The 223,931-nt window shown below is 40.3% G+C and overlaps 1 protein-coding gene and 1 long non-coding RNA gene across 4 annotated transcripts; one reads left to right on the top strand and one right to left on the bottom strand.

Annotated features, from left to right (window-relative positions):
* The first annotated feature begins 50,149 nt into the window (after positions 1-50,149).
* PIP4K2A (phosphatidylinositol-5-phosphate 4-kinase type 2 alpha) lies at positions 50,150-169,471 on the top strand. The gene is made up of 10 exons (XM_075082663.1): positions 50,150-50,544; positions 116,734-116,831; positions 117,979-118,075; positions 135,441-135,593; positions 148,078-148,224; positions 150,904-150,942; positions 160,710-160,823; positions 163,980-164,223; positions 165,222-165,325; positions 167,148-169,471. Exons 1-10 carry the CDS (start codon positions 50,404-50,406, stop codon positions 167,226-167,228), a joined length of 1,218 nt encoding a protein of 405 aa, XP_074938764.1. The 5' UTR covers positions 50,150-50,403; the 3' UTR covers positions 167,229-169,471.
* Positions 169,472-178,170: 8,699 nt separating this feature from the next.
* On the bottom strand, positions 178,171-218,942 carry LOC142052483 (uncharacterized). Of its 3 annotated transcripts, none has more exons than XR_012658857.1 (4): positions 218,727-218,942; positions 188,669-188,723; positions 185,255-185,320; positions 178,171-178,522 (listed from the first exon to the last, which is right to left on the bottom strand). It is a non-coding gene; the product is annotated as an uncharacterized LOC142052483 (long non-coding RNA). The 3 variants fall into 3 exon arrangements; XR_012658858.1 differs by lacking the exon at positions 218,727-218,942 and adding an exon at positions 216,012-216,510; XR_012658859.1 differs by lacking the exon at positions 185,255-185,320.
* Positions 218,943-223,931: the final 4,989 nt, after the last annotated feature.

A 223,931-nucleotide genomic window follows, 5' to 3' on the forward strand; every position in this document is an offset into this window, starting at 1 on the left:
AGCTACACAAAACGGATTATTTATGCCTACTTGGAGCTGGCAGCGCCCAGCCCCTCCGCCCTCGTCAAACCGCCTCCCCTCAGGCGCGCCGCTGCCTTCCGCCACCGGCTGGCGGCGGAGACCACCCCCCCGACCCACCGGCCCCTTCCCCTCGCCCGCTCCGGGCCTGCCGCCGGGCCGGACCCCCCCCCCCGCTCACCCGCCGCGACCGGCCAGGACGCGCCGCCCGGGGGCGATCACGCCGCAACAGCCCGCGCCGTTGTTTCTCCAGTTGCTAGGAGACGGCTGCGGCGCATGCGCCGGCCGCCGCGCGGGGTAGCGGGCGGGAAGGTAGGCTGGGCAGGGCCTGCTTGAGGGGAGCCCGAGGGGAGCCTGGACCGGCCGTCCCTCCTTCCTTCCTCTCCCCTCTCCGAGTTCTCCCTGCGTAGCAGCTCTTCATTTAACATGAATTTCCAGAGTCTTTGGACAGTGTTTTCACCATGACGCATGCATTTATCCATTTCTTTGTTATTTGGAATCACAGAATCATTAAGGTTGGAAAAGATCTCTAGGATCATCATGTCTGACTGCCAACCCAACACACCCACACCTCCTAAACCATACCCTGAAGTGCCACGTTTACATGTTTTTTTATCACCTCCAGGGATGGTGACTCCACCACCTCTCTGGGCAGCCTGTTCCAATGCCTGACCACTCTTTCAGTAAACAAATTTTTCCTAATATCCAATCTAAACTTCCTCTACACAGCTTGGGGCCATTTCCTCTCATCCTATGGCCAGTGACTTGGGAGAAGAGACCAGCACCCACCTCACTACAACCTCCTTCCAGGTAGTTGTAGAGATACACTGTGACTGTTTACTTTTGTGAGCAAAAAAACCCTTTTTGCTACACAGTTTTGTGACTATTTTTAAGCTATGCTTTAGTTTTCACCTAGGTAACTTTCAGAAATTCAAAAGTGCATGATAAAATTCATACATTTGCCAAAGACACAAGAAAGTTCTCCATAAAGCACAGAAGAAAAAAAATAGGAGAACTGAGAAATTTTATTGCTCCTAAACATAAAAAAATGCATGTCACGCACAGGGACCTTAATAAAACAATGATCATTAAACTCTATTATATTGTTTGTGCCTAATTTGTGAGATTCTTTGAATAAATTTATCCTAACTCCAAAGTGCTGGTGACATATGTTTGAGGAAAGCATTATGTCATTAATACTGATGAGCTGGGGTAGCAATGAAAAAATAAATCCATTATTTCAAAAAACTAAAGGAAAAGGCTGCTTCCTCACCCAAAGAATACTGAGTATTTCTGAAAATTAATAAACATGTACAGTCTGTCTAAAAATTAAGTTGCCATGTTCGTGCCTTCCTTTTTTTTTTTTTTTTTTTGACTTGTCCCTGTTTCACTGTATTTTCAATACATTCATGAAAAATAAAAAAATTGAAAAGCCATCAGTTCTTGGGAGCAAACAGATAAAAAAGGTATGCGACTTAGAGCAAGGCACAGGCAAATCTCTGTCAGAGCATCACCTGTCGTGGCCCCACTGGTAAGGCATCAGCACAGAGCTTTGTCAGAGGGCCAGAAGGACTGTTTCCTTTCTGTTATCTGCTCTAGGATGATGATGGAGAAGGCCATGCTGTACGGATAATTGTGCTATTCTCAGAATAATAATTCATTGTAGTATTCTCTTTTGCCAGCCAGGGCTATTTTGGAAGGAATACTCAGCCAAATTCTGAAATCAAATAACATTTCATAGCTTGAAATGCAGTTTAATTGCTATCAATAACTGCAGAAGTAACAGGAAACAGGCAAATATAAAAATTTTTGGGCCTCAAAGTCAGGTAATAATAGGTAAAAAAATTACAGCTACTCTCAGCTCTCTCCTGTGATTCCTTTCTATCACAAATCTCATTGCTTTCTCCCCAGATTTCTTATAATGTTGTACTGCAAGTATAAATTTAGTTCCATTTTTATAAGCCGCATCAATCTGTTGAGATCATAGCACAAGCAGATCCTAGCCTTACACTACGATAAATGCGTACCATTGTAACAGAACACATGGTGGGTCATTGCTAGGTGTAAGCAAGCCACATGTGTGAAGGTGTCTCATTCCACTTTTAACAAACATCACCACTCCCATAAAAATGTTCAGAGTTTTATAATCACCTTCACTGGAAAGCAACTGCCATGACAAGTCAAGAACCATTTATACCAACCCATATCTCAGCAGGCAGGAGAAGTGACACTGAACTTCTAAGGCCAGCTTCTGGCTGATTGACACTCCACGAAGTCTGGCCAATCTCTCATGCTTACAACAGTTAGTAGAGGCTCTGGCTGGCAGGGAAGAAAGAGAAAAATTTTGCCGTAGGTTGGTAGAGGCAAGTCATCTGCTAAGCAAACTCCTTTGTGGATTTTTATTTCTCTGAACAGACTTGGTGACCGCAGCGGCAGGCAGGTGATAGACATATAAAAACAGGTGAACATAAATAATGAAAGCAAAGATTTGGTTTTAACTCTGTGGTGGGTCTGGCTGGGATGGAGTTTTCTTCACAGCAGCTTGTATGTTGCTGTGTTGTAGATTTGCGTCCAGAACAGTGTTGATAACACAGTAATATTTTAGCTATCGCTAAGCAGTGCTTGCACATTGTCAAGGCCTTCTCTGTTCTCATGCTGCCCTGCCAGCAAGTAGTCTGGGCATGGGCAAGGGGCTGGGAGGGGACACAGCTGGGACAGCTGACCCCAGCTGAATGAAGGGATATTCCACACCATAGGATGCCATGCTCAGTAATAAAGCTCGGGGGTGGTCTTTCCAAGGTAGCTGTTGCCTGGGGACTGGCTAGGCATTGGTGTTCTTGTGGGAGGTGGTGAGTGATTGCCTTTGCATCACCTGGGTTTTTTTAAAACTTTTTCTTCGTTTATTAAGCCGTCTTTATCTTGATCCACTTGTTTTTTCTCACTTTTGCTTTTCCAATTCTTTCCCCTATCCTGCTGTGGGTGTGGGTGGTAGCGAGCAAGCTGCTGGCAGATGCTGAGTTGCTGGTTGGGATCTACTCACCACGAACCCAATGATTTCCATGACTGGGAAAGCTTTTATTGCCTTCAGTGATGGTAGTTCTTATGGCTATTTCAAACAGAATTCTAGCCAAACATTAGTTGCTTAGGTCTTTTCTTTATTTCATATTAACGGTCACATAAAAGACATGTGACAATGCAGAATCCATGTGAAAGAAGAGGAATGTGGTAATTAGGTGCAGGATCACCGTGTGTTTCAATACGCTCCTGGAACAATGGGCTCAGTTATCTCTGAAGGCTAAAGTGTTTCATGCAGATAGGACACAAGCGGGTAGTCTCAAACTCATAGCCAGCACCTTCTCACCAATCTTATAAAGAGTATGTACCTCTATTGTGTCGCAGACAGACAAACAGAAAAGAAGAAGGACAACAGCAGATGACCAGGAGAAAGATGAGCACACTTTTCCCTCTCCAGCTCTGTTATTCATGCCATGTTCACATGTCTAACCTTCAGGATCCAGAAGCACCTTAAGGCGTGTGCTTTTGTGGCATTTTGACTCTATGACAGGTGAGATTTGAACACATCCCTTCTGTGCTCCTGTTATTTTCTGTTCAGTTGTGTGCCTTGTAGTTAAGGACCATGAGCACATTGTGGGCACCTACCTACTCCATAGACTAAATAAAAATGGTATTATCATTCTGTGGAAATGAATTCTACAGAGATTATCCTTTCTGTCTTAATTTTTATCTGTGTTTGCCATGGGTAGAGGCAATCAAGCACTGTGTGACAGCCATATAATTGCAGTATTTTTATTATGCTTTGGCACAATAATGCAAATACACCAAGAAAAATATTTTTAAATTTAATTTTGTGAAAATATTCTAAGGGTGTCATCAAGTAACAACATACTAATAAGGAAGCAAAGGAAGAGGACTAATGAGGAGAACAGTTGCAAAATGTCATGAGTATTCACAACTGTCAAATAGTCACAAATGACAGAAATATTTTATTGAAATACAGTTGATTCTAACACTAAAAAATACAAAAACCAGAATAATAAAAATTGTATTAAAGATAGGACAGTATGAAATTAAAGAGGCTTCTACAGACTAAATACCTAATAAAGTGAATAAGGACTTTATTAGCTACACATTTTAATGAAATTTTATTACTTAACTTTTGATAAAGCCGCTATAGAATTTGTATGCTTTCCTATGAAGGAACAGGGCCAAATATCCTATCAATTTTATTAAATTAAGGCTCCTGCCAAAATAAATCAAGTATGGATTAAAAACATATTTGAAAGAATATTGTGGAACAACATTTTAAATATTTAATTTCAAAAGGGATTTAAACGCATAAGCTGCTGCTAAATCAAAGTATTTGTTGAATTTAAGTCTCAGAAATTTGAATGTCGAGGTGTTGGAAATTATCTTTCTAGTGTTACTGAAAGCACCACTGGGGGAGTAATTTCTCATTTCCTGAAACACCAGAAGTGGAATTACTATTTGCTGGATTGCTTGTCTGAAATAATTCTTTTTTCCATTAAAAAAAAATATCAGTCATAATTTATGCTTTAAGAAATACCTGATGACATACAGTACAAACAGTCTTGTCATATAACTTGTTTTATATCAGTCTCCAAAGACACTTAAAAGGAACTTTCCTTTTCTGACAAGAAACAGCTGGCTTAGGGAGTGATGAATTTACAGCATATCATCTTGGCATTTCAGTTTGCTGTGTTACTTCACGCATTAAAATACTCAATATCGATGTAAATGGACCTCTTTCTCGAGGAAGGAAAAGGAAATCAAAACAAAGAACAAGCCTTTCATTCTTTTTGCTTGCAAGTGAGATTCGCAAGTCTTCATTTTTTGCAGGCACCCTGCCTCCACCAAGTGTATGGTGTGGGAATATTGAAAAATGCCTTCCCAGTGTGGTTGTATTCTGTAGTCGGTTTTTCTTCTATACAACATTAAAACTAAATTAATGGGTGATTATTTTTAGTGAATGTATTAATCACAGTTTGTAAATGGCAAATTGCATAGCACTATCGTTTAGAAACTGATTACTTGCAGCTACAGCTTGTACAGCCTAGATCTCTGACTGCTGGTAGTGGTATATAACAGCAGTGCATGTGTGCATATGTACTTAACATCTTCAGAGACACTCAGAAGAGGACGGGTGGTTCACCAGTGAAAGTTTTAAGCCAGGAGCTGAGACCATAGACTTCCTGTGTAATCCTGAATAAGCTGCATAAAATGAAACCAGTTTTGTTGTTTAACTGGAAAGACCAAATACCTTAGTATTTCTATACTTTAATTTCTGCCTGTGAAACCAGACACTTCTGAAGTCCTCATCATACACAGTGTTTTGAGCTGAGGTCCATTAAGGTCCTCAAATATTGTTTCTGGAGCATATAAGCATTAAAAAATTAGGAAGGGTATGCTTAAGTGGTATCTGGTAAATCAACAGGTGGCACACTTCTTTGCTAGGGCATACGTATCCCAAGAAAATGAGATTGTATTTTAAGTCACTGTGACTATAATATTTTTTGTTTTTAAAAAACAGTAGGTTAGGAGTGACCACAGTCACAGTGTGGTTTTTATCTAAAGTGGTATTTGAAAACTGGAGATGTTACCAGAGACTGTAGGAAAGACTGAAGGAAGGAATAAACTGAAGAAATCGCCTTTTTGACCTTACATCTAACACAGATCAGATAATTCTGCCTAAATTTTTTCACAATCTCGTAGCAAATATATTTTAAAAAATCACTTGTTTTCCCAAGACATAGTTCCTTTTTAAGGCTAAACTGAATTAGTTCTCTGGGGCACTATTAAGTGTCACCCTGGACATGCTAAGTTTGATATTGGGTTTTCCCAGAGGCTATAATCTCTCGTGCTGATGAAGGAATACACAGTCTGTGTTTAAAAAAGCCTGAGATTTTTCTTGCCCAAATTTCAGTTTACAACTTCAGTCTTCAAAGATGAAACATTCTGTAGTGTCCTCAGGACAAGTTGTGCTGTATTGTTTCCATTCTTGTAACAGCACCGATCCTCTGAAGCCTTGCCAAAGGCCGTGTTTCAACAAGGAATGACAACTCTGTTCTTATCTTGGATTTGAAGGCAAGAGTCACAAAACATAGAAGATAGTTTAATGAATATTTTTAAGTTGTTTCAATTCTGTAGCATTCAAAATGGAAATTTTTCTCGGTCAAAGTCTTTGCTCTTATAATGACAGATTTAGAATTCTCACAATTTGAGGTTTTGGTCCTTTTCTTTTCCTCCCTATGTTTCTTTCTTGTTAGGAGGGGAAAGTAAGCAGTTTTTTCACTTTTCTTCAGTTCCTCATCATTAATCTACTCTGTAGTTTACATAACTCTTTCAACTCAGAAAACAGTACAGAGTACAGAATTACAGTTTCATTTTCCTTTTGCTTACTGTGTGTAACTTTTAAAAAATTGAGGCAAATAGGTCTGGAGCTGAGAGAGAGAGAAGAAATCCTCCATGTAGGGATTTTTTGAGTTTGGAAATCAGAAAAGAAACAAACATTTTTAAGTTTGAGGTTATGCATATGAGTCATAGAAGTAATTTATTCCTGAGAAAGATACTAGTTTGGAGGAAAGCCTATTTATTGCTGTGATTTTTTTTTTTACTAAAAATTCCCTTTACATCTAGAAAATGGGTTCAGAAACAAGAAATTGTATTTAAAAGTTATTTAAATTATCAGTCTATATATTGCTTTTAAATATTATTTGTCACATTCTTTAGTCTTAGCTGGGATCTCTCTCTCTGTTGTGCTTTCTGGTGTTGAACTGTGACAGTATGTAAATAGCCTGTTATTGATGAAATATTTTTAAGTCAGATACATGTGTTTAGGGATACCTAAGTATCTTCAAACCGCTTTCTTCTCTTTCACCCTCCCAGTCAGTTAGGGGAATTTTTGTAAAAATCAGAGTACCTATTTGTTCCCACACCCTACTAAATTTTAAGGAAACACTTGTTTTGGAGTGCTTTTGCCAGCCTCTCACCAAATATGAGAATCCAGCATCTTGCTGGCCAACTGCTTAATGAGCCCAGGGGTAACTTGAAAGATGCCAGCACTGCTGTCTCTGAAGCCTGCTTGTGGTGCCAGGCCTTATTGTTAGAATAGTGTAATTCACAGCTTGAATTAGATCTAGATATAGATCTAGACCTACCAGCCAATCTCTTCTTATATTTTTGCTCCTATAAAAGCTAGACAAAGTGAAAGAGGAGCACAAAAAGCAAGATGAGTTGTGCTTCAGGTCAGTGACCTTGAAACTGCATGGCAATGAATGAGGCTTATAGTTTAACTTGGAATTATTTTGAATTTCATACATGTTTCCTAGCTTGATTACTATCCAGTTCTTGTTTTGGCATTATTTGTGTTGAAAATTACCTTGGCATATTGTCAGCCTACCAAAATGTTACCTATTTCTGGATATTAAGAAATTGGTCTTCAGCCCAGTGATTTTAGGTGCTTGGCAGAGTGCATTAAGGAGCCTTTGGTAGGGCATTTGCACAGTATTGTTTCGGAGCTGTGTTTAATTTAGGGTGATGAATAAGATGCTGTGCTGATTTTGGCTGGGATAGAGTTAATTTTCTTCATAGAAGTTAGTATGGGGCTATGTTTTACATTTGTGCTGAAAACAGTGTTGGTAACACAGGGGTGTTTTCCCTGATGGCTGAGCAGCGCTTACACAGGGTCAAGGCTTTTGCTGCTTCTCACCCCACCCCACCAGTGAGCAGGCTGGGGGTGCACAGGAGGGGATATGGCTGGGACAGCTGACCCCAACTGACCCAAGGGATATCCTAGACCATATGACATCATGCTCAGCATATAAAGCTGGGGGAAGAAGAAGGAAGGGGGTACATTTTGAGTGATGGTGTTTGTCTTCCCAAGTAACCACTACACGTGATGGAGCCCTGCTTTCCTGGGGATGGCTGAACTCCTGCCTGCTGATGGGAAGCAGTGAATTAATTCCTTGTTTTGCTTTGCTTGCATGTATGGCTTTTTGCTTTACCTGTTAAACTATCTTTATCTCAAACCATGAGTTTCCCTACTTTTACTTTTCTGATTCTCTCCCCACCCCACCTGGCAGGAGTGAGTGAGCAGCTGTGTAGTGCTTAGTTGCCAGCTGGGGTTAAACCATGGCAGATGCTAATACGTTGTGCAATACAGCCCTCCTTTGTCTTCCTCTTTTCCTATGTTGTTAGGAGTTATTGGATCTTGCACTCCCTTTGACTCTAGAAGAAGTATATTTTCCATACTTGCCCAGTCCTGATTTCTAAGTAGATACATGTTAATGTACCTTTTGCTATGCTTAAATCAGAATAGGACTAAATGCTGTGTGTTTTGCAGAATAATTGTTGTCCAGAGCAGCAATAATTTGAGTTCAGTTGCCTTACATGGTTCATTGATAGATAATATGAACGCAGCAAAAACTTTCCAAAGAGTTTGGAAAGTCCTTGACCCAAGGGTGTGGTTCCCAATGCAGAGGGTAATGGTACAGAAAAAAAGGCTTTTAGAGCATATAATGGTGTTTTGGTCACCTTCCTTATAATTAGGTAGACATGCAAATGACTGTAGCTAGACAGAACAAGGGCTGGCTTTGTGGTACCTTGGGATCTTGTTCTTTTCACCATTTGGATTTTGGGACCATCTCGCAGAAACCAAAGCAGGGGTTAGAAGGGAAGAATGGAAGCTGGAGAGTTCACAGGTTTTAGTCCCTGACGCAGGACACATGCAGCCAAGCACACTCGAGTTACGGAGCTCAGAAGTACTCTTGGTCCCCTGGTTTGAGCTAACGAGGTTTGGTTCTGTACCGATTCCCAGGACTTTTGTTCTTGGGAGTCTGGTGATATGCAGCATTCTTTTACTGTAACATAGAGCAGGATCTGAGAAGTTACAAATAGCATGTCTCTGTGTTTTGATGATAATTTAAAATAATTTATTTACATTACATGTACTCTTAATAGATCAGCTTTTGCAGAAAATGTGTTGTGGCACGTGACACAATACCACAGGCATTACATCTCAACCTGTAAAGTTTTGCAAATCATCTGAGATGAACTAACAAGATAAGCACAGCAGTTGTATATATTTCCATAACAAGCACCTCATGTATTCCTTAACCAATCCAGGAGGTCACCAGCAAATGAACAATTCTGTACCAAAAAGCTATTTTTAGTCCAGGTGGTATTGTTTCCTTTTCCATTGTGGTTACCCTGAAGTAAGAGATGCCATCACTGCCAATGTAGAACTACTAGCCAATGTTTAAATACTGCTGGTTTGCATATTGTTTGTATATTTTCTATATTGTCTTCCTGTGTCTTGTGCAACTTGTTAATATTCAGGTTCTGTACTCTGGAATCAAAATAGACACACACTTGTAAAATATGGTGCGTTTTGAGACAGTTCCTCTTTCCAGAACAGCAGAAGTTTCTTTGCTTGTAGTGCCAAGCCTCCCTCCAGACAGCCACCTCCCTAAAACTGTTCATCCCTGGGCTACATTACTGCTTGCTACATGTTGCTTTATCTGCTCCTTTCTGTACCTGCTTCAGATCCTCAATCCTTTTCTCCATTCAATAATCACTAGTTTTGGCACCTACACATAGGTCCCAGCGCCTGGTATGCACATAGCTCATTCATTGCTAGGATATGCCCTATATTTTGGGCAATGGATCTTAATTTTTCTTGGTTTTGGAAAGTCTCTTGCTCCAGAAAAAAAGGGACTTGGTGACTTCTTACGTGTGCTGTCTGCCATGCCCATGCACTTGCCTGAGTGAGTTTTAACAAGCTCTTTTTATATGTCAGTTTCTTCAGATTTATTTTGTTTTACCAATGTTACTGCAAGGTAATAAGAGCTAAAGGTAATAGTTGGAGACTTAGAATAGCTCAAGCAAAAGGTTAGAAAATAAGTGATAAGAAACGACAACAGTAGTAGTAAAATCAGCACTGTAAGTAAATAGATCAGAGTTAGCAAGGGGACTAAGTGGAATTTGGCTGTCCCTAGCACCCACGATGCAGAGTGCTGTTCTGTTCACAATACATCGGTGTAGTTGCACCAGTCTTTCTCTCTACAGGCTATATCTGCATCAGCCTTGATAATATGGAGTCTTTTAAATGCTGGGATTTACCTGACAATCTGCACAGCAGTTCCAGTGTTGCACTGGCATTCCCTTGTAGCTGTGAACTGCTGCAGGCCCTAGTAAAACAGGAGCAGATGAAGCACCAGATAAATAGGATAAGTTGGAGTTTAACAGGAGTTATTTGTAGGCTCTCCTAACTCAGCTGAGTGAAGAAGCCAGCACTGATTCTGAAATAAGCAATATTTGTATTTATGGTAGCAATTATTCTTAATCCCTTCCTAAATTACATTCTTTCATTTTTAATGTGCGCTGCTACCTCAGAAAGTATTGCTTGTATATAATTTTACTGTTGATAATCAGGCTGGTGTGATGTGTGAAACAGACCAATATCTTACAGCTCTATCTAATTTGCCCTTACAGGAAGTCATTTGGGTGATTGCTTTTTTTTTTTTTTTCCTCCATTTACTGTGCCAGAATTTATGATGTGACAGATAGACCCATGCTTTATTCTGAGCTCCTTTTATAAAGAATCCTGATTTGAAGATGTGCTGGATTTGTGATTATTTACTTTCTAAACATTTAAATCCATACACTAGCACTGCTTTTTGTTGCTTGCTTGTTGACTGTGGTTGTATGTTGAACTTGAGTCGGGAGGAGAGAAGTTTTCTTTCTTGCAAAGAGAACTCAGATTTTAAAGCATTTAGAAAATGGCTGGTGTCTGCTTGCAGACCTTCCAGCATATTTTAATTTTTACCTTCAACAAATTCGATTGGACGTCTTCTAGTCTATTGATATCAAAGTGCGTATTTAACAGCTTCTCATGTAAAATTAGGCAAAGACGACTGAGGTAAGTTTTCTTCTTAATCAGCCCAAATTTTGAAACATGTATTTGGGTTGCAATAGCTGGTCATGCAGCCCACGCAGTTAAGCAATGGGTTAACTGTTTCTCTCCTTGTGACAGTTCCTCAGTTGCTATAGATTAACAGAGCTGACTTCAGCAGAACCAGATCTATTTCCAGCAGCTCAGGATATGGTCTCTTTAGCTACATTAGAATGAAACAAACTTGTTCAATTAGCAACAATTACTTTTGACAGTGAAAGGAAAATATAGGATCTTTCTCACAGGTGCCTGTCTTTGGTCTTAGTCCACTGAACCATTTAATGATTCTGTTTGGTTTGGTACTGCAAGCTATCAACAAGACAAAAACAATTTTTTAAAAATTAGTTCTATAATTTTCAAAGGCCTTTGCCATTAGATGTTCATCTCTTTGTGTGTGACTCAGGAGGCAGTAGCAGCAAGAAGAGGTGCAATGAGAAACAGCAAAAAGAAAAGAGATGCGAGATGCATAGGGGAGGCTGAAATGGATCACTTGACGACAAAACTGAAGCATGAGCAGTCAGAGAAATAAATCAAAGGATGGTATTGCTTATTCTGTTGGATTTTCATATATTCGTGCAGAAGGCAGGGACATATGCTTAGGATTAAAGCTAATGTGCCTTTCAAACAAAAAGTCATTCTCTGGGGTTTATGTTTTCTGTTCTCAGAACCCTTGACTTCAACATTGAAGTCATTAGCAATTATACAAGAGAAGATAAATCTCCTTCAGGTCTCCCTGACTGGACCTAAAAAATCTGGATGCAACATTTCCCCAAATGACAACTTGATACTTATCTCCACCTAGCTCAGCTCTGCTGCATAGTGTTACAATAGAGTCCCTCTATTTTCTTCTGTAAAGTGTTGGTAAATTACTAGAAAAAAAAAGGCTTAGAGTAACATAGGTACTGAAGACCAACACAAACATACTGACATTCTTTAGAACAAGCGTTATTTTCTATTGGGCAGGCCTATGGATAACTAAAGCTTTTTTTTTCCCCCCCATTTTCAGGAATGCTCCATGCCAACATATGTTTGTTTACTTCAGCCATGAACAGTAGATCTGTCTACAGTAAGTCATAATGAATCATGATTATTAGCAACTAATATCTGATAAGATTTCAAGATCATTAGAAAACATAAATCACTTTTAGAGTGTTATTCATAATATTCAGTTCTATCTTTCTCAGAATAATATGGAAACCCTATCACAATGATTAACTACATGTATTTCTGTTATTATTCTGACAGGTTTATCAGGATGGCATATTTCAGATTTCTGTAAACTATAACAAGATATGATAGGCAGGCTGGATAAGAAAGGATAAATATCTTCATGAGGAAAAATTGGAATAATTATATATTGTACTTGTTAAGACGGATCTTGTTGGAAGGTAAGATGAGGAAAGATATTATAACAATTTCACGGCCACAGACAATTTTAACTCAAGATTCTACTTATTTTTCCACTCGGCAGCTATTATATTAGCTGTAGCATAGGGAGATCAAATGGAAATAGAAAACAGGAAGCTCTTTCACATTGCAGGCGACTGTAATGGGTATTGCAAACAAAACCTAGCCATTTTTATTTGTCCCTTTCATTGTGCTAATGAGACTCTCTTGCTTATAAAGGGTTTCACTTGGCTATTGAGCTTTCTGCCAGTTTAGAAATTGGCTAGTACTATATAGTTGTATTGTATGTTTTAGCACCTGTTGTTATGGTCATTACTCAGGGATAGTGACAATTGCCCTTTGGTCTTCTGTACATGCTGTTCTTTCCAGCTTCTCTATGGCTTATTGTTTTTCGTGCTCTGAACCTGTCATCTTCCCAGCCTGAATAATTTTCTCGCTGTAGGACAGTTAGTGTCTCATCAGTCAAATACTTCACTATGGAAGTGATTTATTCAAAGCCGTGGGGTTTTACAAAACTATCAAGATCACTTTCCTGAATGACACAAATGATACCATTACTAAATATAATACAGAGGGATTTATTGCACTGTCTGCTTTATAATAAACTGCAAGTCCTGTGCATTGTATAGTATCAGATATCAGTGCTTTCAGGTCCCATTTATTTCAGTACATGTGAGAATGCTGTGCGAGGCCAGGGGATGAGGGAGCACTGAGTGATGCGCTAACATGAGACGGGGAACTGGGCTGCATCCAGAGAGTATATCCCCTAGCAGGACCTCTGTGAGCAGGAGGCTCCATCAGGATGGCATGGACTTGCGACAGCTTCATTCCCGCTCCATGATTTCATGCGCCAAATCAAAAGATCCATGTAAATGCTGAATAAACATGTGTGTTGGGTCTCCAGCTGCAAGAGAATGCCAGGCAGGAGCCAACTGCATGAACTCTGCACACAGTGTGAAATACTTGGCAGGTCCAAAGCCTAAATTCAGTGACACGGTGGATGTGATTGCCATGGTCTAGCATCTTGTACAATCACTCACATCTTTTGGATGAAAAAGATAGAAGGCTATAACCACATTGTGCTTACTATGCCAAAAGAAACATACAGCAAGAAAACGAGTTGAACACCATTGGATATTTTCGAATTCTGTACTAAGGAAGGAGACAATATAATAATAATATTCCCCAAAAGATAGAGACTGTTATAACAAGTGATCTAAAAGCAGAAAAGGATCCTTTACTATAAGTACAATCACAGGTTCAATTTTATGTCAGAATGCTTTTATAAAGCTGGTCATAGCTGTCAAGTTCAATATGTAATTAATATATTGTGCTGAATAATGATTACGTGGATGCATTTGAGGGTATTCTGGTGAGTTCAGTATGCAGATGTTTTGACCGATATAGACAGCATTATTTAAGATTTTGCCAGTGGTTATATTCACACAGAGTTATGCAGTTATTTATGGTCTAGCACCTCGTAGTCGTCTAGTGGGCAAGATTTTCTATGATTCTGATGAACATTACATTCATTTTTTCCAAACACTGAGTTTGTATTCATATTCTTCCTCCTCTACTTTAATTTGAACTTTACAGTAAAGAGTTTCAAGCAAAAAATGACAAAAGATGTAGCAAGTGACCAGTGCTCACTTCCTTTGAAATGAGAATCAAATCCACACCTCAGTTCCAGTCAGTGGGTTTGAGTTCTGTTGACAGTGTAGTTTGAGGTCCAGCCACAAACATTTCTGACTTCCCATTATGCAGAGACTATAGTACAAAGCTAATTTATTAGTTATATTACTAATATTTCCTTACTGGAGCTACTGTTTGCCAGACCACTTTGAAAATGAGGATATTTTTTTCTGCGTTGATGTATCAGTCCTGAATTTAATTACTCTCTTTTCGTTTGGGACAAGACAAACCAAATTTCAGGTTTTAGACAGCTGATTGGCAGTCTAAAATGGGCAGAGGCAGTGCAAAAGGAGATGTCATTATTTGTAGCTTTCATCCTGCGGACATGAAAAATACAGAGTTGTTGTCTAGTAAGTGCTTCCACTTTCTCTAACAAAGTTGTAGACAGATAGTGGAAGACAAGTATCCCTTAACTTGCGGCTTGATATCCAGCTTGACTGATATAATTCTTAAAAATCATGGTCTAAACATGCTCCGAAAGAATGGAAAGAGCATGAGAAACAACCAAAACATAGATCTTTCCAGTGAAATATACCCCATATATCTATGGGTTACAACTGATTCACACATTTGGCTGTTAGTTGGAAGAGCAGTAGGTAATTTGTGCTCAAGGACAAAACTTGTGTTCTTGGAGAGTATGATATGTTGTCGTGCCAATGACGACAGGGACTGGACTCACTAGCACTGGAAGCCCTTTCCACTTCGGTGTGCCAAGTACTGAATCACCTAACATTTGAAACTGAATACCTGATGATGATTTCTTTTTTGTTCCTCTGGATTTCTTAATTTTTTTTTTTAATCATTGCAGTGTATTTTGCAGAATTAGCTCCTTTGTTATTGTATTATTTTACAAGTTATGTACAAACTAGGAACCAGGGGCTCCAGTTTAGTTGCCTGCACATAAAGGTAGTCGGTGTCTTTTCAGACATCCTAGAAGACCTGACATCCTCAGGTAGCTGCCAAATGCAGTGTATGATAGGTTCTCTTTTTATAGTGCTCAGCTAGAGGCTGTGGAGGGTATGCAGGAAGCTAGGGCATCTCAAATGGCGTCCCCAGGTGCCTGTGTACAAGTATATGAGTCTAACCTTTGCGATGGACTTTAGTTTACAGATTTATGTTTCCACAGAGAGTACAACATCCTACAAGCCTCTCCAAAAACACAATCAGCAAAACCCCTAAAGAACGCTGGACTGAAAAACAATTTAAAGATTAATTATGACCCTTTGCAGTATTTTTATTGTTGCTACCGTTGTCATGTCATGTTAACAACCAAATTTGCAAGACCTGCTTAGCTAAACGTGTAGATTTCTGCCTGGTGGCACTTTGAAAAACTCCTAGGCAGGATAAATGTGCTGCAAGAGGGCATACCTAACTCTCACTGGTATTTCTGGAAATGAGACATTTACCCTTTTTAGGCATTTAGAAAAGAGCATGTCCCATAGGATGTTTGGGAACCTATGTACTTTGGAAAACTGCTCTAATTATTTAACTGAAGATAAGACATACCAGATAAGAAGTATTGGGGAACAGGTAGAATATAAAATAATTTTAAAGAAAGAGACTGACAAACACCATGGCCCTTCTAGTTATGCATCATCTGGCAGCTTCTTCAACAAATCACAATAATTAAACTCTGTGTGGGAGAATGTGGGAGGCTGGAAGGTGTTTATGCACCAGTTCAGAAGGACTGGTCACGGTGTATGGTTTGCCATGCAGATCTGCCAGCGCAGGCAGATCCTGGTGGCAGAATCTGACAAACGAGCAAGCAAATCCACTGTGCTGTGGGGGGAGATAAGCAATGCTGTGATGAGACATAAAAAGGCAGTAATGTCAGAATTGTGATCAGGGAATATCATAGCCACTGTGTTTTGTATATACTCAAGGCGGGGGTGGGGGGTGGGGTGGGGATACGTATAACAGATGACCTGAAAACAGCAGGTTTTAATTAATCAGGATGCAAGATTATGGGGCTCTAGATGACAGATCTAGTGTATAGATGCAGAAAAGCTAGATATGAGAAGTATTTCAGTGGTAGGAGCAGCAACCCATGCACATTGGCTTAGAATTTAGTTGGAAAGGACTTCTGGAGGTCATCAAATCCAGCCCCTTGCTCAAAGCAGGGCCAAATTTCAAGTTGCAGTAGGCAGTCCAGCTAAATTCTGAGTATATTCAAGAATGGATTCCTACCCTTTCTGTGCAACATGTTCCTGTCCTTAAGCATCCTCACAAAGAAATTTTTTTCTGTGTTCACTCAGAGTTTCCTTTGTTGCAACCTGACTGTTGTCTCTTGTCCTTTCCCTGTGCAGCTCCAAGAAGAGTCTGGCTTCATCCTTTCTTTAAGCCCAGTTCAGCAATTCAATGCAGCAACTGGATTCCCACTTAGCCATGTCGTCTCTGGGCTGAGCAAACCCAGATACCTCAGCTTCTCCTTTCCTGTGCTGAGGTTGCCAAAACTGGACATGAGTCTCAAATTGAGGGGACCACTCACTTCTGTCAGCCAGCCAGCTGTGCTGCTGCTAGTGCAGCCTGGTATGGCATTAGCACTGCTGCTGCACTGATATTCAGAGCCAGAGAACAGGGAGTCTGCAGAGAAGTGGTCTTTGTAACTCTAGTTTCTAAGAACCATTAAAAAATCCCAGATCCCATTAGGGCCCTTTTATGTCTATCATTACGTCGGATAACGCATTTAAACAGACTACTGAGAGTTCTCCTAGCATGGGTGAGTTGCCTAAATTGTATAAAGGAAAGTGTAACCGCAGTGCTCCAGGATAATATGCGGTTGTTCATCTATTATTTTTTTTGCTAACAAAACAAAACAAAAATTAATTCACTGAGGCACGCAATGCAAGGACATTGTGAAATCTGAATAATAAGTGAAAAATTATACAATCCCCAAAAAAGTGCATGAATTTCATATACAGTGCATAAATAAAAAGCTGTATGTATTTTAAATCCAGTTCATCTGAAGACTAGTATGTGAAAATTCAGTAGGTTCATCCATGACTAGAAAGAAACAAATGCTTTGTTTTTATAAAGTTCTCCATTTAGTTGTATAACAGAAGTTTTTCAGTGAATATTATGACTGAAGTTATCCTTTGTAACTTACAGGATATGCATGTAAAATATGTGAGTAGTGCAGTATGAGTAATGGTGATAGTTTTTACAGGGTGCAGGCAAGAATCATGTATGTTTGGCTTGTTTTTCATTTGCAGTGCTATCATGAAATTGTTGAATGTCTCTTGAAAGATACTGGGGACCCTCAGTTTCCACTGTAGAACTTTGTCTTTAATTTCAGCATATATTTTAAAGGAGTACGTGAGCTCTTAAGATTCTTAATGTATTGTAATAAACGTGCCTTAAAATATTATTCTTTTTCAATACAAAACAGATGGTACAGATCCATGATGTATACAGAGAACTTAATCTAAAGCAGCCTTGATCTGTGTCTGTAGCCCTGCCACGATTTATTTTCTTTTGTAGGTTAATTCTATTGCAGATTGAAATCACAAAGCGGAAGTGAAAGATATGTGGAAACCTTCATTTCTACTTTTTAAATTCTGACCAATAACACTTGGTCAAATCTTCTGTGTTCCCTTTTGGCAAGGACCATGAAGGGTATGTCTTGGGCTTTGCATCAGATTATTTTTAGGCTCTATTGTGATTTCCTCTTTACTTTAGTATTTACAATCTGCAACAGCAGAAGTTGCTATGCTGTTAGAGGATGACCTTCTGATACCGTCTGTCAAGTGCACTAGTACAAACTCTGGAAGTATATGGCTCTGATTTTTTTCAGTTGTTTTAGTTCTGACTAATGCTAGCATGAAATCAGAATCAGACCAGCAGAATTATGGTGGATTTGAGTTCACTTATGTGTTTATTTATATTCCAGTGACTGTACTTTTAATGATAGGTGATGTACAGAGATAAAAAAAATACACAAAATTTAATCGGATATAGAGCACATTAATAAAATAAAACTGCATTTGCAGGATTTAAATAAACCATCAGTAAAAGCTGTATGATGGAATTTACATCTTAACTGAGCAGAGATATGAAAACTGACCTTCCCAGCCCATTTCAGGGTCTCCATGGTGGCAGTCTCCCAGCCCTCCCTGCTTGCAGCCTCACCATCAGTAATGCCATAGAGTTAAAGCAACAGAGAGATGAGCATAAGTGTTCAGGTGTAAAAAATGTGATAAAACTGCATATATTTTTTAAAAGGGCTAAAATATCTGTCCCCTGGTTAGCATGACTAAGCATCAGAGGCCACTGTCTAATGGCAAAGAGCACTCTGCTATGTCCACATTAGCAAGTAATTTGGTGCTATAAAAGGAACAGTTAATGAAGTAACTGGTACTGAGGCCTGTACATCTGCATTGTGGGCAGTTCAGGGGTTTTACTTTGGAGCAGTTTCAGTTTGGTCCCCTGGACCACCACAATCATCACCATCATACATATGGTCTGAAGCTATCTGAGGCTGTGTTTAAGTTAGCAAGTAGTGTGTTGTGAGAAAAGCAGGCCTGCAAAGTGAAGTAGCTGGTGCTGAGAACCACATTATATGTGTTTCAGACAATTTACTTCATAAAACACCTGTGATGTTTTCCCATGAGCTGCTGAAGATCTTTGAAAATTACTCTTTACCTAAGATCTCATCTGATCTTATGTACTGAATGTCCATCAGTAGCTGCAGCGCATTAGGAGAAACCCTTGCAGTACATTTTCCAGTTTAGTTTCACCTACAAGGAATCCAGTTTAGGCTGTCTGAGACCCCTCTGCAGTATGAATCAAAGAGTAAGTGGGACAGCCAGGAGATCTGCTTCAAATGCACGTTTGTGATCTGAACTGACTAGCAGTAATGTAGATGTACCCTAAAGCAGCAAGCATGGTTACAGGCTCATGTGTCCCCAATTGGTGGCCATATGGAGCACAGCCATGAGGTTAGCTTTCTCTGAGAGGAAACCCAATTAGTATAAACACTGTTCTGCAGGCTGCACCAACGTGCAGTAAATGAGGACTGTTGGGATTTGCATTGCCTCAGAACACAACACTAATATAGATGCAGTTGCAGCCTTGATTTTGTGGCAGAACATTCAGTTCTTCTTGGCATCTAAAATGGAGCCGAAGTAGACCAAGCCTCTGTGCTAGACTCGGGAGGCAAAGATAAGAATTAGAAGAATTTCTGGAGATGGGTTTGAAAATTAATCTGTGTGCAGACATGGCAATCCAATACCCTTGCACAGCCCTAGGCATTTAGTGAGATCATACACCAAGCAAATTTGCCCTCTGTAGAATACAGCTGGTGGAGGAAATTCCCTGGGCTCCTGAGCCACTGTTCCCACTTCCAGCCTAGAAGACCAGCAGCAGTGCCCCCTGGAAGTGGGGCAGTGCTTCATTCCAGAATTTTGGGATTGGTTTGGGGGTTTTTTTGTTTGTTTATTTGGTTGGTTGGTTTGTTGTTGTTGGTTTTTGGTTTGTGTTTGGGGTTGGGGTTTTTGGTTTTTTTTACTACACAGTTGCCATTAGGTAAAAAGTCATTTTCAAAGATCTTCAGCAGCTCATGGGAGAATGTCACAGGTGTTTTATGGGCTATAGCTGTAGCCTAAACATGGGTTTGAGTTTAAGGAAGGCTATTATAGCTGCCATTGAGAAGACAAAAGACTTTAATTATAAATTATGTTTCTTAGATATTCTTTAAAAGTCTTATTATAAACTAAACTTGCTTTGGCTGTTTTTCAAATATCGATCTACCATTCTTACACATTATAGGTTTATTCCAACAAAATATAAGTGGCTCCAAGAAAAATTATAAGTAAATAAGAGGAATATTCACCTCAGAAGCAAAACAAATACTTTTTCTGTATCTAGACCAAATATTAAAAATTAACCTGTTATACCTTTTAGCTAAGGAAAGCCATTGGTAAACTGGAATTCATTCATGCTCTAGGCCTTGTAAGAGACATCAGGACTGTCCAGTAGAAAACTATGTGTAATTATAGAAAGTAATGGCCAGAGACAACCGTAGTACTGTCAGTAATGATTAGTAAGTCTTTTTAATTTTATCTAATGGAATTTTCTTGATTTCCAGGTTGTTTGTTGAAGCTCTAGAATTTAAGTACTGCTAATAAATTCCTTCCTCAGATCATAGTCCCAGTGGTTCCACTGAAAACAATCCAGAAAAACATATTGTTTATTTAGCTTGGAGGAATACTCCTATACTGAATTAGCAGCCATCAAGAGCTATTTTAAAGATACATTGATTTTGATCCATTTAGAAGCTCTTCATTTTACAAACTTGCTCAAGAGAACTTAAGAAAGTTTTTTATGAAAATGTTGTAGCTCAAACAAGATTTTTGGAATAGTTATTGCTACCTTTTGAAGCATTTTGTTTTATATGAACCTGCACTTCTGCCCTAATGTTTGCTATGTAATAATTCTGTTTTCTTCTTTAGTAGTACAGATCTGTCACATTAAACTAAAGTCATGAGACCTAGGTCGCTCCATTAGAAATGGAGCAAATGATTTGTGTACAATTATTAAGTGGAGACAAAAGGAAGCAGAGAAATGCTAAAGCCAGGCACTAAAGTCACTTCAAAACTGTAGATCTTACAGAGACCTGGCTTGGTCACATACAGTGCTTTATAAAATGTTTTTCCTAGAGATCCTGATGTTTTTCCTATGGAAATTAATGGCAAAATGTCTGGGGTTTTACAGAAATTCAGGGTTAGATCTAAGTACTAAGGTAATTATAACAAAGACACGTAGACTTAAAGTAAAACAAAAAAAATTCTGATCTGTTGATTAATATGCTGTGGCCAGTGTTTCACCAGCTCACTTCTTAATGGATGTCAGCTAATAAACACTGCTTTCATTAGTTTAATCAAATACCTTGTTCAGAGTGGTGATAGATTAAATTGTAAATGTGCTGTGCAAGGTGAATAAGCTAGGGGTTTCCTAGACACCCAGCGTGTGAGTGTGGTCAGGCCCAACAAATTTCAGAAGTATGAGGTGTTTGCTTTCTTGTGAATCCCCCCATCCTCTCAGAGAGTTAAAGCTTGCACAATTTATTTATGAACTTGCCTATTAACTTCTTAAAAGAAAAAAACATCCTACGTAAAGAGTGGTCTCTTTGGAGAGAGAGACATATTTCACATACCGTGAGTGCTAAGGACTGATCAGCTTTGTCCTTATTACAAACGAAATGCAGATTACTTGCATGCAAAGCAGTTTACCATACCTTGGTAGGGTAGATATTTGCAGGAGGGCTGCGTGACCATACCAAGTCATGCGAGTGCATGTGCTGCACATGCTGCCCTAATGGTGCAGGAAGCAAGGAAGGAGGGATAATCTGCACTAAAAACAATGTGACAGAGACCAAAGAGAACAACGTTTGAGAACACCAGCATAGGATGAATTTCAGAAGCTTTTATCTTTGATTAAATAGTGCTTTAATTCTTTCTTTTTGAAATATGTCTCATTTCTGATGGCTGTTTGTGTGGAGAAGGAACAATGTTGAGCACTTACTGCATTGGATGGAGAGATCTGGGATTTATCTGTCTCTGATTCCCCATGTAACTTCCAGCTACTCATTTCCTCTCCCTGTTTCAGTTTCCTTATCTGTAAAGTGGAGTTAATAATCATTTCTATTTCCCAGTGTGTAGTGAAGTTAGACAATTCAATTAATAGTTGTAAAACTAATTTAGCTTCTGGGGCAGAAAGTGATAAAAAACTGTAAGAAATTATTCATAAATGTGGTAACCCATCACTGCCCAAATCTGAAGAACAAATATTCCGCTTCATATTTTTCCTTACTTCTGTTAACTTACTTGCATCACCATTTCTCTTTCTTTTTACCCAGCATATTTGTATTAATGTAAGTGATATCCTTTTATATGGAATATTATATTAGCTAACTATATTAGCTAACTGCTAATATCAAACAAAATTAAAGGTGTGGGCCATATTCTCCGTTGGTAGGACACCACTGACTGCAAGTCAGTGAGACCCAAGTCAGTTGAGACCCACTGAGCTAGTGGGTAAGTTTACTTAGTCTTTGGTGTGGTTTTATTTCTTTTTTTTAAACCAAGTAAAATATTAGCAGACGATGGACTGCAAACAGTGTTTCATACTGGTAGTAATTTAATATGTTTTTACTTTCCATTGTAATAAACATACATCCTAAGGACTGGCAGACTGATTAATTCAAACAAGTCATACACAGTTTAAAGCTTCAGTTTACTAGCTAGCTGTACAGGCTTCTGTAGAAGTAGACAAAAATCCATTGTGTCCTTAAATTACTGCTTCTGCACATGCAATTGTGTGTATGGGAGGAGGGGTAAAAGCAAGTACAGTATGCTATTAGCTGCATGGCTTTGATACGCAGGTTACAATAAACAATCATATGGGGCATACCCATGGGAACAGACTCACTGAAATTATAAGGCTTTACAAAAAGCTTATTGCAGGGATGTGAGGGATGAGAAAAAGTTAGAAAAAAAATACTCTTCAGAAAGCTGGGAGAAAAGAGTTGCATAATTTCTAATGTAAACCATTATTGAAACTTCCCCACCCCCACCCCCCTACCCCAAAAATGTATCAGTCATTAGCTGTGATATTTTTTTTCAGGGTGACCATATTATCCTGCTTTGTGACACCAGCATAAACACCAGCATACCCTGTCTGTGTCTGCATTGCTCATAAATGGTCTAGAAGGCCCTAATCGTCTAGACTGTCGATACACGAAGTGTCTCCCGATGCAGAGTGGTAATAATGCTGAGGGTTGGTGGATCTGCTGAAGCTCCTTGGTTTCAAGGCTGATTCTGTATTAGCTCCAGCCTCAGCAGATGATGCTTTGTAGGAACACAGACTTAGGTGTAGCTGCCTATCCATGAAACATCAACTGAAGTGGCCAGGACGCAAAACTATGACCAGAACTAAGACTCAGGTGTGCCTCCTACATCACAAGCTGAAGGATGGGGCTTGGTGCAAGAGCCTTGAGTCCCCAGTGAGAGGGACTCACAGCATTCCTGAGCTTTGAGTGATTGGAGCAGAAAGAAGGGAGATCAGAGGGGGTGGCAGGAGAAAATCATATTGTTGCATGCATCTCACACTCATAGTGTCAAGAGAAGGAAGTAACCTGCGTTCCTAGTACAGTGGTACAATCTTGGCATTGTCTATAGCAAACAGGTATACAACATTTCAAACACCTAGTTTGATGATAACATAGAGATATCTAATTCATTGTGCTGCAAGTGTTGTGCCTATAGGTCAGCAGATGATTGTGCAGCAGGACAGAGAGCAGCACAGTTATCAGGGTCAGCTGATACCTTCCATTACAGCTTTTTTACCCCCAATTACTTGTAGCTTTGTGCATCTCCAGCAATTAGGGCTGAAATTGTCCATTTTGCATGGGGAAAAAAGATTCAGTCAGTCAATTTTTCCTTCTTGTAAGACTTTTAAATTCTTATAAAATCACAGATTGCTCAAGCTCAGTAAAGAAATTTGCATTTTGAAACTAAAAGATGTGATTCTACTTTCCCTAGCATGCTCTAGTGTGTGATAGCTCCCAGGATTGCCAAGACTTCACAAGAGCTACCTCCACAAAATAAGTGACCATCTTTGTTCCAACTTGAGGACACAGGGACAAAGCTGAACTTTCTTTATGATGATCTACATTTTGGAAAAGGTGAGGCTGAGCTTGAAGCTGATCTGTACTATGTGAAATCCATTGATACCCAATAAATAACAAGACACATGGAATTCTAGGCTAAGAAGTACTGAGAGCTGAGAGTATTTTACTAGGAAACTTGTAGGTTGACTGCAGGCTTGCCCTGTGCTAGTATGGTTTCCCAGGCAGCTCCAGGAGTGGAGAAGAGGACTGGGATAAGAACAGGCTGAGGGGACAGCAGAAATATTCAGGCCTGGGAGCAATAGGAAGAAGAAGCCATTCCAATTAAATGACACTTCCTTTTCAGAGACCTAAAAAAGATTTGAAAGTCTTCTTTTGTCACTGCCAACAACATCCATACAAAGGTGTGTGTTCCATCTTATTCCACTCCGCTGTCAGTCCATGCACAGGCAAACAAGTTACAACTGCAAAATATTCCACTAACTTAAATGGCAGGTGTCTTTGGAGTAGATCTAAATTTAATCACCTTCAACTGGTCTGTTATGGGTGTCAGTAAGAAACTTGTGAGTTTTCTATCTTTTCAGATTACTTTTCTAAACTTGTGCCATTAAAAATTTACAATCTAAATCCTCTGTAATTTACATTGCCAATCTTTCAAAGCTAGGATTAAACTGAACTTACCCTGCCTTCTTCCTCCTCCATATATATACACCTTGTGGTAAGCCTATAATTTCATTATTATACATTATATTTTTCATTAAAAGACTTTATTTTTCTGGCCCCAGGATGGATAGTATTCATCTAATGAGCAGCCTTTCAGCCTCTCTTCTGTTCTTTTGTTCTCTTCTTCTTCTGTTGGAACAGTTCTACCTGGTATAAGTGAAATATTCATTGGGTCAGAGTGGCTCTGTAGCCTGATTGCTACAGTGTTCACCTGAGATGGGGGAGTCAAGGCTCAACTCTCTATTTCAATGACCAGTTAACTATTATATCAAATGGAGTGACAACAGCAGGAGAGAATGAGAGACCCTTTCCTCACTAGCCATTAGACCAGATGACGGGGCAGTCACAAGAGAGGTAACAAACAGGAGGAACTGGAGCTCCGTGCCCACTCAGAAGGGTACGACATCATAGGAGTAACCGAAACATGGTGGGACACTTCAAACAACTGGGGTATCGCAATGGACGGTTACAGGCTCTTTCGTAAAGTCAGGCAAGGTAGAAGAGGTGGAGGAGTTGCACTCTACATCAAGGAACACCTTGAATGTATCAAAGTCAACTATGGTGATTGCGACTGCTCTATCGAATGCCTCTGGGTTAAACTCAAAGGGGTCATCTCCAAGCGGGACCTCACAGTGGGCATCTGCTATCGACCTCCTAACCACGGTGACGAAGCCAACGAAGTGATATTTGGGGCACTAAAGCAAGCTTCTTGCCAACAGAACCTGGTCCTGATGGGTGACTTCAACTACGCAGACATCTCCTTGAAGAACAACACGGCAGCTTACATGTCACCTACTAAGTTCCTGGAATGTATAGAGGACTGTTTCGTGATACAAATGATAGACATGCCAACCAGGAAGGAGGCACTGCTGGACTTGCTATTCACAAACCGAGAAAGCCTGCTTTGTAATATCTCGGTTAGTGGTAGCCTTGGCTGCTGTGACCTCAATATTGTGGAGTTCGGGATCCTGCTGAGTGTGCTGAAGGTCAGCTCTAACACAAGGATTCTGGATTTTAGAAGAGCAAACTTCAGTGCACTCAGGGCTCAGTTGGGAGGGATTAGATGGGAGGCTTCCATGGAATACAAAGGAGCTAGTGAGAGCTGGGAATTCTTCAAGAACTCTCTACTGGAAGCACAAAACCAGTTTATCCCCTATAAAGGAAAAGGAAGTAAGCGGAGCAAGAGGCCCCCATGGCTCAACCATGACCTACTGGGTCTACTCAAATCCAAAAGGGAAGCACACCAGAAATGGAGAAGTGGAGGGTTGTCCACCGAGAACTACAGAGAGTGCAGAGATGCAGTCAGAAAAGCCAAAGCCCAGTTTGAATTGAAACTGGCTGTAGACATAAAAAATAACATGAAAGGGTTCTTCAGACATGTCAACCACAAGCAGAAAAAAAAGGAAAACATAGGCCCACTGTTAAATGGAAAAGGAGAGTCAATCACCAATGATGCAGAAAAGGCAGAGGTCCTCAACATCTTCTTCACCTCGGTCTTTACCAGCACTGCAGGGTCCCAGGCTTTGGGAACAAAATTGCCAATTGAACCAAACACCGATCCACCATCAGTGAAGGAAGAGTTAGTACATGAGCTACTACAGGAGCTTGACCTCCACAAATCAATGGGCCCTGACGACATCCACCCAAGGGTGTTGAGAGAGCTGGCTGACATCATTGCTAGGCCGCTTTCCATAATCTTTGAGAAATCATGGAGAACGGGGGATGTCCCAGAGGACTGGAGGAAGGCAAATGTTACCCCTATCTCCAAGAAAGGCTCAAGGGAGGATCAGGGTGACTATAGGTCCATCAGCCTTACTTCAACCCCTGGGAAAGTTATGGAACGAATCCTCCTGGGGGCCATCACAAGTCAAATGAAGCACGTGATTGGGAAAAGCCAACATGGCTTCACTAAAGGCAGATTGTGCTTGACAAACCTGGTGGCCTTCTATGACAAAGTGACTTGCCTGGTTGACATGGGGCGGGCAGTGGACATTGTCTACCTGGACTTCTCCAAGGCCTTTGATACGGTCCCCCATAGCCTCCTGCTGGAGAAATTGATGTGTTATGGCTAGACAAGTGGTCTGTGCAGTGGGTGGTGAACTGGCTGACAGGCCGTACCCAAAGGGTGGTGGTAAATAGCTCTTTCTCAAACTGGCAACCTGTCACAAGTGGAGTCCCCCAGGGATCGATATTGGGCCCAATGTTATTCAGTATCTTTATAAGTGAGCTGGATAATGGCATCAAGTGTAGCCTGATGAAGTTCACTGATGACACCAAGTTGAGTGGGGAAGTAGACACTCCAGCGGGAGAGCTGCTCTGCAGGGAGATCTGGATAGGCTGGAGGAGTGGGCCAGCAAGAACCTTATGAAGTTCAACAAGGAAAAATGCAAGGTCATGCACCTGCAAAAACACAATCCGGGAATGCAGTACGGACTGGGATCCACCTGGCTGGAGAGCAGCTCTGTGGAAAGGGACCTGGGGGTCCTGGTGGACAGAAAGCTCAACATGAGCGAACAGTGTCTGCTGCGGCCAAGAAGGCCAACAGGATGCTGGGTTGCATCAAAAAGGGCATTGCCAGCAGAGATAAAGTAGTCATTATCCTGCTCTACTCAGCGCTTGTCAGGCCACACCTGGAGTACTGTGTACAGTTCTGGTCCCCACTGTACAAAAAGGATGTGGACAGTCTGGAAGGGGTCCAGAGAAGGTCCACCAAGATGATCAAAGGACTGGGACGCCTGCCATATGAGGGTAGGCTGGGAGAACTGGGTTTGTTCAGCCTTGAGAAAAGGAGGCTCAGAGGGGATCTCATCACCATGTACCAGTACTTAAGGGGTAGCTACAAAGAAGATGGAGACTCCCTTTTTACATGGGCACATGGAGAGGACAAAGGGGAATGGACACAAGTTGCTCTTGGGGAGACTCCAACTGGACACCAGAGGGAAATTTTTCACAGTGAGGACAGTCAACCATTGGAATAATCTCCCCAGGGAAGTGGTTGACTCAGCCACTTGGGACAACTTCAAGAGTCATCGGGACAGGGTGCTGGGCCATCTTGTTTAGACTCTGCTCTTCCTAGAAAGGTTGGACCCTGAGGTCCCTTCCAACCTGTGATTCTGTGATTCTGTGATTCTGTGATTCTGTGATTCTGTGATTCTGTGATTCTGAGGTGTGACCCCAACACAGGTGTTGGTCAGCTGTGGGCAAAGTGCAATTTGGACTTGAGTTTCCTATGTCACACCAGAGAGCTGTGACTACTAGGCTTTTGGCTTACTGGGAGAAGGCCAGGTGGTTTTGGTCAGACATTTCATTCTTGTCCACAGTGGTAAAAATATTCCTGCAAAAACAATTTCCTTTTTTTTGACTAATAAATATTTCATGGCAAAACAGTATACTCAGAAAACCCCCACTCAGCCCTATAAATACCATCCCAAGTCACAAGGACTTCTGAGCCTCTTCTCTTTACTCAAGGACTTCTTTCTCTCTGGGTATATCCAGTAGGTTGAGGCAGCTACTACACCTTTGGGAAAAACTTAGCTACAAGAATGATGGTGGTTACATAAAAGCTGCTGCATTCCAGTATAATCATGCAAATTGGGTTGGGTGTGATCCCCTAAATATTCTGTCCTGATATAAACTATTCTATAGAATGACAATATGAACCAAAATACCAACTAAACTTTAAGTTTACCAGAATACTGTGAGGTTTGGGGATTTTTTTCTCCTTTGAAAAAACACTGTAGATAACACTTTAGTTGCCAGTCTAGATAGGTGCATGATCACCAACTGAAGTATAAAAATGAAGTGCATATTTTCAGAGTCATAAAATGAAAGCATTTGAAACAGAAGTAATTAAAAAGACAACCAGTACACTTCCTGTGAGGAAATTAATTTATCTTGGTTGTAGCAGTGACCTGTCCTTACTGTTCCCTGTAATAGGAACCAAATGCCAGATGCCTGATAGCATTACTGTTTTAGGTTGCCTCATCGGAAACAAATCTTTCCCCATGTGTTTTTTTTAAGCAGGGTGATCTTTCTTCGTAGCCCAAACTGACAGTTTCCAGGCTCTATTATAGCTTATATACAGACAGGGGCTTTGGGAGGGCTTCATCTCCTCTAACTTTGGATAGCAACAGCAAGAGGTTTCTGTCAGACCAAGTCATCCTAACCTCCTCTTATATTTAGCTGAGAGGAAACAGATGCTTTCAGGGCATGGTCCACCTGTCCTGCTCTAGGACGCGATGACTGGATCTTCAGTGCTTAGAAAGAAGTCCAGATGACTAGTTCAGATGAAGAAGACAGCTCTCCTGAGTTGAAAAAACCTCCTCTGAGATTAAAATCTCCCTGTTCTTTGTTATTCTACAGATTTTAGAAACAATATTTTTCTAAGTACAAAAGCGAAGTTTTTTACATAATTACAATCTCCCGGATGGATGGATAGATGGAAGGAAGGAAGGAAGGAAGGAAGGAAGGAAGGAAGGAAGGAAGGAAGGAAGGAAGGAAGGAAGGAAGGAAGGAAGGAAGGGGAAAGGAGCTTGAGGCAAGTGCTGAAGAGATACCAAGTTTCTCTGAATTATTAAAAGCAACTGCATTTCTTTAAAAGATATATAATAGTAAGTGATATATTTAGCTTCCAACACTTCCAAAGGAGAAAAGAAAATAGGTATATCTGAATAAACATGTTCCAGAGCACAGATGTGACAACTTGTAATGCCGATGTTAGCCATGCTATAACAAGAGAAAGAATAAGTGACAGTGAGTCATTGCAGTGACATGTTTTAATTTTGCAGATCAGGACATCCTTAAAATGATACTTGCAGAGTAAGTAATATATGAACTCATACCATTAATAAAAAATATAATTGAAATTACATATTTCAGCATATGAAATATGAAGTATGATATGCTTCCCATAGCATTTATTTTCTATTTCTAACAAAAGGTAATAATGCAGAATAATTGGCATAATTTTCTGAATATAATGGGAAATTCTGAAATTGCATCAAAAGTTCCTGAAATGATAGCTTAAGTAATTGGTTTGACAATTCAAAGAAAATACTTAAACCTTCTTTTTTGGTATTTTTCTTTGGTACTATTTCATAATAGTTATCTTTTCTATTTCAACCAGTCTCTTGAAAATGGCAATTCACCTAATTCATCCAATCTCAAGAAAGCACAATTTAATCTGGGAGCAGAGAAACCATTGAGCTTTATTATAAGCTATTAAAAAATGCCCATGGTGTGAACAAGACACCCCATTCTGTAAGAAGTGAAGGGTGAGCCCAAGTGCACAAATTCTACAATGATTTGACATGAATTTTCCTTTATAATTTTAGCTTTTGTGATATCAATTATCCAGTCAAGATTTAAACAGACCACAAAATTATTTAGAATCTTCAAACTTTCATAGCAATTTGTAAGGAAAATGAAAGTGCTTCAGATGTTTGGGTTTGATCTCAACTATCATCAGTTGATTATTCAGGTTCATTAGCCAGTCAAATTACAGAAATGTCACTGAAGTTACCTTGTAAATGTCAAGCTGAATGTCAGCTGACAGCTGAAACAGTGACATTACTAAAATGCTTCATATGAGGGTACTTTGTGTCACAATAAAAATGTTTTCTGTCCACTGAGATGGCTGTGACTCAATGGTACCTAATTTTACATGTACAGAAGAACAGAAAGGATGGCTTCTGCTTTCAAAGGCTGCAGAGGAAACAGTTTTGTGAATCTTAGTATGAAAAGCTTATGTAGAACCTCTTCAACATTTCAAGTTGTACACTTAAAAATAATTACTTCATATGTAACTTAATATTATGTTCATGACTCTTGATGAAAGGAGATCAATGTGTTTATGTTCCAAACTCAGTGTTTCTTTTCATATATTAGTACAACCCCTAATTTGGGAATGAGGGGGTTAATTCCGCCCTAATTACCTAATTGTCTACCCACACTGAAACAAGCAGAGCAGCAGCACTCCACTTGACTGTAAAGTGGTGGAGTTTTTGATTCTACTGGCACATTGGAAGGCTTTTGGACCATTGTGCAAATTACAGTATAATGCAATACTCTAGAAGAAATAATTATACCCAGCCACTGTAAGCCAGGAACTGCACACAAAAACTTGGGCCTTTTAATTTGGTTACATATAATGTATGAAATGCAGTTCTTCCAAAGCTAATGGAACCAGAGGGACCATTATGATTATGACTCTCTTAATATATCTTTCCATTTAAAAACTGGGGTCAGACTTGAACAGAGCAAAAGGATGGAGTATGATTTGAACGCTAGACACTGGCTTACGGGATCATATGAAGTGAAAACACAGTTAGCATATGAGTAACTCCTCAGCACCATTGTGTGCTCTGTAAGCTGCTGTTTCAATAGCAATGTATACATTGCTGGTATGGCAGGTAACACTGAATCATTCCCAGTGTTTTTTGCAAAACCTCCAGAAAAGGTAAAGCGTAATATTATTGTGTGTGTGGCGGGGGAGGGGGTCTTCTGGTTCTCTTTACCATTTCTTTAAAATAAGACATGAAAAGATACTTTGGGTTTTTTGTGGCTAAAGTGGATTCTGATTAGTTATGTACCAGTATGGTTCTCAGGTTTTTTGAGTACCTTTTTTTTTGACATCTTTGTAGCCAGTGCTGTAGCAGGTTCCTATATTGGCAGAGGTGGAGGATATATTCATTAATTAATATTGAGTTGTACCTTATTTACCCATTAGCACTTTTTGAACTTAATAGCAATATTTGGAGAATGACGTGTCCCAGTTCAGACCTTTGCAAGTGAGGGATGCATTCAAGCCTCTGAAAGTACAAAAAAGCATCAATGTTTCAAAAAGTACAAACAGGACATGGAGGCAACAGGACACACTGGCCCCTGAAACTAAAATTGTGGCATTATCATGGGATGTGTGATATATGTAAGATGCCAGTAATCCCAAAAGGCAGCTGAAATTTCCACACAGTAAGAACATTTTTGTGATATGTCATTCTCAAAAATCAGTGAAATTACAGTGAAATATGTCTAAATTTTAATTCCTAAGACAAAAGAGGGGAAGAAACAGAACTATGCACTTCACAGGAGGGGCAGTCTCAAGCAAATTTCAGGTTACGCCATTTCATTCTCACAGATGCTAGGCAATTAATCCATACCTTTAATCATAGTATAATGAGAGAGATCAGGAGACAGAGAAATATAGTGTTCCTGGAGAAACAGAGGGTTCTTAAAACATTCGTTGACGCTCTCTGTATACCCAGGAGCAACTGGAAAACCTCCAAGTTGAATACTGAAAGGGAACCCACTCCTAAAGATGGCATTGTAGAGGCATAGTGCTAATGAGTCAGCTCCTGGCTACTGTGGCCAAAAGACACCTCAGAGCATGCCTAAGGCTGTGATTTCCAGAATAATTTTCTCCTCTCCTCTCCTCTCCTCTCCTCTCCTCTCCTCTCCTCTCCTCTCCTCTCCTCTCCTCTCCTCTCCTCTCCCTCTTACGCTGGTGTTGGTGCTCATCTGATCCACAGCGCACCAGTTCATGGACTTAACAAGCAGAAAAATTGTTCTTTTCTAGAACTTGATCACACACCCCAGGTTGAAACACACACCAGTGGTAAAACAAGGGAGGGAAAGGGGAAGATGCAGGTAGGAGTGAAGGGTGAAGAGTTGCTAAATTGTAATGAAGCTGTAGCATAAGTGAAAGATAAGACAAAAGATTGGTAGTGACATATTTTATACTTGCAATTACAGAATCACAGAGGTTGAGGTTGGAAGAGACCTCTGGAGGTCATGTGGTCCCTCTGCTCGAGCAGGGCCACCTACAGCCAGTTGACCAGGAATATGTCCAGAAGGCTTCTGAATATTTCCAAGGAGATTTTTCCTCTGTAATTATGTTAAGAATAAAATTATTTTCATATTAAGCTTTCTAGGGGTAAAGTGAACTTATGTGAAGCTGACAGATAGATGGTATCCTGCTTCCCTGAAAGGAATGACTATGGCCAAGTGGTCTTGAGAGAAATGCTTTGAATGCCTGCAAAAACAGTGTAGATTTGGGATTCACAGAAGTTGGGTTTCCCCTCACATGGAAAAGTGCTGAAACTGAGTACTCCAATTTCAGTTCAGGAAAACTGTTTCCAAGGATCTAGATTTTAATCCAGACATTGATGCTCAAGAACCCTAAATCAAGTCCTTCTCTACCACCAGCAATTGTCGCAGTAGGTACAACTAGCCTTGCTCCTGGTTGAAATCGAGCCCAAGGGGGTTCAAAAACGACATCCCTCCTAGTAGGTAGAGTAAGTGCTGGTGTTGACATCCTCAGATGTCGATGAAGTGATCCTTCTCTGCAGAGAAGGGCAGTGCATCAGAGCATTTTTTAAAACTGTCTTTAAAGGTTGTGTGTCATCCAGAGAGACATGCAAAATGGATTGTCTGATTCCATCCTGAAAGGGGAAGACTTGACAGATTTTAACAAAGTGATGGCAGACCGAGTCATAGATTATAAACTGTTTAAGATGGTTGTATTGAGTTGTCCATCATACCCGAAATTCCTTGGCTGAAATTCAGACATCTCAAAAAATTAATAATTTGAATCACGTAAATCATCTCATGAACTAGATGACTTTTTAGAAAGTGACTAAAAGGACTGAGGATTAAAATGCATTAGTAAATGTAATTGCTGTGGATCAGGTCTGCAAGGCTTTTGACAATGATGTGAAAAAGAAGCTTGAAGTTATGCCCACAAAAGTCAACAGTAAAGGCTTTTCTGTGCATGAAAAATAGAGTTCTTCACTGAGTCAAGAGGGCCAGGGCAGGGCAGTGGCTATGGCCAGACCATACCACATGCCAGGGTGAGGACCCTCCTAGCAGGTGTAAAGCAGCACCCCTGGGCAGGAGGCAAACATGGACAGAGAGAGCACGTGATACCAGACAAGCCCATATTGTCACAGTGGCACAGTTGGCAAAGACTTGTGCCCTGGCTGCCAGAAGATACTGATTCATGTTCCTGACTGCCATTAACTTGTACGGCCAATTTATTATAACCTTTCAATGTCTGTTTTCCCCATCTGCTGAAAATCAGTTAATTAACAAATCAACTATAATTTGTTCTGTTCTTTTAAAAGCTATACGATATAGAAATGTCAGATAATACTGGTAACTTCCTTTGGGATACTTTATAAAAGTTTTCCTAAAATAACAGGTTCTGCCTAGAAAAGGACACATGTCCCAATAGCTAAAACTTCAGGTTTCTCTCAGCAGAACAAGGCCCAGCAGGCACAATGTCCATTTTGGAAAGGGCCAAAGTACTGGAAATTTTTCCCTACCAGGAGAATGCCCAAAGTAGTCATTTCTAACCTTAGAGGAGGGAGGTGCAGGGATTTATTTCATTTCAGACAGTAAGGCTGCCTGCGGCATGCTCCCTCTTTTCCCTCTTCCCGTTGCAGCAGTTTCCCATGGTGCGGTCATCTGATGTGCACTGAGGTCCGGCTGTACCTGGCTCCATGCGGTTCCAGTGCCCCCTTCCTTTTTGGTGATGGCCTTTCCTTTTAACCATTCCCTTTCATTTCCAAGCCAAAAATGTTCTTACCAATGCCAGTGTAAATAGATCTCAAGTCACCCAAGCAGCCTCATGCTTCTTTGGGCAAAATTCTCCTCAATTAGAGTTATTCTCCTGAGTGAAAATCAAAAGAACCAGTCCTCAGGTGTCATTATTCACATTTTTTATCTCTCTACGTACTAGCTTGAAGTAGTTTTACTGTAGAATAGCTATTTTTCAGGTAGTTCTTTTTATCTGAATGTTTTTCAAGTGCACTTCTATGCTGGTGATAAATACATCATCAGTGACACTTTCCTTCTCCTCAGTTCCCTCCTTTGTATACATTTAGTGTGATGACTCTCTACTAAAGTGGTTAAAATATTGTTACAGCGCTCCACTACTGCATGCAGTGCAGAGCTAACCTTTGTGAAAGGATGTAGTGTGCAACCAGAACTCTTTACTGAGGTCCAGCCCAGTCAGTTGACCAGGTGAAGTCAGTGAGGGTATCACTCATGCTGCTGAACTTTTAGTACTAGAGACGATAACAAAAAAAAAAAAAAAGAAGAAAAATCCTCACATTGAAGGCTGAGTTCTGAGACTGACCATTACTTGTAAACTTGACAAATTTCACCTGGAAATCATGGAAAATATATCTGCATATTTGTGGACAATTTTCAGGATGAGATTTTAAAAATCAAATTTTCCACTCTTGTGGAAATCAGTTATGAAAATCTCCAGGACAGTGGTGGAGCTTTTAGAAAGTGGAGTTTTAACTGGTTCAGCCATCAACCTTAATCCCCTTCTGTTCACATTATTGACACAGCTGTAAATTTTCACCTTTATTCTATATTCTTCTTATAGTTAATGTATCTATCCACTTTGTTAGGCTGTTGACTAAAATTGTTTGTTAAAGCACAGTTCTTATAACACTTGAATGTGGGAATAATCTCAGAGCTGCAGTGCAGAGAAATTACTTACTTTGTCCTATTAATTTCTAACTCCTTCTGTAATGATTTTTTCTCTCTTCAATTTTTAATATTACTGCATTAGTAATTACTACTTAAGTATCACTGCTATTATTAACTAACAAGCAGTGTGGTAGTTGGAAGAACGTTAAGAATTCATTATGTAATTTCCTTGTGTACCAGCTGGGACACTCTAAAGCTAAACAGCAGGTATTGTCAGGGAACAGAGCCTTGGGACTGTGATACTCCTAGAACGTAATGAAGAACTGACCAGTGTAGCTTTCTGTATACGGAAGAGAGGGGATTGCATTTCCCTCTCCAGCTTGTTAGGGCTAACCACAGCACAGACCATTCCTTTACCATACCCTATACTCTGATGTGCAAATACTATTTTCGTCACAGAAACCAAATGAATATACAAAAGATTACATGTATTTTTAAATAGTTCCTCATGCAAAAGATATTCAGACTTGTTTTTTCTCCTACTTTTCCTTAGAGACTGTTAGAAGCAACAGTATTTCAGACTTGTTGAAATACCTAGAGAAATACATCTTTCTCCTTGAGAGATTTGTTTCAAGCTAATACTACTTTCTGCCATTGAACATGACAAAGGACAGAGCCAAGAGGAATCTGGTAACTGATAGAAAATATCCCAGTAATGGATGAGAAAGCAAATTAGTAAAATACTGATGTGATAAGTCATACAAATTGTTTCTCTGCTCTGAGCGAAAGGGGAAACATGACTGGCTACCTGACAGAGTAGGTCACTTTGATGGCATACTTCGTGAGACCTGCTGTCCCAGCAGAAGCTATTTGATTTCATTTATAAGGTAATGCTTGTTTCACAAGATCAGTCTCATTCATGCTTTCTCTGCTATTCCTTTTTAAATATCTAACCTAATGCCTAAACCTCCAAAGCTATTTTCTTGTCACAAAAAGCATGCAGAAGAGGAAAGAAAACACCTACTGATTCTTCCCTCACTATTTGTGCATGTGTGTCTGCATAGTTGTGCAAGAAATAAATAACAAGGAATAATATTTTCTTGTAACATTTTTTCATGGTGTCTTCTTTGTTAGTCAGATAACAATCCTGAAATATAGATTCTGCCTGCCAGTTAGTGAAAAGAGCTGATCTAACTGCCATGTGTAAGAATGGCTAAAGCCTTTCCTTCACAATATTCAGCAGCCAGAATAATAGGGAAGAGGACACGTAAATATCAGGTTACATGGTTATGTTTACTGGTGTTTTCTCTGCTTTGGAAATAGAAGAGACCCCATAACCTGCCACAGGTTTTCTTTCCTTCCCTGCTTTCCCCACAGGAACCTGAACAGAAACCACGTGGTCTGCAAACTGTAAGCAGCATGGAAACGGTTTCCTTCCTCATCACAAATATTTAAGTATGTCTGCCTTATTTTTGTTTTGACAATTTTCTATCAGTAAATATTGGTGTTAAACTGAAAAGCAGGGTCCGCAACACTAAGTGTGGTACTAGTTCAGTCACCAGTACTCTGCTTCTTACATTCAGCGCAGCCTTTAGGCCTTCCCTACCACGGGGCAGGAGTTTAAGATACTTCTTAAGCTTAAGCTCAAATCAAAATATAGTTGTTCGAGGAACTGAAAAACCACACTGGAATGCATGAATATTACATTCGTAGACAGTCTTTATTCATCTTTGCTTCAAAGCAAAACAAAGCCTCTTGGCTTCCTCGTGTTCTTCAATGGAGGATGGGAACCCTGCCTTAATTTCTGCAGGACTGTGCAGTACCTAACATCAAAGAGATGCCATTTATATCAATATGAAAACTCCTGCAGTGCTGCACTTACTTTGCAGTTTGCAAGCTTCTCAGCCGCTGTTTCTGTCTGCCTCGCAGAGGAAATGTGGCTGCAACTTCACCTGCAACTGTAGAAACAGTGACAGCGTAAGGAAGTTGAGGGCCAAATTAGCTGTGGTTTGTGGTACGTCTTCTTTTGCTACCATTTTTCTGCTGCTCTAATCCTACCCACCTCGTACGTGTAAAACAATATACTTCAGAGAGAACTTTGGACATATACCAGTTGTTAACCTGTGATTTCAGCCCTTTGTCTTCCCACTAATGAATTAACCACCCAGCCTACTTTAGATGTAATCACAGAGAAGATGCTGTCCTGGCGTCTTTTTAAAAGATTTTAAAAGAACTATGACTTTTTATGTGAGAAGAGGAACTAGCAGGGATTGAGACGTGTTCTGTGCTTAGAAAAGGCATTCCTTTTTACCTACAGTAACTCACACGGATAATTCTACACCCTACTTTCATCTGTGTTATGTCAGTTGTACATCCTCTCTCTGCTGGATTTTGCTCTCGTGCAAAATAAATACAAGCAGGATTCTCGAACATTTGAAAAAAAAAGAGAAAACAGGTAAGAAAAGTAGTTAAAAACAATGTAGAATACACTAATAATCAATTTAAGTTATTATAAATCACATACCTATATTGTATCACCTTAAATTTAAAATAAAGTATGGCTGATATTATTTCACCGTATTTTTACCACCAACAAAAAATGGGGGAAGTTCACTTTCATTTACTTGTCAAAACAATGTCTGCAGTGTAAATGGTGCTGGCCTTAGCCCATGCCATATCTGCCTTCCAAAGCCCTCCACTACATATTGAATGATTTCTGGTAGCGATGTAACACAATCACTTTGGAGCAACCTGATCAGGCTTCTGCCTAGAAAGCCTCTTTTTTTCACTGTGGGACCACTGGCTTTCTCCAAAGCTGAATTCCTAGAAATTATCATGCATCCCTCGTGTAACTGAGAGAACCTAAAGCCTGTTAGTCCTGATAACAAACCTGGGGCATGTGCTGCTGAAGACAGGTATGAAGTTTTCTATGACATTGTATAATGATAAAAGCTTTGTCTGCACAGGTCATATTCTGTGAACAACACTAGCAATTCCTACTAATTAATCTCATACAGTATTCTGGTCACTGACACCAAGCCACATGTGCAGACTGAGCAGTGTCTTATCATCCCCATGATGGGCAGAAAGTGCCACCTCCACTGCTAAAGCTTACCAAGGAAGAAACCCTGGGCAAAGAGGCACCTCCTCAACTCTAGAATAGCTGCAGTTATTTTGTTTAACCTACTTTTAAAGGCCAGAATAGGCAAAGCACTACAATCCCTTAGAGGAGAGGATGTCATACATGTAAAAAGGTGCTCTTATGGTATAGCAGCTTCTCCTAAGAACAGGAAATAACCTACCTCTGCTAGTAAAATTGTTTGGTATGTGCAGCTGCCATCACCTCTGCACTTGTATAACTATTTATTTTTACACTGCTCTTTTAATTACAAAACATTAACAAAAAGAATTGTGTAGATCAGGCCTCAAACACATATAATTTCAAACATGCACAGGAGGGAAGAGTTTTAGTAAACTGAACTCAACCACTACCACTGCCCCACATAAAACAGTCATGGACTTGTGGCTTGCAGCTGCTTAATCATATCAAAGATGAGTCCCATCACAGGTTTGCATACACATTACCATACAGTCAAAAACCTTTCTCTTTATTCAGGTCTAAAGAACTTTATGCAGTTGCTTGGAGATGTCACTAGAATCTCTTTCAGTCTTGTGCCTGAGCAGCTCTTACACCATGCTTCTTTCTGCCCTCATGAGAGATGAGTTTCATTTTCTCTGAAGTCCTTTGAGTTTTATGTAGTAAGTACAAAATAGTTAAGATGGACAAGTTTTTCTTCATCCCATTTGGTTTTTCTCCTTTCTTATTGTGGTGTTTATCAAGCTGATTATTCACATTTATTATAAACATTATATATTTTATATAATATATGTTCACATTTATTTTATATAAACTAATATTTTAAACGTCTATTGGCACCGGGAATTAAAATAGTAATAGTAATTAAAATAGATTTAAGGAAGTGGCTTTGTCTAATTTCCATTTTCTTACAGAATATTTCTTGGAAAACATCTATTTGTTATACAAATCAAACCAAATTGAGACAGGATTGTTACCTAGGGCAAAAATTTCTCTAGCAGAACAATATCAGAATTTACTGAAACCTAAATATTGCAAGATTTTTACATTCAAATATAAAATTTCCTTAAAAGGAGAGACCTGATAGATTCTAACCCTCTAATAGCATATTAGGGTCCCATTTTAATTTTTTAATTGATTGAAATAATAACAACATGTTACAAACAAGCCATAAAGAAGAAAGACTGCAAACTCACATCCATATTGGAGAAGGACTAGAAGGAGAATCTGGGGCAGCACAGGCCATTCAGCTGAACTGCACTTCCTGGGAATATTGTGGACTCAATCCTCCTACAAGCTGTTTCCAAACACAGGGAAGATAAGAAGATGATTGGGAACAGCCAGCGCAGAATTATCAAGGGCAAATTATGCCTGAACAACATGATTGCCTTCTGTGATGAGATGACTTGCTCTGGGGTGAAGGGAGGAGCACTGAATATTGTTTACTTTGATTCTAGTAAGGCCTTTGATACCGTCTCCCATTATCTCCTTACAGCCAAATTAGTGAGGTATGGACTCTGTAAGTGGATGATAACATGGGTAGAAAATCAGCTGGACCACTGTGCTCAAAGAGTTGTAATCAACAGTATGAAGCAGAACTGGTAACTGGTTGTACAAGTGGCATCCCTCAAGGATTCATAGTGGAGATAACAGTTTAATATCATTACTCATGACCTGGGTGGTGGGATGGAGTGCAGTCTCTGCAAGTTTATAGGCAATATGGCATTTGAGGGAGCAGCTGTTATGCTGGGAGGACAGTGCTGCTGTTCAAAGGGGTCTGGACAGACTGGAGAACAGTCTGACAGAAACTCATGAAGTTCAGCAAGGGCAAATGTGATCTGGGATCTTGCACCTGGGACAGAATAAATGGGTTGTACTAGCAAGTGTAGCCACCTGTTTGGGGAATGTGTTAATTCCCCTCTATTCATCACTTGTGAGGCTGTATCTGGAGTACTGTGTCCAGTTTGGGGGTACCTGGGACAAGAAAGGCATTGACATGCTGGAGTGACCCCAGTGGAGGGCCACCAGAATGGTTATGGGTCTGCAGTACATGCTGTGTGAGAACAGGCTGAGATATCTGGCTTTGTTCAGCAGTGAGAAATGAAGGCAAAGGGAAGGTCTTACTGCTGCCTCCAAATACCTAACAGGAGAGGAGCATAGAGAAGGCAGAACCAGGCTCTTCTCAGAGGTGCCCAGTGTCAGGACAAGCAGCAACAGACACAAGTTGAAGCACGGGCAATTCTTATTAGCTATATGGAAAAATGTTTCCCCTGTGTGGGTGGCCAAATACTGGAATCATAGAACCATAACATAGTTTAGGTTGGAAGGGACCTTTAAAGGTCATGTAGTTCAACCACCCCTGCAGTGAGCAGAGACATCTTCAACTAGATCAGGCTGCTCAGAGCCCTGTCCTACCTGGCCTTGAAGGTTTCCAGGGATGGGGCATCTACCACCTCCCTGGGCAACCTGTGCCAGTGTGTCACCACCCTCATCATAGAATACATCTTCCTTATATCTAGTCTAAATCTACCATCTTTTAGTTTACCCCTTTAGTTACCCCTTGTCCTATCACAACAGGCCCTGCTAAAATGTCCATCCCCATCTTTCTTATAAGCCCCCTTTAAGTACTGGAATAAGGTCTCTCCAGAGCCTTCTCTTCTCCAGGCTGAACAGCCCCAAAAAGGGAAAGGTTGCAGGGTTTCCTTCTTTGCGGATTTCAGAACTGGAATGGATAAAGTCTGGAGCATACTGATGTGTGGTGAAATGTTGACCATGTGAATTCTTAAAATGTACGTAGGGCCAGATGTTAAGTGTTACTTTGTTTAGATAACATATGGATACATGCGAGACCTGGTTTTCACAAGGACTGTGCCACTAGAGCTTCAAGATTCTGTTATTGTTGTCAGTGCTCAGGGTCTTTGTACCTGGTGTTTTCTGTCCAAAATGAAGGCATCCAAAATGAAAGGATGTTTTTGTAAATTGAGCTTTCAAAACACTGCATCTTACTTTTCTGTGACTTTCATGAGACTTTTCCAGGGCTAACGTAATTGGTGTTAGTGTCGCTTTTCAATGACTCCAGAAGAAAAATGCCATAAAGTCCTACAGCAACATTGAAAGAATGCACAAACGTAACCTTATAACAAAACCCTCAGTAACAGCAGTAACCGTCTAAATTAGAACATGTGGGAATGACTGTAGTTCTCTAACAGTTCTTCAGCTATTGTAGTTCCTGTGATTAACCACAGTAAGCAAGAAACGCTAAACTGGCATATGCTAAGGAAGCTGTGTTTCTGGGCTACAAATTGAAAAGGCTGCTGAAGCGCTGTAGCAGGAAGTAAAATTCTTCTGAAGTTTTACAAATAATAAAAATAACAGCTAGAGGAAAAAGGAACTTACAGTGTTTTTTACGTAATAAGATAAGCTCTGCACCAAGCATTTTTTATTAAAGGATGTGCATTTAAATAAATTAAATACTACATTTTATTTCCTAATCTGTTATTAAAATGTATGCCCTTTATGTTTTAAAGGTTATTAAAACCAAATACAGGAAGGTTAAAATATTTCCAATAAGAAAAAGAGCATATTTTGAAAAAATATCAGCTTTTATGCAAGCACAAGTGCAATTTATAGATTATTCAGTGACATTTATTACCTGATGTTGAACAATATAACTTTCAAGTTGAAGAATAAACAAGATGTATATACAGAATGTCCTTGTTATGCTTACATGTGTTTGTTACCATTCATAAAGTACCACAATTTTAATAGTGAAATTATTTGTTTTGATCTATTTGCTGGGGAAAAAAATTGTTTATGTATTGTTTCACATACCCCCCAGCTGGAGCAACAGCCTACAGGACAGCTCTGTAATTTCCTAGCTGACTACACCTGATAAAAAAAGGAGTCTGGACCAACAGAAAGGCATCAGAAAATCCCAGTTACTCTACAAAGCTGCACATGACAACTCAGAAGTTTGAGCTGTAGTCACTGCAAACCTAGAAAGGGTTAAAAGCCTTCACTAAAGAAAAAGGAAGAGGTTAGCCCTTAAAGACTCTATAAGCTGCAAAACCTGGCAGTTGTGGCTTGTTAAACTGCTGGGAGGTGGAACTGACAGCTGTGCTGCCTAAGTGGGGAAGTCATAAAAGGGAAGCGGAGGGCCCCAGAGGGAGTGGGAGAGGTGGGTTTTAGCATTTCTCTGCCTAGGGAGGATGGACTTTGTTTGAACTAAAATGGACACTGCTACTGCTGGATGCTGATTGCAGGGAGACTTCTAGGTGGCTTGTTTATGGAGAGTTGAACAAGGTGAAAAGGAGCTGTCCTGGCTTCCTCTGCTTTTAGGACTGTGACTAAAGGAGCTATGCCTGGCTGTACTAGTTTCCCAAGGCTAGATGAGTGGGCTGTGTATTTTTCCACCTTTCAAAAAACCCCAAACAAACAAAAAAGGAAAGCATCACCTGGGTTAGATGCCTGATCTCTAATTGGGGGTGATAGTCTCTTTGCAGGCCTCTGGTTATGTACTGAGGTTCCTGTTGAGAAACAAAAGGAAATTGGTGGTGCTTAAAATGAAATGTCAGAATCTTTTCTGCTTATGAAATTATTACATTGATCTTTAAATTAATTTAATTGTAATAATTTTGATTTTGTATTTTCATAGACTGTTTGGAATACTTTGTAATAATGTGAAATCCTGTGAATCTTGTAGCTCTTGATGGCACATCTGAAAACTGGCAGGCGATGCTTTCTGCCTGTAAACATATGTAGCCAGTAATCATTCCCACATACAGATTGTATTTGTTCTTCTGAATACAGAGCAATTAAGGAGTCTGCATTTTAAATAGTTTATAGATCCTGGTTTTCTATTTTTCCTTTTCTGTTTTACAAATGAAGGAAATGCTTTGTCTTCAAAATATTTGGTCTGGTCATTATGTATTTCCAATAAAATGGTTAATGATTTTGTGTCCTTGTAGGGTTCATTCTCTTGTAGAAGATTAACTCACTTCAGATATTACTAATTTTCACATGTCTTTAAGAGTCTTTTTTTAAAAAAGCAGCAGTATTTTAGAACTACAGGCTAGATTTAAAGTAACCTAGCTTGACTTGAAGTGACATGTGCCCAGACCAATTTATAGAGTAACGGAACAATTTATGAGCCTGCCTTAGCTGAAATTGGTTTCTATGGCAGTTGGCCCAGGGAAGCTCTGTGGGCCTTCTGTTCTTTGCAGCTGCAGAAAATAATTGTAAAGGGAAATATTACCTTCCAGTAGCTAGGCAAAGCCTCACTTACAAACTGTGTGATATCCCTTTCCTTAAAATTAGAGATCCTAATAAGCCAGAAGAATTGCTCTTGGTGACCAGTGAAACAAAAAGCAAGCCATTCACATACATACTGCAATAAAGTAACAAATTAGAAAGTGTTATGTTTAAACAAAAAAGCTAAACAAAGTTTCGCTGCAAGCATCAGAAAGAATGAACAGGTTTAAAAAATGAGCTTGCTAGTCATGGTTAATCCCAGGAAATTCAAGGGAGCTCCTGCCCTTGTTTTAATTTATTCTAACTGTTGATGAAGTCAAGCAAGGACAGCCATTCATTAGCAGTCTTGCTAGATCATCCTCTCTTCTTCCTCTCCTGTGTCCACCAGCTTCCACCTGAGAGCATTTTGTACCAGAAGTGGGACAAAGCAGAAATTTTAGTACTGATGGCAGAAGAAAACCTGAAGCAGACAGGACAAAACAAAACAGTTTTCCCTAAGTCTATCTTGCCCAGAGGACCTTCCTTCCAGTCTCCACTGGAGCTTCCAAATACACTCAGTTCCATGAAGAAGAGTGAACTACTTCATCAGAGTCAGAGTGTGTTCTGTGCTTGCAAAAAGATCAGCTTAGTCCACTGGTGATACCACACCTATTTAATAAAGTTTCCAAGCCATGTGAATTGACCCTGACTGAGCTGCCCTATTCTGTCCTTGTGGAGTGCAAAAGCTTTACATTCAGTCTTCAAAAAACTCTGGATACACTGAAGGAGTCTCAAACACTTGTATATCTGTGGGGGGTGGATTTCTTTAACGTCGAGTAGGAAGTGCCAGTCAGGATTTGAAATGCATAGTAACTCAGAGAATTAATCTCCTACTTTCATAAGTGTTCTTACCAACACTGGACCTACAGACCCTGAGCAGACTTCCAAGAGCCAGCTGAGGACCCACTGCAACCTCAGAAGAGGTTGCACTGTCATAATTTAGCCCTTCAGCCTCCTGTCAGTGCCTGGATCATCATCATATCCAAGTTTGCTCACAGGTTACCTGTGAAGTGACACAAGCAGTTTCGCCTGCAATGCAGCATGAATGCAGTTGTGGAGATACATTGCCCAAGAGATGTCTCTCCGTAGGCATTACAGGCAACACTGTACCAGGTTTGGTCTTAGCTCTGAAATTTTTCAGTGCTTTCTTTCATCTCCCTGTACTGTAAATGAACCATGAATGCTGACTGCAACATATACCCACAGTGTCATGCTATAAATTACTTTTAATGGACTGAAATACAAATTCCATGTTACGCCAGGCCGTATGAACAAAAAACTCCCTCACACATGCACAAAAATGACCATAAGGTGTAAAGGAACAAAGAGAAGATCTGGGCTGTGAGCTCTCTCTCTGAAGAGAGCCTGTGCCCAAGGCTCAGCCTCCAGTAAGGATTAGGGCTACAGTTAGGATTAGGGTTGAGGGAAGGACAGGTGGCTGCTGCAGCTGGAATGGGATTACAAAGGAGCTTCAGAGAAAAACTGTGGGGTGCAGAGAGAACATGGAAGGGGAAATGTTTTGGTGTGGGCACTGGTGGGGTGTCCTGGTCTAAGGCTCACCCTGTGGTCACGGTTAGGGCTGAGAAAAAGAGAAAGCCAAGTGAAGGGCTAGAGCTGCAGTTGGAAGGGGCTAGAAGAGCGCTTTCAACGTGAAGGGTGGGCTGCAAAGAGAAATTGGCTTCAAGAACCTTTTGTTGTGGGCATTGGTTGAGGACCATGTCTGAGGTTTAGCCTCTGGTTGGGCTTAAAGTCAGGGCTAGGCTTGAGAGAAAGAGAAAGCCAAGAGTTTCAGCTGCAGTGGGTCTGGGAAGGAATGGATAACTGGAATTGTAGGCTGCAAGGACAATTTTTTTGCCAGAAGTTTTTGGGTTGTCCTGGTGAATTCTAGTCCAAGGCTCAACCTTTGGTTGGGTTTACTAATATGGCTCTGTAGTGTGTTGACCTTGCCTGGCTGTCAGATGCCCATCAAGCCATGCTATCACTGCCCCCCCTCAACTGGACAGGGAGAGAAAAATATGACAAAAGGCTCCTGGGTCAAGATAAGGACAGGGGGATCACTCAGTTATCATCATGGGCAAAACAGACTCAACTCAGGGAGATTAATCTATTGCCAATCGAATCAGAGCAGGATAATGAGACATATGAACAAATCTAAAAACACCTTCGCCCCCACCCCTCCCTTCTTCCTGGGCTCAGCTTCACTCCAGGCTTCTCTATCTCCTCCCTCCAAGTAGGGAAGGGGAATGGGGAATGGGGGTTGCGGTCAGTTCATCACATGTTGTCTCTGCCGCTCCTTCCTCCTTATACTCTTCCCCTGTTCCAGCATGGGGTCCCACCCACAGCAGACAGTCCTCCATGAACTTCTCCAATGTGAGTCCTTCCCACAGGCCGCAATTCTTCACAATATGCTCCAGCATGGGTCCTTTCCATGGGGTGCAGTCCTTCAGAACAGACTGCTCTGGCATGGGTTCCCCGCAGGGTCACAAGTCCTGCCAGCAAACCTGCTCCAGCATGGGCTCCTCTCTCCACAGGTCCTGCCAGGAGCCGGCTCTAGCGTGGGCTTCCCACAGGGTCACAGGCTCCTTCAGGCATCCACCTGCTCCAGCGTGGGGTCCTCCATGGGCTGCAGGTGGATATCTGCTCTGCCATTAACCTCCATGGGCTGCAGGGGGACAGCCTGCCTCACCATGGTCTTCACCAGAGGCTGCAGGGGAATCTCTGGTCCAGCACATGGAGCACCCTCCCCCCTCCCCCCTTCACTGACCTGGTATCTGCAGAGTTGTTTCTCTCACATATTCATACTCCTCTCTTCCAGCTGCTCTTTTTGTAGCAGTCTTTTTCTCCATGTTAAATAAGTTATCTCAGAGTAGCTACCACTGTTGCTGATGGGCCTAGCCTCGGCCAGTGGTGGGTCTGTCTTGGAGCCGGCTGGCATTGGCTCTACAGAAATTGGGGAAGCTTCTGGCATCTCCTCACAGAAGCCACCCCTGTAGCTCCCCTGCTACCAACACCTTGTCATGCAAACACAATATAGGTTAGTGTTAGGATTAAGGTTGAGAGAAAGAGATCCTCGAGCTGCAGTGAAAGCAGGGTTAAAAAGGAGATGGGCTGCAAGGGAACTTGGCTGGGAGAATCTTTTAGTGTGGTCATTAAAAGGAGGGCCACAGCATATCCTTAAGTCTACATCAGGGTTAGATGGGAGAAAGAGGGATCCTAGCATTTCAGCTGAAGAGGAGTTAGCAAGGTGCTTTGAAGGGGAAGTCTAAGCTCAAGGAGGACTTGGCAGTGTTGCCTGATCTGAGACTCAGCCTACCATTATGGTTGGAGTTACAGCTGGGGTTAAATCTGACAATGAGAGAAAGCCTAGTGCTCCAATTAGAATGGACCTAGAAAGCGTGGGGTGCAGGAAGAACTTGGTTGCAAGAACTTTTTGTTGTGGATGCTGCTTGGCACTCCTGATCCGAGGCTCAGTGTTACAGCTAGTGTGAGGTTTAGGCTTAGTGCTGAGAGAAAAAGAGACCCTAGAGCTCCAGGCTGGGCCACAGAGATAACTTGGCTGCAAAAACTTTTAGGTGGAGGCACTGGCTGAGGGGCCTGGTCTAAGGCTCAACATAACTGTCAGGTTTAGGGTGAGGTTTGAGGTTACGGTTGGCAGAAAGAAAGAGACGAGGGCTGCAGCTGGCTTGGGGCTAGAAAGCACTGTCCCAGGGAAGTGTAGGCTGCAAGGAGAACTCAGCTGCAAGAACTTCCTGGTGTGGGCGCTGGCTGGAGGCCATGTCCAAAGCCCAGCATATGGTTTGCTTGAGGGTTAAGGTTAGGTTTGGAAGAAACAGAGGGCCTGGAGCTGCAGCTGGAGTAGGGCTAGAAAGGAGCGTTGAAAAGAAAGAGCACGGGGTAGAAAAAACTTGTCAGAGAGAACATTTTATTGAGGGCGCTGGCTGGGGGCCCTGGTCTAAGGATCTGTGTTAGCGTTAGGGTAGGCATTTGGACAGAGACAGCCTAGAGCTGCAGCTAGAGGGGAGCTTAAAAGGGAACATGCCAAAGGAAAAGGTGGAGTGCAAAAAGAACGTGGCTGTGAGAATGTTTTGGTTTGGGCACTGGCTGGGGACCCTGGGCTGTGGCTTAGCATAAGATCAGGTTTGCTCTCAAGGTTAGTGTTTGAACTGGGAGAGAGAGCCCTAGCTGGAGGGGCTGCAAGAACTTGGCTGGGGAAATTTTTGCTGTATTGTTTTCTTTGAATGAATATGTAATTAATTTTGCTGAAACCCCTTGGCTAGGGGGCCTGGTCCTAGACTCAGCCTCTGGTTAGTTTTATTTTAAGGGGTAGGGTTACAGCTGAGGGAAAGAAAGAGCCTGGTGCTCTAGCTAAAGCACAGCCAGAGAGAGACTTCCCAAGAGGAGTGCAGGCTGCAAGTGTAATCAAGTTTCGTCTCTTCAAGCGACCCCTGTCTCCAGCTGCAGGTATATCATGGATTCAGTGGAAAACCCGTGCCCACAGTGGTCCCTACAGGAGAGACAGGTACAGGCAACCATCCTGTTCTTGGTGCTTAAAATTGGAGATGACGAATCTTTGCCCTAGACCTTGTCATGAAGATAGTCCAGGCCCTTGATATATTGTAATTCTGCTGTAAAGGTTACGGTCAACATCTTTTGCTCCTCTGATAAAACAACCTCCCTTGGTAAGGATTCCTATTTGCAGGGAAGAGCTCTTTAGAATCTAGGCCAAGATGACAAGAAGGTCTCCTTGAAAAAAAGAGCAACTTCCTTCCTCAGCCTTACCTTCCCTATAACAAACTTACCAAAATGCTTGTTGTTTATTGCATGTTTAGAAACCAAAATGCTTCACTATATGGATTTGCTCTGGAAAGAAGATGAAAGACATATATGTGATGGATGTTAGTCATGCTGATGTGTGCAAGCACTGGACGATGCTCAGATGTCATGGTGTAAGCATAATGTAAGGAATAAAATGGGTACTGAACTCTTCTGAAAGTCTGGCTTCAAATCTATATTTAGGCATCTAAGTAACCTGCTTTTATTCAAAGGTGCTGACTACTCAGCTGCTTCCATTGACTGCAGTAGAAATATATGGGATTTTTTTGTTGTTGTTGAATCTATTTTCAAGAATAAAAATTACAGTGTAGTCTCTCTGTAACTCCAAAGTAACTCCTTGCTCTAAAAAAAAATGACAGAAATGACAGAATGACAGAAAATTAAACATAGCATCTCTGTTCTGTCCTACTCTCCCTACGATGCAGAAAAGGGACCATATAAAAAATCCCAGTAACTGCTTCTACTCAGGAGGGAGATTAAACACTACTGGTTTGGATTCCAGTGTAATAGGTAACTTTGCTATTGAGATCACAAAGGCAAAACAGAATGGAGAGGATGAGACACTTGTACAACTGTTTGGTGCAACAAGTTCTTAAATTTAGGGGCAGCTGTGTAAGTCCGTGTCAGAGCCCTGAGCTCATCTATTGACCTTAGTTGCCCTGAACAGCCTCACCTGGGAGCACCCTCTGCCCAGGATCTCCATTTAAGCTCAGGGAAGGCTTAGTTTAGGTCTTTGCCTGAGCTGTTTTACATATACCTGTCCTCAGCACTGTGTTCTGGCTATACCTTGGTCCTATATTGCAGGTGGCTTGTCTGCAGTCTTGTTTCTGGCCCTGTCTCTCAGATGGACCCTGTGCCTGCATTGTGCCTTCCTGGATGGACATGGTTCATCACCTCAGCTTCTCTGGGACTGCTGACCTGTGCTGTTGCCAGCACGGGTGTGTGGACCCTGTGGGAATGGGTCCTGTCATGGAGGGCACTGCTTGGACTGGGATGACCCTCGGCTGCTGGTTTATCCACTCTCGTGGAGCAGCCCTGCTCTTGCTTCTCCCTGAGGATCTGGTCACCTTGCTGAATGATCGGCCGATGAACAAAGCAAGATCTACAGCAGGCAAGTCAGTTTGTATGATTCAGAGGTTGATGGATGACTTACTGTAAACGCACAGAAGATGAATGTTCTGCATTATCTGTGTGTATTGACCCTGAACAGTGACTGCAGTTGTCATTAAGGCTCCTTGTTAAACAGCGGAGGAAAGTGTTTTTTGTGTACAATGTTTCTGAGTCGGGCAGATGTGCCTTTGCAGGATGTTATCTACCAGCTACCACCGCATCCTCTGCAGCCATAGAGGTAGCGAAGAAGCAGGGTTTTGTGTGGTTTTTTGTTTTTTTTTTTCCTCTGGGTACTAGTAGAGGCGTGTAGTTTATAGGGGTGCAATGCTTTTGCAGCAGGCTGAGTTTTCAGAATTTGCTGTATGCTGGCTGAAACAAATAGCTCTGCTGATTGCAGCTAGGTCAGGAGCAGCTGGCAAAGTCCTGCCTCAGTGTCCTTCTCGCCCCCGGAGGTGTCTTTAAGGGAGGGGACCTGGAAACTTCGGCGCCTATTACAAGAGCTGCACAAAGTAACGCTATGTGTGCTTAGTTAGATAAAGATAAGGACGATGGTAGGTTTTGCTTCCTAGAGGACTTGGAGATGAGTGTGAGGGCGGGGCACCGGGCAGGGGACGAGCAACGCCTTCCTCCCCCGCCAGGCGCTGGGGTTGGTCGCCAAAGGCCCCTCTCCTCTCAGCGACGAGACCCCCCTCACCCCACGCCCGACCCCGCCACTGCCCTCAGCCTCTTTCCTCCCTTCCCCGCCGCCCTCCAGCCTCCAGCTCTCCCGCAGCGCCCGCGCAGGCGCGAACCCGCGAGGGGTGTCCGCGGACACGCGGAGCATGCGCGGTGGGGCGGCAGGAAAACGAACCTCCGCCGGCGTTCCCGCGCCGGCCGCGGGGGCGGGGCGCGGCGGCGCGGTGCGTGGCGGGCGGTGGCTCCCCCGCGGGTGGGGGTGGGGTGGGGGGCGGGGCCGCGGCGCGCGAGCGGGGCCATTTCAGCGCGCGGCACCGGCGGCCTGGCCGGGATGCGCGCGGCATCCCGCGGCTGCCATCGCGCCGCCGCCGCCGGCCGCCTGCCCGCGGGGCTGGGGCGCTGACTCGCTGACTCGCCCCGGCCGTTGTCTCCCGCCCGCGCTCCCTCCCTCCTTCACGCCGCTTCTCTTCCCCCCCCGCCCCCCCCCCCGCCGCCGGCTGCGCCATGGCGGCCCCCAGCAGCATCGTGCCCGTCATGGCGAGTAAAACCAAGACCAAGAAAAAGCACTTCGTGGCCCAAAAAGTGAAGTTGTTCCGGGCTAGCGACCCACTGCTCAGCGTCCTCATGTGGGGGGTCAACCACTCGGTAAGCGTCGCGACCGACCCCGCCGACCCCCCACCGGGGGCTGCGGGAGCGGAGGGCACGTGCCGCCGGTTGTCGCCCTCCGCCCCGGCGGGGTTGTGTGTGTGGGGAGGGCCCGGGACCGCGTTACCGGGCGCGGTGGGTGCGGGCGGGGGCGGCGGTGCGGGGCCGCGGCGTGCCTGCGGTAGCCCGTGTTCTCTCGATCCGCGGTTCCGCTCCTCGAACAACCCACGGGTGGTGCCCGTGGGGGGACGGTGCTGCGAGCGGAGCCGTAGCCGCGCCGAGCCGCTCCGCTCCGGCCGCCGCCCGCGGGCGGGCGTCGCATAAACGTACTGCGGTCGAAGGAAAAATAGCCGGTTATTAGCGTTTAACTAGCGAAGTTTTTACCCTCTTCCGCGCAGTTTGCTTGAGCAAGTGTCTCTTGACGGTTTTGTGCGCTTGGGGGAGGGGAGGAGGGCCGGTTTTTGTTGTGGTAAAGCAGCAGAATTGCAACATTTGCGGAGTGCTATATCACCCTGCGGAGGATGGGGCTGCTCTGGCTTCAAAAGAGTCCCCGTACCGGGTGCAGTAACGTTGAACCGCTGCTGTTCAGCGTTAAAATTAGGAGCCTGGTAAAGATGTCACATGGTGTGGGCATTATGAGGCTCAAGTAGCAGCTTTACATCTTTAAATAGCTACCGTGGCAGGTTAAAAGTGTAGAGCCCAAAGATCACCGAAAATCAGGTATCGGGGCAGTTAAGCCAAAAACTTGTTCTCTTCTCTTGCTGGTGTAAAGTCTGAACGTGGGGCTGATGCGGGTTACTTCTTGTTGCCGCTTAAGGGCTCGTAAGGATAACTGCCAGTGTGCAATTTGAGATCAGACCACAAATTTTGTAACAGCTTTATGAAACAGGCAAAGCAATCTGTAGCATTAACTAGGCATTCCTTTTGTTTCCTACGCATCCAGATCCTGTGAGGCACTTTCTTTTGTGTATGTTTTGGTAGTTTTTGCCTAAAGCCTGGGGGCTGAGCATCAAGGCTAAGCACAGTTAGGTCTGTGTTAAGCAGCAGGGTGCCAGAAGTGATGGTCTGGGGGAAATGCTTTAACTGTACGTACCAATATGGTACGGATGACGGAGGAGGAGCTCTAGTGAGGATGAACGGTCTGTGTAAGATAGCCCTGTGAGTCCGTAGGAAACGGTGACAAAGGATTTCAAGTTTTCTGTAGGGCAGTGGTAAGCAGTCACATCCTATGTCATGGACTGATAAGAAACTAGGTATTTATCTACAAAGCAAAAAGATCTCTAGTAGTGGAAGTGCATGATATGCTGTTTGCAGAATTGGGCTTTCAAATACATAAGTTTCTTTTGCTGCTTCTTTAGTGGCTGGCATTATTTGTAGAAAAATTCCCAAACAGGCCTCCTTAATGAAGGAAAGCAAGCTGGTAATTACAGGGTGAGACACACTTACTGAATGGCAGTGCTCTAGCTATCGGCAGTCTCCCTGGGGAGAGAGAGGGAGAAGATCTCTGAGAACAGATCTTCCTGTTGCAACAGCTTGTTGCTACATGCGTTCATACTGGAAAAACCACTACTTTCAGAAGAAAGACCTCTCCAGTACACACAACAAAGTAAATAGTGACAAATACAATACTGTATGTGACTTCTGTGATCGTGTACTGTGGTGTACGTAGCTGTTCCCATTAGAAAATGTGATAAAGAAATGTACTGGTTCATGGACATAAAATTAAGAATTGTAAACTAAAATTCTTTCAGTCCTTTGAGCGGGGGCTCAAAGAGCAAGCTCAGCAATACAACAGGCTCAGAGAAATGCAGCTTCATGTTCATGTGAAGATGATGGTTGTAGGTGTATCTGATGCACATTCTGCAGATATTCTTCCAGTTCTTTACCCTGTTGCAAATTGTAGTTGTGACTAATGCATTGAGCCCCATAGAAGCAAAATCTCTGAGAGAGCATGAAAAAAGTTAACTTGATGTGTCCAAATGTAAACATCTCTTTTTAGCCAAGAATGCAGCACTGAAGTGTTGCAGACTCCTCTGTTAGATGCTTACCCGGTCAGTTTGTAATGCTTTATGTGGCTCTGTCCAGCAAATGAAAGTAAGTGTTCAGTGTGGTTAGACTCTTATCACAAATAAGAATTTCTCATGGGAGACGTAGAAGTTGTGTGTAGATTCATTAAGAACAGGGATTAAGGATCATTAGGTTTCATAGCAGAATAAACAGAAATCATAAGCAAAGGTTAGACTGGGAAATAAGCACAGGTTGTAGTTCATGATGATAGTAATTAAATAAGCTTAGAACATAGCAGTCATCTGAAAAAATCATATTTAAGACTGCTTCCAGTGTGGTGCATATCAATTAACAAGACAATAGCAGTCTGAGTCTTACTGTCTTGGGGAATAAATATGTATTGAAACATTGAAGCTGAGATGTGGTTCCCACATTTCTGACAGGATGTGGCATATATTGGAAGGAAGCACTTGGTGAAGATAAAAAGGGAAAAGCGTAGATTTTTTGCAGGCTTTTTAACTTTTTGATCTTGGGGCCAAAATACTGCTGTACTTGATAGTTGAGTTTTGGAGGATTTTCAGATCTTAAATTGAATCCATGAAGAAGCTCCATCTAAGGAAAAAGTCACAAGAACTGTTCTCTTAACTCTCCTGCCCTAGGAGGAAACGTGGCTCTATAAAGGGAGATCTTGAGCATTGGTGTCACAGAGCAGAGGGCTTAGATCTAAGCTGTGAATTCTTAATGGGAGAAAAGTCTGCAAGGTGGTGTCTGTTACTCAGGGTTCTTATACATTACCCTCCCCACCTCCCTCTATCCAAGAAACTGTTAAGCAGATTGCTTTGGTGGTCCCAGTTCTTGTTTAGTTAAAGTCAAGAGATACCTATACAAAATCCTGCTTCGTAATGCGGTCAAATTCAGTAGTAATGTAGAAGGGCATGTGAGCGAAAAACATGTAATAATCACCCAAATATACTAAGAAGCAAGAAAGCATATGCTTGCATTCAGAGCTGTAAATTAATTTCTTGGTATGCTGAAATACGCTGTTAAATTAAACGTTCTGCTAAGTGAAAGGGAAAGCAACTGTATCCCATTTTGTAGATGAGATTATAATAATGATGACTTGTGACAGCAAAGACTAATTGTTGGTGCACTTGGATCTTGCAGGCATCTGCATCATTAAGAGTTGATCTTATCTCGATCTTTTACCCGGTATCAAAGATAATCTGACTGTGCTACTGAAACAAATACTTAAATTCAGTGGTTAGTATGACTTAAAGCTATATTTTTAGCTAGTTAACATAATTGTAATATTTCATTTACAATTGATGTGGTAAATAATACACTTATTCTTACCTTCGTATTGCTGCTGCTGGTGGATTTCCAATAACTGTGGGGAGGAGGAAAGGGAAGGAAAGTGGCATGTAACTCTTTGCCTAATGCTTTTGGAAGTAATTGTTCCTTCCTTGTCTTCTGTGCCAAAAATGAAAGCCAGGCATTCTGTGTTTCTGCGGCCTCTGAGTGTCCCAGGCACAGTCATGGTGAGTCTGCTCTTGCTCGTGTTGGCTGCATGCTTCTGCTAGAAGCTTGTTAGGAAAGCTGGGAATTTGTAGAGAAGTAGGCATAGGCCCTTCAAAACATTTCCCTCAAAGATGGAAGAAAATTAACAGAAGTGGGGGTTTTTTTTTGTAACTCATGTTGAGGTAAAGAATGGACTGCTGGAGACCTCACCTACTGTGTCAACCATTAAATGAAATAAATTTAGGAGAAGAGAATGAATGTCTAATGAATCTTAGTGTATTGTACAAGTTTAAAAAATGCAGCCGAAACCAAACACCCCCACCCCCTGGCCAAGCCCTTGGAATCTGTAATTACCATCTGTTTCTTGGATGATTACAAGCTGATCTAAAAGTCTAGCAGTGCCTGACTTCTCAATGGCACTTGCTGCCTAATAAGGCAGTGGAACAATAAGAATACATGGATCAAATGACTGTTTTTACCCCCCCAGCATATTGCAGAGTACATCAGAAAGAGCGTACTTTCAGTGGTGAAGAATTCAACAGATAATAAACTCCGACCTCCTTCAGCTGCTCACGGGAGGCACTGGGGGCCTGATGCTGCTGCACTCTCGGCTGTAATCTGGCTTGATGTTTTTAACAAAAGTGGAACAGCACCAGGACAGAATATTAAAAGGCGTGAGAGCTGTGGGACTCCTCTGTCAGCCAGTGTAACTCCTGGATTCATTCACCGTTAGTTAGAAGTGGGGAGGAAAAAAAGTGTGACAAGTAAATGCATCTTCCCCCTCATACATACTAGGATATATTTGGTCATGTTAGAAAAGCTTCTGTATCTCTACAGAAAGCTATAAAATGTCTGTGTTCTTGTCAGTTTTCAGTTTGGGGTTTTTTCTTAGCTAACACTTATTTCCTGTTACAAACTCTTATCCAGACAAATACACAAATAGCTCACTTATTCATGCCAGTCCGTATGTTTTAACATGGCACTGGAGAGCTTGTTAGGTAAATGTGCACCCTCTGTTTGTGGCATAAATCAAGTTTCTGAACACTGACTTACCTAGCCTCTCTCCCAAGAACTTCCTATCCTGAAATGTTGTACATTTAGGAAAATGACACTGAGAAGAGCTTATTGAGTAGATCATTAGAAAGATGAAGCCTAAAATAATAAAAGTGAGGTTATGCCCTCTGGAATAAAAGCTACTGACTTACGTTTATGATCAGTTTCCTTTAAGGGGGGGAGGGGGGCAGAATCCATGAAAACAAACACAGCACTTACTACTAGCAGTTTATCTTCATAAGTTATGGGAGTTGATAACTTCTGAGTCTATTTTTACGATCCTCTTAAATGATAATGAGACTAGTGAAACCCTGAGGATATGGAACTATCATCATGTTGACTCATGGCATTGGCTGTCAGCACAACAGGTTGGTTGGAAACAGTCTTGAGATGGGGAGGGCTACTTGTCAGTTGTGTTGTCAGCTGTGTTGCTAGTTGGGTATTTAATGCAGAATACCACTACTGCAATTGTGCCCTAAGTGGCTTTTCAAAATGAGTGAGACAAAACTAAAGTTACTGATCTTAGAGTTAACTTGAGATTCATAACTGTGACCTTGGAAAAAACAAGCCTTATTAATTGTTTAACGGAGGTAGTGGTAGACTGCATGGGAGAAGGCTCTTTCGAAGAAGCAGGAAGAAACAACATATTAAAAAGCATTGATTACAGCACAGCAGATAATAAAGCAATTAAAACTATTTTAAAATAAAGTCAGCTGGGCACTCAGCCCAGATGTTTGTATATACAAGGAAGTAGAACAGGAAGAGCTATTTATTGAAAACTTGGTTCTTTTTTGGGTGTCAGGCTCTGTGTACTGCAGAAGTTAATTTGATACTGTTTTTGCAACTAAGTGGATGGACTAGTAAAAATACAAATTGTAAATATTTATTTTGGTTGGGATAAAGGTAGTAAACATTCCTGCATGAAGTAAAGATGGGAGTGATGTTTCATGCCCTTCTCTGAACTACTGAAAGGGACTCATACAATAGCTTCTATTAGGGAAGAGACGGGAAGGGCTATGAAAAGAGCTCAGAAACTGCTTTGAAACTGCTGTCAGTAGTTTCTTCTGCCCTACAAGATGAGGTGCTGCAAAGGCTAGGATGGGTTTTTTGCCAATAGGTTTTTGAAACAAGTTCATTAACCACAGCAGGGAGGGCTGGACAACTTTCAGTGAAGCAAACAGGTGGCACAAATTTGCTTTGCTGACTCAACTTAGTCATCTTATTTGAGTATCCTGTGCCAGATACCTTAAAGAGTCTCTAGGGGATTATTTTCAAATTCCTTGTTTGTTAAAGCAGATGCTTGCATTATGCCTATTGGCCAGAGCCTGGTAGATGTTTGTTTTTCCTCCTGGAGTTTCAGGGTGACAAACTTTGTTTAATATAACTGACTCACCCCGTTATGCAGTTCCTGCTGTACAGTCCTGTTTTCTGTTCTTCCTTGAAAACATCTTGTGCCATAGGGTTCCATAGGCTAGCTGTATGTTATGCAGCTTCATGACAACTCTAGAGTAAGGTGAAACTACCTATTATTTACAGAACTTCAGTGTAATCTTGCCAGAGCTAAGTGCTCAGAGCTGTAGTCATGTTGGCTTACAGATAGCTTGACATGTTGAAAGGTTAGTCATCTTTGAACTATGGGGTTTTAAAGGCTCGAAGGAAGTACATGTTCATCTTCATTTTCTCCTGACTTCTAAGTGAGTATGACTGCTGTTGTGGGTAATGGACTTCAGTATGAATTCATTACTTTGTTTACTCCCAAGGCCTATTTCCATGTTTTCCCACTTTTTATACTCGATGCTTACTAGATACATGTCTAACAAAAGTCCTGAGTTCTCTTCCTCATTTTCACTGTTGGTAAAGCACATGTTTGCACTTAGCAAAACAGCTGAGGCAGTCTAAGAAATTGCTGCCTCAGCTATGGGATGGTAATGACAAATCTTGTTAAGTTCTCATGGTCTGTATCCCTGTATGTGGTGAAATGGGTTAGCTTTGAATTGTTGAGATGGTAACTTCTCGCATGTGGCTTGCTATGCGAACATCTGCCTTATGATCTTCCTGTAGAGCCTGGGCTGTTCTATAATAAGTTAATTAGTTTTGTGTTGAGAGATTGCTTAAGAAGGGTGTTGTGAAAATTGTTTGAAGTAGCTGAATGCTGTAGTGATGGATGTGACAAACTGAAAAGAAAACATTAGCTTTATCTTCAAGGAGTGGGGTTGAATAGTTTGCAGTAGAAATACTTATGGCCATGCACCTTTTAGAGTACTTATTTTTCATCAGACTTGCTGAACAACTACCTTGTGTACTGAGGCAAGGTAATTAGTTTAATCCAGCTCTTTTGTGTGCATTGTAAGTTCCCAAGGCAACCTTAATATTAACACAGCTGTGAGTATATGTATGATCCCTTTAGATTATAAGACAAAACTGAAAAAATCACATTCCCTTATGTGGCATTATTAGAAAGCCTGTGGAGTTCCTTGGTGAGGCTGAGACCTGTAGGACTGATTTAATCTTTCACTTTCCCCAGTCTCCCTCTTGGTGTCTCAGTCATATGCTCTCTCACCTCTCCCAACTCTGCTATTGCTGTGTTTCATTTTATCAATCAAGCCTCTACCATTCCAATCTTCCTGGTTAAGAAGTTCAGCCATATATGTTTTCCTTATCAGTAATTACCCAGCTCCAAAGTAATAATCCAGCAAAAATAATGCATTTTGAGTTTTTAGATGGACCATAATTCACTGAAGTTCATCGTCCAGCCATGCAGACAGCTGTGCCAGCACAAAGAACATGGAGTTGGTGCAAAAGCAGAAAAGATGGGAAATAACTTATTTGTAAGGAAGTGCCAGTTCATGCTAGCGTAAGGTTAGTCAAACCACAGCCTCCATAGTACATAAGCCAGCTAATGCTGGGGCTGCTGGACTTGTTTCCACTCTTCTGGCACAGATCTGATCCTGTGGTGATTTCATTTGGGGAGATGCACTAGAGGGAAAACTAATGCAGAAAAGTGAATAGGGTAGGTATGGTTTTTATACCAGAACAGGCCATATCCTCAGATTTCAGTCCCAGCTTAAAGGAGGAGCTGCAACCACGCTGCAGGGAGAATGGAGGGAGGAGACTGATGTATGTCTACTTTAAGGTGGGTTTTTATAGTTGCTTAGGACAGTTGGAGGAACTTGGAGAGCTCTGGTGTGACCAGCTCAATTTTATATTTGGTAGCCTGGGGTTATAATGTTGCCCATAGTGTAAACCACTCAAGTAGAGATCTATCCCTGTGGATTCTGCACTTTCAACAGAGACACCTTTCTCAACTATTTTAACCTTTTGAAATAATCATGTATTTTGTAAGAGATGGACCTGTTTTATATTGTACCTGTTGGCTTCTGGTCAGGCCTTCAGTCTTAAGTCTTTGGAACATGCTGAACCATCTAATATCATAATTTGCCTATCCAGGTAGAGAGTAAATGTCTTCAGAAAATTTATAATGGCATTCTAGGGGCTGAAATTTTTGAAGTTGCAGTTTAGAAGTAAGTGCCAATATTTGGAAGACCTTCTAAACAATAGTTATTCTTGAGAATGCTACCTTAAATGTTTTCTTGTAGGATATCAAGCCTGTGGCTGTAGCAGTTGCTATCCTTTTTTTTTGGAGGAGGGAGAGAGGAAAATACCCAACTTTGGCCTAAGACCAGTCAAAAGAAAGCAGCTTAGTAATTAATTTATTATACAGAACTGAAACTAGGCAATATCTGATTAGCTTGTGGTGCCAAGCCTCAATAATTCTGTTATTAAACTAGTAGTTCTGATATAATGCCCTTCATCTGTGGCATGTCCTGTTGCAAAGTACACTTAAAGCTGTTTTGCAGAGTTTAGTTCTGCTTTGACTGTGTTGCCCAGTGTTTTGTAGAGCCTTGCTAGATCATTTGGGTACCAAAACCATTATTGGTCCAGCAGGTTCTGATGTTGTGATATTGCTGGCTGTGTTATTTGTTCAGTGTACTTGTGTTCTCAGCCATGTAAGTTGTTTGTAGTTAGAGAGTATTTATTGATGTTATGGTGTGGTGTGGCCCTCATCGTGCATTGGCTTCTGGGTGGTAATAACAGAAAACTTTTCTAGAAGAGCTCAGAGAAATACTGAGCTTACATACAGAGTATGTAATTGTCAGGGCCTTTACATCAGGTCAACCTGATCTATTGTGGTTGCCTGCAGCTGAGCAACAATTGGAAGACTGACATAACAAAAGCAAGGATGCTAATATCTGAGCTTCCTGCTTCAGTCTTTCTGACTTTTTGTATTTTGATCTGAACGTAGAGCCAGTTTTGGGAGACCAAATTGCAAAATACCAAAAATGGAGAAAGCATAAATAGGATATCTAGTTTTATTTTTAGTTTAGGATCATAACTTCAAAATCTAATACTGCTTTTTGCTTATTTATTTTTTAATAAAGGCCTAATGGTAGACAAGGTTACTTTTGACTTCTGTAATTCTGAGAACAGTGGCACAAACACTTGCATTCAGCGTAATGGTTCTAAAATTTGTGCCTCTTTAATTGAGTATCCCTTTTTCATGAAGTATTGCATGATTTTCTTTTGCAAATAATGCAAACAATCACTAAGATTCTGTTTGGGTAGATCTCTTCTGGAGTTTGTTCTTATGTAATACGTTGTTTCTAGGGGTTTTTGTGCACCTTTTCCAATCCTGAAAGAAAAATATGATCTCTTCCAGACTTACCCAAACAGCCTATATAAAGATATATTACTCCAGTTTTAAAGATGGTATGCAAATCAATTCTTGATTCATAAACTACATATCTGAAACTGCTTGGTCCAAGTAGTGATAATATTTAAAGGCTTATACTTGAAATAAAATTATTTTTACAGTAGGTCCTTGAAGAGGAAGTACTTATCAACACATTCTGTCTCAGCTGGCTATTCAAAAGAGCTGGTTGTCTTTCTGGGAAAGATAGCAGTCTCAAACAAGCTGACTTCACTGGAAAGCCCATACCCAATCTCCTCCTCCTCAGTCACCACAAACTTGCAGTTGGAGGATTCAGAAATGACTCACTCAAATTGAAATGCAGTGTCAGATGCTTGGTGAGGTGCTGCAGCTCAGCACCACCCTCTTGTGCAGCATCTTGAGGCTGATGCAAACTAGGGTTTCCCTGCTGCTTGTACTGTTCCCCCCCCGTGATGATAAGGGTAGCAGAGGAGGATTGAAGTGAAATTTTCTGTCATAATTATTCTTTTAGGTCTTAAGCAGAATCATCGGATTAGTGAGTTTTCAGTCTGACTCATGCCTCACTTGCAATCTGTGATGTATGAACTAGCCTTCTCCTGTGCTTGCACAGTGGACAGAACCAAACAAACAAGAAAAGCTTTTTGGATATTCCCCCAGCCCACAGAAGACAAGTAGTAAAACTAATTTGCAGAAACAATATCTTAGTGCTTATTAACAAACACATGTACCTGCTTGCAGGCAGAAAGCACTGCAACCACTGTTTCCAGAACCTCTTGCCCATTTCTGTGGATGCAGGGAGTTCCTGATATAGCAGTTTTCTCTTGCTATTTTGGGCTTCAGCTGATTCAACAATGCTGCTTTCTGTTTCCTACCTACAGCTGCAGGCAGTTGTAGCTGGTTATTTCATTTGAGTGAGCAATGCCCTTTGGGCTGTGTTGGCTCAGGGATGTTAATAGGGTTCAGATGTCTTTGGGCTCACAGAATCCTGTGCTTCTCTTCCCTCCTCAGCTCTCTGTTGCAGTACATCAAAGCAATACAGTATTGAAATACTGAGCATTTAGTAGGCTGGTGTTCTACACCTTTTTCTTGGTAGGAGTTGGGGTGGATTTTTTCCTTTCACCACATTTCCCAATGCCACTTGTCGGGGGGGGTTCCCCCCCAACCCCCTGTTCAGCAATTATCTGTGTTTCATAGTGGTATTTAGTTCACTTTTCAAGCTAATTACTCTTCAGACATTATTTTTGTACCTGCTGAGTCTTTCAGAAGAAGGTATATTGGAAGGATCTCCTTGGAAGGTGTCATCTGGTAGGATATTTTTAATATTCCTATCTTGTTGAGGAAATCTCCCAGGCCTTCATATTTAAGTCATCAACTTTTTCATTTTCCTGTGAATGAATTCCTAAGGTTTTCTGGTTGAGCGTGACTTCCTTTCACAATTAAAGGCAAAGCACCTAAGAATTTACTGGAAGAGCCTGAAAGCAGTGGTTCCTCCTATGTGATGTGTTGATCACCTGAAAGGTGAAGAAGGTCCACTGAGCTGTGAACAGCAGTGACTCCTTTACAATGGGCTTGTTCTTCCTAACTGATCTGGAGTTGATGCACCTGAGGTCTTGTCCACACAGTTATAAATGCAGAGACTCTTCTTTCCTGCAAAGCCACATTTCTAACTACTCTGCAATAGAGTACATGTAATGACTGGTAGTTTGGAGGGTGTCCTTGTGCTGCTGGAGTGACACAAGGATGGCTTAGCCACTTGGCATGTAAAAATACATGTTTATCTACTTAAGAGTTAATTAGGGGCAGAGAAATCTTCCTGTTTGGCATTGTCGTAGGATACTATACTACTCTTTTGGCAGCATAATGCTGAACAGAAGTTCAGAAATTAACTTTATTAAGAACAGAGGGAGTCAAGGGGTGTAGAAATATGGCTAGCTGGCAGACAGTCCCTTAAGTAGCTGTTGCTATGTGCATAGGTTTACCTTAAAAGCAAGGCTAAAAGTAATTTTAAAACTACTTTTTTAAAACTCGGGGTTTAAGGGAGCCTGTGTTTATAGGCTTTGTTTACAAAGTAGAATGGTTTAAATCAGTGTGTTACTTTTTGTAGTTGAGTTGGCCAAGGGTGTAGACATCCTTGTGCTCAGCTGGTGGGAAGTAACACCTGAACCTGAAGTAGCCTGGTTGCTTTTATTTATGGTGCCATGGGGCTCTTTTCTGAACTGAAAATTTCAACCAGGAGATTGTCACATATAAGCAAACAACTAATATTTCAGGTTGCTTGTTCTTCTGTGAAACTTGTATTCTGACCAACATTAGCCTCTTGATAAGCAAAACTCAAAGGTACCTGGATTGTCTGTGCCTTGACATACATGTAGCCTGTTCCTCAAAAAAAAGTGGGGCAAGTTTGAAATGTTCCATGAACATTGGACTTACTGGTCAAAGTCTTTGAAAAGAATTAACTTGGGAGATTAAATAATTTCTGACATGGCAAGCAGTGTTTGTATTAAAAAAAAAAACCAACCAAAAAACAAAACCCTAGGCCCTTCATTAAAGAAAGAACATAAATTTGGTTGTGTAGAGCTGTCAAGGTGGAAGTTGTGTAGCTGCTCATCAAGACAAGTATTTTTACTGCAAAGGCTTCTGTGCTTTTCTTCACCTGTTACTGATCACTGACTTTAGTGGTGCAAGCTGGCATGGATCACTTAAATGATGAAATTTAACACTATGCCTTCAAGTAGGTAGAAGAAACAACAGCAAGCTGAGGTAGTAAAGCGTGATCCTTGAGTTACATGTTCTCCACCACTTACCATTGCTTTCCTAGCTGGCAAGTTTGAGCTCAGAACTGGTTTGTCAGATTAACCCTAGCTATGTTTTGTGCCATTTTTCCCCTTGCTTGATAGATTAAGGAATTGAACCCTAAAACAACTTTTTCACAGAAGCTATTGTGTGTCAATTCCTCTTTTCATGTCTGTTTTTCCAAAGGTATGTTTAAATCTTGGCAGCTTAACTTGATTGCTCAAATACTTTGAGAAAGCATTAAGTATTTTGCATATAGTGCTGTAGTAAAGAATTTTGCCATCTCAAGAACAGCAATGCTAGGCAAAATGTCTAAAGAGAAATAACACTGAAACTCTTATATTGTACAAGAAGAGTGAAGAGAGGAAATGTGCTATTAGAAATTAAAGTCCTCATTTGACTCTTAGGAAAGAAGTGGTGTAGATAGACTGTTTAAGTGAGCTGGGCCTGTAAACAGAAATTCGGAGAAGGGGGCACCACACCCCTTATTGTATCTTAACTATCTGCGTGTGTAGTTTTAGCTGTGGTTTTTGACTCCTAGGAGGTCCGCTTAGGTATTCCATAAATGCCAAAAATAACTTTTGGAGGTCAGGCAGAGATGCTACAGAAGATGGACTTGATAACCAAGATTCCCTGCTGTAGCTATCTTCTCCCAGCACTCCCTAGTCTACTTTTATTCGCATTGGTATTGACCACCTTGCTAGAGGCTGATCAGTATGTAATACCCACACCCAGAGCACGTAAGTCTTCTGACAAAACAAATCACTAATTTTTCTTCTGCTAATTCATACATTTAAGAAATGCTGATGAGAGCTTTTCCATTTTTCTAATCCTATTTCACTGAACAGAAAAGTAAATCCTGCCTCAGAATGAAATTTGCTATTGCATCTGGTCTGATGCTTCTCTGGACAGTGTTGTTGTACCCACTCTTGTGGTATGTCAGTGTTGTATAAGAGTTATGTCAGTGTGCGCTGGGGAAGTGCGTATGTGTGTACTGGTATAACCAGGAAGCTGACCTACCACATGATTAAAAAAAAATAAAATCCAAAATTCTGGAGGGAATAGGGCTTTAAGTATTGTAACCCCTCTTCTGGCCAGAGGTCTGGAAACTGAGAGTATAAAATATCAATATTCACAAGCAACTTAAGAGTTTGAAGAACAAGACGTGCTTTATATGTATGGGTTTGTATGTCACTTTAGCTGGGTCCTGACATGCAGCTCTGAGGAATGTAAATACTCAGCTTTCCAGATATTATGGAGTATATCTGAAACTTTGCTCTGCACCATGTTTTTTTTCCATACAGATTAAAATATGGGCTAATAGCAGTTGTCTGGGTAGTCACATTTCCCCCCCCATGATGTGCTTGATGTGCCAAATGTTTTAAATATTCTGCAGGCTGTACCCATAAAGGATAACTATGAAAATATCTCTTGGTTGTTAAAATATATTTAGTCCAGGAATGCTAAACTTTGTTACAGTATTGTTGTTGATGCAGTTGTGCCATACGGTAATCTCTCTCCAATTTGTGCCAAACTCCTTGCTTGTGCTTTGAAAAACATGCAGGTATCTGACAAAACTAACTTCCAGTTAATTTTAGCCAAGCTTTCAGATATATCTAACAGCTTAGAACTTGAGGTACAGTGGAGAAAAACATCCAGTCCCACCTTCTGCATTTGATGTTGTTTGTGATCCTTTTGCCGTAATGACTCTTCCAAACTGAGGCTTCAGAGACCATTTTTTCAACAAGCCTGACAAACCAGGAATAAAAATGCTCAGCTTTTAGACTCCTTGAACCTAAAATAAACAGTGTGCTGTGAATCACAGCACTACCACTGCATAACTAAGGGGAGCTTGCAATTTTTAATATTTTTTTAGAAATAGACTAGTCAAGATTGCTATTTTTGAATTTTACTATACCTTCCAGGACAGAACAGCTGAATTCTCTGCCTGATTAACCTATTAGTTTGTAAAGTGTTTTCTAAAGCCTTGATCCTGTGCATTTACATATATCTGCTTAAGTAACGCAAGGAGGAAAGTGCTCTGGAGAATCTGACTGGGGCTTCTGGTGGAGGTGGTATGATTCACTGTTGTGCCAGCTACCACTTTCACAGCTCCCTCTATGAGCAGACAGTTTTGCAGCTACCTTGGAAAGGCATGTTAAATGATACAGTGATAGAAATGCAGTCAAACAAATCCAGCCTAGAGCTTTGATCCTAGGCTAGTCATGCTGGCCCGGGTTACGGGCAGTGAAATGCACTCTTAAAAGCGTGCAAGGTGACTGATCAGATAGAGGTGCTTGTCACATGGGTGTCTAAATAGAAAGATAATTGCCACCAAAAATTTGAATTAAACAAAATAGTGTAAGATTGCTTCAAAGCTGAGTTAAGCTAACAACCAATAGAAACTCTCTGCAATGTTGTTAATAATCTTTATCCAGGTTATGACTGCAGAGTAGTTGCATTGCTTTATTGGAAATAGAAAATATTTCCTGTGTGACTATAAACATTTCTTACATAAGTGACGTTTTCCTTGTCATTTAGCTCCAACACTGAAACTGAAGGCGTTTAATTAATCTTGTTAACTTTCCACATTAATTTACTAATTAACTATTTCAATTATTTATTAGCTCTTTTTTCTTTTTTCCCCTCCAAGGGGTACTTAAGGTCAGGAAGGACGAAATAACTAACCTGAGGCCAGTAAAGCTGCAGCGTAATGACTTTGCTCCTGAAACTTTCCAGAGATCCAAAGCTGAATCTGTACCTTCCCCCTCTCTGTCTGGAAGTGGAAGAGGGCATGTCCTAAGACAGAGGGGAATTCCGTTTGGGGGTTTACATGTTTTTAGGACAGTCATGATTCTCCAATTTCTGGCTGATTTGTTAAGTAAAGGCATGGCTTCATCATCCAAGTGAGCAAATGTGATCAAATGGCAGTGCTAAGGTGGGCTCCTGCATGAAACCTTGCCTTCCTGCGGGCACAGGAGCACAAGTGTGGCTGTGCGGTCAGCTGGGTCAGCTGCATGTCCTGCTGAAAAGTAATCCTCTCTGGAGACAGGGAGGGAAGAACAGAGGTAAGACAGGGATGGAATGTGAGTTGCTTTCATTTAAAATAACAAGCAAGATTGCTTGCTTTTCCTCGTGGCCTTTTTAAGCACTGGTAGCAGCAGTTAGTGGGTGAGACAGCATGCAGGGAGTTAGTTGGGTTGTGTGATTTCTTGCTGCAGAGGAAAGGCTAACTCTTGGTCTAAGCCAGCTATGAACCAGATCCTGGGATGTAGTGGTTTTTCTCCCTGCGCAGATGCCAGTGACTTTGAAACTTGAAAAATGTTAATTCTGGTGATGATCAAGGGGAGGAGCAATAGAAGAAAAAGTGAGACCTCTTTAAGTCAGCTGCTTTTTAAAGTTTGTGCTGCTATAGGCTTTACCAACAGACTTCTGAGTAGTTGGTTTATTCTTGAGCTTGTTGTCCTCTAGCAACAGACACCAAATTCTGTCTGATTGTCTCTTATTAGCTTCACCTCTCTTTACACTTAATATAGCACTTTCTATATCGTGAAAAGAAACAGTAAAATCTGATGAGACTGATACTACCAGTTTAAATATCAGTCTTCTAGTGGAAATGTTTTTCAGACTTCTTAGCAGCAATGCTAGCCAACTAAAGTGTAAAGGAAATGAAGGTGTAGTCTCTGTATGGGGTTTTGTGAAAAAACACTTTGGAATACAGGTAGTCCATATCCATAGTAGCTTTTGGGGATCTTGGAAATGCTTGTTTGTCCCGGGGGAGGCACTGACACCAATTCTATTGCTGAACTTAAAAATTAGTGTTTTAGTCTTAATCATCTTAGTATTTGGTCTTTAATGCTGTGGTTTTTGCAGTGAAGAAATCTCAGTAAACTGTGCTCCTGCATCTTTGTCAAGAAATTGGAAAATTATTCACTTCATTCAGTCCTCTGAGGCTCCTTCCTGGCATTATGTGAGACTCTGGAAAGTCTTCTTCAAATAAAAGAAATTGCATCATTTTTTCTATGCCTAGACTCTACTCTCTTCTATTTTCGGATGTGCATCGCTTAGACCTCTGTGGCTTTGTCCCTGTCCAGTCTAGGGTGGAGTCTTAGTAAGTCTTTCCCCTCAGGGACAATTTATGCTTACTTTGAATAACAATTTGCCAGATAGGTAATGCTACATTAGCTTGTTTGCATGTCTTTAGGGAATCTGACTATATGCTCCCAGTAGGAGTCTTGGAAGGCGTAAGTTTAATTTGTGGTTCAGTTTTATATGTTCCTTCACTTTTACCTCCTTTCAGCAGCAGTTGTTGTTGGTCTTGGTCCTATTTCCTTCCTTTTTTTACTGTCCTCAGTATTGTACCTTTGGCCAAGCTGTTTTAAGTTTGCAATTCAGCAGGAAAAATGTCCTTTTTAGGAAGGAGGAGATACTTTTAGGAAACTACTTAATCATTTCTGGTGGGATCTGATGAGTACCAGAGCCAGTGCAAAACAAGGGGTAGGCAGAACTACCCAGCAGGCTGGTGGGAGTAGCTGGGCAATGAGTCTGTCCCCCTCACGATGGGTGTAAGCTGTTGGGTTTAGTGTCTTGCATCCCTTCAGCCTCATTCTTTTCTGTCTTAACTTCACTTGTGTTGTGTACACCTGCAAACTCTTACAGCAGTATTACTTTATAGCTGTCTTGAGCAAGCAGGTATAATATTTACATTGACAAAAAATGTCAGAGGAGTCTACTTGAAATTACATACACTTTTCTGCACAGATACAGTGCATTGCTGTGTGTTTTATATGGTAAATCTAGTAGTTAACTGGCTTACTAAAAAAAACCAACCAAACAACTTCTGCATCTACTGTTGTCCCAACACACCATTTTAATTTGTCTTTGTTCAGAGACTGTTGTGTCTTGTCTCTACCACTGCAATAAAAAACATGCTTCACATTCAAGTTGTTTCTCCCCAAGTTCAATTCAAGTTGTCTTTTCTTATGTGGTCTTTCTACTAAACTGTGTCCTATGAGTACAAATTGTAGCAGATCAGCAGCACTACCTGTGGTATAAGGTAAAGGGATAGATAAGTCTGATCAAGCCCCTCTCAACTGTGTCTGTGGCTTTAATAAAAGGAAGTCCGGCTCCTACTGCTTAGTTTATGCTGGCTCTAGTATTTGTCTGATCATCCAGTAAATCAATTCAGTGTGCTAAAAGACCAGAGACTGATCTGGCAAAAAGTCTGTGTTTTGTGCTTTTTGTTCTTGTATTGCTGGGTTCATAGGCTGAACCAGCTTGCTTTCTGATTGAAGAGGTTGGTAGAGGGGGGAAGAGGAGGTGAGACTGTTCCCACTTGCCAAGTGGCAAACCATGTAATTCAACTCAGCTGTGAAGCAAAGGGCTGGAAACCAGCAGCCTGAGCTGATCTAATTGCTGGCTACTGGTTGGGTTGGTCTCCACCAGCTGAGCTCAACAAAAGGCCTGTCAAATAAGAGATGTAGAAGTGCTGGATCTGACTGTCAAGCTGGCTTAGATGGCCACAGAGCTACAGCCAGAGAAGATAAGCAAAATTAACACTGTAGTGCTGCATTGTGTTGTACAGTAAAGTCGTCTTGTGCCTGAAACAGTTATGCTGATAATGAGTATTTCTACTTTCTTATGCTGTTAGGCTTCCATACGTCAAACCTGATACCTGGCAGTACTTACGTACTAATGTGCTTTCAAGACCAGATTCTAGGCTATGCATGAGTTATGGTGCATCCACTTTGTGCAAATATTCTAGCTCTTCCTTTTCTTTAATGATGGCAGGCCTCGGTGAGGGCTTGAGGTGTCTGCAGAGTTGAGTTGACTCCACACAGGACATGGGCATCAAATACTTCCTAAGGATTCTGGACCTGTTCCTGAACCAGAGTGGTTCGGGGTTTTTTTCTGTTTTGCTTTCTACCATTGTTTCTGCAAGAGTTTTCAGTCATGGCTATCTACCTCAATTTTTTTTGTTTTTTTTAACAACCTGGATGTTCTCTGATACCTGAGAACAATAAAATACTATCATCCAAAGATCTCCAGAGAGAATTGTGGCTGCATGCATGTGCAAATGTTCTTTGGAGATGTAACACTCCCCCACTTTCTTGGGATGTGGCCAAACTAGCTTATCTCATGTTGATGTTATATCATAAAGACTTTTAGTGTTTGTGATTGGTTTTAACACTTCCTCCTTTCAGCATTTCCTACACAATGGTGTTGTAAGAGCTATTAGTGCATGTCATGACTCCCATGAGTAGTAGACTTGAATGAGGTTTTTGGACAAGAATTTTGATGCTTGGCTGTAACATACTTATAGGTAGCACTGGTAAATGCTTGAACTTTCGTTCTTATCTTCATAGGTGTTACATTTCATACTTGAATTCAGATCGTGGATGCTAGTTATGGTTTGTTCATGTTGGGTGTCACTAGCACCTTGCTTTCTTAGGTTCAGGAAGCCTGGAAATGTAAAGGTTAGTGGCAGCTTTGCAAAAGGTACCAAATATATTTGAAATTTAGAGGACATTAAGTATGTCTGTATGTCTGTAAAATGCAAATATGTTGATGGTGAGGCAGACAGCTACTTTTTATATATGCGACAAAAGAAAATTGTAAATACTGTACTAAAAGTGGAGAATGGTTTATTTTAATACATCCTTGTAATTTCAGGGGACTTAAAACACAATCAGGGGTCTTGGCAGATGGCCAAGGGCACAGGCAGCTTCTGGAACTCTTCCAGCTGCTAATGGAGTGTGGATTCTGATTAAATTTAACTGTGGCCTATGAGCCTTGGTCTGCATATTTCTGTATGTGTTAAAATGTATGTTTTTCTAACTATTAATAATGTAATTTAAAAATCTATTTTAATACTCAAAGGCAGCTCTGCAGTATCCTCACAACATGGATCTCTTCTATATGTTAAGCACAGTGTGGGCCATTACATCATACTTTCTAGGGCTCTAATATAAAAACTAGCTGTTCTAAAAGTGTTAAAATACTTCTGTGCTGGCAGCCTCAAATCCTCCCAAGAAACACTGCTGCATTAGTTACAGGAAGTCCGTTCTATTGTTGACATAATTAACTGGTTAAAAAAATAATCTAATATAGTGGAATTGTGGTGTGGTAGATGGGGCCTTTGACAAGAATCCAGGCTTGTAGTTTGGACACGGAGCTGCTGGATCAGTTGCCTGCTCGTCCATTTTACTACAGCTGAAATGGTTACAAACAAAAGGAATGACAGGGCTATCCCTCATAGTTCAAGATATGTCAGTGTAGGGAAAACCATATTAAAGCAAGGTGGTAGGATGAGGTTATTTATTTAATATGGAAGAAATGGGGAATTTCCCAAACTTCGGACCTGAAAGAACAAATACCTAAGAATTGCTAGGCTAATGTCAAAGTCAAGCTTAGTTCTGCAAGTGCATTCCTGTTAAAGTACTTACAAATGCTTTTTACTTTGATACCACAACTGGTTTGGGAGAAGGGGAAAGTAGATTACTGTAGCATTTGTATGAGTGCTGGTATGATCCTACAGAATAGGTGGCTGTATGTTGTATTAGTTCAACTCTCTACGTAGAAGTACATTAGGATTTTTTGGTTTTGCATTATGGGTTTGTCAAGTCAAGGAGTCAATCTAATTGAATTAAAGAGCGATAGAAGGTGAGGTAATATTTTCTCTGGAAAACATCTTAGAAAATTGATGCAAAACTAACCGCCTAAATGCGTACAAAAACGAATGGCTATGCCTCAGTAAGCTGCTTGTAAACAATCGTTGATGAGAAGCCTTCAAATAAGGTTGTATCTGTAAGAAATAGAAGTCACCCATCCAAATGATTTGAGAAACTCTTTAGGTGCTTCGTTCTTGGTTAGGTGTTTTTTGTTCTCAATTGTTAATAAAACATTTTCCAATTAAGTCATGTAACTACAGTGATGTCATAGATAAGTTTTAGTATCTTTGAACTGCCCTTGTCATTCCTTCAATATTGCTAAACATGGCAAATTTTATTGTGCTATTACATATGCTATGTTATTATAGAGGTCTGTGAACTTCAAATAATGACTTCTTATTTATGAAGAAATGATGGGTCTGATTCATTGCTGCATTTCTCTCTCCAGTCTTAGTTTTGGTCCTTACACCGATTTCCAGTTAGCTTGTAAATAAGTGTTGGAAATGAACAGGCAGAAGTCTATGTGTAGCCAGGCTTCTAAGTTCCTGTTAAACTTCACTGTGTTTCTTATGAGCAGTACTTACCGCATTGTATCTTTAAGCAACACTCCTGTGTCTTTGCTATTTTTTTTTTATGCTGAAGAGGCTAACCAAGACACTACAGTGAGAGGAGGCTGTTGTGTGCAGAATAGGACCTTGACACTTACAGAAATGGGAATGTGTATTGTGCAGAGGAGACAGAAAATTAAATTATCTTGATCAAGGCAATTAAAACTAAGGCTAAAGCAAAGGGAGGTAAAACTAGTGAGCTGTGTTCTGTCCCTCACTGAAAAAACGTCAGGTTAAGTGACTTGTTAGTTATCATGATGTGAGGAGCATTAGATACACTTATTTCAGTGGGTTTTAGTGGGTTTTAAAGCCAATGTTCTAGTCTGAAGAAATACTGAATACTTGGAAGTCAAGTGTAAACGTTAGTTGGATGTTAAATGTGCCAAGTGCTAAAATATTACTTTAAACACTGAGGTTTTGGGGGAAGATTTAAGAAATAAACAGATTTATTTTTAGTATTTCTGAATGTCTGTTGTGCCTTGTGGGTAAATCAAGGTCCTGCCTTCACACTCTGGAACTACAAGGTAAACATTTTGAAATGCGTTAACCTCATCCTAAGCACCATTATTCTGGAAAGTGATGAGAAAACTAATTCTATAGCTAATGCAAATTTAATGTTGTGGCATAAATTATAGATATTCATATCACTTTTGTATAAGTGATGAACAGTCTGCAGCCCCTGGGTAGGAAAATGAAGAAAATTAAGACTGCATGATGCTGTTCAAGTCTCCCTAGTTCCTGTAGACTTTAGCTGTTGATGTTCAGCACAAGTTTTGTTTTATACTTTGAATGTAACTTTGTAGTTTTTTTATGTAAAGGACTTCTATACATAAGGTGATAGCTGCTTGTCACTACAGTGTGTCTGCACAATATATATGAACTAACACATGAAATGGGCTGAAATAACGGTTGTTCTTGTATGTAGTTGTTGTATTGATTTTTTTTCAAGGAGAGTTTCACCCCTCTGTCAAATCAGAACTGACCCTTCTAAAGCTGTCATGGTGTGCCAGGTAAATCTAACAGGTCCCTGAGTGGATAACACAAGCACTCCTCTGAGTTAGCATTGTGAAGGAGCAGCAAGTGTGTATGTAGGATCATTTAATGCTTCTTAAGTACAGTTTCTTAATGTGCATCTGATCATTAAGATGTGGGTTTTTATTGTTCTTAAATCCTAGATTTAACTCCTGTTTTCCAAACATAACTTGGAGAGTCCTCCCCTCTCTCTCTATTAGAGTGCTAACCTGAAAATAGGAGGGTTTACTTCTCCAAGATAGTGATCACTTCAGCTTGTGGAGCAACTCCTCTGTTTGCATTTCTGCCTTCAGAATTACCTGTGAAGGATGTTCTCCAATGCATGTATAGTCCAGTACCTTTTAGAAAACCGTCGGCTTGCATGAAGCAGGGCATTTGGCTTGTTCTACTCCTATTCATTCCCCTTACAAAAAGCACCAGAAAGAACAGTATCATGCCCAGCTGCCAGTCTGGCTTCTGTTTTTCCTTACAATATAAATCACTGGGGGAGGGAAGTACTAACTCCCTCTCGTGTGTGTATTTCCAGCTTCCTCTATGTAGGTGCTTCACAACTTTGAAAGGTTAAGTTGCTTTTTGACTGATCAGAGCATTCATGTTTTAAAGGACGCTTAGGGCAGCTATTTCCTTACTGATGCAAAATGAAGGCAAGGTAAAACTGAGCACCAAAATACATGAAAGGAAGATGATATTCTGCAGCAAGTGGCTTAATGTCTGTAGAGTGCTCACGTGGATCTGGCTATTCTTACTCAAAACTGTATAAAATTAAGCATAAATGCAACAAATATCTGCTTGTAAGTCTTCATGTACTTACAAATGTGAATTCTTCAGACTTCTTCAGTGATTTCTAAAAATCCATTCTCTTCCATCATCCCACCTTTTGGCAATTATTGGAGAAGAGGGACTTTATTTTTGATAAAACAAGATAGGAAGGGGACCCTTTAAAAAGCAAACAAGCAAAAAAAAAAACCTAAACCCAAAAACTTTAGGCACAACTTTCTCTTAGCTGTTGCAGTTGGTTTCCTGATGCACTAAGTAGTTCTCAGCCTTATGAATATTCTGTAAGAGTTGGGGTTTTTCCTCTGTGCTGGGATCTGTAGGTCTTTGTGGTCATTTAACTTGTGAGAAAGCTGGCGTATACAATTGCATTGAAATACTATTATGGGTGTTAGGCTTATGCTTGAGTTGAAATAGCTACTGTGACCCCAAAAGACTTACTGAAAATACTTTTTCCCCTTTGTGTGTGGAACATACAGTCAAAAGTAATATTTGCTTGATATGGCATCTGAAATAAGGCTTTAAAAACAAAGAACTTTTTACAAGGGCTACACTGGAAAAATGAAACATTGAGCTGTGCTCTTCTCCCCAGTATAGCTGTAAAGCTCTCTGCATTTTATGAGTTGTCTCAGCTAGTATACAGCAGTACCACCTACATCCATGGTAATTACTGCCTGTTGCTCACATCCAGTTTCTCAGTGCATGTATCTGACCAAAACAAAAACATTTACGTAACTTGTATCTCATCCGTTTTAGTCATAAAATGGCTTCATATTGTTTAGTTAAATTACTGATTTATACAATATATCCACTGTTAAATTTGAAGCTGTTAGAGTAGTCCATTTTAAGTGGTGTTAGCAAAAGTTCCTGAGGTGCATGGTGGTCTCAGTTGCAAAATTGCCTATCTGGGATATGCAGTTGCTAATTCCTTTAGGAAATGCGTCAGTTCACGATCTGTATAAACCTGATCTGCAGGCTTAGATATGGTAAATGTTTGCTGAAAATGGTCTTAAGTCTGCTCCCTCCTGAACTTACCTGTTTAAACCAAGACCCTGACTACCTTTTTTTTTTAAGACCACTTGCCTGCTGTTGTGCAATGCCAAGTCTGAGTCTCCTCTGCTTGGGGCTTGGCAAATGAATGCATGGCCGCAAAATGAGGAGTGGTGCTGCCCTTCTAGGGTTTGTAGCACCCTAGTCAATTGTAGGAGTGCTGATAGCAAGCCTTATGTTGGAAGGAAAATGAGATTGTTGTACTGAGAGAGATGGTCTGGGTCTCAGGAGCTGCAGAGAGTCAGGCACAAGAGGTTTGACAGTAGTACTTGATTATCAGCCAGTAATTAATGTAAGCAGTTCACCTCAGCTTGGGTTGCTGTGCATTGACTGCTTCTAGTGCAAGCTGTGAGTTCAGCACTAGCTCTGATATCTTCATGCTGTGTTGCAGCCTCTGGGGCGCTTTTGTTTGTTTTTCTGTGGTGTGTGTTGTTTGGTTTGGTTTTTTTATTAGTGCACAGACCTGCTGTTGCCAAAAAGGACGATGCAGGTATTTTTCATGCCTCCAGTTCAGAAGGTTGAAAAATAATGGTTCTGTTCATCTGCTTTTGACTGCTATACTCAGAAATCTTACCTCTGTATTTTAACTTTACTGATTATGAAGGAACTTCTCCAAAAGGCAGAAAGCAGCAGCTTAGCTGCCCCCACTTTCCATATGTGAAACTTTGTATGCAAGGGTAGTTTCTCAATATCTTTATCCCACTCTAGGCTCTGCTCTTGCTTTACTTCTGCTGAGGAGCTTGACTTTGGCTTCCACCAAAGCTGAATTTTTAATGAGCAGAGAGGAAAATAGGTAGCTTAATCACTTGCCTAGGGAGTAACCTATTGGATTAAAAGAGGAACAGATCAGACTCTGTTACTGCAACAACCTGTGTGTCTATGAACTGCTGACTTACCTATATTCTCTTCCAGCTGAATCCGTTCCATTCCCTTACAAAGTGATTCCATATTTCTCTTGTCCCTAAACTCCTGTACTGCTCTAGATTTTGGAGTCATCAAATACTTGAAATGAAAATACAAGCTAGTGGTTCGGTGTGTTGTCCCCCAACTGTAAATCCATCGGTATTTGAAAGCAGAGGTATTTAACCCATCGGCAAAGAACTTTTAGTCTAAATGTGACAGCATCGAGATAGTGCTAATGCTTGTAACTAATCATATCTTTGACCACAAATGCACTGTTTCATCCTGTCATCTCTTTGAAAACATGCATTTCTATATCAACCTTTCTGAAGCCTTTTAAACCTAACCTTGATTTACTGTGCGCGCCATGTATGATTGATGTAAAGGCACTGCCTCTCTGTTCAGAGTGGTTCACAAGTAACAAACTGCTGCCATGCACTTGTTTCCTGTAATGGTTTGGGTTTGTACACAAAATAGTGTTCTTGTTTGTGAATGTGTCTATCCACATTCAATAGTCCACATGTCAATAATCCAAGTGGGCCCGTCTGCAAGGATAGGTCAATTGGTTTTAATTCATTGACTTTCAAAGAACTACTCTACAGTCTGGATGATAAAGTTGTAAGGGTTTGGGGGGGGGGGTTTGATTTGATTGGGGTTTGGGTTTTTTAATTCACATATAAATTACTCATGTGGAAACTGGATTTATTCCAGTGCTGGTATCTTGTAGTGAGAAAAGTTGTCGGTGAAAAAATGAAGCTCAGCTACCACTTCATGTATTAAAAAACCCCAAACATCAACTAGATAAACCAATCTGGCAGTGATTTAAGAGAGCCATATATCTAACTTTATCAAATCCATACTTCTGTGTCTTTAGATTTATTTTTTTTTATCCCAACCCCTCTTTTTTTAAGGGGTCGAGGCATATAATTTGAGTCAATGGAAGCATCTGCTTGTGTAACACAAATACTGTGGTGTTGACCAGCTGTGCTTATTACACACTTGTTATCAGACAGTGTGACTCAAGGAAATGGTAGGTGAGAGTAGATTAGTTTGTACTCTTTAGAAACGCTTAAATCTATATTTAATCAAACGTGTATCAAAGTATCTCATTCAAAGAGATGCTATTAAAAAAAGACAGGGCAAAAAAAGCTTCTTAAGAGTCATCTGGTTACTTTCTTTTTAAGTCCCAAGTCTCTCAAGGTGACATGGAGTGTAGTGAAGGTGACATGGAGATATAGGACTTAGAGATTGTATCTGAAGCAGAGTGCCTGTGTGCCATCTAGCAAAAGAATTACAGAAGTGCTGAAGAAAGCTGCAAAGGACAAAGACAGCTGGAAGAAAGAGACCTGCCTTCAAAACAAAAAAGCAGAAGGCATGTTCAAATGAATTAAATGACAATCATGAGTCTGGTAGTCTGAATGTAGAAACACACTGAAAAGTTTGGTTAACAAAAGGCATCAAAACTGATCTTCCTACAGATCAGGTGGTCTTCAGGCTGCCTGTAGGAACTGCTGATGATTAGGGTGTAAACGGAGCATGTGTAGTAGATACCTTTGCAGAGAAGTTAGATTATTTGTGTCTTTGTTCAGTGGGGAGGAAACTGGAGGTATTCCAATTTCTGAATGCTTCTTTGCGAGGGACTCCAACTGGTGAGTCTGACACAGTAGAGACAGAAGAGTGTGTGGAAGTAGCTGACAAAATGGTCAGGAACACAGAGTACCAGGACTGGGTGCTATTCACGCTGGTTCTAAACACCCAAAGATGGAATAGCTGGGTTGCTGATGGTGGTATGTAAATTCTTGTTGTTTAAATCTACCATGGTGCTAGGGGTGTAGAGAATGGCAGATGTGATGCCAAAATTTAGATAAGGGAGACTGTAGCACCTGCAGGACTGTAATCATAATGTCTGAAACAGTCAAATTAGTAGCATTATTTATGCAGATATCTACCGCTTCTATAATCTCTGCTTGGGGAAGTCAATATGACTTTTGCAAGTAAATCTGTTGTGCAACCTTGTGGAGGCTGTTGGAGGGCCAACAACCATGTGGATAAGAGTAGTTTAGGTGTCTCTAATTTCTGAGGGGATTTTGAGGGTCCCTCACTGGCTTGTTTAAAGGAAGCTAGCTGGCCACAGCATAAGAAGGGAAGGCCTTTGTGTGGATAAATAATTCCATAAAAGATGAACACAGAGCAGAAGTAAATGCTTGGCTTTATCTGTAGGGAAAGTCCCTTCCAGGCTGCACAAATTACTGTAGGATCTAACACTTTCCTAAACTACCTGGAATAGCGCTGGGGAGCAATGGGGAAGAAAGTTTGTTGATATTAAATTATTGGGGATAGTAATGGTGAGGTGCAGCTGCAAAGAGCCACAGGAGAACTCAGGTGACTGAATTTGTAATTTTGTCACCTGTCAGGGTAGCTACCTGAAAGTGATGCACTGAGGGCGACCGCCCCAGTTTTGCTTACAGAGTGAGGGATGCTAAACAGGCTATAACCATTCAGGAGTGAGGTCTGGGTATTATGTCAGCATTCAGTAGGAGCCAAACAAGCAATTGTTGTGAGTTACTATAAGAGGAATAAAGAGTAAACCAGAAAAGGCTGTTGTGATACTGTTTAAATCCAGCTTGTGTCCATGTTTTGAATGCAATGTGCAGTCCCTTCCTCCTGCCAAGAGGTATAGCAGAGCTTAAAGCTCTGAAGGCAACAAGGATGATTAAAGATATGGAACAGCTTTGATGTAGAGAATTGACTAAAGGAGTCAAGATTCCTCAGGCTGGAAAAAAGTTGACTGAAGGTGATGTGAGGAGTCTGAAAATGAGTTAAACTGAGGACTGGCTAGGAAATGAGTTTTGCATTTTTTCCATGAAAGATGCAGAAGCCAGCTTCAAAACAACCAAGTGGTTCTTCATGCAGCAAGTAGTGAAAGTCATTGCTAAAGGGTACTGTGGACGCTAAATATTTACATAAGCTCAAGGTTATAGTGGGTAAGTGTTGGTAAGACTGACCCATTGAGCGTTACTAAATGCACAGAAGCTTCATTCTGTGATATGGGGAAGCTGGTGAAACTGCCACGTGTGCAGTTCTTATGCTGCTCCCTGGGGTGTTTATTTACAGTTACTGTCATGCAGAGTCTGGGCTGGATGGACTTTCAGTTGAAAAACAATATCTGTTCTCATGTTGTGTTCCTGTTGCAGTGTGACCTTGTGCTATGTCTTAAACTGGACTGCTAAGGAGAACTAGGGTACTATGTCTTTCAAAGTGCAGTAACTCAAGGCTGTTACTTTGATGTTTTCACTTCACTTTAAAAGGATGATACAGAGGAATTTTTATAGAATTTTGTGCCTTTGGACTAACCATAATTCAGTTTTATATAAAATTTATTAAATATGGTACTCAGTGTGTTTTCAGGAGAGATGCAAATTTGAGGTTTTAGAGGATATGATATCAATCTTTCTTTAATCTTTGATCACCAATAATTGTGACATACTATAGACTTGCTGTCTATACTGCAAGAGCACTGAATTTTAAACTTTTACTTTCAGACATCTGCTTTGTCAGTGAAAACTGATTGCTATTCCAGTTCAAAATTAATGCATGTTTTCTGTATTATTTCTTAAACTTCTTACAGCACAATAGAAAACTGAATTACAATGATCTTGCTGTAGTAAATCTGAAACCAATGATACAGTTCTACCTTTGTTTTTATTGTTTTGCTTGTCTTAAAGGCTTTCCTGGCTAATTCTGTGTGGTTTGGTTATGTATTTCATATTTGTTACTAAAACAGTCTAAAAAATACCACTGAGAAATATTGCATGTATGTAGTTACTTTTGAGTTTGCACATGGGATGCTGCTCTGATACAATGTCCCCTTCATCAGCTCAACCTGTGAGACTTCAGCTAATTTTGTTAGACACTGTACAAAAGGCTCATCACTGAGTAAGGGAGGCAACTGATAATCAAGACCTGTGTTTACTCCTTGCTTTACCATCTAATCTTGGTGCTCTCAGTTGTCCATCCGCATAACCGAAACGAACCTTACTTTCTCTTGTGAAAGGACAGATGGAGGGAAAGCTCTGCTGAAGAAGTAAATCTTGTCATCAGTGCACCACCTCACCTAAAATTACTTGAATCAGGGACGCTAATGTAATCAGCAGCTAGGTTAATAGCTTTCTTCAAACACAGGATTTTTTCAGTCAGAGTTTCAAACCTCTACCTCAAGTGCTGCATCATTCAGCAGTGACTGGGTGCTTGCTTACATGGACCTCTGGCTTCCTTCGGCATATATATTTGTTACCGTTAGCTTCAGCTCATTCTCCTTTTTGAAAATGTAAGTAAAATCAGGTCTTGCGTGGAGTGATGATATTGTAATTTACTTTTTGTGTTGAGATGTGTAAGAATGAGCTGCAATTTTTTTCCTACGGTTTTTAGCTGAGGAGATGAATAAAGTACAAAATTTTAAGTGACCTTTTATCAAAGTCCAAAGCTGCCACTTGTTCCATTTGAGTCTTAATGAAAAAATGTAATGCTGAAGTGAAATAATAGAATTGCAATGAGTGTTCAGATGTGGGCACTATGTAACCTCTTTATACTATCTAACAAAAACAAGAAAACTGCTTTGATGCTTTTACTTAGGCTTTAATAGGATCTGAGCAGAGTTACTAATCTGACTTTTATGACATAAAAGGAAAGTAGTGATTACTTATCTACTCTATAATGTGGGATGTGTAGAGTTAAAGACTCTGTTCAGTGTACCATTTTCTTGTTATTTATGTTAAAGTTTTATTATTGATATGAATATTTTAATAAACAAAAGAGGCTTTCTTATGACAGCATGAAGTTTACATGCCTTGCATTTGTTATGTTTATGGTAGACTTGAAGCCTCTGAATAGTTTGCTCATTCTGTTGCTTTCATGATAACACATCTTACATGCTCTGTAAGGCTATCATTACAGTTGCTCAGTTAGATTGAGCTTACAGGAAGAGATGACATGATAAACTATAATTGATATTGCTGGAAGTTAGACATACTTTTCAGTATAAAACCTTACTGATTACCATATGTGGTCTCAGTTATAAATAAACCTCCATGTATTCTCTACAGTCTGACACTCTAGTTGGTGTGCCTCAGGATGAAAATGTACTTTTTCCTTTGTGATAACTTCTTTCTTTTTCTGTGTTTCTTAGTTACTACTTTATTTGAAACTCAAACACTTTGCCTACACCAAAGCACTATAATCCTATCATATTCTGTCATCTTTGGTTTGCTCTGTAATTCTGCTTTTTAGAGTCTGTTTCTGTGAGCAAGCATTCTGTGTGAAAAGTTGTACTGATGGGTCTACAAATTGAAATAGAGACACTGCTTTTCTGTAGTCAACTTGAATCATCTAAATGTACAAAAGGAAAAATTGACTTTGCCTCCCTTGACTACCTGAAAGTGAAGGGAGCTGTTTCTGGCACATGAGGGTGACCAAAGGCATCAGCTGGTTCTGTGAGCTCATCAGCATCAGGCTTCACCAACATGGATGTTGTTTCTGTTCCTTGATGATGTGGCCTCACAGCATGTTATTGAAATGTGTGAAACTGCTCTGTTTAGTGGCCCTAGAAAAAAACTGTCTGCATCAGCAGAGACTTTTAATCTGTAGTTTTATTTGAGGGTATTTAAGATGTGTTGTAGGGACATAATAGGCTCATCCATTTGTCTTGCCCCTTAATGCATACTTCTTACCCTAAACCATTTAATTTATGGTTGTAGAACACCTTTTCCTCACAGGGGCCTTCTGTATTATATTGTCAGATCATGTTTCTGCTGTCTTTGTTAATTGCTTTAAGGCTTCAAAGTGTATAAAAGAACCTGGACTACACTTTGAACACCTGTAGTTTCCTTACTCGTAAGCCAAAGTATCTTGTTAGATCCAGTAATGTAAGTGTTTATAATCATTTAGGTATGGGTTTCAACACTTTTTAAAAAAGTGTTTTAGGGGGATCAATAGGAGCAGTATTTGTTGACCCAGGGTTATTGGAAGAAGGTCAGAAGACACCTGTCTTGACTTGCAATCAGGGAAGTAATGCTAAGTGACCTTTTTCCATTTTAAGAGATTTTTAAAGCTCATAACATTAAGAGACCCTTTGATAGCTTTTGTTGCACAATTTAATTCAGTTACTCCTGAATTAAGACTGTCACTTTAAAAAAAAAAATTATTGATGTATATTTATATCAGTAAGTCTGTAGGAGGAAAATCTTTCCCAGGAGATGGGATAGCTCATCTTGTCTTCTTTTAAGTATGTACTGTGAAATAAATGGCTGTCTCGAGGTAGCTGAACAGTAGCAGCAGGAAAGGAAGCTAGATTTTCTTCACCCCCAAGTACCAGCACGTGTGGGAGGGGAGACTGAAACTGCTAATACCTCAACCTTCTCTCCTACCCATAGTTACAAGCCTCTTAGTTTAGTGTGCACTACCTCTTACCCTTTCCTTCTTTTTAACTGTTTCTCTGTTCATTCCTTCTCTGTAGTTCCCTGCCCATTCCTCTAGCGATCACAATAGATGTGAACGCATAGAGCTTTGTTTTCCTGAATTTCATACTCAAAATTACCACGTAGTACTTAAATTTTAACAAATTGTAAAATACCTCAGACAGAAAGGGATTTGAGTAAAATGTCTTTGGGTTTTTCTTAAGCTTCTCTAAGATCCATCTTTCATGGAGCTGAGAGGAATTTTTCGGGACTTTCCAGATACACAAATACATTTTTACTTCAGATTTGCGGGGTGTGTGTGTGTCATGGAAGTAATCTGCAAACTAGTTGGGTAGAATACTTCTGTACTGTAATATTTGCTGCATGGGAGCTCGCAAGTGATGTCAAGCTGCATTGCTAACCAGCCTCCTTGTGCTTAAAAAGAGAGAGGATCCCATAAACTGTTTTAACTCCATAGAATAGCAGAAATGTATCTTGTTCCTCCTCCCTATTTGCAAGCTTAAGCAGCTTGTGGGGAGGTCTGAGGGCCAAGCAGGCAGAAGGCAGGGGTGAGGAGTGCGTGGCTGGAGCCCGTGGGAGGGAGGCAGCAGGAACTTTCCTTTTTGGCACTGCTTGAGCTGTTATATAGGCTCCATAAAATGCAATGAGCCATGCTCTTAAAATCCTTATGGATTTTCAAGAATTTAACACCTTCTGAAGTCTGAACTTAAACTGTTGCTAAAATTTGAAACTAGACACCTATCTTGAAAGTAAAGGGGTCTCTACTTGTTCTTTTTCCATGCATCAGTGAAAGAGTTTGGAAGAGGCAAATGGTGAATAAAATACAGCCTTGTGACACAGTGTGATAGAAGGAATACCAGCTCTGTTCTGAAAGAAGTTGAAAATGCTTTACTTTCTCTGGTTAAATCCTGTCCAGGCAAAGTTGATGCAGCCGTTCAGTAACTGTCAGCCCTGAAAACTGTGTTAAACTGCTGTGTTTGACAATGCTGATCATTTGAAGGAAAAACATTCTAGTGTGGATTTATTCATCATAATCAAGAAGAGGTGGAAGGAAATAACTATGTACAGTCTTATCTGTTGGCTTCTCTCTAGAAGGAACCCAAGCTTAATTTCATTTAACAGTACTGAATTGGGTAGAATACACTTGCTGGGAGGTGGCTGAAGGACAAGGGAGTGGAGAGTACAAGACTGATTCCCAAGCAGAACTGACTGCAATAGGGAGCAAGTATTTTTGGGCTTCAGAAACATTTTGAGAAGCTTAAAAGAAGTCTAAATATGAGTCTAAGAGAAGGTTGTGCTTGCATTCTTCAAGACTTCCTGTGCAAAATTAATCAGTAGGTCCTCACATATTAGCTATTGATTACTATGTGCTGGGACAGGAGGGGGTGTGGAGAAGTATGCCTCAGATTCAAAATGCTGTGTGTTGAATACCTCTGAAGTGAATAAGAAAGGTCATTAACATTATCAACAAATCCTTAGAAAAAACTTCAAAATTAATTTCCTGATAATAAAGCAAATCAAGTTACTGTCTTCTGTTCCCCCTGGAGAACTGTACAAACACATGTGCAATTAAAAATAAGGTTTAAGTCTGCTATGCCTACAAATATTTTAGCTTTGAGATTTTCTTGAGTTAAGAATTCTCACCTTAATGTCTTGCAGCCCAAATACAGCAGTAATACCTGGAAGTGCCCCCAAAATGAAAAACACCTATGCCTTGTTTAGAGAGAAAAATGAATAACAAACCTACAAAACTAAAAGAAAATTTAAGAGCTTTGTGTAATGCCTTGGAACTTTAATTCTTAAAATGCTATTTTGGCAGCTGAGGGGCAGATGTAGGTGTTGGGTCACTGTTGGTGCCCTGAGGAGTTGATGTAAAGGCAAGCCTCTCTTCTCAAAGAGCAGTCTCTGCCCTCCATGCCTCCTATCTCAACAGAACATGCCCATCCAGTTTTCAAGGTGGATGAAGCATTCAGATGGCTTGTTTTAGTTTTTTTGGAGGCTTTATGATTTTGGAGGTCCCATGAAATATATCTACAAAACATGTAAGTAACAGTACTGCTCATAGTATAGAGGTTTTAAGCATATGGAATGAGAAAATACATTAAAAGATCTCATCTGTTCCATCCTACTTGTGCCTGCACCAGCAGTGGCCCAGCAGAACTGTTTGGCTGCTGGTTTAAAAAGACAAGCAACAAACCAGCCACTGCTGCCTTTCTTCCTGCTGTTCACTTCCTCCTCCCTCCTCTCTTACAAAACACAGCCCCCCACATTCCTAAAGGGTGATTTAAAGAAATCAGTGATTTCAAATGAAGCTTGGGGGGTGGGGGGGTGGGACACACTTCCTCTTGCCCACATTCTTTTCTCTAAAACTCAGATAGTGTTAGCACCTACCTGTGTTTTGGGGATCTGAATTAATCCTGCTGTATCCAGATAATGACTGAATATGCAAGGCAAACGGGGCCAGAAGCTCAAGTCTTTTCCTAGTGGGAAGGAGTGGGTTGCAAAAGATAAGACTGTTTGAAAAATAAAATGGACCACTTATTTAAAAAGTGCTTCTTTAAAACCTGGAAGAAAATTATCAACCTGTTTAAATTCCCTTCAGGTTCCTACTACCTACAAAGCAGCATCCACTGCCTAGTTCCATCTGAAAAATGTGAAGACTAAACATCAACAAGAGCAATGCTGTCAGTTCCCAGTACATGAAAATAAGATCTGGAGAAATAATAAACTCATCAGAGGTTGTTTTTAGCTTCAGGTCTCTATGGGTTATATACTTGGGCTTCTTTCTGCAAGCATGTGGACTAGACATTTTAACTTTGCTTTTTATATAAAAAGATGCCAAGAGTGATCCTAGAAACTGGAACTTTCCTATACAATGAGACTTTTTATAGATTAGGAGTTAGTAACTTCAGATCAATGTTGCTGTGCTTTAAAATTCAATAGATTTTCATACATTGTTGGAGTAAGTAAGGATTTTATGTAGTAGATTTACTTTAGTAAATTGTCTGTTCTTTCTTTAGACCTCTAATAGTGGAAACAACTTTATTGCCTTGGAAAAAAAGTCATACTCTTAACTTTTGAAGATAGTAACACCTTTAACCTCTTGTGACTACAGCATTTTAGATACTGATCAAGAGACAATTGCATGAAACATGGTGGGGGTAAGTGCTCTTGGTAAATCAGGGAAATCAAATGCTGCAAGCAATGGTTCGGTTATGGATTTGCCTAGGATTTGTTTTAGCAGATGATGTGCATTCACCTGGTTGTCAGTGCTGCCTGTGTTTTTATAGAAACAGTTGCTGTCAGCTTAAAAGTGTAGCAGAAGAGTTCAAGCTTTTAATATTAAAAGAAACATTCTTGAACACGTAAATGGTCATGTAACTTCATTTTGGAGTAGAAGAATGAAGAGTGTAGTAAAAGCATAAATATGGCTTATTTGCTGTAATAAATTTATACTCCCATTTGACATGAGTTCACCATTACTGGATGCAAATACAATGGGAACTGAAATGGCAGCAAAATAAGGATTCCTATGAGAAGGTGTACTATGGCTTCCATATAGAACAAGCCATGGCTTGACTAAAGTGTGGTAGAAAGCATTGTTATGGAATCAGATGTCTAAAGCTTTATCTAGTTTCCAGTTAAATCAATAAGACTAGCTGATCCTAATGGAGTTTTGATTGTCACTCTGCCCATTTGCTGATGGGTTTGGAGGCACAAGGGACTTGATTTCTTCCTATCTCAATGTAAAAATGGTTTCCGGCACTACCTTCTCATCCCACATCTGACTCTGCTGCCAAATGGACAATTAGTAGCTTTGGACCCAGAGTTTGGACTGCAAAAGCAAAATGTGGCTTGCATTTGCTGTATTTAAAGCAGAGACATGAAGGTGTATCCTTCCTGTGCATCCCCCTTGGTTGCCACCTGCCTTTGGAAGGTGGGCTTTCTACTCCAGCCTCTTTAGACCTAGTGCTCACCAGATCCCCCCGACCTAGACATGGGGATTTCTCATAGTGCTTCTGGAGGTGAAGTGTATGGTTGACGAATTTAAAAAAAAAAACAAACACAAACCAAAACCCATAGATTTTTCCCTAGAGTTCAAAAAAAAACTTATGGAGAAGACGGATGCCTTGTTAGAAGGAGATACCATTGAAGGCACCACCTAATGCCTTCACCCGAATCAGTTACTCAAGAAGTCATCTCTTGTACAATATGGTTAAAAACACATTTTAAAATGGGGTTCGTTAGTGATTAATTGTCTTAATAGGCAACACAAGCACAGTCTTTTTCTAAAGTTGAAAGTGTTAGTGCAAGTGGCTACAGTAGTTGAAATTTTAAAGTAGTGTGCTTACTTCTTCAGATTTTAAGGATCAGAGTCCTAAACTGGAATAAGAGCTCATTTACAGTAGCTACTTTGATCAAAACTCCAGACTGTTAAAATTAATTTTGCCTGGCAAAGGCCTGTTTTGTAGGTGTTGAGAGGACTTTTTTTAATTTAAGCTTATTCAGCTATGTAACTTAAAGTAGCAGGAGTTTTTCTTCCTTGTTCCACACGTGAATAAAACTGAAGTATGAAAGAGTGAGTACTACCTCAAAAATCTTGAAAGATGGTGATTAAAAGTAATCAGGTTAGATAGCAAAGCACAGATAACTATAAAAAACTTTGCTAAAGCCATTAAAGTATAGTCAAGACTGTTTAAGCAGCGATCTTTATCTGGTATCCATTTTTAAATTTTTCTTTTTCAGTATGTTATACAAATTCTGAATTTAAAACCTGCTTTTTATCATAAATAATTGTCAACTGTCACTTTCTAATACTCTAAAGCCAAGGAGGTCTTTTTCTCTGTGCTCCACAGGTTTATGTGTGTGCCTGCATATACTGTATTACATGGCAAAAAAAAAAAACCCAAACCTTAATTTAGCAGAGAGTATATTTAGTTGCTGGTAAATGAAAATAGTAGTTAAAGCTCAAGCATTAAGATTAGTATGTATTATATAAATCAAGGGATTTTTGACGTAGGTAATGCATCCCTTCACATTATACCTGTGGCCCTTTTTTAATTTTGTTTTACCCAGAAGTCTTTTGAAACAGACTTTTCCTCTGATCCGTTACTGATTTATTACTGAATTACAAGCTTCAAAACTTCAGGTGGTTAATTGTGATCTGTGAAATACGGGTTTCAGATTGAAACAGTGTGTATATGTGCTATCAGGGATTTTGATGCCAAGGTGAAAGGAGAAAAAGCAAGGTGTGGTGTTTTCTGCCTCCTTCCTGCAGCAAAACTAGACCACAGAAAAGCTTGAAGATATCTTAGACTTAATCCTTTAAGCTCATCTAGGCATGAACTCTGTGGTCATTTGGAAAAAACTGTGGAACTGTATAGTTTTGTAACAGAAACATTAAGATTGATACAAATGCAGTATGAATAGAAAATGTGTAGCAATGACCATGAAAAACTGGAGAATAAAGGGTTAAAAACCGACCTGTTGCTAGCCAAGGACACCATTCCTGGCTGTAAAATGTGAGGAATGTGTTGTTTATGTCAAGACCAAAAGGCTAAAAGGAAGGCGCTGAGGAGTAATGAAGCTGCAGCACATCCCCTGTGCTCTCCATGTTCTTAGCTGGGGAGGAAAACCAGATAACAGGCATGCAGCCTGACCTAACACTTACAGAAACTGAAGTTAGTGATTTTCTGAGACAAAGCACCACCCAGTATCAATCACTGACTCCTGAAAGATAGGAAAGAACCGGTGTAAAATGCAGGTTTTATCACCAGTTGGGGACCCCAAAAAGTTCAGGAGGTCAAGATAAGTAGGTTTCCCTCTGGCAAAAAGCATGCGGTGGACATGACATCTTGGTACTTGAGATTTATGTGGGAGTGAGCAAGTGAAATCTGAGGGTGTGAAGGTATAAAATCAACTTGCCTTTTTTTTCCTTTTAATCTTACCCTTCCTGTAAAATTTTGTAGTAAGCTGTATGGTACTAATCTCCCTACAGAAGCTTTCTGGAAGATGAAGAATATGTAACTTCTATTTTATTATTGTTGACAGCTGAAGCTGTCAGAAATTTAAGTTTGCTAAAAATAGGTTGAGATTCCTGTCCTTGAAGGGAAAAACAGTATCAAGTATCTTTACTTTAAAAATCCAATGTCTTGCAAGCAGGGCTGTAGGTATACAGGAGGATATTTAAGAACTCTGAGGGCTTTATTTTACATTTTGGTTTTTGTCATGCTGATAGTACTTATTGCAGGGAAGTGTATGTCCTCTGGGAGGGGCTAAGATTTCCTCTGGGACCTGTTAAGATACTCCTACTGATAACACATTGTAAGTATTCATGACCCTCATCCTTCATGTTGCATCTTCTCTGCCATCCTCATCCAGGGGTGGGCTATTCTGATGATCCTGGTGAATGTTGTTGAACTTTGAAAATTTGCCTTAGCAGCACTTACGATGATGAGCTGAGGATAAGACTGAGGTTAAGAGTATCTAAATTGTTGCCTGAGTATGTGAGTTCTGAAAGATCTCTGGAGAACAATTTGCAGTAAAGCATTTGAGGGCTCTTGCATCGTCTTTAAGTGGTATACTTCTGCCCTTGTGGTTGCAGCATTACATGAGCCTGCTAAAAGTGATGATGAATGCCAAGTAGCATAATAAAGGCATGCCAGATGTACTGGTGTGTGAAGCTGCCACATTAAACTGTAAAATAATTAAAGCGGGTACAGGAACTTCCAAAACCTTCAATGTCCAAAAAAAGACACTCTAATTTGCAAAGGAGGAGAGGAGGACCTTGATGGACCAGTGAGCAAACGCGAACTGTGGTCTTGCATTTCTCAGACGCTATATGGCTGAATGTAAGGACAGGGAGAAAGGAAAGCTGGCTCCCTTCCTAGGTGATAACCTGTTTTTTCTTGCTAAAAGCAAAGACTTAAGTAAAATCTACTAAAGCACCAAACAATATTTAATACTTCTGTGGAATCAAAAATTGCTCTTACAGCAGGATCATAAGGATGTAAAGATGGTTTATGATCTCTAAGAACAACTTGCAGCAAAGCATTTAAGGGCTTCTTGCATCTTCTCCAACTGTTATGCTTTTGCAGTTACTCAAAAATATTGATGAACATAAGCTAATTTTTAATTTGTCATCATCGTGACTGAGAAAGGAGAAAAAAAAATCCAAAATTCTGCAACAAAACTATTGGACATCATTCTGTACAACCCTGGGGAAGCTGATTAGAAAAGTTTTACCTTCCATTTCCTCATATTAATAAAGCATTTTTATTAAAAATCTGAAAGACCACAGAGCTAGCTTATCAACCTACGTGCAACAGCCTTGACATGCTACCTCTTTTGAAAGGGAATTAATGCTTAAGCAATAGTTATTCAGTACTGATGCTTGGTCTGCAGGTGAAGCTGGCTTCTGCTAACTGCTGCTGTTAGGTCAGTGTGCTGCTGTACAAGCCCAAGTTTAACCACTTTATCTAGGGGGAAGGAACTGATGCAGACTGGTCAGTAGTGGTGGGGTGTAATATCTTGAATCCCATAAGCTGTACATTCTAATCCATGTGCATTAGAACCTAAAAAGCAGAAAGGTGAAGTCATTTTGGCAGTGCTCATTGACCAGGTAATTCTGAATAGAAATTTTACATCCTAACACTAGCATCATATTCTGTCGTCTTTTCTTAGCTGAATTTACTGCAAAATTCTTGTCCATGCAGGGTAGTTCTTATGGCAGCATTTGACTGTTTGGGTTGTGGGTGTTTTCCCGTAAGCAGAAAAGGGTCAGACTGTACTATGGTTCTATTTACGATTATAATCACTTTACACTGGAATTTGCCATCTTCGGCTGGAGGATTACAGTTCTGTATGGTTACCCTTAAAGCATTTTAATCTAATTTTGTTACTGACTCTTCAAAGTGCATGTTTTTGAGATACTAAAAGGAAGCTGATCTTCACATTTTTCTTACAGTGGACAATTTGTATTAAAACAGTATTGCAAGAGTTTTAACCAAATCACAAATAACAGCTGTAACAACTTTATCATGCCTCCTTTTTGAAATGCTTTTTGCAAGTGATGAATGTTTAGTAAAAACTCCTTCTGTGACAGGAGGATTGGAAGACACCTAGTTTACAGAACAGCACTTAAATATTTTAACATGTAAATTAGTCTAGATCCTACAGTTGCTTCTGTATTAATGGAAAATGAGCAGAAACTGGACAAGTGACTGTGTTTATGCAGCCTCAGAGCGCTGTGTGTGACAGTTAATGACACCATGTTCCTCCCGAGATGGGAATGGTTAGTACAGATCCAGCTACAATGGAAAAACACCCTTTTGTAAGGAGGCAATTGAAGCTTTTCATGAAGAGAGTTCAAACTGACAATAATTTCCATTGAAATCTCAATTTAAACCCTAAATATTGAGGCCATAGAGGAAACAATAGTGAGCCAGCTACAGCATAACCTTTGGTCAGTAAGCTAATTATGTTTTAGAATATAGTGGTTTGTTGATGAGTTTCCGTAGAAACTTAAGTCATAGGGAATACTAAATTCAGAGTGAAATAGTTTGTAGAGGCTTGAAGTCTAATGGAGCTGGAATGGAACATCAATTACTGCTGATGGATGCTGTCCTTCAAGAGAATCTGTTTCTGTAGTAAATAGTGTGGGTTCTTGCAGCAGGAATGGATGCTGCTATGACAGCATACATGGGAATGCAGTCAAAGTTTTCAGATTTGTGTAACAGGTGATCAGATCGCATCAGTTTTCATGTCCCCCTCTGCCCTGCCCAGTCTGCCCCTTTAAACACTGCCAGAAAGAAAAGAATGAGCTGTTGCCTGACGAGAAACTTGCTGCCCAGACTTTCCTTAATCAACTAGTCTTTATGCACATGACATACCCTAGTGAGTAGGTCAATTTGCAGTCCTTGATCATGCTGGTAATGGATTGAATTTATGCTCTCTATCCTAAATGTCTATTATAATCAAAACAGGATGTTAATAATTTTTCTGATACCTGGTTGTAGCTACTTCTGAATGACAAATGAGGTTTTCTTATCCTTTTTAAGCATCTTGGAGACAGATTGCTTAGCAACAAACACCTGAGAAAAACTTACTGTATAGCTGCCCCTCAGTGCTTGAAACAGCATGCAATTCCCATTTTTACTGTTTCAAAATGCTAATTAACCAAATGGTATATCACAGTAATGATGTTATCTGTGCTCTTTTCTCCTTCCTCATGAAGCTTTGTCAGTGAATGGTTTAAAAGTTTTTATGAAGTCAGAAGAAAAAGCAGTTAATCTGCCTGATGTTTGCTGCTATATTAACATAGTACTTTGTACTAGAAAGAGTAACTGATGGGTCTTGTTCCTTCTGTAAATACCTTTCTTTTCTTCCTTTTCCTCCTTACTGTGTTTCTCCTCTTTCTCATTACAGCCCATCTTTTATTATCGAGCAGAAGTTCAACTGTACTTCCCCTTCTTTTTCCTCCTTCCCTGCATTATTTATGCATTTGTATGGCCTCAATCTGCCCTTTCATTTTCTTAACACAGTGGGATTTTTGGTTGTTTTTCTTCCATATGTATATGATAGTTATCTTACATTGTCTTTAAATATTGAAAAGCTACTTATTAACCTTAGAGTTCTGTGAGCCCAAATAATTTGTCAGCAATGCAGTAACTGCATTTAGGGAGTAAAGGCAGTTCCGAACTTCAACAAGGATACTGCCAGCTCCCAAAGATCCATTTAGTCCACATTCTGCCAGAAAATAATGGGTGCTGAGGAGGAGATGTAAACCAAAAAGGATACAGTTCCTGTGACCAGTAGTAGACACTTAAGGGCTGAATTTGTTTTCCTGAGAAGGACCTCACTCAGCGGTATTTATGACAACATGGAGTTACAGTTCAGTGCAGGCACACCTCAGGGGTTTTAAGCCTCTTGGTTGCTTGTCACCTATTGCTACTCTTCCATATGCTTGTTTCACAGCCTGTAAAAGCTGGTGTCTATATGATACAAATAACCAGTAAAGAGATTTCTTCAGTCATTTGGTGGCAGAGTATTGCTCTTAGCTGCTAGTGAGCTGTAAAGTTTTAAAGAAAAACAGGCAAAGCTCCTGAAAATGGTAGGGTTCTGTGTTTTTTCCATAGAAATGTTTGGAAAATATGATAGTTTGATCAAGCACCAGAGCATACAAAATACACCTCTTGTTACATCCTTCAACCCATAAAAAGTAGTAAATTCAGTAGTGTTAATGAAAAAAGCCTACACAAGCACAGTCATCTTCCTAAGAAATATCAAGTCATTCTTGTTGTGCTTTCTTTCTTAAATTATGTGCATCCTTGTCAGAGAAGCATGTACAGCTGATCTGACAAATGGTTAGCAATTAAAGGATCCTTTGATTTCTACTGTGCTGCTAGCTGGTGATAGTTGGTGTGAAACAGAACTGAGATTCTTGTGGTATTGTGTGATATCCACAGCTCAGGATCATACTGAGGGAAAGAACAAATGCCCTTTATCATTCTGGTGTCTAGGAGCTGATCAGAGCAGCATAGTCTGCTTCAGTTAGCCTATGCTCATCTCTAATGCTTCTTTTAAAAAAAAGTCACTGCATCTTTCTAAGGTAATTTCTGAATATTGTCATTGCCCTTGTGATGGTTCACTTTCTTGCTGTACCAGGACTAGCTGCAAGAGAGTAGAAAGGCAAGTGACAGGTCCTGGCTATTAAAAAGAAAATATATATTCCAGCAGCTCACAGTGCTCGATGTCATGCGAGTTAATCTCCTGAAACTGCCCTCATCCAGCAGTCTCACACAAAGTGCTGTGTCTTCCTTGTCATCAACACTGTAGGAGGAATAACAGTCTCATCTGTAGTAATCTTAAATGTTTGTAAAATGGTGGTTTCTCCCCTAAAAGAAAAAAAGGCCAATCAAATTCTAAATAGCCCGTAATTTCCTTCAAGATTGGTGGCTAACTGCTGCCATGTTGTATTGTGCTCGCTGGTAACTCACCCAAAGGGTGGTGGGTCCAGAAGGAGCTTTGAAAAGCTGGGGATACCCAGCTGCAGTGCTGATGGGGCTTCAGGAAGGAATAAAGGAATTTCTTCCATGTGGAAGAAATTATGTGTAATGAACAGTCAACTTCACAGAATCACAGAATGGTAGGGGTTGGAAGGGACCTCTGGAGATCATGTCATCCAACCCCACTGCTTAAGCAGGCACACCTAGAGCATGGTGCACAGGACTGTGTCCAGGTGGGTTTTGAATGTCCCAAGGGAAGGAGACTCCACAGCCTCTCTGGGCAGCCTGTGCCACTGCTCTGGCACCCTCACAGGAAAGAAGTTTTTTCTCATATTCAGGTGGAACTTCCTGTGTTCCAATTTGTGCCCATTGACCCTTGTCCTGTGGTTGGGCACCACTGAAAGGAGTCTGGCCCCATCCTCTTGACACCCACCCTTTAGATATTTGTAAGTATTGATAAGATCCCCCCTCAGTCTTCTCTCCTCCAGCCTAAACAAACCCAGGTCTCTCAGGCTTTCCTCAGGAGGTGCTCCAGTCCTCTGATCACCCTTGTAGCTCTCTGCTGGACTTGCTCAAGCAGTTCCCTGTTTGTCTTGAACTGGAGAGCCCAGAACTGGACACAGTACTCCAGATGTGGTCTCACTAGGGCAGAGTAGAGGGGGAGGATAACCTCTCTCCATCTGCTGGCCACACTCTTTCTAATGCAGCCCAGGATATCGTTGGCCTTCTTGGCCACAAGGGCACATTGTTAGCTCAGGGTCAGCTTGCTGTCCACCAGCTCTCCCAGGTCCTTTTCAACAGAGCTGCTTTCCAGCAGGTCAGCCCCCAGTCTGTACTGGTGCCTGGGGTTGTGTCTCTCCAGGTGCAGGACCTTGCATTTGCTCTCATTGGATGGCAGCACAGCCTTCTGGTGTATCAGCCACTCCTCCCATCAGCAAACTTGCCGAGGGTGCACTCTGTCCCTTCATCCAGGTCATTGAATATATTGAACAGGACTGGACCCAGCACAGACCCCTGGGGAACACCACTAGTTACAGGCCTACAACCAGACTCTGCTCTGTTGATCACAACCCTCTAAGCTCTGTTGTTCAGCCAGTTTTCCATCTACCTCACTGTCCACTCATCCAACCTACGCTTCCCTAGCTTGTCTGTGAGGGTGTTATGGGAGACAGTGTCAAAAGCGTTCCTGAAGTCAAGGTAAACAACATCCACTGCTCTCCCTTTATCTACCCAGCCAGTGATGCCATCGTAGAAGGCTGTCAGGCACTTTTGATGTGCTGAGTTTTCCTTATCAAACAGAAATTGTGTGAAGGAGTTTCAGAGGCTATATTAATTTTATTTAAGATGTGCTTGGTAAGACGAGTCAAAAACCAGGTCTGTAATATTATATCGTCTCCTCTGGGTTTCATAAACTGTTCTTCAATATGAATGTATTAAAAGCAAAAAGTAAAATTAAGTTTTCTAGCTCTTCTGTTTTCTGTTTATCAGGAGCTAGTTTGAAAGAGTATATTAGGTGAAATATAGTCAACCGCTACGGTCCTCTACTACATCTACTCTAGTCCCCACCTGCAGGCAAAAACACAGGAAAAATATTTTCTGGTGTGCTTTTACTACACATTTTTTAGATTTATCTGTTATTTTGAAATCTTTGGGATAATTAGTAATGTTTGGCATTTGTTCCCTTTCAAGAAAAGTTCTTTAAACCTTTAATTCAGTCATTGTGGGTGTCTTGCTGCAGCACCCTTTAGTTCTCATAAACATGCAGTAGTGATGCATAGAAGTCAGGAGTTGGCAGAGTGTGTGCCAATACGCTTCCGTAGGCTTGCACAACAGCAAATGAAATGTTGGTCTTTAATTCATGCTAGTTTTTTCACTGACATCCAAAAAATTGCATATGTGGTAGTTTAGTCCCAGATATCATTTGTATACAAGATAAACCCCTATTGAAAAGACAGTGAGAATGAAATGACTTGTTAGAAAAGTCCATGTTTCTTATAGCTGTATGCAGTGATAAATGTTTATTGTGAGAACAAAACTGTTGTGTAGTTTCAAGTTCTTGAGTTGTGGGGTTTTTTGTTGTTTTTAATGTGCTAAAATAATGATATATCCATAGTTGAAGACAGACTCTAACACTCTATTATTGTCCTAATTCTTTTTGATTTGACATTACCCCAGCAGTGGAAGACAACATCCAGGCCAAAGATTTGGGTAGGGGTTTCTAATACAGCTATGGACAGTGGTGCATCTGCATTTCAGTTGATGCTGTGTTAGTAACTCAGACTGATCTGTTGCTACTGCTGGTAGTGTAACTGCAGGCGCAGTGTGTACTTCTGTGCTTAGAAGTGTGTTATAGATCCCGGGGTGGGTTTTGTAGCCTGGGTGGGGCTCTAAGTGGGCAGCATTTCACTGCTGAGCATGTGTGGGATAATTTAATATATGCCTGTGTGAGGCCCTGTTAGATGTGTCTAGACCTAAGTAAAATTTCAGGTCTAAGGTCAAAATTATTTCCATGTATGTTCTCAGTTTTGTGACTTGCTTCCCAAGTGCTGCTGGAGTAAACCTGAAAAACTTGCCCTGTATTTCTGTGTCTTGTTGAAGGCTCGCTTTGGATGGATTTATAGGATTTGAACCAGCTTGGGGGGGCTTTTAATGCATTTTATATTTTCAAGTTGGGGTGTACTTCTAAATGCATTTTTAAACTTTCAGAAAGATTAGTTCTGTAATTAAATATGAGATTTTTTGTAGAAGAAAAGCATTCTTGCTTTTTCTGGTTCACCAGAGATACTCCAAAATCAGATACTAGAACCTATTACAAGCATTCTTTTCCAAGTAAAACTGTCAGGATAATGTGAGAAGAGTTACTGTTATGAATACAGTGTTTGAAACCTAAAAGTAGATCTCAGCAAGCTTCTGGAGCTTCAGAAAATTTTGTGGCATGTGCTATGTCATTTGCTTATTTTTGACTGTGGTCTGACAAATTAGGCTGTCACAGTCCTGTCCCATTGGTCTCCTGAGAAAATCCCCTTCAATTTGAGGCAAACCACTGCTTGTTTAGATATAGTTGATTACTTGGCACCAGAAATAAATTAATTAAAAGCCTTGATATGGACAGAAGGATTACCACAGGGTTATGCTATGGACTGGCCAGTATGAAATACTGTACAACAGTGTAATATTCTGCTTAATTCACTGCTTGCTATTTTGCCATGTATCCCCTATCCCAGTCTTGTGCTGGCTTTGGTGCTGATGTGGCACAGTGGTGAGCCATTTCAGCCCGGTAGCTCGCTGAATGAAGAAGGTAAAACCATGGTAGCTGTTCCTGTGGCCCAGCAAGAGCAAAGCACCTGCTGGGGACTGGCTGGGGTGAGGAAGGAGAGAGGCACAGATGGGGGATGTGCCAGATGAGCTTGGTCTATTTGCAGCTCCTCACCTTAGCAAAGATAGCTGGGCAGATGATGTGCCCAGAACAACTTGTAACTCCAAAAATAGATGTCTTAGGTTGAGTGTCACGCTGATACCTTGGGTTTTACTTGTATTTTTTTGGCTTTCTTTCTTCTTACTGAGTTTCTCTCTCCTTCATTTAGTTTCTTTCTACAGTTCTTGGCTTTTCTTCCTGTTAACCTGTCAATGTCAGTGGGAATTTCCATTAAGTGTCTGTAGTTCGAATGCTGCAGCCTAGGCCTTACTCCCCTGGAGGTAGGGAGGACAAACACTGAGAGTCTGATTCACCTTTTTATTTCATTGGGTTTATGGGGCAGCTCCATAGACATCAGTGCAGATACTTTTGATCCACAGCCTTTGGGATGGAAGGATAGTCAAGCCTCTGAACCTCAGCAGAAACTTAACATAATGACTGCGCATCCTGTCTGGTATTAGGAGACCTTAGAGTCTGCTACATTTTGGATGAGACACTCATGGCTATAGTTACGTCCAAGTCTGAAACACTAAGGGTGCCTTCAGCACTGCTGCTTGCCTGAGTACCTATCTTCACACTACAGTCAAAAGCACCTTTAGTTGGAACATCATATCTTCAAAATATCTGTCCTACATTGTACATTTCATACCATGTTAGGCTGTCTTGAAAGTGAATATTGAAATCAGCATCAACTCTATTGTGCAGAAAAAAAGTACTTTTTTTTCCTACTAGATAAAACCATTGTTTTGTTCTTTCAGTTTTAAAGGGTCTGGTTTGTTTTATCTTGAATCCAATGTCTTGGTGTGGCATTTCAAAGGGGAAGGCTACCCATGAAAAATCTGCTGTGACATTTGTTTTAATTTGTTCTGCTTTCCTTGATTATTGCTGATTTGGCAGAAAACCAAGAGATTCTTCTGGAAGAGACCCTGATGTGCATTTAAAAAAAAGACGTCATCAAGATAATCCCCCATTCTTGAATGCCAGAAAGTGTGTGAGAGGCATCTTTCATCTGACTGTAGACTTTTGCATACTCTTCATAATATTGCTCGCTCACCTTGATTATGTCCCCAGTCACGTATTTATATATCACACCATATATATATATCAGTCCAAGGCTTCCTGCAGACTACAGTTTGGGGAGTGGGAGAAGAAAATCAAGGTGTATGGACTTAAATCCTGCTCTGCCCAAAGACAGAGATCTTCACTGGAGCTGTAACACTGGGAGGTGGGTGACCATGCATTGTGAACAGGACCTTCTCCTGGGATTGCTTTGGTCTTCTCAAAGCACAAATCCAGCCTCTAATGAGTGGATCACTTACACTGCACATAGAAACTATCTTTAGGACTTTATCATTGTTGCATACTTCCTTTTCTGTTAATACAGATTTCAGCTTCTGGAAGATGAGTGTGTTTTGATTTTTCCAGAAAAAGAAAACAGTGGGTATTTTTAGCACCAGCCTGCTTTCCAGGTTGCTGTTCACCGCCTTGTTGCTAAATGGATCCTCATAAATGTGGCAGCAGATTTTTGCGTCTGTGCCCTTTGGATATGCATGTGTTGCTTTTTGTAAGAGTTAATCTGAGTCCCCTCAAATCCTTCCTAAAGGTGTGGTTAAGCTCCTTCAGTTCATTAACCATTTCTCATAGATAATGCTCCTGCTACAAATATTTTCATTCAGACAGTGACAGATAAGAAAAGCGTGGCTTTTCCTTGAACGGCAGCACACTTCGTGTTTTGTAACTGATGAACAGAAATATCTCACTAAATCAAACTTGGTGTGATTATAGGTGAAATAGTGCACCCAGGATTTTATATTTAAAATATTTGGAAGCCTTTCTAAAATTACAGTGGAAGGGGGGGTGAATTAGTACGTGAAATAGAAAAGATTTCACATGGAAATTATGTATGGTAATAATTATACTAATCAAAGAATTAGAGTCACTCCACATGCAGTGGAAAGTCTTCTGGGATGGTAAAACTTCAGAAGTGAATAAATGCATTTGGTGGTATAAACGTGTTTGCTAGTTGCTTTTTCCAGTCTAGGATTATTTTGGCTAATTACTTTTTTAATCTTTTCCCTTTTATTAAAAATGGGATAATAATCTGTGGCTGCAAAGTGGTTGTGAAATACAATTTTGAAACATCTGAAAGATGTTCAGGAAATGTAATACACTGATTTAAAAAGAGAAGAGATCTCAGGCTAGTTACAGTGTAAATTCAAATGTAGACTTAGGACCAGGAAGTTATCTTCTGTCAATAACACTGCATATTTCATGAAGTGTGTTGACAAGACACATGCTTATATATAAAGTCACATCAAATGAAGTTTAAGAAACCAAATCTGAGGCTTTGTATTTTTTCTCTTTGTTCCTTCTCTTCCCCCTCCTCAGCCTGCAGTGAGCATTACTACTATTTGAAAGTGCTTCCCAGGTTCAGTTCTCCCAAGAAGAGCAGCTGCTTGCAGACCTGCTTATTGTCTTTCCAGCATTGAGGGTTTGGGTTTTTTCTCCTAGCACCTTTCTACATGCTCTTTGCTATTGGCTCACATGAGTGACTGTATATTCTCTGTGAGGGAGAACGTATTTTGCATAGGAGTCAACAGTCTTTACCTTTGGTCTCAAAAATTGTTCATGCTATTTGATAGTTCTCAGTAAGTAGGTGCTTTGCAAACGTTTGATTAGCGGATTGGCAAAAGAATAAGTGAAGTCCACCCTGGCTCTACAGTAGCAGGTGGCTAGAGCCAAAGTAGTTGCTCTTGGCTCCACTTGGAATTAATGCAGAGAAAGAGGTGCTTTGAGGACATTATCTTATGGCCTGTTTTAAACCCTTGGCCATGACAAGATCAGTCTGGACTCAGTTTGCTGTTGACTAGATCTCAATCATAAGTGCAGCTGAGCCTTGTGCCTCAGCTCATGGTATTTCCATAGTCAGTTGAATTCTGCTCTGTGTGAGTATTGCTGCTCTGCTTCATTAACAGTTGCAAAAACTATTTACAACTTTTGCCTTAAATCTTAAGGCAGCCTAAAGTTAAATCCTTCAATCAATGTTATCTCTGGGAAGACCAAAGCTTGCTGATGGAGGAAAGTGAAGCAAGTGAGAAATTACTTAGACGTCTGCTATGTTTCCTGTAAATCAGGAGTTATTAAAGGCTGGTTTAGGTTGGGGTGGACTAAGAGAGGAGGTTAAGAGGCTAGTGACAACTTGGTATGAACACTGCACGTGCTTCTTGGTTGAGGTATAACTGAGCTGTAACAGACTGGCAGTTTGGAGCTTGGATTTTATTTATGCTTGTGAATAACTGTTTGATAGTAACTGCAACAGCAACCAGTCTGAAAGGTAAGCAGAGCTATTGAAGTGTCTCCTGGTTGTTTGGGAGGTGGGGTGTTTCTTTTATGGGTAAGAACACACATGTAAGCTGCTTTGGAAGTGCCCCCACCTCGGATAGGGAATGCCAGACTTGCTTTTGGTTCTTCTGCTTCCCAGGAAAGATTAATGTAAGCAGGGTTCTTAAGCATACAGTTCAAAAGCACTTTGTTGCCATTCAGATAACTAGTAGCATAAAGAAAGAAGGCAATCTGTAACTCTTAGTAAGGTAAAAAGCAAGTTATATAAATTTCTTTGAAACACTTAAGGTTTCAGATATTATTTTCCTCTTTATTGTACCAAATGCTTTCAATATACTTTTAAAGTGTTAACGAAGTGGATGTGTTAAGGGTAAATTACACTTGTAATTTTCTCTAGCTTTCTGTAAAACAGTAAATAGAGTAATTTGTGAACTCAGAAACATTTTTTCCTTTAAGTGCTCTCCTTTCAAAGAATCTACTAAAAAAAAAAAATAAGATGACCAATTGGATAAGGATGGGGTAGATGCTGTTAAAGAGCCACATAAGCATTTCAGTAATTTTACTGCAAGTGTATTCTCTCTCTCTTTCCAAGTGGAGCATTAAGTCCTTCTCATGATCTGGACTTCTCACTCCTCCAGAGCACTCATTAAACCAGAATTCAAATGTCTGGTATGCCAAGATGGCCTCAGGAGCTGGAATAGAGATTATTGCATTGATGTTAGTTTTAGCAACTTGCTCCTTTCTTCAGAGAAAGGAAAAAAAAAAACCAAAACAAAATCAACCAACAAAAACCACCCTTACAGCTGGTGACAGTTTGTGGGTTAGATGTTCTGAAAGGGAGATTGGACAACAGTGGTTTTAATATAATTATGACACTTTTCAGCATTTGTTCTGTCAGGCGATTCTTTTAATATCAAAATTTATACTTTCTGAAGTTCCTGTTTCCTGTCACTGTCTTTTTAATACTTTCCTTAAGCTGTAATTCCTTGACCTGTAGTAAACAAGATTATTGGCTTGCAGGGTACCACAAGTCAACAGTAAATTAATCACTTAATGCTAATTTATTTACAAAAGTATTTGCCTAATATGTGTATTGTGGATTTTTAGTTTCACTGTGACAGAGTTTTCATAGGAAAGAGATCTCAATAGTAATTAATACTACTATAGTTTGAAAACTTTTACCGAAATAAATCTCTGCAGGTAAGGCTTGCCTTCATATTCAAACCTCCATCAGAAACATCTAGCTAGCTCTTGGGAGTATAGACTTCCCCACATTGCACAGGAGTCAGAGTTCTTTGTTTGGCACGTAAGAAAAATCAGACCAGAAATACCTGAAAGTGGGCACCCAAAATCAGTGGAAGGTTGGCTGCTGAAGGCACAGGTGAGTCAGCCATGCTTCTAATGGGAACCAGTTTCTGACCAGCATAGCTGATAGACAGTAGCTGCTATGTGTTTTTAATTTGCGTGCAAAACCATACTCCTTCCAAAACAGCTTGTACAAATGTCTCCAGCTCATGTGAGATGAAGTAAGCAGCTACAATGGCAAAAGTGCAATTTTTTGCTGGCATAAATGAGATGTACATGGTGGTTTACTGGTGACGCTTTTTGAGTGCAGAGCTAGCTCTAACTTCATTATGACCTGGATAAAACTAACAATATCCAGATGGTGAAACAGAGTGGAATATTATGAGAATACAGCATTCTGCGTATATAATTTTCACGCGTACTAAAACCTCAGAAGTAACTCAAATGTCTTTCTGGGCAGTACTTGTCCTTAATGTTACTGTTAAGGAAACTTGACTACTTCCCATGTGGGATTCATCTGAGCTAGTCATATTCATTTCTCCTTGACATGTTTTATGCCATTAATAAGTCACTGACAAACAAAACAACTTATCCTCATCTGTAGAAGTAGATATCTCAATTCTTTGTGGATACCTATACATTGATCCCTCTAGAGGCTATGCTGTGACAGTCTATTTTCACTGCAGGTGATGCTCAGGGGCCCTTGTCTTGTAGGAAGTGCAGGATATTTCCTCTCCTAGTAGTGTACAAACAGGGAGGAACGCAATACTAGTTCTTGCTTCTAGGTCTTTCAGTCCTGGGTCTGGTAAGGACATTCACTGCTACGGTTAGAGTGATCACAGTACAACAGCATCTGTTTATCCATTGTTCAGTATCTTAACACGGATTAATACGAGGCTATTCTTAGCACTAGCAGATAGATAGTATGTTATTTTAGAACGTGTATTTATTTAGTGTTTTCTTTGATGGTATCTGTGTTAGTATTTGAGGTCACTTGAACCAGACAGGGCAGTATGAGTCATCTTTATCTCACTGAATTTACACATTGTGGTCTAAAACATTTCTTTTTACCTCCTTTTTTTTTTTCTTTTCCTGGAGTATGACCCTAGAAAAACAACATTCCTCACGTTGTGCCAAGTGCAGCTCTCCTGGAAACTGGCTTTCGTTGATCTGTCTTGCCTTCTGGGCTTATCTACTACTAGACAGTAGAAGTAGAGAGACAATACAGAAAGGCTGAAAACAAAAAAAATTATTACGCTACTGGCAGCCTTCCTGTGTTTGAAGCCTGCAAAGAAGTCATCAGTCTAAGGAAGGAAAACAGGTGAGCATTGGAATGATAATCTTCCTAACCAAAAGCTCAGCAGAGCTTTTAGTTTCACTGCTGTTTGAATTCAGGTTTTGGAGTTTGTGGTATAAAGTTTGCTGGCTGATAAAGAGCCTATTGACAATCTGAAGGTCACACATAACTGCAACTGTAAGCCTAGGCCAGAGGTAGAGCGCACTTCAGAACTCATTAATTGCTTCAGACTTTGAAGTTCTACAGACCTAGCCTTAAGTTTTTCTTTTCTCACTTAGAGTCACTGGAGTAAATGTTTTTTTTCTTAAATATGGGTGTCCAAGGTAGGATGCCTCTGTCTTGCATGTGATAAAAAAATGCAAAACTTTTTATGATTGAGATACTACATTTACCTGGGAAAACATGTAGAGACCTGAATTGGAGAATGACGATATTTTAAGACTTAAAGAAACCTAACTGCTTTTCTTTTTAAGGATGTATACTTTTTCAGTCTTGCTGAGGCTTAGTCATGGCAGTTCTTAGCCAAGCATTTGGGATTATTTAGTTTTCTTCAGTACTTATTAGCAGTAGTGCACATTCTTGCTGTGAATAGACAAAATTCTGTTTACTTAGGAATTAGAAATCTCATCCTTTGAGATTCCAAAAGGTAGCATGAGACAAAAACATGTCAAACAAGGCTCTCCTTAAACAAACCTGTAGAGCTGAGGCAGAAGACTATAGTGAACTTTAAAGCAGAAGTTTAAATTTAAATGAAACTTAAATTGAAAGCAACTGATTTCTGTTAATATAGAACCAATTTTAATTCTGTTTTGCATTTGTATTTGAGTACTGTCTTTCTAAGCAGGAAGGTACACTGTATGCCTGTCTCCTCTGAAGATTCTTGACAGTGTGCTGGCAGGCAAGAGTTTGTTTTTAATGAAGAGGTCCTCTTTTAAATCACTTTGTCAAGGTCCATCTGATAAATTGCGAAGCAAGGCAATAAACTGGCATTCTTTTTCCTAAGTTAAATAAAACTATCTTAAATATCCTGGATCCACAAAGTGGAAAATAAGTTAATCAAAGCAATTTTTATACTTGACATCATATTTTTTAAACAAAGGAAGCATTATCTGAAGACTGATCAGCTCAACTGATGAACATGCCTTAAGATTTCAAAACTTGATCTCATCTTCCCTAATATTTCTTAATTAGGGGACCAGGAAAGGAAAACAAGTCTTTTTTGCTTTTTTGACTTCCAGTTGGTTTCCCAACTCTGAATGACCTATCTGTTTAACTCTGTTAGCTGAATGAGCAGAAATGAAGAAAATATTCTGCTTGCACCTGAAAAACAAGTTAGTTACCAAAGCTGGTTTTGCAGTTCAGCAAACTGATTAAGTACTTAAATGTTGGCAGCAAAAACAAATGTCAAAATTGTTTTGTGTGTAGGAAGTCCAGTCATTAGTGCAGGTTACTGTTATTTCTCATTTTATGATACATTTTACAAGGTATTGAAGTTAAAGCTTCATTTAAATTTAAAAAAAAGATATATTTGGATGACTCTTTATTCACCTTGTAATAATCAAATCCAAGAATGTAGGCAGTGCTTCTGACTTGAGGGGTTTTAGCTCAAAAATCTGTAGTAGCCCAAACCTTTTAAGCTCCGGAACTGCATTTATCTGCTGGTTTCCCTCTCCTGCAACTTTGCAGTGAGTGGGATTGGCAAAATGGTCCTAATAAACAAAAATCCTGGTTTGAGTTGGGATTTAACTTTGGTTCATCATATGACTGACTACACACCCTTGTTAGGTCAAAAGAGGAGAAATGATGGTGCAAAAGCAGGGAAAAATGGGGAAGATCAGAAGTGTGCTGCTTCTGGGGGTGGTGTTGGCAATGCTGACTTGTTTGAAGCATGGGCCTTTGTTTTACTGAAAACACCTGTGGCTCACTGTACCTATTTCTCAAGTCCTTTCTTGTGACTAGGTAGAGGTGTCTCTCCTAGATTTCCTGAAAAACACCCCAGTATTTACTGTGCATTTTCAGTCAGAAGTTGTATAAATTCATAAATGCTTCCATAAATAAGGGGGGGGGGGGGGGGGGGGGGTGGGTGTGTAAAATGCAAGAAAAAAAAGCCTGAGCTTACAAGCCTGAAGTAGATACTTTTAATCCACCCTAGTTTTTTTATTTTTCCTGATAGTGGAAAAACAACAGGCATGTTCCTTCCTTTGCTGCATGTGCGCTTCCCTCTGACTCCTCATGGCTTGGACGGCCATCACCTTACCTTTCAGCCGCTCTGCCTTTCTGCCACTGTAGAAATGAATTAACAGTTGAGTTTAATGGCTGCCCTGTATGCAGGAAGTCTAGTCATTCATGCAGGTTACTGTTATTTCTCATTTTATGATGCATTTTACAAGGTATGGCAGCTTTTGGTCTCAGTCTCCATGAGAAAAATGGCAATAGCTTTTATTGTGAGTTTCTCTTTAAAAAAAAAGCACTTTTTTCCAGTTCTTCAGGCTTGCATTCAAATTAAAACTAAGGGCAGTGTTTCCTTTTTAACATTGTTCTTTTCAAAAAATATTTCTTAGTAAGACAAAATGGAAAAATGAGTGTGTGTGTGCAGAGGAATGTGGAGGGCATAAGGGTGCACATTCCAGATCGCCTGTGCTGGTGCGGTGATGCAAAGCAGCTGCGAGTCGAGTTAACTGGTCCTTGTACTGCACAGGCAGCCTGCTCATGGCTCTGGTTCCAAAAATACTACTTGCTTTGATACTACATAGCTTCAGATCTTCAAAAATGCAATGTTGTGCTCACTGTGGGTGCATTATCCGGAACTCTTAAACTTATTAAAACTTATTAAAATCTGCATTGGATAATTTTCTGTATTAGGATTAGTGTTAATGGTTGAAAACGCGTATTGGTAGCTCAGGGCTTCTTAAAATTATTTTTAATTTATATGTATATATGTGTGTGTAAAATATGCATACCTTTTCATGAATTTCTTGCTTAAGGGATAAATTAAACCTGTTCAATGCTTTTAATTTGGATTTTAAAGTGTGGAAATAATAAAGATAGCTTTCCTTTCTCATACTATTCATCAGAAATATATAACCTGAGTCAAATGTCAGTGATGAGAGAGTTTCTGTGGGCTGGTTCTGCTTTCTAAGTCTTGGAAATGTGATTCTGGAGTCCAGGAGATGAAATGAGTGTTAGCTGATCAAATACTGGCATCAACCACCTAATCATGGGAAAATACTTTTTGACTGGGTTTGAAACAATATTACCGTGGATAGTGTGGTAGAAACTACTAGCAAAAATTTCTTTTCTTTACAGTTTGTTTTAGTCTTTACAGTAAAAGTGATGTTTTGTTGTTGCTGTGTTTACTGAATGATGAAGTTTGGTAATTTCTGTTTGATCTTCCCTCAGAGGCACTGCGACACCAGTGCATGTTCAGATTAACGGCACTAAACCCACTGGAGTTGCTTTTTATTTGTGGGATATGACAAATATAAATAGAAACTGGATTTATGTCCTCTTGCCTATTGAATGTGTCCTGTTGTACCCCTAAGCTCGTGAAATCCTCCAGTAACAAAAGTCTGACCCATAAACTGAGGAAAAGGGTCATGCAATTATTACATTGCTTTTAACAAATTATATTTTATTTCACATCAAGGGATAAAAAAAGTTTACTGTGAGTTGTTTAACTATTTTAACTTCCAATTTAATTGGACTAGGAGGGTGAGGGGGACTCAAGAGTCAATGAGCTGCTGGCAGCTCAGCTGTGCCCTCCCCTCACAACGCTCTTCTGTGAGGCTGGGAAGGCTTTCTGGGGTCATGATGTACCAGGCATTTTAAATAAAATTTAAATTTAAATAGTCAGCCTGCAGCAAAATGAACATTGCAGGTGTTATATCTGAGCAGTTAATATCCCACAAGTAATGATAATAAATCCATGGAATTTTCTATATAGTGTTACTGCCAAAATAAATTGGGATTCTACATGGAAAAAGGATATCCAGAGCAGAAGCAAAACCTGGCTCATTGTAAACACACAGTGATACTTTCTTTCCCAAATACTGAACTACTGGCACATAATGTATGGCACGAGTAGCAAGAAGCTGCACAGTGTATGTATATATATACACACCATTCACAACCAGTATATTCATCCATATATATTTGTCCATATATTAATATTCAATATATTAATCCAGATATATCTCCATATATATGGATGAATGTGTATTTTTAATAAGTCTGTCAGAAAGGGAGAGTAATGCATGTTTAGAAACCATATTTGAGAGAACAAAGATTCCTGCCTCGATGAGCACAGAAGAGGTGGACAGGACAGTGCAAAAAGAGCGCTTTAGCAATCCCAAATGGCTGTTCTGAAGTTGCCAGCCCACTTGGGCTCTTTTTGGTTTCTTTGGGCCTTAAGGCCTTTCACATCTCCTCCTAGGAGCTGTTATTCTATCCTAACAGACAACAAATCTCAGCCAGTATGGGTTTATGAAAGGGAGGTCCTGCCTCACTAACGTGGTCTCCTTCTGTGATAAGGTGACCTGCTTAGTGGATGAGGGGAAGGCTGTGGATGTTGTCTACGTGGACTTTAGTAAGGCCTTTGACACTGTCTCCCACAGCATTCTCCTGCAGAAGCTCGCTGCTCACGGCTTGGACAAGTGCACTCTGTGCTGGGTTAAAAACTGGCTGGGCGGCCGAGCCCAGAGAGTGGTGGTGAACGGAGTCAAATCCAGTTGGTGGCCAGTCACGAGCGGTGTTCCCCAGGGCTCAGTGTTGGGGCCAGTCCTGTTCAATATCTTCACTGGTGATCTGGATGAGGGGTTTGAGTGCACCCTCAGTAAGTTTGCAGGTGACACCAACCTGGGTGGAAGTGTCGATCTCCTGGAAGGCAGGAAGGCCCTACAGAGGGACCTGGACAGGCTGGATCGTTGGGTCAGAGCCAACGGTATGAGATTCAACAAGGCCAAGTGTCGGGTCCTGCACTTGGGTCACAACAACCCCATGCAACGCTACAGGCTTGGGGAGGAGAGGCTGGAGAGCTGCCTGGAGGAAAAGGACCTGGGGCTGTTGGTTGACAGCTGCCTGAACATGAGCCGGCAGTGTGCCCAGGTGGCCAAGAATGCCAATGGCATCCTGGCTTGTATCAGGAATAGTGTGGCCAGCAGGATCAGGGAGGTGATGGTGCCCCTGTACTCGGCACTGGTGAGGCCACACCAGGAGTACCGTGTTCAGTTTTGGGCCCCTCACTACAAGAAGGACATCGAGGTGCTGGAGCATGTCCAGAGAAGGGTAACGAAGCTGGTGAAGGGTCTAGAGAACAAGTCTTATGAGGAGTGACTGAGGGAACTGGGGTTGTTTAGCCTCGAGAAGAGGAGGCTCAGGGGAGACCTTATCGCTCTCTACAACTACCTGGAAGGAGGCTGTAGCAAGGTGAGGGTCGGATTCTTCTCCCTAGTAACAAGCGATAGGACGAGAGGAAATGGCCTCAAGCTGCACCAGGGGTGGTTTAGGTTGGATATTAGGAAAAACTTATTCACCGAAAGGGTTGTCAAGCATTGGAACAGGCTGCCAAGGGAGGTTGTTGGGTCTCCATCTCCGAAGGTATTTAAAAGAAGGGTAGATGTGGTGTTTGAGGATATGGTTTAGTGGTGGACTTGGCAGTGATAAGTTAGCGGTTGGAGTCGATGATCTTAAGGGTCTTTTCCAACCTTAACAATTGTATGATTCTAAATTCTGTATTTGCTCTGACAGCATTTTTATAAATGGAGCCCATTGAGTGGCTTCATGTAGCAAAAAAGTCTGGATGGCACCCTGATAGTGTCTGGAAGACTGGTAACCCTCCCAGGTGACTACAGACCTGTTAGCCCTGACCTCAGGCATTACACTACTTTGAAGCAAAAAATTATCTGGTAAATGCAAGAGGAACACAGTGCAACCAGGGTGCATCAGGGAGATAAATGAAGGGATTTCTCTAAATCAAGGAGATGCATTCCTTATGCATTTGGGCTTGTAGTACAATATTTTGCATGGCTACTTGTCCTGGAGGATGTAGATTGAGAGCTAAAAAAAAGTTGTACCTGAAAGCTGACGCTGGCAGAGCAAGTTCTGTACGCTGTGCACTCTGATTACTGTCTATGGTCCATGTTACCAAGAACTGTTGTACTGCTTTATGGAACAGTTAAATACTTGTAGTATGACCTTTGTGTACTTGCTTCTGCTGTCACTTGTGTTCAGTTAATTACCTTCATAAATTAGATTTATATAATGCAAATGGTATTGCTTCTGTTTTCAGAAAATTTGCCTCACGGCTTCACCCTTCACCTAATCTGTAAGTCAGAAATGGCCAGAAGGAATCATGTTTTAATGTCATCTTTTCACAAGCCAACAGTTTCCTGAATAACGTATTTGTGATGTTGGAATGTATGACAGCATGTTAAAGTGTGTTACCAAAAAGCCTATTCACAAGTTGGTCTTTCTTCTCCTTAATAATTAATTGTAACAATAATCATGTGAAATACATTACCTTCATTATGCTAGTGTAGAAATAACCAAAACATTTGGCTTTTCTACATTTGTTATTGCTTCTGAACAATAATGAAGCCCATCTGATGCCTTAAATTGTTGCTTTATGGCATTTATTCTGCAGCCGTCCCAGTTTGTCATTCTTAGGCAGGATGCTCTTAAAGCCTTTCTCTTTATTAAGCAGCTGAGTTGCATGTGTTACATGTGAAATGGTTCCTTAGGTTTCATTTCCCATTATACTTTGCTTTTCTTTGTTGAAAAGAATTTTTCTATTGAATTTCGTTTTGCTGTTATAGCATTCAGGTAAGGCTCTACAGCATCTCCATATTTGTTCAACTGCTTACTGGAGTTTTATGTTTAACTGCATGAATTCATTTTTCCTGTTCAGAAAATTTACACTTGAAAGATATGATCTTAAAAGCTGTTGTGAAAGATGAGCATTATTTAAGACTCCTTTAAGTCTTTTCTGTTTGTTTGGTCAGTTTGGTGGTTTTCTGAGTCTGAGTAACATGATTCATGGAATATAAGTGTAACTTTATTTCATTTTGTTCCTGCTTGTTGAGCTCTTATTCCGGAATCCACAAACGATCCTTTAGAAAATCAGCAGAACATTTATCTGAGAGTTGTGTATTACTTTGTATATAGAATTGAACTTATTTTCCTTAAACATTTCCCTATGTCATAAATAAAATACTTGTTGCCTCCTAGCACTCTTTTTAGGTATTCTCATGTGCAACTTTCATGACAAAGCCAAGTGAACTGAAGTTTCTGTTGCCAGATAGGCATTTTTTTCTTTAATTAGAAAAATATAGACCAATTGCTATCAGACCTTGTGATAAGTGTGTGTGTTTTAAATTAGTATTTCAAACTGTAACTGAAGATACCTATTGCTATGAAAGATTGACTTAAAGTATATTGACTTCCCAGCGTACAAATTGAAGTTAAAAAAGATTACTTGAGATATTTCTGCTCAAAAAATAGAATGTTCTTTTATCAATTTTGTGGCAAGCCCACTAGCTTGGAAATTGTTGTCTGAGCTGTCTGCCTTGTCTTTTCTTATTAACCATTATATTAGCAAACAAGAATGAGCTCACATGTATTGTGTGCATCAGAACTCACCCATATCTGAAGGACTGTCATTGCTTTACAGCTTCGTTTTGGACTGAGACTGCACTTTATTTTTGTGTGCCATTTGCTACTCAAACTGTTTTGCATGTCAAATCTCCACTACAAATAAGTCACATTTCTATTACTCTATTTTCCATGTCATTGATGTGTGCTAGTATCTTTGTACACACTATTGCATTTGTCCTAGCTTTTTAGGAGAAAGGGGGATTATCATCATAGGCATTATATCTGAGCTGCTTAATTTATATTTGGTCTTTGATTATTTGGCACATTATGAAGTGTTAATTTTTGCACTCATTGAAAGGTGTAAGCAGATTCACAGGAAGCTTAACCAAATCTGTATAAATGTGGATAAATGTGGCTTTACTTTTGACAATATACAGATGTTCTGGATTTTCAAGTCTCTTGGACATTTGCAGTCTAGAAAGACTTGAAAACTTAAAATCATATTCCCTTTACAAATGTTCTGGTGCTTTGTTGTAGGTTCTTTAAACACTGGCGCTCCAAATTCTCTGAACAGGAGTGATAACAAGCTATAAAATCCTTCATTTGGATTCGGGGCCCTGATATTCCAAATTTAAAGATAAACACCAAGAAATAAATGTTCTTCAAAACCATTTTTTCCTCTGTTTTGGGACTGTATTTGGTATCTCACAATATCCTGTTCGGAGCTTTCTTGGGTATGTCACAATTTTGTTTTCCACGTGAATGCATGCACTACAGACCTTCCGTCCTCAAAGATAGTCTTGTACTGTTGAAAACATCAACCATAAAGTCTCATTAAAACATCTGGGGTTTGCTGTGAAATTTTTTGCTTTTAATTCAAAGTCAGACCATAAGACTTCAGAAAAGTTTTGCTACTTTTCTGATAAAAAGTAAGTTAATTGTGTTCATTTCTCAGAATTTCTAAATCCATGAAGTGTATTTAATATATTTGTAAAGTATTTCAGATATTCTGTGCTTAGTATTTGGGAAAAAGTGTGTCTTTCTGCATTAAGGTAATTTGAAAAACATTTGGTTCAATCGGGCCTACTTTTCTAGCATTAGATTATTGAATTTAATTGAAAGCCAACATTCTAATGACAGGTATCACCTGAACTGTGAAATCATGAAGCTGCTCTAGTAATTCCCAATGGATGTTTTGAGACATGTAGAACTCCAACTTCTATTATTCTGGCAGCTAGGTGGGCTTTTTTGTTTGTCTCTCCCCATATACATTAAATTTTAAATGATCCTAAAAACTCAGAAAATTGAATACTTTACCCTGTGTTTTTCTTAGTCATATAATTGCTTTAATTTTAGGACTTGTTTCTGAATAGGAAACTAGAAATTACTTATATAGAAGTCTCCTATGCCATTTAAACTCCTAGCACATTGTGTAGTTAATAAAAAGTCTGAGTAGATATATTTTACCTTATGCTTTTAGGATGGAAAAAAGAGATGAATTTTTGTGTGATTGAAATGATGAAAACCTCATTTAAAACAAATTAAGGAGTGTTTTGCTGAACTGATTTATTTCTCTACAGCAGAACTTAGCTTAACCTTTTATTTCTTTTGCAAGAATGGCTTTGAGTGTAATTTAAACTGTCAAATGACATTTATCAAATGATGGTTTTACCCTGTAACAGGCAAATGTCTTCCACAAAATTGATTAGCTGCTGACCTCATCCACCCTTTTCAGACCCTTCAAGGTAGATTTCAGAGAGTTGTAAAATAATCACTTCGCTTTCAGCTTATACTTCAACACAAGGCGTTTACTGTCCCAGTAGCAATACTGCAGCTTGTTCCACATCTGGGATGGAGAGGATGTAAATGCCTGCCTATAGCACTGCCTGTCACCACTGGCCCATTGTGCTTTAAGGTAAACCTTTACTGCTTACAAAATAGGAACAGCTTTGGAAATGGCTTTTTACGGGATAATATAAAGAATAAGATCAAGAAACTTTACCTCCTAGATGATTGTGCTGTAGCAATCAGGAAAATACTCTGATAAGACCTACAAGCGTGTTCAGTGATGAAGAAGGTGCCAGAAGAATAAAGGATAATAGTCTCCTAACTGTGAAATTTAATACTGTGGTTTTCCTCCGTTGCATTCTTGTTATCCAGCCTTGTTTTGCAAGAGCAATCTATTAGAAGCCCATAGGCTTGCTTTCATAAGCATTAACCTACCAGTAAATGAATTAACTGTGTCTTGGAAGAAGTCTGAGGCCCTGTCAAAATGGTGTCTCCATGTCTGAACGAAAACTACTGTCAGATATTTTTTCTCTTCAGAGCTCAGTGCAGGTTTCCTTGCCAAAGAAGAAACTGAGATGCAGAAAGTAAACCATGAACATAAAAATGTCAGAACTGCTGGTGGTGTTAAAAGTTCAATTCTATTTTTAGACCTCAATAACTTCTTTCTTCCAAAGTCTCTTCCACTCCCACTTCTTCCAAAATCTGTGTTTAAAAATACACAAATCCATGAAAAATGCACTTGACTTTCTCTGAGTAACAAGCCAGTGGTGTAGCTTGTTTGTCTCAGCAGATCAGGCTGTTGTGAATTGGCTTTCAGTTCAGAGAGTTGGGAGATAAAGAGCTGATAAGAAAGTAGCACTTCAGCCCCATCCCAACATCAGGAGGAGCAGGGATTTTCCCATGTGTGAAACTGCCAAGATCCGTAACTGCGACTGAGATGTTTTATCAAGCCGTTCAGTGTGAAAATGCTGTATCCCTCCCTAGGTTCAGCCAGCGAGTCTGACTGGCTGATATGTTAAATTAAAAGGTAATTGTATTTATGCTGTATATTAAAGCTGAGATATTAAGTACAAGAAACCATATACAGAATGAAGGCTTTAAATAAGAAGAGAGTTTCAAAAGGAACCACTAGGCATTTCTGAGTAGTCTGCATGTGATTTGTGATGTGCCTGGGATGAAATTTTGGACATTGTACATGGCTTCTTCAATTTTGTATGGGGTTTTTTGTTTTTGGTTTTAATGAATAATACCAGCTGTAATGTGTTACACGGGTTCCTTCCTGCAGCACTGTAGTGATAGGCATCAGCTTGTATCTGCTGGAGAACGGGATCATTGTTCTGGCTCCTCCAGCTAAACATGCAATATATGCAGTAAATTGCCTTTATTATATGCTGCTTAAATATCTCATTGTCTGCTTTGCATACAAGCAATTTATTGCTGCTTATGTTCTGACAGAATGAAAACTAATGTTTAATTATGCATTGCCCTAGTAATGTGGTGTTTAGGGTGAATGTATCTGAATTAAATAAGGGCCATTAATAATGCCTAACAATTTATGATATATTCATTGCTTGATTTCAAATCATATAAATTAGAGAAGCTTATTTGAAATGTCACCAATATAAGATGGCTTTGTGGGAACACCTCTCTGTGTGCTAATTTCAGAATCATTACCAGCTGAGTCTTACTATTTATTCAATGTCCAGTAGGCTTTTATTATTCCCTTATTTGCAGTTTAATTACAACCTCTGTTTTCCTGACAGTGTGAATTCAATCCTAAACCTGCAGGAACAAAATGAGTTGCAATCAGTTGGTTTTTGCCTGAAAGCCTCCTTTTGCTTCGGCCCCCTCCCAGCTGCCATGACTGAGCCACAGCTCCGAGCCGATCCCTACTGCCACCATTTTTTGTACCATGTGTTTAAAGGGGTGATGCCAGTCTTACGCATTTAAAATTGTTCTTCCTTAAAGTTCCTAAGTCATGAGGGATGTCTCCATCTCACATAACACCTAGTTTTATACCAATATCATGGAAGGTATTTGAAAATACCTTCCCTTTTTAAGTTTCTGGGTCACTTGTTCATGTGTGCATGAGTTTACAAATGTTACTAATAGACATGAGGTACTTATAATATGCATGGTTACTGTGCAACTAAAATCTTAGTCATTCATATTAAATAATCCATTCTCTAAGGCTATTATATGGGATTTAAATTCCTCAAAGATATAGTAACCATTGTCTTTCAAATAACAAGACAAACTGCAGCAAAATTTTGTGTTGGCAGCAACAAATCAGGGCAGTGAAAATATGTACATTGCAGGACTAAAAGAACTTTATTTCTCGGTATGATGCATGTGGTGTTTATTGTAGAGATGCTACAATGTTGGTTCTCTTAGAAGTAATTGTAATTAAATGAGTGTTTGATCCTGAGACCTCAGCAGCCAGTCAGTCCTCTGTCCAGTGAGGTCTTTCTGCTTCATTTTTGTGTCATGATTATCTCTTGTGGGAAATTATTTCTTGTTCATGATTGTGTTACATTCAGAAGCGCTCCTTAGAGGAAAATAGATATTTCTTATTTTTTATGTAATTATTATAGCTATTGTAACACTGTTTCTATTGTAATTGGGAATACTGGACTTTCATCCTCACAGTCACATTTCATTTGCTATAGCTAAGGGAGCTAGCTGTATTTAATGGGTAGCATGGAGATGCACATAATACTTGGTGAAGGTATCACATGCATCTTAAAATTTTGTCATGCTTGACTTTCAAATACAGAAGAAGGGAAATTTTCATCTAAGATGGACTGGGAGGCTCAAAATGTCATCTTCCTGTTTCATATTTAGTGTCTTTCAGATGTGACTGTTTCTTTACATGGTGATGGTGAAGTGGAGACTTGATCCCTCTGACCTTTCCCCCTTTTCTTTTAGCTTTTCAAGAACTGTTTGCGGGGGAGTTCTGGATATTGTTTCTTCTCCCTTCCCCCCACAATGTGGTTCTAGTTTCCACCAAGATCTAATGACGTGGGTATTCCTTTCTGTTTTGTGTGCACTTTCCGATCTGGCCTCATCAAATCTGTCCGAAAAATGTACTATTGTGCAAAGAACCAGACCTTATACTTGAAAGGTTTAAATTAATTAATGGCCTGTGCTGATGGGACATGCCATTACTCAGCTAGTGTGCTATACCAAAGGTCATTTCTACTGTGTTCATCACCTGCCTTTTTTTACCCTCTCCTGCCAGAGAGAAATTCCCGAAAATATTAGAGAAATTGCTTTTATACACCTCAGACTTGAATGAGTCTCAAACATGGATATATGTCCTCCTCACCCCGCTCAAACCCAACCCTCTCCTCCTTCCCCCCCCCCCCCCCCCCGCCCCAAAAGAACCCAAACCAAAAACCTTCTGTTAGCCCGCATTTTCCGCTGGATTCGTTTGGGGGGTGGGGGGGCGTACATTCATATCTTGTAGGGCACTTCCTGGGAGAATTATTTTGGAATTTTTGTTTAGAATAAAAGAATCTCTAAAGTATGCATATACAAGGACATTTGGCTGTTAATCCACTCTGTAGATGACATTTGTAAGGCCTACAGGCACAATTAAAACTGCCATTATAGCACAAATTCAAATATTCACAGCATGAAAGCATATCTATAGGTGGGTGTATCCAGGGAAACTTTACATCTGTAAATTAAGAAAACTGAATGCATGTGAAAATTCAATCAATACAGTTTTGATAAGCTAAAATCCAAATTTTCAAGCAAACTTGCAAATTGTAGATGGGTCATTTGAAGAGGTGTGAATTCAGTATTACTGACAGTATTCAATGGAAGATATTCTTGGGGTCACTTCTGGCTAGAATGGAAATGCTTGTAGGTCTGTTATCCCTATTTCAAAAGTAGAATTTGTTGTACAATCTGGCAGTCTGAGAGACGGTAATTCCATATAAGCAAATGTTAAGTTTCATATCTCTGCATTTAGATCTACTTGTCTCTAGTTTTATTTGTACAACATCTATACTAGTTCTGCAGGCTCATGAATCTGCCCGGTGCTTTCAGGGCAAGACTAATATAGGGTGGTATCAACTGTGGTAAAGAACATGTATGTTAGATGTAGTGATTTTCAATCAATGTTTTGTTACTTTATGTCGTATTTAATGAGGTGTCAGTATGATTTATTAGGTTTGTGCAGCTGTGTTTTCAAAGACTTACTGGGGTTTCTTCTCTCTCTCCCTTTGGAAGGAGGAAAGAGCATTCTCCCTAGAACTCCAAGGAGCAGAGCACATTCAGCCTGTCCCAAACATCTTTCTATTTCCTTTCCTCATTCTGCTATATAACTGCCATGCCTCTATCTAGACCTTTTCAGGCGTTTCCAAAGAAGGATTCTCTAAAGTAAATTCAATAGATTTTGTAGGTTTTCATGTGGGCTGCAGGGATCTGAATAATAAAAATGAGACATGGCGGGGAACATTACTGAGACTTGAAAGTACTAAAAGGTGATGAGGCCATCTGACCTGCCTGCTTGTGTTGGTTGCTTTCCTCTGTTTAAGAGCTAAAAGGCTCCTCACTGTTTTCTTATTTTGTTTAACTTCAGTTCTGCAAAATGTCATACTTGCGCTTGAGTGCGGTTTTTCCCTCCCAATATTTATAGCCTAAAGCTGCTTCAGTGGAGGTTTCTCCAAAAGTCTCTGTTAGGCAGGATAGCATTTACAGGCAACTAACAGCTTCCTAACTGGAAAACAGTATTGGATAAATAGTGCTAAGAGCAGAGGATCACCCCTATATTGCTATATCCTTCCCTTAGCGTGCGTTTGTATTCTTGTAGAGTGAATTTTCCCCCTAAACTCTGTAGAAAACTGCTGAAGCAAAATGTGTTCTGCATGAGCAAAAATATTTGACTGGGTAAATTGAGATGCATGACCAGGATGTAGAGCACTGTAAGAACATAGGTAAAATGTATGTCATGGGTATTGATGACTGTTGTTGTAACGGGTATCTTGTTTGTGATTTGAAAGCACCATTGCAGGCTTATTATCTCTGTTTATCATGTTTTAGTTAAAATTTACTAAAGTAAATGCAATAATAAAAACATGCCTACAAACTAGGTAAGGGTAAAGTTGTCCACACTTTATGATAAAGATATAGCCAGAAGTGGATTTCAAATATGTATGAAAAATCCTAATTTTGAGAAGACTGACAATACTTATTTCAAAACTAGAAAGACTAGGTGATCCCCATAAATGTAACAAAATAAGGACAGCCTAAGAACTTGCTTATGCACCTATTTCTAAGCAAAAAATTTTGCTGTTTAAATAGTTTTTCCAACTTGAACAATGCCTGAATGCTGTGACTTGCAAAAACTCGGCTGAGGTCTGCACTATTGGAAGAAACAAGCCTCTGCTTATTGAGCCCAAATTGTGTGCATTCACATGTACAGACACAGACATATAAAACTAGCTTGTAATCTGCAAAGGTGAATAGTTGCTTGAAATACAGAATTTGAGTTATCTTTGGAGAGTGTAGCTCAGCTGATGAAACAAGAACAGTGTGTTGGGATTAAAGACTGTTCTGCTGGCATCCTCATTGACCTTCCATAAACAGTGCACTCCAGGTGTGCTTTGAAGCACTTTTTTCCTGAAACTAGCATAAATATGGAATGCTGCTTCTTCTTTTCCAAGGTGTCTATCTTGTGATTGCATCTAATCTGGAAAGAATAAATCTGCTTTTGCATTCTTTTACTTACATGCACAAGAAATAGTGGACTGAATGACTTCTCATAATTAAGACACATGCAGCATCTTTGCAAAGACATCAGCAACTAAATGTATTCTTTTTTCTGTAGATCAATGAACTGAGCCATGTTCAAATCCCTGTTATGTTGATGCCAGATGATTTCAAAGCATACTCAAAGATAAAGGTGGACAATCACCTTTTCAACAAGTAAGTACAAGCAACAATTCTTTGCAGAGGTGGATAATGGCAGTTATATTTTTATGAATACCATGAACTCTGTTATTTTTCACTTGATGGGACTGAAGTTTTGACGATTAAGTTAATCCTGCAATAAACATAACCATCTGTGCTGTTCTGAAAAGCAACAGCAGGGGCTGCTGGGTAGTATTTTTTCTTCATATGATATATTATTGCCTTATGTGTATCTTACATATTGAAGGTGATCCTTTCTTGGTCTGATTATGGCTGATACAAGCATTTATTTGGGTATTTTTAAAAACAAATTCATGTGCATGTATTAAGTGAAATATTGGAACAAGAATGAGAATTTAAGGCATATATAAAAGCTGACTCATGTTCAGCTTTTTATAATCCATAATATGAAATCATATTAGTCGTATAGATGTTCCAAAAGTGTTAAGATCATTTCATGTAATACCTGTCTTTTAAAAATACAGTGCATTATGAACAGCATGTACAGACATACAAAACTGTTAATGCTGTTTTGTATATAACCTGAACTTTATTCAAGAATATATTTGGAAAAAGGAAGAATTCTGCTACTTTGGGTCTTCTGTTCTGTGGCAAAGGTCAAAATAACTTCTCACATGTAAGTCTGAAATTAACAGGAGGATATTAAAATTAGCCCTGTACTTAATGAGTCCAGTTTTCTTGAAGCTTTGGCTCTGTCGGTACTTTCTGATGACAGAGATGGTATAGTAATTCTTGTGTAGCCCAATCTAAGATTTCACCTCTGAAGTAATTTTAGGACAATGGGAAAACATTGTTTTCTGCTTTTGAGTCCAGGTTCCAAAGCTATCAAAATATGTTTGTGTATAGTTGTGTATTCCATCCATTTACGTTGTAGTTTGTTAGAGACATGTATAAATTCATTAAATAACTTAATAATTATTAAACATTTTAATAAATTTATTAAACATTGTAAAGAAAAAAAACCAGTGTGACCCAAATCTCATTGAGTAAAAGAAAGCATTAGAAGAGAGATTGTCAATCCTCTTCTTTGTATGAACAGAATTGAGACATTCTCAAAATACTACTAATACTCAGTAACTCATAAGAGTTACTTATTGCATATGCAGGTTAACGAAGTTGATTTGGTTTTCTGTTCTTCCAGAGAAAACATGCCAAGTCATTTCAAATTTAAGGAATATTGTCCAATGGTTTTTCGTAATCTGAGAGAGAGGTTTGGAATTGATGATCAAGACTTTCAGGTAAGTTTGCTTTCAAAACGCCTAAACTGGGGATGTGTACAGATTTTAAAGCTTAGTAGTGTTGCGGTTGTGAACAAACAGGCCAGTGTGCTGAAGTAAAGTTTTTTTCATAAGTTGGAGGAAAACTAAAAGAAAAGGACGATGTTCTTTCTACTCCTTCCCCCGCCTGCAAGCAGAACACTTCTGTTTTACCTCTTTGCCTGCCCTTGCTGTCTTCTGGTTCCTACCCTTCTATCTTTAGTTGTCCTTGTTTCCCATTAGAGTACCTCCCAGTTATAAGCCATGCTATTAAAGCTGAGGGGTGATACCTCTTGCAATAGGAAAAAAAAATGTCTGGACACTGCTGACAAGAGATGTTATATTCAGCTGGGTCACTTAGATAAGAGTTGCTTCAGTGGTGTATCTATGTGAGCTGAAACGGCCACGGCCGCCTTTTTTCCTTTGTGCTCTTTTTGTTCAGAAGAGTGTGACCTGTGGCCCACCAACTTCATGCTGCTTCATAATGTCTCCTTTTTCCTGTTGTTAAGAGGATCTGGAAGCAAATAGTTTGTGTAGAGCAGATACAGCAAAACAAGAAATCGCTCTGGATTTGGCAGGGTTGTTCCTTGCAGTCAAAACTTCTTTGTCTTCGCAAAAGGAAGTTTTGAACTCTGCTTCAGTCTGATTTGCCAATACTCACTGACATTCCCTTTTCCATTAACTGTTCTTAATGCACGCTATTTCAGTCACAGGGATAATTCCTTCTGCAGTCCCGCTGTGGGATGTCTTATCCAAAAGAGCACTTGGTGTGTAACCCAGCGCTGCTTCCTGTCGTGCGCTCTCAAACTATTTTGATGTGGGCTGCAATTGTATTTGTAGCCTTTCACTAAGATGTGACTTAGTGACTCTTCACTTAGGAGAAGATATTTAATAAATGGTTTCAAGTAGCTAAACAAATTGTACCAAATGTGTTTGTCATAACGCTCCCATTCTTGCTCTGTTGAGCAGATGGAATACTGCAGCTGAAATCTACATCTAAGTCCTTCAACCAGTTTTTCCCTTTTCAATATCACGCAATGTGTTAAAAGTGCATAATGGGTTAAAACATGTTTGCAGGAGTGTATACAGAGATTAGGTTATGGATCTCGATATACAGCCACTGTAACTTTGGTAAGACATTTTGCCAGGAGGTGGGAGAAGATGGTTGGGTTGATTTCTCTTGGTAGAGCTGTCGTGATCCAATCACATGATTTTTCATTATCCTGTTTACTGAAGAACTATTTAAGAGGAAATATGCCAAGATGCAGGCCAGCAGTTGAAACAGTTATATCAAATTGCATTCCTGGTTCAATTTTCCTGATGGACCGAAGAGGATCCTGTTCGAGAAGTTATTTGATCCCTTTATATGAAGGCTTCCTTTTATTTGACAAAGGAAGAGGATCAGTGTGTCAAAGAGGAAGGACATGTGATTGCTCCTGAACTTAAAACGATGGTCTCAGCTCATGCTTGATATCTTTTAGAAGCTGGGGTAATGACATTCCTAGGCAATCCAAGTTACATTTCAGTAAATATATCAGAAGACAAGATGCTGTCATTTGTTAAAACTGGCAAACCTAGCATAATAAAAAAATGCTGCATTCCACAGCACTGGGAAATGTTTTCGTCTCCACTACTGTCTACAACAGAGATTTGTTTTGTAACTACCTTATACTGCTGTTTGGATTTATTAATAACAGTGATAAAACAGTGTTAAAGAATTGTCACTAAATAAAATGTCCGTATTTTCAGATTAAAACCAAAAATACTTTTTCATAGCTGTGTTTTCTGGTCTTTGACAATGTAACCGAACAACAATCCAAAAGAAGAAAATGCAACCACATCCTAGTTTTTGATTCAACAAAATTATGTAGTAGTTAGAAAAATTCTTCAATGCTATTTAGTATTTCAAGTATATTTAGCAAAACAGAAGATAGTTAATATTAATTTTGACCCAAGGGAAGGTAATGTCTGCATTCACTATTCTTTTTTTCCTCAATCCAAGCAGTTTATCACTCTGAATTCTTATTCTACTGGACTGTTCTGACACAAATAAAAAAAAAAAACTGCTCAAAGCTGTAGTGAGTAGTGTATTTTAAACACACTTTTAGAATTAAATTAGTTTTACTGAAATACACATAAATGAAAATTCAAGTCACCCCATGTGTAAGAAGGATTATCCTATTAAAAATAGAGGTTGCTTTCATTTTAATGTTACATTCCCTGTGATTTAAAAACGAAATCTATTTTGACAAAGGGACACTTACTATATATGCCTTTTTTCAGATAATCTTTGTCTTCAAGGAAGTTGTTCCAATGAATATTGGTTAAAATTATTGCCTTATACTCAGAGCCAAACAAATTGCAAAAGCTTGTTCTGTATTCAACTGAGGGAAAGCTTATGGAAGAGATAGAAAATAACTTTCTCTAGATAGTTTTTTCTTACATAATGATTTTCAGCAAGGGAGTCCTAATCAATCGAGAACAATGTCATTCCCATTACTGAGCAAGATAGGATTGGTTTAGATAAATAAACCCAATTACCTTGTTCATTAGTCAGACACATCAGTTTAAATCAGGAAGAACATTGGTTTTAAATGTTTGTTTTCAGAATGTTCTGCAGATATCCTTGATGAGTTGTTCCAGAGGGCAGATAGTGCTTACTCATAGGGAAAGGCTTAAAAAAACCCCTGCCTTATGACAAGACTTCAGTAGTGTACAGTCTAATTACTGGTCTATAGTAATTTTAATTCTTGACAGTGTTGTTCAGTGTGTACAGTAATTTTGTGGACTGCTTACACAGGCTTAGTTCATATATGAAATGGTTAATGTAGGGATCTTCTCCTACAAAGATCTCATCTCATCCCTGAAGAGAGATTTAAATCTCAAAGTACAAGTTTTTTTCTACAAACAAGTCCGACTTCAGAGTCGGGGGAATTCCTTAAACTGTATATGGTTCATGCCTTATAAGAAGCCATTTCTAAGTAGTGGCAATTACAATTGCTATTATAGACTCCGTGCCTTCACATGGTGAAAACCAATTCCTTTTTTTGAGGTATCTTTGGTAATCTGTCTTATATCTATTTGTTTTTGATGGTGTTGATAGCTGGTTGGGCATCTCTGAGAGACTTTTTGATTAGTACTGAACTAGGATTAAAGTTTCATGGAGATACATGTGTGGGTACTAATACTAAGTGGGGTTTTTTGTAATTCATTATTATGGACAGCAATTTGGAAAATATAGTATGAAGCTAGTTAAAGCTTGAGTTTTATTCAAAGGTGGTCTATAGGAACTTGTTATGACAAATTAAATCTTCAATCTAGGTTAAGGAACTTTGTTCTTATGACAAAAAAATCTTGTATTAGACCGTGATCTTCCTTCTTGTGATCACATATTACTAAGATAGTTATTGTGTCAAATAAAAAAAATGATCTGGCTGTTCTTTCTTAGAAAGGGGAGCACAGGTGATAGATAGTTAGTCAGTATGAATCAAAGTTGCATTTGAATAATGGAAAAACCACTTATATAGACTATAAATTATCAAAGGGAAATATGATTATTGTGTTTTGCAGTGTTGGACGTTACAAGTAAGTACATATGGATCTCAGATCAAAGACAATTTTTTAAAATGTCAAAATAATTCCCCAAGCCAGAGCATTAAAAAATGACAAATTTTGCCTTGATAGGATAAACTATCTTGACCTTGTTTTTTTAGTGTCTTCTGTTTCATTGAAGTACACCTAACTCTAAGATCCTCCTAATATTCCTAGCCAAAAAAAAAAAGATTAGTAAACACATGTAGTAAGGTAAATCCCTCACAGTCCTAAACTTATTTTTTATATCTGTGTTCTAGTCTACAGAAAGGCTTCTTTTTTTCTAAAATATATGGGGTAGCTCTGGTAACTTTGGAGTTTCTTTTCAACTTGGTTGACATAATTTCTTATCTTACATAATCCAAGAGTACTATTGTGTCAGAAGAATTACAGGAATAACTTCAGTAAGAGGCAAAATCATGAGGGATTAACAGACAAGTAGCTAATTTAACACCCCCCAACAAACTCTAGAAAAACATGATCTAATACAGTTACAAATGCTGCTGTTGCTCTGGAAAGGGAAACTTTACTGTGCTCCAACACATCTGTTCTTGTTTAAAGTTATTGCTGAATCCCACATCTGGATTCTGCTAGGCAAAAGAGGGAGACTGGGTTTTTAACCCAGTAAAATAGAATTGCTCTTACCAGAGGACACCAATGTCCCAGTGTACCTAATGAGCCTTCTACTGGGGATGAGGGAGAGCACAACTGATTTTCCTTACAGTTTTAGTACTTAGTGTAATAGGAGGCATGCTCAGATCTGACTTTGCCTGTCTGCAGGAGCAGTTTGTAGAGGATCTCTGTATAGGACAAAATTCATAAAGAACTTTTAGCAGATGATCTGTAAGATCTTGTTAATTTAGAGATGCTTATTATTTCTCTATGTGCATTTTCCATATAAAAGATTGAAATATAAAATCAAAATTGAGAATTCCTGCTTTTAAGCAATTTCCCTAATAGCAAATTCTTGTAGGTTGACCCTTTCTGGATGGCAAAGCCATTCTATCACTCTCCCTTCTCAGCTGGGCAGGGAGGAGAAAATATAATGAAAAGCTCGTGGGTTGAGATAAGGACAGAGATCATTCAGCAATTACTGTCATGGGAAAAACAGACTTGACATGGGGATATTACCAATCAAATCAGAGTAGGATAGTGATAAATAAACCTAAATCTTAAAATACCTTCCCCCCCACCTCTCCATTCTTCCTGGGCCCCTCTTCACTCCCTATTTTCTCTCCTTCCTCCCCAACGGTGGTGCAGGGGGATGGCAAATACAGGTTGTGGTCAGAACGTCACATGTTGTCTCTGCCACTCCTTCCTCCTCAGGGGCAGGACTCCTCACAGTCCTCCACAAACTGCTCCAGCATGGGTTCCCCATGGGGTCACAAGTCCTGCCAGCAAACCTGCTCCAGCGTGGGCTCCTTTCTCCACAGATCCACAGGTCCTGCCAGGAGCCATCTCCAGCGTGGGCTTCCCATGGGATCACAGCCTCCTTCAGGCATCCACCTGCTCCAGCGTGGGGTCCTCCACGGGCTGCAGGTGGATATCTGCTCTGCCGTTAACCTCCATGGGCTGCAGGGGGCCAGCCTGCCTCACCATGGTCTTCACCAGAGGCTGCAGGGGAATCTGCTCCAGCGCCTGGAGCACCTCCTCCCCCTCCTCCTTCACTAACCTGATGTCTGCAGAGTTGTTTCATATATTCTTACTCCTCTCTCCAGCTGCTCCTGCTCTGTAGTCCTTTTTCCCCTTCTTAAGTGTTATCCCGGAGGAGCTACCACTGTTGCTGATGGGCCTAGCCTCGGCCGGTGGTGGGCCTGTCTTGGAGCCGACTGGCATTGACTCTACGGACATTGGGGAAGCTTCTGGCATCTCCTCACAGAAGCCACCCCTGTAGCTCCCCTGCTACCAAAACCTTGTTGTGCAAACCTAATACACAAACCATGTGAACTCAGTATCTTTCACTTCTCCTGACATGGGTGTCTCCTTACACTTTGTCTCTTGTAGCTTTCTATACAGAAGGATTTATAGCTTAGACTTTAATACGGCATCCAATAAATAATGCAAATTCTAGGTTCATTTTTCAGAAGTCAGCCTTTAATATAATTTTCTAAGTATCTGAACTTCATATCACCAAAATTCTTGTCAACCTATGAATATTTTTACTCATTTTCTATGACTTACCCAATTCTTAAGAAATCATATTAAGAGCTTAAAAACTATTTTACAATCTAAGGTGATGTTTCTTCAGATAAAAATATTAATTGGAGCTCTCTGCTGGTGCTTCTGCACTGAAATTCATGCCTCCATTTATTGCCCTTTGGTTTGGGAAGGAGCAACCCACCTCTAATGTCAAACTACATACAACGAGGTCAGCAATAAATATCTTAGTAAGACCTATGTTAGGAGTTGGATCTTCTTCCTAAGACATGATCCTTTTCATTGAATGTTTAATAAAACATATTTTAAAAAATCCTGGAAGCAAGAACTGTCTTGAAAAGAAAATTCCTGTGCTGGTAATTTTAGCATGGTAAGACTGTCAGCACCTGAAAAGTTCCTGAGCTCATCTGTCAGATGAGGTACCTATAGCAGAGTATGTAATTTGTGAATCCCAAATGGACATTGGCACCAAGATGTTCAGAACTGCTGATGTCTTGTTTGATGTGAGCACAGGCAGTAGTGGTAGTAAGGTGTTTGAGCCAGCTCCACTAACAAAATGTGGCATTTGTGGTCTCTCCAGCATGTAAAAAATGAAGTTTGCGATCTGAATATTACATTCCTAGGATTTGGTACCTTAAGTTTGAGGCCAAACTTAAGAATTTAGTGACTGTGGGACTTAACCTTTGTATGGCAACAGAAGTCTTAACCTCCGGTTTCTCATAGTCTTCCCTAGAGAAAACATGTAATTTGCCTTGCTTTGGGCGGTTCCTTGCCTAAACTAAGTGTCATGCACAATTGGGTATTCAAACAAGAAAAAGTAATTTAGCCTGTGCTGGCAATATCAAAACAATGACTTGATGGGCACTTCCTGAGCTCTTATGGAGATTGTTGTTGAAAGTGAGGCATCAAGTCCAAGTTTTGCAGGGCTGAAGGAGAGAAGCTCCCAGAAAAAGAGCCCTAACTCTTTCCAAAGCAAGTGCATGCCTTAAGCTAACAGCTCCAACTCCAGACCTACAGTCTCAGTAGGACAACTTGATTTAGGAAAGAATCATGTGTTTTATTCATTAAACTCTCAGTTGACCAAGTCAAGGAACCCATAACCTTCCTCCTGGAAGGATAGCTCAGTGCAAAAAAGAAAAAGTTGGTGATTTGCCTTTCTTTGTTTCATGTCTTTTACCACAGTAATCACTCCCTGAATACAATTTGCTTATAAAGATTCATAGATGTTTAGAGTGTGTACACCCGCATCCTGACCAGGTTATAGAAGGGACTCAATATTTGACAGGTATGGCACAGGACCAGCGGTGGTCTGTTTTCATCTTTTGGAGGCCCCATGACATTCACCAGTCTTTTGAGAGCCCGCTTTTGAGCTGGCAGGAAATCATCATGCAGCATCGTCCATACAGCTGCAAAAAGCAAGGGGTGGTCATACCACTGAATGTGCTTGTAGCGTATGTTACCTGTCAGGTATACTTTGCTATGTGCCAGACTTCTTCAACAAAAGTCAGTGTTGGAGATCAGTGTCTCCTGACCATGTGTCCTCACCAGTGTTTCCAGACATGAACCTGCTCAACGGCAGTGCTAGAATGCATGGTGCCAGCGTACAAAGTAAAATCCAAAGTCTTCCCTACCCTTCCCTGTCTGACAAAACCAGCCATCTCTGGGTTTGATGCTTCTATTGTTACATTAAAATACTAGCACTTTACATTTCTTCTCTCTAGAAATCACTGGCAAAACACTGCCCTGAATACCATCCCAGAGCTCGGCTCTTTGTTTCAAATTACAGCAAAGAAACATTTGGAGCATCTATATCCAGTAGGATGACACTGTGTCTCTGAGATATGCTTCTTAATCAGTAGTCCAGGTCTAACTGATCCACTTCCTTTGTTCCTGAGGTCTTGTAAAAGAAAAAAGGTTGAGGGGAGCTGCAAGCTTGTCTTCATGTGAAGCTGTGTATGGGCCAGGCAGCACCACTGTAACTGCTGTCAAGAAGAACAGCCAGACCACGTGTACATAATTCTCTAACACTGATGAACCACTGCCAGGCTTTTCCACTGACCTATGATTTCAGTCATCACAGAGCATCATCTGTGCACTTGTTTTTGACTATTTGTTCATGCAAAGCTTGCCCAGAGGCACTCTTAAATAGCCTGGGATGTGATCTGATTTGTCTTTAGGGTACGTCGGTCTTGTGAAGCTCATTTTAGCATTCCACGACTTTTGGATGAGATCACAGTACCAGAAACCATTTTTTTACATTTGTCCAGACATTGCAAAATGGGAAAGATTTAAATCAGTGCGAAGCTGTTAAGCCAGTTTGAAAGATTACTGTTCTTCTAAAGCTCTCCATGCTTTATCACCAGAATTTTCCTATTGCACTTTTTCTCTTTTTTAAGGAAAGCTCTGACTCAATGACAACTTTTATTAGGTTCCCTTTTTAGATTAGTTACATGAAGTATTTTTATTACATCCAATACATAGTTCACATGTTCAAAGTTTCTAAAATATAATATTGTCTGCTAAAGTAGCAGTTAGAAAACAATGACATTTACATTAGACATGTAAGAGAGTAGAATGAGCTAATTAAATTGACCTTTAAATCTCTCCACCCTCTTGGAGGCTGTGGCTAATCCTTGGCCTCCCACTGTGGAGATAAATATCTGCGCTGCGAACATTTTAAGCAAAGTGGGCAGAGGAGGAAGAGCCTCACCAGCAGTCTTTGAAGATGAGGTCAATACTTTGCCAGCTATTAATATAGCTTGCAATTGGGGGGGGGGGGGGGGGGGGGGGTGAGGCATGGCAAGCTTTTCCTGTACTTTAGTGGCTCTGCTCCATGTATTTTCTCACAAAAATGGGTTTGGGGGGGGGGAAGCTCCAAATAGCTTAACTTGTTGCTCTTGGAAACAACCAAAGTCTCTGTGCAAGTCAGTTTACTTTATTTCATATCTGGTGTTGGTATAACTAGCATTATCAATATCATTAGTGTTACTTAATTATAATAGGCTGCTATTTTTATTTACCAACATGCAAGGTAGAAATAGATTTCCAAAGGATACAGCATTAGATGGTGTTTTAGCTGGCATCTAAGAACTCTTGAGGATGCTTTTTACAAACTATTTGGCTTGATATTTTGTGAGTTTGATTTTTAAAATGCTGATTATTGTGGGGCTTTATAATAAATAAAAATTATGTAAATAATAGATAATTAAATTGTAACAATCAAAAATTAATTGTCACCGAGAAATATTTCATGTAGTGAAAACTTGTAGAAGGTGCAAAACCTGTCCAACTGGCAGAGTGGGATAAAGACAAGGATTTTGTACACAAACCACTTTGATCGTTTGATATGCTGAGCCTGTCCAAATGAGATGCCTTTTAATACGGTCAGATGAATAGTTATATGGATAAAAAGGAGTGCAGAACTACTGAGGGGAAGGCTGCATTCAGGGAGGTGGTAGTTCTGAGAATGAACAAGAGGTCAAAGAGGACAAGAATTTAGCACTTGTGTGAGCTCCTGACTAGGAGGAGTAACTGTACCCTTGGGTGGATAAATTGGAAAGTATAAAATAAGACCACAAAGATCCCTAACTTTTTTTAACATCTGTTTATTTTATACCTGAAGCTAATACTATATGTGGTTTTAGTGCTAGTTATCTTAAAAAAGGATGTTGACAGTTTGGATATAGAAAAATTACAAAAAAATGGCACCAAAGGCATTTAGGGACATAGAGAATGCCTTGTGGTGGGAGTGGCAGACTTTGACCTGCTGCACTTGCAAAAATTAGAATTGAGAAGTTGTATGTGAGTAGCCTTGCGGAAAAACAATACTATATACTTTAGGAAAGAATAAATAGGAATGACCAGAAAAGGAAATAATTCAAATTCAAAATTAGACTTACCTTTTCAGCAACACAAATGATTAAATACTAGAAAATCTACCGTGGTGAATCTTGATCTTTTGAAGTTGAAAAAATCAAGACACTTTTTCTGGAAATTGTACCTTGACTTAAAGCAGAGATTGGAGTTCACTTTAGAAATGGCTGGGTGGAATGAAATGGCTTCTGATGGGTAGTAGTTGTGTTGGATTCTAGTTTATGAAATTCTGTTGAAGGCTCCAGAAAAGCTTCTCTAAACCTCAAAGAACTGTGGATCGGTTCCTAAGAGCACCTGTGGACAAAAATTGTCTCCTTACCTAATGTATTTTTACTGTGGGAAATCAAACTCTGTAGAGATTGCTGAGAGTTTGGGAAAGGGATGCAGAGAGAAGAGAGTAGGTCTATAGTAAAACTAAATAATATTTCAGTTAATTTGCTGAAGAATATGCTGTTCTTAGGTGAAATGATGACATGTAATTTACATGTGCTGATTAACTGTATCAAGCACTCTTTGGGAAATGAAATGCTAGTGAATGGTGTAAGTGGTATAAGTGGTGTAGCTTTTATCCATTTATATTTAAAGCTGTATTTTTATTATTTTATCAGAAATTCATTGTGTGGGGTGGGGCAAATTCCTTGATTTGTAGCTTCTCAGCACTGACAAGCAGATGAGTATTTCTGGTTGCCTGCTACTCAGTGCAATATAGGTGATATTTTTTATGTTGATTTGTGTAAGGGCAGTGAGACTTCCAGCCAGTGATTTCTCAGAGGGAAATTATTTGGGAAAGAGGGGGAGGTATGTGAAAGAGAAATTTATCTCAGAGAGATATCTCTGAGCTTGGCATGTTAAATGTGTCTTTAGTTGTATAAGTAATTACACAAGTAATTTAGCATAGTCTTTAAATGACCTTATAAAAGTATTCACACTTTAAAAGTACAAAACCTTTTCTTTCTCCTGAGACCAAAAAACCAGCAGGCACAAGATTAAAACTTCACAAATGAGAAGTGAATGGGGAATTGGCAGAACATGCACACTCGGAGCGGGAGACTTGCAGTGAGTTGCTAAGTGAAGCTGTTAAGTGGAACAGGGTATGTGTGGCTGACAGATGTTTTAATTGTGCCAGAGGACCGAGGCACACCGTGGCGGAGTTGGAGAAGGCTGGGAAAATCTGAAGGGGACAGGGCACTGTGACACTCTCTTCTTTTTGTGCTCACTAACGCTATAGTATAAGCAGATGATTTTTTTAAAACTTATTACAATTACTGAACCAACATTGTACAGCTACATATGTGCTCCACTGGTTCCTGACACAATGTGGAAGTGCTATGTAGTAGCAGTAAGTGATGGTAAAAGGGTGGTTAGATTATCAAACCTGTATCTTTTGGAGGGTAAGAGCTGGGTGGGTTTTCATCCGTATCTGAAGGATATCCTCCCTGGTCTGGCTTTGTGGCTCATAGATCTGTGCTAAGTGAGGAGTGGCTCATTTCCCATCTGTTCATATTCCACTTAGTCTTCCCCTAATTAAGAAGCAGAGCCAGAGGGAATTCAATCTGTATTTTCCACGATCTATCTCTGTCTACTGTTTCCCCCTCCCTCAACCTTGCTTATGTTTTCCTTTTGGAAAAGGGAGATGCTTGAGTTTCATTCTTTATTTTCTTTCCAGTTCCGTACAGACCCCTCACCTAAGAAGGACATATTGTTGCTGGGGATGGTGATGGGTCTCTCTTAGCTGTGTTTAGTGCTGAAAAAGGAAGCAGAGGAAGAGCCTTACGCTGCTCTCTTTACGCAAGTTCAAGCAGTTTTTCTTCCCAGGCATTTCTGCATGGATGTCTATAGTACAATTTGTTTTACTCACTTTTTATACAAACCATTACTGAAACATATCTGTGTTCTGGCAAAAGTCATTTGGGATCACAGGAGTGTTTTACCATGTACTGTCTCACAAATCTGTATTGGCAGTAAGAGACAAGTCTATACAATGCATCTGATAGCAGTCTGAACTATAGAGCAGTATAATTCAAATAAATGCATGTTTTTAGTCTGTCTGATGAGCACTAGTACATGTTTCTTGTTATTGCCTGCATTAATATAAAGGTGATTGACTTAAAAGCTTGGATTAGATAGCCCCAGAATAAGTTAAACTTTTTTTACTTATCTACAGATGTCTAAAATCTGATTTTAAAAGAGAAAACACCACTAACTTCCGACAGTCTTTGTGGTGTAAAGTGCGTATTTGACATTACACATGGTGTTACTCATATTTTTGTCTAAGACTTCTTACCAGTTACAGGTTTACTAGTGGGTGTGCTTTCAAGAGGCTGAAGTGCAGGACCTTCTTAGCTATTTGAAGATGTCCCTGCTTGCTGCAGGGGGGTTGGACTAGATCAAAGCTTCCTTCAAACCTGAACCAATCTATGATTTTGTGTGTTAACTTACGAGAAACATTTTCCAACAGAGAATCTCTTCACTTCTAATATATTTGCTACCAATTTGTTAGTACTTGGCAGGGCTGAATGGGGCACAAAATGCTTTGATTTATACTTAACAGTGTGTCATGGTTCAGCCTCAATTGGCAACTAAACACCACGCAGCCGCTCGCTCACTCCCCCCCACCCCTGTGGGATGGGGAAGAGAGTTGGAAGAGCAAAAGAACTTGTGGGTTGAGGTAAGCACAGTTTAATAATTACAATAAAATAATAATTATAATAATGATTATTATAATAATGACAATAATGTTAATATAATAAAACGGAAAAGGAAGCAAAAAAAGGAAAAAAAAAAACACAGAAACACAAGCGATACAACCGCTCACCACCCGCCGACCGACACTGCCCGTCCCCGAGCCGCAATTGCTCTCCCCTCCCCCGGCCAGCCCCTCCCAGGTAACATACTGGGCATGACGTTACAGGATATGGAATATCCCTTTGGTCAGTTTGAATCCGCTCTCTTAGCTGTGCCCCCTCCCGGCTGCTTGTGCACCCGGCAGAGCATGGGAAGCTAGAAAAGTCCTTGACTAGTACAAGCACTACCCAGCAACAGCCAAAACATCGATGTGTTATCTCAACAATTTTTTCATGCTAATTTCAAAGCACAGCACTATACCAGCTAAAGTGAAGAAAATTAATTCTATCCCAGCTAAAACCATGACACAGTGTTGGGTCAAACAGGTAAGTTAGCTTTACCTACGTTAAAAGAGAAGGATCTTAGTGGTTTTAAAGTATTTTTAAATAGCCATATTGTTTCCCCTTTGAAGCCCCTAAACTCTTCCAGTTTGATCCTTTCAGTGAAGCTGCTCCTTGATCTTACTTGCTAATGATGACTTACCAGTGCAGGACAATTCTTGTCATCTTTTTATTTCATGATTCATTGTCATGATCAGGCAACAGTAGATGTGTTTTATTAAAGACCAATTTCTAACTGTAAACAAATATACCTAGTATAGTTGAGACATAAGATACTTTGCATCGTACCTACAAGCTTTACTTTAGAAGGAATTTGAACTTTTCTTTGCTCACAGAAGTGAGAGTTAACTGTTACAGACAAAACTGTCCACAGACAAAACTCAGCCATGCTTTTATTAGCACAAGAAGGTGGGAATGCAATACTAGTAATCAGCATGGTATGCTGTAATTAGGGTTTTGTTCAGCTTTTTAAACTGTACTTAATTAATAAACTTATGCAAGTATCAAAATAAAGCAGAGCAAATAGTAATATTAACAGTATCCTCCATGTTCCACCTTCTTTCAGAGTTCAAAGGAACTACATTCTGTATCTGAATAGATCATTATATTGAGAGAGTTGTCACAGGAATGGAGAGTAAAAATAAAGTGTTGAAGAGGTTTAACTAGGGGTTGTTTTTATTTTAACCGTATTTAATGTTTAAACATCTGATCTTAAGCTCTAATTTATTATTAGAGTCAGAGTATTGTAGAGAGGGAATTTGGGTTACCTGTGCATGTATGTAAAGGTGCTGCTTAGCATAAAGTTGGTTGGTGTATTCTAACAAATTAATATGCAGGTGGTAAAATGGTAGCTGTATGCATTCTTAGTTAAGCTTGAATAGATAACTAGTAATGAAATAGCCATCTTCTAAAAAAATAAATGGATCACCATTTCTAACCCATTAAAGCATTAAGAAACAATAAAGTCTGTGCTAAGTAATTATCTACAGATGTATTATATCCTCTTGTTACTAACGTTTTTGGTTTGATAGTTGTATTTGCAAATGAGCTTGTCATTATAGTTAGCAATCAGGCAGAATTATTTTCCATTAGAAAAGCTATTGCTGGAAAAAAGAAGAATCAGTAAAAAGTCAGTGACTTTACAAGGTTTCCTCCAGTTGATTTAAAATATTACTATATTTATTAATTTCTATTTGAATCTGACTAGTTTCTATATTGTTTTCTGTCTAGCCTGAATTGTAATGAAAGAAGCATGATTAAAGGAGTGTTAGTTGATTCATTCTCTTAGTGTAACAGCTGTTATTTCTTTTTAAGTCAGGATTTCTTTTTTTCTATGCTGTCTATATTTTTAAATGCACCAAGCATAATATTCCATCATGGGGAAAAAATCTGAATAAATTTATGTTTGTTTTGATGGGTTGCTACATAAATATATACTAGATATTGCTAGTTAATGATGGGATGAAAGGAGATTCCTGGGAAGCAGGAAGAACTTTATTTTAAGGCCCAACACTTTGAAGAGCAATCCTGTGCAAATAGTGCTTTTGAAGACAAAAGGAGACAAATTTTAAAAGAGCAGATGGTTATAGGAATAGCATTTAGAAGGTTTGAAGTAAAAAGTGGTTATTTTTGTCCCTTTCTGGCCACAGAATTAGTAACTGAGCTTCAACAACTGAAAAGTCCAGAGAAGCAGCATCTCGCATATGTTATATCTCAGTCAAGACATTGCTAGCAAGATATTTCATTCATACCAAGTACTCCCAGGTCTGAATTTCACTCAAATCTGACAAGTCTTTTGGTGAAGAGTGTTAAAATACACCTCAAGAGTATTTGAAATTTTGGAAACTAATGCTAGTTCAGGTCCTCCCTAACATCTTCTCTCTTTTCCTCCTCCTTCAGAGGTTCAGTGGCAGACTAGCAAGTACACTATTTTGCAACTTTTTATAGCAAAACAACTTAAGTCTACCCCAGGTTAATCACTTTCAAGGTTTATACCACATGGCTGTAGTTTGAAGACTAGGGTTCTCTGGGAAAAATACGTTCAGAAAACCGCAGCTACTGCTTTATTGCAATAGCCTCAGAATAACACACCTTTTTCTGCTGGGAACAATAGCAAATAATTACCCAGTAGCCTTTATTATTGCTAACTGAATTACAGCCTAATAACTTAGTAGTAGTTTAATTCACTACATACACTAATGATTACCCATGCTTTAGCCTTTTTCAAAATTAAAAATAATTATGCTACATCATATTTTCTAGTTTGTGATGAAGGTAACTGAATTTGCACAATTTTTTAAAAACTTCTATTATCAATTCTTCATCTTCATATATGTCCTGGCAATAAAGCCAAGTCCTGACTCTATAATAGAGAGAGTTTCTACAGAGGATGGTTTCCATAACCAGTTTGAAAATTAATGGAGTACTGGTATCAAGTGTATCATTAAGAAAATTCAATCCATTTATGATTCCTGTTCTCTTGAATAAACTTCATAGGTACATAAAAACATTTCAGTGGTGGGAAGTGAATTTGAACAGGAAACATCTGAAAAGGGGTAAAGAAAACTGCAATAATACTTAAATTCCCTTTTCTAGTATCTTCAATACCATGTGAAGTGATGGTGTATCAGGACTCGCATCCATTAAAATTGTTGACATTAGTAATGGTTCTAGTTCATTGCACAAGCCTAGAAATTTACAGGAAGAAGCGTGCAAAGATTTATTTCTCCTACATGTCATAATTAAGGTTTTCATTCTAATAAGACCTTGTAGAGCTGTGTGCTTTTAGGTGATTTACTATTATTCCTCCTACTCCTGAGTAGTTTAGTTGAACAAAGTAACCTTGTGGGAAAATGTTTTTATTTCATATTAAACTGCTTTCAGAAAGCATCCCACATTTGGGATAAGATTTAACTCTGCTGAAGGCCTGTTGAAGTCAATGGGTCTCCAAAATATGGAGACATAATTGTTATGTGTTCAAGTGTCTTCTTAAATTGGGGTTATAGTTGCCCTCATCTCTTGGTTGAAGTTGTTACTTTATAATAATTACTGATCCTCTGTCACTGGGGTTGAATCTGCATGTCCAGCTGCTGCTGAAGTCCATAATGCTTGTGAACAGATTCATCAATGGTAAAACTTCCAAATAAGACATAGCTTCTATAAAAATAAAATTTCGTGGGTTTGGTACCTGGTTGTGGTAGACTGAGCCTATTTGCAATTACTTTCTGAAAGCATCACATCGTTCTTCCAGTGTAAATCTGTTTAGTTCACGGTGCCTTATCAAGCCACACAAACACGTCATATTCTGTAGCTGCTGGAGCTGATTGCTATTTAGGAATCTGCAACATTTACATTTATATACAAAATTTTATTAAAACTTTCTGTGAAAATGGCTTTTCTTCTAGTAGGGAGATAGATACGCTACGTGAGCATGGAAGGGGGAAGCATATTTCAGTTTAGCAGCAGCTGTTTTTGCTGTATGGTACAATGAGGAACGATAGGAGGAGCTGGGGTTTTCTGCTACCAGTAGGGTTATACTGAATCAGTGCTGCAAGTTTATTTTATAAACATAGAAGTGTTCCAACTGTCTGTAATTAACTTGTTTAACCTTCTCAGAGTATGGTCGATTTTTATGGAAGTACACATGGGGTGTAAGAACATCGTTGTGTTTTCTCATGGCAGTGCTATTGCTGTTACTACTTATTTTTTTAAAAAAATAATGGTGTGATTCAAGTATGTAACAATTGGCATAAACTGTTACTGGTAAAGAAGGATGTTTCCAGCCAAAAGCGAGTTGCAATGTTTTGTCTAATTTATTTTTACTGTTTTTAAATATAAAGAAATCTAATCTGGATATGTCTGATTTTCTGGAGAAAAAAAAAAAAACAGAAGGCTCCTCTTCCTACTGTTGAAGTGCAAGTAGTCTCAAGCTTCAGTCTAAAACTGGTCACTAATCTCTAGCAGTTTTTCTTCTAACTACTCTACAGTCATTAACTAATCTTCCCTTCTTGAGTCTGTAGGAAGGTGGGTCTATTTTACAAAAGGAGGTACTGTCCGTAACATTACTTGCTTAACTTTAGGTATGAAATCGTTGGAATAGCTCAGCTCACACTGGCTCAAGAGGAAATCCTGCTCAGTTTTAAAGTGATACTGTTACTACAGATGAATCCTCTGTTTGTAGTTATTGTTGTGCAATACAGCGTTCCTTTTGGATTTTTAATTGCCATACATTTTCTTTGCAAAAGCTGGTAAATATATATGTAACAAGGTACAATAAATTCGCATTCAGTGTTGAGAATTACTTTTGAACTGCTGATGGGCAATACCTTCCCCCTAACATTCTTTTGTTCCCAGAATATTTTTGAAGTGATTTGTCAAAATAACATGGTCTGTGATTACATGGATTGTAGAATTCAGCTCAGTGCAGATGTACTGAAAAAGATTAAACAATGAATGTGAATGGTTGATATTTGTTGTAATTAAATTTGCATATTTTTGTCTGATCTGATGCTTTTTTTTGTTTGTTTTAAATCAATTGACAGAATTCATTGACAAGAAGTGCACCCCTTGCCAATGATTCCCAAGCACGGAGTGGTGCCCGCTTTCATACGTCTTACGACAAAAGATATATCATCAAAACTATAACAAGTGAAGATGTAGCAGAAATGCACAACATACTGAAGAAATACCATCAGGTAATATACTAATTATTATCAGGGTGTAGGATCTCTTCTTAGCTATTATAATGCCAATCTTTTTTAGAGTGTTAAAAGTTTTAAATTATGGAAAAAGAGTCACTTCAGACTTTTTCCCTGCATGAGCAATGTCTGCAATTCACAAGGCTGCACTTTTCTATATATCTAAGCTACCTTTAAGTAAAATGATGCGTCTACATGATACAGGGATACTAACTTGGAGCCCATAAGCTCCTTCATCTTACTAGGAAGATGCTCGCTGTTTCAGCTAGTGGACTCCCAGGCTTGAAGCTCCTTTATTCTGAGCTAGCTTGGTGATGTCTGTGTACTTGTGTATGAATGGTGCAGGTGACCTCTTTCTTCCTGCTCTGATGACTCAATGTTTTATGTGTTTCACTAACAACGTATTTCAAAAAATTAATAAGTTGTATTGTAGGAGAAATAAAATATTGGGTATCATTTAATGTAACATTTCTGCTGATAAAGAAGCAAGTTTTGCCCTGTGAATTTCTAGGAATGACATTACAATCAAAAATGAACAGTGGAGTTCCCTCAAATCAGCCTTGATATTGATCATACTGTGCCAGTGTATAATGTGTGTGGATGGCACGGGGAGGAACAGAACTTAGGAAATACAAAAAGCCTTAATAAAATCAGTGCTAATTTTCTTAGCTCCAGATCTGTCTGAATAAGCTCTAAAGCTGTGTGAACCGCAAAAATATCTCAAAATCATCTAAAATATGATACCCAAAAGAAGGGGTTTTTTTTATGCTTCTTTACATCTTCCTGCTCACTTCCGTGGACTGGGATTTCAGGGAAAGACTTTGGAACATCCAGGGTTGAGGTTTTTTGGTTGTTGTTTCCAGTGGTTTATGTCGTGTCTTGCAATGTTTAGTAATTTTCTAACAGCTTCAACCGATATATAATAGGAATATCAAACTCCAGTTTGAAAGCAGCACTGGGTGAATATAAAGTACTTAAGCTTGACTTTTTTTTTTTCCTTTTACCTTTTTCTTAAACACTGTTACTTTTGTAAAACCAGTTTTAAAGCCATCTTTTGAGGTGGAAGGGGAGGCAAAAGCATGATTTCAGGGTGCTTGGGATTGAAGGTATTGCCAGCTATCTTTGTGGTGCTGCTTGGCTGTCTCCCTCTCTGTTTTTCCTCTGCTGAAGGGAGATCTCTGAATGCCGTCCAAGTCCAGAGTAGCTTGGGAAGCCTTCAATGAATTACATACAAACTCTCTTTTCTCTCTGCATGTTGTTCTCTGTTTAAATAAAATGTAGGACTACCATGTGTTTGTTTCAATGTAGATAAATATTGTCACTATCAGAAATATTCGTAAGACCATCTTTTAATTACAGTTTTACTGGAGAAGTTTTAAACTTTTATCTAATGGTAATTTTAGGGTTATTATTTATTAGAGTTTTCAAACTTACAATTTTAGCTTTGATTTGAAAGGGGTTTTGATCTGCGAAGCAGTACAGCAGAATTAAAGTTTTAGTCCATTTCTGATTTGGCATTGGAAGCTAGTATTAATGATCCAGATTTTGAGACTTAATCCAGCTGAAAAGTCATACTGCTTTTCATCTCCCTTCAAGAGCATCAGTGAAGGCAGTGCTAACGTGAATGAACTTAATCATTTGGAATCTTTTTTCATTAATGCTTTAAAACATCAGGGTTCATAATAGGATAGATTACAAGAAGTAATGATCTGAAAGTTATCCGTACCAGGCATCTAATTTCACTTTATACTGGAAAAACATCCATATAAGAAGGCTCTCATTGGTGCCTCCAAAAAATTCATGAAGATATGACTTGTATTTCTTTTTGTCTCAGAACTTGAGAGCACTTTACAAAGCATTGTAAATGCAGAGGAATTTACGTAGAGAGGCAGTTTAATAATTGGACTTTTTAATGACATAAATTGATTTCACTATCTTCAGCAATGCGCTGAACAAAATAATTTTAATTAATTAAAGAAAATCTAAATTAAATCCCACTAACTCTGGTGACGGCTGATATCATGTCATGTGTGTTGCTCCTGGAAATCGAATGCTTCGAATCATTAGGAACAACAGCTTGTCCTCCCTCTTCTCTAGGTGTTTTTGAGGCAAGTGAAGCTTATCTTAGTCTGCTTGACGAAGTTTAGAGACCGCACTGGCCTGGTGGGAAGGTTTTAATAACTCTCTTGACCAAGTCATCCCGCACAGATTGGCCTTAGACTGCCTTTCTACTAGCAAACAATGCAATGCCAGGTAACGTCCGCTAGCACTTGAGCTTATTAATGGTCCCTATTGTCATTTTGCTTTGGGTCCACTAGCTGCCTCCCAGATAATTCTGAGCAAGGTTCAAGGTATTAACTCAGGCCAGTTACCAGTCCTACTTAGGAATCTGAATATAGGCATCCTGTTTTCGAGAACTTAATAATTTGGATATGTGTTATTCCGTTGCAACTAGAACTGATGCCAGAGGACAGTCCAAGACCTGTCTAATTCACTGGTATGGATGTAGCATTATGGTTGTCAGATGGCTTAACTGCAGTAGTACAGGGCTTTTCAGATACTGCACTGGTACTCCTGTGGAAATCTTTGTCAATAAACTGAACTCAGAAAAGCTTGCGTTATCTTGGCATATTCTCTTCTGCCAGTAGAGGAAATGTCAAGTTCCCTGTACTGATTTAAACACTTCCCTTATGGCCCAGTATTTTCCTTAATTGTACTTGTTGCTACAGTTAAAGCAGCTAATTGTAATTACACACAAAGGTACAAAATATGGGATTTTTAGGGAAAAGTCTGCTTGTTGGCTTTTCTCCGATTTCAGTTCACTGATAGCCAGCAGCACTCACTACACGTGAAAATTTCTGGCCCAGCTAAGTGTGCTTCACAGCCCAGGTGTGATTGTGTTTGGCACTAGTTTGGGCCTTCTAGTGGCATGCCTTTACATCATACCCAATGGCAGACTGCTCCTAGAGTAGAGCTGTATTTGAAAGGTTCAGCCTTCTGAGGAGGGGAGCATGCAGACATGTTCAGACACAGTTATGTAGTGCAGGGGATCATCCTGGGAGGAATAACCTTTCTCAGGTGCATGAAGACTAGAGAGGTGATTCATGTGAATTTTAGAAGACTGTTTCTCCCTTGTTAGAGATCTAGTACCCTTAAAGGACCTGAAGATAGATCATCTATCCATTATGAACAGTAACTTGTGAACCCTTGGTATCTTACCTTGCATCCTCTTTCTCCTGCCCAAGAAAGCAGGAATTATCTTCCAGTTACTTCTGGCATGATTAGGAGTTAAATCCATGCCATTTATGACAGATCATCTCTTTCCTCTCTCAGGCCTTTTTTTTGTTTTTTCCTTCCCCTCTACAAATTCATTCCAGGTGTTTTCCACAGGTTGAAACTCTGGATGAGTTTCATTTAAAACATAATATTTACTCACCTGTTTCCTTATTAAGGCTAATAGCTCCAAGCTGATAGAATCATTCTAGACCTCAGAAGTATCTGTCCTTGCTTAGGGACCAAACAAGCCTTATGAAAGTTTTCCAAGGCTGCTTGAACTGCTTAACAATAAGTACAAGATGACAGCTATCTTTAAAGAAAGGATAGTGGGGAGGAAACCATGTCAAGTCAGAAGTGTGAGAGACTGGATATGTTCTTCATTCACCAAAACAGTCTTTGTCCCTGGCACTTGCAAAACAGCCTGTCATTCTTCTTGCATCATTTTGAACTACTGATGAGGCATCTGGGAGTTTGTGTTGTCAGCAGAGAAACATAGCAGGGCAGTTCTCCCATGAACACCTCCGAAATCCAACTCCAAGTACCAATGATTTTTTGTGAAGTCACCAAAAGGTTAGAAAGAGACATGTAGACTGCCACTGGAAAGTAGAAGTAAAGGCTGTTTTATCAGTAACTGGAGATCATGGAGCCGTATAGTCCTCAAACCCATCCAGTTCCTCCCATCCTTCTCTCCATCTGTCTGGAGGTGTAATAATCCATCTGTTCCTTGGAGCTGTGAGGAACTGAGGTTGTAATTACATACTCTAATTACTTAGGTATTTACAAAAGAGCAGGAATTGTGCATAGCCTGTAAATGCTTGCAAGTCTAAAAATACAAGTCTAGATTGCCTAGTTTTTAATTGACCAAAGATATAATGGATGTGACTGTACACCTTAGAGAAATCAGGTTATTTTCAGAAAACAGAATGGCTAGTAACTTGTCAGCAGTGAAAATAAAACAAGTTATTTTGGCTGTTATTAGCTTTCTCTTTTCTGGGTAGAGTTCTATTGCAATATCGCGTGGCATTTTACAAAAGTAACCAAGTCAGGTGCATCCCAATTTACAGTATTATTACCACTATTTAAAATTTAAAAGAAAAAAATCAATACTAAAACCAAAAAGATCAAATTCCAAGCCCAAGGCTGCATACTAGAAATGTGTAAGTAACTAAAAGTGAACCAGTCTTGAAGGAATGTCAGAAGAAGTTACTATAGAAACACCATATAAGTATATATAGCAATTTAAAATTAAAACTGTTGAATTGTAAATAATAGTCCTGGCAATTGTAAATTATAGTTGCTGTCCAAAATTATGAGTTATGTTCATCCATTTACGCTGTCTGATGTGATGCCTTTTTTTTTTTTCATGGCAGTCAGGCCTACAACCTCAGACAGATGGTGAACGCTTCAGTCTAAACATTGACACTTTCTGTCAACTCATCAGATGAGTCTGACGCTTTTAGTACTGAGTAGGAACACTAGAGAACATTGTTTCCTCTTGCAAAGTTAAAAAAAAAACCCACAATGTCTAAGCCCATCACTTCTACACAAATAGGGGGGAATATCTCCATGCTTAAAGTTGCAAAGCATCTTGTTACTTATGACTATAGAGTCCATCGTGCATAGATCAGCTTTCTATTTACATTTAAAGACAAAATGGCCTAGAGCATGAACCAGCTAGGTTTCTAAGCGTGATGGTAAATACAAACATATATGACATGTTAGGTTCTTATACTGTGAATTTCCATGCTAACCAGTTTTTAACTACTGTAATTTTTTCTGATACATAATGTAAAATGCTGCTTTTTAGTTGTTTTTTAATGATAATTTGCGATTGGTTTAGGCTGCTTATATTACCATTATGCTATCAGTTAGTAGAACCCTTCCCGCTACTCTTCAGGTGTTACTTCAGCTGAATGTCATTTACTTGTCAAATGCATTAGAACCTTTGTTATGCTCAAATGGGTCAGACTTTGAAATATTAGAAGGCTTTGCTATATTGGGCTTACCTGCTCTCAGATGTAGTTTGAGCATTTAAAACTTTGTAAGTTAATCAAGCATGTTTGTGTTAAATACTTCAGTAGTATTTGATGACAAAATCAAATATTCATTTGAAATACCTCCAAATCTAGTGCTGCTTTGTTTTAAACCTATGCTCCTGACCCCAAAAGCATGGACCAGAAAACTGGAGTTAAACCTACCGCTCCCTTTGGCATTGTTAAAGGAGAGCTCAGCAAAGTCATCTGTGATAAGTGCATTGCCAGGATTTCACCCTGTGTTTAAGGAAGAGGTAATACCCTGCTTCCTCCTGAAGGAAAACTTTTCATTCCAGCATATATTCAAGCTATGTTTATATGTTTCTTTTGGATGTACTTGCCTGCGCAAAAAATGTATTGAGTAATTATGTAAAATACAGAATGTACTAATGTAGATATTAGTATATATGTGGATATTTTGTAAACTACAAATATGATTTTCAGGGACAGAAATCAGTGACAGTTGAGTAAAATTCTGTACGCAGATGTTGTAGTTTCTGAAATGTCTGAATCAAGACACCCTGTCCTTCCTAGTGAGCTAAACTTGCTTTAAAATTAAGTTGGTGTAAACTGATGTAGAAGTGGAATCCTGTGGTCTTGGAGAATAGATGATGGGCAAGATGGAAATTTTTAAAAATAAAATGAAAGCAACTTGAGTGCCTCAGAAAAAAACACCACCTTTTGCACGCTTTTTTCTTTTCTTCCTTTTTCATTAAAATGGACTTCAAAAGGGATTTATTATTCCTCAGTGCTGACACCCAGGTGACTTCAGTGAAGAAAAGGAATTGAGAAGCCATCTCAAAGCACGTGAACAAGAGGGAATTGTTAGCGTACAAGCCTTCCAGTATAAAACTACTCACAAGTATAGGTACCCTTTAGGTTTTCTATAGGTGACCGTCCCTGTTGACTGCACATTCTCTTCCCTACACAGGTAGTTGTATGCAGAACTGACACCTATTGCACTGCCTGTTTGTCTCCCTGGCAACCAGCAGAAATAGTGAATAGTGGTAAAGGATAAAGGAGAGAGACTGCCCATTTACCGGAGGCAGCAAACAGTGGAGTGATGGGGAAGTGAATGGGAAGAAAGGAAATAATAGAATGAGCTAAAAAGGGGAGATGACAGCATAAAGGAGAAAACAAAAGCAGGGGGGGGAAAATTACCTTAGCCTCTGAAGAGGAAAAAAATATGAAAGAAACAGGAAGGCAAATAAAAGGGAAAAATATGTAGTTAATAAGGTGAGAAAAGGGGAAATTGCACCAAGAGCAGGGTTCAAGGCTGCACAGGAATCAAGGAACAGCACAAGATTATCAATTGGAAGGTAAAAGAAAACATTAAAATCATAAATAGATAGAAAAAATATTACTGTAGGCTAAAAGCCGTTTTGTCACAGAATTGGTGATGACATACGCTGGAGAATACCCCAGAAAAGTGGGGACTAGTGCCTAGGAATTTGCACTGAGACAGGCTGCCATCAAGCTGGTAGGTTGCTAAAGCAGAGCTACATTTAAGTTTGTGTCATCTTCCCTCTGTGTCATTATCTGCACAGGCTGTCAGTGGCTTGCTTCCTCCCAGCTCCCCCCTATTTCTTCATGACTTGTACCTGTAGGCATCACAAGAAGAAGGGAAAGGGTAGGCTAAAAGGCAAAACAGGGCAATGTAATGTACTATTATTTAAACACAAATGTGCATAAAGGAGGATACATACAATGTAACAGTGACCCTCACTCTCTCTGTGTCCTAATGTAGTAGGAGGTGAAGATTTATGGGAGGTTTGTGAAGAAATGCAGTTGAGAAAAGCCCTTCAGCCAGTTCCTTGTGCGAATCAAGAGGCGGCACAGAATGTGGCCTCTGCCCTGTACTAAGATGACCATCCTATAAAGGAGCTTTGATAAGAAAAACAGGAGAAGCAGAAAAAGTAGAGATGAGAATGTATGAGTGCTCCTACAAATAATCTACATTTCACCTGCATCCATGGGCCACTGTTTCCTATAGGAAAGGTGACCCTGAAAACGGGAAACTCATTAAAGTGGGCATTTTGATGGAATTGCAAAAGGGCAATATGCAAAAGGGCCATACAACGATGGGCTGGAACTGTTACTGAAAAACACATCGAAAATCTTCACTGAAAGATGTGAAATTTCATAGGTAAATATCTAACTGCACAAAATGGCAGAATAGACTTGGCTGCACTAGCTCTGTTAAGGCCTGGGTTTCACCAGCAGATGTTTTCTATATGTTTATTGTATTTTATCTATATAAGCTGTTGATGCTGTGCACAGCACTTTCAGAAGAAATCAGCACGCCCAGTGATTCATTTGATTGTAGCAATACCAAGCATAATGTTCCTGGTAGCTGATCTGCAGCCTGCATAATTGCACATGGTGGTAACATTTAGATTACGTTGCGCTTTGAAGTAAAATTAAAACTGGCCCAAGCCTGAAACAACATGAAATGTAAGGTGGTGAATCACAGGACTTGTATCTGAAAACCAAAGAAGTGTTACTGAACACTTCCTTGAATGAAATTACTTTCTTACATGACTTACTGGAAGAAAACAACTTCATATGCCTTGAAAATCTGTAACTTTGTTATCTGCTGTAGTTTGGCTAATTCATCCTTTCGAGTGCCACCTAAGTACCCAACAGATAACCTTCTGTGAAATTATTAGGGTTCAAGAAAATGGCAATAATCAGAATATTCTGAAATGTGATATAATTCTGGACAACTTCTCAACCTGCTTTTTGGCAGTGATTCCACACCAATGCACATGCACACAGCCCATTGGTGGAAGATATTTGTGATTGCAGTCGAGGATTTGAAAGAGAAAGCTGAGCCCAAAAAAGGAGTATCAGCATCTTGTTCTGTCCTTCACAATGTCCAAAATGTTTTTAAATAAATATATGACTTGCCATTCCATTTCTTAGTGAAAGGATCGTAATGAATTTATGGACTTGTTGCATAAGCACTCCATAATTTAAGGATGATTGCCTTAATCATTATGTAGGAAGTCATGAAAACAATATTTAAAGTGGTAACGGAGAATGAGCATATTGTGTATTTCTGAATTAATGTTTGCAAAAAAGGGCTACCTGTGAGAAATAGGAATGTTGAGGTTTCACATAGAACCAAGATAGATATAATTCGGGATTTAGTCTTCACTGCCGTGAAATCATTCCACAGATTATCTCCAAGGGGAGGAAGATAAACAGGAGGAATAGGAATTTTACCCAGTATTTTTTCCAAAAAGAGCCAAAAATGGCATTATTTCTTTGCCAATAAATTGTATGCACTGTTATCTCCTAGTCATCCTGATACCTTACTAGCATTACCATGGGGAAACAAGAAGCTCAGAATCTTATTTTTCATGTAAAATGAGATAGGAAAAGTTATATTCTTATTAAGGAATCTTGAAACTGTATTTATGCAAAAATTAATTGGAATATAGGGTCATAAAGAATTTCTTACTAATTTTCAGTTTTAAGCATGGGGTTCAAGAGAGCTCAGAAAATTACATATTTGAAACTTATGCTGCACAGCTGATAAAATGTGTTAACATGCTAATGATACTTTATTTTGTTAATGGTAATATCGTCCTCATGCTGTGCAGAAAAATGAAAATTGAATTAACAAAAAATGAGGGGGAGTTTATTACAACACTCTTTAGAAAAGATGGATTTTGTTACTGCATATAAGGATTTGTAAGTGTATTAGCTAAGTATTAGCTTTATTTAGCAAGGCTGCTTGATAGAGTCATTCTAATGTTCTTTTTAGAAAGAGTTAACATAAAGGAGTGAAGGTCTTTTCTTTCACTGAAATTTAGCAGTCCTGTTAAGCATGTACTGGCTTATTTTCTAGGCTCACTTTTATTCCAGCTGTGAGTGGGAAACTTCAGGAAATCATTCCTAAAAAGCACCTTGAGGTGACTAAATTGCTCCTTCATTTATATCAAGATGGACAAATTGAAAATCTGCCAACCACAGTCACCAGTGCAAGTCCTGCTGGACTCCCACCCAAACAGATGACACGTTTTGCCTCCTCTGTGATGCAGATATGGGGGATTGATAGTTTCAAAGGTAGGAAGTTCTAGACCAACCTTGTAGATGCTGAAAGCAAGTGGCATTGCTCCCTCTTTCCTTTGTCTCCCCATCAGGATAAGAAATGCTGTCATGGGAAACACTGAAATCATTTTAGGGGCTTTTCTTTAAATTGCAATGGCACGAGTGTCCACAGTCAGCAGCAAGTAGGAAACAACTGTTGCGGTACATGGTCTGCTTCGAGCATGTCTCTTAGAAGTCTGCAAAAACAAGGCCAAGTCCCTTTTTATCAAGTGAAGAGCTGTATAGCAGAGCTTTTCATGTCCTGTGTTGCATGCTAGTAACACTGCCCCTTCAGAAAGCTTGTGTGCAAAATATTAACATGAAACAACAGCATTAGCAAATGGCTACCCCTAACTTACAAATAGGACTTCAGCGACTCTCATTAATTACTTTTTCCCTTGTTACGTAATACAGAGCAGTTTGGGAGGGGACTGTATACTGCTGCCCAAAGGATTTGTTTTATGTTATTACAGTGGGTATGTTGCACATGTTCTGTATTTATGACATTGCTGTTTTACATATGGGGACACTGGGGGACCAGAAAGGTTAAACTTGGAGAGTTAGCCATATCTAGGGTTGAAGAGATGGTTTAAGTGTCAAGACTGTGACCCTCGCAGCTGAGAGGGAGGGCAGGGGATTATTAGGCTAGTACTCCAGATGCCTAGCTGCTGTTCCTTCACATGGCACAAACTGTCCGTCTGGTTTCAGATAAAGTTTCCACATCTCAGATCCCCATTTTGAAAATTGGAATAATAGTATTTGTTTTAATTCAAATTCTGTAGTTAAGAGCTGTAAGATTAGGAATGGCTGGATCTGTTAAAGAGTTGAGTGGCCTGAAATTCTGCAGCACTAAACTCTTTTTGGAAGCTAGACCCATTTTTGTCATCCTTGTAGAACCTGATCATCTTAGAGAAGGGATTGCTCAGTAAATGTTTTTATAAGAACAACCCTTCCCACCTTCTATAAAGCATTAGAAAAGTATTTATCTTTAGGACATATGCAAGTACTTGACATTTATAACAAAATAATCAATGTCGTTTGACTAATAGGGATTAGTATTTTAAACAACTTTTCTGTAACCTCAGTATTAATAGTTCTAATTTCACTTTATGATCAGATCTTAAGAGAAACTACTGAAGGTCAAAATGAGCTACGTATCCTGTAACATAACTGTTTTGTGAGGTTGATAACAACCCTATAGTTGAAAATCCTCCAATTCAAGAACTCCAACTTGACTTTTGCATCTGTTAAACTCAGAAGTCTCAGGTGCAAACTGATCAATCTTTGTGCACTGCTCAGGACTGGCATTGCTTTTGTGGCCTTTTACTGTCAAACTTCTTTGTATTTTGAGGCGCACAATCATATTGCCTTCCTAAGGTTCTGATTGCATTCACTGAGCCTCTGCGGTGGCTGAAGATGTTTAGCCCATTCATAGGTAGTCTGAGTTTAAAAATGCTTCACTGTGAAGTGGCACAACTGCATCATGACTGTGTTGTCTGCTTCAGGCCTTGTAACCTGCAGCACAGCTACAGGGCAGGCAGAAAGGAGTGTTACAGCCCAAACTGTACCAGCAAGATTCAACAGAGCTTGCGTGTCATTGTTGTTAGTCAAAATTATGTTCAACTCACAGTCAACAATTTCCATCTTTGTTGTTCATTCCCTTTGTTTCTTGATAGATAGGATTGTTTTCAGGATTCTTAAATATCTCTATTTTTATTTTGTCATTTTAAAAAGGGAAGTCTGTATGTGATACATGCACATTCCAGTATAAAGTTAGTGAGAGAAATTCCTTAAAATTAGCAGAGGAGCCCAAAATTGCAATATCTCTAGGCTTCCAAGAGGTTTGTTATATTATTGATTACCAAATACTAGCTATCTTTGTCAAACAATTCAAATGGCTTATTCAGTTAACTTTTTCTGAAGTCTCCTGTATTTTAGAATAATGTGTTTCTAATTATCAAGTCACTCCAGCACAAAAGAAAGAGCAGCTTCAGTGTTCAACAAATATTTAAAAGCTGAACTGCTTTAAAGGCTGACTGTTGCTTAGTTTTCATGTTTCCTATTTGGGACTTGAATTTTTAAATTTTCTCCAACTTCCTCTATTTAAGATTTGGTAATTATAGAAAGAGGAAAGCAGGTGAGTCCTTTTCTAGTTTGCATCATTGTGGTTTAACTCTTCCTTGGTTCCACAGAATATGACTGGATGTGTTTGAGTTGGCTTTAGGATTAATACGGTATGGGCGTTTTTATTTTGGGAATAAATATTCATTCTTCAGTAGTTCTTGTCATCAATGTAGTCTGTTCTTTTTCTGCTTCCTCCAGTAGTCTTTCCAATAAAAATTTGAACTATTAGTTCTAAGGCACGTGATCAAAAAAAAAAAAAGACTACGGGTTTCAGGTTCAGGTGGCAAATCTTTTCAAGGTTAATAGCCCATTTGTAATGGAATATGGTGACCTTAAGGAAATATAATGATTCGTAAATAAAAAAATAGAGGGTCTTGCACTTCACTGCTCAACTCTATTGACCCTGAAATGCAACCATCACGTGGGAACTAGCAGAAAGTTGGTGATGATAAATAATACCCCTTGCTGATGACAGCAACAAAAATGTTCATCATAATAGACAAATATTGAGAATGGAGACACATACAAATTCAATATAATCTGGGACAACAGAGTACAAAATACAGCAGTGTGGTGTTTGAAAAAATATTTCTGTTTTTTGACATCAGTACCAAATATGTTATCTGCATTAGTTGTGCTTTTTGGGCCATAAAAGTGGAAAAGTGTGTCAAATGGAACCTGCTCTCTCTATGAGATTGTCTATAGAAGTTAAGAGTTATAAGTTACACAGTTCAAGATTTCAATTTTTAAACACTGGCCTAAAAGCAGGATAACCTCCTGATGAAGGGGTTTGTTTTGGCGTGATTTTTTTGAAGGTTTGTCTCCACACGAATATACATTCAGCAAACAGATGTGTTATTTCTGGGTGTTTTGTCTTCAAAAATGTATAAATATATATTTATATAATATGTATCCATCCTCATTTCTGGTTTTTTCTTTTGGTTTTGCAGTTTATTGTGGAGTGTCATGGGAATACACTTCTTCCCCAGTTTTTGGGCATGTACCGGCTTACTGTTGATGGAGTTGAAGTATACATGATTGTCACAAGAAATGTGTTCAGCCATCGTTTATCTGTTTATAGAAAATACGATTTAAAGGTGAGAAATAACTGCTGATGAAATAGCTGATAAAGTAGCTGAAAATCTTTAATATTAGTGTTAGATTACGCTGATGCTTGAATATTGCTCAGAATTTTAATTAATTTTAAATTGTGTTATGTAAGAGCCAGCATTAACTGGTTTACTTCTGCATCTAGGTTTAGCAAAACTGAAGGACGGTTTTATCGAAATTGTACAAATGTATTTGCATTGTGCATTTTTAAACTGAGCAATTTCACCGGGTATGTTTGTTAAATATAACTAGCCATTAAAGGTAAAACCCTTCACATAAGTACAATAATAATTCTGATTCCTGTAGGTTTTTGTCAACATTATGGAAAGCCATAGCCCATTCTGCAGGGGGCTTTTATAAAATAAATAACTGTCATCACCATTTAAAACAATAAAATGCTACTAACAAAGTACATTACTACGACAAAAGCTTCATATTTCATTCGATATTTTTAAAATAATTCAAGTAAAAAATAGAAGGCTCTTAAAAACAAATTTTCCGTTGCTTTTCTCATAAGGTGTGTTTTAGTTTTGTTTCAGAAGGTTTATCTGCTCATTGTAATTTTGCCAGTAGTTAATAGACAGTGCTTACAATGAATGCCCAAAATAAAGTCTTAGTCTTTCTACCTGAGGGAATGTATTTTAATTTCCTCCATAGAGTCTCCCCTTAGAGACCTACTTCTTTCTAATACATCTAATTTCTGTGTGTTGAACCAATAAGTGCAACTGCAAACTTGTTTAAAGATGTTTGTTTAGCATTCTGTATTAAGAGATTCGTAATGCTATGTACTGCAGCATCCTTTCCTACTGTCAGGTATCTACCTAGAAAGTGGTTGGATAGTTGACTGAACATGATTTGTAAGATCGTCAACAGTTGACTCTTTGGTATTTAGTATTATTGGCAGCAGACCCTACCTAAGAAAGATTTTTTTATCATTATTTATTTGAGAGATCTGTATGTGTTTTAAAGCATCATAATGTCCAGATGCATTACAAAAAAGGGACAAAAGCACAAGAGAAAGAAACGTAAGTGATATACAGGACGTTTCTAGCATTGGTGTCAACAGCTCTTGCTGTTATTTACCTCTGCAAATGCTTCAGTACTCTATTCAGCTTGTCCAGCTGGACAGGATTGCTTTAAAGATAAACTTTCCTTGCAATTTAAATTTAACATCAGTATCATACTATTCTTCAAGACAAACTCCTTTACTGAGCAGATTTATAGTGATAGTGTGTATATTATAAATCACTTTTTCTTTATTTTCATTGCTAACAGCATCTGTGATTGTAGGTTCAGAGTCCTTTTTCATACATGAATATTTTTGACACCAGCTTAGAGCTCACTTGTAGCACAAGTCTCTACCTGTGTAGATACTGAGAGGCCACAGAACAGTATAGACTTTCAAAGGTATTTTCCTGGCCACTGAGGCATTTTATTCAAATGACTTCTTTGTCAAATTTGGCAATGTCCCTTATTTTTACTGTTGTAAATCCACTTTTTTTCCCCTCCAGTTTGGTTTTCAGCTGATCTTTTTTCAGGCCCAATAGTCTGTTGGAGCAGTCTGTCAGAGCACGGAAGACAACATAGAAGGTGTATCATCAGTAAACTAAAACATCAGACTTTTACCAGGCTTTATTATCAGTTAACAATATGATGCAATGAAAACCCTCCTTGCTGGGCCATACATAATAAGTACGATGTACTGTCCCACTTATCTTTTCTTTCCATCCTTTCTAAGTTATCTAAGTTTCTGTCTGCAAACAGAATAAACCATGGTATAAAAAGATGTGGTTGGGAATCCTCACGTTCTTTAAACTAGGAAGACTCAACTCCAGCACTTCTTTTACACAATGCACACCTTCCAACAAACGATAGAGCTAATTTACCCATCTTTCAGTGTCCAATTATCATGTTTGAAGTTTCTATTTCTCGCAGTGCTATTACATGATAAAATAATGCTGGGTACTTAAAGGTGTGGTCTTGCTCCAAGAAATTTGCAAAAAAGTATATGCAGCTGTTTTTTTGTCACCTCCAGCTTATTCAGAAAGCACCATATTGCCTTCTAGTTTTAAGCTAAGAAATAAATCAGAAAAAAAAATCCAAAATGTCTTTGGCAAGCACTGCGTAAATCTTGTGAATCCACAGTTGGTCGCATCTCTTCTTTTGACTTCATGTTGCTGTGAGGTGCTTTGTTCTTGTTTGTACTTTGTGATCCTTTTAAATATTTTTATGTGTTTATATTGCGTGACATCCTTTTCAAATGTCTATTACATATGTCCAAATAGTTATATAGAATAGGCTATTTCATAACCATGCAGCTGAACTGGCACAAAAAGATGAGAAGTCTGCCAAGCAAACTGAACTTCCAGGGTGATAGTCTCAAAATGAGGATGAGACATGAGGAAGAAGCTCCAGCAGTCAGGAGGACAGTAGATGTAGAGCAATTGAGGATTTAATCCATCTTTCTTCTCTCATGATACATCTTCTTCAAGTGATTGCAGCAGTTCAGCAGCCCCGGGGCATTCTATCCACTGTATCAACTTTCTTTAAAACAGCTCTCAAGTTCAGAAAGATGCAGTTCATCTGCTTTTTGACCTGTTATCGTAACATTTTCAAATTAGTTTTCTGACTTATGCACATTTTTAGATCCATTTTTTCTGTTTCAGGGCTCTACTGTGGCTCGAGAAGCCAGTGACAAAGAAAAGGTATGGTGCATTTCTGTTTCTTTTTCAGTTATCTAACCTGTTAGCTAGCCTTAGGACAAACATAACCAGTGCTGTTCTGCCCCTTTTCTTTGTTTTCTGTCATATTCTCCCCTCTTGAGTTCTACCTTATTCCCTCCTTTATCTTTCCTCTGTTTTCTGCAGACCTTTGAGTATTGGTTTGCAATGGTGTTGAGATTTCAGAGGTAAGTGAGCCAATCCTCTACCGCCTCCTTTTTCTTTTTTTCTCTTCTCTTCTTAGTTTCTTCAGGGATGCCCTGTCGTAGGAAAACATCAGGACTTTCTTCTCTTCCCTCCTGCTTCTTCATCTTCTTTCTCTTGTTCTTTAATATTGAGATTTATGGCTACTCCATGTCAGTTAATGGAATGATGTGACATGGCACCACCTGTAAAGTGAATGCAAAGATGAACCAAACCTTGAATTGTGAGAACCTTTGGGTATGTAATGCTCACACAAATGAGCAAACAACTGACAGACTTAGCTGCACATGTAGCTATAATGAGAGACAGTCTCCCTCAAATTCTGGGCTGAAACATTGCTCTAAAAGGAAACTGATCCCTTTGTTTTATCTCCATCTCCAACTTAGTTCACTTGGAAAATTTAATATTCTCAAAATCAACGTTTCTCTGAGGTTTCAGTGAAGTAGCCTGATGGCGCTTCAGGAGAGGTTCATCTAGAGATTCTATAGATAATTGAAGGTGGAACATAGTCTCCATCATCGAAGACTTCTTAGATTTCCAAATTTGGGTGAAGTCTAGGAACCCATGACCCTTGTTTTCTTAATTTTTCCAAGCACATTCCTTCTGAATTAGCATAAGATCATTCAGCAATTCACTTAAAAGACTTCATTTTATGTTGTCCCCAAATTCCATTCAGATCATTTGTTTCTCTCCTAAGCGTTAGTTGTACCATACCTGCCTCTCTGAGTCTTCTACAGATCACACGAGTGCACTAAGGAGTCAGGGATATGCAGTAGCTGTCAGTCCTGCAGCTCTCACTGCATGAAAAACTCTGTGCAAAGTTTTTCCACTTCATCCTAAGGCATGACCAAACATTTAACATTCTTCTTCCAGCATTAGGCAACTGCCATGTCCCAAATGGCAACTGCAGTTACAATAGTCAGCATTAGCTCTCTTTTGCTGTACTGGGCCCTCAAGATCATGGCTTGAATGGTCTCCGTTCTTTTCTTGTGGTCTAGTGTTTCTAGTGTTTTTAAAGCAGAGGGATTAACGCTTCAGTGTCTTACAAACGATACCTAGTGTTATTGAAAACCTCTGGTGGTAGTACTGAAATAGTCTGACAGAAAGGAGGAGCGCAAGTTATTTGGATGGGACTACTTCAGGTTGCAGCATTAATGCTTGGAATAGTAATGTAAACTTTAACAATATTACGTATATTCAGCTATCCAGGAGCTGATACCATACAGATACTTAGTGCAGTGGTTTTGAGCAGTTTTTGGAATATGTCTCACAATAATAAATAGATAAACAATAGTACACATGTACTGTAGCTAATATGTTGAGTGAGAAACTCAAACAAACAGTGCCTTAGTTTTGTTCCCATGTAAATTCATGGCAAAATTACTATTGAACTTGGTTATAGCTAAGTGGAAACAAAGTTGTGTAGCTTTGTATAACCGTATATAATCACTGGTCTCTAAATTTAATGTGAAATCGTAACTTCAGTAAGGCCAATAACAAAAATTCCTGTCAACTTCAACACATCTAGAACCTCCCCTTTTGTCTTGAGTACTTCTATGAAAGAAATATTAAAAACCTGATCCCCCAAATTAGTCTGCTGCTATTTTAAATCTCACACATTATTTTGTTTTCAAAGGAATTTGATTTCTTGGAGACAGAACTCCACTAAGCTTATTGATATTGCAAGCAGGCGGACTGAGGCAGTTAGAACAGCCTTCTGTTACTCATCGTTCCCCTCAAACACCAATGCAGTGCAGCACGGAAGCCACAAGCTAGCACTCAGAAAGAACATTGCTAAGAAAAGGAATTAATTGGGTAGACTTATGAGTTCATAGAGAGAAAAACATTTTACAAACACTTTGAGAGAGACTCTTAGGGATTCAAGCAAGGGAAAATATTTATTTGGTTATCACATGTTTTTTGTCTAAATATTGGAGTCTGCTGTTTGATTTGAAAGGGTCAGAAGAATAGACTACCATGTGTCTGTATTGTCGATGTTCAGAACGTTCATCATCACTGCGTTCTGAATCTCCTGCAATAGGCACTAGAACTGCAGTGCTTTTACTCATCCAAACTTCTAACACACAGTTTTTGAGCTTAAATAAAAAGGGGATTGTGTATTTATACAAATAGATAGGAAAGATTGTTTTTGAAACCCTGAGCAGTGCTAAAGACCTACTATCATGAGATCTATCTGTGCACATGTGGCACTAATTTCAGGACCTTGAGGACTGTTGACATAAGTATGTAAATGGTCCATTATTCCTAACTGGCAAGTGAGAGCCTCATAGCATGTTTTTCCACTTCCATTTTCTCTTAAGTAGATGTCACTATTTCAAACTTTTTGTTTGTTGTCTTCTGTGTGAATCTTAAGCGAATCTTAAAGATGTTAAAATGCCTGAAAATTTTTAGCTTGAAAAAGGAAAAAGGCATTTTAGCAAATGCTCTGAAGAGATTTTGGCATCTCCTATGTTAGAAGAAATTACTCCAAATGAAACAAAACCGGATAATCTCAAATACTTAGCTTGTGTAATAACTTATGAGCTAATTTTTAGCCAGAGGCAAGTTAAATCATCGATTTAGTAATATTGCCCTGAAACGTCATTAATAATAATAGAATTTCAATTAATGGCAGCATTACTTAATTACTTATTATAAAGGTATCCACATCTGAAAAACAGAAAAGTAATAAAAGACAGGAAGAAGCTTTTGGTGCTACAATGTACAGCTAAAATGTCTGGCAATGCTGTAGTTTTTAAATGGGCTTTTAAGTAATTCATATTTTATTTCAAATGCCAACATTCAAGTAATCAAATGATTTTCAGAATATCAAACACAATATATTAGCTTCTTTTAAAGGTGCAGAAGTCAGAAAACAGAAGGGCAAGCCTCAGTCACATTCTAATGCAGACTGCAAATTTTAGATAAATGACTTCAAAATTACAAACTTGGCTAAAATTATTATGTTTTTGAACCTTTTTCCTGTCAAACTACTCTTTTATTTACTGAGTTAATAAAGGAGGAGCAATTGTGCAGAAAGATTTAATGGACTGTAAAATAAGAAATCGTGGAAAAAAGTATTTTTCTACTTTAGTGTTGTAGTGTAAAATAGGTATTAGTATTCAAACAGGTGTTTTTAAATCAGTTTTTAGGAGGAAAAGCTGGCTGGAATGACTTTGATAATGTTACTTTTCTGTCCTGTTTTCAGTTTATCTCCTGTTTGACTGTCTTCAACTGTTTAATATCCTAACATACTGATGAGAAGCTCTGAAACTGTCATATCAGTATTTTGTGATAATCAGTGCAGAGACAAGCTCCATCCCTTAGATTTCACCTTAACACACAATTCCTCTCACTTGCATTATAAGTGATATTTTTAATAATGAAGGCATCACTTTCTTGGCAACAAGTATAACATGCACTTAGAGATGTCTCAAATTTTAAAAGAACAGTATGTTTCAACAGTTGTCAAATTCTGACAGCTGCTCTTTTTTTTTTTTTTTAAGTCTTTACTTTCCTTCATGTCTTTAAATTTTTATTATTTTAATAGTGGGCATTTTCTATTAATTTCTTGGACAATTTTGCCCTCTTAAGTGAAACCAGGATAATGCAGAACTCCCCTGCTGGTCTGCCTGCTCACAATTATGCTCTGCTTGCAATACCACATCAAATTAGCAGTTACATCCGAGTCTATTTGCACTTATAAAGAACTTAAGCATGTTGCTTGAGAGTGGGCAACTTGGAAGGAAATTTGAAGAATTAAAACCTAACTGAACTGAAGCCCACCGTATATAATCTTGCGTAATAGATTATTATGCATTTCAATTAATCTAAAACTGGTTACACTGCCACCTCTGTGGTATGTGTTAAATGCAGAAAAATTACAGTAAATATATTTGAACAAAGGATTTTCTATTCAAGTTCTTTTTTGGAAAAAAAATGTCATAGTTGACAACTATGTAACTTCTTAGTTAAATTGTATGCAAGAAACATAGCTCTGATAACTAGATTGGAAAGTGCTCCTAGATGTAACAAATCGCTTCTTAGATGTACTTCTTACATTATATATTACAACATATAGTAGTTAACTGATTTCCGAGAGGACAATTACAACTAAAGGAAGAAGAATTTTAGTACAGGAGCATAGCAACAAGACTACTCAGTCTTGAATTATTTTTTTTCTTTTGATGCCTATGGATGAAAGTTCATTCGAGGTAGATCACCTAAAATCTGAGCTATGTTTTCCTGCTGTTTTAAAATTGCTAATTTCACAACAACATTTTTTTACTTATTTCTTTTAGTGATTTCAGTCTGCTTCATATGCCAGTCTCACACAGTGGACATGTGAATCATGTCTTAGATTTCTCTGTGAAATGAATCTCAAGGTTGCATAAACAGAGACTATAACTTTCAAAACATCACATTGCAATACATTGCAAAGAAAGGAATAGACATTCGGAGTTCAGATTCCTGTTTCAGTATTTAGCCTTCACATGACACCAACCCCATTATTGTTTTTCAGAACAAATCACTAATCTGCCTTTGTTTGTTTGGGGGTTTTTATTTACATTAAAAGTCTGTTTTCCATATGTTAACAGAATTAAAATAAAATAAAAGGGTAACTTTATCTTGCATTTTATATGTTGCATGTTCATTTTGCAGCAGGAAGACATTAAACCTAGGGATAATTCTGAGTGCATTTCCCTGAGCATTGAAAAGATATATAGTTGCTGTTTTGGTACATGCTTGAATTCCTAATACATCTATAACATCCTGTGCACAATTTTTTTTTGTCCTGCAAAAATGCTTCTTATACTAGCTAAAACCATTCCAGTGTTTCCTCTCAAACCCCATTTCGGGGTTACAGCTCTATTTCCATTGCCTTTTACAGCCCTGAGAAGGCAAGAAGACCCTCATTTGGCTAGGAAACCCCTGCCTAGGACAAGGCAAATTGTACAACAAAAGTTTGGGCCCAGCTTCCATAACTACTGGAGGGAAGAAGCTGCAATCTTCGAACTTCCAAAGAAAGCTCTAGTTGTTCTTCCATCTTGTGGATCTGGTGACTCCAGACTTTCGATTCAGTTCAACACCACCTGTGCCAAATTATTGCAAACTATAGTTAGCATAACATCCCTTTTTTAAAAATAACTGCCCTCCATATATGCTGGTGAGGCCAGTCAGTCTAAAGTTAATCTAACTTAATTTTTTTATTTATTTTTTTTAAAGTGTGTGTTAGCCATTCACTGGGAAAAGAAGCCCAGTGTGTGGAACTTCACTCTTGGCAGATGTTTTATACCATCTTCAGAAGTTATAACTGTAAGCCCAATTTTGCCACGATTAGCTGTGTGAATAACGTGACACGTGGCTACTTCCAAATTAACAATAAGACTGCTATGCAACATTTCTCCTACAACCTAATCTTCTTCTTTGTTAGGTGAGAAAATGCTGCCAGGTTATGAAGACAATTAGTCTTTTCCTTTTTTAGTCCAGGACTTACTCTGAAACTTAACTGTCCTACAGCTGTTCCAGCGAGCATCTTCCAAAATGTCAGCATCAGTGTTAGCCATCATCATTATTTTTGGTCATGATGCACAAAAATCCCTTCAGGAAAAAATTGTTTATCTTCATTACAGCACATTAAGATAGGATGCTGAACTGAGATGTGTTAAGAAATCTGCAAAAACTATTTCCATGTTCATATAGAAATAAAACTTCACCTGGTTCTTAACCTTTCAAGATTATTTTTTTTTCCAAAAACAATGTCAGTGGGCTGTTTGACCATAATTTCAGTTTTTGAATCAGGCTTGATCATTCTGTCATCTTAGTCAAAGAAAGCTTTATTGCTTTTCAGCCTTTTCAAAGGCAGTGAAATCTTCCTGCCATTAAAATTCTCTGTGGCAATGGCAAACTTTGGAATGCAAACCTGAAGTGTGCAAATAATATGCTTTTTTAATAAAGAAATACTTCATATTTGTAAAATCTATTGTGTCTTTCTTGCATCTTTAAGTAGGGGATTAAAAACAATAGAGATGGTTCAGAAAGAAAATCTATTATTAATTTAGTGGAAGTAGTTAGATGTTCATCTCCTGTGCAGCTCTTAAAATATTTAGTTCTTTAATGATAGTAATATGTTCATTAAAATGAATTACATTCTAGGAGAATCTTTTTCCAACAAGGATTTTGCTTCATTGGAAATATTTGAGACTTCATTAAAAATTAACTCTTTCAATTATTTCATTAAAGCAAAGTCTCATTTTTTTTTCATTCAGATAGTGTTTTAAACTGCCACGATGTGGTTTTCTTTGTATTTATTTCAGTGCATAAGAAAAAAATGTACATATTAGAATTTTTCCACATGAACACATATATTATGAATTTTAAATAACTACAAGAGCCCCTCCTGGTTGCATATTTCATAGGTTTTAATTCCTAAATTCACAAATCAATTTTAAGACATGAATTTCAGTTAAAGTACTACGAAAATCACTATTTGTGTGGCTGTCATTAGTAGCGTTTGGGACTGCAACAGTATCCTAGGGCTATTCAGCTTTAAATAAATAGGGAGAATGGTATTGCCTAGCGTGCACACACACACACGCACAAAAAACCCCACCGCTTTGTCTAATAACACCTAGAAAGAGGGAAGATAATAGGCTGGGACGCATCATACAGATAATGCGGTGAGGACAACCACTGGCACATAGCTTTTTAGCTTCAGTTTCTGATACGGGACCCACTGCTTTTCTTTCTTCTTCCTTTTTCTTCGCATGCCTCAGTGTTGGCTTTTAATTTATGCACTTCTGTACTTGCCAAGTCTTCACAGCTACGGGCATTTGGGTGAAGAAAAATTACCTCAGATAAAAATCCTCAGAGGAATTATTGAGGACTGGGGGAGCCTGCACACAAGGCAGTGAAGAGTCTGGCTTTTTGGGAGAGCTGATTCACTGCCCTGAATGTCCTTGGGAGTACCCCTCGGGTCTTGTGATGGCAGACAAGAAATGCAGCTGTGTCAGCTTTGCTAGCTCACTTTTATTAAAAATAGAGGCAAGGTTAAAGTGCAGTATGGCACCTGCACGACTGGCTTACCAGCTCTAGCATCTTCCAAAAAGATGTTGCTTGTAATGTAAGTGTGTTTTTTCTGAAGATAGGACTGCTTTCGGTGCAGAAGTGCACTTCCCCTTCCCACTGCCTGCTGGGCCTGGCTGGCTGATGCCATACCATGCAGGAAGTCTGTGGCAGAGCCTAGAGATGAACCTGCATCTCAGCATCTTTAACCACAAGCACATCCTTCCTCTTTACCCACCCCCCCAGCTTCAAACAGCATTAATAGGGTTTTTTCAGAGTTAATGGGTTTGTTTCACTTTAACCTCTGCCTAGTTTAATAAATAACTTGGATATACTGGGTGTAAAGATAATCTGAGGATTTTTTTTTTAATGACTTTGGGCTGGAAATGAAAGGAGCTTGATTTCCTGCATTCTTTTCATTATCGTTTCATCTTAAATTAATTCATCCAAATATCTCTGTTCTTAAGCATCCCACACAGTGGATTCCATCCTCTGGTGTTAGCAACGTGTTGGCCGTGGTCCTGCCTCTGCGGAATTAGCCCTCGTCCGTGGGACAGTTTGCTCAATTGTGTATGATAATCTCTACAGCTGTTAGTCTGGAATGCTTATCTGATGTTTCCCCTACTCATTTTCATCTTAAACCACTTATTGAGTATGCCAGCAAGAAAATCAATGCACATCGTGCTGTCGTATTGTAGTAATCAATTCATGGTGAGCTTCAAGAAGCGTCTAACATCATCTTTAAGTAAAGCTGCAGAGCACTGCAGGATGAGTCCTCCATGGAAGGAGTGTCCAGGATGTACGAATGGTTATAGCTCCATCTCAGCTGCGTGGGGTTTCTCCCTTTTATTTTAAAGTTAAATAGAGGGTATTTTCATATATCAGAATGTTCTAGATGCAACATAGTAATAATTCAGAGCAGTCAGACTAGAACCTTATTTTTTTTCAGAGTTCATAGGCATCAGGATGCAGTGGATGTAACATGGATTCATAACTATTAAAATGTTATTAATTGCTGAAGTGGTATTGGGCAGTTATTGAAAGAGAAGGGTCACTTTTCTGAAGAAAAGCAGCATTGTGGGATCTTGAGCAATTCACAAATTCCAGCTCCAAAAAAGTAAATTTGGACAGATGGGGAACTGAGTATTTTGGCCACTTCTGTGCACAGCCCAGCAGCAAAAAGAACTTTTGGCCATTATGAAGATCTATAAGGGCATTTCAGGTCTGCTGTGATGCTCACGTTTCAATGCTGTGTTTTCCAATACATACATTTTGGAGAACAGATTATTTTCATTACTGTGTTGTAGGAAGAAAATACACTTTATGAAAAATATTGTCTCCAGTAAGTTTATAAGCAATGCCTGAGTAGTTAAACTTACGGAGGACATTCCAGCAGGCTGATGTTAGCTGCCTTTTATTCCTAGCAGAAGGACTTTCAGATGAAGGGGAAATTATTTTATTCAAAGTACCTGTTAGTTCATGGTCATTGAGGTCTGCAGTACCTGGTTGTTCTGCAACATTTTCTTTGTAAAGAAAACCTGTTCTTCCCTACCCTTTATTAAAGGTGGGGGGCAGAGGGAAAGGCTGTTCATTGCTGTTAGCGGGCCAATTTTCTAAAGGCTGTGATTGTAGAAGCTACTATTACTTCTGGTTTGCTTGACCAAATACCCTGAAGCAACTGCTTTTTTGTTTGTTGGCTTGCTGGTTTTTTTTAAGTAAACTTCCAGTCACTGCCCTCTGAAAACAGAGCCTGTTTTAGGGGTCTTAGTACTGAAACCAGTGGTTACTCTCTCTGCACTGATCATGTGAGAGTTTCTGGCTTTCCTTAATGCTGTTGCAAATCACTTCATGGGAGAGTTAAAGGTGATCCACTAATGCTCCAACATCAAGAATGTTTAATTACTTATTCAAAAGGCAGTGGTCTTCTCTGGCATTTACCAATTCTAAGCAGCATTACATAATTCACGTTCGCTCGATGCTTTTTAAATAATTATTTGGTATTAGGTATTTAAACATTTACAGTAGCATTGTAAAATGCAATCCAGTGTGACTTCATCTAATAAGATCTGATACAAGCACCTTGTTACAAGGTATAGATTGTGTTTTCGACTTCACTTATTGCCAGTCACTTTGACAAACGACGTATTGGAAGAAGCTCGATGCAAATCAAGGTCCTATGCAAATCAAGTATCGAGTCAGAGATTTTGTTTTAGCTATGTTTGCTGCACGCCTGGTAAATGTATACCTACTAGGCCATTTACAGGAGGGATGAACTAAGCCAACGGCTCCATAGGTGCAGCTACAGAGAGCTGCATGCAATGGAGGTGCCTCTGCTTCCCCTGGAGGGGCAGCTCGGCCATGCCCTCTCAGGCACAGGAAAGCTCTGGAGGTGCCGCTGACAGCGGGGTGACTGTGTTGGGCTGCCAGCTTCACCACACTCCTCTTTGTGATCCCGCTCTTACAGGAGTTTTGGTTTATTTTAGGCCAAAGAGCTGCCGACGTTCAAAGACAACGATTTTATTAACGATGGCCAAAAGATTCACATTGATGAGAATAACAAAAAGATGTTCCTTGAGAAACTCAAAAAGGATGTTGAGGTAAGAACATGCCTCTTCAGTTATATGTGATTAAAATATGTGGCAAATCGCAGATATCCCAGGAAACTGTTTCTGTAATTCATTAATGAAAACTCTTGTTTATAAGATGGTAAGCACTGACTGTTTTAAAAGAAACACAGTTTAGACTTTCAGGAGTTGACCACTGCTTGCTAGTGTCATAAATGGCTTGCTGCCATAGCTGGTTGCCATACATTGTCCCTGCCTTGATGATGTGATGTTGAAATGACGGTACTGCTTAGTACTAAGCGCTTTGCAAGCCTAGTACTTCTAAGTGCCCCCAAGAGAGAGGTGAGTATTGCTAGTTGTATTTTACAGGTGAAGGCACACCAGAGATGAGGCCATACATGGACTGTAGTCCGTAACAGAGGCATGGTTTATTTGCTTCATATTAGTAATCCAGTTTTATATCATCCTTAATATCACAACAGTAGAGTGCTTCAGTAATTTGTATACAGCACTTGTACTCATTATCTTAATGTCGTCTTTCATATAAATTTGTAATCGGCTGAATATAGTCCGTATTTAATAGAAAAGTGTTAATATGTGAATTTTATGTAAGATTTTATTATAACTGATTTAGTTCAGCAAATAAAAGAAAATAAATATCGGGCTAAGTAGTTCACACAGCCTGACTTTAGTTTCCATAACACTAAACACAATGTTTTCTGTGTCAGAAGAGACCTGATAGCAAAATGTGTCTGTGACTTAATAAGAATTTCAGCTATTTGTACCAAAATGGCTCTGTGAATTGACTTGTCTAGTTCTTCAGATCTATATCTCATTCGTTGCACAAAACAAATACTGTAACTTGAGAATCTACCTGATAATTTGCTTTTGAGGAAATCTAGTTTCCCTTCGTAATAACGATGAGAAATTTATGATTATGATAATTATGAAAACATAAATACTTTGTGAAATACCAATGTGTGTTTATTTTACATTTAAAACATTGTGTTGGAAAACTGCTCTACTGATGTTACAGCTCTAGAGATAAGTTTATTCTGGTTTAAGTTCTGTGCTCTTTTGGCATGCACTGCTGTTGCTGACTAATGCTTCCACAATAAGTAGGTTGCAGAAAATATCTTAAGTATGTGTAAGGAACGTGGAAGATACTTTATTACCCCAGAAAGCAGATTGTGTGTGATCTTCTACATCATTTACTGGATTGTGAATATAATGGCAGATTCCAGATCATGTCTTGAGAGGCTATTTTTATGGTTTTGAAATGTATACAGAGCATTGTTAAATACCCATGTAAACCACTGGTGTGAAGTGATCTGGCACCTGATTTTAACAATGGCAAGCTGTTCTTTAACCTTGTTTTTCTTTTATTGGTTCTTCCGTCCTTGTTAGGTAGCTGATAGTATATGCTTTGTACCCAATGTGTAAGCACTCATATTTCACTACAAGGAAAAAAAATGCACAACATCTAACACATTATTATCTTATCACACCATATTCATAGTGAAACTTAATATGGAGTAGTATTCTAAATTATATGACTTTATATTCATTCTGGTTTGTCATTAAGTAAGTTTTGTTTCTGTAATTCCCTTATAATTGAGTCTTATGTCCCCTCCCTGTGTTCAAACAGACAAATATCTATTACTGCTGTTCTGATGTCCTCTTGTCTATTTTCCTGCCTCCTCATTCCATTGAAAATGTCCTGACAAAAAGCACATACGAATATTTTTTCCGTTTTAAATCAGATGGTCTTTTCCTTGTGCTGAACTCCTTAAGTCATTTGCTGTCAGCAGCAGCACACTTTTTCCCCCAAGAGCCTTTCTCTTCTAATTTGCAATTCACTCTATTTCCCAAGAGTCTGTTTTCTTTCGTGCTTTTTTGTATGATTACTGGTAGATTTTTCTCCTGTCTCTCTCGGTATTTATCAAGTGCCTAATGATACGCCTGGAGTCCTTCCACTCCATCGCCTTTGGCCAATCTCATCTGTTCTTCTTTTATATCGTTGTACATCATCTCTTCAGATTTAGATCTCTTCTAGTCCTGTGAAGAGTCTTTTACTTCATTATATTGAAATGATTAGAAACCAATTTCTTCCTTCTACTTAAAACCTCTTCTCAATCTCACAATATTTCTTCTAGCACTTGAATTTGCAGTCACTTTTTTATCTCCAATTCCTCTCTCTTCTCAGAATTGGGATTTTGACAAACTGTAGTTTTCTCGTTTCCTAATATTTTATACTCATCTCTTTCATCACTATCACTATTCCAAAGTCCGACTTAAATCCCTTCTTCTCTGGTCTGCTTTAACTTCCTTTTTATACCCATTTAGAGTTTCTAAAAACTGAAACAATTTGTATTTTCAGCCTCTTTCTCTGCATGCCATAAGCAAGGGCTCCACAAGTTCGAAATCTCAGTATTGCTTTTAGGCTGTAGCACAGCTCTGCCCTGCCTACCCATCACCTCCTTGAACTGTGTATCCCATCTTCCTGCTTTTATACCTTCCTTATTTCCACCCTCCTCTCTTAGCTTTCTGCCTTATCCTGCTCCACTCACCTAAAATAACACTTTGTCTATGCATAAAGTATATTCATCTTTCAGTTTTCTAAAAAATCCCATCCTCAGTCTTTATCAAAAACCACCCTTCCGTTCACATTCATATTTTGCTTACATGATTTAAATTGTGAGCCTGTCACTGTGAAGAGAATATAGCACCATTTCAGGTCTTCGTGGTGTAAAACTTCACTACTTTCCACTGCAAGAATATTCAAACACTTCTTCACGATTCTTCAATAAGATTTAAAAGGGAGCGAGGGGGTGGATTTAGCACCAGGTCACGGCACACCCGATAGCACAGAGGCCAGTCTGGACATTGAGTGGTGACAGGATAGCCCTAACTGGGACATGAGACAGGAGTCGTCGGCTCACACAGGCACCGGTCTTCAGTACAGGAAAAATAATTTAATATAAGTTGCAAGTGACCTGTGTGCTGTTACTACATCTTAATAAATTCAAGTATCTTTCCACTAGCTTTATCACTTAATCCTCCCTTTTGTTCTCTCTTAGAAGCGCCAGGTTTTCTCAACTGATGACATCTTTGTGTAACTTCTCCTGTTTGTAAGTGGAGCTTACATTTTTCAGTGATACTGATAAATTGCTTATTATCACTTTCTAGTTCCTTGCTCAGTTAAAACTCATGGACTACAGTTTGCTGGTTGGAATTCATGATGTTGAAAGAGCTGAACAGGAGGAAGTAGAGTGTGAAGAGAATGATGGAGAAGAGGAAGGTGAAAGTGATGGGACCCACCCCATTGGAACCCCTCCAGACAGTCCAGGAAACACGCTGAACAGCTCACTGCCTTTGGCTCCCGGGGAATTTGATCCAGCCATTGATGTTTATGGAATAAAATGCCATGAAAGTAAGCAGTAGTAAATATTTTTATGTTAAGATGTTTTGAATCTTACATCAGAATCCTAAAGTCTTCACAACCACTTATGGGCAAATTTAAACTGCAAAATATAAATTCACCATGCAGAAGAGGAAATCAGTTGCTGTTTGGTGCAGCAGAAAGCAGAAGACACCTATAATGCTCAGCATTGTTATGAACGTATTTCTTAAACATTTTGATGTATGGGGATGCAGTCAAATAATTCACCTACTACACAGTCAAATCGTATACTGGCTTAGCTATTCAGATACAGCAGTTCTCAATTAACTGATGGCGGTTTTTCATCCCTTTTAGGAAATGTAGTATCTATAATTGTTCTTTTCCTGACAGATAAAACAGCACTGTTAAAAACAGTCTAGAAGGAATAAGAAGAGCAGCATTCCAAGTTATAGTTTACATTTTTGGTTGCTTTTTGAAAATCTGTGTGCTCGTACCCCATTTCTTTGTTCCAGCTAAGAAAGTTGTCATAAAGAGTGTATAAGAAGCCTGAGCTGGGATTGGTGGTAGTGTGTAAAACTAAGTGTAACTAGATAACTGTGGCTGTTCAGGATAGGAAAGTTTTCTTTTGTTTCCATAAGCATTTACATGGATAAATACCTGGTTTTATTCATAAAGAAAATATGATCTTGTTTGTTGACACGGAAACATTGCCTTTCATATAAAACTTCAGTGTTTTTCCATAAAGGAAGACGAAATACACATTTCTTTAAGTGAACAATAATTCCTGTTTCTGTATGCTGGTGTTTTATTTTGCACTCATTTAGGGGGTTTTGCATTATATATGAGCGCAGTTAAGCTCTCATTTAAGGACAGTTGAGCCTGTGGTCTTTACAGGTCTGTGATTCTGACTGACATTAACCTGTCTTAGCTGCTGATTGAGCCTTATAGAGTCTCCTTTGTTAGAAGAAGGACTCATGATTAAGACGTCTCAAAAGTCATTCTTATTGCCATGTGTTTGCCATTTGCAGATGCACCTAGGAAGGAAGTATACTTTATGGCCATTATTGACATTCTTACTCATTATGATGCAAAAAAGAAAGCTGCCCATGCTGCAAAAACAGTAAAGCATGGGGTAAGTATCTGGGTTGGTTTTTTCCCTCTGATTCCATTTATACTTCTGCATTTTTGTTGTTTAGTGCACTGATATAGCACAGTTCAGGAAATCTAGGGAAAGGAGAATAGATCTGAATTTTTTCAGGCTTTTTTCTGGTTTAATATGTTATACAAAAGTACAGAGTAACTGCTACACATTACATACTGAGAGTGCAACTCCCCGTTCAGCTGTACGTATAGCTTTCTTACCCATACAGAGCTCTAGTGAGATGCCTTTTCTGGACTTTGACATAAATTAGTGAGATGCATCTTACTCTTGCAAAGAAAGCTCCTTCACCAGGTGCTTGTATTATTATATGGCTCTGTGAAAACTGTTGTGAATCTTATTTCAGAGGCAGGGCCCTAGTGATGGTTTCATTGTTTGGTACAGCCTGTGGAAAGTTAATTCTTCAGCATATAATGTGGGTAATTTTACAAGACTTCATTAAAAAAAAATTTGCAAAATTAGGCATAAAATGTGCATATTAAATACTTGGACACCATTAAGTGAAGGCTTCTGTTTGACTGCCATGAATTTCTTTATTTTGACTGAAGTTGCTGCTTAGCAGTAGACACCAAAGAGCCGTGGTGAAGCAGCCCAGTCTTCCCGAATTACGATTTATATGTACCATTATCACTTCTATGGTGATAAGATTCAAATTTCATAAACTTTTTTAGAAGAGCATAATGGTTCATGAGGCTAGAATCCCTCCTCAGTCTAAGTATCTTAAGGATGAGGGCATTGTGGGGGGTTTTAAGCATATGGCTCAGGGCTTTTTAGTTTACAGTAGAAAGTGATGTGGAATGCTCAGCAGTAAGCCCTGCACAGGCCTGCAGAAGGTATTTTTTGTCTCTCTAAAGCAATGGTCTCATTACTCTCTCGGCTCTCAGAGAAGCTGAAAGTTGATGCAGACCATATGCAGCCGTTATGTGGCAATTATTAATGAACTTTGAATGTAGCAGACTTTAAAAACTCACACTTCTGGCTTAAATAAGGGATAGAAGGATAAATAAAAATAGTATTATTAAAGCTGACTGTGATTAGAACTTATTACAGAGCATTGCTTTCATACAACCATTTTGTTTATTTTGCTGTCTCCATCCTGAGCCACCTGACACTGAAGTTTGTTCATTAATTGCATGTGTGCAATTTTCCTCTTTCGTAAAACAGAAAAAATATAAATAGAAATGTGCCCTAAGGCTCTGAAAACCTTGAGTAAAGATATGAATGGAATTGTGACTTCACTGAAATAGCAATTGTACAGCTTATTCAGTGACTCCAGGTTTAAATGCATATGTGTTGAAAAAACATAACTGATTGTTACCACATACTCCAAACCAGGTTATTTAGCATTCAGATCGCAATATATATTACACAAGTATGGACACACCAGATCTGAGTATGAGAATTTAGTCTTCTCTAGATGAAGATGCTGCCGCTCAATAGACCAGAATCTGTTGATGAATCAGTGGGTAGCATGGTTAAGTATGCAGTAGAAATTATACAGGATACTGAAGTACAATTAAAGTAAAAAGAAGTAAGGAAAGTAAAGAGAAAGCATTTCAGAGATGGAAGATGAGTGTCCTGCAGTTATGGTGGTGAGTACTGAGTATCACGGTACTCGTGAGAAGCCTAAAATGGCATCACTAAGATTCTGCTTGAGGGCCGTTACAATTCATGTTTTCTAGTGTCTGGTTCTGAGACTGCACATGAAATACATTGAGTAACACTCTCGGTGACAAGCATCGAATAAAACACTGGTTCTTCCTTCTTTCCTCTCCCCTCCCAATTCTCTGTATAGGCTGGTGCAGAAATTTCAACTGTTAACCCTGAACAGTATTCAAAGCGCTTCTTGGACTTTATTGCCAACATCTTGACGTAACCTATCGTGTTACATAGGACAGACACAAGACCTGGGGACAGCAGCAGTGGCTACAAGTGTAGGGAAAAAAAGGAACTCAGAGAAGCGCTCACCTTGCAGAAAGCAACCCCTTTGTTTACATCTGCTGGCAAAGATGACTGAAGTGGGGTGGAGTACTCGCTTTAACAGCTGCCTGATATTCCCAGCATAGTTCTAGCTATTTCTGACTCTTTTGTGTGTGCAAAAAAAAAAATCAAATAAATTAAATAAATAGAACAGCTTCCTCAGAGTGCACTGTGACAGTTATACTCTGATGCTACCAGCTGAAACAGAATAAATGAGCAAAGAGGTGTGGGGTGGGGGTGGGGAAGAGTAAATGCATGTTAAATCTACAATATTGGTATCAAATTGTAAACTGTGGATCAGTTTATTTTTTGAACTAAAATAATACATGACAGTATTCTTCATGATGATAATAATAATAAAAACCTTACTGCGAATGTTACACTTACACCCTGCACACTGGCACTCCTTAAAAAAGCAGCTGCAACAGTCCTTGGTGCCGGAGGCTTTTCCCATTCGGTTTTGGCAGTTGGGTTTTTTCCTCCCCCCACCCCCCACCCCGCTCTCCCATTTTTGTCTTCTTTTCAGCACATTGCGTCAGGAAGTTCAGCCTCTCAGACGTCTGAGAGCCAGCGTCTCTTATCTTACAAAGAGCTAACGTAATTCATGCTATGTGTACATTTTTGCTACAGTAAACTTATGTTAAGGGAAAATTATGCTTATTTCACTTTGTTACCTGAGGTTTTCATTTGTTTTATATTCTTGCAATATAGGAACTAATAATGTTACAAGTGGAAAAAAGCTTATCTGAAGCAGCGCATAGTTTTGGGCAATAGTAGCTCCATCTTTCACCCATCATGAAAGATGTGCACACTTGTAGAAATTCCTTTCCCTTGTAATTTGCTGGGAATTTGAAGTTTAAATGCTTATGTTGTACTGTTGAAACAGCAGTATTTTATTATAGATTATCCCTCCAAAAATGAACCCTGAATTTTACTGTTTACATTATTAGGAAAGCAGGGATATTTCTGAATTTCAGAGCCGTATACAATATATGACTTTTGAGTTTACATGTAAAGTTATTTTGCAGTACAAATGAAGTAATGTTTGTCATCTTCCAAGGTGTAATGTGCAGTAGTATTCTAAAGTGAATGTCTCACCTCTGTGACAGACTCTTTTACAGTAAAATGAGAAAGTAGATTTCAGAGGGATTTTTCCCAAGGTCGTCTTTTAGCATCAAAATGACCTGTCCTACCATTTACTCGAGTTTGATTGTATAGTACATTGCCTAAAACTGTGCTGGTCATGTTTAACTTGTTTAAAATTTTTAAACAACAGCAACATTGTATTTCTTCTCTTCTTGTATTTTTCCCTGAAACTCTCCATGCTTGAAAGAGACAAATTTACATATGCTTAAAAGTTTATCTACTTATACACTGTGCTAAAGCTGTGCCTTTAAAATTTCTTTATTGAAATTGTTGGATTTTGTAGGCAACGTAAGAGAAGTCAAGCCCTCCCCGTTATCGTTTATAACTCAAATCAGGAGTGCCAGCATGCCTTCTCCATAACTAACGTCAGTGCTGTTAAGCCTGCAACTGTGCATAACCTATGTAGTGGTTTACTTCAGAGGAGCCTATACAATAGCAACCCATTACACTCTCTTCAGCGGCCAAAGGCAATACTACCCCTGTTGCTGTGTACTAATTTTTTTCGCCTTTCCCCAACCTTTCCTACAGGAGTTTCTGTTGCGTTTGACTTAGTGATGTCCGCAGCACTGTAATGTATGTGTATACTTTTGTATTGTATGTATTTAAATAAGTTGGTACTGTGGCTTGATATTTTTTTTTTGTCTTCTCCCTATATACCCCTGTGGTCTACATTCTCATCCAAGTTTCATTTTCTGAAGCATGCTGTGGCTTCTTGAACTATGAGGCCACAGGGAGACCCTGAAGTAAAAATGAGGTACACAGACTTGGAGTACATATTTAATTGCGGCCAACAAGTGTACATTTTCAGACAATTTTAGACATTTACAGCAAAGCGTTCTTTTTGTCTGTGTAGCAGTTTTGTCACTCATTCTTGTTGATAAGCTGTTTATTTGGACAGGGCAAAGAAGACCTATTATTGTATATGTTAGTGCTTAGATTACACTCCAAACATGAGCAAGGCTTTATAAAATAAAGCACTTTGATGACTCACTAGGTAAATCCTTTGTTCTTGTGTTTCAGCTATGGTTTTGATCACTTACAGATAAATTTTGGATGTTAAAATGAACTTGTAGCCTATATCACAAAGGAAAAAATAAGAAGAAACTTAAAACTTTTTCACTAGATTTTACACTGCTTCTTCCATGCTTACTTTAAGTGGCTTAAAACATTTAGCCATTGGGGTCTTGGGCTTAGGCTGTGCTCTGAGAGCAAATACTGAGGTTTGTAATTGGCAATTCTATGGCATAAATCCTAACATTACTACAAAAACAGGAAGATCATCCACAAGAGTTAATTGATAGAAGGATTGGCAGAACTTTGCTAACGTGTGTAAACTCTTACACTAAACCAGTTATTTAAAAAGTACTTGGGAGTAAGCCCAAACAGTTCATGGGGAGGAGGGAGGGCTTTCTGTTATAGAATTTCAAGGCTTTGATTGTCAGGGCTTTCAGTGCACGATACAGCCTGTGCCGCACATCGTCGGCAAATGGCAGAAAAGCATCTTTTTGTATTTATTCTGACTAACTTCTAATTCTCTTAATATATTTGTCACTTATCAGTTCCTTTCAGTTTATTGTACAGATGTAGCAAGACAATATTTTCAGCAATAATTTTACCTCTAAAATACACATGCCAGAATTAGTGATGCAGTAGACATTCCCCACAGGGAAGGTGGCGGAGGAGCTATTCTATTAAAAGTAGATGAAGTGATAGGGAGGGGAGAGATTCAGCTTCTTAATTACTTAATGATGTCTCTAGTATTAATCTAAACCTGCACTTCACACAGCTGCTCCAGCTGCGTAGGGTTTAGTATGAACATGGTGCTCAAGGAATGCTGCTCAGGTTGAGTGGAAACATTAGCCACAGTGGACAGCGAGCTCCCAGGATGGTTCTCTGTGTATGCCACTCAAACCATCTACCATGCCCTCTGAACGGGCTGCCAAGCTCTTGTGCTGCTTCTATAATACAGATGTGCGTGGGTTGTTCATAGGTAATTTCTCAGTGCCAGCTCCTTCACAACATGAAATGAAAGCTTCTAATATACAAAACCCACACAATGTGCCAGATCTAAAACCTGCTCCAGATCTTCTGCTCCAGCAAACAGTTCAACAGCTGAAGTGTTACTTAGGCTTTCCTCTCTTTTTTCCTAAGATTTCTGGACATGTTCAGATTCAACTTTCCAGTAAGTATACAACATTTAAGTTTTAAGCCAGCCCTGTCTTCTGAAGTGGTGGTTTAGTGGAATTACTCCTGCAGTCCCCTACAGCGCTACTCTAGCCAACACTCTTGCGTCACCTACATACAGCTATGTAGCCAAGATTTACAAGGCCGTGCTGCGACCTGTGGGCATCCTGCTCATCCCAGCCTCTCGACGCAGGGGCATCCCCAAGCCGTCTCACTCCTGCCTCTCCTGCATCGATACGGGTGATTGCCATTTCTCTTTGTGGAGTTTTCTACAGGGCATGCTCTGTTTGACAGGCACTGCTGACTTCAGCAAGCAGGTGTGGGACCTTGCCTTTAGTAGAATTATATATAAGACAATGCATAGGAAAAGAATGTCTTTTCTGATAAAATGTTTTCTCTCTCTCTCACCTGAAGAAAACTGGAAGGCAGGGATGATATTCAAGGTAGGAGAGCCAACTGGCTTGTTAATGCAAGGACTGTGGCAAAAGAAATATTTAAATTAAAAGTTCTTGGAAACAATGTTTTTCTATGTCAACTACAAAACCTAAATGTATAATCTGAATTTCCAGCTCCCTCTCCTGTGCTTACCTCTTATTTTCCAGTGCAATGCTAGTTAGCAAGTCCCTGATCGAGTGGGATCATTGCATTCTGATTGTCTCGTACCCCACCTTCATCCAGTGCCTGCTCTACATGTGCTGTCCAATTGGTTTCTTTCAAACTCTCATATATTAAATGGGAAAAAAAAAAAGAAAAAAGAGAGCGGTTAACTTAACAGAGAAATCTGTTTCATCTCTTCCTTTCTGTCCTGATTTCTCTATGGCAGGTATTGTTTCTGGAAATGAGCATACCCTTTGCAATGTAATGCGGTAGGAAAGAGCAGAGGCTGTGTAGACAGAGCAGTGTGCTGTCTTTAATGTAATCTGAACAATGATGCTGGTTTACTGCCACGTGAGACTGACCAGAGATCTACTTTCATGCTACAACAAGGGAATGTGCACGAACAAATGATTGAGGAAGACCTTGAGAGCAGCATCTTTCAAGTGGCAAAGGAGGTTTGTTTGATATTAAAATCACTAACAATAGCCTTATTAAAACTGTTAGAAGACAGGGCTGGAAAGGACTTGAAGAAATAGTTACAGGCTGTCCCAGAGCAGTTCAACTGTAGATAAACATTGGCAAAAATTGGGTTAATCTTTTCCAAGGAGGGTAGTTACATGACTTCCCTGTTCTATCCCTTCCCATGCCTCACTAGCTGTATCATTAGAAAGACTTTTTTTCTAATACCTTACCTGACCCTGCATTACTATAATTCATGCAGTCTACAGTGGACGCTGTGAATAGTTTATTCTCTTCCTCTTTCAGTTTATTTTATTGTGATCCTGCCTCTATGTACTGAACAATGTAAATATTAGCTTCTGCACATATGAAATTGAATGTTCCCTTCCCTTATTTAGCAAAATAATCAAATGGTTTAAGCCAGAATGACCTATTCCGTTTTTTGTAATGCCCAATATAAAAAAAATCTTTTAAAATGGTGCTTCTTAATTGTCAGTCACATTTTATAAATGTATTTACAGATCTCTATTTTGAGAATTTTCTAGCCATCCATATACCGTCTAATAAAAAAAATTATAATTGCTGTTTGAACAGAAGGCAGTTTCAAAATGAGCAGCAGCTACTGCTTAGCTGTGGTTGTTGCTATAACTGCAATAAAATACTCCTTTTCTCTTTTCCCAAACTAAACAATGTTATGATCTTAGCTTTCCTAATGATACTCCCTTTTCACAGCTTTGTCGTGTCTCCATCAGTGTATGACAGAATAATTATTTGGTCATAAGTATTAAGATACAAAAAATACTTCTTTGCAAGCTGGCGTAAATTCATTCTTACCTGGTGCTCTGAATCTTTGCAGGCAGTTTAGTTATTGCCCAATATGCTTTTGAGTTTATAAAGAGCTCCTACTTTGTTCCCACTCAATCTCATTCATTCATAGTAACTCACTTTATTTAACGATGTGTGTCCTATTGGAATAAATGGCATTTGTGAGTACCGTGTGTTTTGAAGAGGTTTGGCACTTGCGTACAAGCCTGGAAGGTGATTTAAGTCGCTGCTTCACCTTGCCTCTGCAAAGGAAGCCTGAGGCCAGAGCACTCTACTTTCTTTTCCATTTTATGTATATTTAAGTGGATGCATAAAAGTACTTTGTTACAAGAATCTCTCAGTCACTCTAATGTCTACAGTGTATTTGGCATACCAAGGCAGGTACGAGGGCTAGCTGCAGTTACTGGGCTGACAACAGTTGTAGTTTGCCGTCCACCACCTGAGGGTAACAGGATCATGTTTGATTCTGGTTAAGTCACGTGTTCCTGAGATGTGCCTGCTTATCCCAGCAGCTCATCCCAGAGTGATGCATAAGAATCCTTTCCACCCGAGTAGGTCTGATTAATTAGTGCCTACCTGAACTGGATGTATAATGCTAAATTGAACTTTACACCCTGGGTCAGGGCCCTATCTTCCTTCGCACTGTGTAATTGCGTAACAAAACCAAAATACTTCTGCCTTGAAGGGCTTTACTCTTCAGTATTTCCACTTAGCTCAGTAGTCAGTCTTAGACAGTTTATTTGTACACTGGCTGCACCAAAGACTCTGTGTTTGGGGTGGGAGGCTGTTAAAATATCAAATTGTACCATGCAATTATAGTCATCACTTTGTAGGGTACAGTAGAAAGAATCTGCTTGTAGTTAAGCATGATGATGAGCATGCTAGCAGTTAATACTGTTCCCCTGCTTCAGTTGTAGCAAAGCTCTATATGGAAGGAAAAATGATAGCGTTTGATCTGATTACATCATAAAGTGCTCTAGAGCAGCAGTTTCCGAGTTGTGTTTCATTCATATGCTGCAAACTGCAGCATCTCTGCACTGGGCTGCTCTTTCACCCCAGGGTGCAGGAGACTGGGATGGCACTGGGTCTGTTGGAAGGGGAAAAACTGAGTATACATTTGTACCCTTGAAACTGGACCCAGCTGTACAATGGTGCTTTTGGAGGCCCCAGCTTGGAGGGAGGAAAATGTGCTTTCTGTACAACCTAGTGTTACTTGAGGAATCGCAGTATTTGACGTTGCATCCTGGATTTAAATAATGTCCTTAAAACATCCTGTATCACTCCTTGTGGCACTTCCCCTGTCAGCCACTAGCCTGACAAAACTGAAACGCAGCTGCCCTGCTTACCCTCCTACTGTTCTGCTCTGAGGCCACCGAAGACTGTTACGGGGCTGAGAAGGCTCTTGGGGCTGGTGGCAAGTGCAGCTCCCAGAGTGTTGGCAAGTGGAAGAAAACAGGTTGTCTCCCCCTGCTATTTAAATGTTTTCTAAACATTTTCTCATGCATTACGTAGCCTGCTGGTGTCCCACACCAGTCTCTTCATCAGACACATTCCCCACAACCACGCTTCAGGAAGATGTGCGTGTGGCTTATTGTCTGTGTTTGTATCCCTCTGTTCCTGCCCCCATCACTGACAGGTACTTTTAACTGTCTTGTTTGCCACCAAATTGCAGGACAAAGTGGATAAAGCCACCCAGTGTAGTCCTCCAGTGACTCAAGTTGGGAGAGGGGAAAAAAAAGACAAGGGGAGATTGAGTGAGGACGGACACGCAGACACTGCGTACTCCACCCAAAACTTGGCAGCTAGGGACGAACGCGGGGCAGGCAGAAGACTGCTGGAGCACAACACTGTTACATGCCTGCCTGCCTGCACAAGCCCTCCACAAACGATGGCATCTGACAGACTCGTAATAAGCCACTGAGCAGTGTCGCACCACTGTGCTCCAAGTTCTCACCTTCCAAGGAGGACCAATGCTGAGCACCTAGCTTCCTTGGTAGAGGGCCTAATCAAGCAAGACTAATCTGATAAGAGAAGTTATTCGTTTACTTCTAGGGTGAAAAAGAAACACCACAGATTGCAGTAGCAATGGTTTAGGGTAAATGGAGGGCATAAACCAAAAAACCTTTTCTGAAGCGGCAAGGAAGAGACAGTACTGAGGCCTGTAGAGGAATAAAGCTGAGAAAGAGAAAATCTAGAGAAACTACTGAGAACATACTCTACAAGATCCCTGAGCAAGGGGTGTCTGCTGCATGGCATTAACTGCAGCTGCTGTAGGGTCAGGAAGGACAGTCCCATATGGATTTCTCTTAAGGAGCAAAGAAAAATCTCAGACCATAAAGATTATGATGCAGAAGAAAAGGCATAAAATAATATGTTGACAACACCATAAAAGCATTTTATAGTAGTCCCCTTCTCACCTGAGATAATGCGGAAGGTGCCATGATGTAAGATCAGCCTGGAGAGCAGAATGATAGCACCCCATTAAAAACACCAATATCTTTAAAAGCAACGCAATAAACGCTTCAAGGAGATACCCATACAAAACAATTAAACTGCTGGGCTCACATCACATGGTAGTATGTTAATAGAGAAAAGACTCTGAGTAGGAGGTTGGCCATGTGGAACATTTTCATCATCAAAATAACCTCTTTCTGTGACCCAAACCAGTCTGTGGAAACACACTTTATTTGGATGCGGTTTTCTTCTGCCAGACCCAGAAACATTTCCTCATGCATCGTGTAGCCTCCTGATCTCCCACCTTCTTAACCCAGTCTCTTCATCAGACACACTTCCCACAAACACACCTTTTGGCTTCGTTCAGTGTACTAAGTTGTTTGGCCTAAAATAGATAATTGTCTTCACAGGTGCATTTGGGCAAGGGGGAGGGAGGGCTAATCCATAGAGAATCAAGCTTTTCAGATGAGAAGATGGCTGTGAAAAGACTGTCATTCTCTTAAGGTCCACAGTGAAGCAGCATCTTCCTTCTCAGTCATTGGGGGTTAGGTTAGGACCCTCAGTCCAGCCTTTCAGTTATTAACCAGAGCTATAGCTGGCCTTCCTGGGGAAGGTGCATCAGCTGTCTCACCTGTCCTTTAGATGCAACCACTGCTGCAGTGAAAGAGCAGATCACAGCTGATGTCCTAGAGTCACCCAGTCTGACACATGAATTGCAGTTGCAGACATGCTCTCAACATGGCTATTCTGGAAGGTTAGGATACAAATGTTTTAAACACAAAATGTTCTCCCAAAATGGGTTTCTCTACTTAGGAACCTCCAGAGAAGAGCACTGTCACATACATTCCTGTGCTGGTGGGCAGAGCTCATTCTCCAGCCCTTCTCCAAAGGCACAGTGCCCTGCATTACCACTGAGCAACTGTACATTAACAAGATTACTAAGACAGCATTTGTTGGATTCCTGTCAAATGTGGCTTCAAAGGATTGAAAGACGGTACAGAGCTGTTGTTAGTAACCAAATTCCATTACACACTAAAAATAAAAAGGAGCTTTTTCAAAAAGGTGAGAAACAAAGCAGGTTGCACCTTAGTAAAGATGAGTATACATCCCAATTTAGAGCAAGAGTGTGGGAAACATTATGCAGTGAACCATGGACAACCACAGATGCCCAGAACGTGAAGACTAAAGATGATCTTTGAACATAGCCAAGCTTTATGCTATTAAGTGCTTTAAAAATCAAAACTACCAGTTCAAATTAACCCCTGCTTTATAGGCAGCCAATGTAAAGAATGCAGCTGGGACATAATAGATCATGGTAACTCAAGTCAGCGAGTAAATATGTTGCTGCACTCTGCACAAGCTGTGGGCAAACAGAAACCCCTCTGAAAGCTGCTCACAAAGAATTGCACTCGCTGAACCTCATGAGTACCAAGGCAGGCGTAGCTCTTGCAAGGCAGCCACAGCCCACATAAAGACGGGCTGTGCTCTAGAGCAAAACCCTACAAGCAGCATCTGAGACATCTGGGAGGAAGGAGTGGTTGGAAGGAAAGCCAATATAAATGTACTTAACCTGTTGTGATGTTTCCAAACATGTTCTCTCATTACATAGGGCAACTAAAGAAGCAAGTCTGCACAGTTACAGGACTTGCCAGCTCCTAGAAAGCATAATTTCACAGCCAGGCATAACCAGAGGGCTACATTTCACAGCTTATCCTGAAAATGAAAGGTGAAAAAGTTCAGATAGTTCAAAGAAACCAGCCAGGGATCACATACAAACATACTTCTGGATATTTTCTAGATTTTTTTGACCAATGTTCGGTTTTAGGTCTTTCATATGATGAATAGTGCCATGAAGTCACAGCCAGGAAATTAGTTTTAGAAGTTAACAGCAAACTGTTTCTAATCCTAATTATTGCTTTTTTGCTAAACAAAGTGATTTTAAACAGACCTCCCATATAGCTTAATGTTGCATTTAAGCAAGCTGCTTACAATAAGTGCTTTAGCCCCTTCTTGCTTATTCCACAACTTGAAACGTTACCTTTCCAAACTAATTCACAGCCCAGGGTGGACTGCTCTGTTTCTTAATCACTGTAGTAGAAAACGGTCTCACCCACTTCCCTTGCATTGCGCTCCCTACAGTCACAATCAGGTTTGGCTTTAACTGTGCCTTTCCCATAGCAAAGATTTACAGTGGTAAAAAGTAAGTTGTACTGTTTCTACAGTCCACCCTGTCAAGCACAAGCCATTCCTTTGACCCATCATTCACTTTGGAACACATTCAACACATCAAAAGAAACCCAGAGGCATTTGAAATATATTCTAACTTACAAATACCGTAAGTTAGAAATTAAAATTTGACTCAAAGCCCGGGAAAGGCTCCATCTAAATACAATAGTTATTGAACCAGGTTCTTCAAGCATAACCTTTTCATCATCAGTGACTCACACAAATTAGTCCCTGTGAAACTAAAAGGTGTTGCTATTTTAACAATGCCAGCATAAACTTGTATTTCCTGTCTTTCTTACTTTGGATCTGGATATATCATGGTAAAAGTACTTATGTTGTTAGCCTATATTCCAATATTTATTTAGGATGCTTATTGAAGTACATTCTTCTTTGTACCAGCATACGAAGCATGACTGTACCTGTACTAAAAGCTTTCCAGAATAACTGCGCTGTAAAAGGAGAGTCAAACTTCTCACCAAAAGGTTTACTAAGTATAACTATATTAACTGTAATTAGTTAGCAAGACAGATGTTTGGAGAGACCTTCTCTTGAACAGTAAGTTCAGCCCCATTTGTCTAATGCTCCCATAGTACTTAACAGCCAGCTCAAACATCCTTTCAACTGTCAAATAAATTTTCACAGACCAGATGAGAGCAGAACAAACCAAGCTCCAGCACACACACAGAGTATGTGCGCGCTTTCTTACAGTGTAATTAGTACCATACAGCTTCTCTGTGCGACAGGATAACTCTCTATCCTAACCAAGGGAAGGGAAAGCAAGCTCATACTGTCTGTACTAGACCTTCTTCTCAACTCCAGAAGAAAGAGGCTTAAATACATAATTTAAAACAGAGCATGAACATTTCAACTTTGAATTGACTGATGTGATATAGTAAGATGATGCACTTTTCTTGGATTGCTCCAATACCTTCCATGAGGAGTAAGACAGCGCAGAAGCTTGGTTTACAGCCAGACACAAAAGCTTTAATGAAATGAAAACATGGGAAAAACACTTCTTTCACAAATGTATAAAATCAGTTTTGCTCAAAGCCTTTTCAATACTACTCATTTATGATTGAGAAAGAAATACCACAAAACAATTTGATTGGAAAAAAACCATTGGCGAGAAGACCTCAGTCCTGACAATGTACATGGTAGTTTGCATCACTGAAGAACTTTGATAAGTATCTTATCTGTAATGTAGACCTATGTCAATGCATTCGTCCTATAGGTTCCAATACAGCCACACATGGAAGAGCCTGCCCAGGTGTTCTGCTGACTGAGTTCTGCTGTCTTGCTCTGGTAAAGATGGAACGAGTGTCAGCAGACTAATAATTACACTTATATTTATGAAAATAAGCTAGAACAAGAGTCTCAGCAATTCTAAGCATCAAACTTTTTAACTCACCAAGTTGCATTGTGCAAATGAATGAAGTATGTGGGAGGCGAGCAGAAGAGAAATTAAGGGTGACAGCTGTTAACGTACTTGGATGACACACACCAATGGTTGTTAAAGAGCGGAATAGTGTCAATTCCCATTTTGCAGCTACGGCACACCCCTTTATTCACGCAACACATGATACACAATTATCCTGCAGAGGTCACAGAAGTCAGCTATCCCTTTCATCTCATTCACATCAATTAGAAAAATATGCCAAAGTTCACTGAGATCGGGTTTTTTTACTTTTTATGGCAGTTAAGGGACTGATTCTTGACTTCAGAAGCTCACAGCCTGCTATCATGTCCTCATGGCAAGGGTGGGGGCTGCAAACAGAAAGAAATAGGCAGCTTTTCTGGGAACAAAATGAAAAATTGGAGACACCTTTGGTGCACGTGCCAAGGAACCATTATTAAAGATGCCCTGGAAGTCACAGTCATTCTAGAGAGAAACAATAAGGAAAAAGTAAAAGGATGGTAGTGGCCTGACTTGATTTTAAGGCAGCAATTTCACCACCACAACCAGCTTTTTGTAGGGCAGAAGCACCAATTGTGCTGGTCCTGGAATAGCTACCAACTATTGCGCCCAAAACATCCGTCTGCAGCAAGAGTATTAGCTGTCAGTGCATATTTCCTAAGTTGGTGACATTCCTTCTGCCTTCTTACTTTTGTTTGGGCTTTAACCTTGTAAGTAGTGCCAATCTTCTTCAGTGTTGTGTTAGGAGTCCATCCTCATATCCTCTCCTGTCCTCTGCCGGGCAGTCTTCCCTAGCTTCTTCTCTGAGATGCTCTTTATGCAATATATGTACTTCTACATATATAAGAAGATTCTGGAAATGTATAACCCATTGGAGGCCTGCATGGGCTCCAAGCATTTCTTTGGCATAGAAGTTGTAGCTCAAAACCATAAATACATACGTGCAGAAAAGTGGACATCTTTAGATCTATAAAGTTAACAATTTCTTGTCATGCTTCCTTTTACTATCACTAGCCTTGGCTGTAAAACATAGCCCCTGAATGAAAACACATGGCATGAGATCCTCCTGTGCCATTTTAGGTTATCACCTCATCAAGAGAGAAATCCTCTTAAAAATAAAAATAGCCTTCAGGTTCCAGACTAGGCAGCAAAATGATTCCCAAAGAAATAAAAAAAACAAATTCCATTCTCCAGGCAAAGCACATGTACAGTGAGATGGCAGCACATTTTGCTTTCATGAGGAAAACCAGTCTGGACTCATGCCTGTAGCTGCTTCCCAAAAACGCTGCGTCTCTGGGAGCTCCACAGTCTCCACACCATCACTGTCTCACGCACAGCTTATGGGAAGATAATGCAAAGCCATGGTGAAAAAAAAAAAAAACCACACCTATTTTTTTCTGACCTTATAGAGCCCTCTAATCTCTCTACAGGAGTTCAGTACCCCACAATTTTCACTTTAAGGAACGACCGACCTAAGACAAAGCCTGAAGTCTCCCCGATTGCACTGACCTGCTCTGCAATGATCTGCACTGTGCTGCCCTAGTCCAGGTCTCCCCAGACATGTCCCCTTTTCCAGCTACTTGTCATTTGGAAATGCAATGTGTTTCTGAAGTTCTTGTCCAGATCAACTGTGACAGGACAAGGGGCAATGGTGTTAGACTGAAAGAAGGTACATTTGGATTAGATATAAGGAAGAAATTTTCTACGGTGAGGGTGGTGACACACTGGAACGGGTTGCCCAGAGAATGTGTGGCTGCCCCATCACTGGGAGTCTTCAAGGTCAGGTTGGATGGGACTTTGGGCAACCTGATCTAGTGAAAGATGTCCCTGCACATGGCAGGGAGAGGTTGGACTAGATGATCTTCAAAGGTCCCTTCCAACCCTAACGAATCTGTGATTCTAACTGTACATTCACACACCATAAGTCAGACACTGCCTGGAAGCTTCAGGTTCACCATTAATAGACTGCATGGCTGATTCACACATTCACAGTAAGCCCAAAACACCCCCCGAGTGTCAAATTTATTGTACATTTACTGTAAATCCAACACTTCCCAGAAGCTTCAGGCTCATTGCACATGCTATGACCAGTAAAGGCATAGCAATTTCTGTCTGGGAAATCCCCTGCACACAACAAATGGTGTGGTAGCCTTCACTCAGTGGGTAAAATGAAACATGTCATGGCAGCTGCGTTGCTGATGGTGTTGGGCCTGGGAGACACAGGAGACTAACCTGTATTCTGAAATGTAATATGAAGCAGAACCAGGAATACTTTCCTCCACTTACTTCTCTAAATGCTGTGCAGGAAGGTGCATTAACTGAAATCACTTTTCACTGGCAGTTGCAGCTTGACTTCAAGCAGAAATCCTTGAGTTGGAGGCCACTGACCTGAATCATGCTTCTGTCAATATTCCTAGTTGCCTTCCTAGGGGAAAGGATTCTCACCGGCATAAAACTATTGACATCATATAGTTGTTTAATTATAGCTGTTTCTTCCACTTGCATATAAATAATTATATTTCATCATTATAAATATTTATCTAAGGACTTACATTAATATAATCCTTCATCCTGTTAATATAATGTATTTCATTGTAACTAATGGCAATGGTACATCAGCCAACAACTGAGGTTTTGCTCATATTTGTGATTATCTACACAAGAAGTTCACTATACAAGATTAACCTTCTTCAACTAATAAAACTACCTCTCAGCTTTCCTTTCCACTTCGGCAGTTACACAAAATCTATTTTTGAAGGTGCATTCTTAAGACTGTTGTGATAAGTAGAGCATGTTAGTGAAGTAGCTTGTGAATTCAGTTCAAAATAAATGTATATAATTAAAGCAAAAAGTTTATTTGCACAATGGAGACTGAAATTCCTAACATTTGGAAAATGTAAAAACTCTCAATCATTAGGGTACAAAGTCTCAGCAATTGCTAAAAATTATATAGATGTTCAATACTGTGCCACATTTCTAAAGCTTCAGTGCAGTAATCTATGAAACATGCTTTTCCCCACTCTGTACATAAAGCAATTTATTTCAGGTAGCATATGCACGGATCATATCTAAATTATTTTCAAAAGGGTATGTTTCAACATAGCTTATCATGTGCAATAGTAGGTATGTTTCGAAACGGTCTGTCAATAAAATTTCTTAAAGCCTTAGTTTTGTGAAAATAGAGCAAAACTGGTTTAAAAGCTGGTCTATGATCTAGTATTATACTGCTTGTCCTGTAAGGAAATAATTTGCCATCTACATTATCTAAAGAAATGCCTTTTGGACTACCATGGTGTTTCATTTTTTCTCAAAATTTCTATTATTGGGGAAAAATAGAACACAGAGACAAAAATATTTTCATTGACTCCCACAAGTCTTTTATTAGACTCGAGAGGCAAAGAAAACACATAACACCTGGAAGTCTGATGGTAAGAGGAAACTGGAATTATTTTTATCTATTTCCCCTCTACACCTCCACTACATTTCTTCAGCCCCTCATTAAGTCATATGTCAACTTGGGAAGATATTCTTTTTCTCCTAACTCCCTCTGACAATGCATTAATTCTGCAGCATAGCGCTTTTCTCTCATGTTTAACCTTCTTAAAGAAGGTTTTCACCTTTTTTCCCAAAGTAATATGTTCACACACACCCCCTTTGTTTTTTAATTCATCATTAAAATGGTATTCTGTGCTTCAACCAGGTTAATCTCAAGTGTGCACCACAGACATTACCTCATCTGTGTAGCATATGCAGTTCAGTACATGCAATCTCCTTTATGTGACAATCTCTTCAAGATTGCCAATTATCATTTCCCTATCAGAAACATGAAAGCATTTTTCACATTATGAAGAGAACGATGGCACATAAAGGCACCGTCAAAACTTGCATTATCTTTAAAAGACAATGAATGTGGGGTAAAGAAACCCCACGCATTCTCGTTCACATGGAGTCAACGACAGTGTCGTTTGGTTTTATAAAGAAATTAAGGTAATTTTTTTTCTGTATGCGTGCAGTTTCTTTTATCTTCTGTAAAATGTTAAGGACTGCAAGCTCGTCTCTGTGCCCTAGCTGATAGATATTCCATATACCTAAAGGAATAACAATTTTTTAAAATTTTGCAACCTATGCACACAGCAGTTGTTCAAACTTAGCTATTTGGGCCAATACTAGAACAGTCAAACTTGCATTGAAGAAATATTTTTAGTGTTTCATGTTTTGGCACAAATTATTCATGACCCAGGATAGCTGGAAAATTATTTCCATAAGCAGCTTGCTTTTCTTCTTTCTTTTCATCATTTTTCCTGTAAATGCTACAGCTCACCATAACCCATATGTACTTTTTTTTTCACGTGGGCTGCTGGTGGTGCTCAGTTCACTTTTGTTACTATATGTGATTTGTGGCTATCTAAATTGCATGTATTTAGCATTGCAAATTTTTCAGCATTTAAGGCTCAATCCTATTCATGAAGGTAAAACTCTACTGGATTTCCAGAAAGAGCAGAACTAGTCACTAAAAAAAGAGCATTGTCTAGCTTGCCTCAACCTCCAGCTGTTCTACTCTCCTATATGCTGTATCACTTAAAGGAAGCTTCATAAAGGACATAAACAGCTGGGTACATTTTCTTTTCTCTCTAAGAAAGAAAAAAGCCTGTACATTTGCAACATTCATATGTGATTTTGTTATCTAGAAAACAGCCACATACTAACTAAAAACATCCCCAAGCCCATATATATAGTACTTCAAATTCTCTTGATCTAACCAAACAGTTTGCATTTAGAGTCCACATCTCCACTAACACCACAGTTGCATCTGGACCATTATGTTTAATAGCCCTCAGTGGACCTACCCCTCCCTGAACCCTTTAATACCTTTGGCCTCCACAAGTGTTGCATGTATTCACATACTTTTCTCTCACTGCAGTCCTAGGAGCCTGAATTAGCTGTATTGGCAGAAACCTCCAGGAGGCTGAATAGTGTGTTTGGAGGATTGAAACAGTCAATACCCCAGAGCAGAATAAAATGTCCCTCTCACAGAAAAAAAAAAAAAGAAAGAAAGCACTAACCCCCCCCAAAAAAAAGGGGGGGTGGGATTTCTGTCTTTACCATTTACATTAATAAGGCTTTGATCGCTTTAAATATAAATTGGCAAAAAAAATCTCTATGCCTTCCCATCTCACTGGTTCTACCCTTTCCTTCAAACTGTCTGGCAAACTCCAAAGACAACAAAGAACTGACCTTAAGGCTGATTTCCATCAGATGTCTTCTATGTTGCTTTTAAGATTGACTAAATCTCGACAGCATAAAATATACAGCACCGAAGCTCAAGGAAAGGAAGAAATGTCTGCATTAAACGCAGATAATGCCTATATTACTTATTAGGAGACATAAACTATATTCCTGCTAGTAAAAGATAAGTCACTCAGTATTTCCAGGATCATGCACTGACAAAGTCAACGGAAGGGTGCAAAATATAAAAATGTTTATTTAAATAATAACATGTAGCTCAGGAGGGAGACTGACTATGTATGTAAGCCTTAGAGTTCATTAAACCTTCCATTTCACTGAGGACAAAGAGACACTGAGGGAGAGCAAGTACAGGGCTGTGGGGATGTTAAGGAAATAACACCCACAACAAATATCAGGCAATCACAATACCATTGCATTTACTTATTTCTAACACAAAACTGCTCCCAAATTCTGTATTTCTCGGCCTGAGAAAAGCTGGATATCGCAAGAATTTTCTGTCAGGCCTGTTCAGCCCTGCAGGTAACAATCTGCACCAACTCAGCAAACAGAAGCACAACAGAAACACGCAGGTAACTGTAACCAGGAGTTTTCTTAAGACACAAATTCTGCAGAGTATAAAATGTTATCATTGCCACAGGTGGTGAAACAGTTTGTTGTGCAGATGCTTACAAGCCTGTCTGTCTAATCTATAAAAGGAGCAGGTTTGCCAGCTTTACCTGAACTCAGAGCTGAAACACAGCACCCTTAGGTAGAGAAAAGTCCCCAGACTCCCTTTTCTTTGGGTGATGGTCCTTTGCCAAACTTTTCGAAACACAGACAACTGTTTCTGGACACCAACATTACCAGAAGGTTAATAAAAACTGAAAGGGATCTAAAACCTGTTGCTGCGAATGTTGCAATTGGAGTTGGCATCAAAGCAATTCAGCTGTCTGTCCTTCCTCCAAAGCTTCAAATGCACACAGTGCATAGCCCCATGCCCAGAACAGTCAGGTATGCTGGGGAATACCTTGGGGCACCTACTCAAAAGCAGAAAGGCCAGATCTGATTGCAAAGACCCAGAAGTACTAAATCAACCAACAACCAGAGCTCCAGCCTAGACTCAAGTCTCCAGATGCTCTTCCTCTTTTCATTTCCTCTCTGAATTGCTCTCTAACATCTGTGTTTCCTTTTAAATACCATGCTACAATCCAAAAGCATTTGTAAAATATGTTTGTTTATGCCAGGGTGGAGTGCTATTAGATAAAAGTGGTAGAATACAGGGATTATGTGAAAGTATATACAGAAAGCATGGCAGAGCAAACGTCCTGAAGGCAGCATCTCCTGTTCATGGTCCCTCCAGGCAGCATCTCCCAGCTCCCACACATGCTCACCTCTGATGAAAGTTTGCCTCTGTTGTTGCTGTTTTCTATTTTCTCTCCTTCAGCTGTAAGACACATCTGCTGGGGAAACGAGATTTCTAAAAGCTTGCTATTCAGTTACATAGTTTTTTGCAAATCAAGTCTCCCCACCTTTAAATTAATTTTCAGAGTCAATGAATTTTCAATTGCATGTTTACATAGTGCTGAGCCCTTGCAAGACAGAATTAACCAGAAAGACAACAACCACGGGCCATCTCAGCTACGTAACAGTTTTAAAACCCAAGTGGAGACACAAAAAGTCACGGACAAACAGCACAAAAGCCTGCTGTTCCTGCCTATAGCAATATCTGCTCCTACTCCCACCTCATTAATTGCTAGTTTTCCTGATTATAGAAACAGCTTTTTCTGCTGCTGAAATGTATGGTGTCATTCCATTTGCATATGCAAACTGACATACGAACAATGAACCAGTTGCACAGTTCCTTAGAGAGCAACAATGTAGAGGATTTACGACATGTATACGGCAACAGGCAGGGAGGGGAGTGTGAGGAGATGGACATACGAAACAGCTCATTATATTCTTTATACTGTTTTTCTGATCAATAACCTTTCCTGTTGTTTCTTGAAATAAAATATTTAACACGTTAGTGGATTACTGACACAGGCTTTGGGAAAATAATAAAACTAAATATCTGTGTGACTTTGCTTTGCCTCCAGATGCCTGCCTGTTTGTCAGGTTTTAATATATGATCTCTGATTACATGATTACACGCTGTTCTTCCACAAGAACTCTATGTTATTCAGTGCAAAGAAGACAGAGTTTATTTAATGAACAGAAGCCAGGCATTTTATTTTCTTCATGTTATTCAAGGTATAATCCTTTGTTTTTACATGCTATTTAAACTCTGCTATCCAAAATGAATCACTCATTTCTTTTTGGACGTTCATTGCTGTATGAGAATGCTTCACTAATTTTTTATTATTTTGCTCCTAGGTTAGATGGTAGACACCTTTGTTACTCCCATTTTACAGACCATGAACTGGAGACAGATTAGGAGAAAAAATAAATAGTAATTTGAGATGCCAGGAGCCTGCTTTTTCAAAGTATTTGACATTACATTGGACATCATAGACTGAAAGCACAGCTCTCGTTATGTCAACTTCGCCTTTGAGTGTCTAGCATTTCCACAGGTCTTATTTCACAAACGTGAAACAGTGATTGCCTGTAGAAGATTTGGCTTAAATAATCTGACTAGTAAAATGTAGAGCCCTGTAGCAATGGCAAGGGTAGGCTCTGGTTCTCCAGAACATCATTCAGCTGCCCTAATCATTAAACAGAGGTTATACCTACCACCTCTACAACAAATGAAGAAATTTTACTGAAGACAAACCCCCAAAACCCCAGGTATTCTATCACATGGACTGATGCTGAACCACAAGGCTCACCACTGGGGCTGACATCCTTAGATCCACCACTGACATACCCGCCACTTGAGGTAAGAAACCAACTGGCAGCAGGAGCAGGTTGTTACACCTGCATGGACCAGCACTGCAATGGAACACAAGGTACAGCTCACCAGAAAACTTCTCAGCTATTTGGTGATTGCAAAAGTAAGGTGAGATTTAGGAACCCTAGATCCCATCCCTGCTTTGAGCGAGTGTGATCTAATGAGCACAGGCTTCCAGTCTTTCTCCTCAAGCTTGCCTCCTTTCTGCCCCATCTTCCACAATGTGTTTCAGACCCACGCACATCCCTTGGTCCCACCTCAAACACCTTACCCTAAACTCAGCCTTGACAGCCCCACTTCCCCAGACAATACTAGAAAATGCCAAATTGTGCCTCCTTATTTTAAAACACAGAAACATTACTCGAAAGGTATGGGCTATTTGGCCTGACATCAATAGACAGCCAAGGAGAAAGCAGAAGACAGCCACACTGGCACAATATGGTTGGATCTCTGCCGGGCATCTGACTCAGTACCACACAACTTGCTTTACATGAAGATAATAAGGCATACATAGATTAAAAAACACCTTACTGAAGAACATCAAAATATAAGATGTAGTTTAATGAGCAAGTATCGGAAAGGGACTCTTTTCTGGGTTAACCTTCTGGGCCTAGTTCTCAGTCTATCAATTTATCTGTTTATCAATGAGCTGCACAATGCCGTAAGACCTTGATCAGTAGAGCTTGTGCGTGACGCTAAAAGCAAGGGCTGCAGAAAGTCACGAAGGGAACATGTTATTCCTATGAGCTCTGCTCAATGGTCACAGCCCTACAGGACATTTCAGAACAGCCAAATGGTAATCAGAAATGCAGGTGATGCTCGAAGGACAGAAGACTATTTTGAAAATCAGTTTCTCAGAGGGAAGCTGAAGAGTCCATTCAAATAAGCACCAGAACACGAGCTTGTAGCATAAGGTGCAAATGGAAATATTGAGTGAAAGGAATTGATTTTGCTACGGTACCATTCACTCCTGAAAGCACGACTATGTGCACTCCTGATGCCCACCTCTCTAAATCCCTCATCTTCCTTACAGACAGTTGCATAAAAGTAATAAAAATTTGGAAACTGAGTCATAAAAGTGTAAGCAAATGAACAACTGCATAACCTTCGTCCTTTCTGACCTTGGAACTCATTTTTAACCCAGCTCCTTTACGGACACTGGCCAGGCCCCTAAGTTTTGTAGCTTCCCATGAAGACAGCTATTATTTCTTTCAAGTTTTGCATTTAAGATTTCTGCCACAAAGCACAGGACTCATAAAGGAAGGATTTCCCCACGCACACAGATGTAATAATTTGTCTTCTGATTTTAGGAAAAGATACAGATGTCATTTTTAACTTCGTTTCCTCAGGAAATGGAGACACACAGGCACCATGTGTCTATGTGTATGACCCAGTAATCATCCAAATCCTCCGGCCAGTTTTATCCAAATTTAGCAGAGTGCTTTGAGCTACAAAGTTCCAACACATTTTCATAGGGACAGGAGTTGGGTAGAAAAGGGGGACTTCGTAAGCACCCTGCACAAGGGAAAGTGGTAGCAGGAGCCCTCAAGATACTAAGCACTCCACAAGATACCACATGAATATCCTACTCACAGCAAAGCTTCACGCGGAGCTCAGAATCAATCACAAAACACAGTTCTGTAGAAAGTGCTGGAAAGGTTGAAGGCAGATTAACGGAATTATTTGTTTTGGTTTTCCTCAGAAATAGCAGAGCTTGGCCCCAGCTGCAGGAAGGTGCTGACAGACCAGAACAGAAGGGAGGGGGAGAAAGCCGCCCCTCAGGGCTCTGCCCAGCACGGCTGCTCGAGCGCTTGCAGGGGCAGGGCTGGCCAGGTCGGGGCAAGGCATTGCTGGCAAGTGAGAGGGTAGAGGCCTTGGGGAGGGTTCATCTTCCCCTACACACTGAGCTACACTTCACCTGCAGGAATCGCCAGCCCGTGTCTTCTCTGATAACTCCCCATCATCAAACGAACCTGCCAAGTTGAAAAACAGAATATAAGTAACTCTGCCTATGAAAGAGCTTAGCAGATTCTTCTCCATTTTACTCATTTACTACCTAAAAATGCAGTTATCTAAATATAGGTGAAATCTGTACCAAATGAAATGTATCCTTCTGTTGTAAAATATATACAAAGTGTAGATACATGGAACAAAAATCCTTTCTTTTTTTTTAATAGGAGGATATATGATCCAAATCACTGTACTGTTACAAACAGGATTTTTCAAAGATATATATATATAAAATAAATTTCCTTAGTGAACTAGCTTTGTAGTAAAGTATCTGAATAAATCATGACACTTTGACTGATAATCTGCAAACAATACTGGCACCAAATAAAAACAAAACTAAGACGTTAACACCATCCTATTATTTTTGTTGAAACTCTAACAAATGCTACAATAAATTCTATTAAACTATTAATAGTGCTTCCCCACAGCTCTGGAAACACCATTTCTCCAGTCATGCTCTCTTTTCTTCTTTATTCCCAAGGATAAACATTAAGCTTACACAAGGGTAGGCAATTCTTATATTATACTATTATTTAATATTACTAGTGATTTGCTTTTGTTAACATTCCTTTTCATTTAAAAAAAATTTTTTAAATCTGTATTTTCTGTTCTGAACCCTTCAGACAACTATTAGTTAGAGGTGAAAGGTTTACAAAAGCTAACAATATCACAAGTGTGTAGAAAAAGCAAGTGCTCAAGCAGTGTCATGCTCCTTTTTTACCTAGCTGTACTTCACAGAGATGACACACCTGAGAAACAAATGTTTTTAGATTTAATTTATCAGTTTAAGACCTTAACATATACATATTTAATATCACAGCATGAATTTCCATAAACAAAACAAATATTTTTGCTTGGACAATTATAACATTTTAAACTGGTAAAGAGTTCATCTACATGCAAAACCTTTTGGGTTTTAATTGTGGGAAAATTATTGTTAAATCTATGAACTTTAGCATTAGTATAATCTGACAGTATTTCTAAAGCAGGCCTGTGTCACAGCAAGTACATATTCCTTTAAATATTTTAAGTGGAAAAATCCTCCAGGGGAATAAGTAGGACAAACATGTTTACGATTATTCAGCACTGTAGATAGCTGAATGGGTGATGTCAGCTGTACAAGGCATTTCTGCATAGAAAAAAAAAAAAAAACAGATACCATTCGAATGGCCATATCTATGTCCTCACATTGAAAGCAAATGCCTCATCCTGCTGGCCCAGAACAGGTGAGAGGGATCTGCTCCTCACAGCTGCATGTAAGAAACATACTCCAAAAGTAGCATCAAATATATTCCAAAGTATTGTTTATTAGCAGAAAGTATTCTATTAACATTCTTAACATTAACATTAATATATTCTTTTATATTCAGTGCTTTTTAATGTTTTGAAAAGGTGAAGTGAACCTACTCGCTTAAACTCTCAGTGCTGCGAGTTTAGCAAATCCCCCTGCACTGTGTGTCCCTTTTGATGAGGACGGGAGCAAATGTTGTGTTACAGGATGACAGGGACTGTGTTCCTGATGTGACATGGGGCTTCTTGACAGGCCTCCCTGTCACTTTGCATCGGTGCCCATGGAGCTGCCTCTCGCTTCATCACTGGCTTCCGCTGCTGAAGGGAGGACGCTCTGCTGACTTAGCCCTGCCAGCTGTCTGCTCCGGCTGGCCCACGCTCCAAGGCCCACTGCAGCACTGGAGCTGCTAGCACACCTGCAGCTGCGGCACCTTGTGCTACACACTGTGAGGCCAAAGGATTGCCTGGGCCACCAAGTTCCTTGACCACCTCACTGCCACAGCGAGCAAAAAAGTGATGCCAGCAGGTATCACTTCTTGCTTGGCAATGAGCTAAAGCACCAACCCAGCATCATACCACAGCACCTTTACACGGCTAAGCCATTAAAGCCAGGGCTTGATTTTCTGCCACTAAACATCCCATCTTAGTTTTTTTCAGTTGGGAAGTCAACAGCATCTAATTATCCTGGCCCTCTAGTAATGACACTGTGCCCCCTGCAGTTTCCACGGGATACGGTCCCTCTCCTGCCTTCCTCCTCTGAGCTGTGGGGCACAGGGCTGGCTTACCAAAATCGCTTTTTTTTCAGCCCAGTGAAAGTCTGGGTTGAGCCTGTGTGATGCGCATTGGCACAGCTAGCAAGGGCTGGATTCTGGCGAGGAGCGTAGTATGAGTGCTTGGGCAAAGAGAAGCTCTGCATCTCATTAACTGCTTTTCATTGCTGTGAAGGTACTCAGCAGAAAGCCTTTACCAGCACAAAAATATATTTCCAGTGAAAGTGTCCCCTGTTCTCTGGAAGCTCACCCTCACTCCTTCCTCCACTACCAAGGAGGCCAGAGGCACCTGTGCACAATTTCCATGTTGTCAGGCCAACTCCAGACCATCACCGTGCCTCGAGCATCCCTCCTGCTGCGCTGCCCACCCATCAGGGTGGGGTGCTGCTGCCAGGGCAAAGCTCAAACTGAGGGCAAAGGCAATTACACGTGCATGCTGGGGCTTTCTAACCAAACTTGCTAATAAATAATACCTGCAAATTCCCAGATGGCATGTTACTGGCTGTATAAGTACCATCCCAAATAATTTTCACACACACAGTTAAGCAGAAGTTCACAGCAACCCTAAATTATTAATATTGCAAACAGTGTTATTAACACTATTGCAAATAATGTACAAAGCAAATAAAATACATAGCAGATGATACCTCTGCAGAATGACTGTGAACTAGTGATAGCACAAGCTATGACACTAGGATTTAATCTAAAAATTCCATTCTAAACAAACTATTGTTTCTGTACCATAAATAAAATGCCTGTCTGGCTCAAGCCCAGGCAGCATGTTGACCCATCTACACAATCACAGTTTCCTGCTCATAGGTGGCAATTATCACATCTGTGTTTGCTTCTGAAATTGGGATTTAAAACACAATTTGGTTTACCTAAAACAGGAACAGTATCTGCAGGCTCAAGGAAACAGCTTTCTGTAACAAATCCACACTGACCTTGGCTGAATTTAATGCAACTTTATTTGTCTCGTGTGAAATGCTGACTCCCATGGAGTCAGGGAAAAATTCCCATCAACTTCAACCAGGCCAGAATCGGGTCATCTCTGCCACCATATCCCGCTTCAGCAAGTAAAATTTGGGGAGGAGGGAAGTAACAGGCTATGCACTGAAAAATATTACAGAGTGTAATATTATTTCAAGTTTTACAGATCAGCTAACGCCTGGCGACTTTCGAAGGACCTTTTAGTTTTTAAGCAATTTGGCTGCTCAAGACAACAGCTAAGAGGAAACCGAGACGTATCCGATTCTTCATACCCATCTGGTTGCTTTAATATGGGATCTGCTGTTTCCATGTTCCAGTGGGGGCTCTCCAGCCTCTCACTGTACCAGTAAGATCTCTATTGGCCTTCCTCTGGTCTTCCCACCTCGCTGGCTTGTTTCGTTAGAAATGCTAAATTATTTGCACTACATCACTGCAAGGCAAGGTGGCATTATTCTCTTATTTGTATATGCAAGACCTTGAAAGACAAAATTTAAATCTGAATTATTAGATATCTCAAATGATTTTTGTCAGGGAGTAACAAGGGCTGGCTGCTCCTTCGTGGCCAATGGGGCAGGGGCTGCAGCAGCCTACAGCATCATTGGGGCAGCAATTGACGGCCACAGGCTGGGCTGATGTGGGGCTCTGGGCCGTGGGCAGGGTCAGGGAAGCCCCAGGTGAGGCTGGGAAGGGACAGTAAGACCTGTTTAGTGCCCTCAGTTTTGGATCTCCCAACTGGTAACACTGGGAGCTGAGTCTTGTGGTATCTTTGTGTTTGCAGTAGCGCTTCACAGATTCACAGCATAGTTCTCAACAACTGAAACAGAAGTGTTTCCCGAATTAGAGCCCCTTCAGCTCAGGTCTCAGCTGTTCTTTGAGGGCCAGAAATAAGAACAGCACAAGATGGCCATCTCAGAAAAGTTTGTGGCAGGGACCAGCCCAGGTGACAGATGAGCTCTGCAGCAGAGGCAAAGCCCTGATATGCTGCCTGCAGGGTTTCCCTCCAACGCTGCCTGCACAACACCGCAGCTCGTGCATGGAAAGGACAGTGTTTGAAACACAACCAGGACTCACTTGCAGGGCATGGAGTATCTTCTGCATTAAATGAGGGAGTCTTGCAGCAAAGGTGATGTAAAATCTCAATAAAAACAGACCTTTGCAATAAGGCCGTGTTAACTTGTAGAGAACAGTTTCATCCTATTATTTCCTAATTTTTGAGTGCTTGATTTTATATATGTATTTTACAGGCAGTATCTTATTGTGTGAATTTCCTACTCAGGAAAAAAACCTCCCACTGAGAACAGTAAGTGTAATGAAAAATAAACTTTTCATTTATTGTAGTTTTATCTATCCCACACTCCATCACCTGGCTTGGGATATCAGAAGCTGCAGGTGAGTCCTGTGTGATTTGTGTTAATGAAGATACAGAGTAGGAGCCTGCCTGGGGAAGGGAGGTGCACAGTTCCCCAGCAGAATTCAGAGTTATTAGACTGGAGGAGAGGTGGGGAATAAAAAATAGCCATAACAGTTCTTCAGTCTGTATCACTCAGGGCCACACAAATAGCTCTGCAGGCACAGCACAGCAGGCAGCACAAGGGCAAGAATGAATAAACTGGAGATAAGAGAGGAAGAGCTCCTTACACAGCCTTACCACCAAACGTGAGAACACAACCAGAGCGAGCAGCATCTTGCTGGCTAACGAGATGGCGTGCTCATGCAGCTCTTGTACTTAGTGCTGTGGCAGATCGCTTCCTGAGCACTAATTTACACGCAGTTTTCTGAAAGCTTGATGCCACATTTTCATACAAAATATTAATTCTTTCCCTTTCAGCCCGAAAGGCAGCACACCGGATTTAAGACTTCGCAAACAGCAGTACTAGCAGACTGCACCTCTACAGCTGGACATGCTCTAGCATCTGACATAAAGGCTCCTTATGTATTTTCTATGCGCATCACTGCATGAAGTGCCTAAATCTCACCGGGGACTGAGTCACAGGCTCCCTCCATTTTGGCAGAAGGTCCACAGCATAGACTACGGGCAAATCTGATATCCCTTTCTGCACAGCCCCCCAGCTTCATCCAGAAGGACACAGGTCCTTCGGCAGGAATAGTGCACTCAGCTAACCCCAGCTTGGGGAGAAAGGCCAGGCTTATCTCATGAGCCTGAAGAAGGACCTCGAGCCCAGAGGCCGGCTCCTCGGCAGGAGCTGCAGGCCCCAGGGAGTAGCACTCTGCTCGCTTCTCAGACAGTGCTGTTGAGGAAAGAGACACGACTACAAGACCTTTTGCACACCTCAGCACTGCATGGTCTGCTAGCCTCACCTACGGCTCAGCCACACAGTGCCAGGCCAGTCAAGGGACTTATCCGGGAGATGGGCTCATTCTCGCATCCCCGAAAGATGCTGGGAACAGACCCGAGTTTGGGCAGCACCTGCAGCCATCGGCCCCAGCACCATGCTAGAAGCTGGCCGTGGTTCAATACCCAGCTGCTAGCTGGCGCTCCCCAGCCCGTCCTGCTCGGCTCCAAGACCCCTGCCCGGGCCCTGCGGGGCCCGAGGGCGGCCGGGGTGCCCCGACGGCCCCCGAACAAAGGCCCCCCGAAGGCCCCCGGCACACCCGGCGGGGCCGGCGGGAGCGTGCCCCCGCGGCGGGGCTCGGTCGGAGCGGGGGAGAGGGTCGGTTTTCCGAAGAGACTCCCAGCCGCCGCGCGTGGACGGGAGGGCGGCGACAAAATGCATCCCCGGCAGCCGTGGGTGCCGGTGCGGAGCGGCGGCGGGGGGACGAGTGGGCGTCGCCTCCTGGCCGCGGGGGGGCACCCCGAGGGCTCCCCCCGCACCCCGTAGCAGCGCGTCCTGCTTGGAGCGGAGCCCACCCCCGGGAGTCAGGCCGGGGCGGGGCGGGCTTCCCCCGGCGGTGGGTTTCCCGAGCGGCGCGGCACAGCGTAAGGTTTACGTGTTGCACTACTGCATGCAAGGGCTGACACTGAGCCCAGGGATTCACCTGACATGAAAAAAAAAAAAGCCCTAATTACCATAATTTAGAGGTGGCTGAATAACAGCAGGCTCAATTTTTGGTTGAATTTGCAATTAAGGGAAGATGATTATGCCCCGCACTAGCGGAGAGTACCAGTGTCTCTGGTACGAGCCGAAGGCTCCCCTGGCCGGGAGGGGTGCAGCAGGGCAGGGGTCGAAGCTCCGCGGATTTGGGGAAGGGAAACTTTGGAGCCCCATAAAGCAGGAAGACCGCGGCTGCCTCCATAGCGCTGATGGAATCCAGGCCCGCCGGAGCAGGCAAAGGGTTTATACATATCCTTTTGTATATATTTATATCGCCTGAGATACAGATACTTCCTCTATAAACCTTTTACCATTCAGCAGGCACCTCCTTCCCCGACTTCGTTTTCCCTCCCGACTATCGATCTCGGGGGCTTTCCATGCCTCATTAACAGATTGGTGACTAAATGAGTAGAATTAATTTTTAAAACCCTTTAATTTACTTTATTAACGACACAAACGCGCCCTTGCCTACCCGGCGTGTCCGGCTCCCTCGGCTCCAGCCTGCCGGGGCAGAAGGCACATCAGGGCGGGAAGCGGATTAAACGGGGAAAGAAAGGGGTTCAACCCGCCCCCCCGGCGCCGCCCCTGTCCCAGCGCCCCGGTACCGGCCCCTCCCGCCCCAGCTCGCCGGGGTGGGCGCATCACCTGCCGGCGCCCTGTAAAGACCGTTCGCGACGCGGGGCTCAGCACAACAAAGGCGAGAGACCCGGCGCGGCCGCGGGGGCGCTTCTGCGCCAACTTCGGCCGGGGGGAGAGCAGGGACGGCGCTCCGAGGGCGGCCCCCGAAGCGTCCTCCCCCTTCCCGCGAGCGGGCGGCCCCGGCGGGGCAGGCAGGCGGCGGGGGAAGCCTCCTCCCGGCCCGGCCCGGCCCGGCCCGGCCGCCGGTGCCCGGCAGCGGCAGAGCGGCGGCCCGGGGGGGGCGGCGGCGGCGGCTCGCCGGTCCCATGGCAACCGGGGGGGGTGCCCGCCACCCGCCGGACCGCCCCCGGGGCGGAGGGGCCGCCCGGGAGGGCTCCGCGCAGCGCCCACGCGGGAAACCTCCGCGGGTGGGGCTGCGGCTCCCGGTGCCGGGCGGGCGCCCCTGGCCCCGGCGGGGTGGGGGGTCCCGCATTCCGGGCCGCAGCCCCGGGGCAGCGCCTCCGCTTCCCGGCCGTGCGGGTCAAGCTACCGTGCGCGCCCCGGCGTGCGCGGGCACACGCTCCGGCGCTTTGCACAACCGGGGGATGCAGGCACCTGCGTGCTCCCCGTGCGTGTGTTCGTATGTGCCAGTACCCCGTTGCCGCCGGGAAAGGCGCGTGTGTCTTTCTCTAAGACAAGCCCCACCAAGTACAGTAGAGTATTTGGAGTCGGCAGCCATAATTTGTTTGGTTTTTCCCTCCCTCAGGACTTCCACTTACCCGCAGTATAGCCTTCAAACAGTTAAATTCTCAACCCTAAGTTCACATGCCAGTAAATTAAAGAAAACCGTCTTTATTTATTTATGTTTATCCTTTAAAAATTTGTTTAAAAAGCTTGGATGGTTTTGTAACCATGTGGAAAAGCTATCTGTGTTTTATTTGCAAGAACTAGAAATAAAAAGACAGCATAGAGACAGGTACAGCTAGGAAAAGTTACACCATTTACAATGAAAGTCAGAGGTATATTCTAGGAGTCACCATTGGCTTTATACAGCTTGTATCCTTTTGTATCCTTGGCATTTACTGAATAAGCTGCTCTTTTAAAAGAAAGAAAAAAAAAAAGAAGAAAAAAAGATGCAGGTCAGTTTTTGGGGGTTTGGAAGATGAATATGTATACTGGTATAGATTTGTACCCACACACACACACAAGACCATGCAAATATATTGTCTTGCTAGTAGAGCTGGCTGTGCCATTCAAATAGTTTATGCCGATAGGATGATTTATTAATGGAGTTTGCGTGACATTTCCCTGCACTGCCTGCAGAAAGGCATCACAACATCATTGTAAACTCATCAGCGCTGGATGGATAAAAACAATAGGATGCTGAAACTGCAACTCGATGGAAGAGTGAAATACAGATGGAGAGTCTTAAAGTATCTTCCAGCGAGGACAAATCCTGCCCCCCAGATTTCCAGACAACGAAGCACTCCCGTCCAAAAGACTAGCAGGAGACCTCTGCAGCTTTTAAGCCTAATGCTGAGAATCTGTGGGATTTAAATGATTCACTGACTTTGTACCTGTGTTTCTACACAGAATTTAGGATGAATTTTATCCATGGCTAATCCCATTGACTTCAAAGGGAATGCTTGCGGAAGTGAAGGGGTTGAGGTTTATTTTAAGTGAGATCTTAAATATGTTTTTAAAAAATGAAACAGCTGTCCCATTTAGTTTCCAAGGATAATGCTGCTTTGATTCTGTTTCTCAGAAAGATAAATTTGTAATTTTTCTGTAATCTGAGTAATTATCTCTCAACAGGTCTTCAATTTTTGGACAACAGTCAAGCAGAAAGACTTCATATTGTTCAGAATCCACTTAAAAGTGAAATACAGTGCAATCTAGTCTGGACTGAATCAGAGAGACCCATGGACAAAACATATGTTGTTTGTTTTGGTTTTTTTAAATGCACAACTTAAATGTGGAGAAAACAGCATGGTGAGATTTTAATCAATGCAACAGGGTTTGAAATTGTGGAAAGAGAAGATGCATAAACCTGTTCTTGTTTGGATTCCCTTGTCACTCTTAATTTCAAGGAAATGTCTAATTGTAACTTCATCCTCTACTTAATCAAAATGCTTCTCAAGACAGTTTCTTTCATATTAATGGAGATTCCCATTCCCAGTAGTTAGCTTAAGTCGAGTCTTCAATGTCTCTTCTCTTCTGATAAGTTCAACAGTTCCTGGTTTTTTCCAAGATCCTCTCATGTTAGTTGATTTGTTTATTATTGCTGTTTGGTTGCACTGTCATTCTCACCACCCCAGTCAGCATCTTTTTCCAAAATAACTATGAATTCCAAGAAATCAGACCTGCCACCCGGTTCAAACCAAATAACAACCAACTCTGTGACCAAGAGGGCTGTTGACTTAGTAAAATAGTCTCCAGGGTTGCCCACAGGTAAATAAACAGTGTAGGGATGTAACATCCTTTAGAATAATATCGTGGAAACACTGACCATTCCTAAGTGCAAGAGGCACACTGTAAAACACAGGTGACATGCACAAAACTACAGGTATGAAAACCCCCTCCCCCCGCCAAGAGGAACATCTTTCACCATCTGTGGATTACCCCTTTTTTTAAGAAAAGTGGGCAAGAAGATAAATCAAGCTACAGAGTTTATCTGATGAATGCTGTCTTCATATGAGGTCCTGTTTGGTCTTTATCTCTTAAGCAGAGAGTGACTTCAATTGCAGTTAATATAAAGATTTATTAACCTGAGAAGTAAATATTGACCAAGGTGAAGCCAAGGTCAATGTTTACCTAGAGGACTAATAAATCTTTGCATTAACCTAAATATGGAAGTTGGTGCGCCATATTTTGCTCTCAAATCACTACCTACCCTAAATTAGTCCCTGCAAGATCAAGGTATGTGCACCAAAAGTGTTCAGTATAGACACTGTTGTAAAATACATTCTGTATGGAATTATCAGAAATACAAGAATTGGGCTTTTTTTTCAAAGGATAACTGATTATTTCTTCACATATGAAAATCTAAAGAATAAATAACAGCAGATGGCTAGAACTGTTTTTTGCTTGAAGGTGATTTAAGTCAATTTAGGTGCAGATGAGGGGTTTGTTTTATTTTACAATCTGATTGGTAAATATTGTAAATTATTGTAGAGAGTAAAGGATACTGATTTCACATGGCATATTTCAAGAAATCACAGCTTTCTACCTTCTTGTTTATAGCAATACTAGTGCCGGCCCCTTTGTTAGAATGTGAGAGCTGCCTGTTCTAGGTAAAACAGCTAAAATATTCACCAAAACTCTTGGCCTGCCTTTCTCCAGTCCCTCTTGAAATAATTTTGGTGTTACAGAGGTTGAGTGCTTTTGTCTTTATAACATTTAATTTCAAATCCACACAGCTGTGCTGTTTTATTGGTCCTCATAGATTTAGCTGTTTAGCTTATTTCATAGGCATTACTGGGCCTTTACCTTGTAAAAATGCCAAGAAATCACCAGTCCTTTGGACCTACCTCAAATATTCTGCTGTAGCCTAGCCTCTATGTGCCTTAGAAGACTATCACCTTTATAAACCTCTCAGGATGCTTCATGAGTTTTGACAGAATTAGTGTAAGTGCTTTTCTCTTTTGTTATCTCTTTAATAGATTTTTTTTTTTCCCTGGGTTCTCTGTCTCAGTTGTCTGGTTGAAATGCTGCTTTCTCTATTCTCAGGAACAAAGAAATGGCTCCTGTTTAACTTAATCAAATACTCTGGTCTCTTTCTGATAGAAAGAATAGCGGCCAATTTACCTCTAGCACTATTAAGTCCCCAACAGTTTTCCTGTGTTTGATTTCTGTATGTGCTTTCAGTGCAGCCTTTTTTTCCCTACCCATTTTCCTTTGTCTCTCTCTCTTTAAGAAGACTCACACAAAAGAATATCTTACCCATAACATATTTTTGTTGCAAAATCTCATACTGTTTCTTTAGTTTATTTCTTGACATTTATTTGCAATTAAATTAATTCTACCTTCTGTATGCACAAGGTTTCAGTAAATGAAAGTATTGCTTCTCCGAGTACCAGATCTTTCTATCTTTGCTTTGCTTAGCCTTTGTGCAGCAGAAATCCTGTTGGCTGTAATGGAAAAGCAAAGTATTACTGACTTTAACAGTCTTGCCTGTGTGAGAAATGAGTCGCAAGTTTTGCCTGTTAGTAAATGCATTCTGGATCATATTTCACAATCAGACTTTCATACGCTCTCTGCTAACATTAGGTTTCTAGGCTCAATTTTATAGTTGCACTTCCCATTCATCACGCAGAATAACTGATCCTAGAAAATGAATCTGTGTTGGATGAAACAATAAAACGAGCATCCAGTCTCTGCTGCTCACTTTTCTCATGCAAGTGGACCCCTCGAAATCAATAGAATCATTCAGGGGAGTCAGACAAGCAAGAGCTAACTCAAAACAGGTACTCCGTGCTGCCCAGAAACAAAATGCTTCTGTCTTCTCTGCCTTTATGAAATATAGGTGCCTCAGGATGTATCAAAATTATGAGAGGAAACTAATTTTAAAAACAATTGTGTGAAAAAGTCTGTTTAAACACTGATGGCTGGCTTTTGCATGCGAAGAGCACAGTTTGGCAGATGAGCGAACCGCTATGGTCAGGAAATGTTAAGTGACTTTTTTTTAAGGAATTGTACAACTGTAGGCAATGCACAGTTACAGCTTTTCTAACTTGTTTGGAATAGCAAATGTAATCTCTAAATTGCTCTTTTTTTAAAATGGTGAGTGTTAAGGCAGAAGGCTGGCAATGCCTTATAATGATACCACAAAATGGTTCTGCCGGTTAATTAATTTGTTTTCCCTCTGTTTGCATTCCTTTAGGATCCAGTGTTTTCAAATGTGCTTCAGAGGGACAAAATATTGTCCAGGTTTTGTTAGACCATCACTGACACAGTCATTTTTAACCAAAAGTAGAAAAATACTCACAGAAAGGGAATCTGGAATTTACTGTGGTGCAGGTTTCCAGGGCTGTGCTTCAAGGAAAGAAACACAGTCCAGTCAAAATACCTCAGGTGTCTACATGCTCGTCAGAAACTTCTTGTGAAGAAACTGTACACTAAGATGTACTTGTTTATTTAATTTTAAATAACAAATATGTTCAGACCTCTTAATATGTATTCACAGTTAACATTCAAATAGGAAACGAGATTAATTTCGTTCGCATAATTGATGAAATAGGAATTGTACTTACGGGACTGATGGAATACAAGTTGTACTACATACTGCACTTCTGTGACAATGAAAACCTGGCCAGACTGATGGTGTTCTATCTCTTAAGACCTGAATCTGCACTTATTTTTAGATAGTTCATTTAAGTATGGACTGCTCCCATCAGTAAGCTATATACATGTTTAGGCTGCTCTAGTTTTACTGTATTAATCATGCCGATCTAAAAATTTACAAATTGCCTTCTAATTTCTGCTATATCATTATAATTAGAATCTTTACAAATACTATTGTGAAGTCAAAAGCCTGACTAAAGCATCAATTAAAACCTTAAGTTATGTTACTGCCAATAAGTGGTCATTAAGGGCATGTGAGGGCAACACGCATTTTTGTAAAATCAGATTCTTAGGGGCTGGTCTCTAAAGCAGATGTTTTTCATTTTTATTTCATTTTTAAATGAGTTACAAAATACTGAGACAGCTGTAAGGATAGGGAAGATTTTTTTATATCAACAGTGCGTTATGAATGCAGAACTAAGCTTTTAAACATTAAACTTTATTATTGACAATGGAGGAATAATCCCTGATCTGCGCAGAAAGGAGCATCGCAACAGTATTGATGGTTTAGCAGAGTGCTCCCTACATTTTAATGGGGATACAGGAATTAGTAGCTTTCTCTAGTGTGACAATTTTCCTGCAAATGAGAAAGGAATTTAATAAAATACAATAAAGGAGAAAAATACAATTTCTTCATACTTATTGGGAGGATGCTACTAATTTTCAATACATGCTATGAAAAGATAGAATTTCTAATTCTGTTCCACATCTTTTTTTCCTTTAGTATGTCATGCATAGCCAAAACGGAAGTAACTCTTTCTGATGAGCTGGTGTTTTTGCCTGTAACCTGCAAAGTGTAGTATTTGCTCAAAAAGAAACATTACTTCTAAAATACAGTCCCAGAAGAACACTTCCAAATGGAAACAGTTAATTAAACAAACCTCAGAGTAGGTGAAAACTGTTGATTTCACTCGCCTCCTTATTCCCATATCTCATTGCCACCCTAATTAATTTAATCTTCACTGAAAATGAAGTATAAACTCTTGTTTGGGAAGTAATAATCACAGCATGTGACAGGCTGAAACACTGTTCTTAGTCAACACCAGCTGTTTGGCTTGAGGTAGTTTGTGGTGTTGAAAAAGCATTTAAATTATACAGCAGCAGTGGACTTTTAATGGAATATCTGTTTCCACTCAGTACAAACTTCTCTGTTGAATCTCAACGTGAAACAGAGAAAAAGACAGACTCTCACCTCTTTTTTGTCAAATTTCAGCATGAAGTAGATGAAAGTACAGGGGTTTAGTTATAAAGCCCAGTAATGTAAGGAAAAAATAGTATGCTCCTGAACATGCAATAAACCAGATTCTGAACACAGTTGCTTTTGTAAGGTAAATCACAGAATAAACAGAAGTTAGTGGTAGGTTTATGTCCAACAAAGCGACTGGGCAATTTAGCATGTCTTGTGATATCCTCAGTGTACAGCACAGAATAGCTCTTTCTGTCTCCTTTCTCCAAAACTATTTTCACCTCAACTCAAGAACTATGGAGTTAATTGAATTGAAAATTCAGACAACCTCATGCTCCTGATTTATGCATGACAAGAGAAACAGTTCCCATAGATTTCTACGATAAAATGCTCTCTTTTTACTACAATCAAGTTCTTTGCAGTTTGTTTGCCTTTTGTGGGGTGGATGTTACCCATCACAAGTTAGACACTAGACAAGTGCTTCTGAGCTATTACAGGGTTCTGCTGGCGTAGGTATGCAGGTCATGGTGGCTAATCCCCTAACAGCGATGCAGTTTTACTAGCCAAATTTTGCCTTTTTTTTTTTACAAGTACAGCCCATGGAAAGCAATCCCGTAGCTGTGTAGTGCACATTCACAGCCATAGCGCTTTGCTGGTACATTATACAACTCTCCCTATTTTGGTAGCATCTTCCTAGTATAGGCATGACAAAAATATCCACCATAGCACCGCCAATTTAAGTGCAAGCAGCTCAAGCAGGTATAAGTCAGGCGTTGTACAGAGCTATTTGTACATGCAAACGTGACCTGCAGTGTGTTATTTGCAGCCCTCCACCAGATAGCTACGTTTGACCCTTCAATGTCAACAGAAATGTCTGACTACCAGAACCTAGTTGTCATCTCCTTTCATTATCACAGGATTTTCCTGGGTCTTTTTCTATTCTTCACATTCACAATGCTAAGCTTCTGTATTAATTAAATGTCAACATTCACTAGTCTGAGACTATGTTATCCAATAAATACCTGCCTGAAGCCAACTACATGAAAGGTGGATCTTGCATGATTTTTAATACAAATTATTTATTCACAATGTTTGATCAAATTAATCAGTGGCAGAATAAATGGGAGCTGTAACCACAGCTGAAAAGGGTTTGAAAAAATATTAATGCTGCTGTTGAAACTCATCTCTCCACTTTGCCTCTGATAGCCATCATTTCAGGTGTCTTAGCCTTCCTCTTGGCCAGAGCTGGGTTGCTTGCCTGTATGCACAACAAAACAGTTAAAGACAGTAGGAAGTGTCACATAAATAGAGTCTTATTTAGATCTGGTGGTCGGTTTTGGTTTTTTTCTCTCTTCCAGTTGTCTTATTTTCAGTTCACTTAGTTTTTTATTGATAGGAAGTAGAAAAAGCAGAATCCTGGTGGGAAATCTAACAATACATGGCCCTTTTCACTCACTCGGTTGGACAATTTTAGCCACTGGCTGTAACCGATGAAGCTCCCACGGGCAGATACTATTATCCTAATTCCCAAGATGAGGAAGCTGAGTCACAGGCGGGCGGGGTGGGGGGGGGGGCGCTGCCCAACCGCCCAAGACCGTGCAGAGAGGCCTACTTTCAGGGAAGCCCCGCACTCAGGCTGGCCTTAATCTGCAGAGATAAAAAACACCTTTTGGCACGTCAGAAATAACGCTTGCTCTGCACGGAGCTGCTGGGAGCCCCAGGCCTGTCTTCCCACTGCCAGGCAGCCGGCAGCGCTTTCTCGCGGCACAGTGGGTTGGATCCTGCAACGCGCCCAATCGCTCTCCGGTAGCCAGGAATTAATGGCTTGGGGCTGGCTTCGGCGCAAGAGAAATGATATTTTCCCCAACAGTGCTGCAGATGGAGCTCCAAGCAACTGTCAGAAGTGCAGAGACTTCCACCTCCTCATAACTTGAGGCAGATTTAAAGCTGTGACCTACAAGCAGAGGGCTCTGTAGCATGTTCCCCAACTCCAGTGCAATCCAGCCACACTGCCAGCCTGTTTTAATCTCAGCAGCCATCTAGGTTGTTACCAGGATAGTGAGCCGAGGGTGTGCTGCAGCGCTTGAGGTCTTATCTCCTCGCCAGGCCCTTTGGGATTTGTCACCCTCCATGTGCTAGATGCTTTCATTTCAATGGGATTTGCTGAGATTTGTGGGAGAGGCAGCCCTAGCCAGTGCCTGCTGCCCTGGCAGGCCCCCGACACATGAGGCTGGGGGCTTCTGCCATGTGTGGGACCCTGCAGTATTCACAGCCCTGCTCCACAGCCTGAGTAGGAGAAATTTGTTTAATTGCTTGTTGTTGCCTTTTCTTCAGGGTCATCAGGGAAGGACAAAGTAGCCCAGAGGAAGAATAGCTGTCTGTGAGTCTGGCTGACACCTCCCTTGCTCCTGTGCACCATCACCATCCTGCCTTACAGCTGGCTGCTGCCTGCTGCTGTTCTCTCACCTTAATAACTACAGCAGGGGCAAAGGCAGGAAGGTGGTAGGATCTCATAAATGGTGGTTCAAAAGCCCTCAGAAAGGACCTGGGATTTCAAAACAAAATGCTGCTGCCACCAGCGCCACAGCACTTTAATTACAATTTCACGATATCTGTATCAAAAAACCTGGCAATTTTAATGACAAAGTACTGTGAAGCCACAAACTATTTTTAGAACTAATAAAACGCCTGCAGAATATTTCCCTGGAATGTAGTAAGATCCAATTGCTGCATTCATTAGTAATATCAACTATCATGTGGTGGATGGTTATTTGGAAAAAATGCATTCAATGTAAATTGATTTTGTATTATCTGGAACAATGTGGAGAGAGGCTTTTCCAGCATCTTCAAGCTTCAGCCATTCCACTGCCTGCTGCAGTTTATGCCCTTATTTTGAAAGATTTACATAGCATTTTAATTTTCAGTCTTGCCTGCGTTTGCCAGCTGAGGGATTCTTATTATATTTTACATTAATTCCAAATTCACACCATAACAATAGCAAAAAATCGAGTGCTAACAAAAGCGAGAGGCGAAACATGACTCAATGAAAATAATACGTATCACTATTAATGACCTCTGCCTGTCCATCTACGTTCCCATGGCAGTGCCTCTCTCCACAGCAGTAGCTTCTGTGAGGAAAGCCAGCTCTCATCCCTCCACTCCTCCCTCCTCCCGCCGCCTTCCTGAGGGATGATGAGGAGCTGGGGAGAGCGGGAAGGAGTCCCGAAGTGCAGCACTGGGAGAAACCCAGGGCCAAAGACAAGCAGGGCCAGGGCCAACCCCTGCGCTGGCATGTGCTGGGCTGCCCTTCCCGCCTCCCCTCCCTGCCTCGGCGGGAAGCGGCTGCTCGTGCCGGCCACGGAACCGAGCGCTCGGCGTGTCCGGCCGCCTGCCGTGGCGGCCAGCAGCCTTGCGCCAGCAGCCGCGTTGTCCTCAGATTTGTGCAGAGCTCAGCTGGTTGCCAAAGCTTAACGCTTCACATTATTATTAACAGTTAATCCACATAAAAATAAGGCAGGACCGATGACAAAGAACAAAAGCAGACCAGTAATAACCACTCTCTGCAAAGTAAACCCCCCTGGGTAAGTGAACCAAAGAGGGCAGGGCTCCTGCACAGTTTGCCACCAGCCAGCCATCAGGTTAACAGGAGACCGACTGGGGACAGGCAGTGACAAAGGGGACACCAGAGGCTGAGGCAGGAGGGCTGGCCCTGGCTGCCACCTCCCTGGTCCCTGCTATGGCCTGTGGTGCAGCAAATAAGCTGATATTAAATGGGGCGAGCTTTGGGGTGGGGGTCCTGCAGAGCATCATCCTGAGGCAGCTGATGGCAAGCTGGAAAACAGGGCAGTAAGCTGGGGGCTGTTCTCCTCGAAAGTGGCCAACAAGCCCCAAATCTGCTCACTGCAAGGCCTTGCCTGGCCCCGGCTGTCGTGGAGGCCAGGTTTAACACTGACCACTTGGATCAGTCTCTCCTCTCTTCTGTGCTTTGTGCAATTACCTGCATCTGCTCAAGGTGGGAACAAATCACTGCTGGATCTGGCCAACAGCAGCCCTATGCCCCATGGACAGCAGGAATCATGCTGCAAGAGAACGCTCCCTCACAGCGATGGAGAGCAAGGCTGATGCATCACCGCGTGACAGAGCAAGAACACAGTCCCACACGCTGCAGACTTGCCCAAACGTGATTCTGAAGGTCATGATATGAGGCTGAAATTGCAATGCCTGCCTATGAAATCATGAAGCTTTTCAAAAACAACCTTACTGCTTTCCTGCATCTGTCCAGCAAAAGGCAGGTTCCCTCACCCCCAAAATCATTCAAATACAACCCAAGGAGCTTTTCTTGAAAGGAGCTTTGACAAGGTCTCAACCTTTGATAGGAAAGTACAGGACTGTGTGTGCAGGAAGTGATGTTGTCTTCTGCTCCCCAGTCTTTTTCCAGATAAGTCCTATATGTGTCAGCGTTACCCAGAGCCTATAGCACAGAGGCAGCAGTCACCAGAAACCACAAGATAGCTTGGTTCAAAGGAAAGCAAGGAAAACCAAGCGACATTTACAGTAAGCAAACGTATTTGATCTGGCTGTGCTAGCCGCTCTCAAAGTGCTCCAGCCCAGCGCGTATGGGCTCCATTTCATTTGAATAAAAACACTTTGGGTAGCCATGGAAGAAAAGAAACAACTTGCAAGAAGCACTTGCTAGTTTCACAGGAGTAATCAGTCATCTGAAACTGGTAACAAAAAAATGGCCCTGTAGCCAAGCCCATCAAACTTCAGCTTGACTAATTTGTGACTGGTTATCTCTTTGTGAACAGTATGTTGAATCAGATCTGGGGAAAAGTGGGTAATTAATGAATCAGTCAATGACATCAGCTCAGTTAGAGACAAAGCTCGGCATCTTTTTTAGCTTGGGAGTGTCATTTGTTGCAAATGATCAAACACCTAAAGAAAGAACATTTTTTTGCTGAAAAATGTACTGAGCCAGGCAGACCCAGAAGCGTTTGCAACAGAGCTGGGCTTGGCTGCTTCCCTGGGTTACTGCTGTAACACAGTTTCCCTCTACTGAAACAGCAGCACAAGATGACACATCAGGCAGGTTAATAGTAAAAGAAATTATTTTTCTCTCCATTCCTGTTGCTGAAACTGCTGGGAGAGGCATTTCCGATTTCCTTCTTCAGTAGCAACTCTGGCCATCATGTAGTTTATCTGACCTTTGGCTACGCCGCACCATGAAATCAGACACCACTAGGAGGGGGGCCAGAACAAAGCCTGGAGAGATTAATAAGAGCATTATTTGCGATGTGGCACAGGGCCATGGGTCACCCTACAGCCAGGCTGCTGCACCTTCTGGCAACAGGAACAGCCCAAGTTCTGCATCAAGCTTTCTCCTTTTAAAAAAAAAAAAAAAAATATATATATATATAATTTTCACTTCTGTTCTTCTCTTATATAAAATCCTGGTCAAATCAATGAGTGGGAGAAGGAGGAAAAAACCCACTCAACTGGAGTGGAAGCAAAATATAAAGTTAATGTGTGACTTTCATTCAAAAGAGTCTATTCTTTGCATGATTGTTTGGGGCTTTGGGGGATTAACCAATAAAGAAAAAATTCTGCTTGTTCAGCCTGATGTTAATGTTGGTGTGGTACTTTCATTAGCACAAAGGTTTGCTCACATCCCCCTCTAATACCTTCCATCTTCACAGCCACAGCATGATAGGGTGCAAATGCAGCGCTCTATGGCAAATACAGCTTCGTCTTCTGATGTCACCATGTGCAAATGTCTCAACTTGGAGAACACTACATTCTGTGCAGGACAGGTTCAAAGAGCTTGAGGATATGTAATTATTGTTATTACAGTTCTATACCAAGCCTGGATAATAAGAAGAGGAATTTGATTTCTTCGCTTCAACTACATCTGACTGTAAGGTTAGAGATCAGCAACACCTTGATTAGGAAACAAGAACGATATGAATCAAGAGATTCAGAATGACTCAAGATGGTGTGAATCACAGCGAATCAAACATGAACCATATGAATTGTGCTCTGTGTTAAGGAGCTCCCTGACTGTACCAAGCTCCAGCAGTAAAGCCGAGGAGACTAGGGGAGTCTCTGGGTGAGAAGCAGAGGGGACAGTCCTGCTGGAGACAGGGCGGCCTCTCACAGCACACCCGACAAGGAGGAGCTTGTGAACAGGACTTTCTGCAAACAACTGGCAGAAGTGTCCTTCTCACCAGCCCTCATCCTTATGGAGGATTTCAAACATCCAGGCATCTACTGGAAGAGCAACACAGCATTGAGCAGGCAATCCAGGAGCTTCTTACACTGTGCTAGTGATAATTTCATCATATGAATGCTGGAGGGGCCAGCTGGGGGTCATGGTCTACCTGACTTGCCAGGGGTAAATGTGGTCACAGTATCAGCCTGGGCTTATATTCTGTGATCTTAATTGAATTCAGGATCTAGAAGAAGGCTGGGCAGGTAAGCAACAGAGTTACAACTCTGAATTTCAGGAGAAGAAACTTCAGTTTATTCAGGGAGTTGCTAAATAAAATCCCCTGGGATGCAACCATAAAGTGGAAACGTGCCCAGAAGATCTGAACAATTTTTGAAGAGAACCTACTGAGAACTTGGTGAAAAACAATCCTGTCATGCAGGAAGACAGAATTGCAGCAGAAGATCCATTTGGCTACGGGAGCATCTTCTTAATGAAACAAAATGCAAAATGGGAGCATACAAGAGATGGACACAAAGGACAGCACCCATTACCTGAAAGATTGTGAGACTGCTGCCTACTGTCTGTGACAACTGTGGTGACTGGGGAAGTCCCTGATGGCTGGATCTATCTTTTAAAAGGCAAGAAAGGAAACTGGGGAACTATCTGCTGATCAGCAGCATCTCAGTCACTAGAAGATCAGAGAGTGTGTCCCTCTTGGGATCCACTTCCAAGGCCATAAACGACAAGAAGGTATTTGGGAACAGTCAGTATGGATTTACTGGTAGCAAATTGAACTTGACCAACTGGCCTGCTTTCTAAGATGAAATGACTGAAAGTGTGAAGAAGATGAAAGCGCTGGGTGTAATCTAACCTGACATTAGTAAGGCTTTGACACCATCTCACACAGTGTTGTCATTTGGAAGCTCAGAGTGTGTGGCCTAGGAAGACAGACTGTAAGAAGGGCTGAAAACTATCAGGTCACGTCTGGCAGGTCACCAGCAACCAGAGGAGCACCCAAGGGGTCAGTACTGAGATCCATATTGTTCAGTATCTTCATCAACAACCTCAATGCTGACACAGTCAGATTTGTTGATGACTTAAACTATCTGGACTGACAGGACAAACAGCAGAGCTTCAATGCAGAGGGTCCTTGATAAACTTGAGATCTGGGCCAACAGGCACCTCATGAGGTTTGACACAGAAACATGATCCGTTACAGGTTGGGACGCACCTCGCTGAAGAGTCATCCTGGTGAAAAGGTGCTGGGGATTACAGAGGGCACAAGGCTGAACGTGAGTCACCAGCGTGCTCCCATCTGAACAGGGCACGTCACATCCTGAGCTACATTACGAGGACAGCGGCCAGAAAACTGTGAAAAGTTATTACCTCCCTCTATTCAACTTTGCACCCAGTTTTCGGGTCCAACAGTCCAAGAGGGGTGCAGAGTAGCTGGAAGGTACCCAGTGGAAGGTTACTGAGATGATCAGAGGCCTGGAGTGACGTGAGAGGGGCTGAGGAAGCTGTGCTTGTTTAGTCTGACCAAGGGGATGCTAAGGGCTGCTGGAATAGCTGCCCACAGCTCTTTGAAGGGTGGCTATGCAGACAAGAGCCAAACTCATCTTCTGAGTGCCAGAGGATGTCAGAGGGGCCACTGTCCACAAGCTGAGGTCTGGACATGAGAAGACATGTTCACCAGGAGGGCAGTGTAACCCTGAAATGGGTTGCCCAAAGAGGTTGTGTAATTTCCGCTCTTGGAGATGTTTCAAGATTTACCTGGACCACAGCTGACCTTGTCCACTGTTGGTGACAGTCCCCCTTCAAGCAGAGTGTTGGACTAGATGAACTCCAGAGATCATTTGAGTCTATGATTAACTAACTGAAATAATAACTGTATGAAATGATAACAAAATATTATTATAAATAAGATAAAGTGGATTTGTTTCCAATTTGCAAGAAGGTGATAACTGAATATACACTGTTTCATATTTTCGCACTGCATTGGAAGAAACTATACAGTGATTCCTGAGTAACATTTAAAAAAACTACAAGATCAGGGGAACAGTAAATAACATGGAGGAAAGACTGTAACGCAAAGAGTCAACTTGATCATTTGCATGGGTGCAGTGAAACCATAAGCTTTCCAAAGCAGCCAAAGGCAAGCTCAGACATTTACTAGGATGAAAGATTTGCAGCAGAAGAGATGCCATGCTGATCAGCAGAGGTTAGGAAAAAAGACTTGGAGAGCACAGTAAATGAATTTGAATTTGCGGAGCATATTGCTGTCACAAAAAGAGCTAATATGCAAAGATCGGTGCACACCAATGCGGATAAAAGGAAATGCCAAGCATGACGCGGTAGGTTACATCACCTCTGACATCAGCCCTCATCAACTGTTCTGCTGGCCACCTCCTGAGCAGAATATGAACAAACAGGAGAGAGTCCCAGAGAGTACAAAATGTCCTATGGTTAGAGACTGAAACATTTCAGTATGGTAGCTTTTCGAAGGTGAATATAATGGTGATTTCTGCACTGGTTTGCTGAGGGATGATTCCACATTTCCCAGCGGCATAGGGGCAAAACTGAGTTTTGTTGCTTCCAAGCTGAAAAGAAAATAGCTTTTATGGGTACTGTAGAGCGCCTTCCTCCACCTCCTGCACAAAGGCAGAGCCAGCAAGCCCTGTGAGCCCGTGTCAAGGCGTGCGAGTCCCTGCTCCTGCCCCTGCCCCAGCGCTGGGGGAGCAAGCTCAACACAGGGCTGTGGGCACAGGCTGCAGGGCCATGGTTTTCCCTCCACAGCTCTGTTTTGCTGCTTCCAGCAATATGCTGCCTGGGGCATCTGCCTGTTCTACCCACACCCAATGCAGGCTTTGGTCTCTGCACATTTATACAAGGAACAGCATCTCTTAAAACTTTCCCAAAGGTTGGAAGTTGAAGCTAGATCAGTTTAAACAGGAAACAAGCCACAGCTATGTATACAACATATATATGAACTAAATAATAGTCGTTAACTATTGAAATAAATTACTGGTGACTGGTGAGCAAACACTATTAAATTGTGTGTAAGTTTGCCCCCAAAGCTGGTGTTTTCTGCAGCTATTAGGCTTGAAACAGGACTTATCCCTGTGTTGGCTAGGCGGGAGGTCAGCTAGATGATCATGCTGGGTCCTTCCGGCCTTAAATTCTGTGGCTCTGTGGAAATTTTGTGTCAGAGGGTTTTTCTCATTGTAGCCAGACTGAGAGCTTGAAATCCACATGGTTACTGACAACTCCCAACTGTCAGTAAAGCTGTTTCACAGAAAGTGTTACATGACTGATGTCTCTACAACTGCACTTTTCCAAACAGATGGGGGGAAAAAAAAAAGGCACTGGTCTCAAATCAAATTAGTCTTGACGGATTACGCAGAAGAAATTTAACACATGCTCCACATTTTGAGAAACTTCTAAATATAACATCTCCATTGAAAACAAAGTATATGATGGTGCTAAAATATGTAAATACACAGCTATAAAACTATCCTCACATTACAGAATAAGGACCACTATTAGGGGCTGGAAAAAAAGACATTTTCTTGATGCAGGAGACCCATGTCAGGGCTGCCACACCTTGTTTAACCTCAGAGATAAGCTCATTTTTGAAAGCTCACTGTTTGACTTCTAGAGGTTTGTCTCTACGAACACAGGGCAAAGATAAAAATGTTCCTAATGTAACTGATGTCATAATTGCATTTAGAAATAATAAATCCATGACATTACAGAAAAAAACTAAAAACACCCACAAGGGCAAATGTAATATTTAAATTCTGTTGCAGATGCAAACATGCTGTAATAAAGAATTAACTGGTGAGTCTTGGTCTACACCCTGGTTTTCTTTCATTATAATTAGGCAGGGGTATAATTTTATTTTACCAAAGCAGTTATACCGGTAAAACATTTACTGCATGTGCAATTTTACTCACATAAAGGTATGGTGCATTACTATGCATTATGCCATCACCATTTCAGGAAGGAGATACAGCAACATAATAATAGCACACTAGTATACTTACATATCTACCAAGCAATTGTACTGGTTTGAATGGAGCCATATAGTTAAGGCAACACACTGTATACGTGCAGATAGGTTCTTGGAAAGGTAGAGAGTGATATTCTGAAGCTATAAGACTCTTACAATTACTTGCAGGAATTATTAATAGTAGAAAAAAGCAGTCTTAGAGACAGAATTAGCAGTATAAAAAGGCAGAACTGAGATTTGCACAAACAAAAAAAGCAGATTTTTTTCCTGAACAATTTCAAATTACAGAGGTAAAACAGGCCCTGGGAAGTACAGCAAATAGGGTCTGAATAACAGCAGAATTATTTTCTCAAGAAAATGATATTTGAATTAATTTATAGTCATTTTGGTGCTCCAAGTGATAAAAAGCAAATCACATGTCTAGGTTCTTTATTCCATGTAGAACCTGCTTTGAAAAAATAGTAATGATAGCTTCCTAATTATTATTTTCAAGGTAATTTTTAAAATAAGAAAAAGAATCTCCCATGTAATTACCAAAAATAATTAATATCCTTTCAGGAGCAGCAGCAAAAAATTGGACTGTAACCTCCTACCTGGTACAGGGCCAGGGAGTTTTCTTTGGTAAGACTGTGGCAGGCAGAAGAGGCATAAAAACTATCGTAGCAGCAGACATTAAGAACATTAGCAGGGGGGACAAGTTTGTTCCACTTGTCAGTCAGTGAACATGTACAAGATCATCTTACTTGGCTCAGTAAAGACCAGTGTGGCTCTGTGCGAGCGGCAGAAGAACACCACCCATTTCTCCACGAGAAACACCCTGAGTACCACTGCAGGGAAAGGCACTTGCAGTTCTTGCAACGGTAGTTAGAAATACAACTGGGGGCACTGGAAAAATATTAACTAGAGCCTAAGCACTGCTTTTTTTATCTTCAGTATATTTTAGAAACATTAATTTTGATTCAGCGTGGTTTATGCCAGTTTACAGCAGCAGCCAGATGGGGCTCGCTGCCCCACCAGGCACCTACAGGATTTTGCAGGGACGTTTATATGGTGGGAGGTGCTGCCTGGGAAAGGATCTTGCTCGGGCATGTGCTGAGTCAATGTATTTCTCTGGCAGCTTGTACTGGCAGAACAATTATAGTGGCCAAAGAGTTATTTATAACTGTCCTCCCGCAACAGGATTCTTGAGGGAGGATGTTGGTATGAACACTGCTATTCCACGTACACACACATCTACACACACAGCAGCTGCATCTCTATTTAATGAATGCAGAATACTGTTCTGACATAAATTCTGGGGTTTTCTTCCCAAGGAGGTCACTTGTATGGGGGGAAAAAAGAACACAGCTCCAACCACAGTCAGTCCACACCTCAGCCGAAAGCCTAGAGGCCTCCCCACAAATTGCCATAATTTCTTCGTGAACTCGTCAGAGCTGACAGCATTGGTAAGCCTCTGACCATATAAACAAACCCGAATGCTTATGTGGCTTCACTCACTTTGGCTTGCCTTAGACTCACCTCCTCTCAGAAAGCAGCCACCGTACAGATTCTGAAGGCTGTGGGAGAGTGGGGACAAGAAAATTTGCCTCAGAGAAACTCAGGGCTCCAAACTCATCCCCCCACAGGAAAGCCACCCCCGTAAGATGCAGCCAAGCCTCACTCCCTGCTGGCTGCAGCCCCTTCGCTTGCTGATGTGGAACAAGTTATAAAATCAGATCATTGCTTAACCAATTTAACCAGTAACCTACCGCAGGTGAAGAATGACCTTCATAGGATTCTTACTGGCTCATACTCTAGAACATGGACGAATCAGGCAGAAAAATTAAATTATCTGAAAATGTAAAGGCAAATGCCTAATCTGCAAAATGCAGTCATATGTATGGGGCCTCCACACAGCAGCACACCTTCATTATTGTACTGCCTGCAAGGAGGTCAGTGAGAAACAGAAATAGTCCTTAGGCACTCAAGAATGTGTGCCTGCTAGTTTATTTTCTTTGTTTTGCAGTTTCAGATGCGAGCGTTCAGCCTGCCTGGCTGCTACAAGAAAGCTCTGCAGCGGAGACACTGCTTCCCCACGCTGAGGTTTTGTACATTTTCCTTTCCTGACATTTTCCTGTGCAGGGGGAAAATGTGTGTTCTGCTCTTTGCGTACAGAAGATGTAAAGAAACTGGGAAACAGGACGGGGTTGTTTACTAACCCCCTCCACAAGCCAGCAATAACAGTAAAGGAAGACTGAATGCAAAATTTCCATGAGAGAGAAAACAAAGCCTGTCTCTCTTCCATCTTGAATCTCAGGGTCCTGCCAGGCAGACACGATGCTTCGCACATTTAAAGGTGCAAAGCACATAATAGGAGCTGTACCATAGGAAAAATAAATATCTCTGCAAGCATTTCAGAGAAGGTAGGACTGGAAGCGAAAAATATCACAAGCACAGCCCTTTCTCCACCGCTTTTCTTTGATACATGGATCTGTATGTTACGAACTACCACAAGGGTAAGAAGGAGGTATTGCAAAAGGGAAACAGGCAACTGATTCCAAAATTGGGATTCAAAACCTCTTGCATGCAGCATAGAAATTAGACTAGAGAAGTAATCTTTTGTATTGATGGGGCTGAATTAAGAAGCTTTCATTCATGGTCATTCTATATTTATTTCAGCTACACAAACCCTGGTTTGCTTTGGGGGTTCAGAGGAGCTAGAAAGATTTCATAATTCCGCTGTGTCAGAGTTCGCTGGCTGGTTTTCATTCCAGACAACATAAGGGATGAACAGGAGCTATCGAAGTGCCAGTATCAAAGAAAAGAAACAATGGTGATGTTGCCCTTCACCGTTATTTTTATTCTAAGACTAATGTGTTTTTTTTTAATTTAAAAAAAAAGAAAAGGAAAAGAAAAGATCCCTGTCCTTAGGGGTGCTAAAATTAGCAATGCCAAGAATAGATACCAAAATCATCTTCTTCCCCATTTATTTTGCTCAGATGTGAATGATGCTGCATCGAGCACAGAAAAGGAGTATATTAGTCTCATGCCACTGGAAAAAACAAGTGCATTACATTACTGAAATGTCATGTTTCCACCATGCATTTGATAATAGATTGTGTGCTCAGTTTCTTGCAACCGTTGTAGCAGCTTTCTGAAGATATGCTCTCCATTTGCCAACAAACCAGCCTGCCCTTTGGACCGAACCATTCCAGCCAACTGTGGCTTTATCATTAGCCCTTTTAGGTGTGGCCCGGCCTGTCAGATAGCTGTGTATTTTAAAAATAGTTAATACTTTCTTAACAACAGAATCCTTCACCTGATTTTTTTTTTTATTATCTCATAATCTTCCATCATGCAGTCTTCTTGCAAAGATTTTTGGCTACCATAACAGGTGAAAGGTCACACCTGGCCATAATCCATCACAGCCGCATTTTCTCCGCACTGCGATTGCATGGGTAGTTGTTTGTTTTGCAGGCTGCAGTAAGCAGGTAGGAACAACTCCGGTGAGAAGGGTTGTATGCTCAGTGCGGGTCCCCAGATGACTTCTATCATAGTTTTAAGGCTCTGCATGTTATGAAATGCCCTGATAATAAGCTTTAGTCTGTTTCAAATTATACCAAATGCCCACACATAAATCTCATTCGGAGCAGTCCTTCTCAGACACAGGCTGTGACAAGCTCAGGGTGTGCAAAGTTTCAAAACTAGGTAGGTTGCTATATCCTAGTTGTCATTTGAAAATAAAATAATTTAAAAAAAAAAAAAAAAAAGGACTTAGAGTACTGTTCTTCAACTCAATTACCAAAAACCAAGACTGGAAAGCATTGGTGATCATACACATCTTCCCCAAAACCTGGAGAGGAACTGACTTTTAGAAACTCTGTCCCTTCAGCTGCAGCCTTGTGAAACCTGCTTGTCTTCAAAATCGTACAGCAGCAGTTGACCAAGCTATGCTGTCAGCTGCCTGGTTTTAGACACACTGCTGCTAGAAAATAAACAAGGGGTCAGTACCCGAGGGATGGGTGCAGAGAGGGAGCAATAAGAGGAGAGGAAGGAGACTGTATCTATGAGAATTGACCCACTTAAAGAGCCCCCACTCACTGCCTGCTTTTTCTCCCCCTGCCTTGTCCATGCCTTATGCAGTGTGGGATGCCACATTATGCGGGAAAGAAGAGCTGAAAAGCAGTGCAGGAGGAAGACAGTAACACACCACCGGGCACTGGAAAGTAATCCCCAGGAACAGGGAAGGCTGAAAGTAGCAGTGGGCAGAGAGAAGATGCTACCAGCTTGGTGAAGGTAAGAAGCGCTGTAAGAAAACAAGAAAGGAAAGTGGACAAATTAGCTGAATAAATTTTGTGGTGAAAACAGCTGGGTGAACATCTCTGGAGACTGAGAAAAACCAGAAACAGAATGGAGAGATCATCATCATCTGTCCATGCTTCTAATGATGACAGATATGACAGCCCGCCCAAGCAAAGTGTTCCCGTCCTGCTGCGGCACTTTCTTTTCCCAGAACAAAGCTCCTCAGCAGTCGCTTCAAGCCCAACAAAAAAATTTGACATCTTTTACTGCTGCCTTCTGTGATTTTATTTACTGTTCACTGTTTCTTTTTTGCTTTTATATTTTCCATTCTCCCCATCTTGGTGAGGATCAGTAAAGAGCATTACCTGCAAAATGGCATTGCCTGTGAGTGGGCACAAGAAAACGCTTCACTGCGTTCCAGCCTCTTTCCCTACCTGGATCTTCTCAGTCTCCTTGGCAGCATTTGTCCCTCATCAGATGTCATGTAAGAAATATCTGTATTTTAGAGTTGGCCAAAAACTTTTCATTGTGGTGTTTCTCTAGCCCAAAGGGTCTGTATTTAGTTATGTTCTTCAGTTTTCTGCTCATTTCTTCTGTTAAATCCTAATCTATACAATTCCAGTGTAGAGTTACAGTCTCTCCCCCTTTACTCCAATAAACTGCCAATGCAGATATTCCCATCACACCATAGGAAATATCCCACCAACTACCAATTATACACCAATAGCAGGTATGAGCCCTATGACAGAATTTGCATTTTCACCTAATCTGTTTACATCTTCTCTGTATTTTGCGGACCATTTATGAAAAGCCACGTAAAATGCCTTGTCCTTATGGAGGGAAGAGTGGGAAAGAATAACTAGCACCTAAGTACTCACTTCAGAAGCTGAGCAAATGTGTTTTGAAGTTAAAAAACAATTAGTTACTAACACGTCTCTGGATGGTGGTTTCCACTCCTGAGTAAAGCTCCACTCTGTCCCTCACCCCTCAGCGTCGGGGCTGCACGGTTGGGAAGGGTAACCCAGCATGGCAAGCACCAGGCTGCCAGAGGGCTGGCAAGCTGCCATTGCAACTCCCAGCCACAAAAAGGACTTTAGAAGGGATCCTGGGAACTGCAGACCAGGGAATTTGCCATCCATCCTTGCTAATGGCAGTAGGGTCTAAAAAGCTAAAGTCACTGTAGACAGGGATAAACATCATCTGTTGGGAACAAGGCAGCGTGGCTTCCGCAGAAAGAAACCCTGCCTCACCAATGCACTGCAGTCCTTAGAGTGCACCAGTAAAGACAGAGAGCGGGTCCAGCAGACACAGAACAGCCCAGTTTTGAAAAAGCTTTTGATGAGATCCCACAGCGAAGGTTATCAGAGAAACTAACTTGCCACAGTACGGGAGGAAAGAGTCTTATGGATAGAAAATTGGAGGCAGAGCATGAAGCAAAAGGTAAGGCTTAATAGTCACTTTTCAGGGTGGAGAACTGGCATCAGCAAGGTCTCCCCGTGTGGGATTGACAGTGGGACTGGCTTTATTCAATACTTTCAGTGAGTACCTGAAGAGGGGAGCGTACAGTGAAGTCCTCAAGTTTGTATGTGACACTAAGCTCTTTCAGGCAAGTAACAATAACATTGAGTGGGTGGGCAATGCATCCATTGGAAGATACTAGAAGTGATGAGCCTCTAACATCCAAATCCAACAGCTGGGAACGCTGAGGGAATACAGAGAGGCTGGGCCACAGGCCATGACCACTCTGTAGGAAGCACTGCCTCCTGCCACTGTTGGAGACAGGCTCAGGGCTGGATGGACCATCGGGCTCATGCAGCAGTTAATGCCTTACATTCTTAATTGTGCTTCTGCACACCGTCCCAAGACACTTCCTACTTTCAGTGCACACTCTGATGGGGCAAATTCCCAGCCTGGCACTGAGCTTAGGATGTAGAAAGCCACAGAGTCCAATTGCTTTGGTCCCCAAAGCCAGTACTGCTTGCCTCCCTCCATGTCTTTCCAGTAGCTGACCTGCTGGCTGACTGACCTGCTAGGCATGCTAAATATAAAACCCTTCAAGGACAGTTAAAGAGAGAAGGAAACAGACTTTGCAGATGCACTTTTGCACACATGCACTCTCTCACTTCCTCCTCCTCCATTAGCAGCCCTTGAAGAGTAAAGGTCCGTGCAAAAACGATAAACACTTGACTGGAAAACCCTGCTTTCACCTCCTCACCTTTCCTTGGATTTCTCTGGGGTTTGGAGAGCATCCTTTCAGGGTCCAGGATCACTCCGTTTTCCATCCTCCCTCTTCAGCCTGCTAGCGCAGGCATGTCCACCCCTGCGCTGCAGGAAGGCCTGTCCCTTTTAAAGGCAGGGTCTGCGGCTGCTCCTTCCTGCCGCCGCTCTGCCCGCGTCCTCCGCGCCCCCGGCCTCGCAGCCGGCGGGTCGGGCTGCCAGCTCCACAGCCAGGCTGCTGCTAGCCAGAAATGGCCTGATTCACTTCCAAAGCACACTCTGCCCTCGACCGTGACAGGGGTACCTTGATCCACGCAGAAGGTCGCTGTCAGAAATGCCGTTAATGAAGCCCCGCGGGCGCCGCAGCCCGCCGCGTAAGGCTCTGCCTCGCGGCGCTGACACCGCCCGGCGCCGAATCGGGGGCTGGGGGGGACTGGGAGCAAGAAGGCATGATTTAGCGGCTTGTGTAGTCTGTCAGCCCCCCGTGCTCTGTGGTTTCTGCAGTGATAGGTAAAGGGTAAATCCTCTGTCTCTCCCAGTGCCTTGTCTGGGTTGTACCCCAAAGCCTCTCCCGCATTACGTCCCATTTTCCAATGCCCAGATGCACGATCTCAGAGGTTCCTGAGCTCATTTTACTGAGGGAGGACTGATGAGCCCAGCCCAGAGAGAAACCTCCGCTACCACTTAGAGAAACTGCATCCCAGCTCCCTCTCCCCCAGCCCCTTCAACACCACCCACACAGCAATCCATCAGCATCACCCACGGAGCATCTGGGGGCAACATGTAATTAGGAATGATGCTGTTTGCTATTTATAGACATACTACCACAAACAAGAGCTGGTGAAACTAATACCCACCGACAGACATACCTTACTGCATGCATCGAACATCAATGGGGAAAAGTAATGGAAAGGTGGAAGCAAGATACAGGGAGATGAGAGAAGGATGAAGGCAATAGCATACTCCACACAGCATTAAAGCAGTCATTAAAATACATGCTTACAGTGATCGTGATGTAGTTGTCTGATAAAAGTTTATTTGAAGCAATAAATGAATTCTGTAAAATAAGAACACCTTGTCTTGCTGGGTAAGTAGAGCTGCATTTGCTCTGTGATCCCTTTACTGAGAGATAACCCAGCAGAAACTGTGCAGGCACCCACATGCTACATTTCCTACATATAGGACAGTGTGGCCTATGGTGCTTTCCTCTCCTCTTGAAGTCTTTCACTAAAAGAGATCTTCTTTGAGACTTTCCTCACAGCCGATACTGTGTGGTTCATCTCAAGCATGCTTGCTCCTCAGCCCATGAATGTTTCTTTTCAATTATTTCCTATTTTTAATCTCCACCTTAGTTGTTTTTTAAAGGATTGGAAAAAAAATTGGTTGTGCTTGTCACAACACTGTAAGCATTTAATATGCAGGCCTGTGTATTCACTTCCAAGGCATACATCAGCCTATTGTCACAGCAAAAACCAGCTGTTCGTAAGAATCTGTAACAATTCTGCCAAGACTCAGTAACTAGACTTGGAAAAAGCGAAGTCAAACAAAAGGAGCGTGAACTATGACAAGCAATGTGTGGAGTGGGCTGAAGGGCTGAAGGAGATGTGAAGAGTAATTAGCCAAATAAACAAAAACACAGGACAAATTATTTAAGTGCATCATAACCTGGAATCAAGGAACACAGGGAATACCTCAGGTCTGGAAAGCATCGGAAGGAGCTAAAGGAGATTCCTGCATCTCTCCCATAGATAAAAGTTGTGTAGGAGATATGTGCATCAGTGAATTTGAGCTAAAGCAAATGAAAGAATTAAAAAACAAAAAGACAGACAAGATGAAGGAGATCCAGAAGAAAGTGACTGACCCACTCTTATGTTCAGCAGGAGAAAGAGAAGGAAGTAAATGAACCAGCCGCCTGTTCAGGGCACAACGACATGGCAGGAGAAGACAGCGAAGACCTCAGTGCTGTGCTTCTGGAGCTATGGAAAATGCTTTTCTAATGAGGAGTTTTTCGGTTGCGTTATGAAGCCAGATCAAATCTCCCCATTGCTTTGTTCTTTCACTTGGTTTGCTTATCTGCAGCAGTAGACCTGATGGCAGTTAAACAGGATGGAATTTTTATCAGGTTTAGAAATTGTACTTGCTGCCTATGTTTTCCCTGCAGAACAGCTTCAAATTACAGCACAGTTGTGTGAAGTTGCAGAGTTTTGTCATCTAACCATTCCACCAGTCCAGAGCACATCACGGGAGCTGCATCGCCGTCATCTGACTGCCATATGCCCAGGCCTGAGAACCTTCCTTCAGTGCACAGTCACCATCAAATCAACAAAAGCTGTTGTCTGGTTGAGGGTTTTCAGGACCAGTTCCCCAGACAAGTAGGGCGGCTTGTCTGCAGCACTAGTTAACTAACATCCATCTTTTAAGTATTCTTCATGTGTCTGTCACCCCAGGATTCCAACACACTAGCACCACATTTCATTCATCTGCAACAGATTGGAATGAATATTCAGCTGAAGTTTTATTAGCTTACTAGTGAATTTTCCCAAATTACCTTTTAGTTTTGTGGATTTTTTCCTTTCCTTCAACAACTATTGCTAGGGATTTTCACACTATAATTGTGACAGGCAACTTAGCTGTGTATAAAACGATCTCTAGCTCTGGCCCTTTGGGCTACCCAGGTTGAGGGGAAGGGAGAGGTATATCCCTCCTTCAACCTCCTTCAAGATTCAAATAGTTTTCGTTAAAATTACAGAAAATTACTTGTGGTCTCCGAGGAGCAGGAAAAATCCAGATTTCAGATTACTTTTATAGTTCTGTATCCCTCCTTTAGGTGTGCAATGATATAGCTCTGTCTATTTTCACACAGAAGGAATCCAGCTGAGAGCACATTTTATTATAACTCCAGATGATGTTCAAGAGGATGAAAAACTCGTTTTTCTCAGGTGGTCAGAGAACACGTCCCAGTAAACTGGCATTCTTTCCTCTCTCATCTGTATTATACAGAGGAATTCAAATTGTTTATAAAGCTGTTTCAAAGATGTTTTGAAAAAGAAACACACAAAGTGCAAAAAAAAAAAAAAAGAGGGATGGTCCTGGACTTTTTCACTTTTTCAATTACTTTTCAATCTCTTAAGAGCAGTCATTTAGGTCAGAGTAGTTAAACTGCTATAAAACAGCTGCTAAAGCATTCTTCTGTTGTAAATGAAACAGCAATTTTACCAAACATTCCCATTGCACGACTACATTAACATAAACATAAAATCAGAATTTAAAAAAAAAACAACACTTGGAGGGAGAAGGGCTAGGCCTAAAATAATGATTCATGATTTCATGGTAATTTAAGTCAGTAGCAAAATTTTTAACAGAATTTGTTACTAGTAGGTCATGTCTGATTTATCTTTTTAAGATAACATAAATATGGGCAGATGGTCCAAACTGGAACTCGACACCTTAGAGAAAAAGACAAGTTTTCACCCTTGCTGTTGGACAGGGCAATGTATCACAAGCATAGCTGTAGCTTCTGAAATGGCAGCTTCTTAAAACACTCATCAAATGGTTCATTTTCTCCTCTTTAACCAAGGGAATTGCCATAAGAAAATGAGTTAAGGTCAGCTACACACTGATCACGTTGGTAAACAGTAATAACACCTAGTGCTCATAGCAGTCTTCAAAGTACTAACAAACGACATCCCTGGGATATCCTGAGGAGGTTTAAGTCCTCCCTGTGCCAGACCCAACCAGGTAGGGTTGGTGCACTGCTGCCAAATAGACATGCGATGGAAGAGAGGAAAGGAATCTAGAATTCCTCTCAGTGCTGTGGGTATATGCTGTACTCAACCTTTTCCAGGGCAGGGTGGGGTCTTAACCCATGCAATTAAGAACAGTCTAATTTCAGCTCCATCTCTCTGGCTGTGATGGCCTACAAGCAGCACAGGCACACGGCCTGCTCTCCTTGAATGCTGCCCAGCCTCTCACTGCAAAATTTCCCCATCTCTGGTGTGCTCCAAGCCCTTATAGTCTTCACAGATAAACTGGCATAGGAGTTGCTTTGGAGTGACTGATAGCAAGAAAGTTTCATATTGTTAAACTGCTTGTAGAATGACTGGAGTTATCCTCCTTTCTGTTCCCATAAAACAAAAACATCTGTAGGAATCATGATCCAATGCTAGGCTGGCGTGAGCAGCACCGCCACTGTGTCACCAACTGATGCAACTGCCTGGCTCCAAAACAGGAGGCAAAGACAACAAACCCCATGACCAAACTCGGAGATGGCTACAGCAAAGAGGTATTACTCATGAAAGCAGATAGACAACTTGAAGCTTCCTTACATATTCACTTCCCTAAGCAGGTAATAGCTGCAACACCAGCATGTTACTGATACTTCTTATCTCCCTTTCTGCCTTGTGCCCTGCATGGCTGGGGATTCCATCTCCAACACAGAGCACAAGCCATTCCCCAAAAGCTCCAGAAAGGGTTTCCTACCATTCCCTCATTTGAAGCACTGCTGGGGAAAAGAAAAAAAAAGGAAGTCATTTCATCACTTGTTTCCAGCAAGAAGCAGAGCTGTTCAGAGCACAAAGGAGCACAGGTGATGCAGATCCAGTGCCTGATTCTTCACTGCAATGGAAATCAGGTGGGTGCTGCTGACCTTAATGGAAATTAGTACCATAAAGATGACGTTAGTGAGCAGAGGACCTGCCAATGGCCTGCTCTCCTCCAGCTACTAAAGATACTTTATGGAGGCAAGTCTTGTCAAAGCAAAGATAGAAATCATTACATTTTGGTTGACCATGCTTGCAAGCGTGTATGTATGTGCGTACATGGAGGAGTTACATAAAGATCAGAGCAGACTACAAATGGGAGCTATTCTTTCCAAATTTTATACATTGCTTGAGTCATAAAAAATTAACTTCACCCAACTCGGTAAACTCCCTTCCTTCTTTGTTCATATTCACTCTAGTATATCCATCATTTTTGATCCTCTACTTATTTCCATTGTTGGGGCTTATTTTCTGTGACTTGAGAACCTGAAATTATGCCATATATCTTCGTAGCTCATTGAACTAACCAGCATTTATTTTAATTTAGTAAGGAAACATTTGGCTGGGTGTGACCAAATAAATACTGTGTCTAAACCAACACAAATATACTTTGCACAAGGCTATAAACCTGTCTCAGAGCTCTAATGATATTGCAAGTCAATGAT

This window comes from Phalacrocorax aristotelis, chromosome 2 (assembly GCF_949628215.1).
Source record: "Phalacrocorax aristotelis chromosome 2, bGulAri2.1, whole genome shotgun sequence".
In the NCBI taxonomy this organism is placed as follows: domain Eukaryota; kingdom Metazoa; phylum Chordata; class Aves; order Suliformes; family Phalacrocoracidae; genus Phalacrocorax; species Phalacrocorax aristotelis.

Coding starts and splice junctions, on each gene's coding strand:
- PIP4K2A (XM_075082663.1), top strand. CDS start 50,404: ATGGCGGCCCCCAGCAGCATCGTGCCCGTCATGGCGAGTAAAACCAAG. Junction 148,225..150,903: donor ATAGAAAATACGATTTAAAG/GTGAGAAATAAC, acceptor TTTCTGTTTCAG/GGCTCTACTGTGGCTCGAGA. Junction 160,824..163,979: donor AACTCAAAAAGGATGTTGAG/GTAAGAACATGC, acceptor ATCACTTTCTAG/TTCCTTGCTCAGTTAAAACT.